Below are 218,679 nucleotides of genomic sequence, written 5' to 3' on the forward strand. Positions count from 1 at the left end.
TATTTTCCACGGCATATCGTAAAAGCACTACACAGAAATGCATTCTGCAGAGAAACTAATGCTCATTATGTGTTGCCCTCACGCGTGGAAATTATAATATAGGCCATTTACACTCCCTTGAATACAACACTCTGAACCCTGGGACATGTCAATAGAGCAGCCATACATATATATTCATATGACCTGCCTACTACTCTTGACAACAGCATGTGCACCGTCTTTCAACAACGCAAATTTTTCTTTACAATAGTTGATGAAATCTGCTACCAGACACACAGAGATGCAACAGTGCCGCCCCCCCCCCCCTCATCCACTCGCATCAGAAATAGCATATGATGGATACTTCAAATATTTACACATTTAACAGTGAACATTTCAATGCACACATTCACTTTTCAAGTCACACTCTAACAAAGCAATAATATCTAACTACAGAACAGAAAAGTATGTATTTACAAGTGTTTACTTCGAGATAAACCATCTGCTGTTATAACAGTATTTTTTCTTCCCTGTGGTATGTACAAATACTGATACTGATAATATTCAGTGTTCTCTCAAACTTGGCTTTATTACACAAAAAGCAGTCACGTTATCAAAAGCTTCAAATAAACCTTTTAATCACAAATGCCAACTACATTTTTTGTCATCAGAAATAATCATGAACTTTATTATACAACACTAAACTATCTATAGAGAACAGAATACAGAAAGAAAACTGACAAAAAATACAATTTCTTCCTCAAGATCGAGACTCGACTTTCACATGCCAAATCAGAAATAATCGTTTATCTGTTTGTTTTTAGACCCACAAGTTTCGTGTAAATTCTTGAGATTTCTACACAATGAAACCAACTAAGATGAACATTCACTAGTAGGAAATACAACTTTAGTCATATACCTCTTGGCACTAACTAGATAATTACCTGTTTCTATTAAACAAGAATACAAATATTGTATGGAATGCATCAACATGTAATGTATAACCAGCAGTCTCTCACAATCTCATCGGTATTACTCATTTTTATGACTACAGGAACAATCAAACTCCAGTGTATGCACACAGAGTCCACAGTTTTGCTTGAGAACAACATACAACAAAATAAGTACACACTGGTCAATTTCCCTCCTCTTTTTCAATGACTGCAACAAAAATAAATACAATATCTACAACTGTATATACAAGCAGGCACTAAGCAATCTTCCATCTGAAAGCATACACATACAAAAACTTGTCACGATAACATTTGAGTTAGACACACACATTTTATCATACAGTCTGACAAACATGAAGGTTACAAAAGCACATTCTTTTATCTTATGAAATTCATTGAAAATGAGAATATGACGACAGAAATGAAGATATATCTGGGCTAAGAGGAGCAGCACACCTCTGCATGCAAAAAAAAAAAAAAAAAAATGAAATGAATCTCATTATCTATTTCAATTTCATTCTTTTGTCAATCTCCCCAATCTTTTTTTTTTTTCAAAATATATACACTAGCAGCACTGAACACACATTAACACACTTACAAACACACACACACACACACACACACACACACACAAATGTTTCTGCCATACAAAGGTCTGAGGAGGAGAGACATTTAAGAAACAGCAGCTCATCCTCATAAATCGTCCCAGCCAAGAAAACTGAGATATCGCTGGACCAACTTGCACGATCATGCCACTGTTTACAAACACAGCATTGAGTAGGAGGCTGTTAAGTCAGCAGTGCTCCTGCGGGCTTGGGAAGGTTGGGTGAGGAAATCTATTTAAGTCTAATCTGTGGCAGAGGAAGAAGCAATAAACTATCAACATCACATGAAAAGTGCATATTCCTCCACATTATTACACGGGTTATCAGGAGTTCTATTTCCAAAATAAATCAGAATGATGAATTTTGATCTCTCTCAGATACACTATGAGAACAAACACACAGGCTTTATTATGAAGTCAGAGGGGGAATTCTTCAATAGTGCATGTAAGAATTTCAGTTTATCACACACAAACACTATAAACACACATACACACATGAAAAACAAAAGACCTTTTAAAGGTCAGAGGGGGTGTGCTCCTAAGCCCTATTGATTCTTTAGGAAACTCAAACCTTTGAGCTCCATTTAGACCCTTTTGCGAGAATTGACAGACAGACGTACAAAAATAAAACAGAATTCATTTTTACATGCATCCACTTTCACTCTTCATCTCACACATAGATGCCCCTCATTTCTTTGGCACACATAAAAATAAAGAAATAAAATCTAACACTGAATTTGTAAACAAGGGCTCCTGTACCCAAACATGCAAAGCTTTTTTCTCTGGTGTAACAATGCTATACATGGTTGCTGTACAACATAACATCACACAACAGATTACAAAACTATTTTCGACAATTGAAAACATAGGCAAGTGAGAGCTCCACAAGTTTGTGGCATGACCCACATCTTGTCTTTCTTCCACCGTTTTTACGCGCCTAGATTGTCTCATTCAACGAGTGTTTGAACTCCAAAGTCACGAGCGACGGTGGCAGAAATCATACCAAACTCCCTAATCAGCCGCATCGTCAAATTCCGATACACATCTTGGAATATATGTATATATATATACACACAAATAAGTACAGTGATTATAGACTACCAGTATAGTAGGCATGATCAACGACTCAAAACTAATTCTCTCCGTGAACATAAGCAGATATGGCTGCAACAAAAGCAATACGTATATAACCAGGACAGAACTACTGTGTGGTGTCCTTGGTTTAATTTCTTCAAAGAATCGTTTCCCCTGAAATCAAACAGTAATAATAATAATACATATTGATAATGATGTGTTTGAACTCGAAAAGAAAGCAAAATGTCTTTACTGCCATCACACACTCTTGCCACTGCAAGAGATATGTCAAAAACGGAAAGAGACTTGCTACATTCATACCTCATCCTCCTGTTCACCTCAGTCCACCATTTTTTAACATTTCTCTGTTGCTGTTTCTTTTTTTTTCTTTTTTTTTTTGGATCATGCATTGAAATGAATGTCCATTTCAATCTCGTAGGACTTGCAGTGTGTGTGAAGATTTTTCAAAGTTAGTCTGAAGGATTGCCCAAAGACTTGCTATGACATAATACGGACTGACAAGGCCAAGCTGCTGAGCACGCTATCTAAAAAATGTGTTATGATTATTATAGGTACATCACACTGCTCGATGTCTTGCCCGCCAGGGGGAAACTTCTGTGAATATGTAGGCATTTCAAAAACGGTTCACTGGCTGTACCAGAAGAGAGATAGATTCTTCTCATCTCCTTGCCAACCTAAGCCCCGATCTGAGTATGAAGCTTGAATCGAAAGATCAAATCGCACAAATGCATGTTGAACCTGCCCTCCTAGGTCAGTAAGGGACAGAACAATTTGCTATGCAGCTCAGTTCTGTCCCATTCCCCCCATTCCCTTGCCCCTGCCCCAACAATGCAAGTCTTGAGTGAAATATCCATGAACTTTGGTGGTGGCATCTACAAGAAAAAGATTCACCCTTTTCCCTTTTTGTCTCATCCCCACAGCTACTTAGACTGCATCATCCAGAGAGAAACATCAATACATTTGAATGCACTATGAAAAATGACTTACTGGGAACAGCATCTCTGTTTCATCTTCCCACTCTCATTCTCATCTCCATGGTTACCCAACAACCTGCTGTTGCTGCTGGCGTTCCAGCTCCTCCACACTCATGATCTTCTGGCCGCTGGGTATGCTGGGTGGCATCTTGCCCATGGGCTGCTTGAGCAGCTCGGGCCCAAACCACTTGGCCAGCTGGTTGATGGGGGAGCGCCGGTGGTCTGATGGGTTGACCCCGCCCGCCTGCTGCATGCCCCCGGAGTGGTGGGGATGGGCGGGGTGAGGGTGGTGGTGATGCTGCTGCTGCTGCTGCTGCTGCATGTGAGGCGGAGGGGCGGCGTGGTGCTGTGGGTGGTGCTGGTGGTGGGAGTGGGGATGGTTGTGAAGAGGATGCTGCTGCTGTGGGTGACCAGGGGGCGGCATGTTGGGTTGGTGCTTGCTGCCCTGCTGTGGAGGCGGGCCTTGCTGGTGGTGGTGATGCTGGGGTCCATGCGGTCCCTGGTGCCGCTGCTGAAACAGATCTAGAAGTATTTAAAAAAAGGGAAATGGTAAAACAAAAGTGATTTGACTCTGCCTGCCTTTATCAAAGTATGGAGAGATTCATGGGTGGTCCAATTCATTCATTGCTGACCACAGTAAATTCGAAAATCATGCAAAGAACAAGTCGGTGAATAGGTGCATCGAAGCATACACTCATCGGTAACGGTCAACTCCATTCAAGATTCTTCAGCTGTGTGTGTACTTAGACAGAGATCAGCAATAAAGCTGTACACAACCGGCTATGGGAATTATGGAATATATCCGAACCACGCCCAACTATCCACTCCATAAATACCCATGCTAACAGATTTTTAAATGTTTGACTCACCATACCACTTTTTTGAATCTTGAAGACAGTACAGAGCTACAAAAATCTTGATAAAAGAAGAAATATATGCTAAAAATTCCGATGTTTGATACAGTGTCCCCTATCAAGATTTTGTTGTCTTGTCATTGTCATCAACGGCACAAGTGGATAACAAACTTTTCATAGAGGATCTGCTTACCGTTCTGCTGATGGAGGAAGTCCATGGGGTTCTGGTGGTGGGGCTGCTGAGGGGGCGGGGGTCCTCCACCCTGCTGTGCTCCCCGAGCCAGGTTGGCCAGGTTGGCACTGCCTGGGTTGCCCTGGCCCTTGCCCACCCCAGGGAAGGTACCCTGGTGCTGCTGCTGTTGCTGCTGCTGCTGCTGGGAATTCAGCATCATCTGCTGCAGGTTGGGGGGTATCCCTCGATTCATGTTCTGGGTCAAGGACAAAAGAAAATGAGGGTAACTCTTTGTAATCCTAAGCTCTCTCCCAGAACAAAAAAGGAAGAAAAACACAAAGGAAACACATCATTTTATACATGCCACAGTCATGCACATAAATGAAAACTACATTCATACTTTGGCATAAAATCAAACAAACAAACAAACAATGACATGGCCTACACTTTTTAAGTTATGCTGGCAAAGATGACAAGCCGAACCTTGGCCATCATGTGATCTTTACAAAATATCCTCATAACATGCAATTCACAAACAGACACATGGTTGAGAGCCACAAACACCAACAATATAAGTTTGAAAATTCAGGTAATAGGAAGAAAAAAAGAATTGTTCGACCCTTAACTGATAGTGGTATTCGTGAGATGGCAGCTGGATAACACAGCACACTTGGGAAGAACTTTACATTACCACTGATGTTTCTGAAATATGTAATATGTTTTTGCAGGTTTTAAAGCACCGAATAGATCAGTTTTTACCTGTGAAAGAAATAAGTATTCATGAGAATGATAAACCATGGATAAATTGTGAAATTAAAATATTGATGAAAAAAAGACAAAAAGCATTTTCTGATAAGAATGTTAAACTATGGAAATATTTTAGGAACAAAGTGTAAAGAGCAGTAAAAGTAGCCAAGGATAAATTTTATAATGAAAGAATACAAAGGTTGAAAATTAACAATCCTGCTGATTGGTATAAACATATCAAATTGATGACTCATGGAGTTCAATGTCAAATGCAGATTGATGTACCTGATATCAATGAAAAAGAACGTCATAATTCTGAGTATGTAGCAAATTATATTAATGAATTGTTTTTATCTGTAACAACCGATTTTTATAAACTGGACAGATCACAGTTACCTGCATATCTGCCTTCACCTTATGAATGCCCAGTCATACAACCACATGATATTTTCAATAAGTTACGTAAGTTGAGTTTACGAAAATCAACTGTGTCTTATGATTTGCCAGTGAGAATAATCCGTGAATTTGCTTATGAGATATGTTTTCCTTTATGTCATATTATTAATATTGCTTTTAAGCAGGGTACTTTCCCAAAAATGTGGAAATATGCTGAAATTATTCCAATTCCCAAATGTTTTCCCCCAGTAGTGTCTGAGTTAAGACCAATAGCTCTGACCTCTTATTTTGCTAAGATTGCTGAGTCTTTCATAGTTAAATGGCTGTTAGAAGACATTAGGGACCAAATCGATATCAATCAGTTTGGTAACTGCCCTGGTCTTTCAACTTGTCATTATTTGATTGCAATGCTTCATAATCTGTATAAAAATGCTGAAAAGCAAAGTAATGTATCAACTATGGTTTTAACAGATTTTTCGAAAGCATTTGACCGAATTGATCATAATATTCTGATTCATAAATTGGTTTTTATGAATGTGCGCCCATTTGTTATTTCATTAGTTGTGGATTTTTTATATTGCAGACAACAGGTTGTTAAATACAATGGCAGTATCTCTGATATTAGAGAATGCAATGCAGGGGTTCCGCAGGGAACAAAACTTGGACCGGTTTTGTTTTTGATTATGATAAATGATGCTTGTAAAGATTGCCCTTTTTCATTTTATAAATATGTTGATGATTTGACTATTGTAGAGGCTAGGAATAGAAATCAGCCATCTCAGATACAAAGAGAAATTAATGCACTGGCAAGTTGGTCATTGTTGAATAACATGAAACTTAATCCTCAGAAATGTGTTTTTATGACAATTTCTTTTATGAAGCAATCAATTCAGCAAAGTTTGTGTATTAACGAAATTTTTTTGAAAGAAACAAGCACTGTTAAGATTTTAGGGGTGCATTTTCAGCAGAACCTCAAATGGGATGCACATGTTTCCGAAATGGTGAAAAGATGCAATAGGAGATTGTTTATGTTACGTAAATTGAAACATTTTAATTTATCAATAGTTGATCTTATGACAGTGTATACAGGATATATCAGACCAATTTTAGAATATTGTGCCCCACTTTTTCATTCGAGTCTTACAAAAAAACACACAGAGGTAATAGAAAAGATTCAAAAACGTGTATTGAAAATCATATTAGGTTGTAATTATGTTACATATGATGTGGCCTTACAAGTGTGCAATTTATTATCTTTAAAAGAAAGGAGAAGGAAATTGTGTTTAGATTTTTCTCTGCAGTTAGAAAAGCACCCCAATCATTCATTGTGGTTACCGGATCAAAGAGATGTTAAAATCAATTTAAGAAATACTACAAAATATTCTCAACTGCATTGTAAAACTGATCGGTTTAAGAAAAGTGCAATACCGTATTTTATTGATATACTGAATGATTATTATTGTAATGACTCTTAGTAGAGTCTTTTATTCTCAGTACTGTCCAATGTGTTGGTAAATTTATTTTTATAGTTATATGTATAGGAGTTTGCAGCGTGGTGGGTAGGGAAGACAAATGATACATTTGATCAGGAAATTTTTATTTATTTTATGTATACTAGGAAAACCCACTCTTTCCACACTGCACTCAAAGTCAATTTTTTTTGTGGGTAATTTTATTGTAATGATATTATATTGTTAAAAGGCTGTGGTATTTTAAGGTATACCCGGCTGTAAAGAGTGCAGATTTTTTGTTTATAGGGGTAATGAGGCGATATATTGTATTTTTTTAGTTTTTGGGATAGTTGTTAGATTTTCACACAATGTACAATAGGTGGGCCTGTTTTTAAACGTGCACTTAGCATAGTTACATTGTATGGGCGTGTGTTGGGTGTGGTCTTGTGGGCATGACGGTGCTTGTTGTGTGTGTATGAGTTATGCATGTGTGTGTGTGTTTGTAGCTGCAATATGTGTGTGCGTGTGTTTTCCCTGTGTGTACGTATGTATCTAAATGTGTGCGCGTGAAGGTGAGTGTGTACATATTGTACATTGAGCATGTGCACTGTGTTTATGCTCATGCGCGTTTGTGAGTATTGTACAGATATGCGATCTACAGATCAATGTACAGTACTGTATGTGTGCATGTGTGTGTGTATGTGTGTGTGAGGGAGAGAGAGAGACAGAGAGAGTATGACAGTGAGAAATACTTTAGGTATGTGTGTGTAGTGAATGTGTGTACATTACGGGGGAGGGGGATGATCACCTCACCAACAAAATAATGTTACTGCAAGTATTTGTGGAATGTATAGTGTAGGTTGTTGACGCGTCTTCCCAACCACACTGCAAACTCCTGTACTCCCTTTTGTATCTGTAGAAGAGCTTACATTTTTTTTTTCTTTTTTTCGACAATGAGTTGTGTAGCCCTGAGTGTTTCTTCCTTTTCTTTTTTTTCTGTGAAAAAAAAAAAAAAATTAGGAGTGTACCGCTACTGTTTGTAAAATGTGCATTCATTTTTTTTTCCTTTTTGTATTTATATGACAATCTGTAGTGTTAAAACTGTATTAGTTGTGTATACAGAATGTTTGAATGTAATGTAATTTTTTATGTATTATGATTATGTTATTATTTCATCTGTTTTGCTGTATAATCTCTGTATATCTGTGTAATTCGACTTTTAGTCGCCGACTCAGATTTTATTTGAATAAAGACCTTTTAATCAATCAATCAATCAATCAAACCTGTAGAGGGACCTGTGAGAGCTGTGGGGGCGGTACGCCTCTCATCCCAGGCGGTACCATACCAGGCATCATCATGCCCCTCATGAGGTTGGCCTGCATGGCTGACGGTAACATAACCGGCATCCGCACCTGCTGGTGGTACAACAATTGAGGGGGAGAGAGAAAGAGCGTGCACTACTGAGGTCTACTTCATCAAGTACACGAGTGTTATCATTGGTGTGGCTTGGTGCACTAAAAGATCAGTACTGCTATTGTTTTTCATTTCTTTTTCTTTTTCTGGCAGATGCAAACTGGAATCAAGTCTTTTCTAGATATCAAAGTGAGGCTCGCACTGCTTTTACTTCTCTTGTTCTACTCTATGTAACCCATATGTTTAGGTCAGTGATGATGATAATATCTTAACGTGAGATGTTCAATGCATGTCCATTATTGTATGGATCGAATAGAATGATGGTGTATTTCCTTCATTTTGTTACTGGAAAATAATCTGATACTTCTTACCACCCCACCCTCCTCACATCTTGTATTCCCTTTTAGAGAAGTCGCTACTCTCACCAGCCACATCGATGCTAGAATCGATATGAAGAATCACAACAAGAACAGACGTTAATCATCGTTAATGAATGCTCAAGTGTCACTGTGAGAACAGTACATGTGAGGAAGTGCTAACCTGCTGTTGCTGTGCCTGCATCACTTGTTGCTGAGGCATACCCATGCCACGGGTCATGGGGAAGGCATGCTGCTGCTGCTGTTGCTGCTGTTGGTGTGGTACGTTGGGTGGTGTCGGTGGCTTGGCAACCCTCTCTCCCATCCTGTTGGCCTCTGGCCTCTGCTGCCCCTGATGATACTGTTGCTGTTGCTGTTGCTGCTGCTGTGGCGGCGGCCCTTGTCCAACCAGCCCCGGAGGATGGTGGTTCTGCTTCACCCCACCATGCTGCTGGTGGAAGTTCTGCTGCTGTTGCTGCTGCTGGATGTGTTGGTTTGGTGGGGCGTGGGCGTGGGTATGGCTCTCAGGTCGGAAGGCCTTCATCGGACCGCCACCAGGGTGGTGCTGCTGGTGCTGTTGAGCCTTGGGTACTTCCGACTGATCAGGGGTGCTGTGGTTCTCCTGCTGGAGGTGCGGAGGGGGTTGAGATCTGTGGGCGTGGGCTGGTGGATGGGCGTATGGGTCTCTTCGGTCGGCACCCTGCTGCTGCTGCTGCTGCTGGTGCATCAGTGGCGCACCTGCTGCCTGATTCTGGGCCCGGTGAGGTTGAGGAGTGGCCTGGGGCACCACTTGGGGCTTGTCCATCTGAGGATGCTTGGGGGAACTACCTTTGGTTTCCTCCACATTCTCTCCACCTGCATTGGGCTGGTGGTCACCTGCTGGGGTAATACAAGCAGAAGGACCCTACATCAGAGTCAAATTAGTCATCAAAGCAAAACCATGACTCATTGAATGCCTCCAATGGGAGCATTTAATGTACATGAAACTCCAACATGACAGACACTCTCCAAAGAGACTGTGACTACAGAAGACAAAGTTTTTAAGTGAACAGAAAGTGCAACAAGTAAAACGTTTGGTATATTACTGCCTCAGAGCAGACTTCGTCTACACCAACCTGAATTTATAGCACCACCCTCCTGGACCATCTGGGGCTCCCCCTTGCCTCTCTCCCCCGGCTTGCTGGCCCCCTGGCTGGCTGCCTTGGCCTCCGCCTTGCTCTCGTGCATCTTGCGGATCACCGAGGTCGGCATGAAGGCGGTGGCCAACTTGGTTGAAGCCTGTAGAGGGCGCCATTACATTGCACACAGTGAGCAGATTTTACATCAATGCAGACACTCAACATGACACACACACACACACACACACACACAAGTACTGGTTGTTGCTTACCCAATGCACATTTTTCAGAGGGCCACAAATGGATTTGAATTCTAAGACCTGCACAGATTGCACTGGTTCGTGACACTCGGTAAAAACACAGCAACAGAGTAGTTATGGCATATAGACATTGTGACAACTGAATGACAGATGCATGGCAGAAATAAGAAAGAAATGGATGCACATCACACATATATTGATAATATTGGTCACTATCACACTATAAAGATTATGTTTTTGCGAATAAAATTTGTGTGTCCCTTTTGAAACCCTGATATGATTAGATTTCTTTCGTAAACTGGTATATTGTAGAGGTAGGTAATTCAGACCTTTCCTTAGAATAACAAATCTGAAAACTTCTTTCTGATGGAGAATGAAACAATACTATAAATTTCCAGTGAATTCATTCGAAACACAGATTCTGTTATTTTGGTACAAAAGGAGAGCGTATTCTCAAGTGACATGAGCTTAGTTTGTTGGGGGTTTTTTTTCTATTTTTAAAAACTCTGAGGTGTACATGAAAAAAAAAAAAGAAAGAATGCAACATTTGCAAAATGCTTTCCTTTGCAACACCCTTCAAAGAAGTACTGGTAGTAGTGCAAACCTTGTGGCCAGGAGTGCCTGGGGGTGTGCTGGACACACTGCCGCTCTTCTGCTGCTGTCCAGCACGTCCTGGCTGCTGGTTGGCCAGTGTCTGAGGCTGCGTCTGCTGAGTTGCCCCCTGTTGCTGCTGTTGCTGTTGCTGCTGTTGCTGCTGCTGCTGAGAGGTGGCAACCTGCTGTGGCTGTTGCTGTTGCTGCTGCTGCTGGTATGACTGTGGTTGTTTTGCACCGGGCTGCGGTGTCTGCTTCAGCTGCGACTGTGGCTGGCTTGGTTGGCCGGCGAGAGAGACAGCTGGTGACTTGGCCCTGAGAAGTGGTAGTTTGGATGAGCAATAGGTGACACTCATATCATGAACATTAACTGGAGTAACTGATTGAATCTCTGTTCCGCACTTGCTTATTATAATTTGCACTAACAACAATCTAAACCCCACATAAAATAGCAACAAACTAAAATCAAAATGCTGCTGTCTGCTTCATTACACAAGCTCAAGAACATCAAACTGGAAAAAGTTTAAGTTTACACAAAAGGATTAAAAATCAAACTTTTCCAAGCTGTCAAACTTCTAGGGTTACACTGTGTGTGACTTCACAGTGTAATGCCATGATATTGTGATTGTGAAGGAGCATTCTTGGCAATATCATCTTCACATCTTGAGATGGATCGTTCTCACCTAGCTACCTCCTTGGCCTTAACTTCTCCTTCCGCACCTCCTCCTCAGGAGCATTCTTTAACAACATCATGATATTAAATCAACTCAACAGGGGCGAAAATTCCCATCCCTTCCCCAATGGGGACACCTTGAGATGGACCGTCTTACCTGGCCGCCTCCTCGGCCTTGAACTTCTCCTTCTGCATCTCCTGCCAAGAAGCATTACTAGCAACATCATCAAACTAAATCAACTCAACGGGGGTGAAAACACCACCCCTTCCCCACTGAGGACATCTTGAGATGGATTGTCTCACCTAGCTGCCTCTTTGGCTTTATACTTCTCCCATTGCACCTCCTGCTAAAGAGCATTCTTAGCAACATCATGAAGTTATCAACTCAACAGGTGCTAAAATCCCCACCCCTTCCCCACTGAGGACATCTTGAGATGGATCATCTTACCTAGCCGCCTCCTTGGCCTTGAACTTCTCCTTCTGCACCTCCAGCTGCTTCCTGATCAGAGCCTGCTGCAGGATGTTCTGGGTGTGCTTGGCCAGCTCCTGGGGTGAGGGGATGCGCTGGGGCAGCAGCGGGTTGGTCTGGGAGGGGCCGGGCGGGGCCAGGGTGTTGCCGCTCCCGCCGCCCCCGCCGAGGAGAGGGGAGGAGGCCAGACCGGCGGTCACCAGGCTGGGCGGGGCCATGGTACCAGGCAGCGGGCTGTGGGACTGGGAGTGGAGGGCCGCTGGAGAGGTGGGCAGTGGTGACTGGTGTCCGGTGAGCGCTGCAAAGGAACCAAGACATAATGAAAAATGCCAATTTGGAATCATACAAATGGTCAAGCTGAATACTAGAGCCATCATTTCAAGTCTTTGTACCTTACTGGTTTTCATCAGCACCAAATATATTCAGCTGTATGCTTTATTTTCCTTCAGCCAGGGTCTACGTATATGACTGTAACCTGTAACTTTTCTAGGAATCTCAAAGGCAACTTCAGAATGGAAACCTTACTACAACTCGCACATTCCAACGTGGACAGACTGAAAGATAATCCCTAATTTCACTATTTTCATTTCACAAACTTGTGTGTAGACTAAGTACATATTTTTTATGAGTTATGATACCATTGGCAATCAGTCTTTTACTTTGGGAAATACATCAAAAATTTTATTGGATGCCAGGGAAGAATCACATTAAAAGAATAAGGAATTACGTGGTATAACAGCTACAATCAAGAATTTAGTCTGAATTGAGAACTGTGGAGGTACAAATATGTGGCACATTCATACAGAAACTGCCATCCAAGAAATATATTCTATACGAATGATAGGAATTACGACAACAGACAAAAATAACATCTTAGAAAGAGAAATACTCGATGGCAGCAAAAAGAGCAGGTATGTTCTACAGCAAGATTTAAGCACTGACCAAAGTGAATAAAGAGATAACGAGGTAGTGATTACAATGCGGGTTTAGAGTACAAGGGGAATACGCAATGGAACTCACCGACGGGCGACTGCATGCGGGGCATGGATGTAATCAGTGCCTGGGCCAGAATCTCACGCGGGGAGGCGGCCCGGTTGATCTGTCCGGCGGCAGAGGGAGTCAGCTGGGCCTCCTTGTTGGCCTGGGCCATGAGGGCGGCGGCAAAGCCTGGGTTGGCCTTGGCCAGCCTGAGGATGGTCAGTACGGCCTCCTGGTTGGGCGGAACTGGGCTCGCCCGCTGCCTCTGCAAAAGGTAGAAACGTTGTGCAGGCAACCCCCATTATAACAAAGTCCCTCGGACCAGCAGTTTTATTTCATTATATCGAAATTTCATTACAGCCAAATATTGAAGTATATAAAGATATATATAAATGATAATTTGGGAAACTGAATTTTTACTGTTGTAACAAGGATTTTGTTATAACTGCATTTGTTGTAACAGAGGTGCACTGAACTTGAATGCCACATTTACCATAAGGCTAAATTGAAAGCTACACATGCTAACGTGCCTAGTGTCAGAGAAAATTTCACAACTGTTCTGCCCCTTGCTCAAATTGGGTATATGCTGAGACATTAAATTCTTTTATCTTTAGACAAGATAGGGTCAAGTCTAGCATTTCCACATTTCCCAGCACAGTACAAGATGATTGAGGAGGGGGGGGGGGGGGGGCAAAACAAGTTTGTGGCATACTCTTACTGTATAGGGAAAGGGTAACTACATGAAAGTGTGAAATTTTTCTTATCTTTACACTCTTTGCAATATTGCAATGTAATGAGGAATCAAAGAAATATGCCCCCTCCCAAAAAAAAACAAAACAAAACAAAACAAAACAAAACAAAAAAACGACGTAACGGTTGGTCTGGCTTTGCAAATGTTCTATGCAATTGAGTTCATCTTCCACTGTCAACACAGTAAAGTGCTAACAGAAAGAATCTCAAATTTCAAATTACTCGAATTGTAAATCAACCACCTTGTACAGGGATTGCTCAATGAACTTCTCGTGGGAGAAAAAAAGAAATGACAACATCAAGGTGACTGTGATTCCCAATACTTACAGCAAGCTGCTGCTGCTGTTGCTGCTGGAGAAGCTGATACTGTCGGATCAGGCCGGCCATCAGCTCGGGGTTCTGGTGCAGGAGGGCCTGGGCCTGCTCCAGACTAGCCGGCTGGGCGGTCGCCGGTGGAGGGGCGGACCTGGGGCCCTGGTTGACGTGGGGGACCACCATGGGATGGTGGGCGGCGGTGCTGGAGGTAGGGGTGGGCGGGGCATGGGTCTTGAAGAGGGCTGCCATTACTTCTTGGTTGACTGGTGATGGACCTCTGCAAAATGGAAAGCAGCAGCAATTTATATTCAAGGCATTGCGCTGGAAGTTGGTAATACAATTGTAAGTCTTTGCTTTGACAATACAACAGTCAACACAAGTCAAATTAAACTATTGTACAATAATGAGGTCTTACACAACAGCTCCATCATAGCTTGAGTATGTTAAGGGCTGTTATCTCCCAAAGTGAAGCTTATGATCATCAGTCATATGCATTAGACATCCCATTTATTTTAATGTAGGTTACTGTAAAAGCTGTTATTTTCACAAGGGTTTATTTTCGCAAATCTCACAACATGCGAAACTCTAGTGAAAGGAGAGGCATTAGTGCACTTACAATAGCCTCGGTGTCAAATCACGAATACATCTCGCAAAAATGTCTGTATGCAGAAAAAAAACAGTTGTTACTCACAGTAATAGACCAGTTTGTAATTCCACTTTGCGCAATGAGCAGCAGAAGGTCATTTGTACCAACAGGCATTCTGGTTTGTAAATTCACTGAGATAAGCATCTGTGATGCGATGATTATTCATGTGATCCTTATCTTAATGGTGCTTGCCAGCACATCCACCTAACAGCAAGACTGGTATTTCGCAATATAACAGGAAATAGGCTGTTATTGCATTCAATACAAAACAATGAAATGGATACCTGTTAAACTGTCAACTGGAGTATTCTGATCACCTGATCTAAACGCACGTTCATTCTTGGTTTGAACATGAATTCCACAAATTGTTACGTCGGGCAAGCTTATGCATTATGCCGCATTGAAAACGAGTGAAGTGCCTAACCAACTGAGAAAAAAGAAAGGTCATTTGTACCAATGTGTACATGAGCTAATTATGAACTGGCTTATTGAAGATCATCTCACTGACCTGTTATCTGGAAGGTTCAGGATGGGTCCCCTCCCTTGTAGGGGCACTGTGAGGGTGGGGTCTGTCTCGCTGCATGGACCAGTCCCGGAGGCAAGGGGGACACGCCCCTCCCTCCTCCCCCTCCTCCTCCTCCTCCAGGTAGGTGCTGCTGCTGCTGAGTCTGCGGTTGGGAGAGGCGCTGCTGCTGCTGCTGCTGCTGCTGGGCAGACGCCTGCTGCTCTGCCGCTTTGAGCCTCATCATTATGGCTGCCTTGTCCACTGCGCTGGGAGGGGGCATACCCTGGGCGAGGGTGGGCGGGGAGGGGGAGTTGAGCCGGAGGTTGGGATGCACGGGCTTGGGAGATGATGACCTCTCCTCTGCAGGCTGTGAGAACAGACAGAGACAGTTTAGTAAACTCAGCTTCAGCACATCCCATTATACAAAGCCACAACTAAATGATGGCAGGCCATCTCGCACTTGCCAAAAATTAAGATTTAACGTAAATATATGAAATCAAACTCATTAGATTATCATCATTTATTTCTTCATTATGCGACAAACAATGTTTTCTAGTTTGTAAAGAAAAAGAGGTGTTGTTCTTTTTTATTTTGTCTGTTTCGTTTTTTCCTTCATCTTCCATGTTGTTCAAGCTTAGTCTCCTGAAATCATCATATGTCGAGTGCTCATTGATTATTTACACTGTCTTGTGCTACACACAATCTAAAAATCTGAAACTTAAATGACAGTGCAATCTACCATAAACCAGGCCATGGCACGAAAGAATTGAAGATAACAGCGGTATACAATGGAGCTCACCACTGGCCTTCCAAGCCCTCCCCCAGCCTTCATGCTGGCGATGAAACTGTTGAAGGCCGACTGGTCTGCCTTCTGTGGTGAGGTGGGTCTGCCCTGGCCAGAGGCATACATCATGAGCTGCTGGGGAAGGCCTCCCACACCACCACCACCACCACCGCCGCCAGCACCACCACCCCCAACTCCTCCTGCGGATGGGGCCAGTGGGTTGGATCCACTCCTGGAGTGGGCGGGGCTGCCGCCCGCCTTGCTGTTGTCGTTCAAGGTGGTGTTCTTGAGGTCGGCCTCAATCTCTGCTAAGCTCTTGGCTTGGCCTGCCATCACTGCAAAGATTTCAGAGCACACTCCATGAGATTTATTTAGGTCAAGTGATACTTGCATTGGAAATTTTAGTCAATCATTCGTTTACAAAATTGAAATCTACCCTACAAATATAATTGATAAATATGCTACATTTTAATTTGCTTGAAGGAAACAGAATCCATCAGGATTCCACATACACATAAATTTAAGTCCCCACGAGGCATTACAAGCATATTCAAGAATTTGCAAGTGTTGGACTTGGCTTTACATTGTTTATGAGTTATGTGATTGTAATCTAAACAGTCATATTCCAGAATTATCCTTTATCACATGCAAAACATAATCATTATTTTTATCACCATTGCAATGCAGTGTAATTATTTTTTGACATTTTTTTAGAAGTGCTAGGTTTTCCTTGTTTTTTTTTTTCTCTTGAAGGAATTCATGCTGAGAATTCTGTAGTGGCTTTCAGTCTTCTACCACACTCACATTTTTGTCTGACCACTGTCTTGCGGTAGTCCTCATCGCCATTTTCTTGGGCCCGGGGCTGGGGGAGGAGGCCGGGGGGGATTGGTAGGCCCCATGGGGGACTGCTGCTGCTGCTGCTCCTTGTTCTTCTTGATCATGCCCAGGATGGCAAGTTCTGCAGGGTTTGTCATGGGCGCCCCCTCGGCCGGCTTGATGGGGGTAAAGACGCGGTCACCCATGGTCACCGTTGGGCTCGGTCTATTCATCAGCTCTACAGATGACAGAAAGGAATACTGTTAGGAATCTCCGGGCTACAACTTTGCATCAATACTCCAGGCACAAAAGAAAACTAGATGCTTTCAAAATCCTGAACTAGTCAATCAGAAAGACAGAGAGATGCTCAGGCAGGGCTCTATATAAGTGGTGGCCAAGTGGCCAAGAGCCACTAAAATTTCATGTTGGGCCACCAAATAACCATGAAGGTTAACTTTTCGTGACTCAATCAGGCAATTAAAGGTATAATTTACCATTTGCAGATGAAGCAAAAACCCAGAATTAGTGCTTCAAAATAGTTCTAAAATGTAAGTTATAGAAACAACCAATGTAAAAATTTGAATCCGTATAATCGATGTTAAGTATTGTTAAATATACAAAACGTGAACAATAGTTATAATAAAAATGCTTCCAGACTAAACCGTCTACAGTTATGGTTTAATGAGAAAAATAGTGATATCTACTTACATTTTAGGCTTTATTGCAAAAATTTTATGCGGTAGGATGTTCTGTGATACAACTGACCTACACATATATATCATAAGTGATATCTTGAACATTTTTTAAATCACTGCTCCCAAAGGTAAACAGTACCTGATTCAAAATGGATTGTTACATTTGCTTTTGTTTCAGACCCATCATATATCTTTTTCCGGCCACAAAAATTTCATATTAGCTCTTAGTAGCCCAGAGAAAAAAGTTAGTGTCAAGCCCTGGCTTAGGCTTGATTTTCAAAGCACACATCCAACTTTTCAAAGCTACAGAAATCTGTTACTGCAACTGCAAAGGCTAGCTGAAGTTTCATCCACTTGTTGTATTCTCACAACTGTGCTTGTGAATCAGGGGCGTCACCAGCTTTTTTTTCAAGGGGGTGCGTTTTGACAGTAAATGTAAACTGTGAGATTTTTTTATTTGATTTATTGGCTCCTGTGTCATCATGTACATTTACACATACTCTATATATTGTACATAATACATGTGACTGTATACATACACGAATCTTTCGCTATACGTTTATGAAGGACTATTAATACGGGGGTACATTATGTGACGGTGTGAGATCCTCGGCGATGATCTATTCCGCTTCTTGTTGCGGAGGGTGTGGGAGGGGGATACCCCCTCCCACGGTAGGAACTTTTTGTAAAAACAAGAGTGTAAAAGTCGCGCTTATAGAGCATAGTAAAAATAAATATATACATGTACTATTATATGAAGGACTATTACGGGGGTACATATTATGTGACGGTGTGGGGTGAGAAGCAACCGAGCGGGAGAGGGTGTAGGAGGGGGATACCCCTCCCACGGAGGGACTTTGTGAAAAGAAAAAAAAAAGAGAATTGCACAACAATTAAATGGGAGCGAGCGGAGCGAGCGAGCTTGAACATTTTGATATTTTACAATCCCAAACTGCGGTTTGTAGCTATATTTTTTCGCTTTGGAAATGAAGGGGGCGCACCGGGCGCAACTGCTGGCAATTGCTGGCAGCAACATGAGGATAATGGCATAACGATTAAATGCGAGTGAGCGTAGCGAGCGAGCTTGAAAATTTTGACATTTTATTTTTACACTCCAAAAACTGCCGTTTTTAGCGCTGTCTTTTAGCTTTGGAGATTAAAGGGGGGAATGGCGCACCAGGCGCAACTGCTGGCAATTACTGGCAGCAACGTCAGGAAAATGGCACAACGATAAAATGCGAGCGAGCGAAGCGAGCGAGCTCGAAAATTTTGGCATTTTACAGTAAACTAAAAATGTCGTTTTTAGCTACATCTTTTCGCTTTGAAAAATTAAGGGGGGGGGGCGCACCGGGCGCAACTGCTGGCAATTACTGGCAGTATATGATAATAATAATAATAATAATAATAATAATAATAATAATAATAATAATAATGATAATAATAAACCATTTTTATAGAGCGGAAATTACATTCAAGTCTCTAAGCGCTTTTAGAAATGAGAAAAGACAGATTATACATGTGTAAGAACTCAAAATACAAAGTAGAAAATTACATATATATCAACTTAAAACACATCATTAAACAATTTACAGAACAATGGTTACTTTACAAACAAATGAGACTTCAATAAAGACTTGAACTGATCTAATGATGAACTTTCTCTGATATCATTGGGGAGCTGATTCCAAAGTTGAGGTACTAGTATTGAATATTGAAATGATCGTTGACCATAATGACTTAGTCATCAGGAGAATGGCAAAGCGATTAAATGCGAGCGAGCTTGAAAATTTTGACATTTTACAGGCAAAAAAAAATACCGTTTGTAGCTATATTTTTTCGCTTTGGAAATTAGGCCGGGCGCACCGGGAGCAACTGCTGGCAATTACTGGCAACAACATCAGGAGAATGGGATAACGATTAAATGCGAGCGAGCGGAGCGAGCGACCTTGAAAATTTTGATATTTTACTGTCAAAAAAAAACTTACGTTTGTAGCTATATTTCTTCGCTTTGGAAATTAAGGGAGGCGCGCAGGGCGCAACTGCTGGCAATTATACTGTCAGTAACATCAGGAGAATGGCATAACAATTATAGCTTGAAAATTTTGACACAGTCAAAAAACTGCCGTTTGTAGCTATATTTTTTTCGTTTTCGAAATTAATGGGGGGCACCGGACGCGACTGCTGGCAATTACTGGCAGGAACATCAGGAGAATGGCATAACTATCATATCGTCTGTATCACTTCAGTCTATTAATTTTCCTTACAACGTTTTTGTTACCCCAAGGTTCCACAATATATGTTTTCTCAGTTTACTTTGTTTTGATTATGCAACCTTATTCTATGTTACCAAAGAAAGTGAAATGTTTATGTTCTTTTCGAAAAATGATATAAAATTTGAATTGGATTGAATTGAATTGATTAAAATGCGAGCGAGCGGAGCGAGCGAGCTTGAAAATTTTGACATTTTATTTTTACACTCCAAAAACTGCCGTTTTTAGCGCTGTCTTTTAGCTTTGGAGATTAAAGGGGGGGGGGAATGGCGCACCGGGCGCAACTGCTGGCAATTACTGGCAGCAACGTCAGGAAAATGGCACAACGATAAAATGCGAGCGAGCGAAGCGAGCGAGCTCGAAAATTTTGGCATTTTACAGTAAACTAAAAATGTCGTTTTTAGCTACATCTTTTCGCTTTGAAAATTAAGGGGGGGGGGGCGCACCGGGCGCAACTGCTGGCAATTACTGGCAGTATATGATAATAATAATAATAATAATAATAATAATAATAACAATAATGATAATAATAAACCATTTTTATAGAGCGGAAATTACATTCAAGTCTCTAAGCGCTTTTAGAAATGAGAAAAGACAGATTATACATGTGTAAGAACTCAAAATACAAAGTAGAAAATTACATATATATCAACTTAAAACACATCATTAAACAATTTACAGAACAATGGTTACTTTACAAACAAATGAGACTTCAATAAAGACTTGAACTGATCTAATGATGAACTTTCTCTGATATCATTGGGGAGCTGATTCCAAAGTTGAGGTACTAGTATTGAATATTGAAATGATCGTTGACCATAATGACTTAGTCATCAGGAGAATGGCAAAGCGATTAAATGCGAGCGAGCTTGAAAATTTTGACATTTTACAGGCAAAAAAAAATACCGTTTGTAGCTATATTTTTTCGCTTTGGAAATTAGGCCGGGCGCACCGGGAGCAACTGCTGGCAATTACTGGCAACAACATCAGGAGAATGGGATAACGATTAAATGCGAGCGAGCGGAGCGAGCGACCTTGAAAATTTTGATATTTTACTGTCAAAAAAAAACTTACGTTTGTAGCTATATTTCTTCGCTTTGGAAATTAAGGGAGGCGCGCAGGGCGCAACTGCTGGCAATTATACTGTCAGTAACATCAGGAGAATGGCATAACAATTATAGCTTGAAAATTTTGACACAGTCAAAAAACTGCCGTTTGTAGCTATATTTTTTTCGTTTTCGAAATTAATGGGGGGCACCGGACGCGACTGCTGGCAATTACTGGCAGGAACATCAGGAGAATGGCATAACTATCATATCGTCTGTATCACTTCAGTCAATTAATTTTCCTTACAACGTTTTTGTTACCCCAAGGTTCCACAATATATGTTTTCTCAGTTTACTTTGTTTTGATTATGCAACCTTATTCTATGTTACCAAAGAAAGTGAAATGTTTATGTTCTTTTCGAAAAATAATATAAAGTTTGAACTGGATTGAATTGAATTGATTAAAATGCGAGCGAGCGGAGCGAGCGAGCTTGAAAATTTTGACATTTTACAGTCTAAAAACAGCCGTTTGTAGCTATTCCATTTCGCTTTGGAAATTAAGGGGGGGGGGGGGTGCGCACCGGGTGCAACTGCTGGCAATTTAATACTGGCAGCAAAATCAGGAGAATGACATAGCGATTAAATACGAGTGAGCGGAGCGAGCGAGCGTGAAAATTTTGACATTTTACAGTCCAAAAACTGCCGTTTGTAGCTTTGTTTTTGTTTTTTTTCGTTTTGGAAATTAAGGCGGGCGGTGCGCCAATGGTAGTCAAGGATGTTGGTTTATGTTCATGATTGGGGGAGGTATGACCAGCGAGGAGGCATCGAAGTGACCAAGCGGGGGAAGGATGTCCAAAATCTGCACTTTAGAGCATCCCCTAATTGTTTGTGTTTGTGTGTGTGCGTTTCATACATGGAAAAGTTGGGAAATAGCCCAGATCAAGTCTTATTATTGGCAATGCAAGGCATTTTAATGTTTTATAGACTATAGTATGTAAAGCAACACTCAATGATCTAGCTTTGATATAACGAAGTGTAAGGTACAGAGGTGTACATTCTCATCACATTGCGCAACATTGCAGCGACTCTTTGCCGTTCGGATGTTCTGAGTACACTGCTCCATCCTCTTTATCATTCAGAATGCCAAACAGGAATCAGACGCTGAATCACAATCTTTTGTCGGCTCCGGGCTTTTTGAACAATGTTTCACACTATTGATGCCTCTTTAATTATGGTTAAAAGAAATCTTAGAGAAAAAAAATAATTTCTTGCTCACCCTTTCATGTCAATTTCAAAAGCAGTTTACTAATCCTTGAATTACCATTTTCATATTTTTTTTGCTACCAGCGGATTGCCCCCCCCCCCCCCAGTTACGCCATTGATTGGAGACCTATAAGGGGGGAGGAGGGTGTGGGCGGGGTATCTACGTCCCATGCGACGGAGCTTTTGCATTTTCTGAATTGATAATCCGTTGTACAATGAATGAAATATACCTTACGTATACAGTACGGTCGATAGATATATAGTAAACACTGTATGTATAGCATCAGTGCTGCCAGGGCCGGGGTGCGATTGTTGTTGTTTTGTTTTGTTTTGTTTTTTCTCCTGGTGCAAAAAAAAAAAAAAAAAGAACAATTACTATTTAGCGTCCGGCGTTAAGTTTTTTTTTTTTTTTTTTTTTTTTTTTTTTTTAGGTTCTGAAGGGGGGTGCGTTCGCACCCAGCGCACCCCCCCTGGTGACGCCCATGGTGAATGCATGCATTTACACATCTGGGCATTTTCGAGAAGATACATTTCAAAAAGCTTAATATAGGCACACATTACACTCGACCCAACATCTACCGAATCTTTCTCTCACCTTCCAGGCCCGCCGCGTAGTACTCCAGTTCCGGGTCGTGGGGCGAGGAGCGGTGGCTGTTGCTGTGACTGGTGCCTCCGCTGTCCGTGCGGTTACGGGGCGCGCTGGAGAAGAGGTGACTGAATCGACTCTTCCCTGTCACTGTGTCTCCCTCATCAGGATTGGTTATCTGGGGCTGGTAACAGGGAATAGGAATACGGTCGTTAAAGGTCCGGTTTACCTTTGGGAGCAGTGATTTAAAAAACATGTTCAAGATATCACATTTCATGCACATGTGTAGGTCACTTGTATCACAAAACATCCTACACTATAAAATTTTTGCAATAAAGCCTAAAATTTAAGGAGATATCACTATTTTTCTTAATAAACCATAACTGTGGACGATTTAGTCCGGAAACATTTTTATTATAACTATTGTTCACATTTTGTATATTTAACAATACTTAGCATCGATTTCACTGATTCAAATTTTCACAGTGGTTGTTTCTATCCCTAACTCACATTTTAGAACTATTTTAAAGCACTAATGCTGGGTTTTTGTTTCATCTGCAAATGGTAAATTACGCCTTTAAGTTTTGTTACGTTGGCACTTACAGCCCTCCCCTCCCTCCTTCCCCTACCCCCACATTGGTGTTGTAATCACTCTAAAGGGGCAAACCCGAAAAATTAGACTTCCAAATATATATGAACAAAGTTGGGTCAAAGGTAAGGCAAATTGGTAGCATCTTCACAATGGCTCCCTATACTGTACAAGTGGAAATTTTCGCAGTGTTGAAGTTTTTGCACATTTCGCGCAACCAGAAACTAGCACGAAAATAAAAGCACACGAATATTTTTGCTTGCCATATGTTCCAATAGTTGATGTCTTGATTCACGGAATTAAAAACACGCGAAATTCTTCTTACCTGGCCAAGCGCGAAAAATTAGCGGCGCGAAAATATCCTTTTACAGTTATCCTCCATGCATCATCACGTTACCTGTGTACGCTTTGTATTTTGTGAAGTTTTTATTTTTGCAAATTTTGCAAGTCGGGTGCTATTCTCAAATTTTACAACATGCAGAAGTATCAACTCTGAACCCGACATAAATGCAACATGCATATGTACATTTCTCTGTCCATTACTGTACTAAATGATCACGAATTCACCACTCGCAAAATTGTCGGGGAAGTCCTGAATCACAAAAAAATTACTCACACTAAATAGTAGTATACAGTATGATAGCAAGAAAAACAAAATGTTAGAGATGTCAATTCAACAAGTACTTTCTCTGTCGCGGGGACACTGTGTCTTAGTACAAGCTGCTCTCATCTCCTTTCCCAGTAAAGGCATCCTAAATTTGATCCCACCTAGTGTGTTCTTACCTGGACAAAGTGTTTTACCCATTATGTCTTTTTTGGGAAATGAAATGGCAGGACCTTACGCGGAATAGTGATAACACACAGATGAGGCTATCCTCCATAAATACGACCATATTAATCTAGACAATGCATTGTCGGAAACATTTATGCGACACGAGTATATCCACTTCAAAAATGTTATTCCATCCACAGACATGCCATGTTAAAGGGACTGTACAGTACTGGTTGAGGACAGGATTCAGGTTTACAGCATTCCTAAGCGAGATAATGAGAAACCTTTATGAAAGAGCACATAATTTTAAGAAGGATTCAACGTTAATTTCATGAAAATTGGTTTTCAAATGGCCGAGATATCCAAAAAAGAGATAGTAATAAAAGGTGAAAGGCCACATCTTTTATTAGGATCTCTTTCTTTCACCTCGTTTTTGGATATCTCAGCCATTTCAAAACCGAATTTCATCAAATAAACTTTTGATTCCCCTTAGAATTGCATGCTCTTTGACATCTAATAGAGTGATTTCTGAATATCTCGCAAAATGTTAAAAGCTAAATCCTCACCTCGACCAGAACTGTATAGTGAACAGCAAAGCGTGTTCCTAAACCTGTATCTATCGACAGTACTTTTTACTTATACTCTTTGTGCTGTCTTCTGAAACTTCTGATATGACGCTTGTCATGGAGACTGGACGTTCACTCACCAGCATGTTGTCCATCTTGAAGAACTCGTTGAAGTCAAAGTCCTTGCCTGACGTAGCACCGCTGGTGTTATTACCACTCTCCTGAGAGACTTCCGGCGAGCTGGAGCTGGCAGTTTCCATGCTGCCGTTCCGGTCAGCTACAGATGGGCCTGTCACATGAACGCAATCAAAACCAGTTTCTCAAATCATCTATTAACTTACATCCTCATCAATCTTTTCTTTTTTCTCTAGTTTTGTTTACAACCATTACACTAGGCAAGACAATAAAACTAACCTTCACTGCATCAAAACATGTGCTCACAACTTCCACACCACAGACCAAAACTTCTCTTCCCTTTAATGGATGCTTCTAAAACAGCTTTTGATAAGAACAGATACAGCACAGAATGATGTTATCAATGATAGATGCTAAAAAAATTAAACAAACTAATATGACTGACAGAGATACGACATGATCCTTTGAAAAATAAGACAGTATCATAAAGAATTCCTTCATTAAAGTGAGTCACAAATGAGAGTTAATGGCAAACTCTTGCCTGCATGACCTTTAATTACTCCTGCACACACATAAGTTTGCTGAAACATTCCCTGTCACACAACTGCATCTTTTTCACAAAGTTCTGGGAACTAGCTGTCAAAGGCATTGCGCAGGCCACACTGACAATCGGCAATCAACTTACGCCTGGCCTTGACCTCTGGCTCACTCCCGCTGTCTTCCTCGTGGTCGTTGAAGCCGTGGAGGATGATGGTATCGCTCTGGCTAGTGGGACCACCAGTGAACCACTCCGGGGGATCCTCATGGCGCCGCTGGTACCCTGGTAATGGAATACACGGGTGAAAGGAAGCCAATGTTATGTAATATTCACCTCTTACAACCAGATTATGCATTAGACAGATTATACATACAGTACATTACAAGAGACAACTGAGCACGTTTTGTGCTGAAATCAGATAGGCCTACTTTTCTGTTTATACACTTGATTGAGATAGCTATGACAAAATTGTCTGCATAAAACGTCTTCTATTAACTATCACAAACTAAAAGAAATGTATTTCAAACTGTTTGCAGACTCCAATGGAATGACTGTGCGATTGAATTACTACAATATCAGTACTGGTACAATGTATATTCAAGTTCTCAACCCAACTGCCCATTCAAAAGTGGCACACAAAAGCCTCCACTGATATTGAGACAAGTTAATGCTCGATTATCATGCTAAACTTTGCAACATCAGAATTATACACTTCTGCTCTCTGCAATGCTGCACTAGATTACAGAGAGAGAAAAAAGGTGTTTAAAAAAGTCAAGAAAAAGCTTACCACTGTCTCTGTTGTAACCACTACGCTTGTAGTAGCGGTCATTCCGGTTATATCCCTGGCGACCACCACCTCGATCCCCGTCCCTGAAATCTCTATCCCGGTCCCGATCTCTGTCAAAGTCGCGATCCCGGTTCCGGCTCCAATCTCTCTCGCCATCCCTATCTCTGTCACGGTCACGGTCGCGGTCTCGGTCCCGATCCCTGTCACGGAATATCTCCCGCTCGTTGTTGTCGGTCGCCAGGCGACTCCGCGAGATGATGCGGCCGCTCCCGACACGGCGCCCCGGAATGGTGCGCAGGGGGAGGTCATGGTCCTTGCCCTCCGTCGGGCTGTGGTTGTGATTTCGATCTGATCCTCCACCAGAGGACTGGAACGCCATCTGACAGCCGTGGCCAAAGCTGCGCCGCTGGGGACTGAGGACGATGCCATCTTTTTCCTCAAGGATTCTCTCTTTGGCATCTTTGGTGCACCAAAGAGAAAACAGACATTGACAAGTAGAAACAGAAAAAGAGGGAACAAGCAGAGTCACCTTATTATAATTCAATCATATACAGCTGTAGTTCCCCTAGTGTCTCTTAGAATATCACAGCATAACTAAGCAATATATAGAATATCATGCAGGGCATATAGATGCCAGATCAGGATTAATATTCATTCTTTCGCTTATCTACATAATTACACCACACTTACACTTACAATACACTAGGATTGCATCCAAATTATCTCGGAGGTACTCAGTTTCCTGGAACACTGCCCTTACTCTGCCATCAAATGTCCATTACGTGGTTCCAACAATGGACAGGAAAAATTCATCTTTTCCTGGCATCCTACATGAATTGCATAAATTGCAAATTCATGTTGGCAATTTGCCATGCCTGGATGGTCTATAAACATTGGTATACACCTTGCAGTCCATTTGGTGTGATTGTGCAATTAATTGTGATACAAAGGCCAGTCTAGCTTCTGAGGGGATACCCCAAGTAATGTGTAATAGGAAACATTCCTATGATCAATATTTGGTGTTGTGCTAAGGTCGGTGAACTTCACTCACTCACTTAAAACTTACAGTGGTTGTGAGTATTTCTACACATGAAATTTGTTTTTAAAAAAATAGTAAAATAATAAAAATCATTTTCAGTTATATTGTATTCATACCAGTTCAGTCAAGCAAAATTTTTACTAAAAATTTCCACATTGTCAAGAATTCCATGTTTACAGTACCAGCAAGCTTAATGAATCAGTTCCATCCTCAAAAAGCATTTTCCAGTCTTCCAGAGATGAGTGACAAAAAACTGCAAGATACATAAATTAACTACTCTATCAAATTTCCTGTGCTGGTACGATTGAGGAGAATACAGCTATATGAAATTTTAAAAAGTGAAACAAAAAATAAAGCTACAGTAACTCACCAGAATATTTCTTGCGTACGGGCTCCTTCCCTTCAAACAAGGTCAGGGGAGAAGGTCCCCTCGACTTCCTTCCTGAGAACGAGGCATGCCACAGCTCCGGCTCCCAAACGCCCCTTTCACTGAATGAGGAAGGGGGAGCAAAGTCCAAGCACCGAAAGTTGCCAGTATCAAGCATCTTGAAATAACTTAACAACGTCATCCACCGTAAAGGATGCACACAAATGAAGTTGCTTTCATTTGCAGCTTTCTCTACTATTTATACTTTGTATTAAAGGACAAGTTCACCTTCATAAACATAAGGATTGAGAGAATGTAGCAATATTAGTAGAACACATCATTGAAAGTTTGAGGAAAATCAGACAATCCGTTCAAAAGTTATGAATTTTTGAAGTTTTTGTGCAGTACCCGCTGGATGAGAAGACTACAACAGTGTATGAATAACTTAGATGTCACATGCGTACAACAATATAAGGAAAATATAAAGAGAATTTCACAAAATTCCATCTTTTGAAAAAAGTACACATTCCCCTGACTCGTTACCGACAAATGTTATGAGTAATATTATTCCCCCTGCCTTTAGAAAGAGGCAAGTCAAGTGCACTTTTATTATGCCAAAAAAGTGAAAATATGTTGAATTTTCTTTTACATTTTCTTTATACTGTTGTACGCATATGACTCACAAGCTGTAGTAGTCTCCTCATCCAGCGGTTCCAACACAAAAATTTTAAAAATTCATAACTTTTGCATCGATTGTGCAATTTTCCTCAAACTTTCACTGATGTGTTCTACTAATATTGTTGCATTTTCTCAATCCTTATGTTTATGAAGGTGAACTTGTCCTTTAATGTCCCATCATACTGATCAGTATCATTATAGTCCTTTATGCGGTTAAACAAAACTGTCATCCATGCTGAAGCAGACAAAAGAAGCTCACTTTCCTCATTCGTGTGTGCATGTTTTTTGTCTTTTCATCAAGTCTTTCTCTCAAGTTCTTCAGGCATAGTGTAGATTAGTTTACTACTATTGGACTCACTGTCTTCTCATTACACTAATGGAGTAGTTACACGTACATGCTACCCTACATTCTTGATGGGGGTAGGGTGGCTATAATACATTTCCATCAAAGTACCTCCTTTAAAAAAAAAAAAAGTTGTCCGATTTGTCACATTGACAAGCTAAGGGCTAATAACTTCTTTTAACATACAGAGAATGTTCAGTAGAATCATTTATAGATCATGCAACTTTATGCTAATCACATCTAAAGATCATTGCAAAGGTTTACACTGAAAGCATCTTCTTTATTTATTCTCAGAACAGTAACAGCACATTTGCACCACTTGCTTTCATCAGATATGAAATATCCATCTGCAATGCTTGACACTACATCACAATGTACAAAAGGCATGCTATTAACACTGTCACACCACCATGTAATAAGGGTGCAGGACGTGGCCTAAAACAACAATCTGAAAAAGCAACTTTGAAAGTTTGACATTAAGAAAAGTGACTTACTCGCAGAATTCATTCAGCAGACATTCTGGCTTCTTCTTTGACGCTGGGCTATTGCGCAAATCCCACAGTTCATCCTAATGAAGAGGTAAAGATATGGCAAATTGTATATTTTAATTTGTTGTACCACATGGAATTTGTATTCTTGACTACAGTGCACATTTGTATTCAATCTTCTCAGTCAGGTCAGGTACTTTATCTGGTAATTCAATGCAAACATGGCATCTGTTTGGCACCATCACGTCACGAGTTTAAAGTGAAAACATAGTTTTGGCAAGGGTTTGAAAACCCGTCTGGCACCATTTCATATTTGCTTGCAATATATCGCAAGAGTCTACAAAGAAACTTACCTGGCTGACGCGATTTGCCAGGATGATGAGTCGTTTTGGAGTATTTGGAGAAAAATAATAAAAGTCGGAAAACAGACTTTTATTCCAGAAGGATCCAGACTAACTCGGTCTCAGGGAAAACTTGACCCTATTTCAGACAATTTACACGCAGTGCGTGATTGCCATATTCTACTGTATAATACCAAACAAGGCCTAACTGAACAGACAGGAAAGTGCGTGCTGATCCTGTACAAAATAAATGGACAGCGCGCGGTCCTCAAGCCTATACACACATCATTGCAGTTGCTGAGACGCGCTGTCTTTGAAGTTGTTGTTGTTGTTTAAAGCGTCTTTGATTGTTTTTAGAGGTGCTTGATAGGCGCACACTAATTTTGCATGCGCGCCAAAGAGGTTTTTTGATGCACGCATTGTAACAACTTGGACCATTACTGCAAGTAGCCAGAACGCGAAGTGCTAGTTTATACAGGCCGCTCCCATAGTACAACACTGTACAGTTTAATCCAGGACGACCAATACAACTCAGCCCGCCGTCAAAGCGACGCAGAGTTATCCCCGAGTCCGAGTTTAGCCTGACCCCGTTCAGGTAAGTTCTGAGACTGAACCTTTTTGGGTAATATTTCGCATTTTCGTCGTTACCCATCGAATATCTTGTTATTACAGCGTTATTCCGCACATTTCCTTTGGCATACATTCACATTTGGGAGCGAAATTTGACAACTTTTGCAGGCGTACCAGAACTATGTTTTGGCTTTAAGATTCAATAATGCTGTATATTGCTCCTGGCGAAGAGCTCATCTACAAGTACAACATCATTTGGGTTTAATATTTTCAGCTTGCAGTATGAAACATCCAATCTACATCATTAACATTTCATTGAGAAGTACACGTACATGCACATGTAAATTTCAGTTGTATTTTTCCCTCAATTTTTGGATCGTCGCGAGATCTGGTGGTGTCACTTTGTAAAGTTCTACATTGCATTTCATTTATACATACAGCCTTAGAAAAAAACAAAAACAAAAAAACAGCACCATCCACTTCTTTAGTTACCGGTACCAAACATCAGTTTTTATCCATCTGTTCTTTATACAAATGTAAATACATCAAGTTCTATCTATTACAATCCCCTCCTGCATGCTCATTATTTTGATGCATTCAGAAACAAAAACAAACAAAATGCATACACCTGTCTTGTAAGCAACATTTACACATCCTCATAATTTGAATACCATTATCTGTTAGGCACACACAAAATTTTCATTTCTCGACTCATTGTTCCAAGAATCTCACCCCAGAGTAATGCCATTTGACCCTCTTGGTCACTTCTTGGGGTTTGGTGGTATCCTCCTTGGTGGTACCACCAGGCTCCTCCTCTTTCCCTCCTCCATCATCCTTCTCGCTCGTCATCTCTGCCTCCTGATATGTACAAATACATTGATATTACAACAGGGTTGCCATCCCTGATAGAAGAAAGTCGTTACAGGGCCCTGTGTCTTAAAGCTGTTCGTAAAGTTACGAATGACTTTACAATCAACTGGAATATAAAGTGCCAATATGGGTGCCCATTTTTTTCCCCTTCATTTTTAACTAAGTATGACTGTATGTCAATATTTCATAGATGTGGCAAAAACACACTTTTAACTAAAAAACATGTGTTTAAAGTGTAAGAATAATCATTCATTATTATCTGCAAATTTCAACCATAGCTATTAAAATTAACAATGATTAGGAAACCACTTGGCTTGTCATATTACAGTCGTTCGTAAAGTCGTGCGTAACTTAACGAACAGCTTTATGAAACAGGGCCCAGGCAACAATATTGAGGAAAAGACTTCCTTACTGAATACGCCAAATATTTTGTGAGGCTTTAATTTTTGCAAATTTCGCAAGTCGGTTGCTATTCACGACTTTAAAAGCACACAAAAATATTAATTCTGATCTAAACATGAATGTGACATGCACTCATACCAGTACATTTATAAGGAAGTCTCCAATTTTGGGGATAAAATGCCAGTTTTCAAAAATCATCAGGGGGAAAACACACACATTTTATGCAAATCCATTGGTGGATTTCATGTCATGCCTGTACGTACTTGCATATGAAGGCATGGCAGACGTGTCCCTGCAGAGATTTTTAAAAAAAATCACTTTTGACCATATGAAGATCAAATTTTAATGGTATGACAAATTAATATCTGTATCTATACTTCACTACAAACACTATCCTAGATCGTGGAGAATGACTTTCTAGTCCTATCTTGGAAAGAATAATACAATCTTCAATTAAAATAATCACTTAGGCTACTCAGCCAGTTCCCTCAAAACTTCATCACCTTCATTAAACTGTGGTTTTAAAGGGGATGGCTAGTAACTGATCAGTGGGAATCAGTGGGAATGCTGAGGGATGATTGTTCCAATCCTTGTGGGATTCATTTAAGAGTACAATCTACTGTTGTGTGAAAATTATTTGCTTCAGAACGGTCTCATATTCAAGTAATGTGCAGATTAATGCCCCGTCACTGTCCAGGCACACTAACTTGGAAACATTAAACTGCACATTACTTGAATATGAGACCATTCTGAAGCAAATAATTTTCTCACAATAATGTACTCTTAAATGAATCCCACAAGGATTGGAACAATCATCCTCCAGCATTCCCACTGATCAATTACTAGCCATCCCCTTTAAAGACTTCAGGGAGCTGAAAAGAAAGTGAAAATCAGAGATATAGGGACCTCAAGTACAAAAAGAAAAAAAAAAAACCCGTCTGTCCGGAGGAGTTTTTTATCATTTTTTGACTCTCATACGGTCCTCCCCCGTGGAGAGGATTCCGTGAAGCCAGACATAGTCTCCGCAGAACATACCGTACTGTATCCCCAACGACCAGATAAAGAGCAATCTTTCGGTCAACTGTGAGGACTACATTGTACACTGTCAAAAAGTTACCATCTGGTTTTATTATGAAAAATTACATGAAGTCACAACAAATAACATATTTACTGTAAAACAAGGAATGTTCGCGTGCATAAATGTCGCGAATTTCGCGAGCGCCAAGATTCACGAAATTAAAATGCACGCAAAATTTCTTGTCTACACTATATGCATTGAACGCCAATGGCAATTCGTGAAAATTTCATGCCACAAAAAAGGCCGTCGGCTCCAATTCGCGAAAATTTCATGCCGCGAATATATCATGTTTTACAGTAATTAATAATGTCATCAGGTACTTCGCATGTTAAAACATTGATGAATGTGACAGCGCTTACAAATGATGGAGCGCTGCAATGTTACCGGCATGCATCAACTTGGGCCTCCACATTTTCAATTTATGCACAATGTACCCGGTATGCAAATTTGGTGATCCAGTACCTGTACTCACATACTTGAGCGAGGCATTTTATCTGTTATTAAATAGAACTTGTTTAATGCCATGGCCATGCAACTATTGGTATTGCAGGCCTGTAATGACAAATAAATGAAATCCCTTGGATTTTCCGAAAATTGTTTAAACTCTTGTCATTTTAGGCATTCACTCGATCACTCGATTCACCAATTTAATTAACGCCGAACGCGGGCATCACACTGGCAAATATTTAAGCAATTATCCAGCTGTTTTGCAAACATACTGAACTACATCAAATGCCTAACAATGTTAGAAGACATCTGTCATTTACCCTTGGCAAAGAAAAAACAGGAAAGGTTCAATTAAGATCCATGAAATATCCTACCATAAATCCTATTCATTGTGATAATTTTGGACTGTTAAAATCCCATGTTATATTTGAGTTTCAGATACTCTACATTTTTATTCTTGACGAGCAAAGTCTACTGAGCGTACAGTAAAACAATTCCGAATTACTCATGAAACCCTCGTAATCTGCCACATTTTCAAAATCCGACAAGAACATGTGGAACATTATCTTCTCAGACACGTTGTAACACGCATGAAATGCACCGTCGTCTCCCGTATGCAAAGCGCATGAGTTATGCATGACAATGCATTCACACTGCAGCTTGCTTGTGCAGGCTTCCTTCCTCACTCCGTTTGCATGCACGTACACTGTACTTCTACTACATGATTGTATACAAAGCTGGCGACACGTCTTACCTTCACTCACTACAGGCGCAGCGCTATCTGCGCTACGGCAGACCTGCGCGGCTGCCTACTTTGAAACCTCAGGCAGCTTTCCACACAGCACAACCACCAAAAACTCGGAAGAAGTTGAAGAAATGCTTTTCAAGTTGTTACTTTCTTAAATGGGTTGCTACATGCACTGTAAGACGAAACAAAGGGGCATATTCAAAAGGTCAACTATGAAAATCTAACAGAAAGACTTCGTCCACACAAACAATCCGCGACAACGGGTCGGATACATTTAAAAAAGAGCCCGGATGTAAACAACTGTCGCTGGAAAACCATTTGACAGCAGTGTAGTGTATGTATGCATGTTTCTGCATTGCGAGTCAGCCAGCGCACACATCACAATCAAGTTCGGAGGGGAGGGGGGGGGGTGGGGTGCGGTACAACCTATTTTAATTTCCACAACTTATAGAAAAATGCCATACGTCTACCTGAATATATAGAAACAATAGTAATAGAAATTCCATGTATACTGAATGAACTTACATTAGCAGGGCCAGAGGAACGGGGGGGGGGGGGGGGGGGGGCTCGGCCCACCCCCACCTTTTTTTTTTTTTGCACCCTTACCCTAATAGGAATACGAGTACATAGGGTGTCACCACTTTGCCCCCCCCCCCCCCACTTTTTTTTTAACACCGAAGTGGCAGTACAAAAGAATAGGATGAAACCTTTGAGGGCGGTAAGGCCGTTGTTTTTGCGCTGAGGACCTGTTTGGGGGGGTTTTCTTTTTTGCTTTTTAGCTCATGAAACCCGGAAGTGCCCCCCCCCCCCCCCCCCCCACACACACACACTTTTGAAAACGTGGCGCAGGCCATGATATCAATTACAGTTAGCACGTCATGTTCCCCCGGGAAGAATCTCCCTCTTGCTGCTGATGACCATTAATGTTTGCTTGTTTGTTTGCTTGCTTGCTTGCTTGATTGTCCTTGGTGTGTGTGTGTGTGCGTACGTGCGCGCTTTGTTTTGCTGTGCTTTGTTTTTGGTTTTTGTTTTTGGTTTTGGGGGGGTTTTTTTGTGTGTGCTTTTTTTTTTTGGGGGGGGGGGGAGGTTCTAAGCGGAGGACTGGATGAGAAGGGAATATCATATCAGAGAGGGAGAAATATCGCCCTCTCACTACCGTTACCACCCTTTCTGAATCACGCTTCTCACTGAGTTGTTGTTTTTTATGTGTGCGATGTGTTCTTTTTAGGTTCATGTGTCACGATGGAGAACCATGCGATTTTCAATTGTTCATTGCAGTTATTTGTTGTGTCTGACCTAAATGTCAGGGAGGTCTCACCAGAGACTCACCCCTGGTTTACAAAGGAGGTCAAACTTAATTTGTTTGTTATTCAGATAATGTTGAAGTATTTATTTGTTATTTATTCATTTGTTTATTCATTCCGTATTACTTTCACAAGCCTGTAGCCCTTTCAGTTAAAAAACAAAACAAAATAAAAACTGATTTACAAAGGGGCCCTGTTGCTTCGAGCCCTTCTGGAATCCATCTTAGTGATTTGATCATAAAAATCCAGCTTGGATATCTCCGACCGATGCAATCCTCGAGTGTGGAAATTAGACGAGTATGTCAAGTTCGTTGTTGCTGCTGTTTTTATTTGGAGGGGGCAATGGGGATAAGGGCCAAACAGACATAAACGTGTGTATGTGTGGGGATGGGTTTTTCGGGTCAATGGTCCCTCTCCTCCCCCCCCCCCCCCCTTGCTTAGATGGGAAGAATATAGGAATCCTTCGGAAAATATGCGTGTCGTGATTTTAGTTTTATTTTTTTTCCTACAGACAGAAAGCAACTTGAAGGGTGCAGCCCGGGTTGCAGTCCCCTCCCCCGGCTACGCGGCCGGCAAATAACAGCGGACAATCAATCTACAATACATCATACATGTGATATCCTATATCATTATTTTATAGCCCAAGGGATCACATTCTGGATACCCCCCCCCCCCCACACACACACACGCACACTAGGTCTATACAAGTATTCATTGTAAGCGGTCAACCATTACGCTTCTTCCAGATTCTTAGAGAAATCCCCTAATAAGGATGGAAATGGGTTAGGATTTTGACCTCCTGGCTTTTGAAAGGGACGACAGCAAAATTCCCCCCTTCAGCAGTTTCTTTTTTTGTTTGTTTTTTATTTGTTTCTTTGTTTTCTTGCTGGTCAGAAGTGTCGTTGTTGGTTTTGTTTTGTTTTTTAAGGGAAGCTACACAGCAGCGTGACGTTCGCGCAGGGCATGTGGCAAAAATTAATGTCTGGCACAAGGAGGCTAGCCCGGCATTTTTGCAGCAAAACATAACTGCACAATAGCGAGTAAGCACATTTTGGGAGAATATTATCGGGCGCGCAAATTGGGCAAATACCAATTAAGCCGCACTATAGGCCTACCCCTATACTTTCCTAATTTTTCGGGGGGGGGGGGGTTAAAGCTAGTAAACCTATACGATTCGGGATCCGAATTCGGGATTTAAAACTACCTTTCATCAAAACTATTTTAGGAAAACACTAAAAGACCCCCTATTTCAACGATTTTCAGGGTTTACCCCCTATTGATCGAGCCCCTAAAATATAGCTACCCCTTTTTCCCGATAAGTCGGGAACGCGCATGCGGTACAGAATTTGATGACACTTGATGATAGCGGGGGTTAATTGGGTCTGGATATATGGCCATCCATGGCAGTTGCGTGGGTGATGGCGTGTATCATACATAAATAAGGATAACTCGGTAAACGTCGCGAGTCGCTGCAAATAGTCGACTACATCTTTCGATTCATAAGTAAAGTGCAATCGTATTATTCTTCTGTCAAATTTTAGAATATTTATAGGCGTTCATAAAAATGGGAACTTTCGTGCTCTTCCCGCGACATGAAACTATATTGATACAGCGGGAAAATAAAAACATCAATATTTTTTTCTTTTGCTCTTTATAAGTGAAGTATACTAGGACCTACGTCATGCTTTGATTCTGCGCGATTAAAAAGCAAGCGAAATTGTTACCTTATACTAGAACATAACCAGCCCGAGCGTTAAAATAAAAAAAATACAAGTAATAATCGGGCGCAAGTGTCCACTTTTACAATAACTTGAAAAGTGTATGCAGAACCTTACACATTTTATTTTGACTTGGATTTTTTTTTGCGAAAAAAGAAAAAGAGATAATAAGAACTAGGGACATATAGAGCTATCGTCGCGGGAGTAAAAGGAAAAGATATTAGAGCAGAGAGCTGATTTTTGTCGATGACTACTCAGTATATAGTGAGGGTAAAAAAATAGCATCGTCCAAAACCATTTAATTAGGTGTGTGTGTGTGTGTGTGTGTGTGTGTGTGTTTTAACGTCACTGAAGACGATTATGATAGGTAAGTATACTCTGCGTGATGTAATTATGTAATCATTTACACTCGAAGAAAAATGTTTCACCTCAGCGACTAATTACGTGTCACCTTCCAGGTGCGAGGTTGCACTTATTCTTTTTTTTAACAGTGTAAGAAAAATAGACCCCCGAAGCATAACTTCTCAACATGACTTAATTAAGGTAAGAGAGTAATCTCTTGCACCCAACAAACGGTAATTATTTTATAATGCTAGCTAGCAAAAGATTTATAAAAAAAAAAAGATGCACAATGGTGATCGACTGGTTTGATCAAGGTCCTCGAACAAGGCCATGTAAGATGAATGCATGCTACATTGTACATTTTTTTAATGGTCAAACAACTTGCTCATCTTCACTCATTTTTTTTTTTTTTTTTTTTTGGGGGGGGGAGGAGGAAAGAGGGTACATTTTGTATACTACAAATACTTCAACATATTGACCCTGAACGCAACCCTGGTCCTACAGCCCCCTTCTCCCCTCCCCCCCCCCCCCCCCCCCATCCATGAAATTCCCTCATTTTATACAATAACTTTGTTGAAGCAAGGAGTTACAACTCCTTGGTTGAAGGAACAAATATAATGTACATACAAAGTCCCATGTCATGTCCTAAACTCAAACCCAAACACACAACCATGATGACTTGCATGAGACAGGTGACGATCAAAGGACTTCCATGTTGATTCTACAGTGTATTTTTAACATGACCACTGGAGACCACTTTCAAGCCAGAAAGGTTTTTGTTTTTGTTTTTTTACAGCAATTTATTACATGCACGCCAACACACACGCAAATATATGATTTGCAAATTCAAAACACACACACACAAAAACCCACTGAAACTGTCTTTCCATATTCCATAATTATACCATGTTTTAATGTATGTACATGAAAGAAAACATACACCAAAGATGAAATAGTACAAATAATACTAAAACGCTCCCAATCCATGAGACAACATTCCAAGGTACAATATTATAATTCAACAACAGTAACATTTAATTGCATCTTGACATTGTGCAGTGCACATGTGTACCATCAACATAGTGGTACTTCAATCTGCAACTTAATGAGTTCAAGAATTATGGCATGAAGTTTAAATGATTACATAGCTTTGGCAACAAATATCCATGCTTTGAAATTTCTTCATAAACATACACTGTTATTAATTTTCAAATTTCTTTCAACAACAGACAGCATGCTTTCTTTAATTGCTATGTGATAACCACAGCAGACACCCTACTCCACATATAATGTATTTGCATGTACTACTGATAATATAAAAGACACTTCACGACACCAAGATAGAAGTTTGTTCATGGCTTGCGGTTGCCTATCATAGCAAATAAACCAATACACACAAACTGAAATTCCAAGTGTAAAAATGCAACTGTGTGGGACAGGTGCATTGAATTGCACATCGCAAGGAAGGAATATTCATAAAACTGATTACTGTACACTTCTAAACTAGTCATTTTGCAGGAAAAAAATATATGAATAATTCATATACACTGTACATGTAGTTGACATTCCAGTCTCCATAGCTTCAGTCATACTTGAATTCTGCTATGTATGTATCAGAGGCGGATCCAGGAATTCCAAAAAGGGGAGACGCCTTTACAAAACTAAAGGGGGTGCACCCCCATTTTTTCTTTTTATTTCTTTTGTTTTAACAAAAAATAAAGAGGGGGTGCGCACCTGATCCGCCACTGTGTATGATGGTTGTTATTAACGGAAGCTACATGTATCACTTTGTGTCTGACTTTAATATGTAAAACTGACACCTGCCGTATTCCCTAATCTAATACGTGTATGCATACATACATAATAAGAAAACAAAACATTGTATGTGCACGACATTTACAATGAATTGACTCCATTTTCTTATTCTTTTTCTGGCTTTTGCTGTCTCTCTGCAGAAATAACGAAAGTGGGACCTGCCTAAATTGTCTTTTATCACATACATGTACATGTATTACCTATAAAATTCTTTGAGTTGGAAAAAACCAACACAAACAAAGAGGCCATACAGACAACACAAATGCAGCATAATGGATAAGGGTCTTGAAGGAAAAAAAAAAAGAAGAACATCTGATCATGCAGAATAACAGCAAGACTCTGTTAAGTATAAAAAAACAAAGAAACAAACAAAAAGCTACATATTTGACATTTCAAATACATGCACACTGTAAGAAATATCAAAGCTAAAATCGGCAAGAAGCTATGGTAATGTTCTTCTGCAGTTCTTATGACACAAAACTTACCAATTTATCACAAATCAGACCAATCTACTGCATCAAATGTGATATCTCGAACATTTGTTAAATCACTGCTCCCAAAGGAAAATGCTAATTCTGGTTGGTAAATTGGGAATACGGTAGCTACTCATTGCTTTTTGCCAGCTATTGCATGCCATGTTTGTGTTTTGTGACCTACATGTAAGAACATTCACTCACACCCCACCTTTGCATATTTGCAGATGTTGTAGCTTTCCAATGTTAATGATATACAGTAATATGACACACGATTAAAATGAACAGAAAAAATCAACCACACACCTTAGCATATAGACAATTCATAATGCTTAAACCTAATTTTGAATATTGCACACAGTTGAGCAAATTTAGACAGATTGCATGTTACTTTTGCACCTCTCATTGTACACAGAAATGAATGAAGTAATCCTCAGTAAATCCTATCCATGCAATATGCCAGTGACAGTACGGGCATTTCGCGCAAGTACAGTCAAACCTGTCTATTATAGCGGCCACCCAAGGGAGACAAAAAAAATGGCCGTTAAAGACAGGTGACTGCTATAGACAGGTTTTTTAATTAAAGGGATGGTACAGTATTGGTGGAGATGAGAATTGGGCTTTTAACTTTTTGCAAGATACCAAGAAAACACTTATGATATTGTACAGAACATAACATTTTAAGAGGAATTTAAAGTTTATATGATGAAAATCAGGTTTGGAATGACTGAAACATTCAAAAACAAAGTAAAACAAAGCGATCGTAATAAAGTGTCGGTCCCACACTTTATTAGAATTGCTCTTTTTTGGATATCTCAGCCATTTCAAAACCAATTTTCATCAAATAAGTGTTGAATTCCTCATAGAATTACATGCTCTTTCCAGAGCTGCCAAATTTTGTAAAAGCCTTTCAGTACTATGATGGCTGAAAATCAGTAATTTGCACCTTTTTTGAGTGAAAATCAGTAATCCTTAACAGTGTTATAGAATTTATCACAGACAATGATTTCTAAAATCAGTAATTTGCTTGTAACCTTCAGTATTCTTGTCCAATTTCAGTAGAAATTACTGAAAATCAGTACTAGTTGGCAGCTCTGTCTTTCATATTTCATAAAAGGTTGCTCATTATCTCACCAAAAAAATGTTAGAAACCTGAAATTAGGTCTCAACCAAAACTATACAATCTCTTTAACATGCTTTTTCTCTCCGAGGGAATTATTTTAGTGGTTGTATAAGGCAGGTGGTCGCTATAGACAGGTTTGGCTGTACATGTACAAGTAAAGTCATTCATCTTTGCACTTTGAACATAGTGTCTTGAGCACTCAAACCTAGAAGTAAATATACGAAGGATTATATACATATATATATAAAATATATATATATATATATATTTTTTTTTTTTTTGAGATCCAGAGCTAGATGGATGAATGCATGGACACCACACACACAAAGTCACACATACACACACACACAAACACAAACACATACACACAAACAGACAACAGCAGTGGATCCTTACACAGGAATGAGAGCTGAGCGTGGACAAGTGGAATCACACTGTTCCTAATTGCCTAAAGCCCCACATTATTCCCCAAGGAAGAAGTCCCTTGCATTCACTTACAGACTCTTTGTCATAATCATGGAACGTCATTGGAAGTATTAAAGCAAATATTGCTTGTGTCTGAAAATTACTTAGAACTGTTTAGAATTATCTTATACCCATACATTTACTAAATACTGAGCAGAACTCTACAAATAGTAATGATTCACAAAAGATTTCCACCACAACTTCCTCCCACCCCAAGCCATCAGGAATACAATTCAAAGACAAATTACTTTATACACCAACCATGATGAAAGTATCACAAAAATGACGGGTAAAAAGGGGGGAAAAAGAAAGGATATGATAAGATCTGTACTGTTATTACAATTATTCTATGGCACATACAGTATGTCTAGAGAATACTTCAAGTTAAATAGCAAAGGATAAGAGTTTTATGGTGGCACGTTTTGAAAGCAATGATCATTGTTGCAAGCATAGTGAAGTATATACATCCCATTTCTTTACTGAACAATAAACATAGCTTATACATTGTACAAGACATTTATATATCTGCCATACATTATGGTGCAAAGATATTTTTTGTGCCTTGTTGTATAACTTTATAACAAACTACAACAAAAGTGTGCCAGTCTAACATTAAGGTTGGCAAGAAGGAGACGGAAAATACTCTAAGGCACTGGGACTTCTATACTGCAAAGCATTCAACTACAAATAGTTTGTGTACAGTTAAACTCTAGCCGCCTCTTGAAGCAGAATGGTTATTTCCCTTTGTGCATGACGCTACGGATTTTTTGGAACTTGTAGATTTACAAGCCCTTATTCCAGTACTCATTAGAGGTCTTTGAAGAAAACCATTGTATTTCACGAGTTCTGTCCACATGCAATGTGCTCCAGCTAGTGATCTCCGTCACCAATGGGCTAGCACCCAACCCCAGGAAAGATAAATAGGCGACTTTCATTGCAAAGTTCTCGGGACCAGCAGTTTTCTTTTGTTATACTGACATTTTGTTACAACTGAACAAACAAGTATGGAAGACATACAAAAATATACATTTCATTACCTGAAATTTTACTTTGCTGTAACTTAATGTTGTAATAACCCTGCTTGTTGTAATGAGAGTTCCTTGTACTGACAAATATAATAAGCTATGAAAAAGTGAAGATGCCCTTCACCCTGATGAGAATTTATATTATCGAACAGACTCTGACTTAACTTCGACTAGATTCATCCTCTGCACTTGTAATTCGGAAATTTCCTGAAGTTTTCTTTCCCGGTTGGGAGGATGCCTTTGGCCAATGAGGAGGGGGGACAGTTCTCAGTTCCCAGAAACACTCATTCTTCAGATCGCTGTCCACCTTGGCCTCCAACTGCAGCAGGGCCTTCTGAAATGGGCAGCAAAAAGTAACATACATTTTACATGTACAAAAAAACAACAAAAACAAACAAAAACAAATCATGTACTGCCCAATGTAGCGTCCATGAAATACTCATGATATCATGTGCATCCTTCTGGGAATGAAGCCTTATTTAACAAGACTGCATTATCCACACAAGTTATAATCCACATCTATGGAAGGTGCCAAACTAATCAAGTGATTTAACATTGTCATGCAATTTCTTTGCTCTTCATGGCTGTTAGAATGTAGCTGGTAGATATTCAACGGGATGAAATCAAGCATTACCGGTAATATTTTGATTTCTGTGTAAAAGTTCGTTGTAAAAAGGACAGACTTTCTCATGTCCCCCAACCCTCTCCCCATTAATTTTGCCAGACCACTCTGCACTACCCTACCCTTGTTACCTTACGTACAAACACGCATGCACACATGCGCATTTGGCAAGTGGTGGCGACCGCGTGCATCCATGCATAAGTTAAAAGAGTAGGAGAATGTGGAGTGGTATGGCAAAATATGTCGGGGGGGGGGGGGGGACATAAAAAAGTTATGTCTGCAATTTCATGGAAGTAACTCAATCTAGTAGAGAAAAATTTTTGATACCACTACAGTGGACTCCCGTTATAACGAAGTCCTCAGGACCGGCAGTTGTCTTTCGGTGTATCAAAATTTCATTACAACCGAATAATAGGGAGGACAATGTTGCGGCCTAAATCTGTATTTCGTTGTAACCGGAATTTCATTATAACTGTGCTCGTTATAACGGGAGTCCACTATACAAAGATATCAGATTGATGTTGGATCCGTCTCTACTTTCCAATGAGTTCATACTTGAGCTGTATGTACCAATGTTGTATAATTACTGGCTGAATGACTGAAAATTATTCAAAACAAGAATAAAAGGTCTTGAAACATCTGAATGCACTGTTCATGTGTCCATATATGCACTGCTCAATACACTTAAACTTGTGTACACTTGTACTGATATTGTACACAAGCACTGTTTAAAAATGACTCAAAACAAATGGAAGGAAGTTGGAACCCACTCTTGAAAGCTCCGTCTGGTCCTGTGTCCACCTGACACAATTGTCAAAGTCTTCCTTCAGCAGCTCACAGTTCTGTCTCTCACCGTACACATAAAGACTATGGAACTGACTGCTCAGGGCTGGTGTACACAGAGAGAGAGAGAGACAGCACAGAGCATGAACAAACTTAAAGGGTGTGTACAGTTCTGGTAGAGGTGAGGATTTAGCATTTAACGTTTTGCAAGATATTCAGAAACCACTCTATGAGATGTCAAAGAACATGCAATTCTAAGGGGTATCAACACTTTATTTGATGAAAATTGGTTTTGAAATGGCTGAGATATCCAAAAACAACGTGAAACAAAGAGATCCTAATAAAGTTGTGGCATGTCGCCTTTTATCATTAGCACTTTTTTTGATATCTCAGCCATTTGAAAACCAATTTTCATCAAATAAACGTTGGATCCTTTTTGAAATTACATGCTCTTTCATATTTCATAAGAGGTTTCTCGTTATCTCACTTAGGAATGTTCAAAACATCCCCACCTCAACCAGTACTGTACAGTCCCTTTAACATGTTTTCACTTTTCTCGCCTAATAGAAGAGCATTTGATTTGCCTCTTTCAGATGGCAAAGGTAATAATATTTCAGTAACAAGTCGAGGGAATGTGTACCATAAAAAATAAAAAATAAAAAAATTTGTGGAATTCCCTTATCTTTTCTTTATACCATTCTCCGCATGTGACATCACAAGCTGCAGTAGTCTTTTCATCCAGCAATGACTGAACAGAAACTTTAAAAGTTCGTAATTTTTTAACGGATTGTCCAATTTTCCCTAGCCCGTTGAGGATGGTCTGATTTTGCTACAATTCACATTTCCCATAGATACACTGTACTTGCTTGAGTATACTCAGGACTCGTCCTCAATGGGTTAACCTACTCACTGATGTGTTCTATTGATATTGCTGCATTCACTCAATCGACATGTATCAAGGTAACTTGTACATTTAAGCGCATTCATGATCTCCAACTTTATATGGGTAACATGATCACGCACCACATATGTGTGTACTTTACTCCATAATGCAAAACTTGATCCATTCATACATGGAATACTCTCAAAATTTGTTGGACCATTAATCACATGATGTGATGAGAGTGACTGTTCTATTGCATGCATGTTTAATATCTCACATTGCACATTGCAACAAAATATGCTCACATTTGCAGTCCTTCCATCTGTCCAGATATTTCTTGCACACTTCCTCCATGTCCTAAAATGACTGAAAAAAATACACACACAAACAAAGAGTAACAGATTACAACATCTGGCCAATCATAATTGTGGGCAAGTACACACAATGCTAAAAAATGCAAGCAAGAGATAACCCCTCTAGAGATTGACCCTAACACCCTCCATCTTCAAATGGAGGAGTCAATCGCTTTCTTTGGGGTTGTTATAGATCTCTGCATGCTCTGCATATGTATGTCATGTATTATATTGTATACATATAATTAGAAGATATTAGTAGAAAATGTTTCATTATGTATTAGAATTTTTTGAAGGCATATCACCAGTGCACCTACTTCCATCATTTGCACTCTTGATTTTGCCCACAAATGTTTGTTTTAACAATAATAAAAGAATAATAATATATTAAAAAGTGAAGATATTTTCATTTAGACTTGAAATACGGGAAAACACATTGTTCTCCACACGCTCAGGCATACAGTCGCCACCCGACTTTTCTTGAGTTACCTAGGGCGCACGCCTGAGAAGTCTGCGAAACGTACCTCGCCGGGATGGTAAGATAGACTTGTGGGTGGCAATGTGGCCGTCTTGACTGAGTGAGGACAACAATAAATTCGTGTGATTATACGATTTGTATGTTTGAAAAGAAAAATACATTCATATTATTTTAAAAAAAATGAAATTATTAATGAATATCGATCATTAAATTATAGGCAAAAATAAAGATTTTATAGTCTGGCAAAAATAGTCAAAATTATGACCGATTGCCATTAAACCCGAAACAACAACAACAAGCTCTGCGAGGTGAAAGCATTCAACAGTCAAGACTTGCTTAAGTTTCACCACAGTAGAAGTCTGCCATCTCTCTCTCTCTCTCCATCTCAGATCTACATGTATGAGTGTGAATGAGTGATAGGTGGGCCACAATACATGTAAGAATGAGTTCCCTTTAATTTGTTTTCTATTCATTTTACAGATTTCAAATCAATATAAAAAATTCATCATGGTGGTGATACAGTAATCATGTGCTCTGGGCAAAGCTCCTGACATTCTTAGTGTTTTACTTGGGTGGAAGATTGTATTGTTTAGGCCACAACCCAAAGCTCTGGTGGCACCATGCTGTGGTCACAATGCAGCACTGAATGCTATTATAGCAGGAGCTTCAAGCCGTGTTTTTGTTTTTGTTGTTTTTTTTTGGTTTTTTGTTGTTTTTTTTAGCTAGGGACTTGGAGGGTGGGGCTGCGGGCTGGCCGGAGGGGATCAATAGATCATCCCTCGTATTAGAACTATAGACTTCTACAGGGGGAGGGGGGCCGTGGGCTCGGGACCCCTCACTTTGCAATAGAAAAGGAATAGATCTACATAGGTGTCACCACTTTGGGCCCCCTTTTTTTTTACCCCGGAAGTGCGTAGTCGCACTACAAAGAAATAGCTAGAAACCTGAAGTGTGAGCGCGGTAAGACTTTGTTTGTTGCGCTGAAGTGAAGTGAAGACTTTTTTATTTATTCATTTTTTTTTTTTTTTTTTTTTTTGCTTGTCAGCTGAAGAAACCCGGAAGTGATGACCTAAATTTACATAAACTACAGAAGTTGCACTGAAGTCGAAGACATTTTTTTTTTTTTTTTGCTTGTTAGCTGATGAAACCCAGAAGTGGCCTAGAATAGACATAGATTGTAATAATAATAATAATTGTTTTTAGCTGCACATAGAAAATTGTAGAGGATTTTTACCTGCACATTGTACGTACACCCAGCACTTTGACAAGTACAACAAGGTACAATAATACGCCAGAGGCAGACTGTACCAGACTGGAAGAAGAAGAAGAGATAGTGCCCTTGCCCAGCTTAGTGCAAAGTGCCATAGATAGAGTGGCACCAGTGCCGCCACCAGAGACAGGCAGAGTTTAGCACTATTCTATTACGTCATGATGTCCTTCCGCCTACACCTCAAAAATATGAAGAAGAAACAGGACCACACCAGAATTAAGTTTGATCTAGAGAAATTAAAAGACCCAGACGTGGCAAAGGTCTTTGAGGCCAAGATTGGAGGAAAATTCGCCCCACTCCTGCTACTCCTGCTACTCCTGCAACTTGACATAAATGGCACAGATGCTGACACGTTCATTGACACATTCAACACCGCAGTGACTGAAACGGCCAGTGAAGTTCTCGGCAAGAAACGAACCACTAAGAAGCCTTGGGTCACACCAGACTTACTCAAGCTGTGTGATGAAAGAAGAGACCTCAAACAGTCCAAGTATGTTAGTGATGAGGGAGCTGACAAGTACAGGCAAGCAGACAAGCGGGTCAAGAAGAGCATGCTCAAGGCAAAGGAAGACTGGATTACTGATCAGTGCAACGACATTGAACAGAACCTCAAAGCAAACAACACCAAGAAGGCCTACCAAGTAGTGAAAGACCTCACCAGCAGCAAACAAGGACGGCCAAACACCATTCTTGACAAAAACGGGAAATGTCTGACGGAATCCAAAGACATCTTGAACAGGCGGACAGAGTATGCCGCAGACCTATACTCATACCACGCAACAGGAGACACAGAGAAGCTCAACACCCCTCTGGCAACAGACACAGACAGCTTCCCCATCCTCAGAGAAGAAGTGGAGGAACCAGTGAAGTCCCTGAAGAAAGGAAAATCAGCAGGCATTGACAACATCCCTGGAGAACTAGTGCAAGCAGGGGGTGAGGCCATGATCGTTGCGCTACATGCAATCTGCCAGAAGATCTGGGAGACAGGAGAGTGGCCAACACAATGGACCCAATCTCTAGTGATCACCCTACCTAAGAAAGGCAACCTAAAACAGTGCAACAACTACCGTACCATCAGCCTGATATGCCATCCTAGCAAAGTGATGCTCAGGATCATATTGAACAGGTTAAGACCTCAGGCTGAAGCAATCATAGCTGAAGAGCAGGCAGGATTCAGGGCTGGACGCAGCACAACTGAGCAGATCTTTAACCTCAGGATTCTGTGCGAGAGATACCTTCAACACCAACAGGAACTCTACCACGTATTCGTAGACTTCAAGAAAGCATTTGACAGAGTGTGGCATGCGGCACTCTGGGCGACCATGAACTACTACAACATCAACGCAAACCTCATCTGCGTCATACAGAACCTCTATGATAAGGCCAGCAGTGCAGTTTGCCTCAATGGAGACATTGGAGACTGGTTCCGAACCACAGTTGGAGTGAGGCAAGGATGTTTGCTCTCGCCGACACTCTTCAATGTCTTCCTTGAAAGAATCATGGCAGACACACTTGAAGACCATCAAGGAACAGTCAGCATTGGTGGCAGAACAATCACAAACCTGCGTTTTGCTGATGATATAGATGGACTCGCAGGCTCGGAACAAGAACTGGAGAACCTGGTCAGGCAACTAGACAGATCCTCCACAGCTTACGTTTACGGCATGGAAATCAATGCAAACAAAACAAAACTGATGACAAATAATATCAATGGAATCCAAACTGACATCACTGCCAACGGAGAAAAGCTTGAAACCGTGAAGAACTTCAAATACCATGGAGCAATAGTTTCAGATGAGGGGTCCAAACCTGAAGTATTAGCCAGAATTGCAATGACAGCTGCAACACTTGCTAAATTGAACATCATTTGGAAGGACAAGACAATCAAGCTCAGCTCAAAAATAAGACTCTTGCGTTCCCTTGTACACTCAGTTTTTCTGTATGCTTGTGAAACATGGACTCTTACAGCAGAATTAGAGAAGAGGATTCAGGCCTCAGAAATGAGATGCTTCAGAAGACTGCTTGGCATCTCTTACAAAGATCACATAACCAATGAGGAAGTCAAAAACAGAATAAGGCAAGCCATAGGCATTGGTCCGTATGAAGATCTTCTCACCACCATCAAGAGACGCAAACTAAAATGGTTCGGCCACGTAGCAAGAAGAGATGGGCTTGTCAAGACAGTGCTCCAGGGAACAGTCAGAGGAGGAAGGAAGAGAGGAAGACAGAAAAAGAGATGGGAAGACAACATCACAGAATGGACAGGACTGAAGCTGAGCGAAGTGGTCACTCATGTGAAGGACAGGGAAGGATGGAAAGGACTGGTTGCTAGGTCATCTGTAGCGCCCCAACGGCAACCGCCATGGGGCAGCACGGAGCACGGATATTACGTTTTAGCAGAGAAGTCTGAAGTGCCCACCCCCCCCCCCCCCCCACTTTTGAAAACGTGGCGCCGCCCATGTACTAAAATGGGTGTTGTGATTTTTGGAATGCTTATTGCATTCCGATTCTTTTCCCCGACTTTTTGTTTCATTTAGGCGAAAAAAAAAAGTGAAGGAATGGGCTGTACTGTTGTAAGCCCCAAGCCGCAGCCATCTGCGAGCTGCAGCCAGCGCCCGCCCCCGGCCTGGCCTGGCATGCCCCTGCACTGCCCGCGCCGGGCCGGTTACCCTGCGACCGGCCCGACCGCTCCCACAGACAGAGTAACTGGGGCGCCCCGGCCGGCGGAGTTAGGCCGGTTAGAGTGTTATGAAACTGCGGTCTCTCAATACTTTCGAATTGATTGTGGCATTGACAAAAGAGCCACTTGAAAATATAGAAAATTCTCGTTTTCAGTACCTCTAAGTAAGTCGGTAGCTCTCGTATTCTTGCCGTCGTTGCCGTTTTCTCAACCACCAGCAGAAGTCAGTCCAGCAACAGTAGGACGCTGCCATTTTCTACACGTATTTTTCTCGTACATGACGAGACTCCAACTATGATGTACAACGTAAAGTGCATGCGAGCGCGAACGGATTTCACGGTGCGAGATTATGCGAGATTGACAGCGCGCAGCTTGCTAGCAGTACAGTGCACACTCGCCATTGCGATCCTGCTATATCTTCTGTGCAATAATGAACTGTGCACGCTGAATGTGATCGATTCGTGGTTCCGGAAGTTCTCCTGCGTGGCAGCAGCTGTGCATGCAATCGCACCAGCGCCAGCGCCAGTTTGTGAAGTAGAAACGCCGGAAAGCTGTAGCTAGCTGCCTGAGTCATGTCACGGTGAATGTTGCCCAACCAACCCAACACCAGAAACACACGGTCTACCACGACAGATCAAGTCTTCTTTCATATTTCGGCGCTGTGACTGCGTCTGGATCGTTTCCAGCATAGCAAGTTTACCACAGTGGCAACGGGAATTCACTGCTCTCAGTCTCATCTCATCATACTGCATGCATACGGTTCTACATAATAGGTAAACCAAACACAACAGTTTGGTATTCAAGATCCTGTGCCATGCATGGCCTGTAAAAAACGTACGTAAGTAACGTAGAATCTATGTATGTAGAAAAAGTCTAATGTTAAATAGCTTTTATTAATCTTATTCTTATCTTAGTCGTAGTGACGTAGTCGTACTAACTCACTGTCTCAGGGGTGGATCCAGGAATTCCGTAAAGAGGGGGCGCCTTTACAAAATTAAAGGGGGGGGGGGGGCGCATGTACCCCACCCCCCATTTTTTTTTTTTTTATTTCTCTTGGTAAGTCTTGTTTTAAGAAAAAATAAAGGGGCGCACGCCAGGTGCACCCCCACCTGGATCAGCCTCTGTCCTGTGTCTGTGTCTTATATGCCAGTATCAGTAATGCAGTATGGGGTACCACTTACTACCACATATCGGCAGGGTACCTTAAACATCGGTCCAGGAAACCCGCTCATGAGGACCGCTCCGGTGTAAGAGGACTGCCCCCGCCTCATGAGGACCCCGGGTTCCTCATACTGACCCCGGGGGGAAGTCCTCATGAGGACCCCTGGCCCTATTCACTTCTTTTTCATCTCACATCTGACGTATAAATTGTCGCAACTTTGCACGGTGATTTTTTGTTACACACACATGTCCACTATCCATGATGAAAAAATCCTGTCTGTTTTTTTCTTCAAAAATCGAGTTTTAATCAACCGATGCAGAGCGCCCATCAAAACACGTCCGCCAACGTGTTCGCACAATGCCAGACTGCCGCACCTAGCGGCCTGATCCGTCTAAATATTTTCGGTGCTTTTTTTCTGCGGCTCGCACATCTCCGCGCGCGAATCAGCCTCGTGAAACTGAAGTCTGACATCTTTTCACACAAATTCGTAACGAGAAAAATGAAATCAGTACTAACCTGATCTTGTACATATATTCCAAATTACTATTCCACACTGATAGAGTAGGTGGGTACTTCAGTTTGTTAGCAAACTAATCACTTTGTAGGTACAATGTATGACGAGTTCACTTCCTTCGTCAATTCCGCGCCGTCCGCTAATTTTTGCCAGTTTTGGCGCTTTCCTGGAATCATCCCACGGTGCGACGTCACATCACATCACGCATCCAGCACATCCAGACAGCGCGCAAGCTGAGAGATTTTCAGAGCGAACTTGCGCGCTGTCTGTATGTGCTAATGGGGATGCGTGATGTGATGTGACGTCTCGTCGCGGAATTCCAGAAAAAGCACCCAAAGTTTAGCGGACGGCGGAATTGACGAAGAAAGTGAACCCATCATACCTACAAAGTGATTAGTTTGCTAACAAACTGGAGTACTCACCTACCTTATCAGTGTGGAATAGTAATTTGGAATATATGTACAAGATCAGGTTAGTACTGATTTCATTTTTCTCGTTACGAATTTGTGTAAAAAGTTGTCAGACTTCAGCTTCACGAGGCTGATTCGCGCGCGGAGATGTGCGAGCCGCAGAAAAAAGCACCGAAAATATTTAGACGGATCAGGCCGCTGGGTGCGGCAGTCTGGCATTGTGCGAACACGCCGGCGCCCGTGTTTTGATGGGCGCTCTGCATCGGTTGATTAAAACTTGATTTTTGAAGAAAAAAACAGACAGGATTTTTTTCTTCTTTTCATCATGGATAGTGGACATGTGTGTGTAACAAAAAATCACTGTGCAAAGTTGCGACAATTTGTACGTCAGATGTGAGATGAAAAAGAAGTGAATAGGGATCCTCGTGAGGACTTCCCCCCGCGGTCAGTATGAGGAACCCGGGGTCCTCATGAGGCGGGGGCAGTCCTCATATGCGGGAGCGGTCCTCATGAGCGGATTTCCCGGACTGACATCACCACCCCCTGCGTCTCATATGCATAGCTGTTGTGTTAGCGTATAGAACAATTAAGTATGTGTGGTATTAAGCGCCATTTCAAGCTATGAAAATAGTAAAGAAGACACAAAAAACAAACTCATAAAAAAAACTAACAAACTATTAAAACTAAACACTGTTCAGTGTCACATCAGCTTAGACAATTGCGAACACGACGCATGACTGAAATTGATACGTGTAATTTATTACCTATTGATGAGGGAGGGGGTGCCGATGTTCAGGTAGGCCCTAGCCTTTTAAGCTGCGCTAAGAAAATGCATGGCACACACTCAAATGGCATTATTTCACTACAGAGATTCAGAATCAGCAGGACGGTCACGATATTCGAAACTGCAGTATTTATGGCATATTTGAGGTAAAACTTAACCGAATTTGTTCTATACTCTTGGAATAAATAGCTGCAGATCCTTAGTAGGGTGACGATAGGTGGTACCCCCAATCATACGTGTACTCTTAGGAATAGTGATGGTGGATGTTAATTGTTTACTCGCAATAGTTGTACGAATCAAGAAGTCTAACAAGGTCTAGAGAGTCAAGTGTACTGTCTAGCTAGACTTTTTTGTGTTTGGAAGTTGTGTTTGTGAGTGCCTTTCATTCAGTTCATTGTTTTGACCAAAAGATCAATCAGCCTGTATCTTTGTCATCGAGGATATGTTCCACGGAGACTACGTCTGGCTTCACGGAATCCTCTCTTTGGAGAAGAGCCGTAAAAAAAGGCAAATTTAAGATGATTGTAAAAAACTTCTCCGGACAGACGGATTTTTCTGTCTATTTAGTGTTCAACTTGTAAATTGTATTGTAAAAAAATGTTACATCCTTGACATGATTTAAGAATAAGCTGCCTCTGGGCTCTAGTTTGTCTACCCCAAGAGAAAATATAACGTAAGTATTTAATAGACTCTAGTACCCGGTATGAAAAAAAAAAGTGAATGTAAATATCAGTAAATTTCATTCACAGTAGAGAGTAGTACATCTCTTGACAATGTTGTATTCAGAGTTTTACTCTTTCGAATTAAATCTAGGCCTATTTAACTTCTATTAGTTCTGTATCAAGTGAAATTGTGCGCTACTCACTATTAAACGTTAGAACTGCTAACAGTTCAGAGTTCCTTGCATTTTGCATATAAATGTCCCCCTCCCCCCACTAATTTTGCCATACCACTCTCTCTACACTACTGTACTAGTAATTGTTAGCTTGTGAACATAAAATTGTATGGATCATACCAATTAGAGTCCACCCCAACACTTGCCAAATGTGCATGTGTGCGTGCATCTGTGTGTGAAGGGCTTTCACACAAGACCTGTGTAGCATTCTCGGTATCACCAATATGCCGAAAACTTCTGCACATGCTGAAGAGCCCTGTCACAAATGCACTGTGGGATTCCTCGATGCCACTGCTGCCTCCAGTTGTCTCGCACGCGTTGCAGTTCCCATATGATTCAATGGAGTTATATGTCTGCTTCTCCATTGTTACTCCTTTTTTCTTGGCTATAATTCAGCTGTAAAAGAGTTGAAAGTTTCTAAATTTTACTGATTTGAGGTCATTAGAGTCATGGTTCACTACTGAAATAGCCTAACTCAGTGCACAACATTATGCAACCTTATGCAAGCCTGAAGTGAAAGCCCCTTGAGCTAACAAGGGTAGGGTAGTGTAGGGTAGAGTGGTATGGCAAAATTAGTGGGGGAGGTGGACATGAGGAATTTCTTTCTAGTTCTGTTTGTTATGTTGCTAATAAATGTTATCTGTACACTGTATTAACTACGGTACTAATTTTTCTTGATTATTCCTGCAGATAACACATATGCTGCTATTAGTGAAGTGCATTAGTTCCTCTTCAAGTGCCATCATGTGGCCATGGAACAGGGCCTGCGGGTAACGAGGGAAAGTGCAGAAAAGGACAACCAGTCTCTCTTTGAAGAATACCCCGACGCCTGCCACGCAGTAGCCTACGACTCGTACTTTCCTGGGTCAAGTTCGAAGGTCACCTCCAATCAGATCCTGCAGTATCACTCCTCTGGACCCCACACACTATCTGATCTTGATATTTCACTCCCGTCTACCGACCTCGATTTGGAGACGAAGATCTTTGGTAGACCAAAAAGAGTTGAGAAGAGCTTTGAAAAGCATGGAGTGTTAGGAAAGAGGGAGCTGATTCCAGGGTTAGGTCCAGTCCAGTCTGACAGGTCTAGGACTGTCCAGAAGAGTGCTGGCAAGGTTAGGCGCAGCCTTCATATGGGGGAGTCGAACCCCGAGGACCATGTCTTTCATCCAGAAATAGTTCCGTTTGAACCATCCCCAAATCCCAACCGGCAAAGCCCGAAAGATCCACGGTACCTGCTCGACACCAAGAGCACTCACAGTTCGTCGGTGACGTCGGACCCCAGCACAGCCCGGTACTTACGAATTCTCATCCCCCAGCGCGATTCGGCAGACAGCATCGACCAGTCAGCCTCTGAGACATCTCTCAACCTCTTTGAGTCCCTGAACACAACTGCAGCAGAGCGGCTTCTGCTAGAAAGTCCCACAGACTCGCCCAGCCACTTCAAGCAGGCCCAGCTGCGCCTGGACACCGCCGATTCTGAGGCAGAGACTTCCGTCCTTGGGCAGGACCGCGATGTGACTAGTACCAGTGCCAGTGCCGCGGACCAACTGGACCTTACCTCATATTATCCCCCCACCCAGCAACTTCAGCGCACCACTGGGAAGCCCTCTCAGGAGATCAAGGCAGAAATCTATGACTTAGAGGCAGAACTCAAACGTCTTGTTCTGGAAATCTACTCGGAAAACGAGCCCGACTTTGCCCCTGTGCCAGGATCAGCTCGCAACATGGAAGATCAAGTTAGCCAGGCCAGATCTGACCTGGAGAAAGCCTTTGGGGGTGGTAAGTGTTTATTTTTCCTCTTTCGTTCTGTTCATTGCAGTATCCTATTTCTCAGTGATCTTGCATTTTGTGAAATACGATGAAGGGGGATGAAGGGGAAAAAAACTCAAATCATTTGTTTTGCAGGTGTCACAGTGATTCATATCTGCAGTGTACACTACAAAAGTACTTTCGCTCAAATGTTCAATGTGGTGTACAGTGTACAGACTGTAAGTGAGTTGACATGAAACATACTGTCTTGAGGAAGCATACCATAAAGATGATGTGGATGATTTAGACTTCGTCTGATTTGCATGTATAGTGTCTATGCCAATGTTTTCAAGCTGTTTTGTATAGTGAACAGTGATGTTATCAGTCATGTTATTATTACACAAATGCATCTTACTCCAATTCAGATAAACTCTTCCCTTCAAAGATACAGTTTAATATTAAATTCAGGTCTTAGCCTGGACTACATGTACATCCTTGACTCTGAGAAGCTAGAGGTAGATCATCTCTGTTTACAGGAAAAGCAGTTATTTTCATTTAACATAGACATTTTCACGAGATGTTAACTTTGCGATGTGACACCAAGGTTGCCGTAAGTGCACAAACGCCTGTCCATTCACTCTGCCACTTTCGCAAAATTCATAATTAAACCCTGGCAAAAGTAACTGCTCAACCGTTACATTGCGTGCAATTAGATTCACGAGATTTCGCATTCAGTTAAAGTGCATTTCATCCATCACTTATAATGCAAAGTTTTGTACTGTACATTTGCACCTGTAGCCATTCACCCTGTTTCCTTTGTATATTCTTGCACAATAATCTATGCTCCGTTAATTTATAATAATTTTATCAAAAGGCTCTACCCTTGGTTGTGAAAAATTGAGTCCTGCCATTAACCAAATATCTTGATTTAATCCTCTTGTAGGATCTGTGAATCCTTATAACTATATACAATGTATCTTCATCTGAAGCTCTATTGTGACATCATTACTGTTTTGATGACTTTCGAATCCTCTAGATCAAATATGTGTCCATGTAAACTGTTGGGCAGACAAAGGCGAGGGGAGAAAAATATTCACAGAGATGGTGATTGTGTCTGCATACAGCTCTGTACAATGTTGGCGTCTGTGTGTAAGTTCAGGGAATATCATACTGATTATTGTACACGTGTATGATGTACAAAGACCCCCAAAAAAAATAAAAAATGAAAAATAAATAAATAAATGAATTGCTGAACACATACAATGTAAGAAGGGGAGGAAAATAATAGTAGTTTTTTAACGAAAAAAAACACCCAGAAAACTGTATAACTGTCACCAGCCAGGGTATGATCACGTACCGGTATGAAGATTTCTTCCCCTTTCGGCTATATTCTGCAGAATTTTTTAACCCGTTGAGGACGGGCTGATTTTGCTACAACACGCATTTCCCATCTTGACCCTTGCTTGAGTATACTCGGGACTCGTCCTCAACGGGTTGAAGTAGTGAACTTGACAAATATCATTTTGGGAATAGAATCTGCCAAACAGTATGTTTGTTTTTCTTTCTAAAAAATATACATTGTCGGTGATTTTGTGTTGTTCAATAATTCAATCAGGCATAGTGAGTAGAATACTTCTCTGTTCTGTGTGTGTTTCTTTTTTTGTCTTCTTTTTTTGTATTGATGTATTCATGTGTATACCTTCAAAATATGTTTTTCACTGTAGTATGCATCAATATGTTGATCACCAGTTTCCATTTGTTAGCAACCCTGTGTGTTCAGATCTCTTGTGTCATAACATGTACTTCACACATACTGTATGTTTACTGTGCAGGCAGCTGAAAGGGCAAATATTTACAAGCCGTGCGTTGATCATAAGAAAAAAATAATGAAATTTAGTAATATCTTTCAGGTACTACATTGTACATTGTACTGCAGGGCTGTGTGTAGACTCTGTAGGCCTACATGGTACAGTATACTGTACATTGTACACAGTTCTACATTTCTACATGTATACAATAACTAGTACATATGCTTGTTGTACTTTGGCATGAAACAATGCAATTGATGTAAATTTCAAACCTTGAGGTCAGAGCATACAACAAGTACGTTTGTAGCTTGTAAATTCCTGACAACAAAAATCGACATTTGCTACAGTATGTGTATGTATCGTAACTTTGTTGCCAGTGTCAGGTGTCTGGTAATGAATATTGCTTGGCAATCAAGGTTGTATTGAAGTCAGCAACTCCCTCTCCCACCAAACTCGAACTGAGGATACATTGTACCGTATATGTATATGAAATGGAAAACAATTTAAGTTCAGGCTCAATAATTAATAAGGAATTACTGTACATTAACAAAATGAATTGCCTGGATAAATTCTGAGACAAGTGTTTAAAACCATACCATCAACAAAATAACACTGGTTTCTGTATTTATAACTTAGAGATTTTTTTTTTTAATGGCAGGTGCATCTATGTGTGTTTGTGTGTGTGTGTCATGAAACATGATCTACCGGTGCTCAAGTTGTACCACAGCTGGTACGATGTACACGTATACACTGTACATTATACTCTGAGTGCATTGTAAAATGCTCTACCCATACCGTCGAGCATCACATAGTGACAGAACCATTTAGGAGGGAAAACAAAATAAATGATCCACAGAAATTAGAACACTGTGAAATCAACAGATGGTTCAGTCAAAGGAGGGAATAATTAGGTTCCATCCTACATTGTATTTACCTTCATTCATTTCCATGTTGGCTGAGGCTGATGATAGTGAAATCCATACAATGTATACAATGCAAAATGTAGTCTTGATTGCAGGCTGTGTAATATTTGTACATGATGAATTAACTGAGCACATTTTGTGCTTTTACACTCATACCATGTGCTGTAAATATATTTAGCTTTTTTTTTTTTTTTTTTTTGAATCAGGACTACCTGATGATTTCGCAAGTGGTTAAATTCATGATCGTGGGATAAGTTACTAAACAGAGAAATGGATACGGTGTGCACATCACATTTATGTTGGGATCAGAGTCAATATTTTTCGCGCATTTTTTAATTAGTGAATAGCACCTGACTTGTTAAATTCATGAAAATAAAAACCTCACGAAATACTTGGCGTATACAGTGCATTGTAGTTCTACAGTACACTGTACATCGTACATACATACTAGATCTCATTTGATCTCTCAGGGCCCATGAGAAGAAAATGCTTGCATAAATTAATCATCCAATTTCAGCAATTTGTAAGTTTATACATGTGTACAAATGTATGTATGTATGTGTCGTAGAGCACCGAAGAATAGAAGTTACATACTGTACATTGTACATCTGTACCTGTATACCTGTGCATGTGCAGTAAATATACATTGTATTTTGCATTTCCTACAAGCAATCAAAACATACTAAGATTATTTCCTACAGTGTACATAAAGTCTGTTTGGAACCTCTGTGTGATAGAAAAGGGTAACCTTTGAAAAGTTTTCAAAAGTTCCTTTAAATTACTTAACATGAATTTTCATTTGGCATGCATTTCAATGGCAATTTATGTCAATTACATGTCAATTACAGTTGTATGCTTGGTGTGTAATAGTAACAACCATAGGAAGTTTTGATAGAAAGGAAATCATATCACGTGACCTTTGCTCGGGCATTCACAGCATGGGATACAGTAACTGAGGAAATGAGTAAACAAGTTTGTATCAACTATGTATACAATGATTGTATACATAGTTGGTTTACTCATTTCCCCAGTTACTGTATCCCATGCTGTACAATACAATGGTATATGTACACTCTGATAAATGATACCATAGCAATATGTTTGTTTGTTATCTCTACACTGCACTTTATGTAGGGAACATTGGAGAAAGTTTATTTTTTATCTACTGTACTTGTACCTCAAGGACTATCTGAATGTATGAGTGCATGATCCATGAGTGTTATGAGATAAGAGACCCATTAATTCATTACCATTTGTACAGAAATTGATATTTAACAGTTCCTGAAAGTAATCAAAAGTAAATGTAAATATTAGAAGTAAAGCAAGGTGAAATTTTATTCATGACAACTGGCACAAGGTCATTGGATATTAAACACACATCCTGTACACTGTATGGTATTTCAGTGCAACTGACAGTATGTTGTGGGATTAGCTAACAACATACTGGTATTAAATGTATTATAGGGCTTTTTACACTTGCAAATTTTTACTTAGTCCTGTACCAACGGTGGGGCTGGGGGGGGGGGGGGGGGGAGGGGGGGGGGGGGGGGGGCTTAGCCCACGGTTGGTACATGTGTACCGGACTTTCCTTACAACTGTAACCCCACAATTGCGGATCCAAGCAAGTGAGTGTAAACAGAACGAAGAAATAATCCAGGGCTAAGCGATGGAGACGAAGTCCGAACCCCACTGACCAATCAGAAACGAGGTAATCAAGTGCTGCCGGTGTGTGCATGTACTTGTACAGTGTACAGTGTAATCATGAATATTCATTTGTTTTTGAAGGTACGGGACTAAGAAATACGAGTGAAAAAAGGTCAGTTTTCTCTTTAGCCCCGGACAAAAGGTAGTACGGGATCTATTGGCGAGTGTAAAAAGCTGAAAAAATTGATACAGGATTAACGATAGTCCTGGGTCAGAGAAAGTACGGGGTTAAGAAACACAAGTGTAAAAAGGGCTTATGTATACCAACGAGGATTTGTGTTACATTGAACTTCTCCATGTATACGTTCTGTGCTATCAGCCCTCAAACCTGATTTTCTTTCTAGATGTTTATTGAAGTCATGAATGATTCATTTAAGAACCTACAAGAGTGTGCCACATAACAGTAGACTTTATTGATCTTTGTGTCTTTCCTTATGGTCAAAGGTGTGAACTGAAGGAGGCGTTGCCCACGTGGCTGTGGTTTTGGGTAAATCAGACTTTGAAGAGTACTATACAATTCAAACTACATAGACGTAATGCAATGTAAATCAAATTCGATGATCATGCCACATGCCATTTTGATTGTAGCTTAAAAGAAATGGAAATGGATCAAATGAAGTAGGAGATATTTATAGTGTGTTCTAGTCAGGAAGAAATAGAAAGGGGTAACTGTACAATTGTAGATATAGAGGAAGAAAAAAAAAGTGGTGAGCAGTGGAGTGGGTGTTGGCCCATATATGCTTGTTTACCAAGCACCAGCCATCTGTGTATGTACAGAGCATGCCTCCCTGCATTTTCTCTTTGCATGGCCCTGGCAAAGTCAGTGATGTGTGTCAGTAGACTGCGACAGAAAGGGACAAATTGGTATGTAGGGCTATCACATTGTACAGTAGACCCTACTCTATGTATATTATGGGAGGAGAGTCTGAGTGGTATGTCATTTTCATTGTACCTTTTGTACAGTGTGGATATTTCTCATTTGATAATCATATGCCCAAGTAGTGTGATACTCCGTATTCTTTTCTTATTGCTGGTGTAATACATGTAGCTTCTGCATGCTTTCAATAGTTTCTAACAGGCGGATGCATTGTACTGTGGTAAGTGGGGACAGAATGCATGTAATACAGATTGAGTGATGAAGGAAAAGTACAAACACATGTGTACCAACCAGTTTCTTGTCATGTGAGGTATTTTCCTTTTGACCCTGAAAGTGCATATTATTTTTTATGGCTATAATGCTGGGTAAGTTTTTTATACACATTTAATGTACGTCTGTACTGTAAGTTATATTCAGTTTGTCAATTGACTGTAGACAAGAACAGAGTTATGACCATATTTTACTACAATCGTGTATATGTGTCAATTAATGAAAAGAGAAATTCATATGTGCATTTTCATGTGAACATTACTATGTATCTGAGATCACATTGCTTTGTACTATATGCCAGCATTTAACTGCAGTCTCACAGTCTTGTTTTTAGTGGGCATGACAGTCATCAATTATATTTTGTCTAGTTGAAAGATGGCAATTAACTTAGCAGAATTATATTTTGTACATCCGGTCCATGAATGTGTTTTTATGTTGATTGGATGAGTTTTCATTACATTATGTCCGTAAAAAATTATACAATACCCTATCTTAATTGGATGAGTTTTCATTATATCATGTCCATAGAAATGATACAACAATATATGCTAATTGGATTTGGATGAGTTGTCATACACCAGATGATATGAAGCAACATTTGAGGCTATCCAAAACCATGCCTGGACTGCCCTGTGTTATCTGTGTAATGAATTTGTACTCTTGATTTTATATCCATTTGTACTTATGCGTGTATGTTCTCTTCCTCTCCTACGTCTTTGTTTTGTCTGTCTCGATCTGTCTCTCCCGCCCTCCCCCATTTCTGTCCGTCTCTTCCATTTGTCTGTCTGTTTGTTTCTCTCTCTCCATCTCGATCTCACTTTTCCTCTTTGCTGACACCCCCTCTGTCAATGTTTGATGCAGGCGATGATTTCATGAACTCCTACCACAAGCCAGGCAGTCCCACGCAGAGTACCGGCATGTCTCTGGATGCCTTCAATAGCCTGGCCAGCACGTCAGATGCACTGGCTCTTCAGAAGTCCCTGGTTGGTGAGTTCTGACTTTGAGACTATCATTAGATTGTTAAAGGGATACACCACTTTATGCTCAATTTGACTCCAATTAAAAGAAAAAAAAAACTATTAAAACAGTTTGAATAGAACAGATAAATACCTACTTGTAAATATCAGAGAAAGAGTAAGAGAGTAATGGAATTATGTTAGTGACAACAATACTGAGTATTTGTATAGTGCTACGTACATCCATGTTGTGTACACATTTGTAGGTGTTGAAAGGGCAATGCAACTTTACAATGCAAACCCTGATTCAAAGTTCTTAAACATAATAATGGTATTTTAGAATAATGCATTAAGAACACACCAGAAAAAAAAGAAACAAAACAAGTGAAAATGCATAAGAAATATATCATCTAATGATGAACAAGCTTGAACAATCAAACGTGATTTGAACTGCATTGTGTATGTTGCATGAGAGCAAAGAAAGACAAGTATCACTAAAAGTGAAATATAATGTCTCTTATGTTTTGTGTGCCAGGCAACTCTTCAGCCAAGCCAGCCAGCATGGCCGAGATAGCGGCCCTCCTGGCCTCGGTCCAGCAGGGCCAGTACCAACGAGACCAGTCCCTGAGCAGCCTGGACTCCACTCTCAAGTCCGTCAATGGAAGCCTTACTGCAGAGGACACACCACAAGAAAAGGTACCAATCTCTCCCCCCCCCCCCCCTCCCCTTCTCTCTCTCTCTCTCTCTCTCTCTCTCTCTCAATAGTCAAAGGTAGCACCTGTGTTGGGCATTGGCTGTGTTGGCTGTGCTACAGTGTAGTGTGGCAGCACTATAGTAATTGTAGATTTAATAAGAAAAAATATAACATATTAGATTTAGATTCAAATGAAATGTGTCATCATGAAAGACATGTAATGTCAGAATCAGAATTAAGTGTTGTTTTTGTTTGTTTAGTTGGGTTTTTTTTAGACATGATCCTGTCAGATCCTAAGCTGTAGAAATTAATGATTAGCCCTACTACAATATAAGGAAAATATTTGTAAAGATAATCAAAAGTTAAATGTCGGAAAGGTTATATCGTCGTATTAGTTGGCTTTAAGCGCATTTTTCTTCCTTGTATGATCTTCAACTTCATACGGGCAATGTGATGACGCAGCACAAATTCTGATGTGTACAGCAGCAAATTGTTGCTTCCAGTTATTTCTTATCAAGGATGGCTTTCTCCATTTAACAGTTTAAAGTGTACCAAAATGGCCATGGTCTCCTCTTTTGCAACATTCCCTGTTTTATTGAAAATTAAAATTTCCGGGACAATTCTCTGTAACATCAATTTCTTTCACATACATTGCTGTATTTCAACTTCAGTTGTGACACCCAGAATTCCAAAAAAGCCAGATGATAATGTGATTGATTCCTTCCGTCATTGTGAGCTATTATAATGATGACACAACATCTGTTCGTGCGACAATTGCTCCAGCCTTATTTTCACCAAGGACTTAGGGGTTAGGGTCAGGGTTATGATGGGATTTTAGGCTTAGTTTGATGTTAGGATTAAGATTAGGGTTAGGGTTATGTTTGTGGGTAGAATTTGTTTGGCTTAGTATGCAGATATTTCATTGGAGCAGTTGTCACAGGTGAGCAAATGTCATGGATCCATTGCTAGTTTATCACTTAGATACATTCAGTTGGGCCCATTGAGACATATCCATGTCTGCACCAAGAAAGTTCTGAACAGAGACCTTGTCATTAATGAACGAAGCATTTGTGTGGAGAAATAGGTCAATTATTTATAAACCCATGGATGCTTTGTGTTGTTGTTGTTGTTACTCCATTGTTGATCCATTTGTGTTGTGGTTGACCATGTGTTGAGTAAGAAATTTGTTAATTACTTTTCTCTGTTTACATACAAGTACCATGAGTTATTATTAGCATGCCATATATACAAGTGGACTGGCACTATCTATCTATAAACATGTATCTATCTACATCTATCTATCTATCTATCTATCTATCTATCTATCTATCTATCTATCTGTCTATCTATCTATCTTTCTATCTATCTATCTATCTGTCTATCTATCTATCTTTCTATCTATCTATCTATCTACATGTATCTGGCTATGTATTTGTGCACAAATGCATACTGCACTCAAATTTAAGGACTATACCATGGGCCATTAATAGATCACAAAGGACACTAGCCTCCTTGATTGGAAGGAGCTCTAAAGCACAGTGCACCCTATTGTCAGAGTACTTGGCACATTTATCAAAGGGTGTGGAGGTGGGCATGGTGTGAATGGCTTGGCATAATCCCATGTAATCCCATTCACTGTGATGGCATTATATGTCTTATAGACCAGCTCTTACTATTTTAGATCTGTTTCAGGTATAGGCCTTTATAGAGAGTCCACTCCTTTGAAGCATCACTCGATCAGTAGAAGAAATTGCCACCAGGACATGAGGCCCTAAAAGTGTATGAGGTGTTAAAGAGGTGATAGTCTGTGTATCAAATCAGAATTTGAAGAATCACAATCAGTTGAAAAAAAAAATGCTGCCAGGACATAAGGCCTAATAGTGTATGGGGTGTTGAAAGAGGTGATAGTCTGTGTATCAAATCAGAATTTGCTTTGCTCTCTGTGGAAGGTAAACTGAATGCATGATCTGGAAACGGTACAGATATGTTGAAAGAGGCACTTGTTCTGAGGCAGATTAGCGCAAATATTGTGGTGGTCTGGTTATACAATGGATGAGCAGAAAAGTAAGCAAAGGTATTCATTCCAACAAAGACTAGAATATATTGAATCATGACTTCGCAGTTGGCCAGTTGATTTGGTCATAAAGGACAGGACAGTATTAATATTGAGAGATAAGGTGGTGAATTTGACCCCGCAGGCCAAATGAAGTCACATAATGTATATTAAAGGTATAATTTACCATTTGCAGATGAAACAAAAACTCAGCGTTCATGCTTTGAAATAGTTCTTAAATGCGAGTTATGGATAGAAACAACCATTGTAAAATATTTGAACCAGTATAATTGATGTTTAGTGTTGTTAAATATACAAAATATAAACAATAATCATATTGAAAGTGTTTCCAGACTAAACCGTCTACAGTAATGGTTTAATGAGAAGAACAGCGATATCTCCTTATATTTTAGGCTTTATTGCAAAAATTTGATATGGTAGGATATTTTGTGATACAACTGACATATGTATTAAAAGTGATATCCTGAACATTTTTTAAATCACTGTTCCAAAGGTAAACAAGACCTTTAAAGAAAAGCAACTTACTGTTCAGCATTATCATAAAGTGATTGCAGAATGTCACAAATTGCACATATATGTGTAATTTGTGACATTAACACATATATACAAGTGTCAATATATATGTATATGAATATTGACACATATATGTGTAAGGTGCGTTATTCTACTGTGCATTGATGTCATCATAACCACAAAGTATTTACATGCCTGTATGTGAGACAATGCTGTTGCAGTCAATTGCTGAAAATAAAGCTTTTGATAGTGAAAGAGAAGTTTTTGCATGTTACATGGTCTTTTATTATCTTTTGACACATAGCCAAGATCCAATCACATGCACGTGTGCAAATTCCTCAAAGTTCAAACACTTCAATGCACCGGCAGTGTTGGTTTGTGCAAATTAAGATCAAACACAGAGCTCTTGTGAAGGCAAATAATCAAGTGTTAGTTCCATGTGTCCTCTTGAGAAGGAAGGGTTCAGAAATGGGTTCTGCATGATGGTCAGAGCTCTTAGCTTTTGTGATACAATAGATAATATTCACACTCCTCTTTTCTACACGTCAGTGTATGGGAGCTAGATGGATGCTAAATCTGTGGCATTGAGTTGTTAATGTTGCTGTATGAGATTGAGAGCTGGAAAGAACCTCACATAATGTTGTGACTTATCAAGTCATTGTTATGACTGTGTTAAAAAATGTTGACTGTCAGTTGCACATGCTACAGTTTACAATCATAATCAGCATTTAAAAGTTGTCCTCATTTTCATGTTGAGCAAAGCCAGAAGCTAATGCAAGTATTTTTTTTATTTGATTTGATTTGATTTCTGCATTTTTCACAAAGTAAATACAACATGATGATTTTTCAATATTAACCAGACATTAGACAAAAAATGAAAATAATTATATACCAATCAAAAAGTGTTATATTATATACATAGATTGCAGTCCTACAGAACTATTGGAAATGGTTGATTATTCATTCAAATTATTAGAAACAAAATGCAGGAGACCGCCATCTTATAATGAAGAATCGTTAAAGCAGAAGCTTGATTTTGATGAAGGCCTTATGATGGAGGAAGGATGCTGGCTTGTAGAATGTTCCGTGCGTAAACAACTCTTCCATCCAAAACAACCTAGTGTGCTGTGCCAGGAGGATACAAGCATTTGCACTCATATAACAGCATCATAAAGTTTCTCAGTTTCTCAAAATGGTATATTTTTGATAGGGCCTGCCTGCTCATTCAGATCAAGTCCAAGTACCACATGAAGGTAAAATACTGTATATGCGTGTAGATTGTGTGTTAAATGCACTCTCAATTTATTTTGGTTCTTTCCACAGCAATACCACTCCATGTCATCTCTTGATGAGACTCCTTCCAAAATACCAGCTGATTACATTGAACCTCAGGTCACCCCTCCAGCAGTGAATGGAGGAGACCATCTACCAGAGGCTGTTTCACCAGCAGAGGCAGTGAAGGAGGAACACAGCACTCCAGAGACAGGAGGCACAGCGTCAAGCCAGCCAGAGGGACAGCAGCAAGGCAGAAAAGTGGTGACCGTCACAAAGAGGCCAACATCGTTACTGGCACAGAACACAACGCTGGCCATTAGCAGCGCAATCGCCCACAAATACAAAGTCCCCCCTCCAGACGAAGTGCTCCAACCCAACAAGGAGCCCACACTGTTCAGGAGCCCGGTCCAGGCCATTACCTCTTCCAAGGGGGGCAGGATTGCAGAGATGGAGGGACTTGAAACGAAGCAAAAACCAAAGAAGAAGAAGGGGAAGAAGAGTGCGAGGAAAAGTGCAATGACAACCAGGCTGATGTCGGATACCGACACTGAGCCGCCTAGCGATACGGAGCTGGCTGCCAACAGGAGACTAGTGGGAGAAAATAATAGGGTACCACCCTTAGCAACTACCAAGCAGTCTGAAGGTTGGTTACTCTTCCTCTAAATACTGTATTTGTCACTAGATACTCATTCTTATTTATTTTGTGAAAAGTCAATAATGATTACTTGACCCTCGCATACCACAAAATTAACAACATGCAAAACTGTTTGACAGGTAACAATTCTCAAAAAAAAATTTTGCTCATACTGTACCATTCCTGTGTGTTCAACTCATTCATATCATCTTAACATGGGGTTCACTGATTTTTACCCATGGTAACAAAACTGGCAGAGATTATGTTTTACCTTCCCAATTTTATAAAAGCTCAGCCTTTTGCATGGTTTTCAAAATCTAGTTGATTGCTTTTCACTCGTGACGACAAAGCACTCAAAGAGTGGATCCAACAAAAAAAAACAATCACCTACTTGTTCCTTCTTTTTCAAAACAAATTTTGCAGTCTGTGTAACATATGGCGAATGTATTTCAAAAGAAATGAGTTGAATAAAGGAGAGGGGAAAATATAGGTAGCTGTAATGAATGAATGTCTACTTCTTTGATTGTAAGGGATTGACACCTGTAGTGCACAGGGAATGGCAAAATGAAAACTCACATGATGCTACAAACCCACTTGCCCACTAGCCCTGGGGAACTGAAACTCGCTTTCAGGCAAGTTTTGTGACTGGACACTTGGCCACTGAAACACAGTGCCCTTGGCCTGATTGCCTATTCATGCAAATATATGAGGAATATGTTTTGGAATGCTCTGACCCATGTCACTCTGTGAGGGATGAATCACTAATGGCCAGTATAATGGTATTGAGTTCTTAGATTCCATAGTGATGCCAGCATATTTTGTCTGCTTTCATCCTTGTTGCACAGAGTCGATGAGTGACAAGGCGGATGCTGACCAGGTGTCCAGGAGTGATCAGGATGTTCAGCATGCTGCACCACCCAGCAGGGACAGCGTCTCAAACTTACCCTCGGAAGAGACGTCTGCGCAATCAAACGGACACCCAGGACCCTCACCAGAACGAAACCCACTGTCAAACCCAGAATCACAGACCTCATCTGCACCCGTAACCACCCCATCCTCCTCCTCCTCCTCTTCCTCCTCCTCCAATGGGCCCACAACTCTGCCAAACCAACCACCAGCAGAGCCCTCATCTGGGTCTTTCCTGGGCTCCCTGTTTCCGTGGGGGAGGAGAGCGGCCGACAAGCCCTCCCCCAGCCCTCCGGCAGCCAATCAGCAAGAGGAAGCCCACAAGGGCGGGGCCACGCAGGAAGCAGATCTCCACAGCGACAGCGTGGATTCGGGAGTGGATTTCGTGCCCGGTGCCAGCGGTGAGATGGGCACGCCGACAAACCGTGCGACCAGACCAGAGCCCCTCCTGTCCTCAACACCCAACCATGTTAATACAGTCGGTATGTTTGCCCATGTGCTAGTCTCTGCTCTTTTGCATGTAAAGAAACAGATTACCCGATACTCTTTATAATTGGGGAGTTGACAGTCTGTACTTATGGGGAAATTAATTTCCCTCATCAGATCTGATGTACCTGATTCCTTAGTAGGTAATATCTTCATTAGAGTAGAGGCGGATCACACTGAAAGTTTTTCAAGCACAATGCGGCATTGAATATCACTGATAAGATGTTAGTGATAGATTGAAGAATTCTTATCATGCAACTAGTCATGAAGTTGACAATCTATATGCACAGAATGGTTGGGACAGGGGAAACTCAAAACAAAACAATGAACAGGCTCAGATTATAGTGTAACAGCCTTTTTGACGTCCACATTTCGTCAACACCAATTCTTACTCTAAAACTCTTAACCTCTTCAGGAGGTTTCACCCACGATGCAAACCTTTAGCATTTAGTGTGATTCCGATGCTGCCTTTCTCTTTGTTTTTAGCAGGGAGAGTAGATGAAGTTGTCCCGCAGCGAGACACCCAGCAATTTAGCGCCCCAGCTTCAGCTGCAGAGAGTGTCCACCAGCAGTCTGCAGCTCCAGCTAGCTACAGTCCAGCCTTAGGGAGCAGAAGCAGTAGCACCAAGCCTGTGGATCTGGGGCGGCTGAGAACCACACAGCTGCCAAGGCCATCGTATCAGTCCAGGTAAGCGAGAAATTATGGAGGAAAAAGAAAAGGAGGAAGAAGAATGCAGTGAAACAAAAAAAAAAGGACGCTTAAATTTTTGTTTGTGAAGTTAACATGACATTTCATTGAACAGAATTATGTTTTATGCATGATATAACATCTGAAACAAGTAATTTCATTAATACAGTACTGTAAAACCAAAAATTTGGGGAGGCATGAAACTTTTGCGGATTCATGAGGAGCCAAGATTCATGAAAGTAATATGTGTGCAAAAGTGTTTGTCTACTCAATGCATTGAATGCCAGTAGCAATTCGCAGAAGTTTCATGCCACGAAGAAGACTGTAGGTTCCAATTCAGAAAAGTTTTGTCCTGTAAATGTTTCTGGTTTTGCGGTGTCACGTTGTTGACATTGATCATCCAAGAGTAATTTCGTGCTGATATTTTGTCTTGATCCTCATCCCGATGAAGACTTAGTCTCGAGCAGACTTGGGCAGGTGTCTATGGGGAATGAGTGTAATAGCAAAATCAGCCCATCCTCAACGGGTAAAAAACTTAGTTGCCCTCCCTACAAGTTTACCCAATATCGACCACAATTCTAATTCGGATGCATAGCACAAGTTCTCCCAATATTGACCAAAATTCTAATTCCAATGCATAGCACAGCAGTATATTATATCCCCAGTCATAGTCCAATTTGTGAACTCTAACTTCCCTCACCCCACCCTCAGATACCAGTTTGCCGAGGATGAGGATGAGGAGGGGGAGGACCTCCAGACGGTGCTGAGGGAGAAGGCCAAGCTGGAGGGGCAGCTGGAGATGCTGATGGCAGAGACGGAGACCGCCCTGCAGGCCCGCACCCAGCTCCAGAGCCAGGTGGCCATCCTCCAGGCCAAGCTCAAGGTCAGTGGTTGCCATGGTAACGGAGGATGAGACACTCAGCTCATCAGGGCAGCGTTTCATAAAACTTGTCAGTCACTGACGACTGTTTGAAGCTCCTGAAATCCTTTTGTATCTGATTAGCCGAGAGGAAATTTGTCGGTGAAAGTCACTGACAAAACACTTGACAAAATTCCCCCCAGATGCAAGACTTTTTGTGGCACAGTAGCACTGACGTTGGTTTTTGTGAATATGACTATTTGATATTCATGTAATATAGATGCCTAACGTGAGTATAGATGAAGGCAATTGCTGCTAGTCTTGATTCTTATGAGGATATATAGATGAGGGGATGAAAAAGAGGGTATGTGATGATGACAATGAAGTGATGACCAATGCTTGATATTGTTCCAATTAGATGATTGGGATAATTTAGATTTTTTTTAAAAGGAAAAAAGGATGATATGATGAATTTTGATGTGGTAGACTGCTGATATAGGTGATGTTAATGAGTCATGGGGTGGTGGCAAGAATGATGTTAATGATGATGTTTGTATACATTATCATGTAGAATGATAGGACAGGTCTTGATGTGTAGCTGCACCATGCAATCAGTGGCATATCATTTACCTACCATTCAGACATGATTAAGAAATTGACATAATACTTATATGGTGATATTGGGGATTATTCTGTGTCACAGAAAACTTCATGAAAATCACAGTTCTCCTCAATTCAGTGGATCAGTATTACCCAATTGAATTCTAGAGTGGATTATGATTATATCATCTCATTGTAAGATACTAAACGGCATTGTTAGTTGTTAAAACCTCTGGTATTATTGCTTTGCTACAAAAAGGATAATTCAAATGTGTTAAGGATGTTCTAAGTGTCTTTCATGGTATTGTATAAGGTAGGGATCTACAACATGGCAGCTTTAGTGGTATGACTTGACATCTGAGCAGGGTATAATGGAGAATAAATGTTTTTATTCTCAATCCATCCAGGCCCAGGGCTCGGGCGGGGACGGGGGCTCCGCCCAGAACCGGTCCGCCCTGGAGGCAGACATCGCCTCCCTGAAGCGGCACCGGACCCAGCTGGAGGAGGCCCTGGCCAAGCTGCAAGGGGGGCTGGAGGCCAAGGAGGCGGAGCTGGACGCCCTGCACCGAGAGCTGCACTCCTCGGAGCTGGCCAACCAGCGGCTGCAGGCCAGGCTGGAGGAGGTGCGAGGGGAGATCGTCGGCAAGGAGACCACCATCTCCCTCCTGGAGGAGAAGATGAGTGCCATGCAGGAACAGGTGAAGAGATTAACATCAGATGGTCGAATCTTCATGCTTGTCCATCCGTATAGCTTGCTATGGCAGATAGATTACTGCCAAATCAGGACACCGTTTCATGAAAGATGTTAGGATAGCAGCTCTTGCTGGAATGGCAACTTCCAATGTAACAGCCAATTAGGAAGCTGGATTCTTGTTACCATGACAATTGCTATTCCAGCCAGAATTGCTATCGTATCAACTTTTTTAATGAAATGAGGCCCTGGTCCATAGAGTACTGAAATGTGATATCATAGCCATACATCACCATGGAAACTGGTTTTCACAACCTTACCTGGCCTAAATGTCTGTGAACCCATGAACACCATTGTTGCTAGCCATGCACCTGGTTCCAACCCAGGCTGTAACAAAAGACTGTGACATTGTTACTTCAATACTCTGTTCTGCCTTTCATGTACACTTTATACTGCATTGTGGTGAACCTGTTAGAAAGTAATCTTGGGTATTTCAGCAGACCTGTATGGATTAACTACACCTATTGTTTATCCAGACTCAAAGATACTTCAATTACTGCAATTAAAGATGAGTTTCTTTGAAATTGTACATTTCCACAAGTGGACACACAAAAAATGCATCGCAATGCGAGCTATGTGATTTTTAATGCCAATTTGACTGTTTGTTTTTTTCTAAAAAATGTAAATGTCAGGTGCAAGAAGCCAAGACGGACCAGACCCAGTCTGCTTCGGCCCTGTCCTCGCTCCAGACGGATGTGGAGTCCCTCACCAAGGCCAGGGACTGGTTCCAGGAACAGCTCGGCTTCGCCCAGGACGTGAGGAACCAACTGCAGTCAGAGCTGCTGGCCTCTCAGACGAAGGCTGCTTCCCAGGCGTCCTCCATTGAAACCCTGAAGACTGAAAATACAAAGGTGAGTTTTGATCAAGTACTGGCTTGCTGTGAGTTATTTTAAAATGGGTTCAAGAATGTAGCCTATCAGAAGTATTGGAATGAGTCAATTGTGCACACTTTATCATTACGCTGATGCATGGTAATGCAAAAAGTGCACACTGACGTCATAATGTACATCAGCAGCACGCACTCAATCAGTTTGGTAGTGTAAACGATTTTTAAGTTCTTGTTCAGTGTATTTAGCTTTTGAGCAAGTTCTGCATGTACACGTGTAACTGACGGGTATTCACCAGTGAAGGTAAATGAAAAATAGTCCATGGACCCATTTCTTGAAACAAGTAATGCACAGTTTAAACATCATGTTAGTTGAGATTTGGCACACTCAGGTAGTGGCAATGTCATGCAACATGCACTTGGCTCAAGTGATAAAATGGATGATGAGTCCAATATATCCCCTTTCCCCACTCTCCTAGGCTCTCCCCTTCCTTGTCTTGTTCCACCTGTACTATGTTTATTAAGCAGCAATTGACAACAAGCTCTTATTTGTACTTCTTGCAGCTGTAAATTGTCTAGCTGTTTGCAGCTATTGCTGAACGCCGTTCCGCTCCCTTTCCAGTTTTCATCAATAGCAAGATGTATGTAACATCCCTCCTATCTCTCACCCTCCCTTCTTTTCCTCTGGCCGACAGATCAAGCAGCAGCTGACGGATTCCCGGCAGCAGGCCCTGCAGGAGAAGGAGCAGATCGCCAAGCACCTGGAGACCATCGAGGCCGACATCGTGACGCGGGAGGCCACCTTCTCGGCCATGCAGCGGGAGAAGACGGCCGTCCAGCAGGCCGTCTTCGAGCAGATGGACCAGATAGAGGAGGAGAAGTACAGGTGTGGTAAAGTCAAATATTGATAGAATATTGACCAGCCTTGAAATGCATATGTGCACACTGTTAACACGGTTCATTTTTGGGGTAAATTTACAAATTAACAACTTGTGAAAGTATTGCCAGCTGTAACTAAGATGTGCTGAATTTCAGAATCCAAGCTGGGAAATCACCAAGTTTTCTCCTGAAAAGAGATGATACTAATTTTCATTCCATCACTATGGTTCTTGATGTCACATTCAATCCTCATGAAATTGTCTTTCAAATCTCAATTCACAAAATATTATACGTGTACTGAAAAAAAGAGCAAAGAAACGAAATCTCATTTTCTGTGCTCATTTTTCCACTAATAGATTATATTCATTTCTGGTCAGTTTCCTTCTGCTTACGTTTGTTAAGATATGATACTCTCAAAATATCCTTCTTATACAGTGTGTAGTCCACTGAGAAAGCAAAACATCAGTTAGGCAAGTTTATGAATTATTGCCCTCTTTTACTAATGATATATTGCCTGAGCTGTAAACATTGCATGAATCAAAAGTATGTTTCCAGGGAGGGTAACATTTTCTAATATCCCCCTAAACTATGGCTTCCTCAAAGCATTTGTCACCTAAGACTCAGGATATTGCTTGTCCGAAATTAGGTGATGCTAAAAACATGCGAATGAAGGGATGATACTGCCTGTCTAACTTTCACCTGGCAGTATTCTGCCATGATTGTGTCTGGGGAAAATCAGAAAGAAAAAATGACAGGCTTGTTGGGAAACAGTACCAATTAATCACATATAGATATCTTTGGATCGACGTATGATTTTGCCAGAATATCTCACAAACAAAGCTTTATAATCTGGCTTGATTGTTTATGTTTTGTTGTCCCAGTATAGCTAGGAAAACTGTGGATGGAATAACAGTTCTTTGAGTGCTTCTGTTCCAGTATTTTCCTAGTTTACACAATGCAATTGTTATATGCTGAGGAATCTTATGCCAGAGTCGTAACAACACATGCATGTGTGAAGTGACTTTAGTGTAATCAAAGCTGGTATCTCTCTTTATTCGTGCAGACTTGCCGGTCTGGTAGCATCTGCCTCTGAGCTGGAGAGGCAGCTGGAAGTGGCGCGGCAGGAGCTTGAAGCCAAGCATGCTGCCCTCGTTGGCCTGGAGAAGGAGAAGAGAGAACTTGTCAAAGGACTCGCCCTCGCAGAGGTGAGATGGTCATTCTAAAAAAAATCAAAGCTGCAGAGAAGTCTTGTGTATGATATGTTTGACTTGAAGATTTATTGTGAGAATGACAAGGTGTTGTATTAATATTGTAGCTCTAATAGAGGAGGTAGATGGGTAGATAATTAATGCATATAGATAATAAACTTCCACATTCTGGTAGAATTACGTAGTGCACACATCAAAGAAGAAAGGTAAAGAATGTAGATATGTCCATGGAGAACAACATGCAACCAGTATGTATTCATGTGAAAGGGCAAAGATGGGGCTATAAGGGTATTAAATTATCATTATGTGTTTTTGTTACAGGAAGCTCTGAAGGCCAGAGATACTGAAATGGAAGCCTTGCAGGTCAAGTGCAATAATGTGGAGGAGAAGCTACGCGAGGAGCAGGGCAAATCGACCGGCCAGGATGAGGAAGTGCGCCAGCTCCGGTCGGACAGGGCCGCCCTGGAGGCCGCCCTGGCCAGCGCAAACGAGGAGAAGCGCACGTTCGACGAGTCCCTGCAGAAGCTGCGTGGCGACCTCGGTAGGGTGGAGGCGGGCTTCAAGCAGATGCGGCAGGAGCTGGGCGCGAAGACGGCACAGCTTGAGGAGACGCAGATGGAAGGGCAGCAGCTGAAGGAACAACTAAAGACAGCGGAGAAGCAGATGGACGCGCAGCAACGAAACCTTGAGGCCTCCATCGCCGCCATCGGCAACAAGGACGGCCTCATTGAGGAGCTCGTCAGCTACAAGGAGCAGCTGGAGGCAGAGATCAACGCCCTGAAGAGGGACGCGCAGACGGCTCGCAGCTCACAGGACAGCGCCCAGCAGGCCAACACAGGGCTCCAGACGGAACTGGCCAAGGCCAGGGAGGGCTTCCAGATGCTGGAACAGCAGCTCCAGGGCGCCCTGGCCGAGAACGCCAACCTCCACGGTCAGCTGGAGTCGCTTTCAGAGGACCAGAAGCAGCTGACCGGCCTGATGGACGAGAACGCGGCACTGCGCCAAAGGGTAGCCGACTCACAGAGCTCCATGCACAGGGAGCTGGCGGAGCAGAAGGCCAACGTCCTGAGGCTCGGCTCAGACCTCAGTAGCACCCAAAAAGAGCTCAAGGAAAAGGAACGGCAGTACGAGGCCAACATAGCAGCCCTGACCAGACAACTCGAGGACACTTCAGTTGCCAAGAACCATGTGGAAAAAGAACTCATAGAAAAGACGGCTGCTGCAGCCCAAATGAGCAAAGATGAACAGGAAAGGCTGTTTGGGGAATTGCAGGTGTGTTTTCTTAGCTAAGAAGCAGCATCCTAATAAAAAAAAATCACTCAAACTTTATTTATGGACAGACATCATTAGTTTTGTAATGAAATTGTAAAAGTTTGGAAGATTTGTGGCAGGCACAACTGTAATCACCATTGCCAGCAACTTTTTGAAGTTGAATGCAACATTGCTGCCAATATTTAGTAAATCCATCTAGAAAATATACATTGTTCATATTTGTACTGTAATGAGTGATGTTCTACTTGGTTTATGGTAGTTTTCATAAATATGCAATCTATTTTACCATGATATGGACAGGTCAAGTAGAAATTTGAGACGGTTTCCAGAGGTGTTGCAAGAAAATTGCAATGCCCTTTTTTAGTTGAACTTTAACTAAAATCGGGCAGCAGGGTGAAATATGTTCAATACATTTTAAAACAGTTGTCTCTTAAATGAAAACAAAGCCCAAATATAGGTGTGGATTGAGTGAAAGTAGCAATATTAGTAGAACACATCAGTGAAATTTGAGGGAAATCGGACAATCAATGCAAAAGTTATGAATTGTTACAGTTTTGATGTCGTCGTGCTTGGATAAAAAGACTACACTGAAGTTCATGATGTCACTTTGGACAATATAGAGAAAATGTAAGGAGAATTCCGCAAAATTTCATTTTTAATGAAAAGTACTCATTCCATCTGCTTGTTACTGATAACCCGTTGAGGATAGGCTGATTTTGCTACAACACGCATTTCCCATAGACACTTGTCCGAGAATATTTGGTACTCATCTTTAACAGGTTAAGGGTAATAGTTTTCCCCCACTTTTTGACGGACGTAAGCCAGTGCTCTGTCATTATGATAGAAAAGTGAAAATATGTTGAATTTTCTTTATATTGATAATCACTCAATCCAGATTTATATTTGGGCTTTGGTTTCCTTTGAGAATGTTGAAGAAAAAAAACAAGAACAAATGCCAAGAGAGCTATGTAATACTAGCCTCTCATCAAGCCGCTCTGTTTGTGTCCCCACTGAAGGCTGTGAAGCAAGAGGCCAACTCCCTGCGATCCGTGAAGGGCCGACTGGAGAACGACGTCCAGCATCTGAGGAGGAACATGGAGGAGGACACCGAGGCCTACAGGAGGAGGATTGGGGAACTGGAGGCAGAATTACAGGTATGTGTCACAACTCGATGCTTATGGGGTTTGTGTCCTGATAAGACCGTGGAGAGATTCTAATTGGGTAGCTCTCAGAGATGTGACATTCAAAGACTTCATTGTATAAGTCGGTTTAATTATATCACAAATGAAGGTGGTGGTGCTGTTGTTATTATGATAAAGATGATGACAGTTATTGCTATTATTGTTATTATTCCTTCCATAATCTATCTGATATCTATGTTGTAGCTTCAGCCATTTTCGTTTGTCCATCAAGTTGACTGGAAGCAGTATTGTTAACATGTTATTGGCAAGGTTTGTCGTATATGTGTGTATGTGGAAATATGGAGTAGTGAAGAGATGTCCTTTACTCATTATACTGATATTGCCAGTCTTAGGGGTGAGAGTTTTCAGGTATAATATTTGAGAGGTTCATATTTAGAGCTCAGAAAGGGCGAAATCTGTTCCTTTTGTTATGAACAGATATGAAGTATGCCCTCACAGTCATTTTGTTTTCTTATTTGTATAATTTAGTTAGGCAGCTCACCTTTGTCTGTCTGTCTGTCTGTCTGTCTGTCTGTCTGCTTGTTTGCTTGTTTGCTTGTTTGCTTGTTGTTGTTTTTTATAGGGGATGGAGAAGAAAAGGAGAATTTTTTCATTAAAAAAAAAAATGTTTGATGGGCCACTTTGTCTGTTTTGTTTTGTTTCGTATGTGTGCATGTGTAGTAGTAGTAGTAGCTGTGATTGACAAATTCTCTCATTGTGGTCCAAAAATCACTTCAGCTTTTCTGTTTCTTGAGCCAATGGTACTGTTACTCCTGTACTCATGAGCAAAACATTTTGACACCTTTCAAAGGACCTGAAAAAGATATTGGACCAGCAGAAGAGGAAAGAGCAGCGTAACCGAACCTTGGCCCTGGACCTTGAGAGGGAAAGAGGAAGGCTGGCAGGTGGGTGATTTTTTTTTCCGTTTTCTTCTTTTAAAAAAAGATAAAATTTCAGGCCAGCTAACCCAAGGACAGTTACAACTTGTACTGCCAGATACTGATTACTACTAGTTACAACTTTCACTACTGATGTAGATGATGATCTAGATTTGGACACTTTTCTATCATGGCTTAAATTGAATCACAGCTTAGATACCTTAAAACCTTGGTATGACATTGTAACTCTTGTTAGATTCAGTTGTTTCTAGTACAGACATAGGATACCAGGACGATTGCCTTTCTAGCTCTTTTCCTTATTTAAACCTCCAGAAGCCACAAGAAGTCACATTAGCCTCTATAAAATGTATGACAGTGAACAGCTGTACGGCAGAGTCCCAGTGAATGGACACGTGGTAAAGCTGCACAACTGCACACATCTTTGAGTAAAGAAATTGGCTCATGTTTCCTTCTATCAGGTGTGCATCAGAGTCACACGGCTCTCAAACAACACACGGGTATGCTGGAAAGCGCCCTCGCTCAGCGGGAGTCGGCAGTGGCCGAGCTCTCCAGCCAGCTGACCAACAGTGCCCAGGACAGAGCGGACGAGAACCACCGCCTCCAGAGGCTCGTCCACGAGTTGGGAGCTGCCCTGGAGAAGGAAAGGCAGGCATCCACCGACATCAAAACGCAGGTGAGGGACTGACTCTTTTAGTTAGCCAAGTCACTGCTGGTCCTGGAAGTTTCGACTTGTCTTGTTCTTTCTTTCCTTCACGTTTGTGTGGATTCAAACCAGTATTGGTAGTTTTGCTTCCATTGATGTAATTCTGTATGTCTGATAAACATCAAGTCTCTAATTCTTAAAGAACATCTCTGTGAGATTATAACTCTTCTTTATGTGCGTGTAGTGTGCACAAATTGCTATTTTGTTGTAATACAGCTGGCTATATGGCCATGGCATAGCGTTGCTATGTGTGTTCTCTAGGTGATCTTGCATTTTAAACAAAATCTGAAATGTTTCGAGGTTACTACAATTGCAATGATTCACAAATGTGTATTGACAAAGTGTGTCCCTTTATCATTTTGTTTGACATAATTGGAGTTGATTCTACTGTTCCAAAAATCTTTCATTCATCAGTACCAACAGTGCATCTTTTTTCTTATCTAAAAAAAAGAAGAAGCTGAAGATACACACAATGACACATTAAAAAAGAACCAAAGCATCTGTAATATGTGATGTGAAGTTTGTACCCTAATATAGAATCCTGCTTGTGCATGGTGCTGTTACATACATGGGTCTAGGGTAATTACCCCCTGGGCAATTACCTCAGACCCTTCCCCTGACCCTTCCCCTGACCCTAACCCTAGTCTGTACTCTAACCTTGTCACTAACCAGCAATTAGCCAGAGGATAATTGTGGTGATATGATATACATGTATGTGCTGTTGTATATAATATATCTATATCCGATGTTCACCTTCTGCAGCTGGCCAATGAGAAGGGAGAGACGAGCAGGTTGCGTCAGGAGCTGCAGTCCGCTGGGATGGAGGTGGACGAGGTCAAAGGTGGCATGCAGAGGAAGGACAGCCAAGTTCAGACACTCAGCGCAGAACTGGGGAGATTACAACAGGTATTAAATCATATTTTGTGCAGTGGAGTGAAAGTGTCTTTTTTGTCGGGTGTAAGAAATCCGGACCAACTGTAATGATAAAGTCATCACAAGTTGGCAAATTGTTTATTAGAATCGATCAACACACGCACTTGCTTTGTAATATATTTTAAAGATGTGATGTAAAAATTGTATGAGGGTTTTATGGCACGTCAGTTTTCTGTCTCGGGGAAGGGCTGTAATTAATTGGAAAGTTACTTTTGACTACAAAAATTCTCAAAGTTAATGATGGTTGTGTGATAGGGGCAATACAAGTTAAAGGTCCTGTTTACCTATGGGAACAGTGATTTTAAAAATGTTCAAGATATCACATTTGATGCATATGTGTAGGTCTGTTGCATCACAAAACATCCTACCATATAAAATTTTTGCAATAAAGCCTAAAATATAAGGAGATATCAGTATTGTTCTCATTAAACCGTAACTGTAGACGGTTTAGTCTGGAAACATTTTTATTATAACTATTGTTCACATTCTGTGTATTCAACAATACTTAACATCGCTTATACGGATTCAAATTTTTGCAGTGGTTGTTTCTATCCCTAACTCACATTTTAGAACTATTTTAAAGCACTAATGCTGAGTTTTTGTTTCATCTGCAAATGGTAAATTATGCCTTTAAGATGTAAGAGACATTATTCAGAGTGGGTGCACAAAATTATGTAGTCATGTATATATTTTTATGTACTGTGTAGAACGAGGTCGACCAGAAGGAAGCACTCGAGGCAATGAAGCGAGAGCTTGAGGCCAGCAAGGCCCACATGGAGAGACTCAAGAGGCACCTGCAGGACAAAGATGCCCAAAGTCCAGTCCTGGAGGACCAGATGAAGGTAGGTTTAAGGCTCAGATGAAGGTAGGGTTGGAATCTGGATGAAGATATTATAGAGGTATAGATGAAGGTAGAGTTGAGGTCTTGATGAACATAGAGTTCTGGATGAAGTGAAGGTAGAGGTGTAGATGAAGTAGGGTTGAGGATCAAGATGAACGTACAATAGAGATCCAAATGATGGTGGACTTTAAGTGTAGGTCTGGGCGTAGGGAGAGTAGAGTTCTGGAAAGAGTTGGGATAGAGGTTTAGATGAAGTAGGGTTGAGGTCCAGGAGAAAGTATTGTTGAGGTCTATACGAAGGTATAATAGAAGTCCAGATGAAGGTACATAGTGTACAGTAGAAGGCTGGATGAAGGTAAGGTTGAAGTCTGGATGGAAGTAGGATTGAGGTGTAGATAAAAGGTGTTTTAAGGCCCCAGATGAAGGTAGGATAGAGGTCCAGATGAAGGAGTGATAAAGATCCAAATGATTGCAGAGTTTAGGTGTGGATAAAGATGGGGTAGAGACATTGATGAAGGTAGGGTTGAGGTATGGATGAAGTTCAAATTGAGGTGTAGATGAAATAGGGTTGTGCTCCAGATGAAGGTAGAGGTGAGGTCTATGTGAAGGTGAGGCCAAAGTCCAGATGAAGGCATCCAGAGGAAGGTAGGGTAGAAGTTGTGATGAAGGTAGAGTAGGGGTCTAGATAAGCTAGGTTGAGGTCCTGATGAAGGTAGGGTGGGGGTGTGGATGAAGGTAGAGTAGAGGTCTAGATAAGTTGGGTTGATGTCCTGATGAAGGTAGAGCTGAGTTCCAGATAGATTTGACTTTTAATCTGTAACAGCAAAACACAGTGCCACAATATTTGTTGAATGACGCCATGTACTCTGGTTGGAAATTATTTTGCAGACGCTGGCCTGGCAGAGTGAGCAGAAGGCGAGGGAGGCGGAGTCACTCCGAGAGCAGCTGGACCTGGCCGAGAAGAGACAGCAGATAGAACTGGAAGGAGTTAAATCCAGCCTGCAGGTGAGCACTAGCATGCATACCAGGCCATATTTCCCAATCTGTGATTTAACTCTCACATTCTCAACACTTTTGAATGCCATTAGCATTATGTTGATACAGGTTTACCTGTAAGTGATAACCATTTACATTGATTTCATTGTTGTTAAAATTATCATGCTTGTCTATATAGTGAAAGCCACTTTACCTCCATGTGAGACCTGTTTACAAAATCAAACAAAACAAATGTCAGATGAGAAAAATTAGGTCTTTTTACAGAAGCACGGTTGAATTTTGTGAATATTTCAACTAGTGCAGTAAAACTGAATACTACTGATTTTCTTTCCATCGTGTAAGTATTGGAGTATGTATTGTGCGTACATATAAATGCGTGTAGCAAAAAAGCTACTGAAATCTGCTTATCCAGTAGTGGCGAGCCAGTGGAGTGAAATGGAGTCAAAAGGGGCCTGAGCTTTTGATCCTAGCAGAATCTTCGTCAGAGACAAAAATTGTCTCTGACGAAGATTCTGCTAGGATCGAAAGCTCAGGCCCCTTTTGACTGCATATAAATAAATGCTACATCTTTATAATTATTTTGTTTATCTATACAAATAGTAAGACAACCACCGATAGATGGTTCCTTATTACAAGTGAATTGTTGTATTCTCAGATGACAAACCAAGAGCTGGAAGGATTGAAGCGAGAACTGGCGTCGACGAGGAAGGAGAAGTTTGCCTACCAGGCCAAGCTGAGTCAGCTGAAGTCTGCCCTGCAGGCAACCCTTCAACAGAACAAGGTCAGTTTACCCTTCCATGAAACCTTTAACCCTGTGCATGCCACGTTTATATCCTGTCCATAGGTTCATGTGCAAATTTGTGCACATTTGACTCGTTGGTACATAAAGGGTTAAATAGGCAGTGTTGCTTTTACACTGCGGAAATAACACAATATGGTCCCTGTTGGTTATCAATGAGTTAATTTGGTCTCTGTAGCACTGTCATAATTATCGCAATGACGTATAGTCAGTCCACTGGGAGTCATTGTGATAATTTGGCGCTGCATGAATGGGTTTGGTTGCCATGTGACTGTCATGAATTTGTGCATAAGTGTGTGAATTATGGCACTAATCACAATGCCAAAATAAGGCATTTGGATGGAAAAAGATATGTGCACATGTGTGTGAAGTATAGCACTGTCACACTGCCAGAAGTAGGCATTTTGGTGGGAAAAGATCTGCTCAGTTGAAAGATTTGGATTGCAATGTGGATTGCATTATTTTGTTAGTGCTTACAAGCGTTGAATACTTCCGTAGCAGCTGTGGAAAAAAAATATTATTCAGTTCAATCCAAATCAAATATTTTAAGACATATGGATGGCTGCTAGCATAGTGATGTAGTCATTGTCATTATTTCATCTTTATAGTTGTGTAATATCATTTTATATTTTTTTACTTGATTTTTGACTTGATTAGTCGTAAACAGGCACTCGAAATGTGTCTATTTGCATAGCAAGTATACAATCTTATGACCAACATCTTCACATTTATGTGTTCATGATTTTTTTTTCTCTCTCTCTTGTGCCAGCTCTTGAAGGCCAAGCTAAAGTCCAAGAATAGGGTGGCCTCCACCCTGGGGAAGCAATCCCCTGGGGCAGGGGGACCCACCCAAGGGGAAGGGAAGGGTCTGGCAGAGGATATTGTGGTCCCCGAGATCGCGTACGATGTGGAATCGCTTCTCAACAGCGATGAAGTGGAAGGAGTATCGGCCAGTCACAGCAGGTAAAATCTTGACACTTATTTCAGTGAGATTTAGTCTGTTGTAGTGATTCTTTATATCTGTTTCCATTTTTGTTTCTTGTCCTGCATGGATTAGTTTCGGATGAAATGATTACATCGTCGCTATTCATATTTTGTCTATGAATGCAAATTCAGTGCTATTGATTATATGTGAGCAAGTCCTCAGCTTCATGTCAGGTTTCTGAAATAATTTGGTGTTTTTAAATAATGCTGTATATATGGCATGTTCCACAAGACATGCAGTGCCAGTTTCTTTATGATTAATGAGTTTATGTTGACTGTGTGCAAAATTTGACTGACTTGGGATACATTTTGGAATACCTGCAACACTTTAGAAAATGCTAGCACATCAGGCTCATGTGGGCGGCCCAATATGGAGAAGACATTCTAGCAGTAACAAACTTCTTTCGGCCAAACTCAGATCTGTTTTTTAAACATTGGATGTACGTACACCCAAGAGTACTAGTCTGGTCATCTAAGTAGTTTTAGCCTTTCTTTTCAATTCAATTCAGGGTTTTTTGTTGTTGTTGTTGTTGTTGTTTTTTGTTTTTAAAGAGCGTAGACATTTCACTTTCTTTGGTGACAGAGAATAAGGTTTCATGAGCAAAACAAAGTAAACTGAGAGAAGACTATGAAATAATTGTGGAACCTTGTAGTAATTATACTTTGTCATGAAACCTGAAAGGTAAAACATAGTTCTGGTATGCCTGCAGAATTGTCAAATTTTGCTCCAAAATGTACACGTATGCCTAAGAAATGTGTGGAATAACGCTGTAATAACAAGATATTCGTTGGGTAACGATGAAAATGCAAAATATTAACCAAAAAGGTTTGCCAGAGTCTCAATCTCAGAACGGGGTCAGGCTAACCCGTACTCAGGGACAACTTGGCCTAGCTTTGACGGCGGGGCCGATTTGTCCCTCTGGATTATACAGTGTTGTACACAACATGTATGCGCGCCCAAAGAACCTCTTTGGGCGCACATACAAAATGAGCATGCGCCTATGTATAAAATGTGGCGATCGATTGCGTGTAAATTGTCTGAAATAGGGCTGAGTTGTCCCCAAGACCGAGTTAGCCTGGATCTTTCTGGAATAAAAGTCAGTATACTGATCTCAAAATACTCCAAAACAACTCATCATCCCGGCAAATCGCGTCAGCCAAGTAAGTTTCTTAGTAGACTCTTTTGAAAAAATGAAAGCAAATATGAAATGGTGCAAAACAGGTTCTCAAACCTTTACAAGAACTATGTTTTCACTTGAAGTGATGAAAATGAACAGTATTTAATCATCTTTTGCTCTCCTCCCATGCAGACCGCTGTATGCCATCCAGTCCTGCCTCCAGTCGATCAAGGACCAGATGGGGGCACTGGATGACCAGATGAAGGAACACACGGCGGCCGTCAACACGTCCTCAGAGGCATGGAAGTAAGTATGGGGTCTGGAAGGGAGACTAGTCTGTCGTCCACTTTGGCCTTTAGTGACAATTAGACGTTTCTCACACACAGCGACACAAACAAAGTAGAGAGCAAGGGGAAAAAGAGCAAGAGTGTTTGTTGACACTTTGATATTGGAACTTAATTCGATATCAGAATGTTGCTGTCACTTTCTAATCATTCTTCATGTTTATTATAGTCACTGGTCATTTTCTTGCTATTTTGTTATGTATGAATTGATATAGATGTCACATGAAAGCGCTGTGATGAAACGGGATGCTTCATTTCATCCCCTTCTCCCATCTGTGTTTGTTTGCTTGTTTGTTTGTTTTGATTTTTATGCCTCCGCAACGAAGTGGCCGGAGGCATTATGTTTTCGGGTCGTCCGTCCGTCCGTCCGTCCATCCGTCCGTCCGTCCGTCCATCCGTCCGTCCGTCCGTCTGTCTGTCCGTGCTAACGAGAGTATGCTTGTGTGGCTAGGAGAACAATAGTGCACAATAGATGGCCTTTATTCCGTCAGGCTTATGTGGCTAAAATTTTTGCTTGTGTGTCTATTTTAACAAAAGGGAGAACAAAGGGGTAGACACACAAGTATATCACCGTGAGGTCGTCCGTCCGTCCGTCCCGTTTTGTTTTTGTCGATATCTCAAGAACCGTGTGGTGGTTTTACATCAAACTTGGTATGAGGGTATATCCTTGGGGGATAATACTTTGTGTGGATTTTAGGGTCACAGGGTCAAAGGTCACAGGTTTATTTTGTGGAAAAAAAATTGAAATTTCATGTTTTTCTCCATATCTCGCAAATGGTTCAAGGTATCTTCATGGAACTTAGTATATATGCTTGTACCGATGGGCAGTGATTATCTAGGGAAGTTGGGGGTCATGGGTCAAAGGTCAGGGGGTCAAAGGTCAAGGTCAACTCCTCAAAATATCACTACTTTCCTTAAAATGCAATAGGCTGAAGGTTGTTTTTTTTTTTAAACTTGATGTATGGCATGTATTACCCAATATATATTTTTGGGGAAGTTTCTTGCCAAAAGGTCAAAGGTCAAAAGGTAAAAGGTCAAGTGAAAGTGCTAAATTGCACTTTTTCCTCCATATCTCGAAAGTAACTCAAGGTGTCATCATGAAACTTACATATTTATGCATGTTCAACCTAACAGTGATTCTCTTTGGAACTGTGAGGTCAAAGGTCAAAGGCCAGGTTTAGATAATGCTATTTTCCCATTTGATACTGAAATTATACTTTTTCTCAATACCTTGAAAATTACTCAATGCATAAACTTATAAAAGGGTCAAAAGTCAAGTAAAAATCATCAGTTCCCCAAATACCTGCACTCTGACATTTTAATCATTCATCCAATTGAACCTAGTTCTAGGAAAGTGAACATTCAGCACATTTGTGTCAAACCTGTCATTTTAATATTTTGCCAATTGTGTGAAACTGTCGTCACACATTGTCAAGACATTGTACTATAGACCTATTAGGAGAACCATGCACTATGGCGGAGGCATATCAGTAGCCGTAGCGATATATCTAGTTTAGTGAATACATCTGTTGAAGGGGTGAGCCATTGTAGTTGGATTGTATTGCATGAATGTAAAATGCTCGCCTTGTACTTAAAAGTGTGATTTCACGACAACAAAATTGGGTTCAGGTCGGTTGAGCTACTTCATTTAAACCATGTTAAAGCCACATGAGCGTTTACAGGAGTCTTTATAGATTTGAAAATCAGGAACACAATTTGCAGACCTTCTTTATCCCCTATTTTAATGGTAAAATATATTTCTGTTAAGGGCTCAAAATTTATCGTCCGCCATTTGGAGTTTGCTTACAATATATCAAAAGGGTATACCAAGAAACCCATCTTGGTGACACAATTTTTCAGAGTAATGAGTTGTTGTGGAGTATTTTTGAGATCCGGAGATCTAAAGTGTGAAATAGTTTGATTGTAGTACACAACTTTTATCTCAGAGTGAATGATCTGGACCCCTGCCCATTCAGTAGTGGCTGTGTAGAAAGTTACATGATGATTGGTCATGCCCTAGCAGTAGTATCTCCCAACAATTATCGCATGCCATTCACTCTCGCATTGAAGATAGATGGATACTGCTATGGCTTGATTTGTAATTCATCAAAAAACTGAACATAGCAACCATCCTGGGATATGATCCGAGATTCCAATACTACTGGTGTACCTTTTTGACTGATATTTCCCATTTGGGTCATTACCCAACAGAAAGCGTGTTATCACAGCCGCTGTTTCACACATTTCTTGAGCACATGTGTCCATTTTAGTTTCTGCAGGTATACTTTTCTGCAGGTATACTAGCAGAACTATGTTTTACCCTGAATTGTCTTTATGATGAAGGGGTTCTCCAGTAATGTGATTCTCTGTTCTGTGGAATGTAGGGAAGTCAGCAACCGTGTACGGGATCTGCGGAGGGCAAGCGCCGATCCCATTGCCCCTGCGACCACCCCATCGCCAACCAGTGCCCTCCCCAACGGATCCGGTCCGGCCACTGGCCGGGGCGTGGCCAGCGGACAGCCCCCAAGGTCTTCCAAAGCAGCAATGAGGCAGCCCCAGGTGTACGACCTCTAGAGAGGGCGCCCTTTCAAGTGTCTCCTGCCGGCAGATTGCGCATTCAACCCGCTGACGACTAACTTCTTGGAAGCTACAGCCTGCTTCATACAGCTTAATTTTGGTTTGCTGTCTTCACCCATGGCTGCACACAGCTGTGAATGGTCGGCATTGCTGCTGTGCAAATGAAAAGTCCAGACAACCGATATTTAACAGCTTGGTTTCGATGTCATCGTCTAGTTTTTATCTAAGGAAATAACAAATAATTTTTATACCTGGACAGTCATTAATATTCACTGATGTTGCTGTCTTGCGCAATGTAATGGAACTGTGTTTGTTTGGGTTTTTTTTATTTCCAGGCTGGAAAGATATCAGTCTTAACAAGTTCTTTCATGCTTTTTAAAAGATATTGTAATAAAAACGACAAGGAAAGCTGTGTTGTGAAAGAGAGAAGATCCACACCAACAAACTCATCATTACCTAAGGTGAAATACTAGAGAAAGAATGTGGTTTAGTGCTGCCAGAGAGTTTACTGATGAAACATTTGATAAATAGGATGTTGTTTCAAGGATAACATTCAGATATGATCCATGCATATTTTAAACGCTTGAATACTCACATTGTGTGACACAGCTCTGAGTTTAGTCAACGCAAGAACGATGAATGTTCTGGTAGGCTGAGGTGATTTCTTTTTTTTTTAAGTTTTTTTCATCGTGCATTTGAGTATATAAGTTGTTGGAAGTCTCATAAATTCAGAATGTACCAAATTGCCAAGGATTGCTAATATCTGTTTATGAGTTGATTTATTTTAGTTTGTTTGTTTTGAGATTGAACACATGTTTGATGCCTTGCCTGGTGTGTTTGCATGCAATTTGATTTACTTTGCTTGAACGACTTAGCCACAGAAACAATGGAGATTTCTCCTGTTGTGATCTGCAGGGATGAGATGAATTTTTGACATTGCCATGAGCCTAACGCGAGTTGTAGCTGGTGTTTGCATTAAGTGTCCTGCACAGATGAGAAAGAAGCACAAAAAATGGTGATAGTAGATGAAGATCTTTGTATAATTAGCAGTGAGCTTCTTTCATTCATGCTACTGAATTAGTAAGCGTAGACTTTGCTCGTTTGAATGAAAGCTCCTTATATTTTATGGCTTTGAAATTTGATTGATGCAGAGTTACAGTAAATCGTATCAAATTGAATAATACCATACTATTAAGTTGAACAGGAATCTGATACAAACCTTGCAAGTCTCCATTGCAGTGTTCCTGGTTCTCTTATATCCCTGTTGCCCTTCATTTACTTTTCAAGGTAATTCATTTTAAATGTAATAAAAATCCACTTTACGATTATTTTGATGATTCTTACAAGCTGCATTCAAATGTAGGATATATACTTCTTCAAAATTTGTTTCTTCTGATATGATTTTCTGGAAGTGTTATATCATCAGTAAGAGTGCATACTATGCAGACATGTGTAGTAAAAATTTGTTCAATGTTCATGCATGAAAATGTTTTGAATATGAAAGGAATGGAATGATTTGTGCTGAAGGTGCTTTTGGAGTTTGTAAATTTTTTTTGGTCGTTTTTGCGTGGGATCGTAGTTTGATATGAATAATAGCCTTGCTTCAAGGAATTTTTTTTAGCTATTTCATTATTGCTTGGGAAAAAATGTAGAGGACATTGATGATAAAGATGTTTGACTCACACCAAGACTAGCGTCAAGATGAAGAGACTCCTGTTAATTAGTTACCGACATCCAGAGACTGGATTTTATCAATGACATTTTAACACTATTTCTTTTTATTTTATTTTTTACTTTTCAAACTCTGATGCCTGGTTTCCAAAGTTTGTAGCATTAAATTTGATAATGACAGGAGAAGACAGATTTTTGGAATGTCTTTGTGACATTTGCTCGTGAAATATAGAATGAGCTGGGGATCATAAGAGACCACATTATTTCATTTAGTAATCAAGAGGAATGAAATGGAGTGTTTTACATGAATTTGTTCATTATTGCCAGAGCAAGAAGATGTATTTGGTGCTGGTCAAATCACAGGATGTTTAAGGTTATGAAGTAAGAGAGCTCTGTAAGCCAAAGTCACTAAAAGATATCTATTCTGTCGGAGTGAATGGAAATTTTGTATATTTTAGGTGGATTTTTGTTTTTAATTATTCACTAGAGCTTCTGTTCCACTGCATTTGTGTACATTACAAGTCAGTGAGTTAGGATAGCAGCTTTGAGAGTAAATGGCGTTGTACATGTACTTTGTAATGAGAGAAGATATTTTCAGTACCAGATGACTTAATAACAAAGAATAGAAGTGATGATAATATTCAGCAAATTTTATCTGTGATTTAGTGGCCAAACTTTATGCACAGGTTGGGTTGCATGGAAGAAGCAAGTTCGTGAAATGGATTAAAACTGAAATGCCAGTGTGTCAATTTCATCAATTTGAAATTTTCACGGCAGTGACGAGGTCACAATGCACATAATGCAAAGGCGTATATGAATCTTCAGTGTTCATATCAGGTTGTGTTTCATTTTCTTTTCTTTTCATCAGTCATATCATAATGTCACAGCATTTGAATGTATTCTTTCTTTTTCAAGAGAATATGGAAGTTGCAGCATTGCCAAAAAAAAAAGAAGAAAAAGATTTTAGTACTTGTTTTTTTTTTCCTCTGTGTTTTAAATGACATATGCATACAATATTTACTGCAATAGAATATATTTAGATATATTGCTTCATGACTGTATATGATGAGCATTACGTATAATTTTTTCTGTATCTCTCTCTCTCTCTCTCTTTCTATCATTTTTCTTTTCAAGTTTTATCTTCATAATGCACATATTTTCTGTATGTTGTTTATGTATGTTTATCCCCATTTCATCTTAACTCATGAAAATATGGTGTTCACACTTATGGTTTTTTTTTTAGTCCATGGCTTAAATATGAAGCGCTATTCCATTGTAGTATGATTTTTATGGCAGCACCAAGCTTATTTTAAGAATATTTGTTTTAAATGTGCATACTGGGATTGAGATAGATATTTAGTTTTTGTACAAAGTGAATGACTATGACAAAAATCTTGTATTTCTAAAAGCAAATTTTAATGGCCTTCAACTTTGATAGCAGAGTGAATATTGTCTTATTCAAAAGTGTTTATGCTGATGTACATTTATGAGAGGGCATATATTGTGTGGTTAAATGAACAGGAACGTATATTGTAATTGATCTATATATAATTTATGTCTGTCCCATATTTCTGAAATGGTAGACATGAAACTATTATTACTTGCTTCCTTAAAGGGATAGTACAGCTGTAGATAAGAGAGCACTTCATATGAAAAACGTTAATTCAAAATGAAATGAGAGTAAATGCTAGTAAGTGAGAAGAACAATTTTAAAAAAAAATTCAAGTGGCAAAGACATGTGATTTGTCAAAAATGATCATCTTCTGTAATGGATCAAACATATTTCTGACTTTATTTCAAGCAATGAAAGCATAGAGTAACTGACGTCAGAATAACAGTGCATGGTACACAAGAATGATATCAACAGGCATTGTAAACTGTTTTAAGAGGACATCAATTTACTGCTGTATAATCCCTTTAACACTATTGTCAACATACACTGTTATTCAGTTTTCAAACTTTAATGTGATTTTTAAAGTATTTATAATCTTTGCATTATCTACATCTTTTTGTACAATTATCATTATATTTTGTTTATATGTAATTTAGGAGGGAAAAAATACATCTCAGCTATACAAGTACACTTGTAAAATGACTCATGCATATCTGAAGCAGTTCATCACACATCAACAGCTATAAGTGACATTGTGAATTCATCCTGCTAATGCAACTTTATGTCATTTGTTTGTGTTTTCAGTTCATGTTTTACTTCTTAGCTGATTGCTAATGAAATAATATGTTGTTCTCCTTTCTTTTTTGTGATCCTCATAGACAATCCTGGTTTGTAATATTGTGTTTTGACACCAAGTAAAGCCAGTCCATAGAAACAGCCCTCATGTCTTGTGAAAGATACACTGTACAAATGTTTATTACTTTTTTTTTCTTGTACAGTATATATAGGCAGAAGAACATTATTTATTATTATTGTATTTGATTTTGTTTCCAGTTGCCAGTTACCAACAAATCAGTTATATAAATAATGATAATAATAATAATAATAATAATAACAATAATAATGATAATAATAACAATAATAATGATAATAATAGTAATAATAATGATAATAATGAAATGAGTTCTTGCTTTTTTGATTGAATTGATACAAAATCTCTTTGGTTGTTATCTCAATAAACATTATCATGAGTACCCTGGCATTGATTCACTAACCCAAAAATTTCTTCTTTTTTTAATGGCAATGTAGAGGCTTAAAATGAAATTACACAGGAATTTATCAAAAAATTGCTTTCAATTAGTTTTTCATATTTCAAAAATAATGAAGCCATTGAAAGTTTAACTACATGTAATGGATGTGAAGATAGAAATATCAGTCTGTATTCATCTTTGTATTTATTTATTCCCCGTTGATGTTTTGAGTACTTTTATATATCAATCTTCAAAATTCAGTTAGGCTTGTAAGCTTATATGACACTGTAATATTTTTTTTAAAAGTATTTAGTAGTAGAATCCATCATTTGCAAAGAAATTTGGGACAAGCTGAGGAAGAATATATATTTATTTAATCAAAGCCAATAAAATTATTTTTCTTTATCAAAGCCCCTTTTTTATTTAATGTTTTTTTGTTACAATCATTTTTAAGACCACTGGCTAAAATTTCAATCGATGAATGGATGACACATTCCCGTTCTATCATTCATCATATATCAACTTGCAAAGTAGAAATGCAGAACAATTAATTGAATAACGAAAACCTTATACATAAATTAATTGATGCATTGTAGCAGATATTTGGGGATTTTTATAATGATAGTCCAGTGGCAAGAAATTGGTCAGTGTTTCTTTCCTTTTTTTTTTTTTTCCTGAAGCAATTTTCTTTTTTCAGTGCTATTTGTAAACATGTTACTTGATATATTCAGTATGAGTTACGTTTTCTCTTTTCTCAATGTTTTTCTCGGGCTGTAACATGAAACTCGTTTCGTAAAAGAGAGGAAAAAAAGAATTGTATTCTCGCTGCCTGTACTTTGTTCATAATGTGTAGAATTGTCATCCCTCTTCTCATCCACATGTAGGATCATTTGGCTTTTATGCTGGCTGAACTATTTATAAGCTGATGTTTGCATGTTCGTGGATTCATTGTAAGGAGGCCAGTCACTTTTACCCATTGCCTAATACCAGCAGGTGTGCTTTCATTGAAAGTCGAGTACACCGAGAATATTTTGTTTGCAGAATGAAAAGAACTTATAGAGCTCAGAGTGTATGCATTATGTGTCAATTTTAGCACTTGCTATCTATTAAGACACCATGGTCTGTCTTACTAATACAGTAGTTACTATGTTGGGACAAGGATATCAATTCGAGAAAATCCCTCTCTCTATTACCCCTTGATGCTGCAGAAATTTTTATGAGAAAAAAAGAAAACCAAAACAAAGAACCAACAATCAAGTTTTGCTCTCATAAAATTTTTTATCAGATATGTTTACAGAAATATGCAGGAGAACACTCAATCTTTCAAATCAGTCCATGCAAATAGTAATAACATGTGGATATGAAAATATTGCTCCGTTAACTTATTCCAGCACCAGTCAGCTGTGGTATGCAGTCCGATTAGTTGATACACAAACTACTTAAGTAATGCAACAAATTTCCTGCGAGAACCGGCTCTTTTAAGATGCATATACATGTACCCGTAATGAAGGTTTAAAACCAATGTCCATGTGTTTTCTAAAAGCTGTTATGAAAATTGGTTGTGATTTGGGTAAAAGGTTTTTGAGAATTCTTTTTTACTTGTTTTTTCCCCTGTCAGAAGCGGGAGCATTTGCAGCATGCAACTAGAGAGGCCAAAAGCCAAGGACCAACTAAAACTCTTGACACACAACAGTGCTTTGGCTCATTTGAGTCATATATGGCAGCCATTTTGTCTGTGTCGATTCCAGCATTCTCTTCTGCGTGCCATCATTACAATGCAATCTTCGGGCCAGTCATTTAGTACAACGTTTTGTTTCTGTCAATAATTTGATGAAACCACTGGTTATAGCTGCAATGGAAAAAAATAGGTATGTTTGGGACCAGTGAGTCTATTTTGCTGACTAAAAGTTATGTAACGTCATAGGTTAACAATGGGAGTGTGTATACCACAGGATTGAACACGAGTTGGAGAAGACTTTGAAATTAATATGACATGTTCCTGCAAGCTAGCACTACTTTTGAAATATTCTATTTCTACTTTTTCTTACTTGAACTTCACATCTGCTCTTTGTCTTTATGTAATACAGTGTTAGAGTCACCTCAGGAAAGTGTATGTATATGTGAGGCTGAATGCCACATTTGTATTAGGAGAGCTAAAACAAACCAAAATATACATGTTTTCATGGATACCGGTTCTAAGGAAAATACCCACCCCCCCCCCCCCATATTTTCTTTCACAGCAACCACTGTCAATCAAAGTATCAGTGTGTCTCTTGACTGACTTTGTTCTCAAACCTCATTTTACAGGCGACAGTTTGAACTAGTAAGCATGGAAATGGTTCAGAATTACTATTTCACCTGTACTTTGATGCTGCGAATGACAAAGCACATCCTGGGCAACATAGTAATCCCGATCAAAGAAATTCCATGTGGCACCTTTTTACAAGGGGAAAGCTGATCGATCCACCTCACAACCTCTTTCACCCCTTTTGAAAGTTCTTCCCCTTAATTAAATGTCAGTCTAATGTGTATATTCAGAGAACTTGAATAAATCTACACACACACACACACACAAATAAATAGATATTGCTGTCCCTGCAAATGGGAATATGTGGTCTTTCAATAAATTTGTCACCCGAGCATTAAAAAAAAATCAAAATAAATAAAAAAAAATTAAAATTGCATGGAGACTGCTGAATGCCTTGATACAAGTACATGCAATTCAAGCACTCTCCCCGATTTTAGTGTAATAGCTGCAGTTGTACTTTTGTATACCCATATCATTCAATACACCCGTTTCCTATGACCATCATGCAACAAGGCCTGAATAATGCACGTGCCTCATTAGAAGTATGAATACTTGCTATTCTCAAATGGATCGAGTGAGAGTTTGTGTAATGATGCCACTTTGGAGCATGAACAGCTGTTCAGTGCTGATGTCAGTCTGGTAGAAATGTTAAACTGGAATTACGAGTATTTTAATAAAAAACGATAAATGTAAAGCCACTTGTATAATGTATCTGCCCTGTCTTTGGTCCGAGGCTGTACTGGTATGAACTGAAATGGTTATGATTGTATGTGTGTAGGTTTTTTTTTTTTTTTTTTTTGAACTGTCAAATACATTTTGCTAGTCGCAATTTCTTGTTTTTAAAGCAAGATCTTTTAAAGTACATTCTGTGAGATGATATGTAACCTCCCCCCCCCCCCCCAAAAAAAAAGGGAAAAAAAGTAATGATGATAAGATATCTCATAAGTTTTTATGCCTCCGCCACGAAGTGGTGCCGGAGGCATTATGTTTTCGGGTTGTCCGTCCGTCCGTACGTACGTCCGTACGTCCGTCCGCTTTCGTTTACGCGATAACTTGAGTGATAGTTACTGGAATTTTACCAAACTTGCTCCAAGTATGAAGTATGATGGGGCAATTATTTGATTAGATTTTGGGTGAACTCGGCTAAAGGTCAAAGGTCAAAGGTCGAGGTCAAATCATGAAATTGTATCCGTTTACGCGATAACTCAAGACTGGATTGAACAAATTTCACCAAACTTTGTTGGAGGATGATGTATGATGGGACAATTACTTGATTAGTTTTTCAGTGAAATCGGACAGAGGTCAAAGGTCAAAGATCAAGGTCAAATCCTAAAATTTATCTGTTTGGCCATGTGATAACTCAAAACTGGAAGAAGCAGCTTTCACCAAACTTTGTCCAAGGATGATGTATGATGGGACAATTAGTTGAGTAGATTTTAGTGACATTGGCAAGAGGTCAAAGGTCAAAAGGTCAAGGTCAAATGCTACAAATGTTGCAATTTCCCCCATATCTATGCAATGCCCAAAAGGTATTTTCTTGAAACTTGGTGTGGACATGTACTACTGCGTAAATATTCTCCAGAGAGAGTTTCATGACATAAGGTCAAAGGTCTAAAGGTCAAAGGTGAGACGAAAATGTTGCAATATCACTTTTCTCGCAAATGGTTCAATGTATCTGACTGGCAGGGAGTATCTTAGGAATTTAGGGGTCATGGGTCAATAGTCAGGGGTCAAAGGTCAAGGTCAACTCCTCAAAATTTTATTATTTCCCTCATTATATGCAATGCTTGCATTATTAGTTTCAAAACTTAATACATGCATTTATTTACCTAATGAAGATTCTCCGGGAAATTTCCAGCCAGAAGGTCAAAGGTCAGAGGTTAAGGGTCAAAGGCCAGGTTTCAATGCCCCCCCCCCCCCAAAAAAAAAAAAAAAAAAAAAAATCTATTTTGTACCATCATTACACTCTTTCATCATACCTTGGAAATTACTCAATGCATAAACTAAAAGGTCCATCAGAATTCAAGTAAAAATTCTCAATTCCCCAAATATGTGTACCTGCACTCTTAGAAAATTATAGCAAACCCAGTTCAAGACATTTCTGACAGACCTGTCATTTCAATATTTTGCCAGTTATGTGAAACTGTCATGAATCACACATTGTGAAGACATTGTACTATACGCCTATTGGGAGAATCATGCATTATGGCGGAGGCATCAGTCGCCATAGCAACATTTCTAGTTATTTAATAAGATAACATTCATTTTCCATTTACATCAACGTAGGGCATTTTGTCTCTCAGTTGTAACTATAAGTTCGTGCTGCGAGTCTGTAATCTTCTGAAAATATTTCAAGTTTCCGAGTTTAGTCCCTCGTGGCAACATCTCTTTGGTATGCATGGTCTCCAGTGAGTTTCAGTCAATATTACATTGATATTGCTCGATCACCTTTATCAACACTGTATTAAAGAGGAAATCCAGCCCAAAAAATAAACTTCAAAAGAAAGACAAAAATACTTCCTACTCAACGATATAAAAATGACTAAAATCGGATAAGAAATAAGGATGGTACATGCATGACATTTTGAAATTTCACATTTTTTTGGAAAACATTTCTTGACCAGTCCTTATGAATATTCAAACCAGCAAGTTGACGATGTCACGCTCTCACAATTTCTTATACATTTCATATACAGAAATTATGAAAATCTCATAATTAAGCTGTATAAATACAATGTACAAAACTTGTCTTAAAACCACCCAAAATAAGAAAGAAATACTGTAAAAAAAAAATAAAAAAGAACAAATGTTCAACTCTGATATATCTAGGTATGGGAACATGCTTTTACTTGCATTTAATAGCTAAAAATAACCAATTTTTCTGAATTTTATAACATACATGAAAAATTGTGAGGGTATGACATCATCAAATTGCTCATTTGAATATTCATAAGGACTGGTCAAGAAATGTTTTCGGGGAAAAAAATTTCAAAATGTCATATCTTCCTTATTTCTCATCCAATCTTTATCATATTTGTATCATTCTGTAGGGAATAGTTTTCTCTTTCTTTTAAAGTTTATTTATTTTTGGGTGGATTTCTTTGGTGTAGTCAGCCATTTGGAATAAAATCCACCCACCTTCTCTTCTTTACTTTTGGCAAAATTAACTTTGAGAGAACTAGATGCCTACATGCGTGGTTTGTGTGTGTGTGTGGTTTGTGTGTGTGGGTGCATTTGTGCATTCTTTTCAGAGTGTATGATTACAGTTTAATACAATTGAATGGTGTCAAAACAGTTCACATACATGTACTTGCACACACAAGCACATGCCCAGTCAGTTCACTTACACATGCACCCTAACAGACTCACATTAACGCCACACTGAAGGATGCAGTACCCACAAGATGAAGGATGAGTCGAAATGAAATTCTTTGGGGGTTTTCCTGTTTTATTGAAATGCTGACCTGAAGTCCACCTATGACCCAAAAGATGCTTCTCTCTCTCCCTCTATCCTGACTCTTTCTCTCACTCCTTTTTGGGCAATTGAAGGACAAGTTACCTTAGTGCAAGTGTGGATTGCATGAATGCAGCAATTTTAGTAGAACACATCGGTGAAAGTCTGAGGAAAATTGGACACTCCCTTACAAAGTTATGAATTTTTGAAGTTTCAGTGCCACCATTAGTAAACAAGAAGACTGTAGCTACTACAATATGTACTGTCTGTGATGTCACATGTGTAGAACAATTAACTTGTTTAATGCTGGCATATGTTAAGGGTGATAAGTTATTCCCCCTGCCTTCTGAAAGAGGCAAGTCAAGCGCTCTTTGATTTTGCGAGAAAGTGAAAATACATGTATGATATGTTCAATTTTCTTCTATTTTCTTATTATCATTCTATGTAAGTGACATCACAAACTGTAGTAGCGTTTTCATCCAGCAATAGCTACACTGAAACATAACAAATTGCTGACTTTTGAATAGACACTCTGATTTTTCTCACACTTTCACACATGTTTTTTAGTCATATTTCTGCTTTCACCCAATCCACTAATATTTGTCCTTTGGTTTCCTTTACGGCTCGGCAGAAAAGCATGACAGACACAGCCACTCAAAATCAAGCAACCTGAACGCAAAATTGTTTTCATCTCTCGCAAAGGCAAACAAATAGAGAGAGAATACACTTTCTTTAACCGTAGGCTCATTCCTGTGGTCCCTTTGCGTCAAAGTACAAAGCTTCTTGGTGTAATTCAATAGAATTAAAGTGATTTTACCAGTCCCAGTAAGGTTCTCTTGATGAAAACTGTGTAAATATAATGTAGCAGAGTACTGTGGTTCACTTGATGCTATGTTAGCAAACTGCAAGTACAATTGTACTCAATTTCCTAGCGTTTCTTTCAGTTCATACACTCCACACTCTGCTTTTTTTTTTCTTCTGACATGTACTGTAAGAGTTTAAAAACATCTGGGACTGCATTTCTTTCCAAGGATAAGTGGTGAAATATTCACTTGAGATTTCTCTCATGGCAATGTGTAGTTTATGTAGCCCGATCAGGTAACCTAGATTCAAAGTGGATTGTTATGCTGCTGCTACTATTGCTACTACTACTACTACTACTACTACTGTTACTACTATTACTACTACTACCAGGGCCAGCGGAACGTTTTCAAAAGCATGGGGGCCCACTTCCGGGTTTCATGAGCTAACAAGCAAAAAAAAAAAAAAAAAAGGTCTTCAGTGGAAAAACATAACCTTGCTGCACTCACACTTCAAGATCTCTATCTATTTCTGTTTAGTGCCACTTGTGTACTTCCGGGTTAAAAAAAGTGTGGGGGCCCCGAGCCCCCATGACCCCCACGGTTCCGCCGGCCATGACTACTACATGTACTACTACTACTACTACTACTACTGCTACTGCTACTACTACTACTGTCTTATTTACCCAGGGTAGCCTCTTCGGTGTTGCCACTGCTCTATTAGAGGGTCCTGCCATTATTATTACCCTAGCGTTGCAAGGTACCCATTTATACACCTGGTTTGAGAGGGACATGGTGGGTAAACACATCTTGTCCAAGGACGTAAGCACTGGGCAGGATTCAAACTTGGGTCCTCATATCGGTAGTCGAGAGTCTTGTCCACTACGCCCCACCCCCACCATGGCCCAAGTGGGCCCAGGTGGGCCACAAACAAAGTGTTAATAAGGTTGGCCCATGCATTATCAAAATGTTCATACATGGAGTCCTTGACAGATCTTGAGATGCCCTCACTTTCCAGAGTAATTCACAAATTTTATAAGCTATGCTTTTCTTGTGAATTCCTCTTTTCCATGTAGAGTTACAAATTAAGATTGTATTGCTTACTTATTTATTTATCCAAAGCAAAGTTGATATCATTGTAACATTGTATTCATGTTTTGTTGAAACTTATGTGATTCAAAGTTCCTTAAAATATTATGTACTCATGTAAGCGTTACATTACTTTGTATTACTTTATATGGAAATAAAATCATTTTTGAATTTTGAATTTGAATAATGGGAGGGGGGAGGATGCTTCAGTGATATTGCACTCCCTATGATTGAATGGTGATGACATTGATAGAGTTGCTCAAGAACAAAAATGATAAATAAATGCAGAGAAGTGAATCATATACAGTTCGACCTCGATTATCCGGCCTCCTTTTATCCGGAAATCTCTATTATCCGGACGCGTTCACGCAGTGAAGGACTTTTTTTTTTCATCCAAAAATTGAGAAAAAACAGTGACTTTAACATCTCTTCATGGATCTATTTCACTAATTTCATAAGATGTGCATGATAGGTTTCTCAATATCTAATGAGGTAAAACATGTATGATTTTCACATAAAGATATACTTTATTTTTGTGAAGAAGGGACTACAATTTTGCGCAGGCTAGCATAGATTACACTACCGTTGCGGGGTACGCTACCTGCCTAGCTGCCAGTGCACGGGGACGGCAGCTTGGATGGCAGCTATATACATTAACATTGTGTCTCCCATATCCGGTCAATTCGCTTATCCGGATGAGCGCCGGTCCCGAAATGGCCGGATAATCGAGGTCGAACTGTATACATGTACACATGCATATTGCAGACTCCATTTCAGTAGCCAAGATGCGGTCTTGAGGCAAGGCGGGAAAAACACATAGGACCACAAAATTACAACCAAGATGACAAGGACACCGAAGTAGAGAAAGAAGATGGAAATCAAGAAGGAAAGTCAATACAATGGACATTAAAAAGAAAAGACACAAGGTACAAGAAAAAACAAGCATACAAATGAACAAACAAAACAACACCAAAAATCACACACATATACTCACACACACACACACACCCACACAAAAGAAAAAAAAAAAGGTAAGGATAGTATGGATTGCATCACCCTTCCATAATTCCATTTTCCTCTGAGGACTCCATCAATAACTGAATATGCTTTTTCAACTTTGGAATTATCTGTTTGGTGTATTCCCACACAAAGGGCGTGTGTGTGAAGCATCAAAAGCTCTGTGCAGACTTTTATACTTCTTGTGAAGTGCACAAGGCTGCAAAAAACACTTTGCTAATTTCACATCCCCGAACTAAATTTTACATGCCGGACTTGCTCTGCATTTACTATACTATTAAAGGTAAAAGCCCCCCCCCCCCCCCCCCCCTTTTGATATCACATCTTTCTTAAAGTTTGTTCCATTTTCATTTACCATTTCATCTGCCTCCGCAGGTGTTATCCTTGTAAATCCAGATGAAAATTTGGGTGGAAGCTTTTTTTTTTTTTTGATCCTCCAATTTGTTCCAGACTGATGCACACTGATCCTGCCTGACCGCATCCTTTAAAACAGAACTTCCTCATCTGATCTAAATTCCTGAGCTGATCCAACTCCTTCAAAACAAATCAAAAAGATGTGATTACAACACGTCAAGGTACGAGTATGTACAAACACATTAATCAAGGCTTAATTCTTTTTTTTATGCATACCTTCAAGGGGCTATCCCAAGAAGGTCGCTAGTGGCATCACTCGATGCAGCAACATTTTTTTCTTTTTTCAGCCGGACATTAATGAATAATTTCAGACACAAGAACGAAGAATGCTACAAAATAGAAGAATGAGGTTTCAGAGACCGCTACATGTAGTTCCAAATCTTGTTTATTTCAATTACCTTAAAAATGTCAAACACTGAACAATGTGGAAGCAAAATAACAATCAATATTCACAAAGACACAATAGCAATTTCAAAAAAAAAAAAGAAGGGGGAAAAAAACATTGTGACAATGCTATGCATACACACTCGTACATATCATCAACTGCTTACAGGAACAGACGAATCTCTTGGTTTTGGTCAATGCATGTGATTTACTGGTTCCTTAAGCTGCTGATGATATGACGAGAACTGAGATAAAAATCATACCGTCAAAATGGTCTCTTTCCATGTTATCCTTTTGAAATCCAAATTAGCCCTCACGGATCCTGACGAAGGCTTTTGATTCGGAGACCTTTGAGAGATCCAGCAATTCTGGTCTGACTATTCTGCAGCAATCCATTGCGTACAAAATGCCACACGTCGTCACTGAATCCCCACCTACCATCCGAATCAATTGCTGAAACCCTACAAAAGGTCCAGGTCTGAATGGGTAATTTTTCTTATCGTGGATGTTCGTGGGATCCAAGCTAAAAACATGCTGAACCCCTTTCCCTAATCTGTCTCCATGAAATCCCACTGATTCTGAATCTGGACTATGCTTTTGGTTACCCTACCACTTTTTTCTTTGTGATCCTGCGATCCCGATTATCTGTGAAAGCTCTCTGATTTGACTGATTTGCATATCCTCCTTTTTCTTTTCTCTTTTTCTGATCCATGTAACTGATCCAGCATCTGGAAAAAGCATGATCCGTGTGATCCGCGTGTGATCCCGCTTTGATCCACGGATGCCAGATCTGTGATCCCTGGATCCTGATTTGGTTCCCGAATACTGAGTCCAAATCCTGAATACATTCCTGGATCCCTTTCTTTTTGCATCTTTTGCATCCCATATTCCTGGATCCTGACAATGCTTTCCTGATCCAGAATATCCTCCACCTCTCTACATCCTCATCTTATGATCCTCCCTCCTCTTTGTCTCCGAAGGAGCCAATCTGAGACATATAAAGAGTCATGAAAATCGATTAGAAAATCCTCACAAAGTATCTCAGCAACTGAGGTGTAACATGAACAAGGAAACACAAAAAGTGTGCAAAATCTTGCAAAACTTGTTAATGGTACCACAAGCTACACCAGCCTAGCAAGCAAAGAAAAACAGAGTAAAAAAGGGCAAGGCATCAGATAATGTGGATCTGTTTCCAGGGATGTATTTCTGACCACAGCTAACGACTGCTTCACCACAAATTTGATGGTGAATGGGTCCTCTCAAATCTCGGATGTGGAACAGAATCGGCATGTCGAGTATGACAACGTGACCATGTGATGTGTTAAAGATCGATTTGATATTAAAGTGGTGAACAGGATGTGTTTTGGGTACATTAAGGCATCCACATCCTGCATGCTTAAGACTCTCTATAGAGGAATCAAAGAGTTTGTTATTTTCCGCACGCAGCGAATCAGTGTTTCTTCCACCAACATGGCTCAGTAATCCGAGAGAAGATCAGTATACAATATGAATGCACATTTCCAATTTGTTGATTGTCAACCTGCAGTGTTGTGACAGTCAAAAACTTATACGGGGCTTTTGACTAACTTTCAAAAACTTTTCCACGATTGAATGAAAGGTGGCAATCTACCACTTTCTGTGTAAGAGCCAATATGCACATTCACTAACAAAACTGTAATCCAAGAATAAACAGCTTCTTTTTCGTACAAACAAGCTATTTGAATTTGGCGTGCAAGTACACTTCCTAATTACAATTACACTAGACATCCTCAAATGACAAAGTCATATTCACAGTGTAGATTCATAAAGACAAAGTTGTCATTATGTCAACTGCATTGTGATTCCCATATTGTTCGAGGCTACTTGCTTTTATGAGAACCCCAAACTGCTAAGTACATGCATGTTCAACATAAATCTGTACCACAACTCATTATTTAAAGTGTCCCAAATGAATATATCACAGACCTTTCTCCTAGAAAAAAAAAAATCAATTTAGACACAATATGTTTTCCACACTAACACCAATTTCCAATATTTACACCGAAAATTAAATCATTGAATGTGTTCTATATTTACATGTGCCGACACAATTATCCTTTCATGCAACCTTTCCACACTTTTTTTTTTCAGGAACATGAACCGAAAGAGTATAACGGGCGATGTGCTGCTTCATTACACATGATATCTAATTTGCACTGGATGGACCAAAACATGCTTCCCAGTTCAATTTGTACACATTAAAGCATCAAATACTAAATACTCCTATCGGCAAAATAACATGTCGTATTTGTCACATAGACTCATTACAAGAAGTTTTCCAGTCACTTAATGAGGATTTTATGCAATGAGGGTGACGTGCAAACTGTGATACAGTATGACTATAAGGATGGAAAAATATGAATTTGTGTACAAACTTGATCAATTGTTCACCAGCCCCATGTGAGTAAACCCAACAGACAGGTTAAACCTGCACTTTCCCAAAAGAAATCACCAATGTGGGCACTTATGACACATTTGTTTATGCCAATGTGATTGTGAATGAAATACCTTTCTCAAAATGAAAACTTATGAAAGTAGCAAAAAAGTAAGATGAAATAAAACCATGACAATCTGAGTAGAGAAAACAAAACTCGGAGCGCAATACTGACAAAATATGCTACATATGATATGATGATTTCTAGAACATATTCTGCCATCTGTCATTCACTTCAAAACATTTTGTCACAAATGAATTGCATCTACTCATTCTGGAAACTACACTGCTTAATGATTAGACGACCTGAAGTACAAACTCAAAATATGATACACTATTGAACCCTGGCCAATTTATTGGGATGTTTTCCGAGTATCACTCCTTTAAACATTAGAATATCAAATCCAAAAATTTCTCCTGAGCCCCTCACTTTCATAAAGCACTTTTGTGACGACAGCAACTTCCAACAACTGCACCTCCCACAACAGCATCACTGCAACGACCGAACAACGGCAAAGCAGTGCCACCGTTGAGCCATGGGCAGCTGCAATAATTGTAACGTACAAAATAGCCAGACTTCAGACTCCCGTACCGCAGGAAAGACTTTGCATGAGGGAAAGCACTTAAATCCCCATATATTGTGACACCATGATAAACAGCCTTTTGATTATATCTGACAGGCCTGAAGAAGGACATAAGTTGATAAATTCCACCTAAGGTTGCTGACAGTCACATTTTCCATTGTCAGGTGATGTATAAAAAGAAGAAGAAAAAGAACAAAAGAAGAACACATGGGAGATGGCATGCATTAAGGTTCATGTTTTAATTACCCATAGGTGCCTTGTGATAAGGTTAATATATTCTCCAGAAATACATGCAAATGAGAAGATATAAAGTTAAATTTCCACCCTTACTTCTCTCTCGCTAAACAAAAGTGAAGGGAGCATATGGTTAGCATGGCAATCGTAATACAATGAAGAAAGGGAAATACAAGCAGATGATTTGACCGTCCTAAAGTATAATCAGTGGTTTGGGTAAATGCTCCCAGAGAAAGTATTATATGTATGTACAGCTCAGATTCTGGTGCTTGGTGCAGAGCAAATATTGAAAGGAGGAACATCCTACAGAGATGAGCCAGCAGTAACTACAGAAAGAGTGAGTAAGGAAAAAAAAAGGGACTATTTACATAGAGAATCACATACACAACATTTTCCAGCATCCTCAAAATACCATCTGCGACGCTGCTACAAGAAGTGGGAAGTGTCAACTCTGCTGGACGCAACCTGTCACAGGTGAGCCTACGATCGTGACCTCGACCTCGATCTGGACCTCGATCGAGAGCTCCGCGAGCGGGAGCGTGAGAAGGACCTGGACCGCGATCGGCGGTGGCGGCCACCGCCGCCTCCCCAGCGGGGGCTGCGGGATCGACTCCTGGAACGGTAGCCCCCGCCGCGACGTGGGCTCATCGAGCGACTCCTGGAACGATATCCAGTGCTGCTGGGGTCGATCTTCACGTGGATGTAAGAGGTCTCTCCCTGAAAGTCATAGGATGTTGATAAGTAACAGAAGGGCATTAATTTCAATCTTCAGTGAAAACTGAACATCAGCAAAACCATCCTGGAAAATTCAAAAGATTCTTTTCCAGCAATAACCATTTCTGTAATGCTTTGTTTAAAACTTAAAGCCAAATAATGTTTTGTTAATCTAAATGTATGGTCTGGAAGAAAACTGTAAAATACTGCTTTTTATCGCGTACCTTCTTCAACTTCCATCCATTCTGGATAAAACAAAAAACACACTAACAAACAGGAAAAAAAGAAAATTTGAGATGTTTCACTCAAGAGCTGCCTGTTAATAGTTGTGTGTCCTGTCACTGATCTTAAGCTTAACCATGCTGTCACAATCTTTTAATATTCTTTGTGAACATGAGTAAAGATATAACATTCTTCCTTGCATCCTCTTTAACTACACAACAGCAATAAACAGCAACAATTTCAAACTCACATAACAGCAGTTTGGTATAATTTCCTCTACAAAACTGTATCTCCCTTTATTTCTTTTTTTAGTTTTCATTCAATTAGCTCCGACCCCGTAAGTACAGAAAATCTTAAAAAGAAACAATGGTACCTCATGTGACCTGAACTTGGTGTCGTCAAGCTGTTTGGAGGCGTATTTCATGTCTTCAGCACGCAGGAATTCAACCACACCAGTTCCGTCTCTGTAAACGTCGGCGTAGCACACATCGCCGGCCTCTCGCATGTGATCCTTCAAGTCCTGCCAACTCCCAGTCGAGGGTAGACCTGTTGAGCAGAGAGGGTTCTGTGAAACATCTTATACATCCCCCCAGCCCAGTAGACTATCGAAAGCATTCATTTTCACTGGTTTTCAGAGACTCTGCCTGGTTTACCCATCACTTTCAGCCATTTCCAATGGGCTTTTTGGGCAGCAGGCTAGCAATTCTTATCATTACTTCCAAGATATCAAGGTATTATACCATATTCTTGCATGCTCATACTACAGAATCTTCAGTCACCAGCTTGCACAACTCCATGACAAAATTCTTTCGGGGATGTTTAAAGAACTCATCGTGTAGAATTTAATATCCTCCTTCTGGTCCCAGGTGATAGGCAACATCTGGTGCTACACAAATGAGCAAGTCAGCAAACCATGGCCAACAAACCTGACACGATGCAGCGGTAGTGGGATCTCCTGGGTGGCGGTCCCCTGGGACGGGTGCCCTTGAATCCCTTGGTCCCCCGGGGGAATTCAACCCGTATCCGGTAGCCATCATAGTTGTAGCCGTCTCTGGCCAGCACTGCGTCATCAGCATCTCTGTTCATAGGGAAGGATTCAACAGATTTAATGCGAAAATGTGAAAATGAAATTACAGTAAAATAAACATACAGCAGAATGTTGCTTGGTTGGTAATGTTTCTTCAACAAAACATCAAAATGCTACCTTAATGACCCCACATAGAGTGAGAATAATCACTACCTAGCAAGTCTTGTTACACAACAGGATAAGCCACAATACTCTACCAGATCCAACCTTATGTTTCTAAAACACTACCATAATGTCTCAATCACTGGGTGACACAAATTTGAAACAGGTAAACATGTCGTGCACCACCAACAGTGATGAACATGCTTTCACAAAAGCTTTCAAACATTTCAATTTGGTGCTCTGAAATAAAGAGAGATAGAGGGAAAAAGTTAAGCTGTTGGCATTGGTTCACCTCTTATCATAGAATTCGACGAAAGCAAACGGTGCTCCAAATCCGCCCGAAGTTCCTTGCCTCTTGTTCTTCAGGTCGATGTCTGCGATGTGACCAAACTTGTAGAACATGTCATCGATGTCCCTCTCCCGGATGTCGGGTGGAAGGTTGCCAACGTAAATCCTGCACTCATTGTTTCCAGCGGGGCCTCGAACAATAGATGACGATGCCATGATGATCACAACGCTAGGAAAAGTACCATACAAAACAATGAAATTGTAGAAAACTGTGGTTTTTCAAAACTGTCACTTTGCATTTCTTGAAAAACATATTTTTGGGCAAAGATAACATAACAACATTTAAGAGGTCAATAGTAGACCTATAGAACCTTTAATGTCAATTATCGCTTAGTCGCCACTTGCGTGTATTTCCTATGCGCTTCCGGGTTGGCGAACTATCAATAGGCACTGTATTAGTTCGCCGCCCATAGCACGCCATGTATTAATTAGCGAATTTCTTATACACACACTTCAATGTAGGATACATTGTGCATCATCGCGTTTGAAAACCTTTGTTAATTTGCCACCTGAAATCCATTCAAAATAAAAAACATCCTCGCATCAAAAATGGTTTTGTCACCTGTTACATATATGGTAAAATACATTTGGATTATAATTAGAATCTACTTGTGTTTTTATGGAGGATAAAAGGTGAATTAAGAATGTATTTTGAGAGCGATGAAAATCCGTCACCCCATATACCAGCTGATCTCCGATCGCGGCGCACGTTACATGCGATATGAATGTCTGGCAATTTTAGGTAGTGGCGACTTAACACATTAATGGTAATTGACATTAGACTTAACACTCTTTAAAATTTGTCACGTCTTAAAAAGAGCAATCAATGTTCAAGTTCAAGATGAATGCAGACATTGAATACTGCCAGCTACAGTAGGAGAGTAGATCGTATCACCGGACGCTTTTTTTTCCGTGACTTTGAATTCCGTACTCAGAGGATGAAATTTTGGCTAAAAATAACACCACTTATTCACAGACTCCTGGAAATTACGAATTCAGCCAACTCATGTCAATTGTTCGCTCCAGTTCTTAGAAAATATGCTTCAAACATACCCCTCTAAAAAAAGTTGTCCTTTTGCGCAGTGCAAAATCGCATTGTAATTCCGAACACGATTTTCGCAATGAAATAATCGATGTCTTTCGCACCTAGTCCTTGTACCAGAATCACAATTCATCCCACAAATCACAGTACACATTCTCACCAAGCGGATGACAAAGAAAAATCGGCAAAAGAAGCTCAAATTTTGTATTTTACAGTAAAAATTTCTATCTTGAACATTTCGAACAGTTCACGCAATAAAACCGTATGAAAAATTGACAATCAAATTTTGTGTGCTTTGTCTATGGAAGCGCAGGTAACGAGTTGCAGGCCTCGAAATAGGATTTTGGAGGGGCACGGCCATTTAGAAAAGGGCACTTTTTCCAAGAGGCCAGGGCACTTAAGCCAGTCAGAGGGGCACCAAGGCCACATTGGAAAGGGCATGTTTGGTGTTTATGAAAAAAGAAAGAAGAAAAACAAACCTAGAAAAACAAACAAACACACACACACACACACACACACACAAAGTGCAACACACAACAAAAACCTCTTCCCTACAGCTGTAACACATTCCCGATCTCCGCGTTTCTATCAGGTGAAACAACATTTTTTAAAACAGGAATAAAACAACAGTAGGTATTGATTGAAACTCGACACCCTTTCAGGCCAGCCAGGCTGCCATGAAACTTCAAAGCACATTCCGACAGCTGGCTGGCAAAACCACAAGGCAAAGGAATTTGCGTGCGCGTGTAGATTGCTATGATTAGTCTGTGACAGACAGTTCATGACCTCCAAGAATGTGCCAGTACGCGCGGTTTCTTCTGTTGATTGGTCTCTCTCTCTCTCTCTCTCCACCCCTCCCCATTCCCCACTCTGGCACACCTTGGCATCGTGGGATTTTTCTTTTTTCTTGGTGAACTTGGAGTTCACTCTTCACTACTCTATCTGAATATGCGCTGCCTAGCTAGCTGCTACTCGCGCGGCCGCTGCGCTGCGGAGGCAGTCGGGACGGTAAAAGCCGGTCGGGCGTACATGTACGTACACGTCGTCTCGTATCTCGGAAAGATACTTTGAGTTTGAATCAGATATATCGGGACGCGAGTGAACTGAAGGTATGATATTTGAGATCAGGAAAGTTGTTCAAGCTTATTAAAGAGACTTTGAGAAAGGGCATATCATACGTCATAAATAATAACTTTCATTCTAAAGGGGCACCACGGCCCCAAGAAAAAGGGCACATTTTTTTTTTTGGCCGTAACTTTGATCAAAAAACAAAAGGCATTGCGGCCAACGAGAGGGGCACCGACGGCCATGGCCGTCGGTGGCCGTCGGTTAATTCGAGGCCGGAGTTGCGGGCCTTGCGGGCCCCTTCCTTAGCGCACAACTTTCCGCATCGTTCGCGTTTGAGGACGATACAGCTGTAGCTGCAAATTTCCGGTATCTATCAGTGAACTTGTGGTTCTATAAGAGTCTTCAGCATTTTTCCTGTATGTGAGAGGGATTTCATAGAATTTCAGTTACGACATGTGATTTAAACATGCATAAATAAATGTTAACTATGACGAGGTGCAGGTCACTCAACTATAAATTTGAGGTAAAATGTGAATTTCTTCATGTTTTTACATTCTTATGTCACGTTTTTTGCGATTTCGGTCCACACAACGTTCTGCTTTGTGACTTAGTGTAAGGGTGAGGCTAATCTACGAGGTCTTGCGCGTACTGAATGTCATCAGTACGCAAAAATGTGCGTGTCCGGAATTACCATGCTGTCTGGTAATTACCATATCCGTAGCATAGGAACTAACATGCTACCTGTAACTTAGGCCTAGTACAATGTCCCCAATGAGTCAATGTAACAATATACTAGAAGTCTATATAGATCTACAGTACAGTCGTACAGACTATTCAACTTCAAGTAGGCCTAGCTAGACGAGAAAAACAATGCAATGCAAGACTAACGTTAATACCAATAGAATTAAGGAACATACACTGCACTGACCCTGTAGCCTAGGCTTAAATGATGATGTATGACTCGAGCTGGGCCCCGTTTCATAAAGCTGTTCGTAAAGACCAAGTTACGAACAGCTTTATGAAACACCCCCTGATGTATATACATCATAACCACTGGATATGGAACACTAGCACTGCGTCCGTCCGCATGCTGCACTGGACACTGAATACACACACACAGCACACACACACACATCCAAGTTGTTGCATGCATTTTTGCTTGAATATTTACGGATTAAATTATGGTTTATGAAGCAACTTTACGACCTCACCATAACCCTCTAACCAAAATACACACTAATATAATTCTCAGTGGTGAAATAAGCACCTAACGGACATATTTCAATGAAACATTCCACTGTTCATGTGGAAAGCTTACCTATCACTCTCAGGATCGGGTCAACTGAGCACACTTGTACGTACACGTACACACACAAGCAACGAATTATGGAAACGTACGTACGTACGTACGTACGTACGGACTGAGTGCGCATTTTATATAGCATGTACGCATACGGCGCGCAGAGCGGGGCAATAATCTATCGAATGCGTATCAAGCGAGAAGATACGAGAGCGCGGCGCTCTATCATCACTGCTAATACGATTTCCGAACAGCTTTCGGAAAGTCTCGGCACTGGTTTCGGATAAAAGTTTGCTGACCACATAAATTAGTCTGTTATGACTAGACTCAATTAACTATTTCTTTCTATAATCATTTTAACTGGGGTACTGCATGTAGTTATTCATGTTTTTTCCCTTACTTCCACTAGTTTTTGCAAATTAGATTCAATCTTATGAATATTCATGATCGACATAGACCCAAATGTATGTCGTCTTTGAACGGCTTATTATCAGTAATCAATTTAGTACGCCGTCACATGTCTTTACAACCAGTTTGTATCACTAGCATTTAGACTGGTAAAAAATATGTCGTATTGAAATATGAAAATTGAATTAACAACTTTATGTTTTGATGCCTTTTATCTATTTCAGCTAGATTCCAAATTGTAGATTCTCTCTTACGATTGTTTCAAAGAAATGTTTTTATTTCGATTCCATCATTCATATTTGATTACAATTTGAACATGTTGTTATTGTTTGCTAGCTGCATGATATTTCAAACATTTTACAAAGTAGTAAAAAATTGATGTTGCATAAATACATGTTATCATTATGTAATTAGTATATAGTATTGATACACTACAAAAATATAATACACAACAATTACAGTCATCACTTCTTGTCCCTTTTTATGAAAATTCATGATCTATATGGAAACCAATAGAAGCCAAGTTCCAACTGGAATTAACTGGTATCATATTTTCTGTTCCGTTCATTAGTTTAATTACACTGTGTATATACAAACCATTTTTGTCGACTGACACCCGAGGAAATAAGTTATGCATAATGGTTTCTTGTCTCGAAGTCGTGCAGTATCGTACAGTCACACAGAAGAATAGCGAATAATAAAAGTGATGAGATATGGAGCTATGATAGCAGTTCACCAATATGAACTTTATCATATCAGCATAACCACATGTCTACCATGTGGGAGAAAAAAATGCAACCCACAGCTCTGATTCCCAAGTTCACATTTCTCGAAGTGATTTCGTTTCGTATCGTTTCGTTTCGTTTTATTTCATCTTTAACACATTATGGTATACAACATTACACAAGTATACTAATAATACAACAATGCAATGAAAAGCATGTACAATGATACAGTTTTCAGTGGCGGATCCAGAGGGGAGCGCAACCGGCGCAGGCCCTCCCTTTATTTTTCGTTAAAAACAAGAGAAATAAAAAGAAAACTAGAAATGTCGCTATGGCGACTGATGCCTCCGCCATAATGCATGATTCTCCCATATTCTCCCATATTGCAATAGGCGTATAGTACAATGTCTTCACAATGTGTGATCCATGACATTTTCACACAACTGGCAAAATATTGAAATGACAGGTTTGTCAGAAATGTCTTGAACTGGGTTTGCTATAATTTTCTAAAAGTGCACGTATACATACTCTGGGGAATTTTGGGGAAGTTTATGCATTGAGTAATTTCAAAGAGTGTGATAACGGTACAAAATAGATTTTTTTTGGGGGGGGCGGGGCATTGAAACCTGGCCTTTGACCCTTAACCTTTGACCTTTGACCTTCTGCACTGCAAAAAGTCCGGTGTTAAATAGTGAACACCGAGCTGGTGTTAAATTTTCGGTGCTCATTTATAGTGTTAAATTAACACATACGGGTGTCATTTCCATATCTTAAACTGCTTTTTGAAGAGTTTCTTAATAACTGCACTTCTTGTTGATTTTTAATTTAAACAAGACGATCAAGAATTTTACATCAAAATACTAGATTTTTGAAAAAATGTGAAAATAAATTTACACCAAAGTAACACCAGCTGGTGTGGTCCCTTATTGAAGCTGGACGGGTGTTAAACCATTGATATTAACACCAGTACAGTGTCAAAATAACACCATGTACAGTGTCAAATTAACACCACGAAGTGTCAGGTGAACACTTTTCAACACCATCACAGTGCATTTTTAACACCTGTGGGTGTGGTCCTTTATTGAAGTTTGATCGGTGTTAGATTTAACACCCGTGGTGTTAAATCTAACACCGATGTTTTTACAGTGTGGCTGGAAATTTCCTGGAGAATCTCCATTAGGTAATGCATGTACTAAGTTTTGAAACTAATAATGCAAGCATTGCATATACTAGTATATAAGGGAAATAGTAAAATTTTGAGGAGTTGACCTTGACCTTTGACCCCTGACTATTGACCCATGACCCCTAAATTCCCTAGAGAATCCCTGCCAGACAGTACATGCGTATATGTACCAAGTTCCATGAAAATACATTGAACCATTTGCGAGAAAAGTGATATTGCAACATTTTCACCTAACCTTTGACCTTTTGACCTTTGACCTCTTGCAAATGTCACTAAAATCTACTCAACTAATTGTCCCATCATACATCATCCTTGGACCAAGTTTGGTGAAAGCTGCTTCATCCAGTTTTGAGTTATCACGTAAACAGATAAATTTTAGGATTTGACCTTGATCTTTGACCTTTGACCTGTGTCCGATTTCACTGAAAAACTAATCAAGTAATTATTTTCCCATCATACATCATCCTCCAACAAAGTTTGGTGAAATTTGCTCCATCCAGTCTTGAGTTATCGCGTAAACGTATACAATTTCATGATTTGACCTTGACCTTTGAACTTTTGACCTTTAGCCGATTTCAACCAAAATCTAATCAAATAATTGCCCCATCACACTTCATACTTGGATCAAGTTTGGTAAAATTCCAGTAAATATTACTCAAGTTATCGCGTAAACGAAAGCGGACCGACGTACGGACGTATACGGACGGACGGACAACCCGAAAACATAAATGCCTCCGGCACCACTTCGTGGCGGAGGCATAAAAATGAAATGAAACCCGGAAGTGGCATCAAAAATATTAGCTACGTCCCCCCCCCCCCCCCTTACAGAATTCCTGGATCCGCCCCTGGTTTTGTAATTTCAAGACAAGTACAGGAAAAAGTTCGAAATGGAGGGGACAGCTAAAAACAAATATTGTATCCGTGTGCAGTCTCCTCATTTAAAAAAAAAATGTAGTTACAAAACTGATAAACGAGGCAAAGAAAGTAAAGTGAGACAGAGACGAACTATGCACACTAACAGACACATTAACACACACCAGACAGCTCTCTTGTAAAGAGGGAAAGAGGAAAGGTAAGTAAGGGCACTGAAGGGTGGAATAAATGACAGGAGGAGACTAGACTACCTTCACAGTGGACAGAGAAAAGGGAGAGTGAAGAGGTAATGGATCAAAAACCAGAGCTTGTGAGGCATGAGGCGAAGCTCCCCAAAAATAAAGGAATGTAAAGATGAGTTGTAGTAAAAAATAAACGATTGTGGGAAAAAAATGGGACTCGAAATTAAGACTTATATTTTATATACAAAGATGAATCCCATTATGAAATAAACATATTTTGACAGTTCTTTAATTCAAAGGTGAAGATATTCAAACTTTAAGCTTCTTTCATATTACTGTCAAGAGAATTCCATAATATCAGACCAAAAAAAAAGATAATATGCCTACAAATTTAGCCCCCCCCCCCCAAAAAAAAAAAAAGAATAAAAATAAAAAATTGGTTAAAGGCAAATGAAATTGGATTGCCGGGTAGGATATGAATGCAGTTTCATTTTTCATGAACGTAGAGTCAAATACAGAAGGGGAAGGTTTAAGCTAATTGTGTCATCCAATAGAATATCCCTTAGAAGAATTTCCAGGGAATTACTAAAAAGTACATTTAGTTTTATTTGCTCTTATCCACTGAAGTAATCTCATCAATTCAATGTTTAAAGTATCAATCAATACATCGGATCAGTGTTAGATAAAGATACATTAGTGTCATCAGCGAATGATGAAAAAAAGAACGAGTATTAATATAAAAAACAAATAAAAGGGGTCCAAGTAAGCTTCCTTGAGGAACACCACGGTATACTGACGTTTTACATAATTATCGTAATATAGATGTATAACCATTGATGAGTACATATTGTTGTTTATAAGTACACATTTTATAGTGAGGAAGCTCCTGAACCACTCCAAGGCCTTTCCTTTGATACCATAAAATAATTTATGGAGAAGTATACTAAATCATATTCACTGTTATATCAAAGGTCTTGCGGGAAGTCCAGAAAAACTCAGATAGTATATAAATGATGAAGTGCATGCATCAATGGCTTTTGAAACTTTGTCAAAGAAGGTATGATTGCATGGGTTGTATTGTGCTTGAGCCGAAAATAATCAGAAATAATTTTGAGAAGTATCTAAAAACTTCAAAAATCTGGAATAAACAACTTTTTCTATATTTAATTTCTAAATAGAAGAAAGAAATGGGTCTATAATCACAAACATCTTCCCAATCCCCTTTCTTATGAACTGGGATTATACCTGGGAAACTTTCATAGCCATTGGGACAATACCATTACTTCGGATGTACCGGCGGATCAACAAGAAAATCCACAATATTTTTCAAAAGAACATTGGCAATGCCGTCATGCCCGCGGCGCTTTTTTTTTATTTGAAGCGATCGTTTTATTATGTGTTGTCATCTGACGCAAGATAATTTCAATGTCTTAATAGATATGCCTAAGTAACCAAAAGAAATTTCCCCTACAATATTAGCCAAATTTAAGATCTTTTCATTAAGTTGGAGCATCGAGCATCACAGAGCCAGACGAGATTTCTCATCCATTCATAATAGGAAACCGACACATTGCTGCGTGTTTGTAGCTATGTGGCAGGTATGGTGATTTAGCTTCACATAACAAGAGTATGGAATTTATTGTGAGCAATGGTGCAGTTTCTTTTGTCTTCACTTTTTCCCGAAAACTCGACTGTGGGCGCTTGACATGCACAAACTTCGGTCGTTCGGAAGTTTACGTACCAATTTAGGAATGATGATCGTCCGACTTATGCAAGTAACAATATATTATTGCACACCCACACTCAAAGTGCATGGAAGATATCTTCCATGCACTTTGAGTGTGGCTGTGTAATATATTGTTACTTGCATAAGTTTTGTGCATGCTATAGTAAAGTACAAAACATAAGAATTTTTTTTTTGAAAGCAACTTGAAAGCGAGGTCACATGCAGCTGGTCGTTATTCATGTCTGAAAAAAAAAACTCTAAATTTTCTGGTCGTAAGTTAATGTGTCAGAAATTGTACACTTTAGTCTTGTACGCGCCGAGGTCCTATGTGTGATCTTGTGACTTTGTGTATGTTGTCCACCATTAAATACACATGTTCATCCTTCCTTTCAGCTGTTCCTTTCACTCTCGACGTTTCACGTACACACAGTCACAGACGGTAGGGGGGTATTCGCCGTACTAAACAGCCACACGCCTACAGGCACCTTACACGCTCCCATATACTGACATCGATGTTTCTTCCGTGCTATGTAACAGCATCCTAAACCTCCTAATAGCTGTACTGCGCACCAACACACTGTTCATCGTGCACCACACCGTTGATTGTCGTACTCACATGCGACACACGCAGTGATAGTAATCACAGATTTGGATCTCATCTGGCGGTCAAATGAACAATTCCCTTCCTTTTATTTTGATCCAAACCAAGTGGCAAATATCACACAATATGAGCAAAGAAAACAACGTAAGCAATGAGAGGTTAAAGGAAACTTGTAGGTTTCCACCCCTACCTCTGGTTCTCTACCTTCTGCTCTTCATGACCCTTTTCCTGCCTATCTCTAACAGCAGTCTTCACTTCACCTCTGAAGCTCTTTTCTTACCCTGGCGCCTCACCTCTCCTCTCTCCCTAACAACCAACATACATGTGACTTTTCCTATGTTCAACACTAGATGGCGCAAATGAAACAAATGCATGGAACGGCTCCTACATACCGGCCCCTTAATTTTCAAAAGAGGGTAACCCCTTTTAAAATTACCAAAACCTACCACCATCATTAATCACATTAATGTTCCTTCTTGACACCCAACAATCTATTGACCACAATAAACAACGCTAACTCGAAAATATGCTACATACTATCAAACTACAACAACCCCTTACACATACAACCTTGTGCTACACATGTAAGCCTATAAAACATGTCTTTGATGCAGAAATAGTCACCTTTCACTGGCAACAATGGCAAGGACAAAATTGAATATTGTTATGTTTACAGAAGAACATCACATATTCATAAAGTGTCTAAACACCCTGACATTCATTATGTAACCTCTGTGTAGCCTAATGTATGCATGTGCCTCAAGTGTCAGCATGCATTCCAACAATCCACTTGTTGAAACTGTTCTTATATATCTATGAGTGCATGTCTGGAGACAGACAGTTCTGTAATAAACACTAAAACGTTAACTGCCACGCCTCTTCTGTTCCTTCCTTATTTGCAACCATGAGTTTGCTAATTGTAACCCATGATACAACAAATATACATCATACCTGCAGTCCACTTATACCTTTAACATGTACATAAACAAACTACATCAAATGTATTCCCATACTTCTGCAACACAACTGTTGACCACTTCAAGATTTAGCCAAATCCAAAGCCAGCTGTTTACAAAACATATTGTACACTCGATACTATACCCAGCTTGCATAAATGTGTCAAATATGTATGCATCCCGGCATAGCAAACAGAACGAAACATATAACATCTTCAAATGTACAATGACCAACTAAACCTGCCAAATCTATTAGCTTGAATTTGACCTACACTGTACCCTTAATCTACAATGTAATCCAAACATAAATGTATTTACAGCATGGAATTCAACCATACACACATACAGTTTTGTACCACTTCTGGATGATACTGCATACCTGTGCACCAATGCATATCAAGTATCAACATAAAATATAAAATCTTATTCATACATTTCTCATGAACTCTGTTGATATGCTTATTACAGATACCCCTATTTCTTTCAAAAAAAATATGCATCCTTCCAGTGTTGCATTTCTAAACAATACTGTTTTGAGCAATACTGTATATCACCAAATTTTTTTGCACAAAAAAGGAACAACAAAACAAAACGTAATTAAAGTGGGTTAAACATGAACAATAAAACGTGTTTCAATGACTATTGTCCATCAAACCATGTATCAACATAACCCAACCCGAACAACATCAGTGTACTGTGTAAGTAACCAAACACTGTGGTAGAAGTGCACTGACCTTCTCTGTCATTTCTGCACAAAATTATTAAATCTCTTGAGATCTAACAAACATAATCTACTTTATCTACAGCCTTGTGAATGCCACAGCCATCTTAATTCACTGACTCACTCTGGATGGTCTCTTGGCCTAGAGAGTGAAGTTGCTTTGCACTGCAGTATACCTGAATACCGGTATACAATTGTACATACAAAACAGCATTAAAAAACCTGTATCACCTTTCCACTGATTGCCAATACAAATACAACATAACGAAACAACATAATGAAAGCAAACTCATGCTACTTACTTTACAATATGGCACTTGTGGTAAGAAAATTTGCTTGCCACTGAATAAAAATGACATGTCACCATGACACACATAAGATACATTTTCATGTATATGGGCAAGTCCAAGATAAGGTCCCCTCAGAAGGCAAAATTTCATCTTTGCTCAATATTGACATGTTTGGTATCATTTTGAAGCTTATGAGTTGAAGTTTTGATTTCCATGGAGGAAAAAATTATATTACATAAATTTATGCAAATTTCAAGGGCTTCATTTGCATAAATGTGAAACACAGCGTTACGTATGGGACATTTATAAAAATTTATATTAATTCAAAGGAAAGCAAATGATATTTGATTAATATGTGGACATAAGAAGTTCATCAAATAGTTTAACTTGGTATGAAAATTTAGGGATTATGCAAATGATTATGCAAATTAGCTCGTGTCCTATCATGACATGTCCCATACGTAACAAATTGAGGTCATTTTTTTAGGTTTTTTCTGAAATTGCTAAGGTTATATTAATGCCCTTTTGGAAAGTTCTAATTTATTGTTTAGAGAAATTAAATACCATAGAAAAAAGAAAAAACAGTAAAAGGAATATTTTTTATTAGGCATTGAAATAATGTTACGTATGGGACAAATGCGTTACGTATGGGACATCCTCATACATAATGCATGTGAATGCATGTAGCTAGCTGGGAAGGTCTCTCAGTGCACAAATGGTCAATCATCCTGAAGAAAGCATCCCAACATTGTAGCTACTTTTTGAGTTATAGACACTTTAAACAATACATGTTCTTGACTGAACAATTTTCAGAAAGGGGGAGGGGAAAATGGCAAAATACACAATGAAAAATCAGCATTAAAGGGATGGTATAGTTTTTTTTTTGTAGAAATGGGGATTCAGTTTTCAACTTTGAATGAGATGATTGGAAACTAATTATATGAATTACTAAAGAGCATACAATCCTAAGACTAGAGGAATTCAAAGTTTAGTGATGGAGATCCAAGTTGAAATGGTTGTGATATAAATATTTAAACAGAATATAAAGTAAAATGATTTTTTTTTATTGCAAGTGATACACAAATTGTCCTTATTCAGGTTTCAATAATAGCCACGACAAAATTCATGGGTAATCTACTCGATCACTGGGGTTCCACGCAGCAGGTATTGCTTATTTATAAAAATTAATATTTCTTGTGTCAAGTTGTTTTTTACTGAAACGAAATGGCAAACTGCCCTTCATCAATGGAAGTAAACACCTTCAACTATTCAAGTTTTCAGTAGTAACTATCCTGATAAAAATAGGGCATACATACTCAGGTTGGTCATAAAAATATAGAATATGATTAAATATGATTATGATGGTAAATATTTGGGGAATATTGTTCCCTTGTCAATCTGGATCAGTATTTGAGTAGTGTCAACTGATTCCATTCCAATAATTATGCAAAAATTTGTTTATGGGTATTTTGCAAAATTATTTTGCAAAATACCCATAAACATGTCTTTCCACACACTAAACGAATGGGGGACAAAGGGCATGCATACTCAGGTTGGCCATAAAAATATAAAAATATGATTGAATATGATTAGGATGGTGAATATTTGGGAAATATTGTTTCCTTGACAATCTGGATCAGTATTTGAGTAGTTTCAACTGATTTTACTTCAATAATTATGCAAAATACCCATAAACATGGTTCTTCACACACTAAATGAATGGGGGACAAACTGTCCCATACGTAACTGTCCCATACGTAACACGTCATGTCTGTCTTTAATTAGAACCTGTAATTAGAACTTTTTACCTAATGACATGAAACTTACCTGTGATAATCTTGAGTGTTGTGACTTTCATCACAGTGAGTTACAAGTTGTAGAATGAAATACTTTCAGAGAGTTTTGAGGTTGAAAAAAATGTTCAAAAAAACAAAAATTTTCTGGTCCCATACGTAACGGCACATATTTTCTCTTCTAGAATATAAATGTGAAGGTCATTTTTCTCCATTTTTTGCATGATCATACTTCTCCTAGATATCAATCACCATGATAAAGTTTAATATGGTCAAAAGCCATTAACACTATTTTTCAGGTCATAAAAGTCTCTGAATGTCCCATACGTAACGCGCGTGTTATCTTGGACTTGCCCATATGCGTTTCTCATGTCTTCTTATAACTCAAATGCATACATATGTATACCTATGCGGGTATATAACATCATACTATGTACTGACCTTTAACACACTATTTGTGTATACAGCTGTACTAAAATCAATACCATCTTTCTTTATATATGCTTTGCCAAAAATCAAAATCTCTTCCCTTGCTTATAACTTATCTTGAATTTGACAATATTTCCACTTGAACAACAAGCCTAAATTTAGAATGTCTCCCTTTTGGCATGTTTGGAATTTGTAATGTTCTAAAATAGGCTGAATACACAATATACTACTCATTACATTACTGGTTAAAGGAGAATACAACCAAACAAATAAGCAAATTCTGCTAAGCATTTGTCTGTATCCATCACATATCACATGGCAAAATGCACTATATATGACTACACAATACCATCTGTGCATAATCATACAATTATAAAAACTACCGCATACAAATCACATCAATGCTTTATCAAAACACATAATGATGTATACCAGGTAACGAAACTGTACTTGTATACAAAATTCAACTCTTGCATCTGACGAATTGTTCATGTGACTAATTGGCTCCTCATTTGTTCTATCAAATCCCATGGAGTCCAAGTCACATCATAATATCTGTTCGCACAGTCCGTCCAGGCTTGACACAAAATTGTTCACGGTCCAATCACAAACCAAGCTTTACGATCAGTTCCCCTTCAGCTGGTTGACTTGATTTGTGACGAAACGCAATGTGAATTCCTGTCGGTTCGCGACACAAATTTTGTTCCATGTAAAAAAATACAAAAAAGGAATCACTCATTGTCAAAACACACTCTATACTAACCAGAATTTGTTATCACAATATCTGATCACCTTTACTTGCGTATATGTATCCGGATCTCCAATTTTTACACACATATGATCACTGAGAGTATCGCGAAATTCCAGCAAAATGTTCCATCGCGATCGAATGTGTAGATCTGTAAAAACAGTCATGAATCTCCCTCTAAAAGGAGACACAGCTTGCTGATTGGTCGCAGATAAACACCAGTCTTGGTCTTCACCTCAACGCGACGGACAAGGCCTTCTCTGTCAGGTATGGTTCGCTGAATTCGTCCCATCGGCCAAACGTTTCGTGGTAGCGTGTCATCGACGACGAGCACAACATCTCCGACCTGAATGTTTCTGTTGCGGCACACCCATCTTTGCCTCTCCTGCAGTTGCGGCAGGTACTCCTTCAGCCATCTCCTCCAAAAGATGTCCGCCATATATTGTACCTGTCGCCATCGACGTCTCGCATAGATATCGGTCTGCCTAGTGACCGATGGGGGCAGCAGGGGGGTAGACTTCAACTGCAACAGATGATTCGGTGTTAGAGCTTCCAGATCGTTTGGGTCGTCAGAAACTCTAGTGATGGGTCGACTATTGATGATACTCTCCACTTCACAGAATAGCGTCTGCAAGCTCTCGTCACTCATGACTTGCTGCTTCGTCAGGGAGAAAAGAAGCTGCCTAACCGTCCTAATCTGTCTCTCCCAGACTCCCCCATGATGAGATCCACCAGGTGGATTGAAGGTCCATTGGATGTTTCTCTGTAACAGCGCATTATTAAGCTGGTCCAAGTTCCAGCTCTCGATTGCCTGCCTGAGTTCTCTCTCAGCGCCGACAAAATTGGTCCCATTGTCAGATCTCATCTCCTTGATCGCTCCTCTGCGTGCCTGGAAACGTCTTATGGCAGCAATACATGAGTCTGTGTCTAACGAGTCTGCCTTTTCAATGTGTACAGCACGTATGGTAAGGCAAGTAAACATCACTCCATATCTCTTTACCATACTGCGTCCCCTCTTCACCTCCACTGGTCCGAAATAGTCCACACCAACATGTGTAAACGGTGGTTTGTCTGGCATCACTCTGTCTTTTGGAAGATCTGCCATTTTTTGCTGCATCAGCTGCCCTCTGCGTCGTCTGCACATGACACATCTTCGCAACATTTTCCTCACAGCTGAATTGGCACCAGGCATGTAGTACCTCTGCTGCAAATTGGAGAGAATGTAATTCCTCCCACAATGTCCAGAGTTCACATGAATGTTTCTCAGGATGAGTTCCGACACATGGTGACCCTTTGGCAGAATCAATGGGTGTTTTGCCTCCATAGGCAAGGCTGCCTTACTCAATCTTCCTCCGACTCTGAGCAGGCCATTGTCAAGTGTAGGATCAAGCTTGTAAATGGAGCTTGACTTCTTTACTCCATTTCTTTTCCCATTGACCTTTGACTCTTCTCCTCTCAGTGTTGCAATTTCTGGAGCAAATGCTTGCCCTTGGACGTAGCGGAAAATAGCCTCCTCAGCATTTTCCATATCCTTCGTAGTCAGCTTTGTAGCTTCACCCGTGTCATCCCTCTGACCCCTCTTTTTCATTTTCAGCATTTCTTTCAATTTCAGCATCCATGCCACTGCCTTCCTCATACTCGTCCAGTCTGAGTAGTGAGACAACAGCCTTCCAACAGGGTCAAGTGTTTCATCACGTTCCTTTGCATTTGTCACAAAGGTACTCTTTGTCTCCCTCAGGCATGGCTCGTCACATTCAACATCACAAGCCAAAATCTTCCTTTTCAGCTCTGGGTCGTCTGTACTTGCCATGACCAAGTTCTCTGGTTGCGCTGGCCACATGCTTTCATCTGCATGAAGAAAGTCTGGACCTTCCTTCACAGTTTCATGTTGAGGAATGGTGCAACTCTGCATCCTCTAGAGCACAGATCAGCTGGATTGAGTGCAGATTCGACATGTCGCCATTGGTTCACTCGCGATCCATCTTTAATTACGGCGATCCTGTTTGCCACAAAGGTTTTGAACCGTGCTGTCTCACTTCTGATGTACCTGAGCACTGTCATGCTATCAGTCCAAAAATATGTGTCATCCACAGGTACATGTACACCAAGCTCCTCCTTTACCAGCCGATTGATTCGCACTGCTACTGTCGCAGCTGTTAGCTCCATTCGAGGGATGGAAATCTGCTTCAAAGGGGCTACTCTTGCCTTGCTCATCAGGAAGCTGCATTTCACTTCGCCCTGGTCGTTCACTGTCCTGATGTATGATACAGTGCCATAACCTTTCTCGCTGGCGTCGGCAAAGTGGTGGAGGGTGATTGACTTCGCTGCCCTGAAAGGCCCCGGCATTAGACATCTAGGCATCTTGAATTCTGACAGATGTGGGAGTTCCCGTTGCCATGTTTGCCATTTCCTCAGCAACTCTGATGGGATAGGTTCATCCCACCCTAGTCCCAGCCGACACAATGTCTGTAGAAGCTGCTTTGCTTGCAATGTGACTGGAGACACACATCCAATGGGGTCAAACAGAGCACAAACTGTGGAGAGAATTCCTCTTCTAGTAGGTGGTCGTTCTTTCATCTGGATTTTGAATCCAAAAGCATCATCTTCTGTGTGCCATAACATGCCAAGTGCTCTCTCGGTTGGCATTCCTCCTTCCTCAAAATTGAAATCCTTGACAACCTTCGCTCTCTCCTCAGCTGGGATCTGCTCCAGGACTTCTCTCTTGTTGCTGTTCCACTTTGTTAAGTGAAATCCCCCCTTTTGACACGTCTTTGTCAGCTCTTCTGTCGTCTCAATTGCCTTTTCCACTGAATCGGTAGAATACAAGCAATCATCGACGTAGAAATTACGGTGAATGATTTCTACTACATCCCTAAATGATGACTTCACATGCTCATCCGCCGTTCTCTGCAATGCGTAGTTTGCGCATGATGGAGAAGAAATAGCGCCAAACACATGTACGCACATACGATACTCGATCAGCGGCTGTTGAAAGTCCCCATCCTTCCACCACAAAAATCTCAGGAAATCTCTATCTACCCTGGGCACTAGGACCTGAGAAAACATTGCCTCTATGTCAGCCATGATGGCTACCTCTCCCAGTCTGAATCTTGTCAGCACTCCGAATAGACTGTTGGTCAAATCCGGCCCCTTTAGGAGTTCGTGGTTTAGGGACGCTCCATGATATTGCGCTGAGCAGTCGTACACTACCCTCAGTTTGCCTTTCTGTGGGTGCAGGACTCCGTGATGTGGCAGGTACCAGACTTTTCCCTTTGTCCCTGTCAACTCCTGCTCTCCTATCTTTTCAGCGTATCTGCTCTGAATTGTTGTCTCCATGCACTCCTTGTATTTCTGATGGAAATCAGGCTGTCTTTGGAACTTCCTTTTCAGATGTTCAAGTCTCTGTTCGGCGAGAGGCCTGTTATTTGGCAAGTCTATCTCCCTTCTGAATGGGAGTCCTATCTCATAGTGCTGATCACGAAGCCTGATCGTCTTTCCTACATCTCTCAGAAATTTCTCGTCCTCTACGGAAATCTCCTCCTTGTCATTCGACAGCAGCTCTGTAAAATCTGTGTTGTATAGACTGCTCAACTTCTCTTGAATGTCATCCAAGCCTTTAACCTGAGCTCTATGCGAGGTGATCCACTGTCGCTTCCTATTGTCATGCCTCTGACATCCATACACCATCCATCCTAATCTTGATTGACACGCGAATGGCCCACCATCTTGGCTGCTGATGACTCGCAAGGGCTCAAATGCCTTTGGCACATTGTTTCCTATCAATATGTCCACTTCAGCGTCTATCTCTGGCATTTCTACTTCCTGTAGATACGACCACTTCTCCAAATCGACCTTTCTCGGGATATCGTCCTTGGATACGGGTATAGATGCCCTAGTATAGACCTCAGGAAGGGAAAAGTCATCTTTCCCGTTGATGTTGCATATTTCCAGATCATGTAATACGTGTGTTCGTACCACCTTCTCATCAGTCATGGTTTGCAGATGTATCATCCTTGACTTTCCTTTAACCTGCAACCTTTCCTTCAGTGCTTCAGTGCAGAATGTCCCATTGCTGCCACTGTCAATGAAGGCATATGTGTTTACTTCTCTGCCAGTTGCCCTTGATCGCACCACCACAGGAATAATGGCTGGCTGTGCATCCATTGTTACTCCACGATTCGTCATCGAGCAAGTATGGTTCTCCACAACTCGTGTTCCTTCTCCATTCCTTGTTGACTGCACTCCAGTGTCAGATTCCCTTTCTTTCCTTTGAGTTGTTTCAGATTCAGCATTCTCTACCTGGCTCTGAGCTTCAGACTTCCTCTCATCTGAGTGTGCAGGATTCCTATGTAGCACTGTAGGGTGATTATTCTGACACAGCTCACATTTCAACCTTTCTTTACAGTCCTTGGAGAAATGAGATCCTCGGAGACAAGCAAAGCATAAACCCTTCATGCGACAAAATTGCACCTTCTGATCATGGGGCTTCTTGGTGAAAATTCGGCAGTCTGTCAGGTGATGATTGTCCTTGTTACAATACAAGCACTTCTTCCTTTCATCATTCTTTAGAACAGTGCTGAAACTCTGCCTTGGTTTTGAAGGAGTAGCCTTGGATGGGTTAGCACGTCCCTCGCCTGACTTTGGTGTTCCTGTTATATCACCATACAATGGGTTGTTTACAATTCGTGATTGCCTACTCACGAAACGCACCACATCAGCAAATGTCAGGGGTTCTTCATGTACTTCCTGTATGGTGTCGACAGTGTACCTCCATTTGTCTCGAAGCTTGAATGGCAGCTTAGATATCACCATCTTAATGTGCTGTGTGTGATTGATTTCTTGTTCAAGCTGCAAGTCCTTGGCCAAATTGCTCAGCTCGGTCACAAATAGTGTGTAGCTCTGTAATCCTTCAGCATCCTCATTCTTCACGTTTGGCCAAGCTTCAGCTTTCTTCATCATTCTGTCGAGGACCTGATGCTTATTACCAAACTTCTTCCCCAACAATGCCTTTGCCTTGATGAAAGCCTGCTGATGGTTGTCACCATACATACAGCTCCTCACAACTTCATTAGCCTCACCTCTTGTGTACTGTTCCAAGAAGTACAGCCTGTCTGAGTTATCGGTAGTCTTGGATTCAATCACATGTTCAAATGCCCTCATGAAACTGTGGAAATACATGGGATTTCCATCAAAGGGTTGCACATTCCTCTGTGGTAACGATGACTTCATATGACACTCCAACAGAAGCTGTGTGAGTTGATTTTGCTGCATCTGTACCTCTGTCAAGTGACTGGCCGCATTTACATCTGCTCTTGAATCTCCTTCTGCAGGACTGCCTGTGATTGGGTTTGGTGTCTGGCTATGAACTTGCACTGGTGTTGCTGGAATGGGATTAAAGGCTCGAGGGAATGGTCCTTCAAACTGCTTCATGGCGTCTGCCTTTGCAGTAGCTGCAGCAAGTTCTATTTCAACTTCCATTTGTTCCTTTCTCCTTAGCAGTTCTTGTTCCTCCCTTTCGAGGGCCTGTCTCCTCTTCAATCCTTCCAACTTCACCATCAGTTCTGCCTTCCTCCCAGCAGCCTCCATGAGCACACTGGTCACGCTGGTCTTTGAATTACCTGATGCTTGTGACACACTATCCATAGCATGTACCTCATCACACTTCGTTGGGGGCGGCATTGCTCCGTGTGACTCCTCAGTCTCTAAATTTGTCCCAGGGAAATCTGAATCTACTGGCATCCATGGATCCATGCTCTGCAGAACAACACTTGGTTGCAGTGAACCATCTAATAACTTCGAACTTGGAATTGGTTCCTCCATTTGTGTATCTCCAACAAAGCTTACCAGTGTGTGAAGATCAAATAGGTTCTAGACGAGAGAGCCTCTCACGTCCTTCCTACTATTTACTAGTGATCCTGCCTCTGAATGTGGACCTGATGTGCGAGATGCTTATCCTTCATCTGCTACCTCTCCCATCTGTATTGCAAAGTTCTCAATTTACTTTCACAACTACTGGTAGAACCTTCTTCTGATCTTGCTTTATATCATAGATGGTCCTCCTCCTTCCTATTTGTTTGAAGTCTGATCCTGTCTTCTACCTACTTCCTGTGCAACCCAGTAGCTGTTCCTCATTGCGCAGCCTTGCCTCTATGACTACGATCCTCTTTCAAGGCTAATTCTGTTCCATATTTATGTGCCTTGGTTTGCATTTCTCTAATCATCTTTCTCATTTGTTCATTTAGGTTCTATTGTTGTTGATGTGCAATCCATTCCACAATATGCTGTAGGTCTACATCTGACTAGAGTGTACAGTTCTTGGGTCTTGTAGTCAAATACCAGATAGTAGATCCAAAATACCATATCCAGACATAAGTCCTGTCTCATATCCTTCTCCTTGGTATCATTGACATTAGACTTTTAGAGTCATAGACTTGGTCCCACATTTCAGTCTCTGGACAGAATGCTTTGTTCACTCAATATGTTTTCTACTGCTTATTTCATCTTTTATGAACTCATCTTATTAGGTAGGTTCTACCATGTGTATGTAGGGCTGTACCTGTACCTAATTCTATAGAGTACGATAATATTTCACAAGACGTATGCCTGCCTTTATCCAGCAGGGCAAAATGTACACTGCACTGTATTCTAACGTTGTTAGTGCCTGTACAAGTACTCACAGTCACACTCGCAGTTCACCTAGCAAATCCAAACACTGAAACCATTGCCATTGTCATTCCATTTGTTGCATCTGACTCTGTGTTGGCTCCAGTTGAACTCGCCTCAATGTAACGTTACTCTGTTAGACCGTCGAGGGTGGGTAGTGACCAACGTTATGCTGTCATCATAAATGCCTTGACTCGTTGAGAGTTGAAATGTAGATTTCTAGCAGTTCTGATCCTCAATATCCAACTCAAAATCGTAATAACTGCTACTGCTAGACCTGTCCCTTTAACTCATCGAGTCATGAACTGTGCAGCTGAACAGCTAACCAAAGTTTCCTTTAACTAAGAATGTACGCGCCGAGGTCCTATGTGTGATCTTGTGACTTTGTGTATGTTGTCCACCATTAAATACACATGTTCATCCTTCCTTTCAGCTGTTCCTTTCACTCTCGACGTTTCACGTACACACAGTCACAGACGGTAGGGGGGTATTCGCCGTACTAAACAGCCACACGCCTACAGGCACCTTACACGCTCCCATATACTGACATCGATGTTTCTTCCGTGCTATGTAACAGCATCCTAAACCTCCTAATAGCTGTACTGCGCACCAACACACTGTTCATCGTGCACCACACCGTTGATTGTCGTACTCACATGCGACACACGCAGTGATAGTAATCACAGATTTGGATCTCATCTGGCGGTCAAATGAACAATTCCCTTCCTTTTATTTTGATCCAAACCAAGTGGCAAATATCACACAATATGAGCAAAGAAAACAACGTAAGCAATGAGAGGTTAAAGGAAACTTGTAGGTTTCCACCCCTACCTCTGGTTCTCTACCTTCTGCTCTTCATGACCCTTTTCCTGCCTATCTCTAACAGCAGTCTTCACTTCACCTCTGAAGCTCTTTTCTTACCCTGGCGCCTCACCTCTCCTCTCTCCCTAACAACCAACATACATGTGACTTTTCCTATGTTCAACACTAGATGGCGCAAATGAAACAAATGCATGGAACGGCTCCTACAAGTCTTATCAAGGAGCTTCAAAGCTCCTTGGTCTTATGTTATTCAAAATTCAAACTTGTGTTATGAACACATATATTCATATTTCAATTAGACTGATTACAAAATTGTGATCTAGTTCAGTAACAATGCATGTCATAACGCGTTACAACTTTTTGCCCATATTCATATAAAAACGTGCTAATAGCAACTAACAGGTGATAGACTTATGGTATGTCTATAGGATTTAGGAAATTAGGAGCAGGGTAGGTTAGATTCGTATCATGGTTGTACCTGAAGAGACCCATACTACAGCTTCATTAAATTTTGTATAATGAAATACTAATTGACTTAGCTGTCACGATGTAAGAATCAAGTCAAAATCGTTCATTTTTCTTTATCTATTTGCGTAAAAAAGACGTCTTTAACGACATGTAAACGACATGTTTATGGTTGACGTGATAATAATCTTGTCATTAAAGTACTCTGCAAAAAGTCCGGTGTTAAATAGTGAACACCCGTGGTGTTAAATCTAACACCGATGTTTTTTACAGTGTAGTAATTTGCACTCTATAATGACCACCTAGACGTCAGACAGACGTCACAAATAATACTTCCATTTGAGCAAATATCATACGACATTTTGACGTCAGTTTGAGACGTCTAAATGACGTCCATTATCTTTGTTTATTGTCGCCAAAAGAATTCAAAAAGTAATTCACGTGTCTTTTTGACGTCTTTACGGTATGACCACCTATGCTCTTTGGTCATAAAATAAGCTCAGCGGAGAGCAGTCTCTCGTTATCGCAAAAAGTCAAAGCCCATTGGCTTATTGTTCGCGCGCTTGGGGACTCTCCCCCTCGGTGATACTGCGCATGCGTATTCGAAAGATGGGTTTCAGTTACTAGTAGTCTGCTTCTGTAGGCCTACTGAATAAAACAAGATTCAAACTTTTTTGTTTGTTTGTTTCAACAAAAGAAATATGATCTCTTCTTATCAACCGATTCGTTTAAAGTCTAGTGAGCAGTATTGCATTAATGAAGAAGCATAGGGGGGAGCTGTGGCATAGTATATAAGACTCCCGACTCCCGATCGGAGGATCCCCGAGTTCGAATCCCACCCAGTGCTTACTTGGACACGACATGTTTTACCCACGTCCCTCTCGACCCAGAGGGTTGTTTCACAAAACTGTTCTTAAAGTTATGAAGGACTTAAGAACGACCGGTGATCAGTTCTTGTCCCGATTGAGATTCTGATAAGTGTAGCACATAAGAACTGATCACCAGTCGTTCTTCTGAGTCCTTCGTAACTTTAAGAACAGCTTTGTGAAACACCCCCTGGTGTATAAATGGGTACCTAGCTGGCAACGCTATGGTAATAATACTAGTAATGGCAGGGCCCTCTGGTAGAGCAGTGGCAACACTGAAGAGGCTACCCTGGGTAACTAAGACCTTATTATCATTATTATATTAATCTAAATGTTTTCCATTTTGTGTTTAAATGTCTCGACAAGGCTGGTTCCTGGTTCCATTTGAAAATTATTGAGTGAATTAATGGGAGCTTCAACCCATTTCGTGTTCAAACTTTTCTTAGTGAGTTTCCAGAACTGGTCAGCATCATTATGAAATCATTAACTTGCTTGAATTTTGCAGTTAAAATTTAGAATTGCATGCATTTAATCAATTTATAATAAACAGTATTATAGAAAACAGAAATGGTTAATTTAGTCTAGTTATCACAGACTAATTCATATTGTTAGCAACCTTTTGTCCGAAACTAATGCCGAGGCTTTCCGAAAGCGGTTCGGAACGATAATAGCTTGGCGTCGTTTCGATTACATTCACGTCGCTTCTCCTCATCTGGTAAGTTCTATATGAACAGTGGAATGTTTTGTTGAAATATGTCCGTTAGGTGCTTATTTCACCACTGAGAATTATATTGGCATTTCTGGCGCATATCTTTTGTTTAGAGGTTTATAGTGAGGTCGTAAAGTTGCTTCGTGAACCATGATTTAATCCATAATATTCAAGCAAAAATGCATGCAGCGACTAGATCATCGATGTGTTGATGTGTGTGTGTGTTTTCTGCACTATTCAGTGGGCATTCGCTGTGTGGTAACCCTAACCCCGTCGCGGGGCGCTGTAAGATGTAACTAGTCGCTGGTGCGGTTAGATGTGTGGTAGATGCTATTTGTTACTCTGTTTACGGTTACATGACTCTCTCTCTCTGTAGTAACTCAACATATACTAAAAAATGCGTCAAATTCAAATACCATTACCAGATCCTCTAAATACTCGTGATACAGACTACCAATACTGCAAATATAAACATGGTCAGGTATTCTGTCTGAGAGAAAATTAGTTTTGAATATATACAATATAGAACTTGTAACAAGGTCTATGGTGTAACCAGAGTCGGCAGAGACTCCAACCCAATTATCAAAGTATGGAGGTGTATCCTATTACCGAACGATTTTTATTTAATTTATCCAGACGGGCAACATTATGCTTCAATTTAGCTAAAGATCTCCCAGAAGATAATTAAAATTCTGATGAATTTAGCTGTATCAGTATTATTTGAAAACTAAGCCACGCACTTAACAAAATCTGTATTTCAAAAACCGTGTCTTTTTACCGACGCAAATCGTATTGTATTTACCGAACATGCCCCTGTGTATGGGGAAACTTAGGCATTGCATTTTCGGTCAATGTTATTAACGCAGAATAACAAACATCAACATTTCAGCGATTATTACTAAAATTTTCTGTTTTTTGCTGCAGTTTAGCAATTTTGTGCACCGGCCTCCCTTGTGAGATAACAGCGCGTGCGTAGTGCAATGGATGCGTGCGTATACGAGTTGTTTTAACGCGCTTCCATTGAAAATGTACGTGTTCGGTAATAGGATACTGTTCGGTAATAGGATACCTGCCTATACCTTCTGATCTGGAGATTCTCCCGCCTGAAACCCCTACTAGCAAACGGGAGACTCAAAGTCGATGTGTGCGAAGCGCGAAATTCCCAGGGTTCTAGATGCTCTCTGATGCTATCTAACTAAGGCTTACTTTTTCAACATACGCTAGAAATGGATAATCTAAGAAATCCTTTCCAACGGGAGACAAAGAGTCAGGGCGGGAGAAATCAAATCTCAAAAGGGAGAACGGGAGATTTTGCAAAAATGGGTTTTCGGCGGGAGATCTCCCATCGAAAACGGGAGAGTTGGAGTCTCTGTGTAACGTTAAATCTTGTGTTGTGTGTTGACTGTTGCCAAAGTTGGGAAATACGGAATAAGACCTATTAGAGTAGTCTACTGTATATGCTAATTTTTATATAAAGCTTATGGAATTTACAGCAAATTTCAGAACAGTGTCGAGGTCAAAATATCTGGAGATGACTTGAAATATGATTTTTAGCTTAAAATAGAATAAAAATGGAACAAATTGGGCTACTTAACCTTTTTGCGAGATACCAAGAAAACGATTATGAAATAGTACAGAGCCAGACATACTTGCGAACTCTACCGTATTTGGCGGTAGGCTACCGCTTTTGAAAGATTTCATTAGCATTCAAGCTAGCGCTGCTCACATAGGCATCCTGGATTGTACCGCTTTCTCAAATGAAAATGTTGGCAAGTATGGCCAGAGCATATCATTTTAAGAGGAATTCAAAGTTATTTGATGAAAATTGGGTTCGAAATAGCTGACACATCCAAAAACAAAACGATCTTAATAAAATGTGGGTCCCACACTTTATTAGGATCACTCTGTTGTGGATATCTCAGCCATTTCAAAATCAATTTTCATCAAATAAATGTTGAAATCCTCATGGAATTACATGCTCTTTCATATTTCGCAAGAGGTTTCTCACTATCACCAAAAAAAAAAAAAAAAAAAATGATAAAAACCTGAAGTTAAGTCTCTCTCAACCAAAACTATACAATCCCAATGCATAAATACAGAAAGGGCACACAACTAAAAATTGATGTAAACACATTTTAACGCAACTATGGTTAGATCTACGAAGAATTGACTGATGTATTGTTTTTCGTGATTTTCAGCAGCATTTTCCGGGTCATTTCCAATAAGACAAAATGATTGGTGATGTATACCCTTTTGGTACTGATTACAGACTGCAAATGTATATCACAGAAGATGCCATTGTGTCTTGGCATGGCTGATTAAATCACAATTTGAAATGTGCTTAAAATCCCACATGTCATTTTACATTAATTTTTTGGTGAATATGACCATTTTCGAATGCATAAATCAGCTATTGAACATTTCGTTTATAAAAGTTTTTAGGTAACCCATGAAAATATCTAGGTAAATGTCTATCGATACACAGAAATTGGTGTCGTTCCTCGATGGGACGAGTAGTGATTTGTGACCTCAAGTGAATTTGGCAACTTTTTGAAAACAGCCAAATGTATTAAAGGTGGCCTACAAAAAAAAACGATGCATACATTTTGGCCGATTTTTGGTAGGTCTGTAGAGCAAGTGAGAGTCTTTAAATAAGTATGATATTGGGTTCAAAGCTAATTGAATTTTGAAGTTATCAGCTTCCAAACATGCCCCCCAAAACATTAACTTTGACACTTACTGTAGCACCATTTTCAGTGACCTCTTGTGCAATAACAGATGGTCATATCCGTGCCATAATATATTGTGCATGTTAAGATCATTGATAAAGCGCTTTCAATTTACAGAAAATAAGCAATGTAACTCTTTCATCAAACTTGGGTGTAGCAGTCAATCAAAAATATAGCAAATTTTATTTAAACTTGATTGTTCGACAATGCATTGGTTGCTAAGGGAGGCCGTAACTTAGCAACCGTTTGACCTTGGGGCAAACTATTTCAGAATCTTCCATCAGACACTTGGGGGAACATTTAGTGTGAATTTAAAGAAAATCGAAGGGGTCGGGTTAACAGCATTGGTTGATTTGACATGCATTGACCCGCCAAGTGACAGTTTTGAAAGCCACAGTTTTCTACAATTTGAGTGTTTCATGTGGTACTGTTCCTAGCTTTGTGATCATGGCATCGTCATCTGTCGTCCGAGGCCCTGCTGGAAACAATGAGTGCAGAATTTACGTCGGCAATCTTCCGCCCGACATCCGAGAGAAGGATATTGGAGACATGTTCTACAAGTTTGGTCACATCGCGGACATCGACCTGAAGAACAAGAGGCAAGGAACTTCGGGTGGATTCGGAGCACCGTTTGCTTTCGTCGAATTCTCTGATAAGAGGTGAGCCAATGCCAACAGCTTAAGTTTTACCCTCTCTTTTTATATCATAGCAGCAAAGTGAAATGTTTGCAAGTTTTTGTGAAAGCAAGTTCATCACTGTTGGTGGTGCAAGACACGTTTACCTGTTTCAAATTTGTGTCACTCAGCAATTGAAACATGACAGTGTGGAAACATGATAGTGTTTAAAAGTACGGTTGGAAGTGGCAGAGTATCATGGCTTGTCCTCTTTTGTACTAAGACTTGCTAGATAGTAATTACTCTCACTCTATGGGGTCAGTAAGGTAGCATTTTGTTGTTCTGATATCATCTAGATCTCTGTTCTGTGAAGAAACATTGCCAACTAAGCAACATTCTGCTGTATGTTTACTAATAGTGTAATTTCATTTTCACATTTTCACATAAATTTGTTGAATCCTTCCCTATGAACAGAGATGCTGATGACGCAGTGCTGGCCAGAGACGGCTACAACTATGACGGCTACCGGATACGGGTTGAATTCCCCCGGGGGACCAAGGGATTCAAAGGCACCCGTCCCAGGGGACCGCCACCCAGGAGATCCCACTACCGCTGCATCGTGTCAGGTTTGTTGGCCATGGTTTGCTGAATTGCTCATTTGTGTAGCACCAGATGTTGCCTATCACCTGGGACCAGAAGGAGGAAATGAGATTCTAAGCGATGAGTTCTGTAAACTTCCCTGAAAGAATTTTGTCGTAAAGCTGTGCTAGGTGGTGACCGAAGATTCTGTTTGTGCTGTAGTTCTTTGACTGCACTGATTCATTTATGTTCAGATGATTCTATAATATGAGCATGCAAGAATATGATATAATACCTCAATATCTTAGAAGAAGTCATGAGAAGCGCCATCTAGCTGGCCAAAAAGCACATTGGTAATGGCTGAAAGTGATGGGCAAACCAGGCAGAGTCTTTGAAAACCAGTGAAAATGAATGCTTTCAATAGTCTGCTGGGCTGGGGGTATAAGATGTTTCACAGAACCCTCTCTACTCAACAGGTCTACCCTCGACTGGGAGTTGGCAGGACTTGAAGGATCACATGCGAGAGGCCGGCGACGTGTGCTACGCCGACGTTTACAGAGACGGAACTGGTGTGGTTGAATTCCTGCGTGCTGAAGACATGAAATACGCCTCCAAACAGCTTGACGACACCAAGTTCAGGTCACATGAGGTACTATTGTGTCCTTTTAAGATTTTCTGTACTTAGGGGTCGGAGCTAATCAAATGAAAACTAACAAAAGAAGTAAAGGGAGATGCAGTTTTGTTGGGGAAATGACACCAAACTGCTGTTATGTGAGTTCGAAATTGTTGTTTATTGCTGTTGTGTAGTTAAAGAGAATGCAAGGAAGAATGTTGTTATCTTTACTCATGTTCACAAAGAATATTAAAAGATTGTGACTGCATGGTTAAGCTTTAGATCAGTGACAAGACACACAACTATTAACAAGCAGCTCTTGAGTGATACATCTGAAATTTCCTTTTTTTTCATCCCTGTTTGTGTGTTTTGTTTTTTTTAATCCAGAATGGATGGAAGTTTAAGAAGGTATGCAATGAAAAGCAGTATTTTACAGTTTCTTCCTGACCATACATTTAGATTAACAAAACTATTTTGGCTGTAAGTTTTAAACAGCATATTACAGAAATGGATATTGCTGGAAAAGAATCTTTTGTGTTCCAGGATGGTTTTGCTGATGTTCAATTTTCACTGAAGATTGAAATTAATGACCTTCTGGTACTTATCGACATCCTATGACTTTCAGGGAGAGACCTCTTACATCCACGTGAAGATCGACCCCAGCAGCACTGGATATCGTTCCAGGAGTCGCTCAATGAGCCCACGTCGCGGCGGGGGCTACCGTTCCAGGAGTCGATCCCGCAGCCCCCGCTGGGGAGGCGGCGGCGGGGGCCGTCACCGCCGCTCGCGGTCCAGGTCCTTCTCACGCTCCCGCTCTCGGAGCTCTCGATCAAGGTCCAGATCGAGGTCGAGGTCGCGATCGTAGGCTCACCTGTGACAGGTTGCGTCCAGCAGAGTTGACACTTCCACTTCTTGTAGCGGCATTGCAGATGGTGTTTGAGGATGCTGGAAGATGTTGTGTATGTAATTCTCTATGTAAATAGTCCTTTTTTTCCTCTCTCACACTTTCTGTAGTCTTTCTGTAGGCTGGTCTTATCTCTGTTCCCCCTTTCAATATTTGCTTTGCACCAAGCACCAGACTCCAGGCCGTACATACATATACTGTCTATGGTAGCATTTACCCAAACCACTGATTATACTTTGGCGGTATGGGAGTCTGGCTATTTTGTACATTACAATAATTGCAGCTGCCCATGGCTCAACAGTGGCACTGCTTTGCAGTTGATTGGTTGTTGCACTGGTGCTGTCTTGGGAGCTGCAGTTGTTGGAGGAAGTTCCTGTCTTACAAAGTGCTTTTTGAAAGTGAGGGGTTTGGGAGAAATTTTGCATTTGATATTCTGATGTTTAACAGAGTGATACTCAGAAAACATCCCAATAAATTGGCCAAGGTTCAATAGTATGTCATATTTTGAGTTTGTATTTCAGTTCATATAATCATTAAGCAGTGTAGTTTCAGAATGAGTAGCTGCAATTCATTTGTGACTTAATTTTTTGAAGTTAAGGACAGATGGCAGAATTTGTTCTAGAAATCATCATATCATACGTAGCATATTTTGTCAGTATTGTGTTCAGAGTTTTGTTTTCTCTACTATCATTGTTATGTTTTTATTTTATTTTTTTTTTGTGCTTCTTTCATAAGTTTTCATTTTGAGGAAGGTACATAGTATTTCATTCACATTCACATTAGCAGAACGAATGTGTCATAAGTGCCCACACCGGTGATTTCTTTGGGGAAAGTGCAGGTGTAACCTGTCTGTTGGGTTTGCTCACATGGGGCTGGTGAATGGTTGATCAAGTTTGTACAAATATTCATGTTTATTCATCCTTTGGTCATAATATTTAATTTTCCTAGGAATGCATCACACTTTGCACATCACCCTCATTTCATAAAATCTTCATTAAGCAACTGGAAAAATTCCATTAATGAGTCTGTGCGACAAAATATGACACATTATGTTGTAGTAGTATTTAGTATTTCATGCTTCAATGTGTACAAATTGAACTGGAAAGCGTGCTTTGGTCCGTCTAGTGCAAACTGGATTCATGTGTAATGAAGCAGCGCATCACCCAGTACACTCTGTCAGTTCATGTTCCCAAAAAGAAGAAGAAAAAAAAAATGATTAAAGGTTGCATGAAAGGATAATTGTATGAGCACATGTAAATATAGAACACATTCAATGATTTCATTTTTCCTGTGTAAATATTGGTGTTGATGTGGAAAACATATGTCAAAAAGTTGATTTTTTAAAAAATCCTTTTCTAGATGAAGGGTGGGTGATATGTATTGGGAACACTTCAAATAATTAGGTGTGATACAGATTTGAGTTGAACATACTTTGCAGTTTGGAGCTGTAGTAGCTTTAAACATTACGCCTACAAGTAGCTTTGAACAGTGTGGAAAGCACAATGCAGTTTCCATGATAAATGGGGACTTTTTCTCTATGAATCTACACTGTAAATATGACTTTGTCATTTGAGGATGTCGTGTGTAATTGTAATTAGAAAGTGTACTTGCATGCTAAATTCTAATAGCTTACTTGTATGAAAAGAAGCTGTTTATTCTTCGATTACATTTTTGTTAGTGAGTGTGCACATTGGCTCTTACACAGAAAGTGATAGATTGCCACCATTCATTCAATCTTGATAAAGTTTTTGAAAGTTAGTAAAATGCCTCAAATAAGTTTTTGACTGTCACAACACTGCAGGCTGATAATCAGCAAATTTGAAATGTGCAGTCACATCGTATACGGATACTCTTTCAGATTACATTTTGCATTTGTGCCATGTTGGTGGAAGAACACTGATTCACTGTATGCAGAAAGTAACAAACTCTATGATCGTTCTATGGAGAGGCTTTAACATGCAGGATGTGAATGCCTTAATGTACCCAAAACACATCCAGTCCACCACTTATCAAATCAATCTGTAACACATCGCATGCTTACGTTGTCATACCCGCTATGCGATTCTGTTCCATGTGCGAGATTTGAGCAGACCCATTCACCATCAAATTTGTGGTATAGCAATCATCAACTGTGGTCAGAAATACATCCCAGGAAACAGATCCACATCATTTGATGCCTTGGCCTTTTTTCTTGCTAGGCTGGTGTAGCTTGTCCTGCCATTAACAAGTCTTACAAGATTTTGCACACTTTATGTGTTTCTTTGTTCATGTTACACCTCAGTTGATGAGATACTGTGTCAGGAGTTTCTAATCGATTTTCATGACTCTTTATATGTCTCAGATTGGCTCCTTCGGAGACAAAGAGGAGGGAGGATCATAAGATGAGGATGTAGAGAGGTGGAGGATATTCTGGATCAGGAAAGCATTGTCAGGATCCAGGAATATGGGATGCAAAAGATGCAAAAAGAAAGGGATCCAGGAATGTATTCAGGATTTGGACTCGGTATTCGGGAACCAAATCAGGAGCCAGGGATCACAGATCTGGCATCCGTGGATCAAAACAGGATCACAAGCGGATCACACGGATCATGCATTTTCCGGATGCTGGATCAATCAGTACACGGATCAAAAAAAAAAAAAAAAAAAGAGAAAAGAAAAAGGAGGATATGCAAATCAGTCAAATCAGAGAGCTTTCACAGATAACTGGGATCACAGGATCACATAGAAAAAAAAATTGGTAGGGTAACCAAAAGCATAATCCAGATTCAGAATCAGTGGGATTTCATGGAGACAGATTTGGGCAAGGGGTTCAGCATGCTTTTCGCTCGGATCCCATGAACATCCATGATTAGAAAAATTACCCATTCAGATTTGGACTTTTTGTAAGGTTTCAGCAATTGATTTGGATGGATGGTAGGTGGGGATTCGGTGACAGCGTGTGGCATTTTGTATGCAATGGATTGCTGCAGTATAGTCAGACCAGAATTGGTGGATCACTCAAAGTCTCCGAATCAAAATCCTTCGTCAGGATCCGTGAGGGCAAATTTGGATTTCAAAAGGATAACATGGAATGGGATCATTTTGACGGTATGATTTTTGTCTCACTTCTCGTTGCATCATCAGCTGCTTAAGGAACCATTAAATCTCGAGCAGTGACCAAAGCCAAGAGATTTGTCTGTTCCTGTAAGCAGTTGGTGATATGTACTGTATGTGTATGTATACCTACACTGTCACAATGTTTTTCCCCCTTTTTTTTATTGCTATTGTGTCTTTGTGAATGTTGATCGTTATTTTGCTTCCACATTGTTTAATGTTTGACATTTTTAAGATAATTGAAATAAACAAGATTTGGAACTACATGTAGCAGTCTGTGAAACCTCATTCTTTTATTTTCTAGCGTTCTTCCTCTCTCATATCTACCAGTTATTCACCACCTTAAAACACCAGTGTTCAGCTGAAAAAATATTGCTGCATCGAGTGATGCCACTAGCGACCTTCTTGGAATAGCCCTCTGAAGGGATGCATAAAAACGACCTGAATTAAACCTTGATCAATGTGTTTGTACGTATTCGCAACCCTGACGTGTTGTAATAACATCTTTTTGATTTGTTTTGAAGGAGTTGGATCAGCTCAGGAATTTAGATCAGATGAGGAAGTTCTGTTTTGAAGGATGCGGTCAGGCAGTATCAGTGTGCATCAGTCTGGAACAAATTGGAGGATCAAAAAAAAAAGCTTCCACCCAAATTTTCATCTGGATTTACAAGGATAGCACCTGCGGAGGCAGATGAAATGGTAAATGCAAGTGGAACAAACTTAAGAAAGATAGATATGATATCAATGGGGGGGGGGGCTTTAACTATGCAATACAAATGCTTCTTGACTTATGTTGATTCATAATACAGTGTACACGTACATGTATGTACCCTCTAAATCACTTACGTGGCCAAATTATCCGAGTATACATTACACTTGCCATTTATTTTATTTTGTTGTTGTTTGTTCAGGTTATGTGGATATGCCCACAAAAAGAAAAACTTCCAAACCAAGATTCTGTCAAATACACGTATCAAGATATGCTTCTGTCAAATGCAAGGGGGTCCCACCCCCCTCCCCACTTTTTTTTATATGGAGTTGGACTTTCCTTTATCTGATCTTTGCTTGTCAGGAGCCGATGTTGTTAGAGGAGTGTCACCAAAAACTGAAGCTTGGTAGGCGATGTCGATAGGGAAATGGCTTGCGAAAGACCTTTTTTTTTTCTTTTTTTCTTTTTTTTTTTGCGAATTAATTCTTGAAGTGACACTAGAAAAAATGTTAAGCCCTTTTTTTGCTTGTCAGCCAATTTTGAGACACAATTAACTGTCATCCAAAATGTTTCCCCCCCCCACCACATCTTCAAAATGGATCGACGTCCCTGTTCCCATAAACTGCCCCCCCCCCCCCACCTTTAAAAATGTAGCGCCGGCTCTGATATCAATACGATGAACAAAAAAACAACAACATTGGAATGCACCTTTCCTTATACTGAGTATTACAGACATGTTTCCATGTTGCTGATACACTGATATGATAAACAAAAGACATTGCAGGAAAACATGCAAGTGATACAAAAATTATTATGAAATATGTGGCACATATTCAGGTATTTTGGCCACATAAGCGATGAGGTTATTACGAATCGGTACACGTCAAAATCCATTTGCATTGCATAGTCCCATTAAAGTTTTACTCCCATGTATTCTATGGCTATTTGTGATCACAGCGTTCCCAACGTGGCATCAAATAGAACCGTGCTCAACCTTTATTAGCCCGAGGCTCAACTTGGCCCGTACAAAGTTTTTTGAGACCCGATTTCATGTTTAGATCAGATACAAATCTTTTTTTCTTTTCTTTTTTCCATTTTTTGGGAGACATCGTGGCCCACCTGTTAGAGCTTCACGACCCACTGGTTGAGAGGCACTGAAGTACAGTGTAGAAGATCTCTTTTTTTTTCTTGGGGGAAAAATTCAATGGGATACCTCAGAGTGGTTTTGAGTTCCTGTCGTCATATTTGCTTTTTCATATGCAATGATACAGTAAATGCAGAGCAATTCCGGGAAGTAAAATTCAGTTCGGGAATGTCAAATTAGCAAAGCGTTCTCTGCAGCCTTGTTCACTTCAAAAGAAGAAGTAAAAAAGATCTGCACCTAGAGCTTTTGATGCTACATAACGCACACTTGCCCTTCGTATGGGCACACACCAAAAAGATAATTCCAAAGTTGAAAAAGCATTTTCGGTATTGATGGAGTCTTCAAGGGAAAAAAGGAAGTATGGAAGGATGATGCAATCAGTACTATCCTCGCCCTGTTTTTTTTTTTCTTTTTCTTTTGTGTATGTGAGTGTACAATGTATGTGTGTGTGTTTGTGTGTGTGTAACTTGTCCTTTATTTGCCCACAAAGGAGTGAGAGAAAGAGTCAGAGATAGAGGGAGAGAGAGAAGCATCTTTCGGGTCATTGGTGGACTTCGGGTCAGTGTTTCAATAAAACAGGAAAACCCCCAAAGAATGTAAAGTGGACTTGTTCTTCATCTTGTGGGTACTGCATCATTCAGTGTGACACTACTGGAGTCTGTTAGGGCGCATGAATAAGTGAACTGACTGAGCAGGTTCATGTGCATGTCTTGTGTGCAAGCACAGTATACCAAGTGAACTGTCTTGAAAGTTGACACTAAGGTCAATTGTAGGCCTACTCGTATTACAAAATGTGCAACTGTACAATTTCTGTACAATGTGCAGTACATGTACACTGTAATCGGAACACATGCTTACATTTGTTAACACTAATATAGGGCCAGTATACATGTACAGTGTATTTGACAGTATACCAGTGGTATACTGGTCATTATACAGTGCACATTGTATATTTACAGTTTTAAAGAGATAGGGAAAACATGACATTTTCTGCAACAAACTTAAATTCTACAGAAATGTTTTCACAAAACACACTTTTAGGCATCAGCAATGACAACACATTACACAGACTGTACATGTACATGAAAGTGCATTTGCTGATCATGCGAGGTGATGTGTGCCACGAGTCTCCCTATTGTAGATTGGTAGATGGTGCACATTATATTTATGGAGAGAGTAAGATTTTTGGTAACAGCTGTTGCATTTAAGCACACAGATGAACCTTGTAACATATCTGCCTTCAAACAAACCTGAAAAGCTTCTATGTGCACTGTGTATGTGTGTGTGTGTGTGTGTGTGTGTGTGTGTGTGTGTCGTGTGTTTGTATGTGTATGAAAAACTAATGCAGTCAAAAGACATGAATGCAAATGAAGAGTTTGTTCGCAAAAACCGATACGTTCATTTTTGAAGATTTTGAAGTACAGTCTCTGTCATAAAGTACAAAATAATACCTTTTGAATTATATATTGGTCACTACGTATAAAGCTATATTTTTGAAGTTATGGTCAAAAGAAGCAAAAATTTTCTTATTATTCTCCTTATTTTTCTCGACCTTTAATCGCAAATATCTCCATTTGGCAAATATGGACTTCTCGGTTTTTGCAAACAAACTTTTCAAATGATTCAGGTTGCAACTCTGTTTCAACCAGTGATGTCCCCCAAAAAATTACAATGGGATTTTGCATTGATAAGTTTCTAAATACAAATTTGTAATTGAGCAATCTTAATGCTATTTCTTGGTATGAAAATGTAATTTCTTACCTACATTTTGTAGAGAACCCCATTCAATTTGTTAAGTGGTCACAGAGAAATGTAGATCGTTGTAAAGCATGTCATGGGTCTGTCTCTTCCAAGTTTAGCACTTGGATGCATGCTCTTGGCATTCACAACACGATGGACTAAACTTGGAGGAAGGGGATTCCTGTATGACATGCTCGACAAGGACCCCGTTTCTCTTTGACCACTGAAGCAAATTGGATGGGGTTTTCTGTAAAATGTCGGTTTTAAGTTATACATAGTTTCACACCTTGAAATTGCATTTCAATCGATTCACTTTTTTTAAGGGTATCCCTGCAGAAAGTCCCGTTGTATTTTTTTTTTTTTTTTTTGTCCCCGCCGAACGAGTTCGAGCAGGGGACTATGAAACGGGCTCCGTACGTGTGTGTGTCTGTGCGTCCGTGCGTCCGTCCGTCCGTGCGTCCGTCCGTGTGTGCGTCCGTGTGTGATCATAATGTTCAATTTGCTACTTCTCTGTCATTTATGAGCCAATTTTGATTCTGTTTGCTTTATATGATAGCACTACATGGGAGCTTTAAAACTTCTACACAGAATTTCAGTTGTGACCTTTAACCTTGACCTTTGACCTATATTGTACATTTGCTACAAAATGCTACTCCTTCGCCATTTCTAAACCGATTTCGATTCCGTTTGCTTTATGTGATGGCACTAGGTGAGGGCTTCAAAACTTCTACACAGAATTTTGACCTTTGACTTCTTTGACCTTTGACCTTGATTTTTGACCTATATTGTACATTTTGCTACAAAATGCTACTCCTTCGCCATTTCTAACCCGATTTCGATTCCGTTTGCTTTATATGATGGCACTAGTTGAGGGCTTCAAAACTTCTACACAGAATTTTGACCTTTGACTTCTTTGACCTTTGACCTTGATTTTTGACCTATATTGTGCATTTTGCTACAAAATGCTACTCCTTCGCCATTTCTAACCCGATTTCGATTCCGTTTGCTTTATGTGATAGCACTAGGTGAGGGCTTCAAAACTTCTACACAGAATTTTGACCTTTGTCTTCTTTGACCTTTGACCTTGATTTTTTACCTATATTGTACATTGGCTACAAAATGCTACTCCTTTGCCATTTCTAACCCAATTTTGATTCCATTTGCTTTATGTGATGGCACTAGGTGAGGGCTTCAAAACTTCTACACAGAATTTTGACCTTTGACTTCTTTGACCTTTGACCTTGATTTTTTACCTATATTGCACATTTTGTTACAAAATGCTACTTCCGGCGGGGACATATATTACGCACCGCGTAATTTCTACTTTTCCTTGTTTGTTTTTTTTTTTTTTGGGGGGGGGGGGGGACATACGGTACAGTAAACTACAGTGCTGTTTTCTATGAAAGAGTTGCAAGGCAATTTTAGAGAAAATTACATAACACCTGTGTAATGGGAAGCTCGGCTAATTTCCATGATTCACAAGCACTGCTGTACTTTCTATTCTAATTGCATTCCCAGTTGCACTGTGTGCCTAGAGGTCAGGAAGAGGAACCAAAGGGGTCATCCCACGAGAACGACACCCACGAGTATGACATTGACAAAAGATCCATCATACAGCTCACGAGTCCTACATTTTTAGCCCATGAGTTCGACATAACAGGGGGTTAATGTGTCGATCTCGTCGGCCTTGTTTGCTTAGTCTTGAACTCTTGGGCTGTATGACTCGTCGGCTGTATAATTCATAGGCTGTGTGACATATGGGCTTTATGAATCGTGATGTCGTTCTCGTGACATGCACCCGAACCAAGGTGCCCATGAGAACAAAACGCTGTAATTCCATTGCGATATTCCACGGGCTCATTCCATGGGCCTATGGACTATCGCAATGGAATGTGGGTGTGACAGGATCGACGCACTACATAATACATTTACACTGTACACTGTATTATGTAAACCATGGGGGAGGGGTGGACCCAACGAGAGCACATTTAATTACGTATGTGTGTGTGTGTGCTTGCTACCAAGGTGTATATCATGTTACCATTTAAACAGAAATAACCAGCACTAGCGAACTGACACAGACAAGAATTTGATGCAAACATTCGTAATTTTTACACTTGGGTCGTTTATTTAAAGACATCGATCACAATTGTACACATTCTGTCTAATTCAAGAATAACTTGCACTGAACACTTTCAACATATCTTGTCAATATATAATACATAGCTGTACTGTATAGAAGCTTTGCAATGAATGAATTAGGTCTATACATGATATATATTTATATATGTACTGTATATCTTGTACATATATATATATATATATATATATATATATATGGCTGTTCCATGAAGGCATCAAGTATTATTTTGTCAGCACCATAATTATTAAATCATAATAATATTAATGCCCATAAAGACAAAATAGCACTCTGTAGTGTAGTCAGTTGACGGTAGCTGACAAATTGAATGTACTGTATTATGTGTGTGGATTTTTTAAATTACATTATCGTAATTTTTCTTTATAGTTTGGTATGGTCTTATGCTATCAAGCACAATACCCACGCCAGTGCTTATAACTGCACACCGATATTATTATAGCAGCAACAATAATTGAAAAGGCTTTTTTTTGTGCTGTCTACACAAAACATTTTCAACACTTCAATTCGGATTTCATAATACAGTATATTGTACCAAACGGGTACTATTCTAGCAGGCAAGTATAGTTTGGTCACATCAGATTTTCCATGGATGAAGGAAATCGACAAGCTTCTGACTTTACAATAAATAATATTATTCTGGTACATCTCTTACATTGCCTGCAATATTCAGATACTGTTGCCTGAAAACAGGTGGATTTTGTGAGAATGAAACCGGCGGTTTGCTTGAGAAGAAAAGTGCGCTTAACCCTAAATCCCATCGGGTTTTTTGAGGGACTTGACACCCCCCTCCTTCAGATCTCGGTCGTGGATCGCGCGATCCTCGCGAAAATTTGCACTAAGGTAGAGGCCAATGTTATCTACAAGACTGGATAGTTAGATTTTTCAAATTTTGTGTTTTATATTAATTAATTTATGCTAATTTATGCAAAAATTCCTATAAATAAAAAGATAAAGCTCCAAGACTTCTCATTTTTGGTGAACATATTCTTTTCAATATCCTCAACAATATTGAAGCAAAAATTCGGTTCATAATTACTTCTTATGTATTTTATTGTTTATTGAATTTCTGTGTTTTTTACTTTTAGTTTTTGTTGCTTTTTTTCGTCAAAATTTGTCGCAGAAACTTTTTAAAGCATAATCAGGCTAGAATAAATCATTATCAGCCATTGAAAGTAAAAATATTTATTTTTATATGAATTAATTGCAAAAACACAATTTACATTGGATTTGTACACAAAATCATGTTTTTGAGCAATTTTTTGGGTCGACGAATTTTTTTCAAAGGGGCGTGGCTTCAAAACGGTATGCCCGGGAGCGACAAATTTGGTCTCAAAAGTTGCGCGATATATACTTGAAAGAAAAAAAGTCGTAAAATGTCGCGGCGAGAGCATCACGCGTTGCGGAATAATCACGCGAAACGTCGGGGGGGGGGGGGGGGGGGTATAGGGTTAAAAGCGCCAAAGCAGTAGGCCTACATGTCTTAGCTATCCGTTTTAGTTAGGATATTAGTCATTAGATTTTGAATTATTCTGCTCATACACGGCTACACCATAAACTCGGATATGTATAGGCCTACAGGCGACTCCCGTTATAACGGAGCCGTCGGGTCCGTCAGAACGTTTTCTTTCGTTATATCGTAATTTAGTTAAATTGAACCCCCCCCCCCCCCGACATTTCGCGCCACGATTCCGCAACGCGCAAAGATTTTGCCGCGTCGTTTCATAATTTTTTTTATTGAAGTCTCCCGCATATTTTGAGACCAAATTTGCGACGTCCGGGTACACCGTTCTGAAGTTAAGTAATGTTTTGCATATGCATGTCAACCCGAAAACAGCTCAAATTCATGATATCGTGTGCAAATCCAATGCAAATTGTGTTTTGGGGTTAAATTGATACAAATTAGATCATTTCAACTTTTAACCACTGAAATTAATTGAATCTAGTGTAGATAAGCTTGAAAAAGTGCCTGCACCAAATTTTGGCAAAAAATAGAAAACAAAAGGTCGAAAAAAAAACAATAAAATACATAAGAAATTAACAAAACAATAAAAAACAAAAGAAATTGATTTTGATTGTGCTATTTTTTACAAGAAAATTGTTTGATGTGTCTTGAGGAACTCTTGACACAAAAATTTAGCACTCCTTCAATCTTTTTAATGGAGTTACAGGTGAAAATATGATTTCAAGCATACATTTGCATGATTAATTTATTAAAAGTAGAAAGCCAATATTTTTCTATTCTATGACAATGTAATCTTGTAGTTGACATCCGGCTCTATCTTTAGGCAAAATTTTGCGGCGATCGCGCGATCGGCGGCCGAGATCTGAAGCCCTCCCCCAGTAAAAACTCGGTCTCAAATAGCCCAGTTAAAATAGGGTTAAAGCGCGATAGGCCTACATGAAGATTATAATGTAGGCCTATATAGCTAATGATTTGGGAGCATGAATTTTTACTTTGCTGTAATTAACGAGGGTTTAGATAATACACTATGTATGTGACTTGCTCGTTGCGGGAGTGCACTATATAAACAGTGCACCTCAAGAAAAACAAGACGAACACGATTATAACGAAATGTCGGATGTAACGAAGTGAGATTAAGGTAACAAAAATTACCTGTATAGGGACCATTCTTCATATAATTTATTTGTTTGGCTATAACGAAATGTCGATATAAAGCAAAAGAAAACTGCCCGTCCCGAAGACTTCGTTATACTGTAATGGGAGTTGCCCCGGGGAGTTGCCTGTATATCATTCTGATGTATTGTATTATGTTCTCATTAATGATTCGCAAGATAATAATCTTAGTCATCGAAGAGTGTGATTAATGAAAGTAGCCATCGCAGGCTTAGGCAAAATCGGCTCAAAATGAGGTGAAGACGGGATTTCATTATCTAGATAGTCCATATAACATAGGTTTGCCTACAGTGCACTCGGTTAACGAACACGGTTATAACGAATTCCCGGTTACAACGAAGTAAAAATTCAGGCTGCAACATTATCCTCTCTACATATGTGTTTCTATTGTTTATTTGTTCGGTTATAACGATATTTCGATACAATGAAAGAAACTGCAGGTTCCGAGGACTTCTTTATAACGGCGGTCCACTGTAGTAGGCCTAACTAACATGTTGTGGCAGTTCAAGTATTGCTGTCTTGGTCGTAATACTAATCACTGAAAAAATAAATGTATAAATCATGCGAACTGTGATTCAACCCTAAAATGGCATTAAGGCACTCCATCCTCACGCGCAAGCGCGTGCTTAGCAAAGGACCAGACAGGTTAGTAATTGCATTCTTCATCAGCGACCAGGATGAAATATTGATGCTCCACATCCTGGTCGCTGATAATGAAGAATGCGATCAATATTATATTAAGTGTGTGTGGATGATATCAGCAAAGACTGCATTGTGTGGCGAAATTACCAAATTTTAGTTTAGGGTTTTCTCATAAAGGCTGTCAAGAAAAAATAGCGCATAAATATAGTGCAGTTTTGGGAGGTCAAGGTATTCATTTCGCAACAGTTACAGTAGCAGGTGTGTTATGAGGAGTTGTTGGGAACCTCAGTGACGAGGGGTCGGCCCTGGATGCCCGCCCAGAGGTTGTCGACGCAGTTTTGCATCACCTCGTCCAGAGTCCTGCCGACGAACGCCGAGACGTGGGGAGTGACGATAACGTTGGGCATGTGGAGGAGAGGGTGCTCCTTCGGCAGGGGCTCAGGGAACGTGGCGTCTAGCGCCGCACCAAGGATGATGCCATCTTTCAGAGCCTCCACCAACGCCTCCTGGTCGAAAATTAGACCTGCATCGAGCAGTGGCAGCACACGAGCGCACATTATGCATCGATCACCCACGGATGCACATCCATATACGCACATACCATCACATAAAACAAAAAACACAAAATAACAAAGAAACAAACAAAGTGACTTTGGTTAATCGACGTAGACCACTATTGTAAAGTTCCTTCCTACTATATACAGGATTATAATTGAATGGTCAACAAAAATACTGGCCGTTGATTGGTAATAATGCAATGACATGTAGGCCTCCGGTAAGAGCAGTTCAAGCATTTTGACTGGTTTTCAACGAGGCTAGAATGGAAGGATGTTAATTATGTAGTCTATGTAGCATTGTCTATCGTTGTACATGAAAGTCCCTGCATGGGAAGGTTTATTTTCCCCTCGAGACAACATAACTGCTTTCCATCAGAGCTGCCGGCAGCTCTGCTCCCTTTGGGCGAATTATAATCTCTGGGGGGAAATGTCACTGTTTGACACAAGCATTCATCTCATCAGTTGCTCTCTGTCATATTGAGTGAAACAATGTCTTAACACTGAGGGTTCTGCAATATTTCCACTGATGTTGGTCTGAGACAGCATTATCGTCATGTTTCACGAACAAGGTTATTGCTCATTAGAAGAAACTATTGGGGTAATTTCCAATATTGGACAGACATGATAATGGATAAAATGCATGTCATCATGAAGACGTTGAATGTTGACCATTCAAGCGTATCATACCTCTCGCAATATTGACGATGATGGCGGTGTTCTTCATCAGACTCAGTTGCTTCTTGCCCATCACGTGCCGCGTGCTGTCGTTCAGCGGAGCGGCGACGACGAGGAAGTCTACGACCGGTAGCATTTCTTCCAGCGTCGAACAGTACGTAGCTTGAACCTCCTTCTCCTCCTCTTCACTCCTGCCTCGCCCAGATGAAGACACATAAGAGTTACGTTCAGACGGTGATCCTTAACCCCGAGGACAAGCTCTATCGGGTGTCAAGTGCCGCACGGTCCATTTTGTTACGAAATCAGTAGTTCCGTCACGAAATGACTGATTTCTGTACGAAATGGATCATTTCGTCGACGATATGACTGATTTTTTTTTCGACAAAATGACCATTTCGTCGACAAAATAACTGATTTCGTCACGAAATCGACAGTGCGACACTTGGCGCCCCATAGGGCCTATCCTAGCAGTTAACTTATCCTCGAAGTTAATGACTACCGTCTGTACTTCCTTATTATTATTCCAAGTTTTCAAAACGCGGGGTGGGGTCACAGATAGTATACATGAATCGAAATTTAAAGCAGTCAAAGACGCTAATTATGCAATAGTATAAGAATTCGTGACATCGTCAGATATTGTAATATTTCACGGGAGACTTTTCAGAGTGATGTAATAGCCCGCGTGCAGTTCTGATGAAGAAGAGTAGAAAGTGTCGCATACGGTAGCTTTTATGCAAATTTGTATGACAGAAGACATCAAATAACATGGAGTACATGTAGTAGGACATTGAGACAGGGGTACTTCTTTGCCTGTCATCATGGTGTGTTTTGACCAGGAATAAAATACATTGTAACTGTATGTTTGCGTAGTCAATTTTTCAGCATAAAGTATTGCCGTTTATTATTTTGACATGAATTTTCCACATCTCAACTACCTTTGAAGTAGGCCTACTCGGAGAAATCATTGGTAGCCTATATTACGGGCATATTACATTCACTTCTTGCTCTTCATTTTCGGTTTCGTGAAACACAGATTCTTTATTTTACGTCAATTTGAAATCAAGTACACTGTATTCTGCATCATATCCGGCGGAGAACATGAGAGCTGGAGAAAGAAAAAAAAATCTCTCTTTCCAAAGGTACACTTTCCTTTATTCTTTTTGTTGTGTTTTTTAGATTCTTGTTGTCTTAGTTATAAAACTATACAATCTTACCACACACCATATTTATAGGCCCTATACAGAACATACTGATTGCAAATTGATCTCTATATCGCATGCTAAACTCGAAGTCAACTCATTACCGTTTCCTCCTGTTATGGTACAGCACCCTCATTTTGAATCCTGCCGCTCTCCTCGCGACCTCGTATCCGATTGCCCCCATTCCCAGAACGCCGAGCGTTGTTCCCGACACGGGAATCCCGTACAAGTCGTCTGTTCGCTTCCATCCGAGATTCAGTGAGTCCTTGTCGTAACCACGCGCTCTCCCAATACCTGTGTTACGGCGACACAACGAGTTACTTCAAATTTTATGTTTTATTTTCATTAAAACAAAAAGGGTAAAAATAAAACCGATATCGAGCAGTCATTAGCTTCACCATCGCAACTGATTGAAAAATTGCCATCCATCGACGTATAGCAGAAATTGACAATATCATTCAGTTACAGTATTGCAGTACACCCGCTGCAATAAATGATAAGACTCATTACCGGCCACTGGAAGCTTGGTATCTAGTCGCTGGTCTAGTGGATATGACGCGTGTCTAACAATAAGGAGGTCATGGGTTCATGTCCCACCCTAGTAGGTATACCTATGATTTTTATTAGGCCTATTACTATACTATAACGTCTAAATATTGAATAATGATCAGTGCTTATTTACGTAAATTAGTCAATAACTTGCAAACTTCTTCTTTTTCGTCTTCATCTTCTTCTTCTTCTTCTTTCTTTATTCTTCTTCTGTTTCATGGACTACACAGACAAACTTTGGACTAATTTTGTACGCGTAATATCACCTGCATGATGTGCTCAAAGGTAGCTCAGAAGAAAGTACAGACAGCTATGATAAAAGAAGCTAAAATATTAGTGGGGAGATCTCGTTGACTCACAGACCGGAAGTTTCCGCGCTGCGGCGAGCAGCAACCCGAAAGCAAAGTCAGCGCATGTGTCATCCAGGATGCCTCGAGCGTGGCCGACCTTTAGACCTAGTTTCCATAGCAACGGGAGATTAAGGTGATTGGTACCTGTGCTGTGGGTCGTTACAACCTGTGGAGAATCATCGCCGGACTCATGAGAGGGAAGAATGTGTTGATTTCGTTCTTCAACTCTCTCAACTCATTTAACACATGGGTACATGAGATTATTGTGGGGAAACGCTCATAAAGTAGTATGCAAAAAAAAATGATTAAACAATAAATAAAACACAACAAAATAGGAACAGAAAACCCTTATGCATTAAAGGGATCGTATACATTATAGTTTTGGTTGAGCCTTAACTTCAGGTTTATATCATTTTTTTGTTGAGATAGTGAGAAACCCCTTATGAAATTTGAAAGAGCATGTAATTTCAAGAGGGATTCAATGCTTATTTGATGAAAATTGGTTTTGAAATGGCCGAGATGTCCAAAACAGAGCGATCCTAATAAAGTGTGGGACCCACATTTTATTACGATCGTTTTGTTTTACTTTGTTTTTGGATGTTTCAGCTATTCCAAACCCGATTTTTATCAAATAAACTTTGAATTCCTCTTAAAATGGTATGCTCTGAACTATTTCATAAGTATTTTCATGGTATCTCGCAAAAAAGGTTAAAGCCCAATTTTGTACCATCCCTTTAAGAAGACACCGTATAACAATTCCGCGCAAGTGATTAAGATCAGAGGAAATTTCCCCGCGATGGCAAAATTTATTAGGTCTGGCCAATTCCCTCGTGCTCGTTGTAACTTTGTAAAGTCTCTTCATTTTAATATATCATGCAAACCTAATGTAAGTATACCATCAATGCAATGACAAGTGAAATTCATTCAAATCCGTTCACTATAGCCCATTACATGCCTAAATGAAAGTAACCGCCGTCAGCAGCGATCAGCAATTTTTCTCCAAGAATTTTTTCATGGCCAGTATAGGCCTCATAGTTGTTGCAGAAACAAACATCTTTTGTGTGTGTGTGGGGGGGGGGGGAGCGAGGAGCGTTGGGATGAAGATTTTCTGAGTATTTTACGACCACTTGGGCTCTGGAAGGAGAATAGCAATTTTGGGATTACGGTGCCCTCTATTTGGAAAATTAGAAATTAGAGATGATACTTCAAATATATCGTCTTTAATAATGAATGACGATTTACAGTATGCAATTCGTTTCTGCTAAAGACATTTGGTGAGGATAATCCCGGGTCACCAATTTGTCTGTACTTTGAAAAAAAAAATGATGTCCAGTTTACAATATGTAGATTATATGCTCTTATCGTGTACACATCAGTAAATATAAATACATCATGCTCTAGCTGTACATATATGAATTTTGTATGAATATTTTATTTATATATTATTAATCGAATGATACACGTCTTACAAGCACCGCATTTCAGTAGATCACTCTTGTCCATCGCAATAAATAACTTCTTTCTTGTCCTCGCCAAGTATGTATTGTTCCTATCATTCATTGGTATAAATCTGTGTATCACTTTCTTAGGACTTGTACTTCTTTCAAATTGTTAAAACAATATGATTTGTCAAATGCAGTGACGGTTCCAGGAGGGGGACTTTTTTTTTTTTTTTTTTTTTTTGCTTGTCAGCTGATGAAACTCGGAAGTAGCATTTGCTTTGCGCCCCCCCCCCCCTTTACGGAATTCCTGGATCCTCCCCTGAAATGTATACTTTGCATGATGTATTACCTTTAGTTGGATGGAAATAAAGTAATTGTTTATTCATTTATTCATTCATTTTTGCGGTAAGAGGGCGTGGCATTAACGAAATTTACTGCTCACCTTGAGGTTGGGCATGCTTCGCAAGATCTCTTCGGTTATCTCCGGCTTGTAGAACGGTATGTGAAGAAAACCTTGGATCCGTTCGCGGTAACGCAAGGGGTCCGCCACGAAATCATCCCAGATCACCAACCGAAAGTTCTCCAGGAGTAACCGCTTTGAAGATTCCCTGAACGGCGTAGCCGTCGTCAGTATCCACGGCTTGACTGAGTCATCTTGGGCATCGGTCTCCATGGCGACGGTCGAGTATCTTAAGGTTCATTTAAGATAAGATGTGTGTGTGTGGGGGGGGGGGGGGTGGCAGACAGAGGCAGGGAAACCCAGAAGAATGTCATTACACATAAATTGAGCAGCTGCAAAATTTATCATTCAATAAAAAAAAAATGAGTTTGCGTTAGTTCTAAATTCGAAATGAAGAAAAACCAGCAACATGCATGACACTGTATGATTATGAGATGATTACTGGCCAGCAACATGAATAGATATATCGAGATGATAACGATATGAAAATAGGCCTCATCTTTGCTTTCTATCCAGCGTCTTACCAAAACGCTTGAGACGCACAGACACAGTTGCACATTAATGTATATCATGTGCATTTCCCTATAGTGGTCACTGGAATCAAACTTGCGTTGAACACATTACCTACAGCGTACAAATTATACTCGTGACCTGAAGAGAGATGAATCGAGAACTCCAGTAATGCAGGCTGTCATATTGGCTGATTTTTAGGAGTATAGAAATCATGTTATGGCGTATAGACAATGATAATTGAAACTCATCAGAACATTGTTTAAACACGAAATCCAACACCCCAAATGAATAAATTCTTAAACAAAACAAAAAAATCCCTACAGAATAATATGTTCCAAAAAGGACAAAAATTGAATAACAAATAAGGAAGACATGACATTTAGAATGTCCCCCTTTTTTTTGGGGGGGGGGGGGGGCACATTTCTCGACCCACCCTTATACGAATATTCAAATAGGAGAGCGAGTCGATGGTGTCATGTCCTCACAATTTTTCATGTATGTCATGATATGAAATTAGGAGGGGGGAATTCTATTTTTAGCTATGATATAGGCCTACAGGTAAAAGCACATTCCCATACAAAAATAATTTATATCTGGGTTAACATACATTTGTTCTTTTTTTAATTTGTGTAGTTTTCAGGCAAGTTTTATATTCACACAGCTGAAATATATTTTTGTCGTCTCTGTATGAAATGAATTAATAAGAAAATGTGAGGGAATGGCACCATCAACTTGTTGATTTGAATATTCATAACGGCTGGTCAAGAAGCTAGTGTTTTCCAAAAGAAACTGAAATTTCAAAACATCATAACTTCCTTATTTCTTATCCGATTTTGATCATTTTTGCACTGCGTTCTTCTCTTTCTCATGGAATTGATACCAATGATAGGCCTACATTTGGAGTGGATCTCTTCATGAATATGGACAAACAGTTGAGATTCTAAAATAAAAAAAAACAACAACAAAGAAGGAACGGCAGCATATCACATAACAATTGAAGACCACCCCTTCCCAGCGGCTGTGTGCCTCGACCTCTCGATCCCCTCCACCCTCCCTTTTCCTCCCTTGTGGGTCAATCCCCACCCCCCCCCCCCAAGCCTTCCTGCATATACTCACGTGCCAACACATAAACACACACACGAACCAGGTGAGGCGAATATTAGAAGTACATGTACATGTACTGATAGGCCCAAGGAAGGGTATTGAGCCCAGCGAGGTGAGACGAAACATGGCATGCGTAAGAACACACATTCAGGCCATTCACCTACCTCCCTATAGCCCTATACACCTTTTCAGGCAGTAACCAGCTGGAATTACCGGAAAGCAGCGTAGAAACCCGTTTCCATTCGAATAATAATTAGGATCATTGCCACAACGTGCAGAGTCGAGTCAAGGTGTATAAGTACCTGGTGGAAACGATCCAGTGTCTAACAGTGGGTATTCGGCGTTGCAACCCCGCGTTTCCTTTCAAAATGTGATCGGTACCGACTGCCAAAAACGAACGAAGGAGCATACCGTTTGCTCTTCCTAATACGTACTATAGCGTATGAGCTGTACCTATACAAAGACATACAGAAATAAAGAAAGAGAGAAAGAAAGGGTCAAGAAGTGCTTGTGCAGATTCGTGTGACGTGGGGTCGCACGTACACATAATTGTATTACGTAATGTCTTATGCAAACTGTCTCAGAGGGTAGCATATTTCTCGTGGTTAGGCAGCCTTCCACACGAAAGAAATTTCAAAGAAATTCCTTTCCTTGCATATGTGTATAAATAGAGTGAGAGGAAGGTGCGAGACCATCATTTCTTTGTGTGCAGGCAGACTTCATCATGTCTTCTTCCGACGACAACGACACACGCTTAAGAGCCGGAAAGCCGACGACGGGGGTCGAGGAGCAATTAGCCAGCCAGGCCGCGGAGATACGTCGGCTTTCGGATGCCCTCTCACGGCTTTCCGGCGAACACAGCCGCAGTGCTCAGCACGCGATGACCTTGAGCCCTAGGGCTGGAGACGACATTAGTGTTTTCGCGGACGACACGTCCCTCACAGCAGGCCTCCGCGGCGAGGCTGCCCTTTCGCTCCCGGGAGAGCGTTACGACCCATAGTGGAGTCGCTGCTTTCCGCTTTGTCCCCCAACCCTCGAGGGGACGTAGATTTGGAGATGGACAGCGAAATGTACACAGAGGGAAGAGACCTGGGTCCCCCTCTATTCGAGAAATTGGCCGACAGGCTGACAAAGTCAATGACCATGCCCCCCGAAAAGACGGCTTTGGAACGCATCGGGGAAAGATACAAAACGCCCTCCAATGCCCCCGCGGCAAGCGCCCCGCGAGTTGACCCGGAAATATGGAGTACGCTACCGGGCCGCGTCAGGGCTAAAGGACGTGGGAACTCAAAAGCTGCTGCGACAAGTCGTAAAAGGGGCGCTGCCCTACAGCCTTATTCTAGAGGAACTAAACGGCATCTCAAAGGGGGAAAAAGTTCTGGATATCGAAAGACTGAAAAGTCTGGCTTTGGACGGCCTAACCCTCTCGGGATACGCTGTTTATGAGCTCAGCATGAGGAGGAGAGAGGATCTTAAAGGGGGTATCGCGCCGCGATACCGTGGATTGTGTAGTAGGAATACACCCCTCGCGGACACCCTGTTCGGGAGCGATTTGTCGGCCACTATGAGAAAGGTATCAGACGCCTACAACGTGGGCCAGAGGGTCCAAACGACCAGACCTCCCCGCAGCCGTGAGGCGACGGCTGGGGACAGACGACGCCCCTTCAGGGAAACGTACCCATATTTCATCCCCCAGCGTCGCTACCCGACCCGTCCAGCACAGCATCAGGCTTGGGGGCGAGGCTTTGCTAGTGCCACAGTGTCCCGCCCTCCCACACATCCGGGGCCTCCACCAAAGACTCACTTTCATCCCCGCGTCAAGCCTTCTGGCGAGTCAAAAAACTAGTAAGTCCCCCCCTTCAAGCGGGGCGGTTATCGTTCTTCAGAGAGGCATGGTCTCAAATCACCTCAGATTCTTGGGTTTTAAACGCCATTTCGGGTTACAGAATCGATTTCACTGCAGTCCCAACGTTCAAATTCGTTCCCGGGACTCTTCCCTTCTCCCAAAATGAAAGGGATGTTATAAGCAATGAAGTTCGCACTCTGCTTTTAAAAGGTGCAATACGAGAAATTGATAAGCAGGAGTGCGCTTTCGTGTCATCTATTTTCGTCATTCCGAAAAAGTCGGGAGATTTGAGACCTGTAATAAATCTGAAAAACCTTAACCGCTTTGTCAAGTACGAACATTTCAAAATGGAAACTTTCAAGCTCGTTTCAGAAGTGATTACTAAAGGTGATTTTCTGACGTCTATTGATCTAAAAGACGCTTACTTTTCCATTCCAATTCACCAATCTCAGCATAAATATTTAGCATTCAGCTGGAATGACAAATTCTTTTGCTTTCAGTGTCTTCCGTTCGGTCTCAGCTCGGCTCCAAGGGTCTTCACCAAAGTTATGAAACCCGTTATAGCAACTATCCGTGCTAAAGGAATTCGAGCCCTTATTTATTTAGACGACCTTCTCATTCTTTCATGTTCCGAAGAGGAAAGTCTTGAGCATACAAACTTTGTAAGGGAGCTATTGGAATCCCTTGGGTTTATCATAAATCAAGAAAAGTCTTGCTTTCAGCCAAGACATACGGCTATTTACTTAGGTTTCGTAATCGATTCATTATCCATGCATTACAGCATTCCTGCTGAAAAAGTACAGAAACTTCACGGCTCCGCCGTATCCCTCCTGAACAATAGTAAAGTCACTATTAGAAGCCTGGCGCATTTCATTGGTCTTATTGTTTCTATTTTCGGCGCCTATCCACTCGGTAGGCTACATTACCGCCAGTTGGAATATGCTAAAATCCAGGCCTCTTCTTGCATACTTAACCCACCTGCCAGGGCAGAAATTCAGTGGTGGCTCGCACAGCCCGTGCATTCCTTTGTTTCCCCCATCCATAGACCCAACCCATCTGTCACGATCTCTACAGACGCCAGTACACAAGGTTGGGGTGCATTGCGTCATTCAGATAACTCCTTTTCACAAGATCACTGGGCAGAGGAAGATCGAAATTTACATATCAATGAGCTCGAGTTGCTGGCTGTTGAACGGGCCTTGCCTGATTTATGCACTGACTGCTTCAATGAACATATTCACGTTCTGTGCGACAACAGCACAGCTGTTAGTTACTTAAACAAGATGGGAGGATGTGTACCTCGGCTAAACATAATAGCCAATAATATTTGGAAATGGTGCGTTAAGAGAAGCAACTGGTTATCTGCCCATCATATTTCGGGCATGCATAATTCGTTGGCGGATTCATTATCTCGCAGAGATCTTAATAAGGAGTTACACCTTTCGCCATGCATCTTTTCTTCTCTCATTAAACAGCTACCATTTCAACCTTGTATTGATTTGTTTGCGTCACGATTTACCCACCAATTGCCAGTTTATGCATCATGGAAGGCGGATCCAAATGCATACGTCATAGACGCCTTCTCGATTTCATGGGAAAATTTAACTCCATACCTTTTCCCCCCATTTTGTCTTATTTGCAGAACCCTTCAGAAATTAAGAACCGATCGAACACCGTATGCCATCCTAGCGCCAATATGGCGAGCGCAACCATGGTACCCCACGCTACTCAATATTATGGTCATCGCCCCGCCCTTGCTCCTCCCAGCGGATTGTCTGGTGACCCCCCTTCCCGACCCCAACCTAACTCTACGCCTGGCCGCGTGGATTATCTCATCAGCAGAATGCAGTCAAACGGACTTTCTCAAGTCGCTACCGACCTTATCGCACACTCATGGCGGGAGCGAACGAATAAGCGATACGAGTCGGCATGGCAACAATGGTTACGCTGGTGTTGTAAGGAATCATTTGATCCCTATTCACCGTCTATAAGTGATGTTGTAAATTTCTTAGCTCACCAATGCTCAACTGGGAAATCGTACTCTACCATAAACTCATATCGTTCCGCTCTTTCATCTGCCTTTCCTCCTATCGATGGTCATAATGTGGGTAAACATCCGCTTGTTTTGAGACTTATGAAAGGCATTTTTAATACAAACCCTCCAAAACCACGATACCAAAAAACGTGGGATGTTGCGTCTGTCCTTAAGTACATTGGTTCCTTACCCGACAACAAGGACTTGACTCTTCCTTTGTTAACCCGAAAGTTGGTGGCACTAATGGCACTAACCTCCGCACAACGCACACAAACGCTTATGTGCTTGTCTGTAACATCTCTCCATCTTGAAGAAAATAAAGCCTCTTTCAAGATTTCAGAGTTACTCAAGACTACTTCTAAATCAAACTTTGCCGACCAAACTTTGACGCTCTCATCATTTGGTCAAAATTCTAAATTATGTGTAGTCAAAACGCTGAGAGAGTATTTGGAACGCACTAAGTCTTTGCGTACAGATGAGAGACTTTTTGTATCAACAATAAAACCACATAAAGGAATCACTTCAGCTACTCTAGCTCGATGGATGAAAACAGTCCTTCGGGATTCAGGCATTGATACATCAGTCTTTAAGGCCCATAGTTTCCGCGGCGCCTCGACAAGTTGTGCTCTGGCCCACGGAGTTTCGCTACATGAAATCTTGAAAACGGCAAATTGGTCTCGAGCCGAGACGTTCAGGAAATTTTACCACAAACCTATTAGTGACTCTACGTTCGCAAATGCGGTCCTCAATTCTGTAAACTGAAAACATCAAAGAGCCCTGAGATATGATGGCCTAACAAGGCTTGATAACGTAATAGGGCTATCTTTCACATTTCTGTGTGATCCTAATGATAGATCCGACGATTTCGGATGGTTGATTAATTTCCTTTGTAAAGCTTACATAGCATCTAATAGGGTACAAGTTAAACATCCTACAAGGCGTAGGAAATTTCTAGGTTTCGTTTAATTGTGCAGTAATGGTATAGACCCAGGACAACTTTATAGATGTATAGCAGAAATGATTGTATTCCTTAATCATTCCTTTGATTTGTGTCATGCGTATGACGCTCCATACGGCGATTTGCACGAAGGACTCAACAATTATTCATCGTAGATGAGAAAAGGGAAAAATAGCTTGCTTACACCCGGCACTTCATATGAATGATGACCTGATATGTATGTTTGGTTCGGGAAGTTTACTTTCCTTGACATTAAAGAAATGGAACAAATGGACAAATACTCGTGTTTGTTTATTTCATTGTCATCGTAGTTTGGCAAAAATAGCTTTTGCGGCTCACTTTGAACATGCTACCCTCTGAGACAGTTTGCATAAGACATTACGTAATACAATTCCAAAATTATGCAAGTAAATTATGAAGTATAATTAGAATTGTATTAGTAATGTTGAAATGCAAAGTCGAAGAGGGTCCCTCCCTTGAGAAGCTTCGGCTCCTCTACAAAGTCAATGCCCTCCCCGAACAACAACTTCTGCCACAGAAGCCATTTTTCTTATCCATTTCGCTCAGACACGGGAGCTAAGTCCCCTGATCATTACTTATCATGAACATGTAGGTCATTCACACTGTCTTGTGGAGAGCGACGAATGTATAGCTCGTACGTTAATTAACGTGGCCATGGTCAAATGCTGATGAGGTTTGGTGATCGATGTGTTGCGAAGTGTTTTTCAACTTGCGTGATCGGTGATCTCCAGACGTTTGTTGTGTGCAAAGTTCACCCTTTGGGGTGACAACACTGATACACAGCTATCACTTCTTTAAATGGATGGTCTCGCACCTTCCTCTCACTCTATTTATACACATATGCAAGGAAAGGAATTTCTTTGAAATTTCTTTTGTGTGGAAGGCTGCCTAACCACGAGAAATATGCTACCCTCTTCGACTTTGCATTTCAACATTACTAATACAATTCTAATTATACTTCATAATTTACTTGCATAATTTTGTAATTATGTATAATTAGGTTCTGCATCTGCCTCCAGTTCGTTGGCCCTTAATCTGACAGTATACGTTTAGTTTGGCTTCCAGACCCTCTGCTAGTGCTATTTCGCTATTCAGGATAATGACGCCCTTAACGTCGAAAACTGTTATAGCTTAAGGTGGTTTTGTCCTGCAGAGGTCTTCCTTTATCATCAATTCCTCAAAGAAAATATAGGTTTTCCCCGCCCAGTTTCATTAGATTTGCATTCGATTTAACGATCGATGCGGGCATTCAAGTTCAAGCTGAATTTTATAATATATTTTGGACGGAGATTGGAGGAGTAGTAAGAGAAGCCTTAAATGAGGCATATAAATTAGGGGAAATGTCATCTTCACAGAAGCAAGCAGTAATTAAGTTGATTGCTAAGGATGGGAAAGATCCTTATTTATTGAAGAATTATAGACCGATATCTCTTCTTAATGTAGATTATAAGATTTTAACAAAGATTTTAGCTAAACGGATAAAGGAAGTTTTGAATGAAGTTATTTTGGGAGATCAAGTAGGTTATATCGAGGGAAGAAATATTGGGGAAGCCATTAGAATCATAGATGATATGATATTTCATACATCTTATTATAATTCACCAGGGTTTTTATTGGCTATAGATTTTGAAAAGGCTTTTGATTCTATTTCTCATCAATTTCTTCAAAAGGTTTTGCTTTCTTTTGGATTGGGCCCGTCATTTCAAAAGTGGGTACAAGTTTTGTATACAAATGCTTTGAGTTGTGTTTTGAATGAGGGGGTTTCTACCGCTTATTTTAAAGTGGAGAGAGGTGTTCGACAGGGTGACCCACTGTCTCCTTATTTATTTATTTTATGCATGGAAATAATGGCGCATAGATTACGAAGAGATAATTCTGTACAAGGAATAAAGTTTGGAGATGAGGAAATTAAATAAGTTTTATATGCAGATGACATGACTATTTTTGTACGTAATGAGAAATCAATTTATAGGTTAAAGATGTTGTTTGAAGAATTTGAAAAAATGTTGGGATTAAAGGTAAATATGGATAAGACTAAAGTATTAAGATTGCGATCATATCAGCATTTGAAATGAGATACTAATTTTGGAGAAACAGTTGATTTTGTGAAGATACTTGGGCTTTTCTTTTCTTTAGATGAGGGAACGAAGGAAAATATAAATTATAAAGGGATTTTTAAGTAAGATAAAAGTTCTTTTGAATTTCTGGAAACAAAGAGATCTAACTTTGATGGGAAAGATTCAATTACTCAAAGTACATATTTATTCAAAAGTTATATATCGAGCTTCTCTCACTCCAGTTCCCAGGTGGGTTTTTGACTCTTTAGACAAAATGGTTTTGATTTTATATGGAAAGGAAAAAGAGATAAAATTAGAAAAAATATATTGTTTTTAGATTATAGACAAGGTGGGTTAAAAATGATGAATTTTGTTGATTTAGTTAAAGCACAGCGAGTTATGTGGGTTAAGAAACTTCTTAATAAAGATGAAAATATGAAATGGAAGCAATATTTTAATTTTGTAACGAGAGATATAGGAGGAAAATTTATATTTTTGTGTGATTATTTACCAGCGCTGTTGAAAGTGAAAGCTCCATTATTTTATAGGGATTATAGAAGTGTGGGTAAAAGCGAAACAAATGAGAAGTAATGTTAGCAGTAGTTTGTATAGTGGTAATGTTATAATATTTAATGATAAATATATACGATTAAATAGAAATTGTATATATGATGAAAATATGTACAAAAAGGGGGTTTATAGATTAAAACATATATTAGGAAATAATGGTGAATTGAAATGTGATAGATATTTTAGAGATTTAGGTTTAGGAGTTAAAGATATTTTTTTGCTAAGATGTATTCATGAAAATATACCGATGGGTTGGAGGAGAAATATAAATGAAAAAGAAAGAGATATTTTGGAAACTGATTTTATTATAGGAGGGAAAACAATTGATATTAGCAATTTAAGATCAAAACAAATGTATTTGCAATTTCTTAAGGAAAAAGAAAGTGCAGTATCGATTTTTGATAGAATTAACCAAAATTATGGGTTTTCTGTTAAGGAGATACGACATATATATTTTTAGGCCAAGACAATGTACATTAAATAGCCGATTAAGAGAGTTTCAGTTTAAACTGATGCATGGTATTGTTTATACAAGTCACCATCTTTTCAGGTTTGGTTTTACTGCAAGTAACTTATGCTCTTTTTGTGAAAAAGAAGAAGAAACATACAAACATTTATTTTACATTTGTGAGCATGTGAAATTACTCTGGGAATTATGTGAAGAAATGATAGAGGATGTTGATTTAAAAAATTGTACTGGGAAGAAATTTTGTTTGGGTGGAAGGAGGATAATAGGGGAAAACATCAGTTGCTAAATCGAATTTTCATTTTGGTTAAATATTTGATTTTTAAAAGTATATGGAAAGCCGGATACATATAATGAAATAAAAAATAATATTTTAGAGGATAGATTTGAGGAAAAGAAATTAGCATCAATGAGGGGAACTTTAACCATTCATTTTAGTAAATGGGAAAATTTGAAAATCAGTATGGAAGGACCCGGAGCCAGATGTCCACGGGGAAGGGGGGAAGGGAGGGGAAGGGTAGTGGGGAGAGGGAGGGGGGAGGGGGAGGGGGAGGGGGAGGGGGAGGGGGTGATTAAAGGGAATATCGATTCCATTTGGTTGTTTATCGATTTTATTAGGGTGCATATTGATGTGTTCAATTTTTTTAATGAAACACCGTTATGCTGAAAGTACAGCTCCATTTAATATAAACATTCTTTTTTTTATGAATGCGCTGTCATGCTAAAATGACAGCTCCATTTGATTTTAATGAAAGTAAGTAAGTAGTGTATGTTGTTGTTGTTTTTTCGGTGCATTGTATATTCTTTACGAATGCACTGTTCCTGCTGAAAGTACAGCTTGGCTTGATTTCATTATAATTGTGTTTTGTTGAATCGTGGATTCTGTAATACATGTGATTCCATTTATCATGAAATTGTATTGAATATGGAATCAATAAAAGATTATGGAAAAACACAAAGCTCGAGTGAATTTGAATGATAACTGAGATTGACATTCAAAAAAAGTAAATATAGTTCATTAAATTTAATTTCATCAGCATGCGATTTCATGAGTTTCTCACACAGGGTGTAAAAAGGGCATTCAAATAAAAAATGCAAGTGCAAGGCATTCAAATTCGCATCAGCGCTGCTGTGGAGAGCGTTAAGGAATTCAAATTCACGATAAGGCAAACAACTACAAAGTATAGGCAGTCATTTTCGATGTTGCTTTTAATCTTTGTAGTTACTCAGCTGTTTGAATATGCACACTTTTTACTCATCATATAGCTAATAACTTGTGTAATCCCACTTTCAAACATATGTATTTACACTTTATTCATACATTACAGAGTATGCGTGAATATCTCGAATACGGACAGAATTATAGTGGATGAATCATGACCTTGGCAACCAGCAAATCTGGCAATATAACCCTTTGGTGAAATAGGTCTATCTACAGCTGATCCGATTGCGGCAACTTATGATATGGACACAGGGAACTAAGGAATGGAATCAAAATGGATCAATATTGATTTGGACGTAATGACCCCTAAGATATTCTGGGATATGGCTATATTTCCTAAATGTTACATCCATACTGTTAGGGATGATTTGAAAGTGACAGAAAGGTCGACAAGATAAAAGTACATTCAATACAATTAAGAATGAGACTTTGAAATGATAAAGAAATTGTATCCAATCGTATGAAAGTGAAAAAAAAGGCGCGTAGAAGTTGTGTATGTTGATTGAACTCGAACGTTAAAAGTGCGAAGTTGTGTTCCTATTGAAATTGAAACTGGTATTTGGCACGAATTTGAACGTCTATCCAGCTGGCACGAAATTGAATGCCAACTTTGAGTCGTTAAATTGAATGAATTTCTCTCTAGATTGAATGAAATAAAATCTAAAAGGAATGACATGAAATGAAACGTGAGAGTAGAGCAGTGACCAAAATCGCTTCAATTTGAAAGCCCTTTCATTAATATGAATGTAAATCTGATGAAATGGGGCCGGAAAACCTGATATAAGGTTGTGATTTTTATTTCTTATGTATTCTATATTTTCCCCTATGTATTTCTTTAACTTTTTAAACTTTTTGGTTGTGTGTTGGTGTGTGTGTGTGTGTGTGTGTGTGTGTGAGTTTTGGATTTTACTTGTTTTGGACAATGACGGACAACACTAAAAACTTACACGAAAAACAAAACACGATAGGCCCTTATCTTGCTCTTCATGCTCAATTCGTCGTTCGTTGTTACCATATTGATGTTCGTAGTTTCTCATGGGTAGTTTTTCTTTCTTTTTTTCAGCCATGAAAAATGCTGTTTTGTAACCTTTTAACCTTGTTTTGTGCGTAGCAAGAATGCTTGCTTTTGCGAGTCGACGAACCATGCGGGCCTGATATACCATCACTATTGTATTAATGCGGTACTGGAATATATAGTGCACAACAGAGAACTTGCGTCGAAGTAGATTAAATTTTGTATCATTATGTGCAAGTTACGACCCTATATAAGCGTTCAATCTAATTGTCCTGATGGTGGGCTGTGAAAAATCGCATCAAACTGATGTATGCAGCACTATCACGATCACGAGTATTTTGCAGTTTGTTGGCTGTCAGTAAATTTGAAAAACCGTCTGGAATGTTTCCTGATATTCCCTCATTATAGCATACGCTACCATGATAGGTGCTTTAATTCCAGCGTGTTCAAATAGAATGATCGAGCCATCGGCTATAGGATACGACCAAGACCAAGTATATAAAGAAGACGGCGGCTATTGAATGAGACTGGAAAAGGAGGGAGATGGGGGAATGGAAGAGAGAGGAGGAGGACTAGCGGAGGAAGAGGAATAGATTAGAAAACCGTTCGAGGAGGAGTTGGATCAGGATGAGGAAGAATCTGAAGCGCAATGAAGCAAAGAAATAGAAGGATTGAACGAGGAAGAGATGCACTTACAGGAAGAGGGTTAAGAAAGGAAGAGGAACATGCGGAGCGGGTATACAATTAATGAAGAAGTATAAGAGACACAGGCGACAGAGGTGAAGAAATACCGGGGACTGGGGGAGGGGGAAGAAAAAAAAACCAAGGAAAAGTAGAAATTACGCGGTGCGTAATATATGTCCCCGCCGGAAGTAGCATTTTGTAGCAAAATGTACAATACAGGTCAAAAATCAAGGTCAAAGGTCAAAGAAGTCAAAGGTCGAAATTCTGTGTACAAGTTTTGAAGCCCTCACCTAGTGCCATCACATAAAGCAAACGGAATCGAAATCGGGTTAGAAATGGCGAAGGAGTAGCATTTTGTAGCCATGCAATGTACAATATAGGTCAAAAATCAAGGTCAAAGGTCAAAGGTCAAAGAAGTCAAAGGTCAAAATTCGGTGTAGAAGTTTTGAAGCCCTCACCTAGTGCCATCACATAAAGCAAACGGAATTGAAATCGGGTTAGAAATGGCGAAGGAGTAGCATTTTGTAGCAAAATGTACAATACAGGTCAAAAATCAAGGTCAAAGGTCAAAGAAGTCAAAGGTCAAAATTCTGTGAAGAAGTTTTGAAGCCCTCACCTAGTGCCATCACATAAAGCAAACAGAATCGAAATCGGGTTAGAAATGGCGAAGGAGTAGCATTTTGTAGCTAATGTACAATATAGGTCAAAAATCAAGGTCAAAGGTCAAAGAAGTCAACGGTCAAAATTCTGTGTAGAAGTTTTGAAGCCCTCACCTAGTGCCATCACATAAAGCAAACGGAATCGAAATCGGGTTAGAAATGGCGAAGGAGTAGCATTTTGTAGCAAATGTACAATACAGGTCAAAAATCAAGGTCAAAGGTCAAAGAAGTCAAAGGTCAAAATTCTGTGTGGAAGTTTTGAAGCCCTCAAATAGTGCCATCACATAAAGCAAACGGAATCGAAATCGGGTTAGAAATGGCGGAGTAGCATTTTGTAGAAAAATGTACAATATATGTCAAAGGTCAAGGTCAAAGGTCACAACTGAAATTCTGTGTAGAAGTTTCAAAGCTCCCATGTATTGCTCTCATATAAAGCAAACAGAATCAAAATCGGCTCATAAATGACAGAGAAGTAGCAAATTGAACATTTTGATCACACACGGACGCACACACGGACACACGGACACACGGACACACGGACACACGGACGGACACACGGACACACACACGTACGGAGCCCGTTTCATAGTCCCCTGCTCGAACTCGTTCGGCGGGGACAATAAGTGTAACAATATTGCTACCTTTATAGCAATTGACACGACGCGAAGTTTGCTCCTGCGATAATATTTCTCCGGTCTTTATATTTTCTCCAAGGTCTTAGAGTTAGGGTTAGGGATGTGATAGGGTTTTAGGTTTAGTTTGATGTGAGGATTAGGATTAGGGTTATGGTTGTGAGTAGAATTCATGTTTGGCTTTAGCGCGCAGATAGGCTCATATTTCATGGGGGCAATTGTCGCAGGAGCAAATGTCATGGAACCGGCAATCGCATATAGAGTCTACAGCTTGGGTAGTATACAAGTCGCATTTTAGCCATCAGTTTGAGATGAGCGACTCTGTTAGGTGAGTATTGTCCGCAAGTCTTTTTGACCGGGTCTTTTGATCGCGTCATTCCGTCAGTCGCTATAGTGATTTTACTCAAACTCTAAATCTCGAAGGCATCAGCATTGCAGTATACATCGCCAATTCAGCCCTTGTGTCACCATTGGAGTGCAGATCACCATCACGAGGTGTCCCGGAAGCTGGCGATAGCCTGAAATCGGCGCGTCGGTTGACTGAATCAGGCAATATCCGGCAATAATTCACATATAAAATATTCCTTCTTTAACGTATTAGTTTCCATCTAGGCCCTTTGAATTAATTTTCTTCCTTCAGTGCTATAAATTCTTAACACTGTGTCCAACAAGGTGTCCCGTGTATCCGAAGTCTCGTCCCGTTTATGCGGTGAATCAATGTTATCTTTATTACCAAGCTTGATTGTGAATTGAAGTGAATAAGACTAATTTGGTACAAGCAATGTCTTAAGCTGAATGTGATACATACTAGTAATTCTCAACATTATCATGAACCATGCCTATAAAGAAAGACTAATTTGTGCAAAGTAGCAACGGCTTTGGATTAATATGTTAGATCAGTCAAGAGATAATGTGCATACATACAATGTAGAATAGACATGTAGCGACCGTGATAATCGTAATGAGACGAAGTTGCGAGCCCGCATTAATTTCAGAGTGTACAAACATGGCTTTCATAATTTCTTTCACCATTATCTCTGTGTGCACAAAAACTATCGTGACACATTCAGTATAAGTGAATTAAAACCGCCTAAGAGTTGACATGATTAAATCAAAAGAGACGTAAACGAGTTGAAGTCACCATTTCTGTGCAACAATTATTTATTGAAAAGAATGATGGGGGTGAATCACTCTCCCTTGTTGAATAACAACACTAGATATCTTTACGCAACAAACTTGTCGGGTTTGAGTTGACTTACCTCACTCTGCGCTATTAATATTACAACAGCGAAGGCATGTAGAACTCGGAATCAAGTGCCACTTACACACACGTTAGAGTGATGAAATGCAGCGATGTTCTTGGCCCATATAGGTTATGCCGATTGAGGCACCGTGTGAGATATTAATCTGCCTTCTTCACTGATTAATTGTCAGGGTAGTTTCACATGGCGATTCCCTATTTCATAGGACTACGGGTACATGTGCTGGTAGACGGAAAAAGAGCATTAATCTTACTGTCAAATTTTGAACGACAGATGGCAGCAAACAATTTAAGTCTTGGACGATTGGATTGTTCCCGTGATGCATCGCAGCAATGTAATGTGATGATCTCTCCTGATACACCCCCCCCCCCCCTGCAGAATATAAGTCTCTGCTGATGGTATAATGCCGCACTAATATAATGTGATAACAGGTTTTTCTTCTTCTTCGTTTTTTTTTTCAAAATATATCTGTATTAAACATACAATGCGCATATACAAAACATCAAACTTAGATTCTTTCATATTGTATCTGTAAAATATCGAAAAATTCACATTTATGGAACAGACTTATATTTACAATATGGAATCCTATATGCATCGGACATTCATGAAAAGAGAAAGAACTTGTTGAGAGGCGACTTTGATACGGCTTATGTCCAGTTTCCACACTTTAATGTGGACAATACGATTTTTAAAGTACTCCACCATAGATCATGAATAGTTCTGCTCAGAATGATTGTCTGCTCACATCCACGATGAGTTAATGCCCTTGATAAAATAAAATAGCGAACAAGAAATGTTGGTTTTTAAAATTCACTGTGATGAGCAACTATGATGTAATGATTAGGCCGCTATTCAAGTATCACCTTGAATAGTACGTGCTGGCGCACATCCACTTGACAGCAAAAGTGGTATAGGCAGTATTAATAAGAAAGATTGTTAATACATTTAATGTAAACTAACTAAATGGATGTTTTCCCAACTGTTAATGACGGACCATTCAGGACACTTGATCGACCACACCTGGGGTCTTTAATATCCACACCAGTTCTAAACGCCATGCATGCTCTTGACTGGCATTTTTTCGTAAAAGCATCAGAAACGCTTATGTGCACATTGCACTCAATGTACAGTCATAATCACATTACCTGTTCAATTCAATCCCCCCCCCCCCTACTCACTCACGTCAACATTCTCCATCATTTACCCAAAACCTGTGCAGTGCAGACACTTATGAGTAGTGTACTGCGGTGCACTCCCGTCATAACGAACACGGTTTGAACGAAATTCTTGTTACAACGAACATGGTTTTATCGAAATTCTCTTTACAACAAAATCAAAATTCAGGTCCAAGAGTTATCATCACTATCTTTATTCACTATGGTGTTCGACGTCAAGATGTTCAAGTCAAGAAATTTTGATATAACGGAAGTAAAATGCCGATCCCGAGGACTTCGTTATAACGGGAGTGCACTGTATTTTACTGCACTCTGATGAAACTGCTGGTTGTTTGTTTATTGTTTCGGTGACTTTGCAAGCAATGGCAACCGGAAGTGTTCTTTCAACGGTTATTTTAGCTCTATATTGTAAATAAAATTATGGTAGCCTTACTTTTAATGGTAACTCTGCTACCAGCATGGTGACCATCAAAGATTTCTCGGCGTTGATTGGCTATGGGATGTAGTGTTGCAATGGAACTCTGCTTGATTACAGAGTTACTTTTAATACCATTGTAAAGTTATCATAGTTTTACACAAGGGGGGACCTTGTTCATGTAAACAAACGCAAGTGAATGGGTCAAAGTTCTATATTAAACCACCGAGCCGAAGTGCTTCTGAAAGCATGCTCTGACTCTTGGCTTGGTCACGAAACTTAAAAGACAAGTCCACCCTCTTATATGCGAATTGACTGAATGCAACAATATCAGTAGAACACATCAGTTAAAGTTTGGGGGAAATCAGACAATTCATTCAAAAGTTACGAATTTTTGAAGTTTCTGAGCAGTCACTGCTGGAGGAGAAAACTATTAGAATGTATGATGTCACATGCGTAGAACAATAAAAGTAAAATACAATGAGAATTTCACAAAATTTAATTTATATAAAAAAAAAGTGCACATTTCCTCGACTTGACACTGACGTACATGATGTTGAGGGTAATATTACTCTCCCTGCCTTCTGAAAGAGGCAAGTTGTTCTTTTATTATTCGAGAAAAGTGACAATATGTTGAAGTTTCTTTATATTTTCTATCGTTCTACACATCGTGACATCACAAGCTGTAGTAGTCTCATCCAGCAGTGACTGAGTAGAAACTTTTTTATTCCTATACGTTCATTCAATCCACATGTCTATTCTTCAGCGACCTGTGCTCTCATGAAACATAAGATTGCACTCAATATCTGTTTCGCACAGAGACATCATTTGTTATATCATCAATTGCCCAGTGACATATTCATGAGTTTAGTGCACAGCCTTGGACAGTAACAAACACAAAGGACGTCACAATGATGGCAAGTCAAGCAATCATCGCAAATCAGATCACCAAATATGGCATGAAATCATGGTGAGCCTACAGTTTTCAAAGAATCAAATCTATATAAGATTTCAACATGAGGCTCACACGCGAACAAAGAAATCTGCAGTGTTTGCATGTTAGCTTGTACACGACACATTTTTTTTTTGTTATATAGATCATTCAAAACAGCTCTGTGAAGAGCACGATGTAAACTCATGAACATCTTGTCACATTGCAGATTTTTCGTCACGTCACTTTGAACGACATAAAGAGTAATCTATTTTCTTTTAATCTAATATTTCATATATATGTCCACATTCCACAGGAAATGGAGATTCTGCGAATTTGTCTGTCATACGAAGAAAAAAAGCACCATCCTAACCACAATACAAGATTATAGGAAAATCTTGTCACATTAGTGGGTGTTTTTTTTTCGGACCCGTCATTTTGAATGATGCACAGGCAACACTTTTTTCTATCATTAATGAATCAGATGTCCATATTCCAAGAGGTATATAGGAGAAGATCGACAATGAGTAAGGACTAGACCAGTTATATGCAGTTAGCGGAGGTTCAAATGAGATCTAATTTTAAACCATAACCATGTTATAAGAATCTTTTCACAAGATAACCACTTTTTGCTCAGATGCCACCATGTCTGTGCAAAGTTGGGTCATTGGTCAAATATACATGTACTTCATTCTGTATCTTCGTTACGACGTGTTATCTCTATGGGAGTGCAGTTTTTCTGCAAATGAAAATTGACATGATTATCTTTTTCGAGCACTAGTTCATTTATGGTTCAATGAATTTTTCTCAGATTTTAATATGTTGTAGCTGAGATCTTGGACTATCGTGAATGTACCCTTCGTTTTTTCATACGATGTCGGGATTACGTTAAAAAACTTGGTTGAATTTAAAGCTTATCTGCAATGTATTGAGATGTTTCTTTCTTTCTGCAACTTTCTTTGCAATAACTCAAGAAAAACAGCTTCTATCACCGTTAAATTTTGCACGTGCTTAGTTCATGTCACATACATTAATTCATAAAATAATAACTTTTTGATCAGACACCATTTTGGGTATGTCAATTAGGGTCAAAGGTTATAAATGTTTCATTCCGTATCTCAGTGAATACATGTCCTATCTCTTCCATATGTTTTACATTGATATAGCTGATTCTGGGTGCATGCACTGGTCGGGGAGGAAGGTCTCGAGCCTCGGTGATTAAGTTTGCCTTTTCCTCCCCTGGCAACCAGCAGCATGCACCTGGAACCACCACAATTTTTATATCATGTATTTACGATTTTCTGTTTGTATTTTATATCAGCTTGTATTGTACATTGTATATTGAATTGCCGAATAAATAATAATAATAATAATAAAGAACAAAACAGCTATAAAGCTGGATACACACTTATGTTTTCAAACTTGATTTTTTTTTCATGGTAACAAGCTCTCTGGAATGTTAAGAAAATGTGCTTATCACTGCGACATAAGGATACTGTTCAGTCGCTGTCGACGACATTGTTCATTAACTCTTTTTCTCTGTATAGGGCCTATGTCTTTTTATCAGACCTTTATCTGCTCATGCGCAGAATGCAACTCCAAACTGACTAATATATTGCATGGAGGTTGATCTTTGCTGGCGTAAGTGTCCTTTTGTTTTTGCGGCGGGTCAAAGAGGAACTTCGGCCGGTAGCTGTCGCCCCTCGATGCCAGCAGCCAGGTTCTCTGCGGTCAGGCGGGCCATGGCGCACAGTGTCTGGACGGTGGAAGAGCCAACGTGTGGTGTTAGGAACACGTTGGGCATCGCGAGCAGCGGGCTGTCCGGCGGGAGTGGTTCCGGGTCAGTCACATCCAGTCCCGCTCCAGCAATGATCTTTGACTGGAGTGCCTCAATGAGGGCAGCATGGTCAATCACCTTGCCTGAAAAAAAAGGAACATTTCAATCAATCTCACAAGTAATGAGTGTAACCTTCTTGGGTAAATACTGAATGCATCATTAGCCCGAGTGTAGTATTAATTTCCGAGGCTAAAGAGTACAGTGACACTACAATGAATGAGGCATGTATTATGATTTTTATGATGTACTTGGATCGATGCATACTCTTCAGAAAGTATAAATTCTATACCGATTGCTTACACTCTTTACGAGGGATTACCACTCAGTGAATCTGTCGTATAGGCCTACGTCACAGATTACAACTTTACAATAGAACAATTACAATTAACGACATCTACGCACACAATGCCTTTTCGTATTGTAATTTTCACAATCATTTATTGTTTTATTATAAGCCACATACATACTTTCCAGAACATACTCAACACTCTAGCTGTCGTACCACGATGACTTCTTTTACATGGTTACGTCCATTTATGTGGGTCAGTTCTATACACAATGGATAAGGCTGTTGGTTTTATCAAATTGTTGAACTATTTCCTTGTGCTGTATAGTATATTCTTTTATACTGCATGCACGAAAAAGAAAACGCGTCAGTATTACTGTTTGGACAGTATTGATCTGCAAAGGTATAGAACATCACAAACCTAGTCCATCAAAAGTTACCTCTGGATGTGTTTATGATGATGGCAGACGGCTTCATACTCCTCAACTCCTCCCTGCCGATGAGATGCTCGGTGTCTCGGTTGAACGGTACCATGACAACGAGGAAGTCCACTTGCGGTAGAAGCTCCCGGAGAGATGAGCAGTAGGTGGCTCCTCCCACTTCCCTCTCATCCTCCTCACTCCTGTCGAGAGAACCAGCATCAGTTTCTTTCAAAGTAGGATGAAATCAGGGGCGGATCCAGGAATTCCGTAAAGGGGAGGCGCCTTTACAAAATTAAAGGGGGCGAACCACCGAACTAAAACATATGTTTTAGTTCGGTGGGGCGAACGTACACCCCCCCCCCCATTTTTTTCTTTTCATTTCTTTCGTTTTAACAAAAAAGAAAAACAACAAACAAACAAACAAAGAGAGGAAGAGCGCCTGGTGCGCCCCTCTGGATCCGCGACTGGAAATAGAGAGTAAAAGTCTGGTGCATCAGCCATTCATCGCCATGGAAACTGCATGCCTGGTTCTAAAACAACCTCACCTGGCCCTGAATATCTGTGAACACTGTTGGTGCTGACCATGCTCTGAACGGGTTCCACTATAACCAAGCTATGTAACAAAAGACTGTGACATCATCACTTCGGTACACGTATATACTTTATACTCTCCCGACTATCTGCATTATACACAGTGCGATTTTCCGCACCATGTTCGACTTGACATTACTAGATATGAGCATAATAATGGAAGTTGGTTTCATCTAAATTGGACCCACATTTTGGTCCAATTTTCATTAAATGTGTTTTCATCAAAAAAAGAAATATTCTAATCTAATAGAATATGATTTATGGAATTTGAAACAAAACAAAAAAGAAATCATCTACGATATCAATTATTACTGTCCAGATACCGTTTATAACTGACTTGTTTTGGGTTTTTTTTTCTCCGAGAAGCATTTGATTTTTTAGCATTCAGCATTTTCAGTACGTAAGATTTTTTTTTTTTACTTGCCGCAAAGTTTAAAGATAAAGCCTGTCATTCTATACCTTCGTGTGCGGTTGTGGTAAAGCACGCGCATCTTAAATCCCCTTGCCCGTCTGGCCACTTCCATGCCAATGCGCCCCATTCCCACAATGCCAAGTGTGGCTCTTGTCACTTCCGTCCCAGCGACACGGCAATTGATCACGTGAGAGGGATCATAATTGCCCCATTGGTGCATAGCCATGGTGCCTGCAGTTTGAAAAGAATAAAAAGAATGGATGTAATTCGTAACTGCAGTGAATAGTATCATTAGGGTGATCTGCAGCACTGCTTTATGATTGCGAAACCCTTATAGCCACCCGACGATCATATTAATGTGTGCGCGTTTTTGTGAAAGTAGATTATCGATCATGGATTATCTCCACAGACTTTCATACGTTTACATAAAAACTACCGTTTCAAGAATTGTTGGAAATCTTTAATGATTTGAAGCATGAGAATATTCAATTCTTATTTATTTCATTTAAAATGGAAACTTAGTGAAGATCTACGTACATTTTAAAGGGAAACTAATAAGTTGATGACGTCAGTATATCACTTCCGTCAATTTGAGCAAGATGTTGAAACTGTTCATGTTCGTAATTCCGAAGGTTCCTAATTCCGAAAGACACGAATTCTGAATATATACCTAAACACGTGTATAGAGGTCAGTATCTGAAATGGAAAAGGGTCCGTCAATCCGAACATCTGTGGCATTATACCGAAAGTTCGTAGTTCCGAAAATTAAATAGGGTTTATTCTGATGGTTCATAATTCCGAAAATGAAAGGTTAGTTATTCCGACGAAAATAGATAAAATTCGTTCATCCGAAAGCGACTTTACAATGTTCATTAACCCGAAAAACGTAAAGATTTTGCTTACTAAGGAAATCACTGGAATTACGAATTTCACTTCGTTTTCAGATTATAGAACCTTCGGAATAACGATTTTTTTTTCGTTTTCAGATGAACAATTCAGAACACACTCACACTCTTGAAATCTCCTGGCTGTTGCAATGAGTAGGCCAAAGGTCAGGTTGGCTGTAGCGTCAGAGAGGACATCTGGGGTGTGTCCTACCTTTATCCCCAGACTTCTCAGCATCTTGACATTTAGGTGATCTGTTCCAACGCTAGACGTTGCCACCACCTAAAAAATAACAACAAACAGGTGATTTTTTTTATATTTTCTTTATTGGAACAAGAATCAACATTCCCTCTTTTGAGCCGATCTATACGGAAGGAATCATTTTCCCCTACAGTCCCATGCGGAGAGAATGAACATTAAAATATATATCACTAAACATAATGAAAGTTGCAACACAGACAGAAAATTCATTCATTTTTATTCCTTCATCATGAATCTGAAAGCAGCTATATATAACAACGTCACAAACGGCTTCATTCGTAATTTAAAAGAAGAAAAGAGAGACATATCTTTTAAAATTTACTTTACATTCAACTCTCTCTTTCAAATGATTATTACTTTACATTCAACTCTCTCTTTCAAATGATTACTAACTAGCTTTTAAAAAGCTACTTATTTTTGTGAAAGTGCGTGGACAATATTATGTTTCGCAACCCTAAGCCGCGGGCACACTGGCAAAAGATCACGGAGTTTAAGATCGCGATGCTGGTGTGACCGTAAACTTATCAAAAACCTTGGCCAAAGACTTCTCCCGAAACTCCCATGAACCGTTTGCAATTCTGTTTGATTGATTTTGTCTGATTCCCCTGATTTAATTATCTAATTATTCTAATTTATCTATAAAAAAATCAAACATAGAGCTATGTACACATGTAAAAAGGGTATACAGATTAGTCATTCCCTTGAAACAACAACATCAACAACTACAGCAACAACATCATCAACAAACTTCGTCTCGAAGAAATGCTGAAACAATCCCAAATCGAGATGATTGAAAAGGGGACTGTCCCTTTCGGATAATCTTATAACGCATCGCGGAAATCACTCAGTAGAGTTAATCCTCTGTGTTCGTCATTTTGGAAATGAATTATTCTGGAGTATGGAGAAATTACCTTGTCATCATCGCTACTATCAAAACCCTAAAAAAAATTCTCTCTCTCTCTCTCTCTCTCTCTCTCTCTCTCTCTCTTTGTGTATAAAAAATACATTTAATCCCTCAGTTCGGGGGAAATATCCTATAAATCGCAAATAGATGAGGGATTTACATAGAATTTGCATCAATTACCACAACTGATGGAGTGTTTGACAGCAGCCGATATCTATATTGGCATTTTCTACGCAAATCAAACTCAAAGCTGCATGATTCTACTAAGACTGTCCTGTAGTTACTTTTTACCGTTATACAGTTGTTTGTTATTCCGAAAGTTCGTTAGCAGGCCTATATGCGAACCTTCTGTTCATTTTCGAACCTTATTATTTTTTTCGGACTAATATAACGAACCTTTGGAAAAACGAACTATATTCCATTTTCGGAATTACGAAACTTCGGGATAACGTAACAAATGGCAACAGAAACTCTTTGCGTACAGAAAAAAAAAAACTCCAATAGAAGATGCACTGGCATATATATACTACACCAAATAAAAGACAGCAATCGTTTCAAAATTCCACTGATTCAATTCATCTTCATGATGCCGTGAAGACATGAAGTACAGATTTGGCAAGATTAGCACAGGAATAATTGTTTTGTTTATTTAAACAACAACTAACAAAGCTTGATTTTCTATTGACAAGAAACTACAAGTGTATATGCATATTCAGGGCATAGTAAGAAAAAGAAATTAATGATAATCAAATTCGATTCAAACCTAAATCATTTGAAATGCTCAGAAATCAAATTTGCGAACGTTTGCTGTTGCTCTGTCAATGATGTTGACAAATTCGGGTTAATTCTGATTAATATCATCTTATTCTCTGAGAAGAGGATATGAAGTGCTCAAATTGTTTTTTTCTCAATTCCCTCATGCTTGAATAACTCCAAGCATCTCTTAGTTAAACAAAACATTACTGGTCACACAACACAAAAGCATCAGTCATGGATAACAGTGACAGGACAAATAAGACGACTACCAGACAGCCATTTCCCTTTATTGTCAAGCGCATGATGATTTAATTATCTACACTCACACACACACACACACACACACACATACACACATAAACACATACAAGCATATTTACAAAAACAATCACGAATAGACACAGAAAGAAACGTTAATGTTTAGATACAAACACACACACACACACACACACACTCATAAGAGGAGTAAATATCGTGTCACAAGAATAGAAGAATACATGTATAAAGGAAAGCCGCCAGCAACCCCATGAATAACACAATTTAAGGATACAAGAATATAAGTTTTCAGGATTACAATTTGATAACTGTCTAAGGGGGTGTTGCAAGAAGGTTGCGATCGAGTGCAGCTTGGAGTTTAATCCTGCAAGCACCCTTCCAGCAACGGAATCTTGCGGTTGATTGCAAGTTGCAATTGATCTTTATCTATTGGAAAATTTGCGATATGAATATTTGAAATCGATTGCAACTCGACCGTCTTGCAACGCCCCAAGAGACATGACAAGAAGTGATTCACACATTGAAAATGGGGGAGAATGAGAGCATTCTCTGCCTCCGTACCACAGCTCAGGGGAGGAATCTACTCTGCAAAAAGTCCGATAAAGTACCTGATTTTTGAAAGAAAGTGTGAACACATTTACACCATAGTAATACCAGTTGGTGTGGTATCATATTGAAGCTGGACCATTAACACCAGCAATATCAAATCCAAGCATGCGGTACCATTGTTGAATTAACACAAGCGCAGTGTCGGAAATATCACCAGCTAGTGGTAACACCACGAAGTGCCAGGTGAATATTTTTCACCACCATCACAACACATTTTCTACACCTGTCGGTGTTAGATTTAACACCCATGGTGTTAAATCTAACACCGATGTTTTTGCAGTATATATAGGACAATCAGGTATTAGTTCGTTATTCCAAAGGTTCGTTAATCCGAAAGCGAACCTTCTGAACAACAAACCTAATTTCATTTACGGATTACGAACTGTCGGAATATCAAACCTAATTTCAATTTCGGATTAACGAACCTATACGGAAGAACGATTCCTATTTTATTTTCGGACGAATATGAATCTTTGGAATAACAAATCTTCGGCATAAAACCTCATCAAATAATGTTTGGATCAACAAACTCCGTTTAATGCTCGGATTAACGAACATGTAGGTATTGGGAATTTGTGTGTTTCGGAATAACAAACCTTCCGCTTCGGTATTATCGTTGTAATGAACCTTATTTCATTTTCGGATTAACAAATATTTGGAATAACGAACATCACCCGGGCAGCAAGCAAATATAACCTAAGGCCCCGGCCCACTTTTGAAAACGTGGCGTCGGCCATGAATGTATAACACTGTACTTAAGCGGGATTTGAATTAAAAGAGAAAAATGAAAGAGAAATTGTACAATTATTTACCTTAACATTCGGCCACGCAGCCAGGGATGTTTCACTGATGTCGAAGTCCTGCCTTCCCATTGTAAGAATCCCTTGTATCTTCGTCCTGAACTTCTCCGGCTCTTTCTCAAACTCTGGCGTCATCACCACGTGGAATTTCTTGCGGATGATGTCTTGCACAGGCGCCGGCATATTCACGAAGTCTGCGGAGGTACGGATCCATGGCTTGGCATACAGGTCCTCCATACCCGATCCCTCTCAGATGCCTGTGTCTTACGTGTGTGTGTGTGTGTGTGTGTGTGTGGTTGTGTGTGTGTGTGTGTGTGTGTGTGTGTGTGTGTGTGTGTGTGTGACCACACCCAACTCTCTGCACATCCACGGTATTACACACACACACACACACACACACACACAGAGAAAATAAAACAAAGACCAGCATTAAAATTACATTCGCCAAGAGCTGACTTCATCACGCGTCCTGGGGTAATAGTTCGTTATTCCGAAGATTCGTTATTCCGAAGGTTCGTATTTCCGAAAATTGAATAAGGGTCGTTACTCCGTACATGAAATAAAGGTTTGTTATTCCGAACATGACATAATGTGCGTTATTCCGAACATGAAATAAAGTTCGTTATTCCGAAGGTTCGTATTTCCGAATATTGAATAAGGGTCGTTACTCCGTATATATGAAATAAGGATCGTTATTCCGAACATAAAATAGGCCTAATGTGCGTTCTTCCGAACATGAAGTAAAGTTCGTTATTCCGAAGGTTCGGTAATCCGAAAATGAAATAAAGTTGGCTGCACCAACGATGTAATAGTAGAACCCCGTGGTTACACTCTCGGTTCCCACCAGACGGAATATGAGATGACTGCAATTGATGTTCAAATTGTCATGACCTTCTAAAATCTCATGTGACTTTTTTTCCTAGACTGCGTCTGAACAAATTCCATGGACATTTCAGGAGCTGTTTTAGAAACTGGGGATACTAATTTAATTGCTGGTCTGCTGCTCTTGATTGCAACAACAACATCCCCAAAACAAACTTTCACTTTGGACATTCACCTCACTTCATTTCATTTCTCAAACCTCCTTGGTTAAACAAACTTTCACTTTGGAATTTAATTTCATTTCATTTCGCTTATTGTTTCTGCATAGTACAAATCAGCAAATCACTTTAGCAAACATACACATTCATCAATTTTCATTCATCATTCATCATGACTAACTTTGCACATGAGAAGTACAGAAATCGTCGTGAGAGAATACAGAGATATAATAAAAGGGAAAAAAATCTAACTACCATACACAAGGATTCCAGTAAGCCAATTTAACATTTAGGGCCTCATTAGATACACAAAGAAATAAGTATACAATTTTGATAAACTATTGACTTACGTAACTACAGCAATACAACAAACTATGTCACAAAACCAACTTTAATAGTCATGAACACAAGTAACTCTAAAAAAAGAAAGGCATAGTAAAAATGGATGATAACGAGAAAGAACTGGAAAGAAAGAAACATAAAGTCTCCTCGTTCACCGTATACAATTGATACGATACATTGTACAAATTTAAGTAGGCCCTACAACAACATTGTAGGTGCGTTCACCATGTTGCCAGGTAACGGCTGCGGTATGGGTGAAGCAACCTGACCAGCTATTTATATAAAAAATAAGAGAAAACATTCCATGGCAAATCTATATACAAAAGGCAGCGTATAGTAGCAAAGAATGAAAGTGCTTCAAATAACAAAAGAATATATTCCTGGATATGCAGGTTAGGCTGCTGATATTTGGCAACAAGCATGTCTTGCCTCCCGTTGTGGGGATTTTCACCTCAAAATAAGTATTTATCAAGTCTGCGATTGTGTCAGCAAAGCATATAGAGACCGGCCGGTAGCAAGCTTATCTTTTTTTTTTTTCAAATCAAGAATGAATATTCATCATTCACCCTTTTGCTGGAATTGAGTTGATTGGGTCCAGTGGCGTATCTAGGGAAAACGGCGCCCGGGGCAAGCGCAAAAATTTCTGATTTTTCTGAAAAAAATTCTGAAAATTTCTGAAAAAGACTAGTGTTCAACCCCAACCCCATCCCGGTAGGGACTTTAAGCAAAGTCCACATGATATGCTTTTCAAGCCCTTAAACGGGGTCTTTTGAGGGTGATTTAAATGAAATGAATTTTGATAAATTTTGGCGAGCGAGCGCAGCGAGCGAGCCGAAAATTTGTGTATTTCAGCTGACAAAACATGGAATTCTTGTCATTTTTTGCTTATCAAATCTTACAATTCTAATCAAGATAGTGACGGTCTTAGAGATAACGATTTATCTATACCAACAAACTGAGTACTTTAAAAAATATTCTAAATCAGGGGGGCATTTCATGAAGCATTTTGTCCGACAACTTGTCGGACAAAATTTGCTTTCAGCCAATCAGAAGCAAGGATTTCAGTAGCTTTTAACAGTTTGTCAGACGAAATATCTGACAAATTGCTTTATGAACTGCCCCCCCCCCATGTACGCGCGAGTGAGCCGAAAATTTTTGTATTTCAGCTTACAAAACATGGAACTCTTGTCATTTTTTGCTTATAAAATCTTACAATTCTAATCAAGATATAGTGACGGCCTTATAGATAACGATTTTACCAACAAACTGAGTTCTTGAAGAAATACTCTAAATTAGTACGAGCGAGTGAGCCGAAATTTGTATATTTCCACGTCATCATCATCACGTTTTGTTCTTATCTCCTTTTTGTTTTGATAAATTTTGGCGAGCGAGCGCAGCGAGCGAGTCGAAAATTTTTGTATATCAGCTTACAAAACATGGAACTCTTGTCATTTTTTGCTTATCAAATCTTACAATTCTAATCAAGATATAGTGACGGCCTTATAGATAGCGATTTTTACCAACAAACTGAGTTCTTGAAGAAATACTCTAAATTAGTACGAGCGAGTGAGCCGAAATTTGTATATTTCCACGTCATTACGTTTTGTTCTTATCTTGTTTGATTTTTTTGGCGCCCCCCCCCCCCGTATGTTCGAAACCGTTGGCGCCTTCTTTTGATCCAATTGGCGATCGCTTCAGAACGAAAGAAACTGCAGCCGCTGCTCCGTGAAACATTTTGCCTGCTAGATATAAAATGACATGTGTGAACACAATAGACATTGTCATTTTGTCCGCGTCATCATCACATTTTGTTCTAATTACCTTCTTCTTCTATATAAAATTTAGAGAGCGAGCGCAGCGAGCGAGCCGAAAATTGTTGTATTTCAGCTTACATAACATGGAATTCTTGTGTGAACACAATAAACATTGTCATTTTGTCCGGGTCATTGTTATGTTTTGTTTTTATCTTTTTTGATTTGGTTTTCTGCCCCCCCCCCTTTCCGGTGAGTTTCTTCTTCTTCTTCTTCTCCTTTTCTTTTTTTATTTTTTTCTTCTTTTTTTCTTTTTTTTCTTCTTCTTCGTTTTTTTTTTTGCGCCCCCAAGGAGTGGCGCCCGGGGCACGTGCCCCCCTTGCCCCCCCCCCCCCTAGATACGCCACTGATTGGGTCCTATACACCCACTGGACCATGACACGTGTTCACTACTGGCTGACAAAGGAGCAAGTGATACTAATATTTACTGATTATAAAATCATAATAATCATAACATGGCGTTATTAAAAAAAAAAAATACCAGGACGAACAGTTTTAATTATTTAAGTAAACTTATCTTTACTCCCAAGCGTTTTCACAAAGGAACTTGCCATTATTAGTATTTGAGCCTTGCAAATAGCCATGACGACTCTGCATTTATGCCCGGGTCATGTGGGTCTTTTTGCTGTGGTAAAACAGCCTTGTCCGAGAAAAGATTTGAACCCAGGGCCCTGTGTCTATGAGTCCATAGAGCCTCATCCACCATACCATAATGTCCAACATTTAACAGTTCTTAATGGCGATTGTGCGAATCATCCTCTGTTACGCAATAACAGCTATAGCACGTTCTATACCGCATGTTCTGAATGTCTGCACATGATTGGTTGATAATAAGGAACAAAGTCGACTGTGACACTTGAAAATAATGTTCTATTTGTATATTGCCCCCAGGAGGTCAACAGTTCACCATGTATTGTGGCATGACGAACATTGACTGTTTGCCTACATATGGCTATAACACTGGGAATGATGTAAATTAACATGAGTCTTCACGCATATGTGCATATCTATACGATATGCATATGAGGTATGTTGTGCAGTGCACAAATCAACGGAGTGAACACTGTTTGGCACCAGTGCTAGTAGTGGTTCAGTGGCGGATCCAGGCGGGGTTGCACCAGGCGCCCCCCCCCCCTTTATTTTTTTTAAACAAAAAAAAAATGAAAAGAAAAAATGGAAGTGGGCTGCGTGCGTCCCCCCCCCCCCGTTTAATTTTGTAAAGGCGCCCCCTCTTTACGGAATTCCTGGATCCGCCCCTGTGGTTGCTGCAGCCATCATTCTGTGTAAGGATCTCTTTTTCTTCCAGTGGTAAAATCTCTGGTGATATAAAACAAATATTGACTGGTTTCTGGTCGCTTATCTCGTTCCCTGAACGCGTAGTCAAAATTTGTACTATCACGTGTCCGTTTTTATGCTCGTCAGTCAATACAACGACAACAACAAAAGCTTAAATGGAAGCTTAGGACAAAAGCTTAAAGTGAAGCTTAAGACAAAAGCTTAAAGGGAAGCTTTTGTTGCCTGTATGACTTCGGCTGACCTTGTAATCCTCTATGGAATGCTCATAATTATAGGACAAACAACTGATCCTCCCAGAAGAGAAAACTCACGCACTAGTCCCATCGATACTAAAAGAAACAGGTTGTTTATGGTATAATCACAGCCGTTCCCCCCTACAGAAATTCTTTTGCATATATTCGTCGCAGCCAGTTTGTTTGATGCCCTCCCTATAAATGTTCAAACATGTACATCCCTTTATATATCAAAAAAACACGATGCAAAGCCTCATATATTGATTCAATTCAATTAATTCATAACAGTGCTATAATTATATCCATGTACTTCCAATTTCCATGTTTGTAGTTTACGTTACCTATAACTGTCATGTATTTTGTATTTTCATGTAGAATGATGTTTTCTATAACTGCAGGGCACCTTTGGAAACTGCAGTTTTTCAGAACTGAACCGGCCAACCCTGCAGTTATAAAAACTGATAAATAAAACAAAATCGGAACCCGAGAGACCTAATTCGTGCTGCGGCTCAGTCGGCAAATTGGAATGATTCCCAGCCTATTGTGTATAACCGCCGATCCGGATTGTCATGTTTGCTGGTGGTTGTGAATCCAATCGAAACACATGCAGCCAAAACGAGTGCAGACAAGTCGAAGGCATGAACAGAATGTTTATTTTCCCTCAATGTGTTGAGCAATATGAATAGTTTTCTTATGAATATGAAATTCTCATCTCTTGGAAGTTGCAATCAGTGACATCGAGTATTCACACTGCGACTACAATATATGAATCCACATTGAATCAAGTGTGATCTCTAGCCCCTGAATGTACAAAATTAATACACTTCCCAGTAATTCACTAGTAGCATGTACGTACTTACACATTACACCACTAACCTATGCAGAGGACAGGTAGTGCAAATATGCACGCAGATCTGCTCGAGTACTACTACACGGATTGACTTACTCGAGTTGGAGCATGTGCATTGTGTGATCATTGACCTATACTAAACATGGATATATATATATATATATATATATATATATATATATATATATATATATATATATTATATACAACGCTAGATCAATTCGAACACCTGTTTCTGTCAAAGGCGTCACGATAACATTTTAAACACGCTTTCCTGCTTTGATCTAATCGTGACAGCCTACAGCCAGCCTGGACAAAAACAAAACGGCATTAAAATCTAGAAGATTTTAACTCTCTCAAAACGAGCAAAACGCATGTTCAGTTGCATGTGTATATATTGGGAAATCATCGCTCAGCACAATATCATTTGCGAAATGCACGTACTTAATCCAGAGAAAGCAAGTATTTTGGAAGCCCTGGTCGTGATTTGTCATCTAATTTGTTTGGGAGGGGAGGGAGCTGGGAGTGGGAGGGGATGAGAGGGGAGGTGGGAGGAGAAGGAGGGTCCTTTCAGGCTCGTCGGACGGGCAGCACCATCATCCACGTACCAATCAAGGTGCACGAAAGCGGTCGGCGAGTGAGCCAGACATCACCGCAGAAGCATGCAGGTTGAGCCGTCTGGACTAAAACGAATAATACTAATTTTTATTGCGATTAGATCTTTAGCACTCACCTATACTCACACGTCACAAAACGAACAGATGTTGGTGGGTTGTTGCTTTTTTTTTCTGTACTTCCGTGGTGCCAGAAGCAAAAATCTATGATGCTCAGTGAGCGATGTTAGGTCTACAATATAGCAGGTGGAGAGGGGAAATCCGGCGGAGGTAGAATGTACTGCTGTTCAGGCGAGCGAGCAACCTGTATAAGCTGAAAGCAGCACATGCTGCTGAGTGAGAGACACCCGGGCCTAAATAAATGTGTGAGCCCTAGTGCATAATGATAAACACTAGGCGAAAACGCCTACTGAGTATATTGTGTAGATGAGTAACCTTTGGACTCAGCCGGAGGACTCGGCTTAGATGAATCCGACTTCAGAGCACTGTAACTTATGGCGGCCATAACAAAAGCACTTTCAGTGGGGTTATGCAATTAGCCAGGTGCATTGCTATGTCAGTGCATAAATTGTCTTGTGTTAGGCATTCTTGAAGCCCCCAGTTAGAAATTACCATTAACAAAAAACAGTACCCAAACCGAATTGGTCTATAGATTTACCATATAGACCACTTGCGGCGCCTAACAAAGGCGTGGTATGCAAAGACGGAATGGAGAGATGAGCTATTTTAGGAGGGATAGCTGTAACGGAACATAGGATAAAAATGAAATGATATTGGTATCTTATATTTGACCAATTTGCATGAGAATTACATACGGCGGTGAAATCAAGGCCTACAGGATGTATACAAGTCGACATGTTGCTAGAGTATAGCATTAGCGACTCATTTCCTACGGCCCTAATACAGCCCACCCCAACCTCCAACAGACATGATGCACAAAAAAGTGATGCGGGTGCATTCAAAAGGAGTTTCCTGATTGGTCAAATGTTTTAATCCGCTGCTTTGTTTAATAGAGGGAACACTCTAATCAATCAGGTTAATTGTGAAAAGAGAGGTGGTGTCACACAAACAAAAGTTAAAGGGATATGGTCTTATAGCATTGGTTGAGGTGAGGATTCGGCTTTTAACTTCTTGCGAGATACAATGTACTTGGAAACCACTGTATGAAATGTCGTTAAAGAGCACAGTACAATTCCAAGAGGCATTCCAGCCTTATTTGATGAAAATTGGTTTTGAAATAGCTGAGATATCCAAAAACAAAATAAGTGAAAGTGATCTTAATAAAAGGTGGGTCCCACCTTTTATTACGATCACTTTGTTTGGGATATCTCAGCCATTTCAAAATCAACTTTCATCAAATAAACTTTGAAAACCTTTTAACATTATGCTCTTTCATAACTCTTTCATATTACTATTTAAAAAAGAGCATCACCAAAAGTGTTGAAAACCTGAAGCCCCTTCTCAACCGAAACTGTACCATACCATTAAAGTTTCGCATGTTCTAATGAAGCTGTGATATCAGTAACAAGATGAGAGGGTAACCATCTATAGGTAACCGCCATAAGGTGGTCACAGAAACCAAGTTACTGCCTCTTTAGACAGATTTTCACATACAATGAACATTTTCCAGGACTTCACCAAGTTCTTTGACCCTGAATCAACCACGAGATTCACTCCACAAGTTTCCACGGTCACATGGCTTTCGTGAAAAGGCCTTGGAGTACGCGTGGTTAAGGAATTACTTATACAATGCAAGAGACAACATTTCTGTTCGTGGATCCACAATAATGCATCTACGATGGGTGACAGTATTATACTTCTGTTGAAGTGTAGCCTAAGACAGCCTATGAGGCTCCCTTTTAAGTATCATACAATAAATTTCTCAATGACTGTCCTGGCTCTTTCAATAGGCTCTCTTTCATCCTGTCTGCTGATGACTCTAATATTGTTTTTTTTTTTACTCGAATAAAGACCCCAGTACTCTTTTACGAACAATTAATGAGGGGTCAGCAAATTATCTCTCTTAAACCTGCAGAAGACAAAGTTAATGCTCTTTTTAGCAATTCATTTGAGATAGACCCTCCCATTAACAGGCAGCGTTGTGTTTGATGACACTCAGCTTGAAATGGTTTCATCCACTAAATTCCTCGATGTTCATGTGTAGATGATAGATTATCATGGAAATATCACGTCAAAGATGGTAATTATTATTATATCGCAAACTATTGGAATCATTAACACGCTGAAGCATTTTCCCCCACACATAGTTTAATTTCCCATTGTCATAGAGTCTTACATTATGCCGTGAATATAACGTCGGTATTATTGAATGGGGAAATATAATCATCAGTGCGTGATAGATTGCATTCATTACCAAAAAAAACAAACAAACAAACAAACAAACAACAACAACAACAACAACAACAACAACAAACTTCTTGGAATTATTTCATTATAACCGTACGATCATACTGATGAATAATAACACAATTCTCAAAGTTAGAACCTTATATTTTCATCGACTAGGAAGACCTTGTATTATGTTCAATAACAGGAGCAGTAAGTTATCAAAGGCAATTTGATGATATATTTTGTAGAATACCAATATTCATAAAAACTTTACTAGACGGTCGAAGGAACTCTATTTACCTTTTAATACTCCGCACTACTTTTGCAAATAATACATTTTGTACTTGACCAAGTTTTGGAATCAATAAGTGATGATCTAAAAACAAACAAACAAAACTTACACCAAGACCTGCTCTATGAACAGAAAACTTGAGCAAACTTTCATTCGGTTCTGAAATACTGTTTGAATTATGTTTGTTTTTAATTGGCTTACTGCTATCATTATTTTTCTGATGTTATTGTTGTCAAATCTGTGCCAAGGCCAGTGGATAGTGTTCGGTATAATTGCTTTGTATGAGCCGCGGACCTCTGCCTCCTCTCCATCAGTATTTCCGTTCTCTCTCTAATTGCCTCTTCACGATGTTTCCGGCGGTTTGGCTCCGTCTATATACCGTCTTTGTTTCCACGATTGTTGTGTGCATGTGTGTGTGCATGTGTGCACGTGTGTGTGTGTGTGTGTGTGTGTGTGTGTGTGTGTGTGTTTGTGTGTAGCGGGCTCGCGCTTCTGTATAACTCCCATTATTAAACAATTTTGCCTTAATTAAGAAATTCCACATCTATATACAAACTTGTCTTTTGCGTGGGTTTTTTTATATTTTTATTTCGAATAATACAATAATTTTGTTCAAACGCTAAGATAGACTCTCATAGGTTATACACTTGTCTAGCTTTTTTTCAAAATGTATGTTCATGCATTTGGTAGGTTTTATGTGATATATGAAATACAAAATACAATATTGACTTGAAGTGAAGAAAGAGTGGAAGGTAGATGAAGATATAAATGATGACGTCATCGCTTCATGAACTCTCCCATCTTTCTGTTTGCTTTGCAGGGAGGGAGCCCGTCTTCCACCTTCCTCGTTGACGGTAAGAGTTGTTACAGAGTTTTTTTTTTAACGTTTGTTAAACTATTTGGATGTATACTGGATATATGATTGTATATATATATATATATATATATATATATATATATGTACATATATAATATAATTATATATATATATATATTTACATATATATATATATATATATATATATATATATATATATATATGTATGATTGAGTTTTTTCATCCACCATAATAACTTATTATGTGAGATGGAAATTTAGCCATTATCTGTAGACCACTATTTTCCGGTCAATCAGCCTTGCAAGAATGTATTAAGTATATCGTCGCTATCAAACGAAAGCAGGTTACCTATACATTTCAAAATATGACTGCTCTATGTGATGTCTATAAATGCAACTTCCCGTCAGGTCTATGTACACCTCCACAGCGTTAATCTACTAACAATATCAACCTCCCAAAAAGACAAACAAACAAAAACGAACAAAACAACACAACACAACATACAATCTGTCGTGACCTGAAAGGAACTGTAGTGATTATTCACATTTTTAAACCAACAATACGAAAGTAGGAGGTGTGAATTTTCTTCAATTTGTCTCCTTGTACAAATGAACTTTGCAACTGCTGATCTGTAATTCAACAAACATGTCGGGGGGGGGGAACCACAGGACTCGAACCTGTCTGATGACAGGTTCGATTAATAATTTCTGTTCTCGTGTTTCATGGAGTACGAAAGGGCTATCACACTATGTTATGTTTTTCAAAGATTTGAAATCTTACACATTTTGTGTTTAGTGCTGAACACTGGTGAGGGCAGGAATACAACACGAATCAATCCACTCTTTGGCATCTTGACCTACGCCAATGATTTTAACCATCTCGCATTAAAAACGTTGTCATGACTGTTGGCGCCCTTCACCGTATTTTTGCGAACTCTACGCATCCTACCCTCCAGGGAAGGTGTGCGGTATGCCGTCATAAGCGATGTTTTTATTTTGGCCGACAATATAGCCAAGAACACCGGATGGTTACTTTATTTCCGCGCATGTGAGGGATTATCACTGTTGCTTTCGTCATCGCCTCAAGTCCTCTCTCTGTGATGAAATGTCGTGTGCAGGTGTATCATCTCTTGGCTGTGGACTTCGTGTGCACACACTGGAAACGGCTGAATGTTGGTGGTCGACACTCGCAACGCGCGCTCGATTAATAAAAAAAAATGTGCTTGGTTGTGCTTGGTGGCGTTAATAAGGTGTGAATCTTTCCACACGTGTTTTTAAGCAATTTTTCTCATTCGTTTGACTTCAGTCTTCAACGTCTCGGTGAAGTGAGCGATGGTAATGTGGGATATGTCAGCAGCAAATTACACGACTTATGCTTACAATTCATATTCGATGACGAAAGAAGTGACACTGCCAGACTGCAGTCTTATAATAATCAGAATAAACGAAGGGCCTTCAAGTTCGAAATGGAATCTTTAGGAAACGCTTCTTTCACGCTGGATTCTGATGATCCCAGTGTAAACGGCACGGCGTCAATGGTATCCTACGCTGGTCGGGACCTGAGCATGATTCTGAGGGTGAGCTACTCGCTCATAGGGGCAGTCGGCATGCTCGGCAACGGGCTGGTTCTCTTCGTCATCTACCGTGTCCCTTCACTCCGAAACATAACCAACCTGTTCATCTTCAACCAATCCCTAATTGACTTCGTATCGTCTGTTTTCCTCTGTGTCTGCTTCCTGACTCCGGTCATCCCCTTGCCCTCGGATGCCACGCTGGCCGCCATTTTTTGCGCCATCTGGTCGTCGCGATACATCTACTGGGGTGCCCACAAGGCCTCGACCACCAACCTCCTCGTGCTCACTCTCGAGCGCTACGTCGCCATCGTCCACCCCATCTACTACCGCAGGCACATCCGCCGGCGTCGAGCTGTGATGGTGGCGATTTTGGTATGGGTAATAGGGTACGCCTTTCAGCTGTTCTGGGCAGCAGTGCAGCGGGTGGTTGGCGGTGTGTGCCTCATAGACTGGCCGAACAAGGAGGCCAAAATGGCGTTCGGATTGCTTCTCTTTTTCACGCAAATTGTCATTCCAGTCAGTATCATGATTTTCATTTACGTCTCCATCTACATGGTACTGAACGGACGAATCAGCACAGTGTCGGTGGAAGAAGACGAACCTTCCCGGCAACAGGGTCAGGATGGGGGCTCCCAGCCGAGCAGGCCAGCTCCTGCTGGTTTACGCAACGTGCTCCCAAACTACAGGGCGGCAGCGCGGAACAACGTTCTGAAGACTCTTCTTATCATCTGCATCGTCTACGTCGTCTGCTGGGCGCCAAATATGACTATCTTTGTCTACTACAGTGTCGGTGGGAAAGTGGACTTTAGCGGCTGGCAGTACCTCTCTGCCGTCTGTCTGGCGTTCGGCAACATGGTGCTGAATCCCTTTATCTACACCTTCAAGTACGACAAGTTTAAAAAGGCTCTCGGAAAAGTATTCCGCGGAAACTCGAGGAAAGGGATGTCGGATGAATCAAACGTGTCCGACAAACCGTGGTCAACAAACACGTAAGTAGTCACATCCTTGGATTCATCTCTTTGATAAAAACAATAACTTATTTCTTTTATAGCTCTTCACAGTCTAAGTGGCGTTGCAGTATGATTTGTGTCTGCTATATCGCAGGTGAAATTCTTCTATGCATTCTCGCAGGCATCTAGTATAACATTATAACTCATTTCACGTCATTGTACCCGACTACATCAGATATGCACATTGGTTGTATAGTGCGCTCCCCCGTTAAAAGCAGAACACGGTTGTAACGAACTTTCTTTACAACGAAGTAAAACTTCAGGTCCCAAAACTATCATTATGAAAGTCTATGGTGCAAAATTCGCTTACAACGAACACAATTAGCGTGATTTTTTCGTTATAACGATGTCATATCCGAGAGCCATTGACAAGAAAAATTAAAGAAATGTGCTCCATTACAACGAAATGCGGATCATTTACGAAATTAGGCCGACAAATCATAACAAATATTTATACAGCGTCTCTGCATCAAGCGAACACTTCACATTTCAGTGTGTCCAGATAGAAATCGATCTGCGTTCGCTGCCTGTGTCACACACCCTTTCAGAGGAGAACTTACGTTATGTGCAAATCTGAAAGGAAAAAAGATTCGTTACCACGAAGGTTGATTATTCCGAAACACACAAATTCCGTACACCCATTATGATCATCGGAATTAAATGGGCTTCTAATACGAACGTTCCTGTCTTCATTCCTGTATAGGTTCGTCAATACGAAAATGAACGAAAATTTACGAAGGTTTGTTAATCCGAAAATGATAGAAATCTTCGTTATTCCGAAGGTTAGTCAATCAGTAAAGTGAAATAAGGTCCGTCAATCCAAAAGTGGACGAAATGTGAGTAAATACAAACAACCCTTCTGAATTACAAACCTTATATCGTTTTCGGAATAACGAACTTTTTTTTTCCATTTTTGGCTTTACGAACCTTCGATCGGAATAACGAACCTTATTTCACTTTTGGAAATACGAAGTTTCGGAATAACGAACAATTTGTCATCGACAGATTTACGAACCTTCGGAATAACGAACCTTATTTCACTTTTGGAAATACGAAGTTTCGGAGTAACGAACATTTTGTCATCGACAGATTTACGAACCTTCGGAATAACGAATCTTTGGAAAACGAACATTTGTAACCAAAACCTACAACATCACTTTTCATACATGTGTTTTCAAACTAAACATGAATGTACAAACAACTTTTTGTTCTCTTTTAATATGCAAAATTTAACGAAATTAATGAGATAGCATCGCAGTATAAGCATTAGCCCTTCAGAGTGAACAACATTCAATATACATTATGGTTTGTGTGTTTTCATCATAAATTATGTTGTATTCGGTTATAACGGAATTCCAATACAATTAACGAAAACTGCCCGCCCCAAAGACTTCGTTTTAACGGGAGTGCACTGTAGTATGTATTTGTGAGTCTACATGAGTCATAATGCTTCCATTTGGCTCGAGCACATCGTATTTCTGTAGAAAAGTTTGCTTCATGCAAGTATTCTTTACAGGTTTTTTTAAGCTATCATATCTTGTCAAGAAAAAAATCCACTTGCGATCATTAAATTGGCTTTTTTTTTTCATTCACTTCAAAACTTGCACTAAAGAAAGATTACATGGAAGAGGTTCAATTCTTCAAAACCAGCACCAAATCTGAAACGAATTTACAAATAAAAGGCCAGTCAATTTTGAGAAGCAGGAACTTTCATCTCCAAAAATGTTTTGCCATTTTTCAGAAGTAGCTTGAAATGTATTTTAAAAGATTTTGAAAATTCTTCAACCAAAACAAAAAGTAATTAGAATCAAAGATCTTTCATGAACGAGTTTCTTTTCATTTTTACTCCGCCTTGCAAAACACTGGTACGGAATTGTTTTAAAATGTTGATAAAAAGACACAGGAACTAACCGTGCACAGAGATACGGCTTTGTGGACTTACGTGTACAATAGGTGAAATGACGTGATGGAAAACACGCTGCGGAAAAGGTTGCCTAGTTCCATTTTATGTGTATAACACATTTTCAAAGGTTCTTGAAATTACAACTATTGGTGATGTAATAAGAGTTACGCAGCATAATCATTTCGGTTTTTTTTCCAAAATCATGAAGGAGCGTTGCAAGTTTCCAGAATGTAGGTCTGTTTCAAAAAGCAAAGAGTCCAAATAATTGAGGGCCGGGTACAAATTGAACAGGCAAAGACGCGCGGGAGGTATTACAGATTGTATATTTTCTTAACGCTGATAAGTATTGCTGAGTCATTCAAAGAGCAAAGCATGTTACTTGGATACGTGTCAGAAATTACTATTATTATCTTTTCCATTTTAAGTCTAACCTCCAAAATCTGGGCAAAATAATTCAATTTCCGGTTAAAAAAGAAGGAATCTGTTATAATTCTTGGAAGAAAGCTTCTCTCATGCTCACGTTGAATTTATAGAGGAAAGGGCATTTCGAACAAACAGAAAACGCTGAAAGTGTCATTGCGATGGGAATTAAGGGATTGCAATATACTGAAGTTCTTGATTTGGAAAATTTGTGTATTCCAGAATGAAGAACCTTCAGAATTATATAGCGAACCCTATATTTTGTTTTCGGATTAAAGAATCTTCGGAATAACGAACATCGTCAATTTTGACAATGCTTGAGGCGATGTTGGCATTGCCTCACAACCTTCACTTTATGTAAATTGGTTTTCATACAAACTTCGTCATTCATTTAGCAACACTTAAAAAACCTTGCTCTTTGAAATATTCATCATCACTGACTATCTGTAAGAACTCCAGGATATTTGGATGAAAAGATACAACTTTTCTTGTTTTTTCTATGAAATCATCAAAAATATTATTGATGCTATCTCTATGACTATCTTGTCGTTGCTCTTCTCTCTCTCCTTCTCTCTCTCATACCTCTCTGTTGTGTGTTGATGTGTGCATCACGCATGTTTTCCAATTGTTGTTACATGAGGGGTGTGTGTGTGTGTGTATGTGTGTGTGTCGACTTATTTTCTAGGGGGTTTCCCTATGATACGATAAGATATAAATTTATATGATGAATCTTGATCTAAAATCTAACATTTAGCGATGGCCTGGTGGTCCGGGGCCACCAAAAATTAATGTCTGGCCAGCAAACTTCCGAAAAGACTATCTTTTGGTTGCCCGATCTGTTTTCATTATTTCCTTTCATTTCAGCCCACCAAAATTGACAATTCAAAGATTTTATATAGTGGCCCGAACGAGCAACAAGAGAAGAAAGTTAGTGTCGAGCCCTGGTCGTTGGACCGAATGCATAAAACAAGCAATTGCTTGTAAGCAATTGCTTTAAGCAAAAGCACAAGCTCGTCTAGCAAAATGGCTAGCTCAAGCAATTGCTTAAATCCATATGCATAATCTTTTGCTCATGCCAATACCTTTTGCTTGTCCCGCACAAGCAATTGCTTGCGTTTTTAACAAAAGGGATGTCACGCCGCTGTCCTGTGCGAACACAAGAACAAAGGCGAGTGTGGCAGCATGTACTAAGTATTTGAAAGGGCATGTGTGTGTGGAAACATTTCCTGACATAGCAGAAGAGCTATGAAATGCACACACAGACACATACACACACATCTATACACACACACGTATTACTCGCTGATTCCCATTACTGCAGCTTACAGCGAGCAGCCCGGATCTGCCAGATCGCACGTGGAGAGAGGTCTCCTCGCTCTCCACCGAAGTCAGACATCCTACCTGTTTTTCATCACATTTTGCGTGCTAACCACTGGACATTCCCGTTGTTGAAATGAAAAAGTTTCTTACACTACTTATGAGTAATTCCTTGTAGATTTATACCACTCCTTCACGAGTGTGGTTTTTCTTTCATAGATATGAAAATGATACTTAAAAGGGAACGTTCCGGTTAAGCAAAAGCTCAAGCTCATTTTTAGAGAGCTTGGAAAATCGTAAGCAATTGCTAGCAAGAACTAGCAAATGGTATGTTTTATGCATACGTTTTTAAGCAAATGCTTGGTCTCTAAGCAATTGCTTGCGGGCAGCAAGCAATAGCTTGTGCTTGCTAGCAAAAGCTTGTGCTTGCAAGCAATTGCTTGTTTTTGTGCATACGGATTCGAGTAGAAGGCTAGCACAAGCAATTGCTAGCGTTTATGCATTCGGCCCATTATATCTGAACGGTGGGGCTGGAGCGCGCTGTCTGAAAGTTTTCTTTTTTTTTTTTAAGTGAGGAGAGTACCCCACAGTCTGCAGACACCAACATCGTATATCAAAATAGACAGTATGGATAAGTATGCTAGTACATGTACATCGTCAGACTTCAGCTTCACTTATCAATTGCTTATCGGCATATACAGCTAACCTCGTGCCTTTCATTTCTTTCTTTCTCTCTTTCGATGTCCAAGACACAACATGATCGCATCGAGGTGCCCTGTAAACAGAGACCAGCTCGTGGTGCAGGACGTACCCAGTTCGACCGTCTGAATTAAGTCGATCGCAGTCTCGCCATCCCACGCATCGCCCGTCATCAAACGCGATGAGCGTATAGCGAGCCTCATCAAACCTCGAGGGTCAATTACGCTTTCGGTCATTCGCACTTCGAGGTGCTTATCCGATCATTTCCAGTCATCGAGTATGAAACCCAGGAAGCCACGGACGCCGCAGATTTTTCAGAGAATTTCTTTTTTGTGTGTGTTCTCTCAGAACTGAAGGTCGATGCCTCGGCCCCCTATCCATTTTCCCTTACACTTTATTCATAACTTAATGGACGTAACACATACTTGATTAGTTATTCAAAATAACAGAAATTCCCACAGCAACATATAAGTAGCTTTTAAGGTGTTGCGTCGTAGTTGCAATTTCTACAAGTTAAATAAGATTATTCTTTTTGTTCTACAGTGTTCATTTCGACGTTGAATTTCTTGTGAATGCTTCAGCCAACTTGAGACGTCTTGCGAAAAAGTTTTACGTACATTAATCCAGCGTGTTGAGCAGTATAGTGTGAAGGTAGATGTTGTGATATATTTTAGTTTTCCTAGCAGACTCTACTGGTTTTTCTGTCTGAACTCCCTTGGGCTGATTTGCACTTAAAGCCTAATGGAAAAGCTTTCAAATGAAGAAGGGGAACATCGCAAGATTGTATGATATATATATATATATATATATATATATATATATATGTGTGTGTGTGTGTGTGTGTGTGTGTGTGTGTGTGTGTGTGTGTGTGTGTGTGTGTGTGTGTATGACCTTCCATTAGAAGTCAGGAAACCCCCAACTGTGCAGTCTTTTAATCACGACTTAAAACACATATTTTCTTTTAAGTGCCTATTATCATCAAGTACGTCAGAAGCTTTTGCAGCGCAGAATTATTGTCTACTGGTTTTGAGCTTTATAAAATGATATTATTATCATTATCATTATTATCATTTGCATTGTTATAAATGAACAGCTTTTAAACAGCAGTTTTAGGAAAATACGCGTCTTCACATGATGAAAAGGAACCAAACATTTCTGAGACACAATTAGGCGATCTTCAAATTTACCGTCGTTTTGCTTTATTGCCCGTTTTCTTCCAATGCCATCGAGAATTTGAAAGATTTCGTGCAGAAAGTTATTATTTTGTGGAATCACTTAATTGATTATTATATTATATTATTATCATTTGGATGAGTTCAAATTATCCATTTAGACATTTATCATTATTTGTGCAATCTACTATTGAAACGATCTCATATCATATACATCTTGATATTCTGTGTAGTGTAATACTGTGTGAAAATGGAATGCACAAAATACAAACCGTGAAAAGTACGCAAAAACACTGCCTCCCCTTCTCATTTCTTTACCGTGTTTGAACGGCTAATGCTCATTCGGGTGTGCACTAAATAGAAACAGCGATGTGTGTTAGATGACGGATGATGGCTAGCAAAGCTGGCGTCTATCAATCTATCAGTCTGCTGTTTCAACATACCAATATAAAAATTAATGTAAATCCCTACGAGTCACAGAGAGCACTACTTTTTCTTGCCCCTCCCCCGATTTCTTCTCTTGCTCTTTTCTCCACTCTCTCTTCACCCCCTCCCCTTTTCTCTCTCGGAATAGAAGTCATTGTGTATCACATTGGCTGCCGGTATAGTCATATGCCTTCAATCAAACGTCAATAACCACCATGAACAAGCTTCGTTTTGAATAGCAGTCCCCGTAAATATTTGCAGTTTTCTTATGTATATGTATAAATGTCCACGTCTTCTTACGCTGGGGAGAAAAATCTAAAAACATTACTCGTTTGGATCCCCCTCCCTTCCTGTCATTTGTCCTTTTTCTTCAGTCATTTCTTGACGTAAGAGAGTAAATGAAAGACATATTTATTGACCTTCATTGGGCAGGCCTAGTTTTGTTTGTTTGGTTGGGTGTTTTTTTTTTTTTTGCTTGTTTTTTTTTAACCATTCTCAATTCGTCATGCTACCAGAGCTTGCAGCATTCTCAACGAGAAACGTGTATTCCGACGCTTTGAAGTAGTGCGGTGTCTTCTGAGTGGCGCCGTACGTGGCGTGGCGTGGAAAGTGATGAAATGAAGGTCTATGCAATCATGGACCCTATACGTATAGGTCCATGATGCAATTGTCTGTTGTTTCATCGCCTTGAGTTTCACAGTGTTGCCTCGTGATCCCGAGGAAGGCGTGAGAGAAGACGTAGGTGCATAATTATCTAGGCCACTGTGACCGTCAAAAATGTCCACTGTTTTAGTGACACGGTATAAGATGGCACAAACTCGAGGATAATGCAAAGTACTCTCAGAGCTGATGCAGATTACATCAGCACGTGTTCACAAGGCACGTGACTCAATAACATAGCGATTAACAAACAAACAAAAAGCAAAACAAAACAAAATACAAGCAAAAACAAAACTTTGTCAAGGATATTTCCTTTCCGTTCCTGAGAAGGCCATCGTGCATCTAATACGTGATTTTACATTATACTGTTTTAGAGGGGTTGCATAGCTTTGGTTGAGACCTACAGATGTAACTTCGGGTTTCTAACATTTTTGTTGAGATAATGAGAAACATCTCACGAAGTGTGAAAGAGCATGTAATTCAAAGAGGAAAGTGTTTCTTTGATGAAAATTGCTTTTGATATGGCTGAGATATCCCCCCCAAAAAGCAATGATTTTCATCAAATGAACTTTAAATTCTTCTTAGATTAGCTCTGTACTATTTCACAGGTGGTTTCTTGGTATCTCATAAAAAGCCCAATCCTCATCTCCACCAATACCAATACCATACCATCCTTTTGAATTGCTTGGATGATTGTTCAATCACACCTTGCCACCCGCTACTTGAATGCACCATTAAGGTGCCCTATATACAAGAGGTTTTTATGTTTGTATAGTGACATCAAACTGAAACCGAAGGAAAAGTTAAAAATGGAAGTGTATATATATATATATATATATATATATATATATATATATATATATATAATGATACAGAGAGAGAGAGAGAAAGAGAGAGAAAGAGAAAGGAAGAGATTGGTGGTTTAGCCATTGCAGCTATATCCTCTTGGCATCAGGCAAACGCTATAAGATATCTATATCTTGATTTGCAGTCGTCATGAAGAATGCGGTATCGGAAATTCCACGCCAGTGGGGATTTTGTTTTGTGATTTCCATCAGTGGACAGATGAAGCATTCGTTGTTGTTGATGTTGCTGTTGCTGCTGCTGCTGTTGTTGTTGTTGTTTTGCATTACATTCGCTTGATCGGACTGTGGTGATTTCTCACTCTGTGTATCCGCCTCAGAAACCAACGTGGTCTTCTAGAGATCGGCTGCGGCGGATGGATACGATCAGGGCCTCGGGGACTATACTTCATTTTGTTTCATGTCCTCCGATTTATGCAAGATTGGGAGGTGTTCGCGCATAACACGGGCAAAGTTCTTTTGGGTTTGTTTGTTTGTGTGTGTGTGTGTTTGTTTTTAGATCAAGGTGCAATTGCCCAATTCAAGACCATCCTCTGTAAGTTTTTTTTTAAAATTTTTATCTTAAAAGTTCGTCGCGAAGTACGGTTTATGCTTTTTTGACAACTTTCTGTACATCTTTCTTATTTCAACCTCAATGGAATAAATATTTTTTTCTCGCTATGTTTTCTTCCGCAAGGTGCTTGCCTTTTCTGAACAGATTCTACGAATGCTTGACGTTCGACTCAGTGTTGAACTTTATGAAGGTGTGGGAGACTTGGCAAAATTCACGCATTATATACAGGGACAGGCTTGACTCTCCGTAGGCTTATGAGGTGCATAGTGTATAGTTTTCTACCCTTGTTATGAATTAAGGGGTAATGTAGGGGCGTGGGATCAGTCCCTTTCTGTTAATTGTGGCACAGGAAATATGTGGTGTCTCGGACATAAGATGATGTTTTCTTCTGTATAATGACTAACGGTCGAAGCATAGTGTCCAGAAATATTGAGACTTATAAACAGTTGGGCAGGAACATAATCGGACGTCTGGGGATGCCTGTACGTTCGTTATTCCGAAGGTTCGATAATCTGAAATGAAATAAGGTTCGTTATTCTGAAGTCTAGCTGGTATACACCTTCCTTTAATTTTCGGATCAACGAACCTATTTATTTTCGGATGACGAATAACGGACCTTTTTTTTTTCATTTTTGGATTAATGAACCTCCGGAATAACAAACATCACCCCAAATTGTTACAAAACTTGCTTCATCTCCGGATAAACAAACCTCTGGAATAATAAACATCAACCTAAATGGTTACAAACCTTATTTCATTTCCGGATTGATGAACATTTGGAAAGATCGACATCGCCCTTTATTGAAGGCAAAAAAAAAAAAGAGAGATGATATTTGTATGTTCTGGCACAGAGAGTTATTGGGTACTAAGAGTGATTTGACGGCATCGGGTATGCCAAGATCTTTGGACATTGCTTTGTCTTGTTTGACACGTTTATCAGTAGGGTTCATCTGATGTACGACGGGGCGCACAACAGTTACTGCGTGATAATCATTATTATGGCCTTCGACAAGGTAATTGTTTTATAATTGGATAAAAACTACTGTAAAACCTTGTCGGCAGATTTGATGCTTAAATCCCTATTGGTCTGAATCTGTTGCACCGTGCTGTCCTTTCTTCGGGTGATGATCACGTCTGTATCATCGCTGGCGGGGAGAGGGGGGGGGGTGAGGGCGGCAATGTGTTTTCGCAACGATATAGTTGGTTTTTGTTTTTGTTTTTTTACAATTTCAATTTTCAACTTTATTTTCACCTCCATCAAAATGAACAAAGAACTTTATGTACATTGCGTATACACGGGATATTTGTGATACAGAACAAAACTTGAAAAGGTACATAAGAAAATTATGAAAATGAAAAGTAGATGTGATTACATCTTTGTTAAATACATAAAGCGTATAATACAAGTCAACTAAGGATGAGGATGGAAGTGGAGGGTCCCACTAAGAAGCAAAGCTTGTACGATATGGGACCCTCAGAAAAATACACAAAACATCAATATAAAACACAATAAACGAACCGATGTCAACTGACATCAAAATGATTGGGAAGAGGAAAAAGAGAGAAAAGGAAAGGAAAAAGAAGAGGAAAAAAAGAGAGGCTATACTTTAACCAGTAAAGGCTGTACTTTAACCAGAGTTTATATTCTGATCTCTTGATACATTTATTTGCTTTACTTTGTGAGATGTGCAATAACTTTGCAGTTTATCACCCGTCTTTGAAGTCTTATTATGTTTTATATATTTGCAATCTCATTATTTCATCTTATTCCTTATTTCTGTCTTGTCGTTTTTGTTTATTTCGTTATCATTCAATCTGAATAGTACAGACAAATAAATTTGCTGAATACATTTATGCCAAAAGCTTATAAAAAACACAAACAAACCTGGTCATCACCTACCTACCAGGGATGACAAGAGCCAACGGTAAATATATCAGCAAAATATAATTGTCAGACACATATTAATTTTTTTACAACTGCAATATATGAGTTTTGATATGTACATTATTTTGCTGATAATATCGAGTGTCTTTAATTTAGGTGAACTTGTTATTTTAGATTGATTTTCGCAGTGGAAATATACATAACTTTTATAGAATGGATGTGAAATATTTGATCAGACCACATAAAAACCATCTTGAAAAGAAATAATGTTATGACTATTAAAAGATACGCAATCCTGTTATCTTTTCGTTGTTTTCTCTCACAGTCAAGATGATACATATCAAAAGCGTTGTTGTTGTTGTTGTTGTTGTTGTTGTTGTTGTTGTTCTTGTTGTTGTTCTTGTTCTTGTCACGAGATTTCTCAAACCCTCACTAGAGAAAGAGAAAGCAAAACAGTTTGCAAATTTCCTTTACTGCCAAAATTGCAGTAAACGTTCTGGGGCGCGTTTCATACAGGGAAAAAATATCATATAAGATGTTAGGATGGCAACTCTTGCTGGAATGGCAACTTCCCCCAGCAACAGCCAATCACGAAGCTGCATTCTTGTGTAACCATTCCAGCAAGAGTTGCTATCGTCAACTTTTTTATGAAATGGGGCCCTGGAGTCATTTTCCTTTCTATGTTACATGTGTAAAAGGAATATTACCAAACTGGGTCGAGGATAAAATATCACTATAGCTCTCTCCTTCACTTTTCTCTCTTTTTTGTTGTTGTTGATGTTGTCCTTTGTTTTTGTCATCATCAGTAAAACTGTGATTACGTGCTGAAAGGACATGCATTTTGTGTATTGTATCCACCATATCACACGAGAAGATAATTGTTATAATGGGTCACCAGAATCATTACTTTTCTACAACATGCCAGCAGGTGTCGTAACAACTCACGATTAAAAGTGAGGCGGCAGGAACCCGTCCGCAAAATTGTCTTCCTTTTAAGGTTCCCCAAGTCTCGTAATTCCGTGCCGACTACATGGTTACTCTAACCTTGCGAACTGAAAACACTGAGAAACATAATTAGTGATACTTAAGTGGAAGTAAATGTCCATGTTATTATGCCCCATGACGAATATCTCGATTATTTACTGTGGCAAATCACGGCCATCTCTGATTGTGCCCCTCTTAGCCTCTGATTATTTCTTTGTTTGTCTGTTTTTCTTTCCAGACGTAGAATGTCTGTTAATGGTTATTACCACCCCCTCCCACCAATTTGCCTGCTTCCCTATTTCTTTGTCCTTAGATACAGCCTTAAGATACGAAGGTCCCGAACAGGCAATTTTGTAACCTATAATAAATACTTGTCGAGAGCCTTGAGTAAAAACTGTGTGTGAAGTAGAAGTTACCCTAAAACAAAAATGTCAAAGATATGACAAGACAACGAAACGGCAAGGCAATGGAAAATGTTTCGTTGACATGTACATTGGACGAACGTGTTGGTATAGATGATGGTTGTAATTTTTCCCTAATCTTTCGTGGAGTCGTGGAATTTTCCCGAATCAGTATACTAAGCGCGAATGCGTACAAGAGTGTTTAAGGAATGTTTCTTCTTTATGTGTCTGTTGGAACTTTCGTGAGAACTTGAATAAAAAAAAATGTTAAGCAAACGTCATGATTTCTTCTTTTTTTTTTGAATTTCATTCTCTATTTTCTGTGAAATGCCGTGGTTTTACTAGCGTTAATCATTACTTTTTAGCCGATGTGTAATTGTTACCAAAGTCTATACTATATCTGTAGTCGACTTTTATTGTGACTTCTGCAATCACGTGTATTACATGTACCTCAGGACTTTGATTCAGCGCATCTAATTCGATGCACACAATGCATTAGTTTTATCTTTAGCTTCAAATCAAAATATTGAAAATTCTCAGAGACCTGAGATTTTGAATTCGATTTCTAGACACTGCTAGAAGTCTTATACTAAGTCCCTTTATGTTTCTTTCTATCTTTATTTGTTTTTCTTTCTCGCGATTACAAAACACCCAAAGCACATTAGGAACGCACATGTGAATGAGAGAGCTAATAATATATCAAATATCTAGATAGTTTGCAGGATTTTGACACAGACTTTGTTATTGAAAATTATTCTTAATTGTTAATTGCAATCACTTTCACGTCCGTGTGCGAAGGTTATACCTATCGTTTCGACAAAGATCTGAGTTCCATTTGGAAATGACAAAATGAACTTTTAAGAAACAATGTCACACCTATACACTGTAAAACATCGGTGTTAGATTTAACACCACGGGTGTTAAATCTAACACCGATCAAACTTCAATAAAGGACCACACCCACAGGTGTTAAAAATGCACTGTGATGGTGTTGAAAAGTGTTCACCTGACACTTCGTGGTGTTAATTTGACACTGTACCTGGTGTTATTTTGACACTGTACTGGTGTTAATTCAAAAATGACACCACATGGTGTTGATTTGATATTTGTTGGTGTTAATATCAATGGTTTAACACCCGTCCAGCTTCAATAAGAGACCACACCAGCTGGTGTTACTTTGGTGTAAATTTATTTTCACATTTTTTCGAAAATCTAGTATTTTAATGTAAAATTCTTGATCGTCTTGTTTAAATCAAAAATCAACAAGAAGTGCAGTTACTAAGAAACTCTTCAAAAAACAGTTTAAAATTTGGAAATGACACCCGGAGGTGTTAATTTAACACCATAAATGAGCACCGATAATTTAACACCAGCTCGGTGTTCACTATTTAACACCGGACTTTTTGCAGTGTAGCAATCCTATTATAGTCAACAATGACACCGAAATCAAACGATTGAGATTATCTGCACCAGAATGTGAGTAAATGCCGCTGGTCTGTACTCTAAAAAAGACTTACATTGCCATCCAATATCAAGTTTAATGCATAACTTTCAAAGGGAAAATTTTGCATGTTTTTGAACTTCTTTTTGATAACCGACCTCACTTTCTTTGGAGTTGTGAAAATGTCAAGCAAGCCTATTATATCAAGATATCAAGACAGTTAAAGGAGATCAAAATTTTGACGAATCCTATCAAGAAGTTACGCTTAGTATACCTCATCTTTATCCACCATCTTTCAAATGATTTCTTCTGCGTTTCTAAACACTGCAGTGTTATTGCCGTTGTAGATTTTATTGCTGTTGCTTATTTGATTAAACGATTGTTTTGCGAGGGAAAATTCAAATAAGTCTTCGTTGTGTTTTACATATTATCTAAATATGCACGCACATACACACACACACTCACACACACACACACACACACACACACACACACACACACACACACACACACACACACACACACACACACACACACACACACACACACACACACACACAGCGGTGAGTTGGCTCAGTCGGTAGCGCGTCTGCCTCACGATCCTAGGACTCGGGTTCGAACCCGAGTCTAGACTGAGCAATGCTGTGTGTAAACATACCGTCCCCTCTAAGAGGCAAAACACTCTGTACCTCGGACATGACATAAAATGGAGGGCCCGTGTTTGAGAGAGTCACAACTCATGCACGTAAAAGATTCCGCTTCATTCATTCATCGAAAAGAGCAGCGTATTTAACCCGGTGAAGTGGTCCCACCTCACATCCAACTGGACCCCATGGAAGACCAGCTTAGCGTAGCTGAATATGGGCTATCCAGCCATCTTCTCGGATGGAAATGAACAGACAGACAGACAGACAGACAAACAAACAAACAAACAAACAAACAAACAAACGAACAAACACACACATCTCTACACACGCAACTAATTGTAAGTGCAACTATATTATCTTTAATTTGAGGTATTAGCGATTATAGATGCTAAAAGACAAAGAAAAATTATGAGAAAATACAGAATATTTTCAATCAAAACTTCAAGAACATTCCTTGTTATGTAACAAGTAAATAGGTACAGTACCAAAGGTATGCTTTCTGAAGTTTTTTTCATTACCATATCTTTTGCTTTCCATTAAAAGGTAAGAAATAAACAGAAATGAATTAAAACTCTCTGAGGTAATTAGCACCTTAAAATACCTTTGAAGTCAACATAACCGACTTGAGGCAGTGTCAGGACTTCCACAACTGCAAGACAATTTGATACAAAAGATAACATCTTATATTATCAGTTCATTGGAAAAGTAAATTAGATCAAAAATTTGTTTACACGTCATTGGAAGACAACTTCATGGGAAAAGTAAATTGATTGAAATATTTGTGTGTTTGTAATGACAAAAAAGGGAGACAATGAAATCGTCTCCTCCTCAAATATTTTCGTGTTACGACCAATGTGTAGTGCTGTTTCTCTATAACATACAAGACATACAGAACATAAGAACCCTCAAAATTCCTTATTCCCAAACCAAATGTCTTATATAGCGCTTTCAGAGTTCTGTTGTTGTTGATGTTGTTGCTGTTTTTAGCTTGATTCATCTTAACCATGGACTGGCTCCCGCTTTGCACAAGAATACGAATGTATCAGAGAAGTTAACTCACTAATAGCAAACATTATTTGTGATACAAATTATACCTGAACGCCAACCACTTTCGTCAAAGAAAAACAAACAAACAAAAAACTATAAAAAATATCACAAAGTAGGTTTATAAGAACAAATCGTTGGTTGAAAATGATAAGGGCATTAAGTTACCACTAAACCCATAGTGTTCGAGACAACTTAAAGCCCTTTTCATTTCTCAACAGACGAAATAGCGTCACTTTAATTAGATATGACATATATAAAAACATGAATGCTTGTCCTGGTGGATGCATTAAGAGCAACCACGAAGTCATAAAACCCACATCATAAGGAAAAAGCCCCGATCAAAGCCCAGGTGTCGCAAGTATATCCTCTTAATGACATCAACGCCTAGAAGGCAGCTTTTCTGAAGCTGAAAATATTAATGGACTGGCACATTACAGCTGCCGAGAGGACAAGGGCATTTTTTCTAATATACATGTGCCTGAGAATAAAAGTTTTTACTTTTTTGTATTCGTTTGTTTGAACAAATACCGCACTATGAGCTTATGACTGAATTGGATATAGGAGCTCAGAAGTAAGTTAACATAAATTATGCCCTTTTGAGACTCCAGATTCTTATTTATTTATTTATTTATTTTTTTTTTTTGCAAACGAGGGCTACGAACGTGAATTTTATTGAGCGAGCGCGAAATACATTGCAAATCAATCTATTTAAGCATGAGACCTTGCTAGTAGCAGTTTTTTCTTTTGAATACAGCTGGTGCACAGACAAGAGAATACAAACACGCACATGAATACATGCATGTCTCATGTACATGAGTCTTTTGTATAATTCCTAGCAACGCCGGCGCGCCGCCATATCTTTAACGTCACACTCACCCTATAAGGGATTTATGCTCTGATATTTTATTCGCGCAAATCCCTCTCTGTTTTTTATGAATTCGGCTTTGATATGTCACCTCAAATCTCTAAAATGGGTTTGATTAATGACATACCTGTTTCAGGCTCATTTTGGGCATCGCATCATATTCCCATTTATGTGAATCCCTGAACTCTGCAAAGCCATTATACTGCGAATTATTCAAGTACAGCTCTGTGCGAATAATTTCGTCATTTACAAAATTATTTGAATATCTCACGTTGTTATTCTTTTTCGCCGCTGTGTATATAGTCTCAGTGACTGACGTATACAATCGCAGTGATAAAATCGTATTATACTCTCATTGAAGTATCCCATGCTAAACTATTTGGGAGTTGATAGAATTGCAAGGTCAAGAGCAAAGTAAGAGTATAATATAGTGTGGCTCTGGCAAGAAATAGAATTATAGATACAGGAAACAAGAAAGAGAGAAAAAGATATGTGAGATGAATTACAAAAACAATGTCTATTGTGACTTGCACAAGTTCATGTCTTCCGCGTGTTTATTGTAACCGTGCACATTGCCACCACGTAATGCTTGACTTCTCACACACACACACACACACACATATATATATATATATATATATATATATATGATTGTGAATGCATATATTTTTATGCGCCACATGTCAAACTTGCCGCACCCATTATATATCGCAAAAGATGAGGATTTTCAGACAGAAAAATATCCAAATGGGTTCATGGCAGGTGTGGTTCCATTTAATGTTATAACAATAGCCAACAATGCCAGAACGAGACGAAAAATATAAAGCATATAAAATCAATTTCATTTGACGAGTATTCATAATCTATGCACGTATGTATGTATGTATGTATGTATATGTATGTATGCATGTATGTATATGTATACTCTATCTATCTACCTATCTATTCAATTATATATTCATCTATCTATCTCTATATGTCTACATATCTATCTTTCTATTCTTTATCTATCTATCTATCTATCTATCTATCTATCTACATATCTATTCATTTATCTATCTATCTATCTATCTATCTATCTATCTATCTATATAATCATGTCTACATAATATCATTCCACTTTATCTACCCATCGATCCTTCTATATAGTTAGCTTTCTATGTCTACTTGCTATCTACTCTCTAAAAAAAAATCGAGTGAAAATATTCACTCTTAAAGGAGTGAATACAAAAAAGAGTGAATTTAGAGTGAAATTGGAGTGACTTTTGAGTGAAAATGTTCATTTTCACTCATTTTGGAGTGACCTCAGGATCACTCGAAGATTTTGGAGTGATCCCTGACGTCACTCTAAAACGAGTGAAGATGACCATTTTCATTCATAATCAACTTCAATTTCACTCTAAATTCACTCTTTTATGTATTCACTCCTTTAAGAATGAATATTTTCACTCGATTTTTTTTAGAGTGTACTTAACATCTGTTTATGTAATTATCTTCTTTATATTGTATATCTATCTATCTATATATCTATCTATTTATGATTATATATCTATTTATCTATCTTTCTATCTTTTAATGATTATATATGTATTTATCTATCTGCACCTCTGACGGGCTAGGTGTATGGTTTCACCAACGTGTTTCTTTACGAATGAATAGATTAAAAAAACAACCATGAGAGTTTGATTCGGTGATTCGATCAAGTCAATATACTAAGAAAATCTTTTTGACGGCCTCAAATCTAAAAAGAAAAAAAAAGAGGCAAATAAAGAACAAAATCAATAAAGACAAAATTAACAGCGAATTTTCTAAAACGAAGCAAACGGTACCATTTGAGGTAGACCATATTTCATGTTACATTTTGCCACACTAGTTTCTGTCGTTATGATGTGTAATGTGTTTTATGTTCATGACATTTGTATCTGCCCCTTGGTAGGACAGTTAACTTACTGAAAGGGCTACCCTGCTAAGAGAATATAAAAAAATTATGAAGTAGTAGCAGCAGCAGTAGTATAGTAGTAGTGGTAGTAGTAGTAGTAGTAGGTGAGCTCCATTCTTTTAAACTTAAAATGTTTGTTCGCTTGTTTGTTTCCAGTGATTTCCTTTTTTTCATCTTTTTCGTTCTGTTTTTTTTTAATCCCCTCTTTTTGTTATATGATAGAGGATTCCGAATCGTACTGAGGTTTACACAATCATGTTGTATTAAATGGATCATGTCTTTTTTTTTTGTTTTTAGTGTATTTTATTTTTAGTATTGCTAGTGTAATGTTGAAAAATATGCCATGCGAATTTTTAGAAATTAAGAATGATTTTTGGAAGATATCATGAAAATCCAGAAAAAAAACCCCACAAATAGTAGAAGTAGAAATAGAAGTAGAGCGGAGGATGTAGCACAACACTACAATGTTGCGATAACCATGCACCAATCCCACGAAATACCTGGAACGGGGGTACCCCGCCCATGATCCATATATAGATGATGATATGGGCACCTTGCCGGAATGCCCATCAACCCCACCCCATGGCCACCTGGTACCCTATACTCGTACTCAAAAGACACCCTCTGAATATTCTTTTACTGGCAGCCATAGCCACTCATGTTCACTGCCGACTGTCCGTGGAAAATCGAGGTACCGAAACGTACCTGGGAAGCAGCTGCAAAACATGCGCGATCGCTCATCATGTTGCAGTTCACGGATCAACCCTGTTTTTAGAAGGTCGACGGGTGAGAAGGTCACAATAACTGTCCGTTCAGAAGTGGCCTGTGACACGTCTTCTAGTACTCAACAAGGACCGTCGCGTTGATAATCTGGTAAGTAACTGAGGTTGCTAGCCTGTATTCGAAAATGTTAAGCTGTCACCTCATATAGTCACATTTTGTTGGCGTTCGTAGATGGCATTTTATGTTTTCTTCGTTGCTGCTTGATCAGCCGATTAGATTATGATGGCAAATAGCGTGGCCCCATACGTAGGGTTTGGTGTTACCTGGCGTAGCACGCACATACTGCATGCTGTGTGATAAAATTACATGTAAATTTACTGTAGCTAGAACCCCTATTCTACCTAATAATCTTTATGATAATATCTTTTATCTACTACTCCGTCGACATTATACGTTACTCTGGTCTGAGACACTGTATTGCCTTGGAGTACTCAGTACTCTTGCATTCAGGAGTATGCTGTCAGTTTTCACTGCCACTACTAGAGTAACTGCGTCAGTAAGCGGCCGTGCAGCCGTTCGCGGCAGGTACAACATACACGGTAATATACCGCTAAATACAGCACTGCACTGTTACATGCACACTACACATATACTAACACACTAGCAATCAACAAAAACCAACCGATAAAATGGGCACAATCTCTGACGAAAGTGAAATTTTCTCACCGAAATGACAACATATCGCATCCAAAATGAAATTTTTGGTACTTCTTAACATAACAGTTAAGAAACAATGGTCCAAGAAACTGGATTTTTTGTCGTTTTCTCGATGTTCATGGATTTTGAAAACACATCCTCACGTAAAATAGAACTTTCGCGAGCCGATGTGGGCCGCCATTTTTTTCGGAAAGTGGATGTTACCATCGAAAAAAACGGGAAAAACACGAGAAAGACATCAACAACACCGCCAGAATTGCGATCTTGTTTGCGGCCAATGCATGTGCGCACGCTATTTTCACGTGCTTTCGCAATGGGAATTGGCGCTTACGCAATGTTCGCGAGACATGTGAAGGCGTTTCAGCTAAAGATCGCGGAGCACGCGCGTATTGCATAGGGATTGTACATCGTGCCGCAAGCAGAAATACTACGTCGCATATCGCCCTTATCGGCGAAAATTGTGCCGGGTTTTGCCCTGGTAAATCATGAAAACTGCATTGGTCAATGGTTAATTTCTTTTACGAAAACAATTGCGTTAATGAATAATCTTGTCTATGATATATGAAATGGTTGAAAATAATTTGCCTGATTTGTTTACAAGTTGGAAAAACCCTTAACAATGCTTAAACTGCCGCAAACGGGATATTTTACTCTAGATCTACACGAAATAAATTACAAGCAGTGTTTATGACCGACACGAGAAAATAATGATTAGCCATTAATATTAGCACTGCTTTATTTAGGAGAGGGGAAAAAAGAGAGGGAAAGTGTAGACTGGAGCACTTATCTATCTTATCTGTCAGTGTCAGGAGAAATGTCTTACATAGATGGAGTGGCAACTCTAAATCAGTCCGGGAAACCCGCTCATGAGGACCGCTCCCGCGTACCAGGACTGCCCTGCCTCATGAGGACCGCCCCCACGCCTCATGAGGCCCGGGGGGGAAACGCCTCATGAGGCCCCCTATTCACTTCTATTCGTCTCACATCTGACGTATAAATTGTCGCAACTTTGCACAGTGATTTTTTGTTACACACACATGTCCACTATCCATGATGAAAAGAAGAAAAAATCCTATCTGTTTTTTTTTTCAAAAATCGAGTTTTAATCAACCGATGCAGAGCGCCCATCAAAACACGGGCGCCAGCGTGTTCGCACAATGCAAGACTACCGCACCTAGCGGCCTGATCCGACTAGTCGGATCAGTCGGATCGCTCCTCATAGTCGGATCGGTCCTCATGAGCAGGTTTCCCGGACTGAAATGCATGCAAGCACATGTTTGGGTTAAAAAAGCATCACAAATCGGGATGTCTAACGTTAGCAATGATGTACATTCCGCTAGGCGCTATGCTTTTAAGTCATGCTCAACACGACTGAGGTTGCAAGACGAAGTTTGGAAACGAGTTTGAGTTTGTAAATTGTATTATGAGCTATCTGTATTTAACCATCAAACTTTAAATGAAATGCTCAAATTGATTTAGGACAGTTTATTGTTTAGGAAAGAATTCAATATTATACAATGTACAATACATGTGTTTCTAGTTTCTTCCTAATAGTAAATACCCACATACACATAAAAATGAAATGAAAATCAGGTCCTCCAAAAACTAATATTTTTCTATGATGTGCACATTTGCGTGTTAGTCTATTTTATAATCTGGGATATCTTGATCTTTCAAATAAAGGACTCCGCCATCGTTGAAGTGTGTTCCATCTCGCTTTTAAACTTTTTGCTAGTAAAATCGTCGGTATTACACTGCATTTTGATTTGCTGCTTCAATTCGAGGCACTCCATTTCATTGTTGCCATCACATTGAAAGGGAGAGTGAACTATGCAGTCAGCCCAGGGGGAAGGCTTTCCTGATATGATCACAGTGTAGTCCCGATTATTGATGCTCTCTTTTGTCAAAGCACATGGGTAACACCTGCAGTTGAACGCAACTTCTAGGTGGTGCCGAGTATAGTGACTTCAAAGGAGAGCAGTAGCTGCTTATCCTTGTCTGCTATCACCTCTCTGGTGTCAGTTTTCTTTTTTCCACTATTATTAGCTGTGCTATGGCTAAAGGTGGATAAAATTTACATTGATATTATATTACCTACATTGTAGAACCTCCAGTCACCCAACATATGATCTAATCTAATTAAATCACAATCCATCAAATTTTAGCATTGCATCAGCACAACAGGTGCATTTGTCAATAGTTCAAAAGCTTCAGCTTGTGTCTTAGAGCCTGACTCCTCCATTAGCAATTAGGAACTAATTTGCAATGAACGAGAAGTGCCCCAGACAACACAGCCACAGTCAGTCAGCAGTATGACAATGAGATCCTTTATTGAAGGGTGTTTTGTGCACAGTGTGTAGCACTTGTTAGCTCACCTGAGCCAAAGGCTCAAGTGAGCTATTGCGATCGCCCTTCGTCCGGCGTCCGTCGTGCGTCGTCCGTCGTCCGTCGTCCGTCGTGCGTCGTGCGTCGTGCGTAAACTTTTTACATTTTCATCTTCTTCTTGAAAACCCCAGGACCGATTTTCATCAAACTTGGCAGGTAGCATCCCTAGGGGGTTAGGAACTCAATTTGTTAAAATGGGCACCATGCCCCACCCAGGGGGCCCCCAGGGGGGCCTAAACCCCCCAAGATTAAGGAATCTGTAAAAATCTTCTTCTCTAGAACCAGAAATGATAGAGCTAAGTTAATACTATGAGTTAGTACATTGATGACTGTAGTTTCAAGTTTGTTCATGGCAGAATCAGGGGTGCCCCCTTTGGGACCCAGGGGAGGGGGGTGGGGAAGGGTTCTAATGGGGCCTAAATTGTACATTTTCATCTTCTTCTTGAGAACCCCATGACCCATTTTCACCAAACTTGGCAGGTAGCATCCCTAGGGGGTTAAGAACTCAATTTGTAAAATGGGCACCATGCCCCACCTAGGGGGCCCCAGGGGGGCCCAAACCCCCCAAAATGAAGGAATCCGCAAAAATCTTCTTCTCTAGAACCAGAAGTGATAGAGCTAAGTTAATACTATGAGTTAGTACATTGATGACTGTAGTTTCAAGTTTGTTCATGGCAGAATCAGGGGTTCCCCCTTGGGACCCAGGGGAGGGGGTGAGGAGGGGTCCTAATGGGGCCTAAATTGTACATTTTTATCTTCTTCTTGAGAACCCCATGACCCATTTTCACCAAACTTGGCAGGTAGCATCCCTAGGGGGTTAGGATCTCAATTTGTTAAAATGGGCACCATGCTACACCCAGGGGGCCCCCAGGGGTCCCAAACCCCCTAAATGAAGGAATCTTTATAAATCTTCTCTAGAATCAAAAGTTATAGAGCTGAGATAATACTACAAGTTTGTTCATAGGAGATCCAGGGGTGCCCCTCTTGGGTAGGGGGGGGGGGGGGAGGGGGGGTGGTTGGAAGGGTCCAAATGGGGGCCTGAATTGTACATTTTCATCTTCTTCCTGAAAACCTCATGATGGATTTTTGTCAAACTTGGCAGGTAGCATCCCTAGGGGTCAATATCTCAATTTATCAAAATGGGCACCATGCCCCACCCAGAGGGCCCCAGGGGGCCCCAATCCCCCCAAATTAAGGAATCTTAAAAAAATGGGCCCTTGATATTGTACATTTTCATCTTCTACTTGAGAATGCCTGGTCAAATTTTGGTAGAGCTGTGAATGATTTAGATTAGTGACTGCGTGAAAGGTGAACTTGCGATACTCAGGTGAGCGCTAGACCCGCGGGTCTCTTGTTTAAATAGGTTCATGAGACAGTCATAGCTACAATTTTGTAGGTTGACCGGAAAATTCTGTCAGTGATCTGATCTATGGTGTATCTGATTTGTCCTTTACAGTCATGATTTCAAAATATTTAGTGATGCATAAGTTCTCTGCCTCACATCAAACTATGGTAGATCTCCCATACTGTATAGAAAATTATATCATCTCCAATCTTTATCTGACTTGAAAGTGGAGATCCCTATCCAAATGTCAGAGTGTAATTTGTACATTATTGTAGTAAAGTGATGGCAATGTTTTATAATTTATTTTAGAGATTAATTGTAGGCTTGTACAGTGAATAAGAGAATCTATCGAGAAGTCCCATACTTTAAAGTGTTGCTATGATTGAAGAGGTTTACAACGCTCAAACACTTCTGTGTGTGTGATTTATTTAATAAAGTACATGTATGTCCAACTGCTTGCTGTATCACTGGCTGAAAGAAATTTCTGGTTGTTCATATAGTGGAATAATCTACACTGTACCAATCTAGACATCACTTTTATGCTCAGTAAGCACGAGCAGTGACCGCTGCAGTGATTAAAAGAAAACAAATCTAAAATTTCCTGAATATTTTATAAAATCAGGTGCTCATCATTCCCATTCTACAGTTTGTTGTAATTCATCAGCTGGCAATGGGTGAATGATTTGTGCATATTCATACAATAGATTAATCACAATCGATCTGCCAGCTAGTGTACACACTTAACATAATATACGTGAAAATCACATCCAAGTTGTTTATGATTTATGAGGATCAAGAGTGACCATGGCACAGTTGTCCCTGGTTTTACCATGGCATACAAGTAGGTCACTTCATCCGCTGGCAAGTTAGTGAATGAACAGTGCTCATTAGATTTTATCAACAAAGCTGACCGAGATGAGGTGAGGTTTTCAATCAATTCAGTTAGGATGCAAGAAAGTCTTCAATTTGGTTGTTCCATGCTGGGTACTCATCAAGCCATGAGGCGGGGGGGGGGGGGGGGGGGGGGGTAATGTACATCTAATGCATGCTACAGACACCAAGTGCTGTAATAATATGCCTCACTTTCAGAATGATGGCCATGGATTGGGGTTGACTTGTCTGAGGCAAAGAAAAAACAAAGCAGCAACACAACAAAACAACTTAATTCAAATCAATGATTTCTGGTTAAGTTGTCATAGAAATGAGATATGAATGCTGATATATGCTGAGAGGGGTAAAATAGATCTATAAAGATAGAAAAACACTAAAAACTGACATTGTTTGTTACCACACTGTAAATACTAATAACTTTTAGACAGGAGCTAGCTCCACATTTACAATTTTCTACAACATATATTGACTACTTTTAGTTGAAGTGATATAAATTGTAGAGTAACACCCCGCGCATCCTTGACCTTTGTTGATTCTACCATTAGTTGAAATATTTGAAAGATCTCACACCTCGTCTGTTGGGGTCAAGTTGGGCCAAGAATTTGTAATCTGTCTCTTATCAGTCAATATGATACTGTCTAATTGGGGTCATTCCACAAGATGGACACCCACAAGTCATACAGCCCAAGAGTTGATACAACTCACGAGTTTGACAATGAAAATAAAGCCCATGAATTGGACACTAGGTAAAAACAGCCCACAAGTTTGACATTACAACATGGGGCTTAAATGTGTCAATCTTGTGGGCCTGGTTTGCTTAGAATCAAACTCATGGGCTGTACATGACTTCACTTGTGGGTGTCAGTCTCGTGACTTGTACCCATCTAATCACTAGATGCAAAACAAAACATCCACTGCACATAATGAAAAAAGTAACAACATTTATAAATCAGTGTACTTACATGTTGCAGTGTCATCAAGGTATGTTGTAGAACATGTGAAGAACATGGAAAGTGGTCAATTTCATCTGTATTTATAACTGATGTCTTTCCAGAGAAGGTTTACTCTCTTTTGCAGTAGTAGTGTTTACTCTAGTACTAGTACTAGTACTACTTTTTAATCACTGCAGTCATTTGCCGCAAGCTCTTTAGCTGCGCAGTCACAGTAGCACTCACCAGACATTTAGAGCTTCTGTTGCTGGAAAATTTGCTTTCAGAGCTGATGGTTTGTGTTTTTTCTCTTCATCTTAAAGTACAAATGTAGTTAATGACTAATTTTGCCGAAGGACATACTCAATAATTATGTCGAGCTTTAATAGCAATGGCAAGTTGCAATGTTCACGTTCATTCACTTTGTCATATGCCTATAATTTAATGAAATTCTACCTTCAATATAGACATGTTGGACACATTATTAGTGGTTATAGATGCCGGTAAATGGCTGTTTTTGAGAAATGAGTGTATTGTTATGGCGTGAAAAACATATGTGGAAGCACTTGACGAAAGTGCTGATCGGCAATCATGACTTGTTAGTAATGCCTGAATCCTTTCTAGCCACAATCTCAAGGGTGGGTTGTTCCACTTTTAGAAAGGGGAGTAGGGAAGTGTAAAGTTTGGAACAGATCTTTAAGTTGTATCATTATCTATAGGCAATGGCTGACTACTACAATGTACTGTATGTACATGGCTCACATTATCTAATCTGACTTTCCGGGTGTAGGGCAATTGCCCCCTGGGCAATTACCCCGGACCCTTCCCCTGGGCTTATCCTAATCCTAATCCTGAACCTAATCCTAACCCTAACCCAAACTCCTAACCCTAGCCCTAACCCTAATCTTTACTCTAACCTTACCACTAACCAGTGTTTAGCCGGGGGGTAATTGCCCTCTGGGGGTAATTGCCCGGATACGGACTTCCCCATATAGTATGATGTGTCATATATGCACTGATTTTAATACACAATTGGTGTTTGTATGTGACCACATATTGATTTTTAAGGAATGCTTACTAATGAACTAGTTTAAGTGCTGTGAAGTATAAAGCATTGACCATGCAAAAATAATGTTTTTGTTGTTGTTTGGTTTTGTTATGCCATTACATACACTTGTCTATATACATGTACCTAAAACTTCTCTATTTTGCAGTGTAGAGGTCACATGTAAAAGCAGTGGACTTACAATGCTATTCAGTAGTCTTGTGTCTTGCACTATAGTAGATCACATTGGGTTCATTTTTTTTTCATGAATCTGAGAAAAAAACAACAACATATCAAGGACTTTGATAACCCTGTCATGTGTGACTTTATATTTAGAGATTTATGACACCCGTCAGAGTGCAATTTTTTTTTTACAGCTTTCAAATTGAAATCAGTAAAGAAACCATACTTTTTGCAATTCAATTAAATCTGTTCAGTTTATTCGCTCGTATGGAAATTGAATATTGTTATGTTCCAGATGTAATGAATGAAAAACTCAATGTACTTGATGGCAGTGATGCTGCAGAATTGGCTATGTGATATCAATACCTCATTGTTTTCATGTTTGTTATTTCTGAGTCTGAGAAAAATTGTATCAAGGACTTAATTTCTCAAATGTCTGAATTATGGTAAAGTTGTCATCTATACTTCCCTAAATTGATGTTTGTTTGTTTGTTTTTTATATTCATTTGATACTGGGAAATTCAGATGAGTTTTGAATAACAATTCATTTGCTCTTCTGCAATCATCAAATTCTGACATCAGTGTGCAGGAACTTGATGTATTACAGTGTTGGTAACTGCAAGCATTAAGGTAATGGAATATATCAGTCTTACATGGCTTCTAGTGTTTGTTTGTTTTTTTTATGGAAAAACAGATCAAGGACTTTTTGTACCACTCCACCTGTGATATCTTGCTTGTCCTTTCTGATACTTTCAGCTGTATGTCACATGATTAAAGGACAAGTTCACCCTCCATCAATTGAAGTTTACCTTCATCCCTTATTATATACTAAGTAAACAATTTCCTTCACATTGCGAAAAGGCCGCACCATTCACGGAGACTTGTGAGGTCGCGTGGAGAACTATGTAATGTTTTGATTGGTTGCTTAAGCAAGTCACTTTAAAACTTTTCAATATTTTCAAATTATATACTATCATTTGATATTCTTATTTTGTTTGACATAAAACTTCTCAAATACAATTATTTTTGTACTGAATATTGTATGCATGGATGATTAAAGTGATAATGGATCGAAGTATGAATTTGTTTTGAAAAGTATTGCCCCAGTCACATAGACATCCCGGATCACCCCGGACCACCCCGGATCTGATCCGGGGAGAGATCCGTGTTGACGCCGGGAGGCCAACACGGCAACTTTTAGAGGTCAAAAACATTCGGCGTCATCCGGGGATTGCCTTGTTGGCAGAGCAATCCGGGGTGGTCCGTGTGGCTGCCGTGTAGCTGCCATGTTGATCCGTGTAGATGCTGTGTTTGTCCGTGTAGACGCCGCGCTCTTCCGGCCTTATCCGTGTAGCTGCCATGTTGATACCGTGTGTACAGTCATACCAAAATCCCGGATCTCCCCGCATCACCGTGTAAATCCTTGAGCATCCGTGTTTATATGTGACTGGGGCATTAAGGTAAAAGGCAAGCTTTACGAAAAGGTGATCGGGTACAGCTTACACGCATCAAGTGAGTGCATTGTACACCTTTTTGCTTGTGGTCACGATCAAAACAAACACACTTACTTTTCATAAACAGCAATCTATCGCCCAATGAATTATTCTTGCACTTTGCTGTTGTCCCTTTAAAAAAAAAAAAAGTTTTGGCTCAGGTTGTGCACATAGTTGAAGTTCTGTTATGTCCAGGCCTGATGACTTTCAACAATGCCGTAATGCTGACGAATAAACACTACAAGCAAATTCCATGGGATTGTACAATGAGTTCATTGACTCCTTGCCTGATTAAATTGGTGTAATGTAGGCAAAAGAAAGAAAAAAGTTACTAGATGGTTAGCAGTGGACCTTCATTTCATGGTAACACTGTGGTTGGAAGGGACATATCCTTTTCCTTCCAATTTTATCTCGTATATCACAAGAGAAATATGAGAAAGATTTGTGTCTAGATCTGTGGGGTCATGATATGACCACCTTTAGTTTGCATAGTTGTGTCCTGCTTAAATGCAAAATACATGGTTGTGTCATTGTTTCTTTTAAGTGTGAAATATATAGAGTTTCTCATACTTGTAGCTTTCGTATTTTTATTTTGCTCTTTTATTTTCTGGTTTTGATAAAACTTCTATCACTCTATTGGTTTGATTTCTCTCAATTTATCTCAGCCAATTTCATCATAAGCCACGGTCACATTACGCTAAAGCTATGCGTAATTTACTTCCCGATAGTTTCCAGAAGTTTTAGCATGCAATCACACAACCCACAAAACTATGAGCACTTTGTTTTCTATTAAAGAGGGATGCAAAACTATACCTTACATGCATGTTCCATGTGGGCAAAAGCCATGCGCCCTCCTTGGAATGCTGAAAATTCAAATGCACAACAGCGTGCAAAATAGTGCACGTGTACGTGCATATATAACGTGAAATGGGTCTATTAAATGTGTCAAACTGGAAGTGGCAATGGAGGTAGGTTGAATAGGATGGCAAATGAGTAAAATGGTTTCATCGTCATTACACATTGTATTTTGCAATGACTACGAAGTGTGCATGCAGGGTTGTTAAAGGCCGAGAGTCATCCATATTATGTAACTCCACCATTTGTTCGCTTGTCCAAACTTTTAGAGGACTTTTAAAGGAGCTTGCAGGGAGCAAAAAATGGCACTGTGTATGCCATATAGTTAGTGAATCTAGTTTTTCGTGAAGTGGGACTTTCCAACAATTTTGCGCGTGGTTCAATTCACAATTGTGGAGTACATTACCGAACACAGAAATGTACACGATGTATGCGTGCACGTCACATTTCATGTCAAGATCAAATTTCATATTTTCTTGTGTTTGAAATTTTGCAAATAGCACCCGACTCACAAAATTGATATATTTGGCATACACTTGTAATTAAAGTCAGTTTCCGACTGCCCGAACTTGGTGCGACACTGGATCATGAGCATTGTGTGTATGTAGTGTATCGCTGGGCTCAATCCCCATAACTAATGATGTACAGCGTTATACGCATCCAATGTATGCGGCGCGCATGCAGCCGAAGAATCACTCGCTCAACATTAACTGGAGTTAACTGTTGACAGTGAGCATGATGTCTTTTGTGCACATATTTGCTGCTGGACAATTCTATTTCAGCAGGCTTGCACTCGTTGTGATTGTCTGATGTAACCGGATGGGCAGCAAACAAAGATGGATTCAATCATAAACCATGACATCTGACGACCAACTTCCTCACCAATGTAAAAGAGTGTGAATACGAAAGATGGGGGCAGGGGTGGTGCTATTTATACATTTTTTTTTTTTTTTTTTGGGGGGGGGGGGTGGGTTGCATGAATATGAAACTAAAACCAGAAACATTCACAGCACAAAACTTTTACGAATTGGAGCCGATAGCCTTTTTTCCAGCATGAAACTTTTGTGAGTCACCGCTGGAATATGATGCATTCAGATTGTGTTGTGTAGACAGACACATACTGCATGCATGTTACTCTCACAAATCTTGGCTCCTCATGAAATTCACGAAAGTTTCTTGCTC

The 218,679-nt window shown here is 39.8% G+C and overlaps 9 protein-coding genes and 1 pseudogene across 11 annotated transcripts; 3 read left to right on the forward strand and 7 right to left on the reverse strand.

The window, feature by feature from the left end:
• Positions 1–387: 387 nt before the first annotated feature.
• On the reverse strand, positions 388–33,769 carry LOC139732868 (uncharacterized; annotated as a pseudogene).
• An 8,175-nt stretch (positions 33,770–41,944) lies between these two features.
• On the reverse strand, positions 41,945–49,099 carry LOC139732869 (uncharacterized). Its single transcript, XM_071643707.1, has 4 exons — positions 49,012–49,099; positions 44,378–44,429; positions 43,177–43,295; positions 41,945–42,118 (listed from the first exon to the last, which is right to left on the reverse strand). The coding sequence occupies exons 2-4, from the start codon at positions 44,424–44,426 to the stop codon at positions 41,945–41,947; spliced, it is 342 nt and encodes a 113-aa protein (XP_071499808.1). The 5' UTR covers positions 44,427–44,429; positions 49,012–49,099.
• A 275-nt stretch (positions 49,100–49,374) lies between these two features.
• On the forward strand, positions 49,375–86,596 carry LOC139732870 (uncharacterized). Its single transcript, XM_071643708.1, has 23 exons — positions 49,375–49,687; positions 53,309–54,397; positions 60,811–60,936; positions 61,441–61,601; positions 65,510–66,104; positions 66,941–67,483; positions 67,974–68,175; positions 68,887–69,058; positions 70,042–70,332; positions 71,018–71,236; positions 71,907–72,097; positions 73,154–73,295; positions 73,620–74,570; positions 75,587–75,724; positions 76,563–76,656; positions 77,109–77,323; positions 78,116–78,259; positions 78,994–79,128; positions 80,016–80,132; positions 80,779–80,904; positions 81,692–81,885; positions 83,217–83,330; positions 85,753–86,596. The coding sequence occupies exons 2-23, from the start codon at positions 53,371–53,373 to the stop codon at positions 85,940–85,942; spliced, it is 6,087 nt and encodes a 2,028-aa protein (XP_071499809.1). The 5' UTR covers positions 49,375–49,687; positions 53,309–53,370; the 3' UTR covers positions 85,943–86,596.
• A 12,661-nt stretch (positions 86,597–99,257) lies between these two features.
• On the reverse strand, positions 99,258–108,936 carry LOC139732844 (serine/arginine-rich splicing factor 1B-like). Of its 3 annotated transcripts, XR_011711050.1 has the most exons (7): positions 108,918–108,936; positions 105,434–105,658; positions 104,879–105,030; positions 104,326–104,498; positions 103,401–103,733; positions 99,989–100,713; positions 99,258–99,461 (listed from the first exon to the last, which is right to left on the reverse strand). XR_011711050.1 is itself a non-coding variant. In XM_071643684.1 (5 exons), exons 2-5 carry the CDS (start codon positions 105,643–105,645, stop codon positions 103,497–103,499), a joined length of 774 nt encoding a protein of 257 aa, XP_071499785.1. In that variant the 5' UTR covers positions 105,646–105,658; positions 108,918–108,936; the 3' UTR covers positions 103,067–103,496. The 3 variants fall into 3 exon arrangements, 1 of the variants encoding a protein (XP_071499785.1); XR_011711049.1 differs by lacking the exon at positions 99,258–99,461 and having other exon boundaries at positions 99,747–100,713; XM_071643684.1 differs by lacking the exons at positions 99,258–99,461; positions 99,989–100,713 and having other exon boundaries at positions 103,067–103,733.
• Positions 108,937–119,697: 10,761 nt separating this feature from the next.
• Positions 119,698–121,374, reverse strand: LOC139732871 (uncharacterized). The gene has a single exon (XM_071643709.1). The coding sequence runs from the start codon at positions 121,372–121,374 to the stop codon at positions 119,698–119,700; it is 1,677 nt and encodes a 558-aa protein (XP_071499810.1).
• A 35-nt stretch (positions 121,375–121,409) lies between these two features.
• On the reverse strand, positions 121,410–125,213 carry LOC139732872 (uncharacterized). Its single transcript, XM_071643710.1, has one exon. The coding sequence runs from the start codon at positions 125,211–125,213 to the stop codon at positions 121,410–121,412; it is 3,804 nt and encodes a 1,267-aa protein (XP_071499811.1).
• Positions 125,214–132,235: 7,022 nt separating this feature from the next.
• Positions 132,236–137,013, forward strand: LOC139732832 (serine/arginine-rich splicing factor 1B-like). Its single transcript, XM_071643673.1, has 5 exons — positions 132,236–132,447; positions 132,877–133,028; positions 133,458–133,630; positions 134,220–134,553; positions 136,840–137,013. The coding sequence occupies exons 1-4, from the start codon at positions 132,236–132,238 to the stop codon at positions 134,457–134,459; spliced, it is 777 nt and encodes a 258-aa protein (XP_071499774.1). The 3' UTR covers positions 134,460–134,553; positions 136,840–137,013.
• A 9,872-nt stretch (positions 137,014–146,885) lies between these two features.
• Positions 146,886–153,831, reverse strand: LOC139732874 (probable 2-ketogluconate reductase). Its single transcript, XM_071643711.1, has 6 exons — positions 153,774–153,831; positions 151,837–152,083; positions 149,962–150,118; positions 149,158–149,347; positions 147,867–148,045; positions 146,886–147,145 (listed from the first exon to the last, which is right to left on the reverse strand). Exons 2-6 carry the CDS (start codon positions 152,065–152,067, stop codon positions 146,886–146,888), a joined length of 1,017 nt encoding a protein of 338 aa, XP_071499812.1. The 5' UTR covers positions 152,068–152,083; positions 153,774–153,831.
• Positions 153,832–171,091: 17,260 nt separating this feature from the next.
• LOC139732875 (probable 2-ketogluconate reductase) lies at positions 171,092–177,768 on the reverse strand. The gene is made up of 5 exons (XM_071643712.1): positions 177,474–177,768; positions 173,981–174,137; positions 173,018–173,201; positions 171,986–172,167; positions 171,092–171,342 (listed from the first exon to the last, which is right to left on the reverse strand). The coding sequence occupies exons 1-5, from the start codon at positions 177,696–177,698 to the stop codon at positions 171,092–171,094; spliced, it is 999 nt and encodes a 332-aa protein (XP_071499813.1). The 5' UTR covers positions 177,699–177,768.
• Positions 177,769–188,690: 10,922 nt separating this feature from the next.
• LOC139732876 (galanin receptor type 1-like) lies at positions 188,691–189,692 on the forward strand. Its single transcript, XM_071643713.1, has one exon. It carries the CDS (start codon positions 188,691–188,693, stop codon positions 189,690–189,692), a length of 1,002 nt encoding a protein of 333 aa, XP_071499814.1.
• The last annotated feature ends 28,987 nt before the right edge of the window (positions 189,693–218,679 follow it).

The sequence above is a fragment of the Diadema antillarum genome, unplaced genomic scaffold, assembly GCF_040938485.1.
Source record: "Diadema antillarum isolate AM-2024a unplaced genomic scaffold, OU_Dant_1.0 seq00000454_RagTag, whole genome shotgun sequence".
In the NCBI taxonomy this organism is placed as follows: Eukaryota; Metazoa; Echinodermata; class Echinoidea; order Diadematoida; family Diadematidae; genus Diadema; species Diadema antillarum.

What these genes read in the sequence shown, in the direction of transcription:
- LOC139732869 (XM_071643707.1), bottom strand. Translation starts at nt 44,426, where the DNA reads ATGGAGGAAGTGTGCAAGAAATATCTGGACAGATGGAAGGACTGCAAA. An exon ending in CAGATGGAAGGACTGCAAAT is followed by an intron (nt 43,296 to 44,377) that starts GTGAGCATATTT and finishes TGTGTACACCAG; the next exon opens with CCCTGAGCAGTCAGTTCCAT. An exon ending in ACCAGACGGAGCTTTCAAGA is followed by an intron (nt 42,119 to 43,176) that starts GTGGGTTCCAAC and finishes TGCCCATTTCAG; the next exon opens with AAGGCCCTGCTGCAGTTGGA.
- LOC139732870 (XM_071643708.1), top strand. Translation starts at nt 53,371, where the DNA reads ATGGAACAGGGCCTGCGGGTAACGAGGGAAAGTGCAGAAAAGGACAAC. An exon ending in AACTACCAAGCAGTCTGAAG is followed by an intron (nt 66,105 to 66,940) that starts GTTGGTTACTCT and finishes CTTGTTGCACAG; the next exon opens with AGTCGATGAGTGACAAGGCG. An exon ending in CAACCATGTTAATACAGTCG is followed by an intron (nt 67,484 to 67,973) that starts GTATGTTTGCCC and finishes CTTTGTTTTTAG; the next exon opens with CAGGGAGAGTAGATGAAGTT.
- LOC139732844 (XM_071643684.1), bottom strand. Translation starts at nt 105,645, where the DNA reads ATGGCATCGTCATCTATTGTTCGAGGCCCCGCTGGAAACAATGAGTGC. An exon ending in GTCGAATTCTATGATAAGAG is followed by an intron (nt 105,031 to 105,433) that starts GTGAACCAATGC and finishes CCCTATGAACAG; the next exon opens with AGATGCTGATGACGCAGTGC. An exon ending in CTACCGCTGCATCGTGTCAG is followed by an intron (nt 104,499 to 104,878) that starts GTTTGTTGGCCA and finishes TCTGCTCAACAG; the next exon opens with GTCTACCCTCGACTGGGAGT.
- LOC139732871 (XM_071643709.1), bottom strand. Translation starts at nt 121,374, where the DNA reads ATGTGGCCAGCGCAACCAGAGAACTTGGTCATGGCAAGTACAGACGAC.
- LOC139732872 (XM_071643710.1), bottom strand. Translation starts at nt 125,213, where the DNA reads ATGCCGCCCCCAACGAAGTGTGATGAGGTACATGCTATGGATAGTGTG.
- LOC139732832 (XM_071643673.1), top strand. Translation starts at nt 132,236, where the DNA reads ATGGCATCGTCATCTGTCGTCCGAGGCCCTGCTGGAAACAATGAGTGC. An exon ending in GTCGAATTCTCTGATAAGAG is followed by an intron (nt 132,448 to 132,876) that starts GTGAGCCAATGC and finishes CCCTATGAACAG; the next exon opens with AGATGCTGATGACGCAGTGC. An exon ending in CCAAGTTCAGGTCACATGAG is followed by an intron (nt 133,631 to 134,219) that starts GTACTATTGTGT and finishes TATGACTTTCAG; the next exon opens with GGAGAGACCTCTTACATCCA.
- LOC139732874 (XM_071643711.1), bottom strand. Translation starts at nt 152,067, where the DNA reads ATGGAGACCGATGCCCAAGATGACTCAGTCAAGCCGTGGATACTGACG. An exon ending in GAAGCATGCCCAACCTCAAG is followed by an intron (nt 150,119 to 151,836) that starts GTGAGCAGTAAA and finishes GATTCTCCACAG; the next exon opens with GTTGTAACGACCCACAGCAC. An exon ending in TACCATAACAGGAGGAAACG is followed by an intron (nt 148,046 to 149,157) that starts GTAATGAGTTGA and finishes TGGGCGAGGCAG; the next exon opens with GAGTGAAGAGGAGGAGAAGG.
- LOC139732875 (XM_071643712.1), bottom strand. Translation starts at nt 177,698, where the DNA reads ATGGAGGACCTGTATGCCAAGCCATGGATCCGTACCTCCGCAGACTTC. An exon ending in CTGCGTGGCCGAATGTTAAG is followed by an intron (nt 174,138 to 177,473) that starts GTAAATAATTGT and finishes GTTATTTTTTAG; the next exon opens with GTGGTGGCAACGTCTAGCGT. An exon ending in TACCACAACCGCACACGAAG is followed by an intron (nt 172,168 to 173,017) that starts GTATAGAATGAC and finishes TTCTCTCGACAG; the next exon opens with GAGTGAGGAGGATGAGAGGG.
- LOC139732876 (XM_071643713.1), top strand. Translation starts at nt 188,691, where the DNA reads ATGATTCTGAGGGTGAGCTACTCGCTCATAGGGGCAGTCGGCATGCTC.